The sequence below is a fragment of the Stenella coeruleoalba genome, assembly GCF_951394435.1.
Source record: "Stenella coeruleoalba genome assembly, chromosome: 7".
Lineage (NCBI taxonomy): Eukaryota > Metazoa > Chordata > Mammalia > Artiodactyla > Delphinidae > Stenella > Stenella coeruleoalba.
Window position 1 is genome coordinate 36253021 of NC_137153.1, and position 288358 is coordinate 36541378.

General features: G+C 38.3%; 1 protein-coding gene across 3 annotated transcripts; it reads right to left on the reverse strand.

The window, feature by feature from the left end:
* Positions 1-74220: 74220 nt before the first annotated feature.
* ERCC6L2 (ERCC excision repair 6 like 2) lies at positions 74221-230824 on the reverse strand. 3 transcript variants are annotated; one of them, XM_079927052.1, is made up of 19 exons: positions 230230-230813; positions 224977-225401; positions 196458-196580; positions 186808-187001; positions 179824-179985; positions 179216-179423; positions 173334-173474; positions 172215-172328; positions 171233-171352; positions 164953-165024; positions 164192-164337; positions 153360-153455; positions 142455-142554; positions 133796-133948; positions 129352-129432; positions 126731-127892; positions 121239-121393; positions 99255-99436; positions 74221-74321 (listed from the first exon to the last, which is right to left on the reverse strand). In XM_079927052.1, exons 1-19 carry the CDS (start codon positions 230309-230311, stop codon positions 74261-74263), a joined length of 3777 nt encoding a protein of 1258 aa, XP_079783178.1. In that variant the 5' UTR covers positions 230312-230813; the 3' UTR covers positions 74221-74260. The 3 variants fall into 3 exon arrangements, with proteins under 3 accessions (XP_079783178.1, XP_079783177.1, XP_079783179.1); XM_079927051.1 differs by lacking the exon at positions 74221-74321 and adding an exon at positions 90326-92937 and having other exon boundaries at positions 230230-230824; XM_079927053.1 differs by lacking the exons at positions 74221-74321; positions 99255-99436 and adding an exon at positions 117600-117712 and having other exon boundaries at positions 230230-230811.
* Positions 230825-288358: the final 57534 nt, after the last annotated feature.

The following is a 288358-nucleotide window of genomic DNA, read 5'->3' on the forward strand; positions in this document are numbered from 1 at the left end:
TGAGATGCCACCAATGCATTTCAGAATGAACACAGTTCTCAGAACCCTCTGTGGATTGAAACCAATGTTTTTTTTTTACTGAACACCATTCCCAGTCCCCCCTTTGATTTGACTCCAATGCTGTTCTGCAAAAACACCACTCTCAAACCAGCTGTGACTTGACACCAATGGTGCTCTGAGAGAACACAGTTCTCAATCCCCCATGTGATTTGACTCCAATGGTGTTCTGAGAGAACACAGTTCTCAGTCTCCCATGGGATTTGAATCCAAAGGCTTACAGAATGAACACCATTCTCACCCTCCATGTGACTGGACCACTATGGTGTTCTGAGGGAACACCATGTCTATGCCCCCTGTGATTGGACTCCAATGGAATTCTGAGAGAACACCTTTTTCAGACCCGCTGTGATTTGACACCAATGGTGTTCTGAGAGAAAACAGTTCTCTTTCCTCAATGTTAATTGATTCCTCTAGTGTTCTGAGAGAACACTGTTCACAGTTCTCTCTGTGAGTTGCCTCCAATGTATTTCAGAATGAACACAATTCTTAGTCCCCTCTGTGAATTGAAACCAATGATTTTATGACTGAACACCATTCCCCATCCCCCCTGTGATTTGACTCCAATGGTGTTCTGAGAGAACACAGTTCTCAGTCCCCCCTGTGACTTGACTCCAATGGTGTTTTGAGAGAACACCATTCTCAGTCCCCCCTTTAAGGGGACACCAATGGTGTTCTGAGAGAACACTCTTGTCTGTCCCCCCAGTGATTTGACTCCAATAGTGTTCTGTCACTACACTTTTCTCAGTGCACCCTGTGATTTGACTCCAATTATGTACTGAGAGAACACTGTTCTCAGCTCACTATGATTTGACTCTAATGATATTCTGAGAGAAAATTCTTCTCAATCCCTCCTGTGATTTGACTCCAATGGTGTTCTGACAAAACACAGTGCTCAATCCCCCCTGTGACTTGACTCCCATGGTGTTCTGAGAGAACACCATTCTCAACCCCTCTGTGACTTAAATCCAATGGTGTTATAAGGGAACACTGTTCTCAGTCCCCTCTGTGACTTGACTCCAGTGGTGTTCTGGAAGAAGACAGTTCTAAATCTCACCTGTGATTTGACTACAATGGTGTTCAGAATGAACACAGTTCTCAGCCCCCCTGTGAATTGAACCCAGTAGTTTTTTCAGTGAAGACCGTTCCCAGCCCACCCTGTGATTTGACTCCAATGGTGTTCTGAGAGAACTCTGATCTCATTCCCCCTGTAACTTGACTCCAATGGTGTTATGCGAGAACAGTGTTCTCAGTGCCCCCTGTGATTCATTGTAATGGTGTACTGAGAGAATAGAGTTCTCAGCCCCCCCTGTGTTTTGAACCCAATGGTTTTCTGAGAGAAAACCGTTCTCAGTCCCCTCTGTGACTTGACTCCTATGGCGTTCTGAGAGAACACCCTCTGAACCCTCCTGTGATTGACACCAATGTTGTTCTGAGGGAACACGGTTCTGATTCCCCCTGTGATTTGATTCCAATGGTGTTCCAATGAACACCTTTCTCAGTCCCCCACTGTGATTTAAATCCAACTGTGTTTTGAGGGAACACCATTCTCAGTCCTGCTGGGATCTGACCCCAATGTTGGTCTGGAAGAACACTCTTCTCAGTCTCCCCTGAGATTTGATTCCAGTGGCGTTATGAGAGAACACAGTTCTTAATCCCCTTTGTAATTTGACTCCAAAGGTGTACAACTCGGTTCTCATGCCCCCCTGTAATTTGTCTCCAATGGTGTTCAGAGAGAACACCACTATAAACCCTTCTGTGATTTGAAACCAATAATGTTCTGAGAGAACCCAGTTTTCACTCTCCCCTGTGACTTGATTCCAATGGTGTTCTGAGAGAACACCTTGGTCTGGCCTCCCTGTTGTTTGACTCCATGTGTGCTCTGAGAGAACACTGCTTTTATTCACCACTGTGATTTGACTCCAATGGTGTTTTGAGAGAACAATTTTTCAGTTCCCCTGTGATTTGACTTGTGTGTACTGAGAGAACACCATTCTCAGCTGCCTGTCATTTGTTTCCAGTGATATTCTGAGAGAAAACCTTTGTCAGTCTCCCCTGCTATTTGAGTCTAATGGTGTTCTGAGAGAACACCAATCTCATTGTCCCCTGTGATTTGACTCCAATGGTGTTCTGGGAGAACACCACTGTCAACCCCCCTGTGATTTGAACCCAATGTTGTTCTGAGAGAACACCATTCTCAGTCCCCACTATGAATCACTGCAATGGTATACTGAGAGAACACCATTCTCAGCCCCCTCTGATTTGATTCCAATGGTGTTCTGAGAGAACACTCCACTCAACCCACCTGTTACATGACTCCTATGGTGTTCTGAGAGAACAACGTTCTCAGTACTCCCTGTGATTTGACTCCAATGTTGCTCTGAGTTACAGCATTCTCAGTCCCCACTGTGGTTTGATTGAAATGGTGTTTTGAGACAACATCATTCTCAGTCATCTCTGTAATTTGAATCCAATCGTTTTATTTTTTTTAAACATATTTATTGGAGTAAAATTGCTTTACAGTTGTGTGTTAGTTTCTGCTTTATAACAAAGTGAATCAGTTATACATATACATATGTCCCCATATCTCTTTCCTCTTGCATCTACTCCCCTCCCACCCTCCCAATCCCACCCCTCTAGGTGGTCACAAAGCACTGAGCTGATCTCCCTGTGCTATGCAGCTGCTTCCCACTAGCTATCTATTTTACCTTTGGTAGTAAAGGTAAAATGCCACTCTCTCACTTTGTCCCACCTTACCCTTCTCCCTCCCCGTATCCTCAAGTCCATTCTCTAGTAGGTCTGTGTCTTTATTCCTGTCTTGCCCCTATGTTCTTCATGATCTTTTTTTTTGTTTTTAGATTCCATATATATGTGTTAGCACATGGTATTTGTTTTTCTCTTTCTGACTTACTTCACTCTGTATGACTTACTCTAGGTCCATCCAACTCACTACAAATAAATCAATTTCTTTTTTTATAGCTGAGTAATATTCCATTGTATATATGTGCCACATCTTCTTTATCCATTCATCTGTTGACAGACACTTAGGTTGCTTCCATGTCCTGGCTATTGTAAATAGAACTGCAACGACCATTGTGGTACATGACCCATTTGAATTATGGCTTTCTCAAGGTATATGTCCAGTAGTGGGTTTGCTGAGTAGTATGGTAGTTCTATTTTTAGTTTCTCAAGGAACCTCCATACTCTTCTCCATAGTGTCTGTATCAATTTACATTCCCAAAACAGTGCAAAAGGGTTCCCTTTTCTCCACACCGTCTCCAGCATTTATTGTTTGTAGATTTTTTCATGATGGCCATTTTGACCGGTGTGAGATGATGTCTCATTGTAGTTTTGATTTGCATTTCTCTAATGATTAATGATGTTGAGAATTCTTTCATGTGTTTGTTGGCAACCTGTATATCTTCTTCGGAGAAATGTCTACTTAGGTCTTCTGCCCATTTTTGGGTTGGGTTGCTTATTTTTTTTAATATTTAGCTGGATGAGCTGCTTGTAAATTTTGGAGATTAATCCTTTGTCAGTTGATTCATTTGCAAATATTTTCTCCCATTCTGAGGGTTGTCTTTTGGTCTTGTTTATGGTTTCCTTTGCTGTGCAAAAGCTTTTGAGTTTCATTAGGTCCCATTTGTTTATTTTTGTTTTTATTTCCATTTCTTTATGAGATGGGTCAAAAAGGATCCTGCTGTGATTTTATGTCATAGAATGTTCTGCCTATATTTCCTCTAAGAGTTTGATAGTCTCTGGCCTTACATTTAGGTCTTTAATCCATTTTGAGTTTACTTTTGTGTATGGTGTTAGGGAGTGTTCTAATTTCATTCTTTTACATGTAGCTGTCCAGTTTTCCCAGCACCACTTATTGAAGAGGTTTCTTTTCTCCACTGTATAGTCTTGCCTCCTTTATCAAAGATAAGGTGACCATATTGCATGGGTTTATCTCTGGGCTTTCCACCCTGTTTCATTGGTCTATATTTCTATTTTTGTGACAGTACCATACTCTCTTGATTACTGTAGCTTTGTAGTATAGTCTGAAGACAGGGAGCTTGATTCCTCCAGCTCCGTTTTTCTTTCTCATGACTGCTTTCACTATTTGGGGTCTTCTGTGTTTCCATTCAAATTGTGAAATTTTTTTCTAGTTCAGTGGTAGTTTGATAGGGATTGCACTGAATCTGTAGATTGCTTTGGGGAGTAGTCATTTTCACAATGTTGATTCTTCCAATCCAATAACATGGTATATCTCTCTATCTGTTTGTCTAATCTTTAATTTCTTTCATCAGTGTTTTATAATTTTCAGCATACAGGTCTTTTGTCTCCTTAGGTAGGATTATTCCTAAATATTTTATTCTTTTTGTTGCAATGGTAAATGGGAGTGTTTTCTTATTTTCACTTTCAGATTTTTCGACATTAGAGTATAGGAATGGAAGAGATTTTTGTGCATTAATTTTGTATCCTGCTAATTTACCAAATTCATTGATTAGCTCTAGTAGTTTTCTGGTAGAACTTTTAGGAGTCTCTATGTATAGTATCATGTCATCTGCAAACTGTGACAGCTTTACTTCTTCTTTTCCAATTCGGATTCCTTTTATTTCCTTTTCTTCTCTGATTGCTGTGGCTAAAACTTCCAAAAGTATGTTGAATAAGAATGGTGAGAGTGGGCAAGCTTGTCTTGTTCCTGATCTTAGTGGAAATGGTTTCAGTTTTTCACCATTGAGGACAATGTTGACTGTGGATTTGTCATATATGGCCTTTATTATGTTGAGGAAAGTTCCCTCTATGTCTACTTCTGCAGGGTTTTTATCATAAATGGGTGTTGAATTTTGTCGAAAGCTTTCTCTGCATCTATTGAGATGATCATATGGCTTTTCTCCTTCAATTTATAAATATGGTGTATCACATTGATTGATTTCTGTGCATTGAAGAATCCTTGCATTCCTGTGATAAACCCCACTTGATCATCGTGTATGATCCTTTTAATGTGCTGTTGGATTCTGTTTGCTAGTATTTTGTTTAGGATTTTTGCATCTCAGTTCCTCAGTGATATTGGACTGTAGTTTTTTTCTTTGTGACATCTTTGTCTGGTGTTCGTATCAGGGCAGTGGTGGCCTTGTAGAATGAGTTTGGGTGTGTTCCTCCTTCTGCTATAATTTGGAATAGCTTGATAAGGATAGGGGTTAGCTCTTCTGTAAATGTTTGATGGAATTCGCCTGTGAAGCCATCTGGTCCTGGGCTTTTTGTGTTGTTGGAAGATTTTTAATCACAGTTACAATTTCTGTGCTTGTGATTGGTCTGTTCATATTTTCTATTTCTTCCTGGTTCATCCTCAGAAGTTTGTGCAGTTCTAAGAATTTGCCCATTATTCCCAGGGTGTCCATTTTATTTGCATATAGTTGCTTGTAGTAATCTCTCATGATCCTTTGTATTTCTGCAGTGTCAGTTGTTACTTCTCCTTTTTCATTTCTAATTGTATTGATTTGAGTCTTCTCCCTTTTTTCTTGATGAGTCTGGCTAATGGTTTATCAGTTATGTTTATCTTCTCAAAGAACCAGCTTTTAGTTTTATTGATCTTTGTTATCGTTTCCTACATTTCTTTTTCATTTATTTCTCATCTGATCTTTATGATTTCTTTACTTCTGCTAACTTTGGGTTTTTTTGTTCTCTTTCTCTAATTGCTTTAGGTGTAAGGTTAGGTTGTTTATTTGAGATGTTTCTTGTTTCTTAAGGTAGGATTGTATTGCTCTAAACTTCCCTCTTAGAACTGCTTTTGTGGTATCACATAGATTTTGGGTCATCTTGTTTTCATTGTGATTTGTTTCTAGGTATTTTTTGATTTCCTCTTTGATTTCTTCAGTGATCTCTTGGTTATTAAATAGTGTATTATTTAGCCTCCATGTGTTTGTATATTTTACAGATTTTTCCTGTAATTGATATCTGGTCTCATAGCATTGTGGTCAGAAAAGATACTTGATATGATTTCAATTTTCTTAAATTTATAAAGGGTTGATTTCTGATCCAGGAGAATGTTCCATGAGCTCTTCAGAAGAATGTGTATTCTGTTGTTTTTGGATTGAATGTCTTATAAATATCATGAAAGTGGGGTGTTAAAGTCCCCTACTATTATTGTGTTACTGTCCATTTCCCCTTTTATGGCTGTTAGTAGCTGTCTAACGTATTGAGGTACTCCTATGTTGGGTACATAAATATTTACAATTTGTACATCTTTTTCTTGGATTGATCCCTTGATCATTATGTAGTGTCTTTCTTTGTCTCTTGTAATTGTCTTTGTTTTAAAGTCTATTTTGTCTGATATGAGAGTTGCTACTCCACCTTTCTTTTTATTTCCGTTTGCTGGAATATCTTTTTCCATCTCCTCACTTTCAGTCTGTATGTGTCCCTAGGTCTGAGGTGGGTCTCTTGTAGAGAGCACATATATGGTCTTGTTTTTGTATCTATTCAGCCACTCTGTGTCTTTTGGTTGGAGCATTTAATCCATTTACATGTAAGGTAATTATTGATATGTATGTTCCTATTACCATCTTCTTAATTGTTTTGGGTTTGTAATTGTAGGTCTTTTCCTTCTCTTGTGTTTCCTGCATAGAGGAGTTCCTTTAGCATTTGTTGTAAAGCTGGTTTGGTGGTGCTGACTTCTCTTAGCTTTTGCTTGTCTGGAAAGGTTTTAATTTCTCCAAAAAATCTGAATGAGATCCTTGCTGGGTAGAGTAATCTTGATTGTAAGTTTTTCTCCTTCATCACTTTAAATATGTCCTGCCATTCCCTTCTGGCTTGCAGAGTTTCTGCTTAAAGATCAGCTGTTAACCTTATGGGGATTCCCTTGTTTATTATTTTTCCCTTGCTGCTTTTAATATTTTTTCTTTGTATTTAATTTTTGATAGTTTGATTAATATGTGTCTTGTCGTGTTTCTCATTGGATTTATCCTGTATGGGGCTCTCTGTGCTTCCTGGACTTCATTAACTATTTCCATTCCCATATTAAGGAAGTTTTCAACTATAATCTCTTCAAATATTTTCTCATTCCTTTTCTTTTTCTCTTCTTCTTCTGGGACCCCTATAAGTCGAATGTTGGTGCATTAAATGTTGTCCCAGAGGTCTCTGAGACTATCCTCAATTCTTTTCATTCTTGTTTCTTTATTCTGCTCTGCAGTAGTTATTTCCATTATTTTATCTTCCAGGTCATTTATCCATTCTTCTGCCTCAGTTATTCTGCTATTGATCCCTTCTAGATAATTTTTTTTTTTTTTGCAGTACACAGGCCTCTCACTGTTGTGGCCTCTCCTGCTGCAGAGCACAGGCTCTGGACGTGCAGGTCCAGCAGCCATGGCCCACGGGCCCAGCTGCTCCATGGCATGCGGGATCCCCCCGGACCAGGGCACGAACCTGCGTCCCCTGCATTGGCAGGAGGACACCAAATCACTAGCGCCACCAGAGAAGCCCCCTTCTAGATAATTTTAAATTTCATTTATTGTGTTGATCATCACTGTTTGTTTGCTCTTTAGTTCTTCTAGGTCCTTGTTAAACGTTTGTTGTATTTTCGCCATTGTATTTCCAAGATTTTGGATCATCTTTACTATCATTATTCTGAATTCTTTTTCAGGTAGACTGCCTATTTCCTCTTCATTTGTTAGCTCTGGTGGGTTTTTCCTGCTCCTTTATCTGCTGTGTGTTTCTCTGTCTTCTCATTTTGCTTAACTTACTGTGTTTGGGGTCTGCTTGTCACAGGCTGCAGGTTCGTAGTTCCCATTGTTTTTGGTGTCTGTCCCCAGTGGCTAAGGTTGGTTCAGTGGGTTGTGTAGGCTTCCTGGTGGAGGGGACTAGTGCCCGTGTTCTGGTGGATGAGCCTGGATCTTGTCTTCTGGTGGGCAGGTGCACATCTGGTGGTGTGTTTTGGGGTGTCTGTGGCCTTATTATGATTTTAGGCAGCCTCTGTGCTAATGTGTGGGGTTGTGTTCCTGTCTTGCTAGTTGTTTGGCATAGGGTGTCCTTCACTGTTGCTTGCTGGTTGTTGAGTGGAGCTGGGTTTTGGCATTGAGATGGAGATCTCTGGGAGATTTTCACTGTTTGATATTACATGGAGCTACAGGTCTCTTGTGGACCAGTGTCCTGAACTTGGCTCTCCCACCTCAGAGGCACAGTCCTGACAGCTGGCTGGAACACCGAGAGCCTGTCATCCACATGGCTCAGATAAAAGGGAGAAAAAAAAAAAGAAAGAATGAAAGAAGAAGATAAAATAGAATAAAATAAAATAATTAAAATAAAATATAATAAGTAATTAATAAAAATTTTTTTAAAGTAATATAAAAATTTTAAAAAAGAGAGAATGAAAGAAGAGAGTAACCAAACCAAAAAACAAATCCACCAATGATACCAAGTGCTAAAATGTATACTAAAACAAAGCAAAAGAAAACAAAAGAAAAAACGGACAGACAGAACCCAGGACAAATGGTAAAAGCAAATCTATACAGACAAAATATCATACAGAAGCATACACATACACACTCACAAAAAGAGAAAAGGGGAATATATATATATTATTCCCAAAGCCCACCTCCTCAATTTGGGGTGATTTGTTGTCTCTTCAGGTATTCCACAGATGCAGGATATATCAAGTTGATTGTGGAGATTTAATCCACTTTTCCTGAGGCTGCTGGGAGAGATTTCCCTTTCTCTTCTTTGTTCGCACAGCTACTGGGGTTCAGCTTTGGATTTGGCCCCACCTCTGTGTGCAGGTCGTCTGAGGGCATCTGTTCTTCGCTCAGTCAGGACGGGGTTAAAGGAGCAGCTGATTAGGGGGCTCTGGCTTAGGCCGGTGGGAGGGAGCGGTACGGAGTTCAGGGCAAGCCTGTGGCGGCAGAGGCGGGTGTGACGTTGCACCAGCCTGAGGCACGCCGTGCATTCTCCCGGGAAAGTTGTCTCTGGATCATGGGACCCTGGCAGTGGCGGGCTGCACTGGCTCCTGGTAGGGGAGGTGTGGAGCTTGCACACAGGCTTGTTGGTTTCTGAAGCAGCAGCCTTAGCATCTCATGCCCGTCTCTGAGGTGCTTGCTGATAGCTGTGACTCGCGCCCGTCTCTGCAACTCCTTTAAGCAGAGCTCTTAATCCCCTCTCCTCGTGCACCAGGAAACAAAAAGGCAAGAAAAACTCTTTTGCCTCTTCGGCAGCTCCAGACTTTTTCCCAGACTCCCTTCCGGCTAGCTGTGGTACACTAACCCCCTTCAGGCTGAGTTCACACAGCCAACCCCAGTCCTCTTCCTGGGATCTGACCTCCGAAGCCGGAGCCTCAGCTCTCAGCCCCCGCCCGCCGCGGCGGGTGAGCAGACAAGCCTCTCGGGCTGGTGAGTGCTGGTTGGCATGGATCCTCTGTGCGGGACTCTCTCCGCTTTGCCCTCTGCAGCCGTGTTGCTGCGCTCTCCTCCATGGCTCCGAAGCGTGCCCCTCCACCACCCGCAGTCTCCGCCCACGAATGGGCTTCCTAATGTGTGGAAACCGTTCCTCCTTCACAGCTCCCTCCCACTGGTGCAGGTCTTGTCCCTATTCTTTTGTCTCTATTTTTTCTTTTCTTTTTTGCCCTACCCAGGTATGTGGGGAGTTTCTTGCCTTTTGAGAAGTCTCAGGTCTTCTGCCAGCGTTCAGTAGGTGTTCTGTAGAAGTTGTTCCACGTGTAGATGTATTTCCGATGTATTTGTGTGTAGGAAGTTGATTTCCACGTCTTACTCTTCCACCATCTTGAAACTCTGTAGGGGTTGATTTTTAAATGCTGCCCCTGTCTTGCAATAGGAAACATTCTTTCTTTCTTCCTTCCTCCGTCTCTCCCTTCCTTCCTTTCTTTCTCTCTTTTTTCTCTTTCTTCCTTTCCTTCTTCTTCTTCTTTTTTTTTTTAAAGAAGGTCTAATTCTTAAATGTCAAAAATTCGTTATGAAAGCAATAGCTCACTGAAAAACCTAACTGAAAAGTCTCCATTCTATGTCCAGAGCTGGGATTGGGAGAATTGTTGGCACTTTTCCATAGTGTATTTATATAGGAATTTATATTTGGCTGAAGTCTTGGAAAGCACAGAGGTGTGCAGCAGGTGAGGGGAATTGATGGAAAGAGCTGGTGACTGTAGAGGGTCTAAGATCACACTACTCTTCTTTCTTTTTTTAAATTGAAGTATAGTTGATTTATGATGTGTTAATTTATGCTGTACAGCAAAGTGATTCAGATATACATATATATATATATATATATATATACATTTTTCAAAATATTCTTTTTTTTTCTTTCTTAACTGAAAGTCTGGCTCTGCATCTGGACAGAAATTCAGCTTTCAATCTGAACTGTGATCTTTATTTCATCCCTGATAGCTTGCAAAAGAGCTTGGCTTGTGTGCCAGGAACTTCTGCTCTAGAGCCATCTCTGCCACTCACCTTCAGCAAGTCACTGACCTGCTCAGTTTTAAAAGGCTGTGCCTCTGGGCACCGGGCAGGGGCGCTGTTTGGCCTCCGATCTAGCGTGGTGCGGCCACTACCTCCTCCTTGGGGCGTCGGGGAGACTCTGCGGAAACGCTGTCGGCAGGCCCTGGCTGGGGCGAGTGCATCTGCCGAGAGTCACGGCTGCTCGGTGAGCTGGAGTGCTCCAATGGTGTTTTAAGAGAACATCTTTCTCAGTCTCCCTTGTGTTTTGAATCCTATGTTGCTCTGAGAGAACACCGTTGTCAGTCCCCCCTGTGATTTGATTCCTATTTTGCTCTGAGAGAACCCTGTTCTCAGTCTTCCCTGTGATTTGGAACCAGTAGTGTTCTGAGGGAACACCGTTCTCTGTCCCCCCTGTGATTTGCCTCCAATGTGTTCTGAGAGAACACCTTTCTAAGTCCATCCTGTGATTTGACTCCAATGGTTTCCGATTTATAGCATTCTCAATCCCCCCTTGATTTCAATCCAATGGTGTTCTAAGTTAGAGCACTCACTCCTCCCTGTGAGTTGCCTGCAATGGTGTTTTGAGAAAACAGTGTTCTCAGTCCCCTCTTTTATTTGAATCGAATGGTGTTCTGAGAGGACAGAATTCTCAGTCCCTCTGGCAATTTGACTCTTGTGGTATTCTGACAGAAGACCGTTCTGAGTCCCCTCTGTGATATGATTCCATTGCAGCTCTGAGAGAACACTGTTCTCAGTCTCCCCTGTGATTTGACTCCAATCGTGTTTTGAGAGAACAGCATTCCCAGTTGCTGCTGTGATTTGACTCCAATGGTGTTCTGAATGAACACCATTCTCATTCCCCTCTGTGTTTTAAATCCAATGGTGTTCTGAGACAACAGTGTTCTCAGTCCCCACTGTTATTTGACTCAAATGGTGTTCTGAGAGAACACCGTTCTCAGTCCCCCCTGTGATTTTAATACAATACAGTGAGAGTACACCATTCTCAGTCCCCCTTGTCATTGGACTCTAGTCATGTTCTGAGAGTACATCATTCTCAATATCCGTTCTGATAACTCCAGTTGTGTTCTGAGAGAACATCGTTCTCTGTTCCCCCTGTGATTTGACTCCAAAGGTGTTCTGTTAGAACACGGTTCTCAGTCCCCCCTGTGATTTAACTCCAATGGTGCCCTGATAGAACATGGTTCTCAGTCCCACTTGTGATCTGAGTCCAATGATGTTCTGAGAGATCAGGGTTTTCAGTTCCCCCTGTGATATGATTCCATAGGTGTTCTGAGAGAACAGCGTTTATCAGTCCTCCCTGTTATTTGACTCCAATTTTGTTCAGCAGAACATCATTCTGAGTCCCCCCTGTGATTTGACACCAGTGGTGTTCTGAGAGTACAACATTCTCTATCCCCCTTGTGATTCAACTCCAATGGTATTCTGAGAGTACACCAATTCTCAGTTCCCCCCATGATTTTCTTTCAATCGTGTTCTGAGAGAACACCATTCTCATTCCCCCCTTTGGTTTGACTCTCGTGTTGTTCTGAGTGAATGGCATTCTCAGTCTCCCCTTGCCTTTGACTCCAATGGTGTTTGAGTGTACATCGTTCTCAGTCCCCACTGTGATTTTACTCCAATTGTGTCTGAGAGAACACTGTTCTCAGTACACCCTGTGTTTTGACTCCAATGCTGCTATGTGAGAATAGCCTTCTCAGTCATCCTTGTGATCTGACTCCAATACTGAGTTACAGCCTTTTCAGTCCCCCCTGTGACTTGAGTCCAATTGTGTTTTGAGACAACATCATTCTCAGTCACTTTTGTAATTTGAATCCAATGGTGTTTTAAGAAAATATCGTTCTAAGTCCCTCCTATGATTTGACTCCTATTTTCCTCTGCAAGGACACCGTTCTCCACCCCCACCTTGATTTGACACCAGAGGTGTTCTGAGAGTACACCATTCTCAGTCCTCCCTGTGATTCGACTCCAAAGGTGTTCTGAGAATACACCGTTCTCAGTCCCCCGCCCCGTGATTTGATTCCAATCCTGTTCTGAGAGAACACCGTTCTCAGTCCCTCATTAGATTTGACTCCAATGGTTTTCTCAGCTAACAGCATTCTCAGTCCCCCCTTGGATATTTCTCCAATGGTGTTTTTAGACAACATCATTCTCAGTCCCCTCTGTAATTTGAATCCAATGGTGTTTTAAGAGAACCTATTTCTCAGTCCCCCCTCTGATTTTCCCCCTATGTTGCTCTGAGAGAACACTGTTTACATTCCCCCGAGTGATTTGACTCCAGTTTTGTTCTGAGAAAACACTGTTCTCAGTCCCGCCTGTGATTTGGCACCAATAGTGTTCTGAATGAACAACATTCTCTGTCCCCCCTGTGATTTGACTCCAATGGTGTTCTCAGAGAGCAGCATTCAGAGTTCCTCCTGTTATTTGACTCCAATTCTTTCTGAAATATAGCATTCTCAGTCCCCCTTGATTTGACTCCAATGGTGTTCTAAGTTACAGCGTTCTCATTCCCCCCTGTGATTTGACTCTAACGGTGTTCTGTGGGGACAGCATTCTCAGTCCCCCTTGTGATTTGAATCCTATGGTGTTCTGAGAATACAAAGTTCTCAGTACTCCCTATGATTTGACTCAAATGTTGTTCTGAGTTACAGCATTCTCAGTCCCCTCGGTGATTTGACTCAAATGGTGTTTTGAGACAACCTCGTTCTTATTCCCCTCTGTAATCTGAATCCAATGGTGTTTTAAGAGAACATCTTTCTCAGTCGTCCCTATGATTTGAATCCTATGTTACTCTGAGAGAACACCATTCTCAGTCCCCCTTGTTGTTTGAGTCCAATGGTTTTCTGAGAGAACACCATACTCAGTCCCCTCTGTGATTTGACACCAAATAGTGTTCTGAGAGAACACTGTTCTCAGTCCCTCCTGTGATTTAATCCCAGTGGTTTCTGAGTTATTGCATTCTCAGTTCCCCTGATTTGACTTCAATGGTGTTCAGAGTTACAGCATTCTCAGTCCCCCCTGTGAGTTGCCTGCAATGGAGTTTTGAAAGAACAACATTCTCAGTCCCCTCTGTAATTTGAATCCAGCTGTGTTCTGAGAGAACAGCGTTCTCAATCCCCCCTGCGATTAAACTCCAATTTTGTTCTGAGAGAACACTGTTCTCAGTCCCCCCCCACCCCGTGATTTGACTGCTATTTTGTTCTGAAAGCACCCTGTTCTCAGTCCTCCCTTTGATTTGGAACCAATAGTGTTCTGAGTGAACACGGTTCTCTGTCCCCCCTGTGGTTTGACTCCAATGGTGTTCTGAAGGAACACCTTTCTCAGTCCCTCCTGTGATTTGATTCGCATGGTTTCTGATTTATAGCATTCTCAGTCCCCTCTTGATTTGACTCCAATGGTGTTCTAAGAGGTCAGCATTCTCAGTCTCTCCTGTTATTTAACTCCAATTGTGTTCTGAGTTACAGCGTTCTCAGTCCCTCCTGTGATTTGACTCCAATGGTGTTTTGAGAGAACATCATTCTCAGTCCCCTCTGTAGTTTGAATCCAGTGGTGTTCTGAGAGAACACCGTTCTCTGTCCCTGCTGTGATTTGACTCCATTTGTGCTCTGAGAGAACTCACTCAGGAAAAACCTGAATAACTGTGGTGTAATTTGTTGTTTGAGAACAGTTTCAATAGCTACTTAAATAATCAGGACAAATTAACCTTGTGTGTGAGGTGCCAAGTGCCAGAGACTGCAAAGATGACTATGGGTGCACAGACTGAATCTGGGAGCCCGCTTTCATTCCTGGGGCCATTTTGCTGGTGCAGGAGAGTTTTGTTAATGTCCCTCTGGACATCTCTTTCTTATAGGCCTGATCCAGTGTCTGAGAATGAAATGCTTAAGATGTTTTTCTTAGTTGATAAATCTGATTTAAGCAAATACACATGGCAGACACAAAGCCATACCCAATTTTGTCCTTGCTAAGTTTCATTAATCCCTGATGTATTGAGCTCAGCTTTTCATGTGAGCTGGTATATAGGAAGGCAGGAACTCATAGTGGTGTGCGCATGTCCTATGGACCCTGATCACTGGGTATAAATAAAGGTCCTTTTTCAACACTAGTGAATGACCTTGGGGAGTTAATGACTGTCCCTTTATCTCCACTCCCTCCATGTAGAAGGGGGCTAATCCTAGTCCCTACTTCTTAGCATCATTGAAAACATTAAGTACTGGTGGCTGCTGGGTCCTTATCACAGTGCTCAGCTAGTGGGCACATAGCTGGTGCTCCGCACACATGAATTAGTTATTTTAATAATTGCTATTTGGTAGAAATAAGTGTGCAGTTTAATTAATTATTCATTAACTAAGCTCATAATCTTATCCAAAGGTGATGAAGGGGGCAGTGATAAAAATAGCAAGCATGTATTAATCACCTTCCAGGCACCATACACTCTTTGAAGCATTTTCCATATGATGTAATGAATGCTCAGGGAGTTTGAGTAACTTGTCTGGGTCAACTAGATAGTCAGCTGTAAAACTGGGATTTAAACCCAAGCAGTCTAAGCTCAGAGTCTGACTAATCACCTTGCCATGCTGCCTGTCAAGGGAGACCCTCTCAAGGCTTATGCCATGACCTATATATCCACAAAAGGGTGGGCACGTTCACTTCTGCTCTTGATTTCCTTGTGTCCTACATGGTCAGTGCAGTGCCCTGGGCATCTTAAGGTTAAATGACACTGATTAATACCTTGGAAATGCTGGGCGGTAAAAATCTTGGCCTTCCACTGGAATATGGGAGGAGATGTGCAGGAGGGTAAATGATTGTTTAAGCCAGGTGAGCTTGAGGTAAGTCTTCCAGGCATCTCTCCAGTGTCATGCTTAGGGTAATCTCCATGACTAGTTATCTTTTAGGAATGGTTCACATTGGCATTATCTTCTGGACACATGGTGAGAACCAGGGTGCTCATCTTTAGTGGGTAGTCATTTCCATGATTACAAACAAGCATGACTGCGCTTCCCAGGACTCTGGAAAATGTGGGTGGCTGGGCTCAGAGCAAGCCACCTTAAGGAAGAGGGTGACAACTTTGAGGAGAGAGCAGATCATTTGGAAAACTCCAGGAAAATTAGGAATCAGGAAGAATAGGTAACACCAAATATCCTAGAAACAGGAGAACAAAGTTGTCATGAATACCTTGGAAAGAATAAACTCTGTAAGAGATAAGAATCAAGTTCCAAAAACTGAGAAAAGAAGTGAACAGAATGATTAAAATTCTAGTTCTTGATGAGAACGGAAGCCGGAAGATTCCAGGATGAGATGGCCAGTTGGGCTCAAAGACCTTCACCACCCTTCCCAATTCAGATTCTATGATTCTGTCAATGCTTCACATCAAATTAGTGACCAGGATTTCCTTTGCCCAAAATAGCAACTGCTCCATCTGTCCTGGGGCTAAAATATTTCTGAATAGTTTCCAAAACAACTGAATCTCACCTCCCCTTGCAGTCCTGATGGCTTAAGAAACTCCTTTTTCCGTCTTTTCCAGCTTACTTTCCCTCCTTGCACCGCTCCCTTCCCTCTCCTTCCCCCTCCTCCCTCTTCCTCCTTTTCTTCCTCCTCTTCCTCCACATGCTTAGATTTCTGGCTACTGGGATAATTTAATTCCAATAATATACAAAGCAAATGGTCTGGCTTAGAAGCTATAAGTGGGATTTAACACCACTTCACACTCAACCATGGCGGCATAGTGAAGACAATTTTCTGTTGAAGGAGGTGAAAGTAAAAAAAAAAATTTTTTTTTTTGCTGTCAACTTTGAGTTTAAAGCTAATAGTTTTATTTTCATAAAAGAGAAGAAAATAAAAGAGAAAAGAAAAGGAAAGAAAAGAGTTCTTATGTATTGCAGTGTGATTAGGCTGTCCTTGGTGTTTAAGCAAAACAGAGTGTGACTTAGTTAAAGCTCATGCTCTGATTCCGTAATGGGGAGGCTGCAGATTTTCATTGCACAATAATAACATTTCAGCTGTGGCTCGTGAACCCTGGTGGGGCTGTTGCTCTGCATATTATTTCCATTGGATTATGCTGTGTTGAGGCCTGGGTTTTGTTAATATTTTAAAAATCTTATCTCAGCTATCACATGTTTTGAATACCAGGAAGAGTTTAATGGAGACGCCAAGGTTATGTAGACAACATGAACTGCATTAAAACGAGCTGTCCTTCCTCCCTCGTCAGTTATGTTGCAGATTTGGAGTCAGCAACTCTTGTCTCAGAAACAACAGACAGAGCAACTCAGTGCAAGCAGGGGAAGAAACCTAATTAAACAAACAATGGAGACCTGGGAGGAGCCAAACTAATAGAAACCAAGGACAGAGAAAAATAAACGAATAGTAGACTAAGTAGGGTAAAGTTGATTTCATATCCTCTTTATCCCTTCTTGCATATCCCAAATATCCTATTCAATGCATCATTCATTCATTCATGCTACCCCCATCCTATTATCACTTTCAGGAGAGATTAGGAGATAACAGAAAATCAAAATAAAAGCAACAGCATGAATTAAATGAATAAGGGGAAATACAGAGGAGTCAAACTAAGGCATGAAGCTGACAGAGGAGTTGGAAAAAGGAACATTGCTTTTTCCAGTTCAGCACAATCAAATCTCAAAATGGCATCTTTCATGCCTTTCGAATCTGGTTGTTGGCCAAAGTGTGCTTTTGATGCCTGCTAAAAAAAAAAAAAAAAGGATAAAATTGACTGCTTTTATTTTCATATTCTTCACTTTAATAGAAAAAATGGAGGGATTAAGAAATGAGAGGAATGGTGAGCTCTGTAAATGTAAAAACGAAGAGCATTAACAAGGGTGGTAATTAAATTGGAAATGCAGCAGAGGATGGACCAAGAAAAGAGGGAAGGAGGAGAGGAAGCCACAGAGAGAGGGCTGTGCAGAGCAGAGCATTACGCAGAGGAAGAAACCCTTGTCTGTGCTTTCCCAGCGTCCCGAGCAGCTTTCATCAGAAGGTTCAGAGTCCCCGAAATGTTCTTTGAGCCACTGTCTCCCCCATTAGTCTATCAATTTTTCCCTAGAGCAGTTTCTAACCCATAGTAGGTGTTCCATAAGTGCTTGTTGAACTCAGGTCTGAAAGCTACGAATGGAAGAACAAGTATAAGAGAAAAACAAATGTCATACAAAATACAGGTGATGAAAAATAATAGTAAAAGACAAATAGTAAGGAACAAAAACAAAGAGACGTCTTTCAGGTATTGCTTTGGATCTTTCCTTCTCTGGAAATCCCTTCCTGACCTTCTAGAAAAAAGTGCCCCTCCTGTGGGCTTCCACCATCGCTTACAGTGACCTAGACCGTGACTGCATGGCTGTATCTCTTCCCTACTAGACATTCAGTTTTGAGCAGATGGCAAGTGTGTCCATCTGGCTCACTCTGGTGCCCACAGAACCTAGGACAGTGGCTAGCTCATCGTAGTTGCTCAATACATGTTATTCTGAATAAGGCAGAAGTTAAAGGAAGTGTCTCATGAAAAAATAGGAGAAATTAAAAAAGAAATGATGGAGGATATAAGAAGCTGTTTAGGCACATTTAAATGAAAGAACTTAATTTGAAAATTCAATAAAATAGAGGCTCTTTAGTGAAAAGCAGGGAAGGTGCTCCTACACTGTTGGTGGGAATGTTAATTGGTGTAGCTACTATGGAAGTTCCTCAAAAAAATAAAAATAGAATTACCATATGATACAGCAATCCCACTCCTGGGCATGTATGTGGAGAAAACTCTAATTCTAAAAGGTACATATACCCCAATGTTCATAGCAGCACTATTTACAATATCCAAGACATGGAAGCAACCTAAATGTCCACCAACAGATGAATGTATAAAGAAGATGTGGTATATATACAATGGAATATTACTCAGCTATAAAGAAGAATGAAATAATGCCATTTGCAGCAAACGGATGGACCTAGAGATTATCATACTAAGTGAAGTAAGTCAGAAAAAGAAAGACAAGTACCATATGATATCACTTATCTGTGGAATCTAAAGTATGATACAAAATGCACTTATTTATGAATCAGAAACAGACTCACAGACAGAGAAAACAAACTTATGGTTACCAAAGGGGAAAAGGGGTGGGGGAGGGATAAATTAGGAGTTTGGGATCAGCAGATAAAAACTACTACATATAAAATAGATCCTACTATAGGACCTAAACAAGATCCTACTATATAACACAGGGAACTATATTCAGTATCTTATAATAAACCACAATTGAAAAGAATATGAAAAGAATATATAGGGGCTTCCCTGGTGGCACAGTGGTTAGGAATCTGGCTGCCAGTGCAGGGGACACAGGTTCGATCCTTGGTCTGGGAAGATCCCGCATGCCGCGGAGCAACTACGCCTGTGCGCCACAACTACTGAGCCTGCGCTCTAGAACCCGTGTGCCGCAACCACTGAGCCCGTGTGCCACAACTACTGAACCCACATGCCTAGAGCCTGTGCTCTGCAACAACAGAAGCCAACACAACAAGAAGTCCATGCACCGCAACCAAGAGTAGCCCCCACTCGCTGCAACTAGAGAAAAGCCCGCGCACAGCGACAAAGACCCAATGCAGCCAAAAATAAATAAATAAATCTGCTTTCTTTCCCCTGTAAAAAAAAAAAAAATATATATATATAGATAGATAGATAGATATAGATATAACTGAATCACTTTGCATTTTTGTTTCTTTATCTCTAAAATGGAGTTAATAATTACTACCTCCTAGGTTTTTTGTGAGGATTAAATAAGACTATGTAAAGTGATGAGCATTTCTCAGTCCACACAGTTAATTAGGATTGTTAGGTTGAGGGATTTCCCTGGTAGTCCAGTGGTTAGGACTCTGCACTTCTGCTGGGGGCCCCGGTTTGTTCTCTGGTTGGGGAACTAAGATCCTGCAAGCTGTGTGGTGTGGCCAAAAAAAAAAAAGTTAATTTGAAAGTGATAGAAGCCCAGTTTGAACTTACTTATGAAAAAAAAAAGGAGGCGGAGGTTGCTTTACTGGTTTGTGTAACCCAGCCAGGAGGAGAACAGGGAGGGGTGAAGAGGGTGTGAGTGCAATGAGGACCCCTGTTTGTTGGATTCCTCCTCTACTACTCCAGCTGTCTCACAAACCTGCCACTATGACTGCCAGCAGCTCCTGATACATGTGTTGACAATTGCACAAGTAGAGAGGAAAATGGGGCTTCTCTCTCCTGGCCCCAGTTCAACAAAGCCCAAGAAGGTCTCTGATGAGTTCCGTTCAAATTGTGCCCTCACCTGTGCTCCTCACAGTACTCAAGAGACCTGACTTACCTTGAGTGTCCTACTCTGGGTCACATGCTCACCTTTCAAAAGAGAGATTGAGGAAATCATTGTAGGCCAGGCAGTCATCCCAGACTGTGCCTATGATAGTCAAAAAATGTAAGCTATTAATGGCAGTAGTAGACATAATAAATGCAGTGAAGGAAACAAAGGAGAGGAAATGACCAACTGTAGCTTAAATTTTTTCATTCTTTACTTAGTTTAGTAACATGGCACCTGCCCCTGGCTTTGCACCTTGATCCCTACTCTGTATCTAACAGCTTCAAGAGTGGGAAGCCACACGTTGTACTTGGTAAAATTCAATATCCAAATTGGCTGATCTGTCAGCCAGAAGAGGGTGACTGACACCTTGAAGCCGCTTCTCTTTTCCCTCCTCCTCTTGTTTGAATGAATAAACGGCGAGTTCCACAGAAATAGGCACCAAGGCTTCTACTTTCTTTTATGAACTTTGTCTTACCCACAGGGTGCCGTGTTGCCAGTAAATGTTTATTGAGTGCTTTTTTTTTTTTTTTTTTCTGTATGCGGGCCTCTCACTGTTGTGGCCTCTCCCGTTGCGGAGCACAGGCTCCGGACGCGCAGGCTCAGCGGCCATGGCTCACGGGCCCAGCCGCTCTGTGGCATGTGGGATCCTCCCAGACCGAGGCACGAACCCGTGTCCCCTGCATCGGCAGGCGGACTCTCAACCACTGCGCCACCAGGGAAGCCCTATTGAGTGCTTTTTAATAACTGAATTAACAAGCAAACAGATGGGTAACAGCATCAGGCATCAACTGCGTTACGCAATGAAATGCTTGTGTCAAAATGTTTTCTGTGAAAGTAACTCACTGAAAATAATTGAAAATTTTGCTTCAGAAAATTTGTCTCCTAAGCCAGTTAAACATGTTTGTTGAATGCTTAAGATGTACAGATCAGTGAGTTTGGCACACTTCCTGATGAAATAGAAGATTTGGGCTCTGAGAAGCTTCCAATTAAATGACTTCTTTATTGTTTCTAAAGTAAGCTGTTTTAATATTTCTCAGTGAAAGATTAATTTATCCCCTTGTATTTCAACTCTGAACTCTTTTTGCTAATCCTACATGTAAAATCTAGTCTGAAAAGGCAGCATAGAGATCCAAAGAACACGTTTACAAAAGACCTCATCAACAAGGGAACATTAATAGTCCCCTGGAATAGCTAAGTTCCAGGGAGCAGCAAGCAAAAGAATGACTCAATTCATGTGCAATCAGTCCTGAAATGTTTCCTGAACAAGGTGAGTTTGGAGTCGTATTTTAAAGGAAGTTAGAACCATGCCTTGAAGTTAGGAGTGAGGACAGGAACATGGGAAAAGGAATGATCTAATCACAAACGTGAATTTTAAAGCAAGACAGATGAATCTTTCTCTGTCCTTAGGAAAATATATTACCTCTGAGATTAATGAGGGGAAAGCAAGTGGAGTGTGAGAGATCGGATGGCAGAAACTGGTGGGAAGTTGCTCCAGTGAGCCCCCTCCTGTCTCTGGGCTGTTTCTAGAAGGAGGATTACTGTGAGAAGTTGGCACCAAAAGACAGGCCTTGGAAGCCGGGGCCACAGTGTGAATACTTGGAAAAGGCAGAAAACTGTAGAAACTTATGAGCTCTTGAAGCAGGAGAGATCATCCCTGGGGTGGCTGGGAAGAGAGATCACGGTAAGTAGAGGAGGCAACAAAACATGTGTGAGGCACATTCAAAGCCCAGTCAATCTGCATTTACAAGGGTGATTAGCGTGAAAAAGAAACCCAAGAAAGAGAGAACACTGACTGGTCAGGATGGCTGAGGTTATGATTCAGTAACAGACAGCTCCCACCCCCTGTGGTTGAAACCACCAAGGTCTGCTTCTTGCTGAACTGCTTGTCCATTGCATGTCAGCATCATAGTCATTTGGGGACCTAGGCTGAAGGGGGCTCCATCTCGACTCTTGCTACCACCATCCAGACAAGACAAAGGATACTCAGAGAATCCTTTGCACTGGTTCTCAAAGCTTCTGCCCAGAAATGACACACATTTCTTCCACTCACATTTCTTTGGCCAGAACAAGTCACACGATCATGCCTATCTTCAAAGTTTCTGACCATCTCTTTTTAGTTTAACTTCCTAATAAAATACACTTCAAATTCTCAAGCCTAACATGATATATTTTTATTTAAAATTACTCTTCCTCTGAGTTTATTTTAATATCTGAGAATAAAGAAGCTATAATATATGAAGAAGGCCTGCATTGTGTTCTGTGATGAGTCATCTTCTATGTTAAATGAAGGACCTTTTTACAATAGAATATTCTTGGGGAGGCAGAGGTGTCGGAGTGAGAGGCTGACATGGTTAAGTAAGAGTTGCCAAAGAGAATTCCCTGAATAGAAGCACCTTTGCTTTGCATGATGCAAGAGCAGGTCCAAAGCCAATGGCAGAGCAGAGCTCCAGGGAGAGCCTGCTTGCCACATGGAGCTGCCTGTGAGGGTCAGCAGTGCACCTCTGGGGGAGCGGGCCCATGGAGTATTTGATAGCATGTGTCTCTGTCAGGCTCTCTGGTGTGGCAGTAAGGCACTTGGGATAGTGAAGACCTGTTCCCTGTCAGCTCCAAGATTAATGAAATAACGTGTCCCGTGGGGGTTGAAATTCAAGATTAAACATCGTGGTCTGGAGTGATAATATGTAAAGGTTACTTGAAGGAGACAAGCTGACAGTGAAGCCACTAAGACCTTCATGAAACATTCATCTATCTGTCAAAATCTTACTGAGTACCTCCCGGGTACCATGTCCTATTATAGGCACTCGGGATGCAGTGATGAACAAGATAGATGGAGTGGATACTGTGAGATGCCACCAGAGGACAAGTGCAAGGATTCTGAGATGCAAATATGATTCAGGAAGGTGAAGAAGAGAGAAGTGTGCTGTGGCTGGGTGGCATGAACAAGAGGAATCACCTTGAGATCAGTGAGATAGGTGGGGATAGACCGTGGCCACTGGCCACACCACTGGCCATGACAGGCACTTTGGAATTTAAGGGCAATGAGAGATAGGGGCCACTAGTCCATACAGTAGTTTCCAGTGACTTCAAAAAAGACACCCCTTTCTCAAGTTAAAAAAAAAAGTTAATGACTAGTTTAGTGCACGATTTGAACAACAGTTCACAGTATTCCTGCTGGGGAGAGCAGGGATGCAGAAATTTGTGGCAGCTGGGACACGTAACTGGGAGAGGAGCAGGGATGAGGGGATAGGAAGAACATCAGCCCTGGAGTTTCATCAGCATCACCCAGCCCAGGTTCATTCAAAGGGTGATTCCACAATTCAAGCTGCATTTTAAATCAATGGCCAGACATATGCATCCTATTACAAATTAGGCAAAGCTGCTGCTAGGAGGACGTACCCCTTGACTTGGCCTGGCTCTCCCCACGTGCTCACTCATCACCTCTCAACGTGGAGTGCATAAGCAGTCAATCGTACGAGTATGCCTCTCACACCCCCCACCCACCCGTACGTGTCCCAAGTTGTTTCACGCAGCTGGGGAGGGCTGGGCTTATTTGATTCCTTAGTTCCATCCTCTAAACAAAATGCTATATTTTTTGTATCAGATAGGGATTGTGTTCAGCTGCCAGCACAGAGACCCAGCAAAATCTGTTTAAACAAGATAAAGATTTGTTTATCTCTCACATAAGAGAAACCAGACACAGGGAGCAGAAAGATAGAAGGAACTTGGATCCCAAATGATTACAGAGCCACCATAGAAATCCCAGACTCTCTACATCTGGCTGGAAAGGAGACAAGGGAAAGGAAGAGGGGAATGCCCCCACATGTTTTTTGACCTTTTAAGGAGCTTTTCCATAAGTCCTACCAGCAACTTAGGCTCAGATTTCATTGGCCCTAACTTAGCTACATCTCCTCTCCACCTCTGTCCTGATATAGATATATCACTATTTGTAGTTAATAATCAAAGTTTCTATTTTTATGATTGTGTAAATATTGTTTACTCCAGCTACAAGAAATGAATCATTTCTTTTCTTATAAAGAACGTCTCATAAACTTTTTGTTCTTTCCTAGAGTTTGAACTAGCCTTTTTTTTTTTTTGGTACTATCTGTCATTATTATAGCTTCAGCTTTTCTCCACCCCCACTCTGCCCTTGAATCTCTATCACTTCAGGTATGCTTCCTTTTTTTCTGCCTCACAAAGGCCCTTATTCCTGAACCTTCTGTTCCTTGGTCTCATCCTCTACTGGTTGATCTCAGGGTCTGCTACTCAACAGTCACCCTTGGACTGGCCATTCCACTCTTGTGAGTTGGAGGCATTGCTTCCAGTGTTCCATATCTTCTTCTTTCTTCATTTATTCCACATTTTGATAGAACTTCCCTACTGATTACTCCTACATTAGCAACCAAAGACGTACTGGACTAGGCACCAGACATACAGAGATGAATGAAATATAATTCCTGTCTCGAGGGTTTCACAGCCTAGTGATGGAGACAGACATGTAGAAAGAGGAGTAATAATACTTAAGGGCACTTATACATTCTCATAACTAAAGTGTGAGGCAGTGTGTGAGCAGAAGCAGTAAAATCTATTTGTGGTATCAAGGAAGACTTCGTAGTAAAGGTGAAAGAAGGCTTTGAAAGAAGACTAAGTGTTTGGCTCAGTGGAGAAGTGGAGGAAGGGAATTCCAGGCAGAGGTAACAGCATGGACAAATGCATGGAGGCGTGAAAGATAAAGCCAGTTAGAGGAATGGCAAATTCAGTGATACCGGAGTATAAAATGCAAAAAGGGAAAGTCAACTAGGCTGATGAAGTAGGTTATGGCCAGAGGATACAAGACCTAGTATGCTTTCCAAGTTCCAAACAACCTGTTTATAAACCTATGAGCATGTCTTATTTGCAAACTATGGGTGGCCTAAGCAGGTCTATAAATGTAGGCAGGGCACTAAAAAAACCAAACATTTCTGTACAAGAAATAAAGTCTCTTCAGTTCTGTTTGTTGGTTTTTCAGTCCGAACTTAGAGGAGACTGCAGTGCTTCCATCAGGCCTATGTATCCCTTACTAACAAATCGCTTGAGGTTTATCTCAAGATAAATGTTTCTTTCTTAGATACACACTTTGCTTTCCCTTCAAAAGACAAAGCAAACCCAAGTCACAGAGGATAAAGACCCTCCCGTTTTCTACCTTTCCAGATTATTGGGTTTATTCTATATTTGCAACATTGCTAAGTGTTTCAAAGGGGACTAGGGCAGACATAACCTCACCTCATAGACTCCTTCTGGCTCCACATCACAAGTCTCCTGGGTACTTTCACAATATTATTGGTCGAAAAACATTTAAAATATCTTTCCTCTATAAATGCATGGGCATATAGTTTCCCCGTTTCCCTGTAATGCCCACATTATAGGTAGGAAGTAGACAGTTGGACAACTGTTTTATGGAGAGGCTCAGACCTCAAGAAAAAATACCTTCACCCTCCTTAATGGTGGAACCCAATATAAGGTAGTTCATGGTTACTCTCCTTTCAAATGATTTTTTACCTTATAGATAAAGTTGTTTCAGTAACTTTGTCATAATAGCTCTTTAGGAGGAAAGAATGAGAGAGGAAAATAATTTAATTGGTTAGGGGAAGTGTGGAAAAGTGTGAGGGGGCAGGTAACACAATATTTTGAAATCTACTTCTAAACCTAAAACCTAATTCATAAGCTTAGTTATGAACATTTGAAAGTGTTTGAATCGTTTGTTTACTTTTCCAACTAATATTGAATGTGCATCTCGTTCAATGCTGGACGCTTGCTGGGCAATGAGAACAAGATGAAGAAGAGGTCCAGGCCTGCAGGGAACTTGGGGTCCACTGACCAGCAGAGGAGGACTCCTTCTTGCCATTCGGTGCCATCAGTGCTGGGAGGGCAGAGGGGTTCCAGGCCAAGGACCCCACCTTTTGGCTCCCCTTTGCAGATTTAATTTCCATCCCTGAAATGACATCCTCTGTCTAATTCAACAAGATCCACTACTATAAAACGTTTCAGGTTTAAAAAAAAAAGACTTTTTGGTCATTGCTCAACTGCAGATGATACTCTTTGGGCTCAACCTACCTTACTACAATTTTCCTTGCCTTAAAAACCCCAGCATCGCCACTGAGGATACTCCTCGCTTTGGGGAGAGAATGTCAACTGCTCAGGCTCCAATTCCAAAATTCTGATCCAATCCACTGTCATTCTGGAATCTTTTCTAGGCATGTGTGTATACATACATATATGTGTGTGTATATATAGATGCATATGTATGTTCAATATATTTTATACACACATATGCAATATATGTGTATGTGCATATATATTATATATATATTTCTGGTTTTGCCTCCTTTTTCTTCATATTAGAAAAAATGCAACATTAACAAAGAAATGAAAACATTAACTGGTTTGTGGCTCTAGATTTCATGACTCAGTGAATGTGTGGAAGTTTGTAGTGACTGAAAGAGGAGTGTTCCCATGATTTTCTCAACTCTAAGCCTGTGAGGGACTCACCCTTTGGAAGTGAGCAATATTATATAATTCTAGTGATAAGACCATTTGGAGTTAAATTGACCCAAATCCCCATGCGGCAGATGGAAAACATCTGCTGGGGGAGAAACGTACCCTCGCAGCCAAATCCCTACAGGACTTAATCAGTTTTATGAAAACAGTTGTTGGCAAACACCCATTTCAGTTAGTGACCAAGTGTGATACCCTGCATCCTGGGGTTGGGGTGTTGTGGGGTGTCACCTAGGACAGAGGTTCTGAACCTTACTGGTACATTGGAATCACTTGAGGAGCTTCCAAAACTACTCCTGTCGGGGTGCTACCTGCAGAGTCTTCCCTGACTGGTATGGGTGAGGTCAAGCCAAGGTTGGAAACCACTGCAGTGAGGTCATTGGCTGAGAAGTACTTGGTATTTTGGGGGAGAAACTACCAAGATAGCTTGTCTTCAATCTGTCTTGTTCTCTGGAGTGGAAGGTTGTGGAGAGAAACAGCACAGGGAACATGTGGGGTCATCTGGGGACCTCAGGCCCAGGCATTCTTTCAGGGAGCCAGTGGCCCTGCCTGCGTGGACCCCACCACACACTGGCCTGGAGCCCCACGTGGACTGTCGTAATAGTGTAAGATAAGCTCCTAGGAATGAAAAGAGGGCAGCCTACCTTTCTGGGTTCTTGTGCCAAAGCAAGTGGTCTCAAAACTACATGGTGGTGGCAATATAGTTTGCGAACAGAAAAAACCAAAGGACAAGAGGACTCTGTTTTAGCAGATTCATTTATAAGGAAAATATCAGAAGCAAAAGGCACACCTGGGAATATTGTTATTGGAAAGAGCATTTTGCTAAAGAATTTTTATAAATGGAAACTGCTTCAAGTTCAAGCCATATTTAAAAACACAACCACATGGGTGGCAGGAAGGAGGGTAACAGCTGTGTTCAAATATTTTTCTGAAGGGATGAACACCTTTCAGACCTCATTCAGCTGTCTCTCCCGAGGGCCTGAAGTGGCTCTGTGTGGGTCCTACTTGTGTTTGGACCGGCCCCCAGCCCTGTCTGAGGCCTCTCCAACCCAGCGAGGATAATGAAACATGGTAGCTGGGTAAAGAGCTATCCCCTTTAGAGGTACAGATTTTTTTTCCCCCAAGACAATTCAAGAACAATTCATTTTGGTACTGGAGAGAGAAATGGACACAAACTATGTATGATTTAGTGAAAAAGTCAAGGGGCCAAATTCCCTGTGAAACTCGTACCCCAGGGTATCTTGAAGTTTGTGGTATTCGTCTCAGGGATGGCTCAGGAATTCTCTCTCCCTTCCTTTGACCCATAGCAGAATACACTGGGTTAATTTGGGGTATTTCTGGGAGGTTGTTTGGGGATGGAGGTTGAGGGGCTTTGGGGAAATGGGAGCCAATAACCGTTTCCGAATAGACCAGAAGAGAATGTTTGCTGCGATGTGCAGCCCAGAATCTACTGTAGGCCATCCTCTGTGGCAATTTTGTAAATCGCTATGGCGATTTACAACCATCTTTGGCCTGATGGAACTTCACTTTTCTAGAAAACCACATTTTCTTTTTAAACTAGGTGTATGGTCCATCACTGAATGCCAGCTGCATGAGGGCAGGCAGTCTGCCCTGCCTCCCCAGTGGGGTCCGCCTTGTGCCCAGAGCCGCTGGCACAGGCAGGTGCTCCAAATATATTTGTTGAACAAGAGAAAGCGTAAATGTCTCCCCTGTGAACTTCCAGGAAGCATTTCTGAAGTAGACAAGGTAGACGAGAGATGCTTCATACACATTTTGCCCCAGATTCATCATTTCAGTTCCAAGGAAACAAAAATCTTCTCTGACCTCTTGTATGCTGTCTCATATCATATAAATGTAATGAAATCTGTTCCTGTTATTGATAAGAATGAACACTGTGAGCACACACTATGCAGTCAGGCAGTGTTTAAAGAGGCTTGCATATATTAACCCATTTTTATTCTTACAACTGTATAGGAACAGCTATGTCCATTTCACAAATGAGGAAAGGGAGGCCCAGATGATTTAGGATCTAAGTTTAGACACTCAGCTAATGAGTGGTGGAATTGGGAGCCCAGCCCAGGCAGTCGGCCTGTGGACCTTGTTCCCATGCCCACCTCCCTGCTCTGTGTCTAGGGGTCATAAAGTCTATGCTGTGGTTTTGCCTGTCCAGCATCCCATTCTTTCCTTCTGGATGCCCCTGGCTGACTCCATCAACATGGTTTGTGTTCTCACATGACCCTGCCCCAACCTTAGGTCATTGGTCTATGAATGTGCCCCTGACTCATCAGTTTATTACTTTTTCCCCAGGGTTTTTGAACTTGAAATTAGTAAGGAGTCAGGGTCTATTTCTCTCCAATAATTGTAAAATTCAGGAGCTATTGGCAGCCCCATCTGCCACCACAAGGAGAAAGCACTCAACAGCCAGAGAGAGGAAGGAAGTCAGGTCCTCAGAGAAACGGGAAGGAGAGACCAAGGGTCTTGAAACACTGAGCCTCTGGTTTGTAATATTCCCAAAGGCCACCACCTTCCTGTGTGAGATCCATGATCTCTGTAACAGTTCTCCTTTTGTTTGAAGCACTTTGAATGGGGTTTCTGTCACTTACAACTTAGATACTTTTAACTAGTAGAGGCAGAAGCTCAACTCTGAGCCCTAAACCAAAGATTTCAGAGCCCTTTTCCCTTTTTATCAACAAAGAAGGCCTTTGTCTACAGAGGGATGTAAGCCTTTCCCTCATGGCCTTTTCCTCAAGACAGGGATTGTTCAGGAGGACTTCATACCTGTGTTGCTACTCCAGATGTTTTCAAAGATGTGGCAGTAACTCATCCCGTGGTCTCTTGCAATGGGACTCTGCCACTCCTTGCATCAAGAGACGAAGTCTGTTTCCTTTTCCCTTAAATTTAGACATGACACGTGACCTACTTTGACCAACAGACTGCACCAGAGGTGGGGTACGTGACCTCCAAGGCTAGGTCTTAAAAGGCCTTGCGGCTTCTGCTCTTGCCATTTTGGAGTGCTGCCCTGAGGTCACCATATAAGGAAGCCAGCCCAGCCTCCTGATGGATGAGAGGCCAGGTGGAGGAGAGCTGAAGCACTCCGCTAACAGCCAGTGGCATCTGCCAGACACGGCAACCCTCCAGATGAATGCAACCATATGAGTGATTCTAAATGAGCCAGGAGAGAGAGAAACCAACCTTCAGAATCCAAAGAAAGAATACATCATTGTAGTTTTAAGCCACTAAGTTTGGGGGTGGTTTCTTTCCCAGCAATAGTTAAATGATACAGCCAGTTTCAAGGTTTTAATTTTTCAAGTTTTGTAGTGAATATTCCTAATGAAAACAAATACAGCTGGCAGCTAGCAGGAAGCCTCTGAATGGAGTCTCCCTAGGTGCCTGGATTTTGTTGTTTGGTGGAGAAGTATGGAGACAGAAGGTGTGACAGGAAAAAAAATCGTACCTTCCAAGGCAGAGAGGGGATATTTTCCCTGTATTTCCTGGCCTACAATATGCTTTGGCATATGGAAGGGTCAGAAAGTGTTTTCGCCACTTGGCAGGCCGTATGAAGTCTGAGAACCTAAGTGTTGGACACTTTAGCATGTGCGTAATGAGAAGCCATGCATCATGGCCCCTGAGCAAGTGTATGTTAGTTGTGCAACATTTCTGTAGTTGGAGAAAGCTCCGGGTGTCATCCGAGTGCTGGTCCAGTGAAGAGGGAAAGGAATGTTCTGCGTGAGCTCTGAACATGACTACCTATTGAGTTCCAGAATCACATGGCTCTATATTCCCTCTTCCAGGCCCTGTAGTACTCTCACTTCAGGTGAAGCTGGTCCAGGCCTAACTACTGGGGGGAGCCCCAACTTGGGATATGTTAAGCTTCCAAACCTAGAGTTCTTGACTCAGCCAGAAAGAGCTTTATGCCTTTCTTCTCACTGCACTAGTTATTCAGCAAAGAGCCTTTCTAATCTTTTGCTGTTTCTCCTCCTAGTTATTGATAGAAAACACTGGGTGTGTAGAGCTGCAGAGTCTGAGGATACAACCGAAGAAAGCTCCTCACTTTACATGAGCTTGGGGTGTCTTGGTGATTTCAGACAGGTTTGGTAGGACGTGGAGTTGAGTGTTGGTTCCCAGTGGACCTCTGTTTGCTCAGGGCAGACAAAACCACCTTAACTGAGACCAAATTCTCAGGATCTCATAAACTAATGTCCAGCTAGATCTGTTGGTTTCCCTGGGATCCCACTAAAAAGGATTTAAGCCTCAGTGAGAGTCAAGTGTCTGAAGGACCCGGGACCCTCCAGGAAACAGGATTGCAGAGAAATCCCCCAGTTGAAAGTTTCCCAGTGTGAGGAGGGCATTCAGTATATTGCAGGCAGAATGTCAGGTGCAGTGTGAGGAAAGAGTGGGGGTCCAGCCAGGAATGTCCCCCTATAGTCCCTGATGTGTCAACAAGAGGACACCCTAGAGCCCACAGACCAAGTCTGGCCCAGGCCTGTTCTCGTGGATAAAGCTTTATTGGCACCCAGCCATGCCCATTTGTTGTGACAGAATTTATAGGAGGAAAAGGGTGACACATAGTTCCATCATGAACTCTGTTCTAGAGGTAGCGGCATCCCCACTCTTTCCATTAAAAATGCAGAATAAGGACAAGGGTGAAACCCAATTAATGATGAATCTGAATAGATGATATCAAAATAGGGACGTCTTGGAGTAAAAGATTTTAGGAGCAAGTAACTTGTGGCATCGGGGCCTGAGAACTTTACTAAAGCAGCCCTCGGCACCCACGCTGAAACAGTGGCTTGGGATGGAGTCAGTACAAAAAGCAGGGGCACTGTAGGTTTCTCCAACAAGCATTCTTTAAGTTAACTTGTTCCCACTAATAACCTGCAACAAGTTGAACTTCCATTGATGCAAGTGTTTCATGCCCAGGGAGGGAGAAATGACATAAGAAACAAAAGAAACATGTGAAAAGTTACGAGAGAGAGCATGATCCAGTCTTTGGCAGCATTGGCTGGGTCCAGAGCTTTGTAAAACCCGAAGCACCAGAGGTATATTTACCTTTTTGCACCGCAAATACACCAAAGAGCGGGGCAAGAAAGATTTAAAGAGAGGAGAGAAGAGGAGAATGGAAGGGGATGAAGGAAACCAAAGAACTTTATAAACTTCAGATGGCTGCTTCAGGACATCTGGAGGTTGACAATTCCCAGGAATCCAAAATCAATCCTTCCGGAAACGTCCTAGGTCACAGGAGCAGCCCAGGGGCAAATGGACACATGGTAAGTGCGTTCGATGCCAGGCTGTGCACCAGAAGAGGGTGAGAACTGCATGTGCCCCTGGGAGCTTGTGGCCCTGCTGCCGCCGCCACTCGGAGCTCTGTCTGGTCCCCTGAGGCAGAGAACACGGCTCGCAGTCGTTGCCGATCCTCAGAGCCAAAGCAGCTCTGATCCTTCTTCGGTAGCCATAATGCAGCCTCACAGAGACTTTAGTCCAGGCTTCTTCCTTTTTTCCCCTCATTTTCTCCTTCAGCCTCCAAGAATGCAAAATGTGAGTCACAGGAAAGGGCTTTGAGACTGCAAAGCACTCATTTCTGTGGGTGTCAATATTCTCATCTGTGAAATGGGAGAGGTGTGGATGAGAACAACACATTTCCAAATTTTTGTTTTAAACCAATAGGTGTCATTTTTCAAACAAAATGTTAATCAAAGCCAGGTGGAAACATTTCACTTGAGGAATGTGGAGGGTGAGCAAGATGCCTGTGAGGGTTGTCGTGACACAGGATCACAAGCAGAAATGTATTGTCTCACAGTTCTGGAGGCAGACATCCTAAATCAATCTTCCGAGAGCATGAGTGTGAGAGAGAGATGTGTCCAGGCCTCTCTCTTTGGCTCAGAGGTGGCTGTCTTCTCCCCTCACATTGTCTTTCCTCTAAGCATGTCTCTGTGTCCACATGTCCTCTTTTGGTAAGGATCCCGGTTATGTTGGGTTATGGCCCACACTAAGACCTCACCTTAACCCGATTACCTCTGTAGAGACCCTATCTTCAAATAAGTTCATATTCTGAAGTACTGGGGGTTGGGACTTACATGAATTTGTCAGGGTGTCGGGCTGGGAGGGGCATACAATTCAACCCATAACAGAGCCTTTCCTGCTCTGACCCATTCCCCTGTCATGGAGACTCCTGGGAGAACACTACAGAAACACAGAGCCCCAGACACAGTTTTCAAAAGCTGACAAGAGAGAGTCAGCCCCTCTCTCGGCTCTAAAAGTCTATCCATCAGCAAAGGTCTGTGCTATAGGAAACCATTTGAGAATATGTGTGTCTTCACCTGTTGCTCAGATCTTGGTTTCTAAATACCATCCCCCATTGAGTGAAACCAGGCTTCCTTGAAAAAATGGCAGATTCTAGGACAGGGTAGAGAAAGTATGAGATGCATCTGAAATAGATTTTTGTGCTAGGCTGTAATGATGGGAACACATTGAGAGAACGCAGAGTAGGGGTAGGGAGCAGAGAGAGAGAAAAGAAAAAAGAGGAGAAAAAAAAGGACACAGAAGTCTGTTTGAAGGGGCCCCCAGTGGCTAAATCTAGGATAATAGGAACATCAAAATAAACAGCGATTGTAACGGATTATAATCATTTGAGTAAAAGAGTAATCTATGAGTCTATATTGATAGAAATAAGTGGAAAAATAAACAAATATGGAGAAGGGAATGTGCCTTCTTATAGTCTAATGTCAACTACTTGAGTTATAATTGGTTAGATTTTGAAAATCACTTTTGGAACCATCACAGTAATAATTAATTCAGGCAAGATTCATCATTAGATGCTAAAACTAGTGAGGAAAATATGATCTTTATAAACATCATTTATGAATATGATCTTTAACATGATCTTTATATCAAGTTTCAGAGTACCTCTCCACAAGTTATTCATTAATTTCAAAGGGAAAAAGAGTAAGTCTATGCCGAAGAAACGTGGAGGACATCACCTTAACTAAGGGATCAATGTTAAGAAAAGGAGCAATGGAACAAACCTCCTTATTTTCCTCCTGATACGATGCAGTAAGAAGGACAAAACAGCGTTTTTGTGCTATTCCTGCTGTATTAGTTTCCTGTGGATGTTGTAAAAAATATTGCCACAAACTTGGCAGCTTAAAAGAACAGAAATTTATTCTCTCACAGTTCTAGAGGCCGAAAGTATGAAGTCAGTGTCAGTGGGCCATAATCAAAGTGTCAGCAGGGCCTTGCTCCTTCCAGAGGCTCTAGAAGAAAATCTGTTCTTTGCCTCTTCCAGTTTCTGCTGGCTGCTGACATTCCTTGGCTTGGAGTCCATCACTCCAATCTCTACTTCTGTGGTCCCATCACCTCCTCCTCTTCGGTCAGTGTGAAAGCTCCCTCTGACTTCCTCTTATAAGAATGCACATGGTTGCACTAAGGGACCACCCAGATAATTCAGGATAAGCTCTCCATCTCAAGATCCTTAACTTTATCACATCTTCAAGGGTCCCTTTTCCATATAACATTTCCAGGTTCCAGGGATTAAGACCTGTTATCTTTGGAAGGCCATTCATCAACATTATTCAACACCTTCTAAAAAAGCAAAACCAAATTGCTTCATGAAGACACATTAGACAGGCCAAAACTGAGGGCATTCTACAGAACAATTTACCTGTGCTCTTCAAAAAAATTGATGTTATGAAAGACAAAAAAAAAGAGTGGGGACAAGTTTGAGACTAAAGAAACATGACAGACGAATGCCATGTGTAATGCTGGGTGGGATCATGGATGGGTGTGGCTGGGGAATGTCACAAGGACATTATCAGAGCAACTGGAAACATTTAATTCTACAATAAATAATGGTAATATACTAATGCTAAATCTACTGACTTCTGAGGAGGAACCAAGATGGCGGAGTAGAAAGACGTGCTCTCACTCCGTCTTGCAAGAACACCAGAATGACAACTAGCTGCTGGACAATCATTGACAGAAAGACACTGGAGCTCACCAAAAAAGATACCCCACATCTAAAGACAAAGGAGAAGCCACAATGAGATGGTAGGAGGGGCGCAATCACAGTAAAATCAAATCCCATAACTGCTGGGTGGGTGACTACACAGACTGGAGAACACTTATACCACAGAAGACCACCCACTGGAGGGAAGGTTCTGAGCTCCACGTCAGGCTTCCCAACCTGGGGGTCTGGCAACGGGAGGAGGAATTCCTAGAGAATCAGACTTTGAAGCCTAGTGGGAATTGATTGCAGGACTTCAACAGGACTGTGGGAAACAGAGACTCCACTCTTGGAGGACACACATAAAGTAGTGTGTGCATCAGGAACCAGGGGAAGGAGCAGTGACCACAGGGGAGACTGAACCAGACCTACCTGCTAGTGTTGGAGGGTCTCCGGCAGAGGTAGGGTTGGGGGGGTGCTGTGGCTCACTGTGGGGACAAGGACACTGGCAGCAGAAGTTCTTGGAATACTCCTTGGCATGAGCCCTCCCAGGGTCTGTCATTAGCCACACGAAAGAGCCCAGGTAGGCTCCAATGTTGGGTTGCCTCAGGCCAAACAACCAACAGGGAGGGAACCCAGCCCCACCCATCAACAGTCAAGTGGATTAAAGTTTTACTGAGCTCTGCCCACCAGAGCAACAGTCAGCTCTACCCACCACCAGTCCCTCCCACCAAGCCTCTTAGATAGCCTCATCCACCAGAGGGTAGAGAGAAGAAGCAAGAAGAATTACAATCCTGCAGTCTGTGGAACAAAAACCACATTGACTGAAAGATAGAGAAGATGAAAAGGCAGAGAGCTATGTACAAGATGAAGGAAAAAGACAAAACCCCAATAAAACAACTAAATGAAGTGGAGATAGGCAACCTTCCAGGAAAAGAATTCAGAATAATGATAGTGAAGATGATCCAGGACCTCGGAAAAACAAGGAGGCAAATATTGAGAAGATGCAAGAAATGTTTAACAAAGACATAGAAGAATTAAAGAACAAACAAACAGAGATGAACAATACAATAACTGAAATGAAAACTACACTAGAAGGAATCAGTAGCAGAATAACTGAGGCAGAAGAACGAATAAGTGACCTGGAAGACAGAATGGTGGAATTCACTTCTGCGGAACAGAATAAAGAAAAAGAATGAAAAGAAATGAAGACAGCCTAAGAGACCTCTGGGACAACATTAAACGCAACAACATTCACATTATAGGGGTCCCAGAAGGAGAAGAGAGAGAGAAAGGACCAGAGAAAATATTTGAAGAGATTATAGTTGAAAACTTCCCTAACGTGGGAAAGGAAATAGCCACCCAAGTCCAGGAAGTGCAGTGAGTCCCATACATGATAAACCCAAGGGGAAACACGCCAAGACACATAGTAATCAAATTGGCAAAAATTAAAGACAAAGAAAAATTATTGAAAGCAGCAAGGGAAAAACAAAAAATAACATACAGGGAACTCCATAAGGTTAACAGCTGATTTCTCAGCAGAAACTCTACAAGCCAGAAGGCAGTGGCATGATATACTTAAAGTGATGAAAGGGAAGAAACTACAACCAAGATTACTCTACCTAGAAAGGATCTCATTCAAATTCGATGGAGAAATCAAAAGCTTTACAGACAAGCAAAAGCTAAAAGAATTCAGCACCACCAAACCAGCTCTACAACAAATGATAAAGGAACTTCTCTAAGTGGGAAACACAAAAGAAGAAAAGGATCTACAAAAACAAACCCAGAACAATTAAGAAAATGGTCATAGAAACATATATATTGATAATTACCCTAAACGTGAACGGATTAAATGCTCCAACCAAAAGACACAGGCCAGCTGAATGGATACAAAAACAAGACCCATATATATGCTGTCTACAAGGGACCCACTTCAGGTCTAGGGAAACATACAGACTGAAAGTGAGGGGATGGAAAAAGATATTCCATGCAAATGGAAATCAAAAGAAAGCTGGAGTAGCTATACTCATATCAGATACAATAGACTTTAAAATAAAGAATGTTACAAGAGACAAGGAAGGACACTACATAATGATCAAGGAATCAATCCAAGAAGGAGATATAACAATTATAAATATATATGCACCCAACATTGGAACACTTCAATACATAAGGCAACTGTTAACAGCTATAAAAAAAGAAATCAACAGTAACACAATAATAGTGGGGGACTTTAACACCTCACTTACACCAATGGACAGATCATCCAAAATGAAAATAAATAAGGAAACAGAAGCTTTAAAGGACACAATAGACCAGATGGATTTAATTGATGTTTAAAGGATATTCCATCCAAAAACAGCAGATTACACTTTCTTCTCTAGTGTGCCCAGAACATTCTCCAGGATAGATAAAATCTTGAGTCACAAATCAAACCTCAGAAAATTTAAGAAAATTGGAATCATATCAAGCATCTTTTCTGACCACAATGCTGTGAGATTAGAAATCAATTACAGGGAAAAAGACATAAAAAGCACAAACACATGGAGGCTAAACAATATGTTACTAAGTAACCAAGAGATCACTGAAGAAATCAAAGAGGAAATCAAAGAGGAAATCAAAGAGGAAATCAAAAAATACCTAGAGACAAATGACAATGAAAACACAATGACCCAAAACCTATGGGATGCAGCAAAGGCAGTTCTAAGAGGGAAGTTTATAGCTATAGAAGCCTACCTCAAGAAACAACAAAAATCTCAAGTAAACAATCTAACCTTACACCTAAAGGAACTAGAGAAAGAAGAACAAACAAAACCCAAAGTTAGCAGAAGGAAAGAACTCATAAAGATCAGAGCAGAAATAAATGAAATAGAAACAAAGAAAACAATAGCAAAGATCAATAAAACTAAAAGCTGGTTCTTTGAGAAGATTAACAAAATTGATAAACCATTAGCCAGACTCATCAAGAAAAAGAGGGAGAGGACTCAAATCAACAAAATTAGAAATGAAAAAGGAGAAGTTACAACAGACACCGCAGAAATACAAAGCATCCTAAGAGACTACTACAAGCAACTCTGTGCCAATAAAATGGACATCCTGGAAGAAATGGACAAATTCTTAGAAAGGTAAAACCTTCCAAGACTGAACCAGGAAGAAACAGAAAATATGAACACATTAATCACAAGTAATGAAATTGAAACTGTGATTAAAAATCTTCCAACAAACAAAAGTCCAGGACCAGATGGCTTCATAGGTGAATTCTATCAAACATTTGTAGAAGAGCTAACACCCATCCTTCTCAAACTCTTCCAAAAAATTGCAGAGGAAGGAACACTCCCAAACTCATTCTATGAGGCCACCATCACCCTGATATCAAAACCAGACAAAGATACTACAAAAAAAGAAAATTACAGACCAATATCACTGATGAATATAGATACAAAAATCCTCAACAAAATACTAGCAAACAGAATCCAACAACACATTAAAAGGATCATACACCATGATCAAGTGGTATTTATCCCAGGGATGCAAGGATACTTCAATATATGCAAATCAATCAACGTGATACATCATATTAACAAACTGAAGGAGAAAAACCATATGATCATCTCAATAGATGCAGAGAAAGCTTTTGACAAAATTCAACACCATTTATGATAAAATCTCTCCAGAAAGTGGGCATAGAGGGAACCTATCTCCACATAATAAAGGCCATATACGACAAACCCACAGTAAACATAGTTCTCAAAGGTGAAAACTGAAAGCATTTCCTCTAAGATCAGGAACAACACAAGGATGTCCACTCTCACCACTATTATTCACCACAGTTTTCGAAGTCCTAGCCATGGCAATCAGAGAAGGAAAAGAAATAAAAGGAATAAAAATTGGAAAAGAAGAAGTAAAACTGTCACTGTTTGCAGATGACATGATACTATACATACAGAATCCTAAAGATGCCACCAGAAAACTACTAGAGCTAATCAATGAATTTGGTAAAGTTGCAGGATACAAAATTAATGCACAGAAATCTCTTGCATTCCTATACATTAATGATAAAAAACCTGAAAGAGAAATTATGGACACACTCCCATTTACCATTGCAACAAAAAGAATAAAATACATAGGAATAAACCTACCTAGGGAAACAAAAGACCTGTATGCAGAAAACTATAAGACACTGATGAAAGAAATTAAAGATGATACCAACAGATGGAGAGATATACCATGTTCTTAGATTGGAAATATTAATATAGTGAAAATGACTATACCCAAAGCAATCTACAGATTCAATGCAATCCCTATCAAATTACCAATGACACTTTTTACAGAACTAGAACAAATCATCGTAAAATTTGTACGGAAACACAAAAGACTCCGAATAGCCAAAGCAATCTTGAGGGAAAAAAACAGAGCTGGAGGAATCAGGCTCCCTGACTTCAGACTATACTACAAAGGAACAGTCATCAAGGCAATATGGTACTGGCACAAAAACAGAAACATAGATAAATGGAACAAGATAGAAAGCCCAGAGATAAACCCACACACCTATTGTCAACTAATCTATGACAAAGGAGGCAAAGATATACAATGGAGAAAAGACAGCCTCTTCAATAAGTGGTGCTGGGAAAACTGGACAGCTACATGTAAAAGAATGAAATTAGGACACTCCCTAACACCATACACAAAAATAAACTCAAAATGGATTCGAGACCTAAATTTAGGACTGGACACTATAAAACTCTTAGGGGAAAACATAGGAAGAACACTCTTTGACATAAATCACAGCAAAATCTTTTTTGATCCACCTCCTAGAGTAATGGAAATAAAAACAAAAATAAACAAATGGGACCTAATGAAACTTCAAAGCTTTTGCACAGCAAAGGAAACCATAAACAAGACGAAAAGACAACCCTCAGAATGGGAGAAAATATTCGCAAATGAATCAACGGACAAAGGATTAATCTCCAAAATATATAAGCATCTCATGCAGCTCAATATTGAAGAAACAAACAACCCAATCCAAAAATGGGCAGAAGACCTAAATAGACATTTCTGCAAAGAAGACATACAGATGGCCAAGAAGCACATGAAAAGCTGCTCAACATCACTAATTATTAGAGAAATGCAAATCAAAACTACAGTGAGGTATCACCTCCCACCAGTTAGAATGGGCATCATCAGAAAATTTACAAACAACAAATGCTGGAGAGGGTGCGGAGAAAACGGAACTCTCTTGCACTGTTGGTGGGAATGTAAATTGATATAGCCACTATGGAGAACAGTATGGAGGTTCCTTAAGAAACTAAAAATAGAATTACCATATGACCCAGCAATCCCACTATTGGGTATATACCCAGAGAGAACCATAATTCAAAAAGACACATGCACCCCAATGTTCATTGTAGCACTATTTACAATAGCCATGTCATGGAAGCAACCTAAATGCCTGTTGACAGATGAATGGATAAAGAAGTTGTGGTACATATATACAATGGAATATTTTCAGCCATAAAAAAGAACGAAATTGGGTCATTTGTAGAGATGTGGATGGATCTAGAGACTGTCATACAGAGTGAAGTAAGTCAGAAAGAGAAAAACAAATACTGTATATTAACTCACGTATGTGGAACCTAGAAAAATGGTACAGATGAACCAGTTTGCAGGGCAGAAGTTGAGACACAGATGTAGAGAACAAACGTATGGACACCAAGGGGGGAAACCACATGGGGTGGGGATGGTGGTGTGCTGAATTGGGCGATTGGGTTTGACTTGTATACACTGATGTGTATAAAATTGATGACTAATAAAAACCTGCAGTATAAAAAAACAAGAAAAAAAACAACTAATACTAAACTTCTTTGGGTTATTTGTATGGAAACATGTTAATATAAATGTTTCAAACATTACATGAAATTTCTAAAAATCTTATATGTTCTGGTATCATGTTATAAGTCATAATTCTAGTTATTACTTTAAAATGTATATCTCAGAAATAACTAAATTTTCTTGTCAATTGCATTACTACGAACTTTCATGAAATCTTTAACTGTGGTCATTTGTAAGTCTTTTGTAATTTACTGAGAGTTCTGGGTATACTCTGATGCTTTCACAAAAGTGTTTGTATAAAAAGAAGGGTTTCATCTTCAAGGAATTCATGGAAAAGACTCTGACAAGTACAGGTTTCTAGTAACTGACTATACTGCTGAACTGAATGAATAAGCATTTTCAGAACTCTAATGAATTCACAAAAGTGCTAACAAAAGATCAAGATAAAAAAATTAATTACATGGGACTGAGTGAACTGATGAGGATGATTATAATTTTTGTGACTTTATGTTTGAAAAAAAAATCCCACAAGGACTCAGAGGCAAAAAATATACAAATCAATTTTCACTGCAAAGTAAAGGCGCTGTTACAGTGGAGGGTTACTGGACTGAATGTCAATATTATGACATAATATGAGTGTGTTTCGTGTTTGGTAATTGCAATCATTGTTGCTTTTGTTGTGGTCATCCATTTACAATGCTTGGTGTCAGTTTATTTATCTCTTGTAAAAATAAAATACAGTGTGTGTGTGAGTTGTGAAAAAAAAAGGAAACTTAAAAAAAAAATCTACTGACTTCTATGATATATAAGAGAATGTTCTTGTTCTGAGGAAATGAATGGTATAGTATTAAGGGTACAGAGGCATGATTTAAGTTTAAAAGGATATCTCAACTAGTTCTAAAAAAGTGCTGGAGATTGATACAAATATAGATATAGATGTAGGGAGATAAAGCAAATTTGGCAAAATGAATCTGGTGAAGGTTATATGGGAGTTCTTTATACTATTTCCACAAGTTTTCTGTGAATTGTGTGTAAGTTTGAATTATAAACGAATATACAGTATGTGCTTTATCATTATGGGCACAATTTCATGTCATTGGAAAGTTCAGACCTATTGACTTAGTTAAGAGGCAGAGCAGGAGTGTATCTTCACTAATCGTGAGGCTTATTTAACTGCTTTTGTGGTAATATGTTGATGTGGAAGGGCCAGTCTGCTCGACTGATATTGAAACATTAGAGGTGGAGAAGGCAGCCTGCAGGTGGAACCTTTTTTTTTAAGTTTTAATTTTTTTTTCTTTTTGGAACACTTTGTTGAGATATAATTCACATACATACAATTTATGCATTTAAAGTGTACAATTCAATGGCTTTCAGCATATTTACAGAGTTGTGCAACCACCATCGCTGTCAATTTTGGAACAATTTCATCTCCCCCCAAAGAAACCCCATACATCTTACCTCATCTTTATCACCGTCATCCCCTCAACCTTCACTCAGCCCAGCCCAAGGCAACCGCTAATCTGCTTTCTGTCTCTATTGATTTGCCTATTCTGTGCATTTCATATGGAATGATATAATATGTGGCCTTTTGTGACTGGCTTCTTTCACCTAGCATAATGTTTTCAAGGTTCATCCATGTTGTAGCATACATCAGTACTTCATTCCTATCGTACAAATAAGCCAAGGTGGTCCTAGCTTGTTTATTTCTTCACAGCAGTCTGAGTCCCCTAATCTCCAAAGTCTGCAGGTGCCACACTCAAAATTTTACACGTCTAGTTAAGAATAGCCCAGGGCTTCCCTGGTGGCGCAGTGGTTGAGAGTCCACCTGCCGATGCAGGGGACGCGGGTTCGTGCCCCGGTCCGGGAGGATCCCACATGCCGCGGAGCGGTTGGGACCGTGAGCCATGGCCGCTGAGCCTGTGCGTCCGGAGCCTGTGCTCCGCAACGGGAGAGGCCACAACAGTGAAAGGCCCCACGTACCGTAAAAAAAAAAAAAAGAATAGCCCAAACAAGAAGATGTTTAGCCATATACCATTGACAAGATAGAGCCTTGTGGTTTTAAGGCCCCAAGGTGCTACTGCCCTTCAGAGCTCTCCAATTCAAAGATTCATTGCAGTGCTTCTAAGCAAGGTCACCTAGACACATATGCCCTTGTTCTGGCACCCCTCCCTGGGGTTCCCTTGCCCTCCTCCCCTTTGGGGTTGTCATAAGCCTCTGAACGGTCTCATGTTGCAAGGAACTTCCCTTCTTATAGAACCCTGTCCAAATGCTGCCCAAAAATTCTTGCTGTGTGTTACTGCCTCTTAAGGTCATCTCTTTTTCCTCCATCCCCACCCCACAAATCTCACATAACCTCTCTAATTCCTTTTTATTGTTGAATAGCATTCCAGTGTATGGATAGACCATATTTTCTTTATCCATTCATCCCTTGATGGACATTTTGGTTGTTTCCATCTTTAGACTATTATTTTGGCTGTTATGAACATTTATGTCCAAGTTTTTGTTTGAACACTTATTTTTATTTCTCTTGCTAGGTGTAGCGTTGCTGGGACATAGGGTAACTGTATGTTTAATCCTTTGAAAAACTTCCAGACTGTCTTCCAAAATGGCTGCAACATTTTCTACTCCCACCAGCAGCGTACAACGGTTCCAATTATTACACATCCTAACCAACACTTGTTATTATATGACATTTTTATTATAACCATCCTAGTGGGCATGAAGCAGTAACTCACTGTGGTTTTGATTTGCATTTTCCTGATGACTAATGATGTTGAGCATCTTTTCATGTGCTATTGGCCATTTGTATATCTTCCTTGGAGAAGGGTCTATTCAGATTCTTTGCTCATTTGTAAATAAGGTTATTTCATTATTAAGTTGTAAGAATTCTTCATATATTCCAGACACAACTTCCTTATCAGATATATGATTTTGAAATATTTTCTTCTATTCCATGGATTGTCTTTTTACTTTCTTGGCAATCAGCACAAAAGTTTAGTATTTTGTTGATGTCCAATTTATGTATTATTTTGTTGTTGTTGCTTAAGTTTTTGGTGCTATATCTAAGAATCCACTGCTAAATCCAGGATCATGAAGATTTAACCCTATGTTTTCTTCTAAGAGTTTTACAGTTTTAGCTCTTACATTTAGATCTTTGATCTATTTTGAGTTAATTTTTTTCTGTAGTGTAGGTTCATTTACATGTGGCGATCGTTTCCCTACTTCTGGAATATCTTTTCCCTGCCTCATTAGACTGTTTCACACCTTGGCCTCAACTTTGGTATTCTCAAATCAGAACCAAAAAAGTGAAGCAGTCAGTCCCCAAAGACCAGTGTCAGTGGGAGGCAGGGAGTGCAGAGGAAGCCCCCCATCTCCTGTAGACTGTGAGTTTAATCACTGCCCTCCCCTGGGGCTTTTACTGTTTCAAGTCATCAAGCTTTTGTCTCAGCACCATTTGTTGAAAAGACAATTCTTTCCCCGTTGAATTGTCTTGGCATCCTTGTCCAAAATCAGTTGAACATGGACACATGGGTTTGTTTCTGGATTCTCAATTCTATCCCTTTGATTTGTAAATTTATCTTTATGTCAGGACTGCAACGTCTTGAGGCTTGGAGTGGAGCTTTTTATGTAACTCATTCCTCCAACGAATGAACTGCTCAGCTTAGGTTCCACCCTAGGCCCTGTCCTCTGCACCTAAGGGTGTGGTGCCTTTTAAAGGAGATACTGCACTAGGTATTAGGACCTGTGCTGTACCTCTGTCCATGTCTTTTGTTTCTCCTCCTTTCCTGCCTTTCTGTGGACTTCGTTGGACATTCCATCACTCAGGAGTATTCTCTTAGGCTGGTGGCAGTGGCTCGTGATGACTTGAAACAGTAAGAGCCCTGGTGGAGGGCAGTGATTAAACTCACAGTCTACAGGAGATGGGGGGGGGGGGCTTCCTCTGCACTCCCTGCCTCTCCCTGACACTGGTCTTTGGGGACTGACTGCTTCACTTTTTTGGTTCTGATTTGAGAATACCAAAGTTGAGGCCAAGGTGTGAAACAGTCTAATGAGGCAGGGAAAAGATATTCCAGAAGTAGGGAAATGATCACTAGGAGGAAAAAGACATGGGCTCAATTCCTCAACACTTGGGCCTTTAGCCATCAAATGTTCTCTAGCCTTCCATCCCTTTGAAGGGAGGTAGAAAACAGATGCTGAGAAGTGAATCCATTCATCATCAGGAGTACCATGGCTGTAAAAACCTGAAACATTTCCAAAAAGGGAAATTTTACAGACTTGCTAGGGAACATAATAGAATCTGGAACTGGAAAAGCAAGTGAAAAGAAGCAAAGGTCACTGCCTTCAGGAGAGAAATATTGGGGAAAGGAGACATCCCAAAAGAGTGTTTTTCATATGGAAGAGGACGTGCGGAGAGCTCAGGTCATACATCTCCAGAATGAGGTCACTTCAGGTGATTTGCTGGGAACCAAGAAGACCTTATATGATCTGGGAATATATTTAATGAAAGCATCACTGGCAATGATTTTACACAGAGGAAGTGTTGGTTAATATTTCTCATCTGGAGCCCAGCTGGAACAGGATGGGGTGCAGGAAGGAGTCCAGGGATATCTAGAAAAGCCTCTTTCCTGGATGAGAAAACAGCATCACCATTTTGCAAATAGGAAGTGAAACATAAAGAAGGCAGGGACCACACCAGATTTAAGTTATACGATCAGAATTCCAGAGCCCATATCAGCACTATACCCACTAGCCCCTGACTCCAGAGGCCATGGGAAGGAAAAAGGAAGAGGCATAGAGAAAAAGCCTAGCTTAGACTGGACTGCCATGTCTAGGGTGGCTCACCTTGGCTTTCTCTGTTGGGACACTGAGGCCAGCCTTTTTGTTCTTACCTAAAACAATGCATATTTCTAATAAACACCAGGGTAGCCAAGGGGTGGAATGAAGACTCTAATGGGTCCCCTTTGCACAGTGTGCAGAGGACACAATATGACAAGAGTGCCTAGAGCTGTGCCCTGTGGTGACCCTGGGACTTTGGTCTGTCCCCAATGTGTTATAAGCAGAATTTTTTTTATACCTGAACAACTTTCTTACATGTTAATTACATGTTGATTTAAACAGTGCAAGAAACAAAACAAAAAAAAAGTGATAATGACCTAGAATTCCATCTGTTAACTATTGAGAATATTTTCACTTCTACTCTCCATGACTTAAAAATATACTCTAACTCACATACACACACACACAGAAGCACACATAATTTCTTCAAAAATTGAGTCTCACAGTACGTGTTCTTTTTTTTTTTTTAACATCTTTGTTGGAGTATAATTGCTTTACAATGATGTGTTCGTTTCTGCTTTATAACAAAGTGAATCAGCTATACAGATACATATATCCCCATATTTCCTCCCTCTTGCGTCTTCCTCCCACCCTCCCTATCCCACCCCTCTAGGTGGTCACAAAGCACCTAGCTGATCTCCCTGTGCTATGCAGCTGCTTCCCACTAGCTATCTATTTTACATTTGGTAGTGTATATATGTCCATGCCACTCTCTCACTACGTCCCAGCTTACCCTTCCCCCTCCCCATGTCCTCAAGTCCATTTTATATGTCTGCCTCTTTTTTCCTGTCCTGCCCCTAGTTTCTTCAGAACATTTTTTTTTTCAGGTTCCAAATATATGTGTTAGCATACGGTATTTGTTTTCCTCTTTCTAACTTACTTCACTCTGTATGACAGATTCTAGGTCCAGCCACCTCACTACAAATAGCTCAATTTTGTTTCTTTTTATGGCTGAGTAATACTCCATTGTATATATGTGCCACATCTTCTTTATCCATTCATCTGTCAATGGACACTTAGGTTGCTTCCATGTCCTGGCTATTGTAAATAGAGCTGCAATGAACATTGTGGTGCATGACTCTTTTTGAATTATGGGTTTCTCAGGGTATATGCCCAGTAGTGGGATTGCTAGGTCATGTGGTAGTTTTATTTTTAGTTTTTAAGGAACTTTCATACTGTTCTCCATAGTGGATGTACCAATTTATATTCCCACCAACAGTGCAAGAGTGTTCCGTTTTCTCCACACCCTCTCCAGCATTTGTTTGTAGATTTTTTGATGATAGCCACTCTGGTATGAGATGATATGTCATTGCAGTTTTGATTTCCATTTCATAATGACTAATGATGTTGAGCATTCTTTCATGTGTTTGTTGGCACTCTGTATATCTTCTTTGGAGAAATGTCTATTTAGGTCTTTAGCCCATTTTTGGATGGGGTTGTTGGTTTTTTTGGTATTGAGTTGCATGTGCTGCTTGTAAATTTTGGAGATTAATCCTTTGTCAGTTGCTTCATTTGCAAAGATTTTCTCCCATTTTGAGGGTTATCTTTGTGTCTTGTTTATGTTTTCCTTTGCTGTGCAAAGGAAATCATTTATGTTTAATTAGGTCCCATTTGTTAAATTTTGTTTTTATTTCCATTTATCTAGGAGGTGGGTCAAAAAGGATCGTGCTGTGATTTATGTCATAGAGTGTTCTGCCTATGTTTTCCTCTAAGAGTTTCACAGTGTCCCGTCTTATATTTAGGTCTTTAATCCAATTTGGCTTTATTTTTGTGTATGGTGTTAGGGAGTGTTCTAACTTCATTCTTTTACATGTAGCTTTCCAGTTTTCCCAGCACCACTTATTGAAGAGGCTGTCTTTTCTCCATTGTATATTCTTGCCTCCTTTATCAAAAATAAGGTGACCACATGTGTGTGGGTTTATCTTTGGGCTTTCTATCCTGTTCCAGTGATCTATATTTCTGTTTTTGTGCCAGTACCATACTGTCTTGATTAGTGTAGATTTGTAGTATAGTCTGAAGTCAGGGAGCCTGATTCCCCCAGCTCTGTTGTTCTTACTCAGGATTGCTTTGGCTATTCGGGGTCTTTTGTGTTTCCATACACATTGTAAAATTTTTTTGTTCTAGTTCTGTGAAAAATGCCATTGGTAGTTTGATAGGGATTGCATTGAATCTGTAGATTGCTTTGGGTAGTAGAGTCATTTTCACAATGTTGATTCTTCCAATGCAAGAACATGGTATATCTCTCCATCTGTTGGTATCATCTTTAATTTCTTTCATCAGTGTCTTATACTTTTCTGCATACAGGTCTCTTGTCTCCTTAGGTAGGTTAATTCCTAGGTATTTTATTCTTTTTGTTGCAATGGTAAATGGGAGTGTTTCCTTAATTTCTCTTTCAGAATTTTCATCATTAGTGTATAGGAATGCAAGAGATTTCTGTGCATTAATTTTGTATCCTGCTACTTTACCAAATTCATTGATTAGCTCTAGTAGTTTCCTGGTAACATCTTTAGGATTCTCTATGTGTAATATCATGTCATCTGCAAACAGTGACAGCTTTACTTCTTTTCAGATTTGGATTCCTTTTATTTCTTTTTCTTCTCTGGTTGCTGAGGCTAAAACTTCTAAAACAATGTTGAATAATAGTGGTGAGAGTGGGCAACCTTGTCTTGTTCCTGATCTTAGTGAAAATGGTTTCAGTTTTTCACCATTTAGGACAATTTTGGCTGTGGGTTTGTCATATACGGCCTTTATTATGTTGAGGTAAGTTCCCTCTATGCCTACTTTCTGGAGAGTTTTTAATCATAAACAGGTGTTGAATTTTGTTGAAAGCTTTTTCTGCTCCTATTGAGATGATCATATGGTTTTTATTCTTCAATTTGTTAATATGGTGTACCACATTAATTGATTTGCATATATTGAAGCATCCTTGCATTCCTGGAATAAACCTCACTTGATCACGGTATATGATCTTTTTAATGTGCTGTTGGATTCTGTTTGCTCTGTTTTGTTGAGGATTTTTGCATCTATGTTCATCAGTGATATTGGCCTGTAGTTTTCTTTCTTTGTGACACCTTTAACTGTTTTTTGTATCAGCGTGATGGTGGCCTCGTAGAATGAGTTTGGGAGTGTTCCTCTCTCTGCTATATTATGGAAGCGTTTGAGAAGGATAAGTGTGAGCTGTTCTTTAAATTTTTGATAGAATTCGCCTGTGAAGCCATCGGTCCTGGGCTTTTGTTTGTTGGAAGATTGTTAATCACAGTTTCGATTTCATCACTTGTGATTGGTCTGTTTATATTTTCTATTTCTTCCTGGTTCAGTCTCAGAAGGTTGTGCTTTTCTAAGAATTTGTCCATTTCTTCCAGGTTGTCCATTTTATTGGCATATGGTTGCTTGTAGTAATCTCTCATGAACCTTTGTATTTCTGCAGTGCCAGTTGTTACTTCTCCTTTTTCATTTCTAATTCTATTGATTTGACTCTTTTCTCCGTTTTTTTCTTGATGAGTTTGGCTAATTGTTTATCAAATTTGTTTATCTTCTCAAAGAACTAATTTTTGTTATATTGATCTTTGCTATTGTTTCCTTAATTTCTTTTTCATTTATTTCTGATCTGATATTTATGATTTCTTTCCTTCTGCTAACATTGGGGTATTTTGTTCTTCTTTCTCTAATTGCTGTAGGTGTAAGTTTAGGTTGTTTATTTGAGATGTTTCTTGCTTTTTGAGGTAGGATTGTATTGCTTTAAAAGTCCCTCTTAGAACTGTTTTTGCTACATCCCATAGGTTTTGGGTGGTCGTGTTTTCATTGTCATTTGTTTCTAGGTTTTTATGATTTCCTCTTTGATTTCTTCAGTGATCTCTCAGTTATTTAGTAGTGTGTTTTATAGCCTCCATGAGTTTGCATATTTTACAGATATTTTCCTGTAATTGATACCTAGTCTCATAGCGCTGTGGTCAGAAAAGATACTTGATACGATTTCAATTTTCTCACATTTACCAAGGCTTGATTTGTGACCCAAGATAGGATCTATCCTGGAGAATGTTCCATGAAAACTTTAGAACAACATGCATTCTGTTGTTTTGGGATGGAATGTCCTATAAATATCAATTAATTTCATCTTGTTTAATGTATCATTTAAAGTTTGTGTTTCCTTATTTATTTTCATTGTGGATGATCTGTCCATTGGAGAAAATAGGGTGTTAAAGTCCCCTCCTATTATTGTGTTACTGTTGATTTCCCCTTTTATGGCTGTTAGTACTTGCCTTATGTATTAAGGTGCTTCTATGTTGGGTGCATAAATATTTACAATTGTTATATCTTCTTCTTGGATTGATCCCTTGATCATTATGTAGTGTCCTTCTTTGTTTCTTGTAATAGTCTTTGTTTTAAAGTCTATCTTGTCTGATATGAGCTCCGGACGCGCAGGCTCAGCGGCCATGGCTCACGGGCCTAGCCGCTCCATGGCCTGTGGGATCTTCCTGGACCAGGGCATGAACCCATGTCCCCTGCATCGGCAGGTGGACTCTCAACCACTGCGCCACCAGGGAAGCCCAAGAATTCCTTATTTCTGATGGTTCCCTTAAGCTTCAGTGAAATTGATGTCTTACCTGGAATAGATAATATCTAAATGAGATAACACATTTAAAGTGATCTGTGAGATATAAAATTGCTATATAATCATAATAATAATGATAATGCTAACAACACAATAATAATAGCATTTTTATTATAAATTAAGTACTAGACTTTGGGTCTACAGTGGGAACCTATAGAAGATTTAGAATTACACAAAGCAATAGCTTGTTTCACTTTAGCTGCATGTGCTCCTGAAAGATTGGGACAAATAAATGCTTAATAAATTAAATCATACATTCACACTTAAACTTGGAAATGGCTTTATTTTCCTTTCTGATTGGTGTTCAATTTTCTCTGCTCTTAAAACTTTAGTTTTAAGTTCTCCCAAGAGGCTAAGGTTTGGCAAACACTTAAACCTTCCAGGGGAACTTCCTAAAGGATCAGTCTAAGTGCAGGGCATCCTGTTTGCCACCTTTCCCTCTCGCCATCCACCCTCACCCTCCCAACTGACCCTGTCCTAGGAGTCTGGCTTGTATGGACTGCGTTCTACAGCTGCCAGGTCCTCAGGCTTCTGGGTGGGCTTGGCCAATGGGGGCCCCAGCAGGAGATCAGAGGGAGGGGGGAGAGGGGTTCAGGGTATTCATGCTCTGGCTTCCTTCCTGCAGTCACCTCGCAGGAAGGCATCCTCCACACAACTCTCTCCTTCCAGGAGCCCATAACTTCTCCTTTCCTCATCCCATTGGGTCTGGCGGTAATAACAGCTCCACTGCTTTAGCCTATACCTTGTAAATTGTACCTTTGCAAAGACACCCTATTCTAATTATTGTAATTTGAGTGTGCCTTCTCTTTCCTGTTGGGTCCCTGTCTGATAAAGTCTGGAGGGTTCAGGAATCATTTGACAGTAGATTGCATCCTTCCTTAATTTGGTGGCTAGAAGCCAGTGGAGGCTTTGCTATTTCTTTCAAGGGCTCTGTGAATTAAAGATAAGGACACACAAAAGAGGAAGGGCATCAAGGATCTGGGTGCTAGACAGAAATGGCAAAGCCATCAGTGGTAGAAGATCATAGTAGTTAGGCGTGTAAGCTTTGGTGCCACGCTGCCTGCATTCAGGTAAAGCCCTGTGCTCACTATGGTAACCAGCCTCGAAGATGGCCTCCAGTGACCCTGCCTCCTGCATTCTTCCCCTGTGAAATCCTTCCCTTTGAGAGTGGGAGCGTGTGACTTCTAACTAACAGAATATGTCATTTTTGTGATTATGTTGCATTAGATTGTAACTTCTTTGCTAGCAGACCATCTCCCAGGCGGGCTTTGATGATGCAAGCTGCCATGCTGTGAGTCATCATAAAAAGAAGCCCATGAGGCAAGGAAACGAGGTGGTATTTGGCCAAAAGTCAGCAGGGAACTGAGGCTTTCACTGCAACAGTACTCAAGGATCTGCCACCTCCAAAATCCCTGTGAGTTTGGAAGCAAATCCTTCCCCAGTCAAGTCTCCAGATGAAACTCTGGCCCTGGCTGATACCTTGATTGCAGCCTCATAAGACACCTTGAGCCAGATCACTCAGCTAAGCTGTGCCTGGGTTCCTGACACAGGAATAATAAATAATATCAGGTAATAAATGAGATAATAAATGAGCTTTGTTTTAAGCCACTGACTTTGTGGTAATTTGTTAGGCAACAAAAGATAGTGATATACTTACTAACTGTGTGACTGCAGGGAAGTTACTAAACCAATTTATGTCTTAGTTTCCTCATCTTTAAAACTGGAATCAGGATAATAATTATACACTTCTGCTTTGTAGCACTGGGGTAAGAATGAGATGGGTGAGCTGTAACATGCCTAAAGCAGCACCTGTCATAGAGGTGGCTGATCACATAAACGTTGGCTATTATTTTTAGAGCAGATCATGTAGTCCCTTCAGGGCTATGCCACCTTCCCTGATAATAAGATTCAGTTGACCCTGAGCCCCAACTTTCCTCCCTCATTTGTCTCTTTGCTAAGTCTGGCATTTAATAACAGATTTCCACAGAGCAGAAAGCTTTTGCAACTTTGCAGAGCCCTAGAGCATGAAAACATTGCCCTGAACTTTTTCTGAGACTCAGTCACCTGCTCTGTCATCCTCTCTGTGGATTCTTCCCTGCTGTGATTTCTGAACGCCTTCGAAAATCAGCTGGAGACACAGTTTGGCTGACTTGTGGAGCTCTGGATCAGAGCACAAATCTGGATGTTTGTTTGGTGGCATTTCTTATAATGCATCCCTCTAGGGGCCAGCAGAGCATCAGAGACCAGTGGCATTTGGACACCAGAGAGGAGGGTCTTCAGCCCTGCGTCTCCCAAAACAAAGTGTTCAGCTCCTAAAGTGCATTTCACTCTTCTGCCCAGACCTTGGATCCTTCTCTCTTCCTGCATCTGATAGACTTAAGATTTCAAGGATCTTTTCCTGTCAGTCCCCTTTCCACATACCTTCTCTCCATCCACTCCAAACTTTCAGATCCATCTTCTCACCAGAGTGAGGCCTAGGCCTCCAAGCTCCTTCCCATCTCCTTGTACCCACCCATGCTCCTTTTTCTTCATAGAATTTTACCTTTCCATCCAGTAGGCCCTCTCTGATCCAGATTCACTTTTACCTCCTGTTCCTACCTACCTAGATTTGGTGGACACAGGTTTTCCCCATTGTTCCAAAAGCCACCCCCCACCAAATAAACACACAGAAACCTATGCACATATGTGGGATATACTGCCCCACATGCTGTGGGAGAGCAAACAGACCCAAAGAGGAAAAAGCACTCTTCAAATTAGCCTCCAGCTAGCGGTCGTCTCCCCAGGAGTAAAATCCAAGTGTCCTGACCCAGAGTAGACACTGTCAGACAACAGAGCTGACCTGTCAGCTGGGTCTAGTCAGCTGTGTGATAGTTTTGGTTAGTTTTGACCCCATGAGGTAGGGGCAGAGCTGGATGTGGGCAACACTCAGGAAATATGGGCTGACTCAGAGGGCAGGGAAATTAAGTAGTTGGAGCTCATCTGGAAAAGCAGCCCACACTTTTGGGTGGAGCCTTTCTGGGAGGTGCATTTCATGCATTTCACAATAGCTGTTTACCTTTTAGTGTGCTGCCAGCTCTCAGGGACTCCACTGCATGTGTTCTGTTTCAGTGCCAGGGAAAATAATTCTCTTCATTGCCAGTTGTGGTTTTTTATTTTTTATTTATTTTATTTTTTATTATTATTATTTTTTTGTGGTACGTGGGCCTCTCACTGCTGTGGCCTCTCCCGCTGTGGAGCACAGGCTCAGGACGCGCAGGCCCAGTGGCCATGGCTCACGGGCCCAGCCGCTCCGCGGGATGCTGGATCCTCCCAGACCAGGGCACGAACCTGCGTCCCCTGCATCGGCAGGCGAACTCTCAACCACTGTGCCACCAGGGAAGCCCCAGTCGTGGTTTTTTAACATGTGAGGAAGCAGCTCCCCTGCATCTTTTAAATCTCCCTTTGCTGAGTGCTGGGCTGCAACACAGAGGAGAGAAAGGGGGAAACATAGAGGGGGTTGGTCCACAGGGATAATTTATTATTAGCAGCACTGCTTTCTTCCTTTTACCGCTCTTTTTTGTGGGGTGGTGGGTAGACACTACAGTCTTGTGTGTGGGTGGGCAGATGAGTGAGTGGATAGATAGACGGAAGAGGGAGTTTCCTTCTTGGGATTCTCATAATCGGTCTGTGGTTTACATCCCATTCATCTGGAGGGTACCAGGATTAATCAGAAACAGCTCGAGCTGAAACTGCCTCTACTGTCACAAACACGCTGAACTCCGTCAGGGTCTCTTTTCTCCTTCCCACCAATCAACTCCTGCTTTATTTTAAACAAAACTTCCTCCAAGTGTCCTTAATCTCAGATAACCACCATGTACAATGCTCATTATTTAAACTAAAAGCAGTACGTACATAGAGTAACAAAACAAAACAAAATGGTACAGAGAAGTGTACGATAAAATCCCAGTTGTTCCCCCCAAAAGAAACTTTCAGAGATTGGACGTTTACAGAAAAATGTCAGCTCCTAAACCAGGAAAGATTATATATTTTTTATTTATATAAAAGAAATTTCTCTATATTCACAACTCTGGCCCTTGCTGATTTTACTTTCTACACATTAGAGCTCTTTCAAATTAGCAAGTGATCACTCTAGTTCATTCTTTATAATGGCTGTATTGTATTCCATCATATGGTTACATCTAATTTATTCAATCAGTTTTCTGTTTATAGTTGTTTTGGTGATTTGTAGTTTTTCACGTGGCAGCTTCAGCGGCAGAAGTCTCCTGACTGGAATGCAGGCCCCGGCGGTCATTGGCATGTTGGTCCTGCTTAAGAGTCTGCCAGCCAGGCGCTGAGCCCACGGACTCTCAGAGATGTTCCCTCCTGCAGCGAGGCCCCACCACAGGAGGGACAAGGCCCAGGCACTGCATGCTAAAGAGGTGCAGAAAAAGGTAATTGGGCTCCAACACACAAGACCCCCAGAGGGAGCAGGGAGAACATTCTCTGGGAGCCTGAGCCATAGGCTCTGGTCCTACCTCTACAGAAGAGTAAGAAACACAAGGGGCATGGACCAGCCATTCATTGTGCTCTGACTCTGAGCCAGCCACTTCGCACAGGCTGTGGCCTTTCCTCCTCATCACAGGGGGAGGTATCATCAGCCCCTATGGGTGTGGGGACTGAAGCACCGGTGCTAAGTCGCCTGCCATGGGTCAACACTATTTTTGTCCTAGTGGCACATGCCAGGGATCGCTTCTCTGTTAATTCCAAGTTTGAAATTCTCTTCTTCCCAACCTCACTTTGCTCTCCTTTTAGCCACTCTTTTCTTTTCTTCTGCCCTCCCTTTTCAGGATAAACTAAATGAGGCCAAGAAGTTTTTATTGAGCACCTACTCTTGGCAGAACACTTCTTTTTCTCCTTATCCGGTAGCTCTCCAAATGGGAGGCACAGTTGTCTAAGAGATTCCATGGTCTCAAATCATGCCCATTGGGTCGCAGACTCAAGAAGTCTGTCTTCCTGATGCTCAACATCACTAATTATCAAAGAAATGAAAATCAAAAGTACAATGAGGTACCACCTCATACTGGTCAGAATGGCCATAATTAAAAAGTCTACAAATAACAAATGCTGGAGAAGGTGTAGAGAAAAAGAACCCTCCTACATTGTTGGTGGGAATGTAAATTGGTGCAGCCACTATGGAAAACAGTATGGAGGTTCCTTAATAAACTAAAAATAGAGTTGCCGTATGATCCAGCAATCCCACTCCTGGGCATATGTCTGGAGAAAACTCTAATTCGAAAAGATACATGCACCCCAATGTTCATTGCAGCACTATTTACAATAGCCAAGCCATGGAAGTAACCTAAATGTCCATCAACAAATGGCATGGATAAAGAAGATGTGGTACATATATACAGTGGAATACTACTCAGCTATAACAAAGAATTGAAATAATGCCATTTGCAACAACATGGATGGACTAGAGATTATCATACTAAGCGAAGTAAGTCAGAAAAAGAAAGACTCACAGACATTGAAAACAAATTTATGGTTACCAAAGGGGAAAGACTTTGAGTGAGGGAGAAATTAGGAGTTTGGGATTAGCAGATACAAACTCCTATACAGAAAATAAATAAACAATAAAGTCCTACTGTATAGCACAGGGAACTATATTCAGTATCCTGTAATAAACCATAATGGAAAAGAATATGAAAAAGAATAGTATAGGGCTTCCCTGGTGGCGCAGTGGTTGAGAATCCGCCTGCTGATGCAGGGGACGTGGGTTTGTGCCCCGCTCTGGGAGGATCCCACATGCTGTGGAGAGGCTGGGCCTGTGGGCCATGGCCGCTGGGCCTGCGCATCCGGAGCCTGTGCTCCACAACGGGAGAGGCCACAGCGGTGAGAGGCCCGCGTACCGCAAAAAAAAAAAAAAAGAATAGTATATATATGTATAAGTGAATCACTTTGCTGTACACCTGAAACTAACACAACATTGTAAATCAATTATACTTCAATTGAAAAAAAAAAGAAGTCCAACTTTCCAAGGTCTCCTTCAGAGGAAATCACAGGATGCCCTCCTGACGTATAGGACAAGTGGCTTGAGGAGGGGGGCTGGTAGTGAAGTGGGTCCTCTCTGCCTTCCCGGGTCTCCTGCCAATGCAATGAGCCCGGGGCTTCTCCAGGTTGCACTCTGAGCTTCAGTGCTGAGTGTATCAGAGGCTGGGATGCTGGAGGCTGCACCAGAGCTCAGGCCACAGGGGCCTTGGAGGGGAGGGAACTTAGAGGTCCCTGGGTCAGAGTGAAGACAGCATGCTAGTTTCTCCAGGGGCTGGATCCTGAAGGAGGAAGGATATGCAGTCAGAAGTCAGACACCCACGTCCTGTCCCCACCGCCACCCCACCAGCGTCCATGGGAAACAGGCTCTGAGAGGTGGATTGACAGCAAGTAACACAGCCCCAGGCTCCCTGCTCCCATCGAACTCCTGGGTTATTAGCAAGGCTATGGGAGCTCCCCAAAGTCCTTCAAAGTTCGAATGAGGCAGCCATTCATTGGGCAGTTGCTGAGTCCAGGCACTGTCTAAGCCGGGCCCTTTTCTAAACCCCATAACAGCCCTGCAAGTCAGCTATCAATACTCACATTTTACAGACAGGAAGACAGAAGCTAAAGTTAGTCAACTGTGTGTTCCAGAGCCCAGAGCACGTATAAGGCAGGCAGACAAACTGTGTGAGCCCAAAGCGGGGAGGAAACCTGGGTGGCAGCCTGCGGTGGACAGGAGGTGGCTCTGGCTGGGGCGCGGGAAGCAGCGGCATTATAAGAGCCCTTTGGGCCTTGTCTTCCTTGAAGGGGCTATTTCCCGTTGAATCCGTAACACTGGAGCAGATTGGATTCTGACAAATCCCTTGGCAGGCTTTCCCTAATGGAACATCCAGAGAGAAAAAGTCCCCTGTCTTCCTACATGTCCCTTGTAACCTCCTCCCCACCACAGGGACCTTGTTTGCTCTGGCAGACAGGGAGCCCATTCAGAGTCCTGGGGTGGCACAGGTAGAGTGTATCCTGGGAGCCTGGACCCCACGCCTGGTTAGCGGGGTTGGAGTGGCCTCCGGAAGCCTCCTTTGGCTCGAGTGGGGGAGGGCACTGACCTTATTCTGGCCGATGAGAAGGACTGACTTTACGGTTCTATCTTGCCCCATACACCAGAAAGCCACTTCGAGCTGGTGGAATGGGGCCTGGTGGGCGGGATGGTGGCTGGCTGGTGGGGCCGTGGTCTCTGCTGGCTGCAGGGAAGGTAATTCTAGAGCCATCATCAGCCCTAGAGGGTGCCAGGCCACGTCCACGGGGACAATCTTAGCTGTACCTACTTGGGACACCCACAGCTACCCAGTTTAGCTTTTTATTTATGCTGCAATCATAGAGCTTTCTTTCTTATACAAGGAGGGGCTTCCCAGAGCTTTATAGTTTTCCAAGGGTGGGAAAAACAACCCTACCTTAGGCTCAGACCACATCTGATTATGAAGGGGCTGTGAGTGAATTACACTCAAGCTGCCCCCTCCCCCTTGGAGGTCTTGGAGGCAGGACAGGCCCTCATTCCCAGCTCCAGGCACAGGCGGCTCAGCCCCGCCCAGGGCCAGCCCCTCAGAGGAACGTCAAGGTCACTGTGAGGAAGGAACGTTCACAGCTTTTCCCCCTCCTGCCTTCTTGCTGGCCACAACTGTGCACGACTAGCTGAAGCTTATTATGTTTAAATATTCGAAAATGCTTCGCTAAATACAGCGGCTTGTTTGCTTTTGCTGACAGTAACAGTCTACCCACAGAGCCCTTTCAAACCTCAGCGGTGTTTGGGAAAGTGGACAAGGGACTCATTCAGTGACGCACAAGTTTGACCGGAGCCAGGAATGAAGCCTGGATTTCATGAAATGAGGAGTAGCCTCAGACCACACACAGAGATGGTTCTGAACCAGCGGTGCTGCCCTCCCCCCTGCCCCCATCACACACACACACACACACACACACACACACACACAGACTCCCTCCCTCCCTCTCCTCGCCCTGACAGAGGGCCCCCACTGACAGCGGGAAAGCTCACTGGCGTCCACAGCTGAATGTGAAGCGGTGTCCTTGGCTTTGGCGGCCCTTTGTTAGCAACGAGCTGATGAAAAACATGGATTCCTACAGTGTGTGCACCCCATCCTAAGGAGAGTTCACACAAAAGCCAGCGCCACCTGAACACAGCTGTCAGAGAAGAAAACGGAGCCGAATGGAGTTGTTGAAATCAATTTTGCGTGGGGAGTCAAGAAACACACAACTTTTTCCCCTGAATGAGGTCCATCCTGTGAAAACTTGCTCTGTGTTCAGCGAGTCCGGGGGATGCCCCTTCCCCCCGGCCCCCCTTCCTGAAATGTGGGCCCACCCAAATGAGATTAGGAGGACTCTAGGAGTATGCTTCTTGCAGGAGACATCGGGGCAAAATTATTGTTGTTTCCCTGTCACTGACTGCACACTTCAGGCAGGGTAAACTGAATCTGACTAGGGCCCTGTTTGAAGTTTAGAAGATTTAGGCTTTCTTTTTTTCCCTTTTGAACTTTTATTTAGACATAGGTTCCAATGCATCCAAGGAGCACGAGGCAGTTACACCCAAGAAGTATTTATGGTGCTTCAGTGAACTGAGTGGGTTAGAGGCAGAGCTGGGCAGGGTGAGGGAGGGCAGCTCCAGCCCCCACCCCGAGTCCTGGTCCTTACGAAGGGAAGCTAGGCCCAGACAGACATCACTGCCACATCTAGCTTGGCAAAAACTGCCACGCTTTTTCATGGTTTTTGTTTTTCCTTCACCATCCACTACCCACCCCCGCCCCCCTGCGCTGTGCCGGGGGCAGCGTGGGAGGCAGATTGCCGGCGCCTCCTAAGGTTGTCCCCGCTTGCCTCTCACTAGGGTGCTTCAAGGAGAGTGACCTGGAGAGAAGACTTGTGGACTGCCTTCTTTCTTCTGACACTCACACTTTCTGAAAGGAGAAAATTATTTTGCCAAGAATAGGTACAAAGTTGGAAGCCCAGGGGTTCTGGTTTGGTTTGGAATGGGAACCACACAGTTCCAGGATGTCTTAATGGGGTACACAGATTCTTAACCTCAAGCAGTGCAGACAGTCAGGAGAATGAGTTCTCTCTTCCAAGCTTCCTTGGGGTTTTCCTGAAGCTTCCTCTTAGTCTCTGACCATGCTGGTGAAATTATTGACCTCGGTTTCCCTAGCCCAGAGCACAAACCACAGAGATGGAACAAAGGCCAAAGGTTCCTGGCTGAGTGGTCACTTCGCATCCAGGAAGGTTTCCTCCCTCCATCCTGGGTTGTTAGAGCCCGCTACCACTTCAGGCGATGGTGTCACCTCCCACAATAAACTCACTCATATTTTAACTCAAGAGCTGCTCTTTCATCCTTCTGCTCTGTACCGCTGGGAATTCATGTCCTTGTTCCCTTGCTAAATAGACACCCAACCTTCTACTCCCCTGGCATCTCTGCTCCTGCACCTCCACCCCTCCCATTCCTGCTGCTGTTGCCTCTGGAACACCAGGTAAACAGAGGGCCGGGCCTATAGCATCCACATGTCCTCCTGGAGAGCCAGCCTCTCACCTGTGGCCCAGGGTGTCACACCCAGGTCAATCCTCCCCTGCAGGCGTCCCAGGAGGGACAGAAAAATACAGCTTCCCCAAGCAGTAAAATAGAGATCATGATTCTGATCTTGCAGGACAATGTGAAAAAAGTAAGATCCCCCCTTTTTTAAAGTCCACCAATATTTATCAAATATCTATTACATTCCGGGTACAGAAACATTGCCAGTTCCCAGTTATTTGGTAAATACTCTGGAACACATTAGCAGAGCAAGGAGTAACAGTTTTGAACATTATAACTAGGTGTGGCAGAGACTGTAGCGCTCACCAATCAATACCTGATTCCTGTGATCCTCTCTTCCCGCTGCACGCACCCCTGGAATACAGTCTCAGCCTCCCTTGCTGTCAGGTGTAGCCATGTGACTGGGTCCCAGCCAACGAGATGTGAGCATATGATGTGTGCCGCGTCCAGGCCCAGCCCATAAGAACTTCCCACACTTTACAAAAATGAACTCAAACATGGATCACAGACTTAAACATAAAATTATAAAACCTTTAGAAAAAAACATAGAAGAAAATCTTTGGAATCCAGAGCTAGGCAAAGAGTTCTTAGGCTTGACATAAACTCGCAAACCATAAAATGAAAAAAATCCTTTAGACTTCCTAAATTAGACTTCATCACAATGAAAGCCTCTGTTCAGAGAAAGACTCTGTTAAGAAGATGAGAAGACAAGCTACAGACTGGGAGAAAATATTCGTAAACCATACATCCATATGTCTAGAATACATACAAACCTCTCAAAACTCAGTAGTCAAAAAACAAACAATCTAACTAGAAAAGGGACAAAAAAACATGAAGAGAGACATTTCACTGGAAAGGATATACAGAATCAAATAAGCACGTGAAAGACGCTCAGCATCATTAACCATTAGGGAAATGCAAATTAAAATGGCAATGAGATAACCATACCAGAAAACAGTTCGGCATTTTCTTAAAAAAACAGAAACCAAAACAAAAAAATGAAACATGCAAATATCTTCTACCCCGGTGATTACACCCCTGAGCAGTTACCCCAGAGAAATGAAGACTTATGTACTTATGTTCACATAAAAACCTCTATACAAATGTTTACAGCAGCTTTATTCATAGTAGCCAAAAATTGGAAACAACCCAGAGCTCCTTCAGTGGGTGAATGGTTAACAAATTGTGGCACATCATACCATGGAACACTGTTCAGCAATAAAAAAGAACAAACTATTGCTACATGTAACAACCTGGAAGAATCTCCACAGGAATTATGCGGAGTGAAAAAAATCCAGTCTCAAAAGGTTACATACCGGAGCTTCCCTGGTGGCGCAGTGGTTAAGAATCCGCCTGCCAATGCAGGGGATACAGATTCGATCCCTGGTCCGGGAAGACCCCACATGATGCGGAGCAACTAAGCCCGTGTGCCACAACTATTGAGCCCGCATGCCACAACTACTGAAAACCACATGCCTAGAGTCCACAATCACAACAAGAGAAGCCACCGCAATGAGAAGCCCGCGCACCACAGCAAAGAGTAGCCCCCACTCGCAGCAACTAGAGAAAGCCCATGTGCAGCAACAAAGACCCAATGCAGCCATAAATAAATAAATAAATAAATAAATTTAAAAAAGATTACGTACTATATGATTTCACATATACAATATGATTGAAATGACAAAATTATAGAACTGGAGAACAGATTAGCTTGCCAGGGATTAAGGAGGGGATGAAGGTGGGAGGAAAGCTGGTGTGGTTGTAAAAGGGCAACATGAGGGATCCTTGTGTGATGGTACTGTTCTCTATCTTGACGGTATTAATGTCAGCACTGGCTGTGTTATTGAACTAGAGTTTTGTAAGGTGTTACCATTGGGAAAAACTGGGTGAAGGGTCCATGGGTTCTTTCTGTATTATTTCTTACAACTTCATGTAAATCTACGATTGTCTCAAAACAACAGGTTTGGTTACCGGACCTCCCAAATACCCCTAGGACACATGATCCAGTGATCTTTCATCACTGAGAAAGATTAACAGAGAAAGGCAAACCCCAAAGTGTCCCTGAATGGCCATGTCCTGCAAAGTCAATCCCTCAACCTCCCATACTGGGCTGAGATATAATCAAGAAAAAACTTTCCTCGTGTTAAAGCACTGATGTCTGGGGATTGTTTGTTACTGCAGTCACTTCTACTTACCCTGACTAATGACACACTGAGGATCTGGGACTTTAACCCAAATTTGGGTTCCACAGGGAACAGACAAGTTGTGCTGACTTTCTCATGAAACTATTTTGGGCTCTAGTGCTGAGAAATTACCCCATCTTTCTGTCTGTGTGAAAACCAGGGATCGACTCCCACTTCAGCACTTATTGGCATTTGGAGTTTAAGTCACTGGACTTCTCTAAGCCGCATTCTCCCCTGCTGCAAGACTAGGGAGTAAAGAAGTGAGGTGCATATACGTGTACTTACCTGTGCAGCTGAGATTGGGGGTTATGTGTCCAGCAGCCTCCTCCTTGTTCTCTTTGTGATCTGACTCTTCTGGTCTCCCAGTAATTCTCTGTCTTAGCTCCGGAGTGACCTTTTCTAAAAATGGACCTGATCATTTGCCGTGGTTAAAAAATAACAATAATGACAATGACAAAATGGTAGTGATGCTGTTATTAATAATGATAGCTGGGCTTCCCTGGTGGCACAGTGGTTGAGAATCCTCCTGCCAATGCAGGGGACACGGGTTCGTGCCCCGGTCTGGGAAGATCCCACATGCCGTGGAGCGGCTGGGCCCGTGAGCCATGGCCGATGAGCCTGCGCGTCCAGAGCCTGTGCTCCACAACGGGAGAGGCCATGACAGTGAGAGGCCCGCGTACCACAAAAAAAAAAAAAAAAAGGAAAAAAATAATGATAGCTGCCATTCATCAAGCACTTATTATATTCCTAGAGACACTCATAAGCGACCTCAGCCTTCACCCTAGGGTTTGTGCTGGCATTTCTAAGCCCAGCACCTTCTGAACTGCTCTTCCCCCAACCCTCCTGGGCAGGTCATGCTCCACCAGGCAGCAGTTCTTCCCCTCAGTTCTCCACAACTTGCTCTTGGGGCATCGTGTCCCTCATTTGAGGCTGTGATCTCGGAAACATGTAGGTGGGGCCTGGGCTTTACCTGCTCCTGAATGGCTTTACATGCCAGGCACTTGGCAGAGTTCTCGTGTACATCGTCTTACCTGGTTATACAAAATGTCCTTCTGTAGAATGGGAAATTCTGACAGGCTCTTTCTAGGATGGGCTTCTAAAGCTAGGGGCCCCCCAGACCTCAGTCAGGCCACGACGAAGTTTCATTGGTTGTGCTAGTTTTCTATTGCTGCTGTAACAAATTACCACAAACTTAGTGGTTGGAAACAACATGAATGCATTATATCTTGCTGTAGGTTCCAGGTCTCACTGGGCTAAAATCCAGGTGTCAGCTGCGCTGCGTGTTTTCCTGGAGGTTCTGCAGGAGAATCCCTTCCCTAACCTTTCCAGCTTCAAGAGGCCGCCCTCCTGCCTCGGCCCACGGCCCCTCCTCTGTCATCACAGCCACAGCAGTGGGTGGGGGGCTTCGAATATGGCATCACTCCAACTTCCTCTTCTGCCTCCTTCGTCCATTTAAGATTACACTGGACTTGTGACTGCATTGGGCCCACCTGGATAATCCAAGATAATCTCCCCAGTTTAAGGTCTGTTTGGGAGCAACCTTAATCCTATCTGCTGCCTGAATTCCCTGTTGTCAGATAAGGTAACACATTCACTCATTCCAGGGATTAGGAGGTAGCCATCAGACCTACCGCACTGGTCCACAGCAAAATGAGAAAAATAACAACGTAGTGATTTTCCTATGAAGCTATTTTTTTTTTTAAAAAAAAAATTGTAATTCTGAACGTATGCCTTTGCAATTTGAGGGAGAGGATGTTAAATAGTATGAAATGTCCTTTTGAGAAGAAACGAAAAGTTGGCAAACTGACATTTTCCTGGTCCATGAAGTTCCAACCTGTGGAACTAGTAGTGGAACCTGTGGAAATAGTCCCATGGACATGCTCCCCCAGAGCATCATCTGCGTGGCAGTCAGAGGCTGGCAACCTCAGGGTGCTACTGAGGGGACCAGGTGTCCTGAAGGACGCAGCCCCACTGAGAACCATGGAGATGTGAGGGTGTCAATGACAGGGGCTTATCATCCCATTCAGATCGGCTCCCTGATTAGTACTTGGGTTGGGCTGAAGAGTGGGGGCCCCAGGCTGTGAGCAACCACGGGATGGCTGCAGGAGGCAAGCTGACATAACATGTGTCACAGTCCTTAGCTGACAGGTGTTTGTGTAAGGCTAACGTGGGTCCGTGGATGTAATCAGAGGGCTGTGTGGTTTTTGAGAAGCCACTCAACCTCGCTCAGCCTGTTTCCTTGTCATCAATTAAATAAAGAGCATAATACCTTCCTTAAGGGCCTTATGAGGCTAAATGAGATCCTATACGAGAGGAATTTGTGTGGTCCACACACTTATACTATATAAGCAAATAAACAAATACCAGTTTTTACCTTACCTGATAGAGAATACTCTTGATATTTTTGAGGGTTAAAGGTAACTGTAATCTTTAACAAAATGTATTTCTTGGTTTTTGCCGTTGTCATTTGTCTTTAGAGAAACAAGTTAAACCAGACAACTTTAAAATAGCTTCTAAGGCAGCATTTCAGTTTCAAGATGTTGAGAGACAAATTCACTCAAGAGATGGGATAAAATCCAGCCATTAGCAAGCGGATGAATTTAGTTCAAATGTTGTGTGTTTATAATATTTTGAAAATGTTTAATGGTCTATTAGTTGCACAGGTAAGGATTTACCTACTGGTGAGGGCTTTTAAAATATTAGCAAATGATTTGAAAGATTAAAAAGAAAGAAAAAAAAGGAGAAAAAAGGAGAGAAAAAGTTTGGTTTGGGTTGATTACCTTAAAAGTCATATAAATGGCTTTTTTACAGGTAGTAAAATTAATATAAAGATATTGATGGATATATAAAGAGATTATATAAAGGAGAAAATAATAGTCACTCTTATTCCCGTGACCCAGAGCCCTGCTAACATTTTGTTGTATTCCATTCTGTTGTTTCCTTTTTAATGGGCAAGAATAAAGTGATTTTCATACTGTACTGCTATCCCATGGAATCCTACCAGCATAGACAAATGACTTTAGCTCAACAACAGAAAACCTTGTGGGCTTTTCTAATTATTACAGAATCTATATTTACCCTCCAATATTTCTAGATGTCCAGCAATATCTACTTGGATTCCCCCTATATTTTCCATTTTTCCTCTTTCCTAGAAATTCCTTGAATCTTTCAGTACTCTCTACAGCACTGGTCTAAATGAACACAGCTTTTAGAACCACACTGGGGTTCATCCCTGGCCACAGATGCTGAGGAACCCAAGGACAAGGAAGGTAGGGAGAGAAGGAGACACAAGTCCCGTTTCCCTTCTCCCTGTCCTTGGGCATTTATCTCATGACCACCGTGGTAGCATGGTGGCTGGGGCTTGGCCCTTTGTCCCACCTTCTGCTCACTCCTGACCTGCTGGGGCCGGAGCACTAAACAACTTTACCAAACTCTCTTGTACCTGAATGTTTTCACATGAGTTCGAGTTAACCACTCAGATCCATCTGTGACAGGCTTGGAAGATGGGAGCGAGGCAGGGTTGACGTTTGCGGTTTCTGCAGGCTTGCGGACATCAGGAGCCACGGGCGCCTTCCATTTAGCTGGGGTAGCTGGTAGCGAACAGGTGTGATTTCTGGAGCCTGCCTCTGTAGTGGCTGTTTCTTGATTACAGAAGAGGCAGCAGCCTTTTGGTGGCTCCATTCTGCAGGGTGGCTTTGAGAATCACCTCTAAAATCTCTCCCTAGAGGTGGTTTCAGAATCACCTCCCACTGCTTTTACAAGCCATTTTGCTTAATTAATCCCAACTCACTTACACTAGCTAGAATGGATTCTATTCTCTGCATCTGAGCCCCCACTGATACAGCTATTCTACAGGATCGATCTATTTTGAGCATCTGCTATGAGTTCACATTGTACTAGGCAAGAAGGAGTCCGTCAGAGAAGTACTAGAACGGTTCGCAATGTGCTGCACCAAAGTTACGTTAATCCTCTCCATTGCCTTAAGAGCAAAGTACTGGGCTTCTCTGGTGGCGCAGTGGCTGAGAGTCCGCCTGCCGATGCAGGGGACACGGGTTCGTGCCCCGGTCCGGGAAGATCCCACATGCCGTGGAGCGGCTGGGCCCGTGAGCCATGGCCGATGAGCCTGCGCGTCCAGAGCCTGTGCTCCACAACGGGAGAGGCCACGACAGTGAGAGGCCCGCATACCGCAAAAAATAAAAAAAGAGCAAAGTACTATTATCACTCCTATCATACAGAAGAGGAAATGGAGTCACAGGTGAATTAAATAACTTTCCTGAGAGATTTTGAAACCTGAACTCAAACAAGGGACCATAAATCTCTCTCTCCCATTATGTTTTTCCACATAGTCAGGCTCTTTTCCACCCCTCCCTTACACCATCCCCCAGCAGAATGATATTCCACAAGAAGTCTGTTTAGCTCTTAGAAACTGATTTCTTTATGTCCTGCATTTGAAGTCTGGAATATTAACCAAATAGTGCTACTGCAAAAATACATTCTCAGTCTGTTCCTAGAGGGCTGGAGTGTGCACTACATAGTTCTTGCTTTCTTTGTAGGGGAGATTAGCAGAGGGGGATTGCTCTTCTTTTCACTCCTCCACAGAGATAATTTATCACGATTTGAAGAATTGTATGTTTCTGTGGTTTCTTGGTTTGGAACTGCGACAGACACTGAGACTTCTGCAAACTTCCAATTATTTTCTGCGTGGAATGCAACCGAAGGCACTGATGTCTTCCAGAGAGCAGGTCAACAGGAATCATTTTCTAATAATTAGTCCTATGAATAACACAATTCTCGGAGCCCACTGTCACTCAAGCCTTTCCATTGATGGTTTCAGTAGCTCCAGGTCAGGATTTCACTTTACACATCTAAGGTTCCCCGCCTCCCCACCCCTGTCCTGCTCCATCCAGCACAAAAAGAGGCAATGCGAACTTGACAGAAATGAAAATGCCAAAACCACACATAAGAATCCGGCTTGGGTGTAGCACTCATCTGCTAAGTAAGAAATCTTTCCCCTGAGTGAGTCCTCCACAAACACGGTCAATCGCAAAAGCCCACACTACCTTAGCCAGGGAGGGGCCAACGGCGCCATTAAAAACTCTTGCCAGCGGTTACCTCAGACAATGTAAATACAAAACTGGTGCTTGTGTTTATTTAAAGTCACTGGCATTGGGCTCATTCCTGGTAGACAAGGATAATCTTGTTTACAGCAGCATCAGATGACGGACAAGACTATGTATAACATAAATCAAACGATGCGGGGTGGGGGGGGCGTATAGTTAAAACATGCCCCCCCCCCCCCCCGCATAACAACTAGGGGCATAAACAACTTCCCTCAAGCAAAACAAATTCTGCCAAGATCAAGCTGGAATTCATTTATTATACAGCTTCAAGTTGACTCGTTTCAACATTAAACAACTGCAAGAGCAGAGGGATAAGAACTGATGTCCAAGACCATTACAAGCCTGTCATTTTACTCCTAACATTTTTTTGCAAAATGTGTTTTTGGCTTTGCTGTGTGTTTGTTTGGCAATATTCACTTTCCTGCAAATGCTGCCACTCGTGTCACCTCACAGGGGAAGGTGTGGCTGTGGACTACGCATGCGCATAGACAGCAGAAAGGGGCAAGGGGACCACCTGAAGAGTTGCCATTGTCCTTTCAAAGGCATTTGGCCTGGCGGATAAACCCGGACCTGGGAATCTTAATGAATTTAACGATATAGAGACAGATATTAGGATTTCAGGGCAAATGTACAGAACTCAAGTAGGGTCAAAAGTTGGCGATAAGCTCTGCCTCCTTCTGGGGTTCAGACCTGCTAGAACTGATGGCGAGGTCTTGCTGAGATTTACTCACATGAGGAACTACAGGGCCTCCTGGGAAAGACTCATGTCAGTGAAGATGGAATCTAGCAGACAAGCCAGTCCAGAGAAAAGAGTGGCCTTAGGCCTACCTGGTGACTCAGTAGCACAGACTCTCAGCAGGAGGTAGTGCCTGGGGAACACAGCAACCCCCAGAAAAAGAGGGTGTGGCCAGGAGAAGGAAGAACAGCAGTGGTGGTGGCGCACGGTGTGGGAGGGGCATCCGAGCATAAAGAAACACTGTGTATGGGAGGAGGAAACAGGATGTGAGGAGGAAACAGGATCCTGCCTCTGTAGGGAGAACAGTAAGTGAATGAAGAGTCCTCTCATCCCAGCACAGCACATGTGACACAGGAATAGGAGGCAGACCAGCTGGGAGGGGCCGGCGGGACTTTGTTTCTCTGAAGCCCGATTCCCATTCTGGGTTTTTCTCCCTTTGCTGTCTGTTTCTCCCCTAGGTTAGGAGATGTCTTCATCTCAGTGTCCCTGGTATCCTGCAGATGGTGGGATTCGACACTGAGGATGACTCCATGCCCATCTGTGGCCTGCTCTCTCCTGGCCACACCATTTTCCTTGCAGCCCTCTTGGGGTGGGGGCATATCCTGAGTGCCATCTTTGGCTCTGCACAGGCTGTTATGATTCCACTCTTTGGAAAAACCTCCCCGAAGCCTCAAGCTACCCAGAGATGCCACCTTTACCCCCTGTCACCTATTGGCCTGACACTCTCCCATGCATGTTAAGACCTTTGGCATCTGAAGGTAGGTCTTTCTCTCCACCTTACGTCCTGCCTCTGTCCTGACTGCCTTTGCTGTCCATGAACCTTAACTCCACTGTCCTCAACTTTCCTTAACCTTCACCCTGTCCATCTGAACATGTTCTCCTCAAACAAGAAATCCCACTGCACATTTTTAAAAAACCACCACAAATCACTTCATTCCTTTCCTCTCGTGACAGCAATCACTCCACTTTCCTGCCCCCTTGACTATAGTCAGAGCCAACTTGTGAAACCTTAACTGGGTTCAATCTTGTCATCCACCTTCTCTTCTGTGCATGGGCAACTGAGCCCTGATGAAGAAAAATCTCACACATGGGCGATGGGGCTCATGCTGACGCATTTTCTCCAGCCTCACTGGGCTCTTCCTGCTTCTGGTGCGTCTTCTCTGCCGCCCTAGGTGACTCTCACTGCTGTTTCTCAGTGGCGCGTCCAAAGTCCGCCTCCCTTCTCCGGACCCTCACACCACACGCTCTCAGCAGGCAGTTGCTACCAGCTTCATTGAGGGCATCAGCTTCCTCCCTCTTTCACAAGTGAACCTGTATCATAAACTGCCTTCCCTCCCTTCTTAGGGGAAAAGGGGCTTCTCTCCCTGTTCAAGCTTGACCATTCCTGATCCAATGCCCTATGCCTCCAGCGATCAGCACAGATTCCTCTCAATCTTTCACCTTCCTACTGGGTTCCCCTGTCCCCCTCACCCCCAAACTAAGAACAAACTCATGTTTGTTCCAACCTTCTTTTTTAAAAGGTAAGACAAAATAACAATCCACCCTTGGCCCAGTCTCTCCCCTACCACACAAGACACCCATAGTTGGACGGTCTTCTGTCTCCTCTACTTCACAGTTGAGCTTCTAGAACAGTGGTCTTCACTCTTGGTCTCTTCTTCCACCCTTCCCACCACCACCCACCTCTCAACCCTTGGCAACCTAGCTTTCCCCTCCCTGGCTTCCATGATGCCCTGGGGGCCACCACACAGCCAGCTCCACAGATGATCCTGTCTTGTGTGGCCTCCACGTAGCCCTGGACTCCCTGTCGATATGTCGTTCCCTCTGACACTCTCTCCCCACTCCTGTCTGTCGCCTCATTCTCCTCTGGCTCCTCTCTTTCTTCCTAGAATGTTCTTGGTCTCTCTGAGGTATCTCACCAAACTCATGTCACCTTCGCCCTGGCCTTCCTCAGCTGCACTTCTAGCCCCGTCCTTGTTACGGAGAGCACAACTTACTGCCCAGCAGTCCATGGCCCTGCTCCACCTGGATGTCACATGCGAACCTTAATCTTGACACGTCGGAAGCTAGACTGATCACATTTCCTCCCAAACTTGGCATCCCTGTCCACCTGGTCACTCAAACCAGAACCTGGGAGCCTTCCGTCTTCCCCCACATATGACCAATCAATTAAGTAATCTTGGGAAACAAGCAAAACAATAATAATTACAAAAATGGCTGAGGCCATACTGCCGGGGTTCACAGCTGCCTCGGCCACCTCCTGACCTGCTGGCATGGGGCAAGGCCCGTCACCTCTGTGCCTCTGCTTTCTCCTCAGTAAACTGGGCATAATAACAGTATATACTTCATAGGGATGTTTTGCTGGTTTCGTGATGAATACACGTAGTGCCAGAGAGTAAGAGCTCAGTAAAGATTGGCTCTGACCACCACTGCTCTTCACCCCCGGGATAGACATGGCCTAGGAGTGCTACTCAAGGTCTGGTCCACAGACTGGGGCCAGTTTGGGAAATACTTGTCATTGGTTTGCAACGAGATGAGTTCAGAAGTTGAGAGTAAGCGTGTTAAACTGTTTTAAACTGTTTTAACCCTGAAGTGTTCTAAACTGTTATAGGGTCTGATGGATAATTTTATACAGGTTGAATCTAATGATGAGAAATTAGGGCTTCATCTCACACCCATTGGGGCCACTATCAAAAGACCAGAAGAGGGCTTCCCTGGTGGCACAGTGGTTGAGAGTCCGCCTGCCGATGCAGGGGACGCGGATTCATGCCCCGGTCCGGGAAGATCCCACATGCTGCGGAGCGGCTGGGCCCGTGAGCCATGGCCTTTGAGCCTGCGTGTCCGGAGCCTGTGCTCCGCAGCGGGAGAGGCCACAACAGTGAGAGGCCCGCATACCACACACACACAAAAAAAACAAAAAAACCAGAAGATAACAAGTGCTGGTGAGGTTGCGGAGACATTGGAACACTGTGCACGGCTGGTGCAGATGTAAAATGGTGCAGCCACTGTGGAAAAGAGTTTTGCAGTTAGTAAAAATATTTTTAAAAATTACCATACAGTTGGCAATTCTACTTCTGGGTATATCCCCCAAAGAACTGAAAGGAGGGATTGAACAGATATTTGTACACCCATATTCATAGTATCATTATTCATTAGCCAAAAGATAGGTGAAACCCAAGTGTCCATTGTAGGATTAAAGGATAAACAAAATGTAGAATATTATTCAAACTTAAAAAGGAAGGAAATTCTGCCACATGCTACAACATGGATGAAATCAGAGGGCATTACACTGGGTAAAACAAGCCAGACACAAAAGGACAATACTGTACCATTCCACTTGAATGAGGTACCCAAAGTAGTCGAAAGTAGAAGGGTGGTTGCCATGGGCTGGGGCAAGAGAGAATACAAGGTTGTTTAATGGGTAGTTTCAGTTTTGCAAGACGGAAAAGTTCTGGAGATTGGTTGCATAACAGTGTGACTGTACTTAACACTACTGAACTATATATGATGAAAAATGAAACTATATATGATGAAAAATTTTATGTTGTGTATATTTGATTCCAATTTAAAAACTGTTTTGATAAAAAATTAGGGCTTATAGTGTGTATATTCTTTTAAAATTTCACTTTCTCTGGTAATATGTTTTATAAAAGTATCTGTCCAAGAAGGATTGGAAACAAAACAAATGGGTCCTCCAGTGCATACTACAGATGCTTCCAGAAGTTCTGCCCTGGGTCAGGCTCTCCACCCTTCCTTACTGGTTTGCCTGCCTGCATTCTCACCCCTCTCCAATCCATTTCTCACCCTGTGGCTACATTCATCTTTCTAAAGGGCAAGTCTAACATCGTGTCCGTCTTGGGCAAAGTTGTTCAGTCGTTTTCTGCTTGCTTTGAGAAACACCTCCAGCTCCTCAGCTGAGCACTCCTCTGGGCTCCAGTCTGTGCCCCCGCCCAGCCTCACCCATGGATGGATACGCCAATCCTCTGAGCATCCCAGGGGGCTCTGCATCTCCTGGTGGGGGCACTGGCTGCTCTTTCACTTGTAATGCCTTTGCCTCTGTGTCCCATCCACCTAATTCTGGCTTGTCTGTCAAAGGCCATCTTTTCCCAGAAGCCTCCCCTGGAAGTCTAGGAAACCACTAGGAGTATGACTAACCGTATGAAAGTGAGCTTCCTTGGCATGGACACGAATTTAAGAAGATGTAAAGTAAGAGGTCAGGCACTTTGATGTGCTATAGGAGGGAAGCTTTAGGCAAGCCACTACTTGACACTCCCCAAATGGTGCCTGGAAGGTCCTCCGCCACTTGCCTTGTGTTTTTGTGTCTCTCACCGTTTCCTCCTCCAGATTCTTTAGCAAATCAGTGGTTCTTCAAAGCCAGCGGGCTCCAGGCAGGTGGATGGTGTCAGACAACAGGGCCCTGAGGGTGTGAACCTCTGGGGACTCCCAGCCGGGCCCCGCCCTGTCCCCCCCTGCGCCGCATGGAGAGAGCAGGCAGTGCAGAGTCCCCTGGGCCTGTCAGGCCCCTGAAGGTTGCTGTCTTTCCTTTCAACTTGGGAGAAGAGAGAGAGGCTTCAGGACAGGTTTCTGATGTGCTTCCCAGCGAGTGGGGAGCGGCCCGGGCAGAGCAGGCTGCCACAACCCAGCAGCTGGGCTGTGCGGACAGCTGGCCCTTCCATGGCTCCTTCCCCCCCGAGGTCCTGCAGTGGCCTTGACCTCCCTGCTCCATCCTGCATGGGGGTTGGGGCTTCCTGCCAGTGCTGTCCCGCACCCTGCCTGGGGCGCCTAGATTCAAACCATGTGCCCAAACCCCCAAATACATTTTTGTAATCTGTCCAAATGATAACTGCAGACAGAAAGGGGCATCTCTTTTATTTTGTGACGGCTACAAGAAGGGGCAGTGTCCTCCCAAGGCCAGCGTTCCTTCCCGGATACCTAGTTCCCAGCCTCTTCCTGTGTGGGATGATTCTTCAAATAGCAAAAAAAAAAAAGAGAAAAAGAAAAATTATTATATGAAGACCCAAAGTAGAAATTAGGAATTATCTATGGTTTCCTGTAATCCTCTCAGGTATAATATGTCAGATTCAAACTGGAAACTATGTCTGGGATGAAATCCTACTTGAAACGGTTTTTTGTGGTTCCTAGTAATGACTAGGGACTGGCAGGTTTACACAAACAAAATGAATATTATAATTTTGTGGGTAAGCAAATAAATGACTTTTATAGGATTTAGGCACTTTCCATGAAAGCTTTATCTAAAAAGGCACTTATGCATAAAGGTTGCTTAATAGCCAACTTGTGACCCTTGAGGCCTGGTTCTGTGATTAAACAGGAAGTGGGGGCCGTGCCTCTGCAGGCTTTCTGATTAAATAGGGAAATACAGAATGCTTGATAAGTAGAAAGAGTCTTGCTTGATTTGTAAGACAGCTGGGAGCCTTGAGACTTTGATCTACAGACAAGGGAATTGCCCTTTTCACAGGCCATCAAGTACCTGACGGAGTTTGTGGAGGACAATGACATTTTAGCGGTGGTCAGCATTGTATCTTGGCCACAGAGAAGCTCTCTCTGGCTCTCCATGAGATCTCTGCTGGTTTTAAATTGCTGCAAGGTATAATGGGGTCTTTTCGAGTTTTCATAGCTCCGAAGCATGACATTACTGACATATAAAAAGGCTCCGGGCTTCCCTGGTGGCGCAGTGGTTGAGAGTCCGCCTGCCGATGCAGGGGACGCGGGTTCGTGCCCAGGTCCAGGAAGATCCCACATGCCGCGGAGCAGCTGGGCCCGTGAGCCATGGCCACTGAGCCTGCGTGTCCGGAGCCTGTGCTCCGCAACGGGAGAGGCCACAACAGTGAGAGGCCCGCGTACCGCCAAAAAAAAAAAGAAAAAAGAAAAAAGAAAAAAGGCTCCGGAAGGATGACTATCAAAGCTGAAGGGCTGTGTTTGTATGAGTACCCAAACAAACCCGCCAGGGAGATATATGGTGAGAGACAAACTTGGAATCTGAGGCAAAGATAAACAAGCCAGTTTCAGCGACAGAGCCCAATTACCGCCGGGGCTCCTAGGAAATGTTCTCTGAGGAGTTGTCACTGGCACAAACCCTCTGAGGAGAGAGAGGCTGTGGAAAAAGAGCCTGAGTGAGATGCTACGTGCAGGTTCCACTTAGCCGCCTCGCTCGGCCCAGCTCCCGTTGCCCCAAGTGAAATGGATCTGCTCTTTCCTGGAGGCTCCAGTGGGAGGCATGCTCAGATCTGGGGTCCCTGGCTCTTCCTTGGTGAAGGGAGGTATGTGTAGTGCTGGCCTTGGGGCCCAGGGCGTGTGTGGAAGGTTCCCAGTGCGAGATACCCAGGCCCAGCCCGGGAGCTTTGAGGAAGGGGAATGTGGAAGCTGCCAGCCCCTCTCTGCCCCCAGGCGTACACATCCCTTAGCTGCAGGACCCTGGACAGACCTGCATCATGTCAATGACCCGTATTGTGCCACTGATGAGTTGAGGGCCCTGAGATTTCATTTTTCTACCCTTATTTGATTCAAATGTTGTCCAAAGTCAGTTGGATCTTAAAAAATAACTGGCGGAAATGTTGTTTGCTCTTAATGTGGATGGTGGATGGCCAGCCTGCCCTTCCTGGGGTGGGCCTGGGGTAGGGGGCAGGTGGGAGGGCAGTCAGGTCTGCAGTGGCCAGGGAAGGCTCTTGTCAGTGCGGAGCTGAACCAGGCCGTGGGTGCCCAGGGATGGAGAGCAAAGAGCGCTCAGGGCTCTACACAATTCCTTTCTATTTGCAAACAGTTATGGAAACACATATGCAAGCTGGTTGCTGCCCTGAGGGTTTGGGCAGGTAGTCCAACCATCCCCTGGGTCCTGGTGCCTGGGCACCTCAGTTTTATAGCATCTGGAAGGCAAATTGTTTGGAGCAGGCTGTGGACACTGCTGATGCGGGTACATTATTTTTTGTTGGATTCAAGCCCTCCTTTGCTTGCTGAGAAAATTTGTTCTGGATGAGTATTGGCAACAATACGTCATTCTGGTTATTTTCGATGACTCCAGGCTCCCATCACAGATCTCTGGGTGCCCTTGGTATACAATCATCTATTCAGGCTCTGGGTCAAGTGTCAGCTCCTTAAGGGGAGAACTTCTCTGACCAGTCTTCCTAAAAAACAAACAAACAAAAATCAAACAATATAAAATGACCCATCCTGGCCTACTTCATTCATACCACCTTAACTCTATCTGGAAATATTTATTTCTTTGCTTGTTGATTATCTCTGTCCCATTAGACATGAGCTCCATGAGAGCAGAAACCTTGTTTGTATGGTCACTGCTCTATCCTTGGCATCTAAAACTATGCCTGAAATATAGCAGGTGCTTAAAAAAAATTGTGGAATGAATGAATGTGCTTTGAAATGTACACAGGATTTGTTTTTTATCAGGTCGGTAAGACATGTGGAAATGGCTGCCATTAAAGAAGAAGTCTGTACTCACAGATCCCTAGAAACTGGAGGCATAGCAGGGCCATGTGGGGGAGCACCAGGGTCCATCAGGAGGCAGAAAGAGAGGGTAAAGCATGGGCACAAGCCTTCATTGTGACTTTTGTGGGAAGGGATGGATGAGGTAGGGTGAACAGCTGAGCAGTCTCAAGATTGAATAGTTTGAATAATTTCTGTGCTCTGGGCTATAGGGGTGGTCCCTCCTTGTCTAGTATTTTGTGATTAGGGCAGAGGATATGGCCTCTAGGAGTGTAAAATCCAGATAGAGGAGGTGGTTTGGAGTGTGGGCTCGGGATGGGTTAGTTTGCATCTGAAAGATATGCAGGCAAGTTGTTTGCTGCCTGGAGGAATTAGCTAATCCTGGGAGGGGCAGTCCCTCACTGGGTCCCCAAAGCCCTGAGATGTCAAAGTATCATAAAATATAGACAACATAAAACAAGATTAATACAGAATGACTCTTTGACATGCATAGAAATGTAAAAGTTATGGGTACAGATGTTTAGACAAATGTGATAACCAAACACAGAGTGAGCTAAAACAACTGGAGCTATCATATTGGAGCTATCATTTATATTGGTCCTGAAATCAACATGTTCCCTCTGGGTGGTTTTGCCAATGGAATTGTCAGTGGGGAATGATCTTTTCTGACACCACCCCTCCAAAATTTTTTACTGGAGTATAACATACATACAGAGGAATGCATCCATCATAAGGTACAGCTCATGAATGTTCACAAAGTGAGCACACCCAGGAAACCAGCCCTCTTGTACCCTGTTCATTTCCAATGGCAACCACCATCCTGATGTCTAATAGCATTAGTTAGTTTTGCCTGTTTTTGTTTTTTTTTTTCTTTGTGGTACTCGGGCCTCTCACTGTTGTGGCCTCTCCCATTGCAGAGCACAGGCTCCAGACGCGCAGGCTCAGCGGCCATGGCTTATGGGCCTAGCCACTCCGCGGCATGTGGGATCTTCCCGGACCGGGGCACAAACCCGTGTCCCCTGCATCGGCAGGCGGACTCTCAACCACTGCGCCACCAGGGAAGTCCTTGCCTGTTTTTTACCTTCATAAAAAAGGATTCATATTATGCCTCACTTTTTTGTCTAATTATATTTGTGAAATTCATGAATATTATTGCCCATGTGGAAGATAGTCCATTCTCATTGCTGTACGGTATCCCATTGTAGGGATACACCACAATTTGGTTATCCATTCAAATGTAAGGGGCGTTCGGGAAACTTCCAGTTTGGGACTCTGGCCCCTCCACTGACTTTTTGCCCACTGGTGTGTCAGGCAGCAGTTCAGATTTTTTTTTTTTTTTTTGCGGTACGCGGGCCTCTCACTGTTGTGGCCTCTCCCGTTGCAGAGCACAGGCTCCGGACCCGCAGGCTCAGCAGCCATGGCTCACGGGCCCAGCCGCTCCGCGACACGCGGGATCCTCCCGGACCAAGGCACGAACCCGTGTCCCCTGCATCGGCAGGCGGACTCTCAACCACTGTGCCACCAGGGAAGCCCTAGCATTTCAGTTTTGACCAACAGAACTTACACTGGACAACTTGGTTCAAAAAGGTGGGTTTATTGGAACCATTCTAAGGAGCTCACAGAATAGAAGGAAGAGAGGGAAAAGTCAGGCTTTGAAAAGGATGTGAGTCAGGTCTCCCCCTACTAGGGGGGGATTTTGGTAGGGAGAGCTTGTGGATGACCTCTTTAGGTGGAATTGTTAGTTGCCCCACCTGCATAGAACAAAGTTTTCTACCTGCTGTGTGAACACTAGTGGCCTACAGGAATTTTATAGTGTCGCATGGAAAAAAAAAAAGAAGGCCCTGTGGCTAAGGCAGTTGAAAAAAGTGGTTAAAAAGGTTATGCTTCTCAGGACCTTTAATATAAGAGCGTATATTTTAACTTTCCAGGAGAGCAATAGTTCTCAAACTTGACTTTTTTCATGGCGCATCAACTTCTATCTTAAGGGACACTAGTGTTCCAAGTAAGACAGCCTTGGGATATGTTTATGCAGAGCAGAGTGTGAATGAATGGGGTAGTAGAAAATACAATTTGGGCTGAATTTTTAATGCAAAGAGGGATTTGGGTAAAGTTAGATAAAGTTCTCTAGAAAATAGAGAACTTTGAAAAGTGTTATAATAACAACATTATTTTGTGTGAGTTTTACAGTTTACAGAGTATCTTCAAGTACACTACTCCAGTCAAATCTGAGGTGGGAGTTAGTCCAGATTACAGAATTGATTATTGATGCAATGTGCTCTGAGAAAGCTGAGGGTCGGAGGGACAGAGGAGGACTCAGGCTCATGTGCAAAACTGAATCAAGCCGTCCTCTGACTCTCTTATAGTTGCCAATTTGAGACCGGGTTCTAGATCAGGATTGTAATTTAAGTCATGGGTGTGGGTGAGATCACCTGGGAGAATGTGGAGCAGAAGACCTAAGAGTAAGGCTTGGACAATACCCATGTATAAAGGTCACATGGATTCTCACAAAGAACATCTAGTGACATCTCAGGTAAACCAGGAAAATACTGAGATACAGAAGCCAAGGCAAGATAGAGTCTCAGAAGAAGGGACGGGTCAATAGTCTTGATGTTCAGACAAGTCAGGTGAGATCAAGGCTGGAGGACGACCCTGGGTTTATTGCCACAGTGGCCATGGTCACATGTCAGTACACCACTCAAATCCCCCTGCCAGGGAGGACCTGGCCCAAGGAGTGCAGTTTCTGACAGCCTCTAGCTGTGGTGCCCTAAGGATCTGCCTCAGCATTTGAACAAGGCCTGTTCCTCCAGGGCAGCCCTCAACCAGTGGCTGACCAGAGTGGTAGTGCTAGGGCTCAGACTCCCCGAAGCCCAGTGTCCTTCCTACCCTCTCCCCTTCCTGCCCTCTCTTCTTTACAGGTGCCAGATCCACATCAAAGCGTGGTAGGGGGCTCTCCCTGCCTGCTCCTTCCCCCGCCTCCTTTATCTTTCACAGGTGTTAGCCCCAATGAAGCACCTCTAACTCTATCTCAGAGTCTGCTTCTAGAAGTACCTGAATTGACACAGTGGCCGTTGGTGACTTCAGTGAGAGATGTTTAGATAGAATTATGAGTCTGGAAGCCAGACTAGGGTGAATTAATATTGAGTAGAAACTGATAAAATGGAACCAGAGTGTATAAACAATTTTAGGAGGTTTGGATGGTCCAAATGCTTTAGGCCATTCGAGGACAGAAACTTTTTGTAAGTATCCTGTAGTCCTCAGAAGAGGTGAGAACCATATGAAAGAAAATCAAAGTAATAAGGATGAATCATTTTCTCTTTTGTAGGTACATCTTTCTCAAAGCTGTATTTTTTTTCTTGATGTCTTTGCATAAAGGACCACCCAAAGAAAAGCAAGTTGATTAACATTGTCTCCTCTTTTCCATTTATTGGAAAGTCTTCAATTCCTCACTTTCTTTACCACCCTTATCAGATGATACAAAAACTGTTCAAAAGCCCTTTAGGATATGAAAGAATCAATAAGGTGCTGAAATCAGCACTTTTCAGAAAAAGATAAATTTAGGGTTTTTTTTTTTTCCCCCGACAGAAGCTAACAAAAGGAAATTCTGGGATGCACTTCAGATAGAGGGAAAAAGGGATGGACGGTCAAAGAAGCAATAAGGATTGATGAACAAAGAAAATAAAAATATGGGCATAAATGTAAACAGAATTACCTGTATCAAACCCAAACAATATTAATGTTCTGTGGGGTTTTTAAAGAGATAAAACATAATAAAAAGAGCACACTATCTGGGAAGGGAGACTCAGAGTTAAAATTATCTAAGGTCCATGGATTTAAGGAGGAGGATAAAAATATTGATTACCCACAGATTTGGTCTGTTTAGTATGCATGCTAAAATGTTTAGGGAAACAAAATAAGGGAAGTAGCGTGTTCAGCTTTTACCCAAGGAGAGATAAAAACAGAAATGATAAAAATACTGCACTGGGGCTTCCCTGGTGGCACAGTGGTTGAGAGTCCGCCTGCCGATGCAGGGGACACGGGTTCGTGCCCCGGTCCGGGAAGATCCCACATGCTGCAGAGCAGCTGGGCCCGTGAGCCGTGGCCGCTGAGCCTGTGCATCCGGAGCCTGTGCTCCGCAACGGGAGAGGCCACAGCAGTAAGAGGCCGGGGTATTGCAAAAAAAAACCCCCAAAACTCCACTGTTTCCAAGGCTCAGGCAGGTCTCTTTCCTGGAGCGTACACTTGATATATGGACTCCTGGGCCTGAGGGGTGGCCAAGGGGTATGTATTCGGTGGAACTAGAAGTTATATGCACAGAGCTGGGATGTCCACACCACTGCATGTGAGGCCCCTCTCAGTGACTAATGGAGCCATGGGCAGGGAGAGAAGGAGGGTAGGCTGTAGGCTGGAGCCTCCACATGCAATGCTACCCAGGCCCCACAAGTGTTAGGAAAGGAAGGAAAGAAAGAAGGAAGGAAGGGAGGGAGGGGGGGAGGGAGGGAGGGAGGGAGGAAGGGAAGGAGGGAGGGAAGGAGGAAGGGACGGAGGGAGGGAGGGAAGGAGGGAGGGAGGGAGGGAGGGAGGAAGGAAGGAAGGGAGGGAGGAAGGCCATCTAAGAGTGGCAACTCTGAATACCACTCATCTTGACCTGGAATGGAACTGCAGGGTCAGCCATTGGTTAAGAGCCACGAGGGCAGAGGAGGGTCAGACACGGCCGACTCTGACTCCTAAGTGCAGGAGTATGAAATCCAGGCTCTCCGGCCTCAGGTTAGGATGCCTGTGGGTACAACTTAGCCTCCAGAGTCCCCAGCAAATTCAGATTGAAGTTACATCCACTGGATGCAGCCTGAAATCACATCCTTGCTTGGCTTCCTCCCTCTTCCCCCTCCCCTGGTGGCACTTCTTTAATACATCACATGCAGACCAAACCTGTCCCAGACCCACTTCTGGGGAACTGGACCTAGGCTGAGGAATCTCATGAGCAAAAGCATGGTGTGTGTGTGGTGTGTGTGTGTGTGGTGTGTGTACGTGCTGTGTGTGTGTGGTGTATGGTCTGTATAGTATATATATGTGTGTGGTATGTGTTACTAAGTCTGGCGTGTGAAGTGGGAGGAGATGGGCTTGGGGCAAAGTCAGCCCATCTGACACTGTTTGTTTCAAGGGTATTCTATATTCTCTCCATTCGATGCCCCAGAAGAGGTGACTGGGGAGAACTGTCCCACGTTCTCCCATTGCTACGTCTCTTCCCCTGCTCGTGATTCCTGCTCCCAGTCTCCCTTCTCTTTGCCTTTTTCCCCTGTGCCAGTTATTAAGCTCCCAATCCACGCAACTCTGCTCTGCTCTGTCCTGTGGGACCATCATAGGACTCTGACCCTCCCCTCTGTCAGTGGCGCCATTGGCTCTGCCAATAGGGGGCACTAGAGGGAGACTGCAGAGCTGCAGCCAGAAGCAGACCATGCTCCCTTCCTTGTTTTTAATTAAAAAGAATATTTTTTGGACATCTTTATTGCAGTATAATTGCTTTACAATGGTGTGTTAGTTTCTGCTTTATAAACATGTGAATCAGCTATACATATATCCCCATATCGCCTCCCTCTTGCATCTCCCTTCCACCCTCCCTATCCCACCCCTCTAGGTGTTCACAAATCGCCAAGCTGATCTCCCTGTGCTGTGCAGCTGCTTCCCACTAGCTATCTATTTTACATTTGGTAGTGTATATATGTCCATGCCACTCTCTCACTACATCCCAGCTTACCCTTCCCCCTCCCAATATCCTCAAGTCCATTCTCTACATCTGCATCTTTATTCCTGTCCTGCCCCTAGGTTTTTCAGAACCTTTTTTTTTTTTAAGATTCCATATATATGTGTCAGCATACAGTATTTGTTTCTCTTTCCGACTTTCTTCACTCTGTATAACAGACTCTAGGTCCATCCACCTCACTACAAATAACTCAATTTCATTTCTTTTTATGGCTGAGTAATATTCCATTGTATATATGTGCCACATCTTCTTTATCCATTCATCTGTCAATGGACACTTAGGTTGCTTCCATGTCCTGACTATTGTAAATAGAGCTGCAATGAACATCGTGGTACATAACTCTTTTTGCACTATGTTTTTCTCAGGGTATAGGCCCAGTAGTGGGATTGCTGGGTAGTATGGTAGTTCTATTTTTAGGTTTTTAAGGAACCTCCATACTGTTCTCCATAGTGGCTGTATCAATTTACATTCCCACCAACAGTGCAAGAGGCTTCTCTTTTCTCCACACCCTCTCCAGCATTTATTGTTTGTAGATTTTTTGATGATGGCCAATCTGATGGGTGTGAGGTGATACCTCATTGTAGTTTTGATTTGCATTTCTCTAATGATTAGTGATGTTGAGCATCCTTTCCTGTGTTTGTTGGCACTCTGTATATCTTCTTTGGAGAAATGTCTATTTAGGTCTTCTGACCATTTTTGGATTGGGTTGTTTGTTTTTTGGATATTGAGCTGCCTGAGCTGCCTGTAAATTTTAGAGATTAATTCTTTGTCAGTTGCTTCATTTGCAAATATTTTCTCCCATTTTGAGGGTTGTCTTTTCATCTTGTTTATGGTTTCCTTTGCTGTGCAAAAGCTTTTCAGTTTCATTAGGTTCCATTTGTTTATTTTTGGTTTTATTTCCATTACTCTAGGAGGTGGGTCAAAAAGGATCTTGCTGTGATTTATGTCATAGAGTGTTCTGCCTATGTTTTCCTCTAAGAGTTTTATAGTGTCTGGCCTTACATTTAGGTCTCTAATCCATTTTGAGTTTGTTTTTGTGTATGGTGTTAGGGAGTGTTCTAATTTAATTCTTTTACATGTAGCTGTCCAGTTTTCCCAGCACCACTTACTGAAGAAGCTGGCTTTTCTCCATTGTATATTCTTGCCTCCTTTATCAAACATACCATGTGTGCATGGGTTTATCTCTGGGCTTTCTATCCTGTTCCAGTGATCTGTATTTCTGTTTTTGTGCCAGTACAATAGTGTCTTGATTACTGTAGCTTTGTAGTATAGTCTGCAGTCTGGGAGCCTGATTCCTCCAACTCTGTTGTTCTTACTCAGGATTGCTTTGGCTATTCGGGGTCTTTTGTGTTTCCATACACATTGTAAAATTTTTTTGTTCTAGTTCTGTGAAAAATGCCATTGGTAGTTTGATAGGGATTGCATTGAATCTGTAGATTGCTTTGGGGAGTATAGTCATTTTCACAATGTTGATTCTTCCAATGCAAGAACATGGTATATCTCTCCATCTGTTTGTGTCAACTTTGATTTCTTTCATCAGTGTCTTATAGTTTTCTGCATACAGGTCTTTTGTCTCCTTACGTAGGTTTATTCCTAGGTATTTTATTCTTTTTGTTGCAGTGGTAAATGGGAGTGCTTCCTTAATATCTCTTTCAGATTTTTCAGCATTATTGTATAGGAATGGAAGAGTGCATTAATTTTGTACCCTGCTACTTTACCTAATTCATTGATTAGCTCTAGTAGTTTTCTGGTAGCATCTTTAGGATTCTCTACGTATAGTATCATGTCATCTGCAATCAGTGACAGCTTTACTTCTTCTTTTCTGATTTGGATTCCTTTCATTTCCTTTTCTTCTCTGATTGCTGTGGCTAAAACTTCCAAAACTATGTTGAATTATAGTGGTGAGAGTGGACAACCTTTTCTTGTTCCTGATCTTAGAGGAAATGGTTTCATTTTTTCACCATTGAGAATGATGTTGGTTGTGGGTTTGTCATTTATGGCCTTTATTATGTTGAGGTAAGTTCCCTCTATGCCTACTTTCTTGAGGGTTTTTATCATAAATGGTTGTTGAATATTGTCAAAAGCTTTTCCTGCCTCTATTGAGATGATCATATGGTTTTTCTCCTTCAGTTTGTTAATATGGTTTATCACGTTGATCGATTTGCGTATATTGAAGAATCCTTGCATTCGTGGGATAAACCCCACTTGATCAGGGTGTATGATCTTTTTAATGTGCTGTTGGATTATTTTGCTAGTATTTTGTTGAGGATTTGTGCATCTATGTTCATCAGTGATATTGGCCTGTAGTTTTCTTTCCTTGCAACATCTTTGTCTGGTTTTGGTATCAGGGTGATGGTGGTCTCGTAGAATGAGTTTGGGAGTGTTCCTCCCTCTGCTATATTTTGGAAGATTTTGAGAAGGATAGGTGTTAGTGCTTCTCTAACTGTTTGATAGAATTCGCCTGTGAAGCCATCTGGTCCTGGGTTTTTGTTTGTTGGAAGATTTTTAATCACAGTCTCTATTTCAGTGCTTGTGATTGGTCTGTTGATATTTTCTATTTCTTCCTAGTTCAGTCTCGGTAGTTTGTGCTTTTCTAAGAATTTGTCCATTTCTTCCAGGTTGTCCATTTTATTGGCATATAGTTGCTTGTAGTAATCTCTCATGATCCTTTGTATTTCTGCAGTGTCAGTTGTTACTTCTACTTTTTCATTTCTTTTTTTTTAATATAAATTTATTTATTTTTGGCTGTGTTGGGTCTTCGTTTCTGTGCGAGGGCTTTCTCTAGTTGTGGCAAGTGGGGACCACTCTTCATCGCGTTTCGCGGGTCTCTCACTGTCGCAGCCTCTCTTGTTGCGGAGCACGGGCTCCTGACGCGCAGGCTCGGTAGTTGTGGCTACGGGCTTAGTTGCTCCACGGCATGTGGGATCTTCCCAGACCAGGGCTCGAACCTGTGTCCCCTGCATTGGTAGGCAGATTCTCAACGACTGCACCACCAGGGAAGCCCCTCTTTTTTCATTTCTAATTCTATTGATTTCAGTCTTCTCCCTTTTTTTCTTGATGAGTGTGGCTAATGGTTTACCATTTTTTTAATCTTCTCAAAGAACCAGCTTTTAGTTTTATTGATCTTTGTTATTGTTTCCTTCATTTGTTTTTCTGATCTGATCTTTATGATTTCTTTCCTTCTGCTAACTTTGGGTTTTTTTTGTTCTTCTTTCTGTAATTGTTTTAGGTGTAAGGTTAGGTTGTTTATTTGAGATGTTTCTTGTTTTTGGAGGTAGGATTTTATTGCTATAAACTTCCCTCTTAGAACTGCTTTTGCTGCATTCCATAGGTTTTGGGTCATCGTGTTTTCATTGTCATTTGTTTGTAGGTATTTTTGATTTCCTCTTTGATTTCTTCAGTGATCTCCTGGTTGTTTACTAGTGTATTACATAATAGTTCAATTATTACATAATAGTTCAGTTCACAGAAATAAAAAGCAGAGATTCACTTGAGCAAATGGTAATCAGATGGTCCCTGTTTACCATCTCCAGTGTCTGCCCATCTTACCTAGGTCATAGAAAGGCCAGTGGGGAGGAATCACCCCTAAGTCCTAGACAGGAAATGGGGGCTAGGGACTCTTGTGGTGCCAGTGTGGGTCCTGGAAAGGGAGCAGGTGCTGTGGGTCATTCCATCCCTGATAGGAAGGTCAGGGCTTTCTGCAGTGGTGGAGAAACTGACTGGGGGCCGCATGGGGAGTGGGGGAGGACTGCCTGACTCCAAATTGCCTCTGCTACTCATAAGCTGTGTGATCTTCTGTGCCTCAGTTTCTTCCTTCATAATAATAGATAACAATACTTAATAATACCTATCCGGAAGGGTTGTTGGGCAGTCAAATGAGAATAACCACTTGAAGTGTTTAACAAATGACATAGTAAGCGCTCAATAAATGTGAGCCAAAGTCCTCAGAACATTTATTCCCCAGCCCAAGCACCCTTAGCCTGCTTAACAGAGGAAATGTGCGGTTTACCACCACCGGGGTCCCCTTGTGCTTCAACAGGCTCTTGGAAGCAGTGTGAAAAATGGATTAGGGAGGGAGGAGGAGCGAGACTAGGAATCCGGGGAGAAGTCTGCAGGCATCCAGATGGGAGGTGGAGGGGCGGGACCTCGGGCCCTTGGCAGTTTGAGTCGTTATTTTGGAGAAATAATCTCTGGGACTTGATAACAGGCTGGGAAAGGACCCTTGGCCAAGCACCAGGCTTGGATGGCGGGAGGAAGATGGAAGGTAGGGAGGGCAGGTGCAGGGATGATTTTGGGCGGGGGTGTGCGACACGTGCGGTTTGGGACAAGCAGCAGGCCCAGAGGAGGCGGGGAGTGCAGGGATGGAGTTAGGGCAGGAGGTGGAGTATTTTTGCACGTTGGGGGCCTGCTTCCTGGAGCAGCTGGCTCTGGCCTAGGTACTGTGCAAGTAGGTGCTAGGCCCGATTTCCTCCCCGGACCTTCGGCTTCGCAGCTGTCGGGTGTCCGGACGAGCTGCCCAGGGGCACTCGCAGGTACCGAGCTTGGGACCCGCCAGGAGGAGTTCCATCTAGCCGCTGGCTTCCTTCCTCCCTCCCTCCGCACCTCACCGTCCTCAGTCAGAGCTCCTATTCCGCCCACCTCCCTGGCGCCTCCGCCCTCCTGCTTCGCTTGACCTCAGTTAGACGCGCTGGGGATCAATCTGAGGCTGATTTTTCAGCCGGCCGCCAGCCAGACCGCAGAAACCGTCGCCCTTCACACCCGGTGGTCGCGCGCCCTCCGCGGCCAGGGCGGGACGCGCGCGGGCTTTGGGGAGGGGCCCCTCTCGGCTGGATCCCCCAGCCCCGGCACGGCCGGCAGAGGGTCTAGCCTTTCACAGCCCGCAGAGTGCTGACCCCGCCGACCAGAGCGGTGTCTGCGTGCTGGGCGATCGCGGGCTGCGAGCAGCTGTGGCGTGTGCGCGCGGGGGGAATTCAGGCCGCCGCCAGCCCACGTCCCTCGCCCCTCTCTGTCCCCGGCGAGGTCGCAAGCTCCCGCCTGGTCCCCCAGACCAGGGTTGGGGATTATCAAGCGCTCCCTGCACCCGAAGCTCGAGGGTAAGCAGGACCCCACAAAGGGCCGCCCGTCCGCCTTCCTTGCCTCACTTTTCGCGGTGGACGAGACCCCGGGGCGCGGTGGAGATCGGCCACCCATCGTTTCCTGCGCACAGAGGGGCTCGGGGACTTTCCTGAGGCTTGCGGCTAGTGGAACATCACGCGCCCTCGAGGCGCAAGTCCCTGCAGTTTGCTTTCATGTTTTCCATCAATACAGCCAGAGCGTAATTTAATTAGCTTTCCTTCTTTTTTCCCTCCAAAGGAGAAAATAAACCTGATTCGGAGAAACAGATTGCCTCCCCTGCTTGGGGCCGGTGAATCCCCTCTCCCGTTTTGTGGCACTGCAGCGGGGGTTTCCAGCGACGATCCTCAGCGGCGGCGGGTGGCCTTCTGGAAACTCGCTGAGGAAAATTCACATGAGCTTTACTTGAAGCAATTTCTACATACACTGTCTAATATTTGCCTGCCGGGCGGGATGGGAAGGCGGAGCCGGGAGTAAGGTGGATTCCCCGACAGCGCTCCTGGGAAAGGGAGTGCAGGGCCGGGGAAAAGCGGGGGCGAGGGGCAAAGCAGGGTGCGCGCTCGCGCTTGGGTCCGCGGTTCTACCCCGCACCGCAAGCCACAGCGCGGCTCCACGTGCCCGACACCATCCCACAGAATAACAGGCGAGGGAGGAAAAGCCAATCAGCCTCCCGTTGCCCAGAGACGGAAATCTGCGAGGGGCTGCCAGTCCCCCGACACTCAGGACTTGCAGTCATTGACACCCGAGCTCTCAGTCTCCCCCTCCGCCCTTCCCCCCCCCCCGCCCCTCTTACATATTTTGGAGGTTAGGTTAGTCGTCAGAGCATTCTTATGTTTGGCAGTCCAAAGCTCCAACTTCTCTACTAGGCCCACGTTCCTGCTCATTTAGGGTTTTAAAGGCCAAGGGAGGAAGTGATGTTCTGGCCTTCCCATTCTTTCAGGTCTGGCCACCAACCCATCTCCAAATCATGCTTTACTCAGAGAGCACCCGTCATTTGTGCCTGGGTTCCTTAGTGGCTCTTGTTCTCTTACCCACATACCTTCCTAGGGGACACTCCAATCTTCCTGAGACCTGGCCGTCCTCCCCAACATCCCCCAGCACACTGCTGTGCCCTAGGGTGTCTTTTAGGACTATAGGAGCTGTTATGCCTTTCAGGGCAATGTGGCAGCTCTGGGCCATTTCAGGTGGTGAATGGCACCTCTGCAAGGGCCCCACTAACTGGTTGGTTTTCCCTTTTCATGGGAGGTCAGTGAATTGCTGCCTCTGGGGTTGACTTGCCCGGTGATAGGGCCTCTGCAGTGTCCCAAATATGACATTCAGAGCTCCTCTGCTGATGGCATTTCCCAATATGTGAAGCCGGAGGGTGAGGTATCTACTAAATAGGGAAATGGGGGAGTTAAGAGGTCTGAGATGTGGGTTTGATGTAGTGTTTGAGGAAAGTGGGGAAAGCTGATTGAGGAGGGGAAGCTATTAGGTTGCTGGGCAGGGCATTGTGGGCTCCACTGATAACTGGTGAGCAGGATACTTGGGGGCAGGGAGGGGTGGGTAAGGACTGACCTGGAAAAAACCTGGGGTTTTGCCAGGCAGTGCTGAAGGGAGGCCACTCAGGGCATTGTCACTGGGTCAGGAAGGCGGTGAGTACTGGCTGAGACAGTGAGACAGAGTTGACTGTTGGAAGCATAGTGAGGACGCTGGCAGATGGGCAGGGCAGGCAGACTCTGATCATGTAAAATCAGAAGTTCCCATGACCACATGTTGACATTTATGTTTTGAAAAATTAAGATATTTTGTTGTTTTTATCAATACTTTTATAATGGCTTTAGGAAAGACGAAAATATATATGAATTAGCTATTATGAGGCTTCTTTTGAAGTCCATCTTTCAGTCCAGAGGCATGCCTCACTTTACAAAAAATAAAGAAAAACCCAAAGTTAAAAGATATGGGGAGGGGGACAAAAACTCATGCTTGGCAAGAGGACTCACTGGAGTTTCCTTAGAGATGTATAGGAAATTCCAAGATTTCCTGTACATCCAAGATGCACACTTTCCCCCTTGCTTAAATATATAAACAATATAAATTGAGTTTCAGTTATTTCTTTCAATGAGAGGAAGGGGCCCAAAAAGACATCTGTAGAAAGAGGCATTCTTTTTTTTTTTTGCGGTACGTGGGCCTCTCACTGTTGTGGCCTCTCCCGTTGCGGAGCACAGGCTCCGGACGCGCAGGCTCAGCGGCCATGGCTCACGGGCCCAGCTGCTCCGCAGCATGTAGGATCTTCCCGGACCGGGGCACGAACCCACGTCCCCTGCATCAGCAGGGGGACTCCCAACCACTGCGCCACCAGGGAAGCCCTAAAGAGGCATTCTTGATTTTTAACTATGAGAGAAAGCAGTACAAAACCAAGAATGTCCACTGGGCATTATCCATGTCAGTGACATAAGGGCATCATGCTCATAGAAATAAAATTCGTCTTAAATTTGGAAATTTAGGGGATAAATATTACCACAAAAATTGTTAAACTACAGTAAAAATAAATAAAGTACTTTTGGTAAAGTTTAATCAGAGAAACAATTCTGTGTGGGGGTATTTTTATGGAAACATAACAACCACTTTGGGGCCTAAAAAAAGTACAGGATGGCTCCAGTGTGAGTTCAGTTGAATGTCCACTGGCTTCACGTGGGTTGGGGGCTCACTGGAGCGGTCAAGTGAGTCCTGTCCAGCAACAAAGTCTCAGACAAAACATTAACATATCACAATTATTGTGAAACTTTAAAAATAAAAATGGGTATCTATGCTGAATTCTAGACCTTCTGAACTAGAATCTTCTGGGGAGGGAACTGGGCACCTGTGTGTGGAAAAGCCTCTGCAGGTAGTTCTGACTTGCCACTTCAGGGCTGGGGACCACACAGACTTAGACTTCTGAAGGGAAGGTCAGTCTGAGTCTCTCCCCCTAGGGGCAGAGAGTAAACACCCAAGTGGCTGTTTTCATACTTAATACTCTGCAAGATCCTGTGAGGCAATGGTGTTCTTTCCACCTGCCACAAACACCACACGGAGCCAGCACTGGGGGAGGTGTGGAGACAGGGCAGTGCATGGGGCTGTCACCCAGGGCAAATGCAGTGTCACCAGTGCCAAGACCTGTTCCTCAGCTTGCGAACCTTCCCTTTAAGGCCCTCCAGAAGCGCTGGGTGGAGGATGCTTTGCAAAAGAAGGTGGTGACAGAACTGGGAAACAAGATCACATCAGTGATGATTAAATGAGAATTAGGTGAGGAGCCTAAAAAGTGCTCTGCACTCTGGGCTCTTTGAAGGCAGATGCATCTTATAGGATCTTATAGGTTTACTGACATCCTTGGTGGGTTCTAGACCCACTGTTAACTGGGTTTATGACATAGTGACCGTGGAGCTCTATTGCCTCATATGTGAAAAATGACCTTTGAGGCCAACAGTGAACCCATTCTTTTCGATTTTATAGACTAGTAAATGTCAAAACTTGGGAACTGACATACGGTTATCAATTTTTATATCAAGTAAGGACAATGAAATAGGCGAAAAACTATGATATGCTATCATTTCATAAAAGATGACTATTTTATATCATAAAGGAAGGATAACTTCAGAATCTTAAAACTGCACATTCAACTTTAAAAACAACCCTATACTGTCCTTGGCTTTCTCATTTTCTATGGATGAAAAGTTTATCACCAACTCATCTCTGCAAACTAAGGCTCTTTCACCTTGAACGCTTAGGGGCAGCTGCACTGCTTGCAGATAATGTTAATTTACTCTAAGAAGTGGTTTCAGGGCTTGAAGGGAACTCTGAAGAGTTCAAGTGCAACGGTCTCACAGAATCTTGCCTCAGTTTCCAATATTGATAATTATGTTTTGAGTGCTAGCAGCCAGAAACTCTATTGTTGCTTTGAAGAGGAGTAAAAAATACAGATTGTGGCAAATAGAATCATGGAAACTTGAAGTTGGAAGATTTTTTAGCAATGATCTCATCCCTGTCGTTTTCAAACTAATGTTCCATGGAGCCACAGTGGTGTGCTTGAATCAACAGACCTCCATTTTAATTGTTATAAATAATTGAGCCTCTAATTATGGTAGAGTTTGTTTGCTTAAAAAAATGAACACTAATGATCCAGTCCATCTCAAATTTAAAGGGGAAACTGATGCTGAAAGAAACCCTGGGATTTGCCTGTGGTCACCTTCTTAGTTGGGGGGAAAACTTGGTGGCATGACACTAGTGGAGTGGGGAAGGAAGGATTCTTATTACAGTGTCTGTTCTCACATTCATCAATAGTTGAACCAAATCTTCCCACTGTTCCACTGCAAGGAAGGTCAACCCTTACAGTTACCCTTCTGAAACGTTCTGACTGGCTCCTTTCTATACTGAACCTCATACTCTGCTTGGCAAACCATTCCTACATGATAATTATGACAAACATTTCACTGACATCTGTTGGAAACTAATTTTTAAACTCCAGATCTGTACTTCTGCTCCCATTTTGACCAGCACTGAGAAAAATCTAAAATTAAACAGCATTTAATTACATTTGAAGAGTATAGAGCTAATATTTGTATGAACATCATTTTATGTTTCTAAGGTCATGTGTATGTAAAAAAATTAAAAGGTACTTTATTTTATGAAAGATACACTTCGATTAAAATGACTGAACCCTACTGTCTGATGAAGATGCATCTACTTTCTTTCTGAGCTCCTCGTACAGCTGACCCCACAGCAGTCTAACAACATTTATATGTCAAGTCTATCACACACTGCACAGCACATTCATTTTGTAGCAAGATCCTGGTGGTGAAATGTAGCATCTAATAAGTCTGGACACAATTCAGCTGCGAGCAGCCAAAAAAAAAAAAAAAAAAAAAAAGACTAAGTCTATATAACCTAAAACAGAGAATTTTTGAACTGTGGTTCCCTGTCATTAGTGGGTCATGAAATCAACTTAGTGGGTTATGAAAGCATTAAAAAACATACATACACAAGAGCCAAAAGTGCAACAGAAGAGAAAATACCAAAATATGTTGCATGACTTAAGGGTAAATATTATTTCATAAACATTTTATTTCATTCATATATATGTATTAACACATGTACTGGGTCATGAAATAATATATATTTCACAGCTCTCAACACTGCCCTAGAGAAAAACATACTTGGCCATTCAGTCCCTTAAGAAAAGATTTTCTTTCTTTTTTTTCCCCATTTCTGAGCAATGGCTCCACACTGCGATGGCTGGATACTCCAAAGGCCCCCTCCCCTCAATACAGTAGCAATTCACAGTGATCTCTGAGCACCACCATTTCCTGGTTCACTGCTATTTTCTGGACATTTCCTCCCATCATAGCCCTGCCGGTTCAACTGAGGGAAAGTTGCCACAGTGTATCTGCGTGTGGGTCAGTAGAAGCCTCAGGTCCTGCTACCATGTGCCAGGCATGATGCCAGGGGCTTTACAGACCCGACTCTTTATACATATGGTTTCCTTTGTTTTACTGGTAGCAGTGCCTCACCTGTACATCTCGAGCTCCTAGCACAGCACCCATAGGGGCTGAGTGAATGTTTCCAAATAAGTGAATTCAACAACAAGCACATTCCATTGGTTATAAACTATATAAGTTAAGTTCAACAGAATATAAGAGTTTTAAATAAAATCAAATGTTTTCTCGTTGACTCATACTTAAAAAAGTGCAAAAGTACTATACAAAGCTTTATATAGTTGTACAAAAAGTTGATGCATTGGTGTTCTGTGGCTAATGATAATAATTGTATTACTTCAGCATCATGTATCATAAAGTTATACAACTTACTCCTTTGATTTTGAGTTTAAAAGCTTACTATTTTAATATACATCATGTATTCAGTACTAGTTATTACTTTTGTATAAATAATTTCTTAATAGCAGTACATGATACTGAGGGAAAATAAAACAGTTAAGAATTTTCCAAATGGTAGTAAGAAAGAAACTCATTAATATACATTTGATTTGGGGGCTGAGCATAATTTGGCCTATGACTTAATGGAATCTAGGAGAGTGAAACAAACCTTTTTTAAACTGGAAGGACGCTCATGTGGATCAAGTTCAAGCCCTTCATCTTTCATATTAGGAAATGGCTGCACACCAGCCAAAATGACTTATCTAAGGTCACATAATTATACAGTAAGAGAGATACCCCAGGTCTCCTGATAACAAACCCAGAATATTTTCCATTTCATAGAAGAGGTTTATACTATAATACAATCATATTTTTTTAAAAGATCAAATCAGCTATCAAGGAAAACCAATACATGATAACATTTTAGACTTAAAAAGAAAGCCCTAGAGCAAGAGTTTATTAAAAATATATGTTTACAACTGTGTAACATAATTAGTGTGCAATACAGTATTGTAAATATTGATGGCAGAAGTTCATTGGTTGTGGTAACTTATTTGTGTGTTTATGTATTACTCTTGGGTATTAGTTGTGCTTTCATCTGTATCACTGGAGTTAAATTTTTTCCACAAAAATTTCTCATTTGATTTCCAAAGAGGAGCTTCAAGACCCTCTTTCCTTTTGGAGGATGCAGCAGAAGGCACTTTTTCACACAGAGTCTCTATTACTGCCAAGTCGGTGAGTTTACTAAGACTCTCGTCATTCTGTTCATTCAAGATGTCCCAGAAATCTTTTGGTCTCTGTTTTGCTTTCTCCATGGGCCCTGAAAGAACTTTCTTTGGCAGTCGTGTGGGACTGTTCCCGTGACTTTTAAAGAGGTCATCAAGAATAGAGGTGTCACCAAGTAAGCTTACCACAGAAGTGTTTTCTAACACTGGATTTTCTATCTTTTTGTTTTCCACTTTGAAAAAGGGTCCATTTCTTGAAACACCCAATCCTGTGAGATCCTGTCGGTTTTTCATGGTATTTTCCAACTTTTCCAACTCATACGCTCCAGACTTACTGTTCAGGAAACAGGATGCTACAGTATCTTTGGATGCTTGGCTGTTTTTCCCATTGTTCGTCTCTTGGGTAGAGCTTACAGGTAATTTCTTAGTTTCCACATCATTACAAAGCACCTCTTCTCTATGGAAACTGTGATTTCGAAACTTAATTGATTTTTCTTTATATCTTTTTGGGCTGCAAATTTGAGACAATTTCTTGGTACAATTTTTAAATGCCAAAGTTACAGAATCTGACACCCTTTCTTTTATAAGAGACTCTCTTTTTTCAGACAGATTCCTGACTCTCTCTCCTTCCTCATTGGCAGATTTAATGAATTCTGAAGGGGAATCCACAAAAAATTCTTTTACCTCTGGATAGTGAGAAGTGTAAAAGTCTCTTAGCATTTTCTGTCGTTCTTCTGATGTGGCATTAGTTATATGTTTAGCAAATTCCTTTACAGAAGACAACTTAAAATAAGAAGCCATTTCTTCAAATTGTTTTCTGAAGATTTAACGAACAAAACCAGTGGTTATTTTTATTACATTTTATTTTTAAAGAGCTTGTCTTCAGTGTTATGCTATGTAGCAACAAAGCAATGCAATAGTATTCCTTTATCATATACTAGCTTAATTCCATAATGAACATGCATTTTGCACTTAGGAGAATGTGATCTCTTTCCTTACACTACTGAAAAAAATATTCTAGCTCATGAAATTACCAGCTTTTTAAGTTATTCTGACTTATACTATCAGGTATTTCCTGGGAATTGTGTGATCCCAGCATGCTGCTACTCCAGTCAGCCAATTTATGACTTACATGAGAATCATAACTTATATAATCTGTATTTGGAAATCTATATTGCATCCAAGATCCATGAAATAAAACTGTCAAAGAAGGGTCGTAATAAATAGAAAAGAGAAAATGCTGAAAAATTAAGACAGGAATTTTTTTCATCTATCTCTTCTCCTTCCACAAGTATCGATAAAATATAGAAATTTCACACAACTTTTTGATGAGCCTAAAGGAAAGTTCTAAACTGATGAACCTAGATTCTTTTTCAGTATTGATCTGACTTCAGTATAGATAGCTACACTATAGTAAGATGCTATTTGAAGAAATGCGTTTCAGTCTTAGTATAAGATATTAATAAAAGCTGTTATATGCATATGTGAGGAAATGAGCCTTCTGAAACCCTGCTTAGATGGAAGTGGAAAGGTTGTTTAGGACCCCTGGGCACTAGACTCTGCTCCTTTCCCTAGGTGAGGGTTCTATGGACTGAACTGTATCCTCCCCCCAAATTCCTAAGTTGAAGCCCTAAACCCCAGTGTGACTGTATTTGGAGATGGGGCCTTTGGGAGGTAATTAAGGTTAAAAGAGGTCATAAAAAATCACCAGAGAGCTCTCTCTGCCATGAAAGGACACAGTGAGAAGGTGGCCATCTGCACGCCAGGGAGAGAGCTCTCACCAGGAACCAAATCAGCTGGTACCCTGATCTTGGACTTCCCAGGCTCCAGTACTGTGAGAAGTAAATTTCTGTCTTTTAAGCCGCAGTCTGTGGTATTCTGTTACAGCAGCCCGAGTAGACTAAGATGGGCTAAGAGGGTATTGGTTTGCTGATGCTGAGTTTAGGCCATGAGTCAGGAGAGCCCAATGCTTATAAATGTTCTTTTAAACAAAAGCCACAGATAGTGCTGCAGCATATGATTAAAAGTCCCCAAATTGTAGAATTATATCTATTTTTATATATTTCCTTACAACATTCATTTATCCACTCAACAAATATTTATAGAGCCCTCTTATTTGCTAGGCACTGTAAAAGAAACTATACAACAGTGAACAAACCCCAGTTCCCTGTCTTCAAGGAGTTTATAGTCTAGTTGGGGGAGACAGATACATGAAAATCAAACCAGAAGGGAGTGATAAACCCCATGATGGAGGTAAATACGGCACCCTGTTGGCATCCACAGAAGGGGTACCGAAGCCAGTGATTGGTAGTGGGCAAGGTGGCAGGGAAGGCTTCTCTGCTGTCACCACAAGCCAGTCAGGTAAAGGTGAGCCAGGAAGCCTTCTAGGGAGACAGGGAACGTGCACGCGCCCAGTTGCAAGAAGACTTGGTGCACATAGGGGCAGGAGAGTCAGTCAAGAAAAAGGCTGAAAATCATGAGGGATCCGTTTGCCAATTTCAGAAGTTTGAATTTTATCCTGTATACAACAGAGAATCCTGAGGATAAAAAATGATTTTTTTAAATGTATGTAACCAGGAGCTTTATTTAAAGCCACTATTATTTTTGCCACTCAGACCAGGTTATATAAAGTTTGTGTTTCCTTTGATTTTAGTGGTAATCCATGCTGCAAATTCATGACTTTCTTTTGTGGTTTCAGATGAGTACTCTGGCTTCTAGTCCTCCCCACACTGGTCCTGTTACTTGTTCCAAATCCAGGTACTATCTATGCCTGATCAACAGCCACTCTCATTGCCAACAGAATAGTTAATAACACAAAAACAAGGTTCCAAATTTCTGTCCTGGATATGGCTAATGTTCTTGGTTGGAAAGCAACAAGTATGTTCTTAAAAAGTTCCAGTTTTAACTTCACATGAAGTAATGAAGTGTCATTATTTTGTTTATTAATCATCTCTGAATCATTTTCATGGCCTTTCTCATAAATATTTGTGCTGTGAAGATTAAGTTATTGGCAGGGTTACAGGCTGATGTCTTTTATTCATCCAAGACTTGGTAGTGTTTCAGCAGTTGCCAAAGTACTTTCACCTTTGCTGTGCTGACCTCACCCATGACCCTGCAAATCTGTCACCTCTGGGAGGAGAGGTGCTTCAGACCTTATTCTACCTGAGTAGTATGCAAGTAAACTGGGCTGTGTGGTTGCCCTTTACAGGATGAGCTATGATTACAATTCATTTTATTTTTGCCTTCTAAACTTGCTTTTGTAATTCTTGGTCTTTCTAAACACTCAACGAATTGCAAGGTACAACCAGGGGATACAAGCTAGCCACCACTTTGTGAAGAAAATTTTGTAGACACTCATAATCCATTTAGAGGTAGGGGCAGTGGTGGGGCAAAGAGAGCCAAAGTTAGGCATCTTTCAGTCTTTCATCAAGTGTACCAAGAGTATTTATGTATCACGGAAAAAATTCAATTTTTCTCCTTTTTTCTCGAGGAACTGAAGGAGAAGGGATGGAACACAGCTAAAACCATGTTCTTTCTGTCTAAGCTTTCTGAAGTGAAGGTAGGACTGAAACTTCATTCAGATAATCCATGAGGCTACAGCATAGTACAAATTCTTGATTCACATAAAGTTAGGATGGTTAGCAGGAAAGACGTGCTAGCAGTTTGGACACCGATCCCTAGTTCAGATGTTGGCATTCTAATATTAGACACCCTTCACCTTTTTATTTAGCATGAGGCATTTATCCCTAGGATAAGTAGAGGGAAAAAAAAAGAGGCAAAAACTAATCACTGTTAATACTTTTATTTTTATATACAGTACTAAAGGGGATAAGACACTTGTGCTTAAAGACTGGTAAAATGTATATGGTTGGTCTCCTAGCAAAAATAATTGCCCAAAGAAAATTACCCACAATTTACCCAAAATCATTGTTGTAAATCTGTTTGTGAGGAGTTGTGTTGCTATAGCAGTGTGGGGTGTTCACCTTTGTGGGCAACGGTGAGCAGCTGAGAGGCGTGCTCCAATCTGCCACACCAGCACCCGAGGAGCTAAGGGACAGGTTGCCTGGGAGTTGCCAAAACCCGAGGGAAGCATCTGGAACACGCAGAGCAACCACCATTTTCTTACTGTCCGTAGAAGTCATCAGGACCAACTGGACCACGCCTCCTCTCCCTGCTTACCTCAGCCACTACTTCTCAGTTACACATAACCACTGGCTTCTCATGCCCCTGCTAGTCTCTACATCCCTGATCCAATCCCCCATCCTTCCAGACCATTCCTCGGTGCCCCTGGAACCAGGCTATGATCTACTAACTCTCCTGTGTCTTCTGCCCAAGGGGCGCTCTGTCTCCTCCTGATACTGCCTCCCCACTGCAGCCCTCACAAGTCAAGATCTTATACCTCACATCCTTAAACCTCAGGGTTCATGCTTCCCATTGCTGCTTCCAGATCATTTTTTCTTAAAAACTCCTTCCCCTCTTTAAGGTTTATGCTATCCAGCTTAACCATTCTCACCCCCACCCCACCTTGTTAACTGACTTTCTAGTTGCTTCCTGATAGTGACTGAACACTCAAGATCCTGGATTAATGTTGTTTCCTTTCCCATCTCCTGCCATCATTCTTGATAACATCAGTATCCATGTGGATGTCCCACCCAACTCCTAGCCCACCAGTTTCTTGACGTCACCTCCACAGACTCGATTCCATGTTAGGCCCCTATTCCCAAAGTCATATACCACTAATGTCATTACCATTAACTGCACAGCCTCCAAATCCCTGAATTCAATCATATGCTCCAGTTATCCCAATGACAACAATGCTGGAATATACCCTTCATCTCATCAAGTCCTCCAATTTGCTGACTCTTCTGCTTTCTCACTAACATCAGCCTCCCCTTTTCCAGCTTATGTTCAATTTTATAATCGCTTCTTTGCAAACATCCTTTAGCTTCCTTGCTTCTCTCTCCTTCTCCTGGTAAAACTCAGCTGTTTCCCTATTCTGTGTCTGCAACTGAACAACTGAAGCTTGCTGAATGAAGTCTGCACAACTGCACAGATGGTTTTACTGGAATTACTCTCAAATAGGAACTTAACATCACCCAGGAAGTCTAGCCCCACTAAGCTTGCTTTCCCACTTTATGACTTCCACTAATGACTTCTTTCATAATTTCTCTCTCCCCAAATCTCTTTCCCTCTGTGCTGATGAATTTATTCTCAATTAATTGAGGAAATATCACTGTATCTGTGCCCTTCTTTATCTCTTTCTCTTAATACTTCTCAAAGACTAGATCTTCGCCTGTGGTCTGGATCCCACCCTCTCCTGCCTCCAGGACTTCACTTTTTCTGTTATCACCTCTCTGGCATGATCTCGTTTTTTCCTATTAGTCTTTTTCCTCAACACACAAACAGGTTCTATTATCTTCCCAACTTAAAAACAAACTACACTTCATCCCACAATGCCCTCCAGCTACTGCTAGTTTCCACATCCAAACTTAAGGAGCAGTCCCAGGGGCTTGCCCTTTCACTGCTTGCCCACCTCACCCTGGCATCTGCCTACTTCTACTGCTCATGGAAAGGTGACCAAAGAGTTCTTCAGCTCCAGGGGCTTTCCCACTTCTTCTGATTCTGGTTCTCAGCAGCAGTCAATAAAGTTAAGTGTTCCCTCCTTTTCGAAACTCTCACTTGTCTTGGACTTTAGAACCTTGCACTGGGCCTCCTACACAGTAGGCCACAGTCACTCTCCAGGCTCAGTACTGGGGCTTCTCCTCTCCTCTCTGTGTTCTGTTCCTAAGCTGTTCACACAGTCTATGGCTATAAAAACTATCTGTAATCTATTTATAATCTCTATGCTGATAATTTCCAAATTTAGACCTCCAGTCTCCAAATCTCAGAGTAGCATATCCACTGCCCATGTGACATTTCCCTATATCTTCAAATTTAATATGAGCAAAAGAGAACTCTTGATTTTTTTTTTTTTACTTCAAACTTGTGTCTCTCCTAGTTTTCCCCATTCAGTGAATCCAGTCTGCTGCTTAAGGCAGAAAATTGGGAGTAATCCTGTCTTCTCCCCTTCCCAAAACACAGTTCAACATCAAACTGAATTTATCCATTCGGCTCTGTCTCCATGGCAACTACTCTATTGCAAACCACCATCACCTAGTTCCTTATGGTTTCCCCTAGTCCACTCTGCCCTCTTCCATGCAGAAGCTGGAAAAATCTTTTAGAAACATACATCAGATCATGTCATGCTTCAACAGCTTTCTACTGCAGTTGGAACAAAATCCAAATTCTTTTCTATAATCTACAAGGCTTGGCATGCTCCAGCCCCATCTATGTCTCTCCCTTCATCTCATGCCATTCTCTGCTTGATTTATTATGCACTAAGTACACCAGTCTTCTCTCAAAACCTCCTCCCTCTTCAGAAAGTTCTTACTTTGGTTCTCTGCTTCATTATCCTTCAGGTCTTAACTTAAATGTCACTCGTATAGAGAGGTCTTCCCTGACTACCTAGTAGAAAGGGAGTTATATCCCTCCCGATCCCATTATTCTCTATAAAGGAGGCCTGTCTACTTTTTTCCTATAACACACCATTTTATAATTATTTATTTATAAGTTTTTTTACTTTTGAAAATTTTATGGTTTGATGCCAACCCCCATCCCACTGTACTGTAAGCTCTATGTCTATGTCTCTTTTTTTACACTGTATATTTAGCTCCTAGCACAATGCCTGAGTGCATATTAGATGCTCAATAAATACTCAATGAGTGAATGAATATAATGCACTTAAGTATTTCACTTATATAAAATAATTTCATTTTTTATCAATTTGGGGATTAGCCTTCTTAAAACACTAAAACATTTGGGATTTTTTTTCTTTTTTTGGCCGTGCTGCATGGCTTGTGGGATCTTGGTTCCCCAACCAGGGACTGAACCCAGGCCACCGCAGCGAAAGCGCTCTAACCACTGGACCACCAGGGAATTCCGGGATTTATTTTTTAAAGTGTACAAATTCATATTTATCTGAAATATTCAGATACCATGTATAGTTAAAATTCAAATAATTTGTGTATTTTACTAGGTAGTTATATTTCTTTTGAGAATCATTCATAAAGTCCAATGTTGTTATAGATGACATACCTGCGGATCCCTTTTGGTGTTTCTCCAATTATGAAGGTGGTCTGGCCTGTTCGGTAGACATTTTTCTTCTTCTGGCTTACAGGGTGTGAAATGTAAAGGGGAAAGGAAATGCTGCCTTCACTTGGTTGTTGGCATTCCTTTGTATGTGTTGATGTATCTCCCTTCATTTTTTCCTTATATGTCTGAAAAAAGGATGAAAGCAAAAACTCTGAAAAAACAGTCATTTTTGGTTAAATAAGGAGACTGTCTTACTTTTTCCCAGTATTCTTTACAATCTAGTATATCATATTCTCCAAGTAATATCATTGTCAGATCTTGTTAGATCTTTAAAAAGATATTACTTGTAGCAGTGATGTGATGTTTCTCTTTTCTTTGTTTAAGATATATGCTAAAGATATACCTTTCTTAAAGATACAATAAAAGTAATGGTAATATGATGTTTCTACTGTCAAGACTATGGGTATACTGATACACATGCTGGCATCCACTCTCCTAAACAAGGATAAAAATTAATGATTATATAAATAATGGCATAAAAATGGGATGTTTAAAAAATTTAATTCAGCAATTTCTCTCAATATTATTAAGCAGACTTTTGGTTATTTAATCTTATATAAGCAGTCAAACTTTTAAGAAATAACAACCTTTATATAATAATGCAATACACTAGTTTTGTAAATCCTACTTCAATCTCCAGTGGGTTGCAAGAATTACTTAGTGATTGTTAAGATGTTAACTAGAGGTGGTTGAAATTACAGATAGAATCACATTTATTTTACAGACTAAGGGTGTCTTGCATAATACAAATTGTTAAAAATAGTGAGTCAAGAAAAAAATAATTTTAAAATGTATGGTTCCATTTTCCCTGACAAAATGGTAAGGTGAGTATGTGGAAAGTCCCCATCTTATTCCAAAAACAGAAATATTGGATGCAATTTGACAACAACAACAAAATTATATTTGAGCTCAAAAGTAAGAAAGGAAAATCTCTAGATGCTAAAGCCAAGTAACACAGTGGTAGGTGGGAGCTGAAGCTCAGCAGCCCGAGGAATAGGGTCCTAAATTCTAGTCTGCAGGATTCCATGTGTAGAGGGAAAATGGAAATGATTTAACTCTCTGAATTAAAAAACAAACAAACAAAATAAAAACACAGCAGGAATTAAATGGATATCCAGTTTTCAAATTAAAGCTAGGAAAGCCCAAACTGGGGGCACAGGATAGAAACAGGCTCCCTTGTTACTCTAGATAGAATCACTGGTGAAAACATGGAATGCCCAGCCTGTGCCATTTGTGGAATCTGATTTTGTAGCACTTGCATTGTATGGAAAAATCTAAGCTAAAAACCAACATAAAAAACTGGCCCAGAACCCGTGAAAACCATAGATCTCAATGAGGGGTGAATACAAAAATATAACATAGGAACACTTTTTAAATCTAGAGAATGCTTGTGATTCCAATGCGGGGGGGAAAAAAGAGTTCAGTTAAAAATTATAAAGAACACACAAAGCCCACTGCCATGAAAGTGGACAGATACAACAAATGTGAGAATCCATATCTGAGGAATTATAGATAACAAAGCAATCTGAAAGAGACTTTAACTCATTAGCATATCCAGAAAGATAAAGGAAGAACTGGGTATTGTAAAATACCAGATCTGAGAAAGAACCAAATACAAATTCTAGAAAATAAATATAGGTTTGAAAAAAAATAGACATAGAAACAAACTTAAAATATGGGTTAAGCAGCAGGCTACACAGCCTTACAATGACAGTTGATAAATTGGTAGAGTAAAATTACTCAGAATGCTAGGCAGAGAGAGAGAGACAGAGAGAGAGAGAGAGAGAGAGAGAGAGAGAGAGAGAGAGAAAGGAGGAAAGGAGGGAAGAAAGGAAGGAGGAAAGGAGGAAAAAAAGGCAGGCAGGCAGGAAGAAAGAAAGAAAGAAAGAAAGAAAGAAAGAAAAGGAAAGAAAGAAAAGAAAGAAAGGAAAGAAAGGAAAGAAATAAGGAAAGAAAGAAAGAATGGAAGAAAGAATGGAAGAAAGGAAGACAGACAAGAAAGAAAGACAAGAAAGAAAAATTAAGAGACAGAAGACATGGCAGAAAACATACCAAAATTTCTAAAATATTAGAAGGAGATAACAGAAAATGGAAGAGATAATGTCAAAGAAGTAATGGCAGAGAATTGAAGAAGGCATGAATCCTCAAACTAAAAAAGGAGAGAGAATCTCCAGTGTGAAAAATGAAAATAAATCTGTACCTTGTTATATCACAGATAAAGAGAATATCTTAAAAACTACCAGAGAAAAATAAGCTATCCCACAAAGAAATAATAATCAAACTAAAGGCAGACTTCTCATTACCACTACCACCATCACCACCACCAAGAGAAGATAATGAGAGTATCTTCAACATGCTGGGAGGGAAAAACCGTCAACCTAGAATTCTAAACCCAGTTAAACTATCACTTAAGAAATTTGCAGGCATACAAATACTACAAGACACAGATTAGTAATTGTCAATGAGACAGTGATTTTTTCTTTTACAGGAGTTCAGTGGGATTCAAGTGGCACATATCACTGAATGTTGGTAGGGAATGGCTTTCATTCCACAAATATTTACTAAGCACCTATTACGTTCCTGCCACCATGCTATGCAGTTGAGAAGAAAAATATTTATATATACAAAGAGGCCCCTACTATTAAGGGGCTTAAAAAAGCTGAGCCCCACCCCCCTCCCATTTTTAGTTTTTTCTGTTTTTAAAATAAATCATTTATCTCTTTAATTTATATTCAAGTTCATTTCATTGAAATAAACTGAACAAAAGACATAATTATATGTTCTTTAATAGCAAACCACTTCTAATGAAAAGAAATTGACTTCTTCAAAATCTAGTGTGACTCACGTGGACAAACACAAAATGCCAGGTTGCCATTTTGAACCAGGGCTTTGCTTCAGTCAGTAATGCTGACAGTACTTTCCTCAAAGACATCATTTTTAAAGTTTAAAACATTATTAATAAAGAGAGGAAAATGCTGATCTTTAAAGATAAATTTGAAAGAGATTTGATGCATTTATTTTACATCACAAGAAAACAAGATGAATGTTAAAAGTTCCTAATAAAATAGCTCATAATCTTTGATGATTCCCAAGAAATAATTATCCATTATTATAAGGAGGGACGGGAACGTTTACATGGGGATAAAGGGAGTAAACCGAAAGAGAAGGAATGGGGCCAACCAAGAACACTCCCTCCTCATATACTGCAATTTCTGAAGCCATGGAGAAAGCAGGCCAGGCCATGGAAATTTTCAATTATTTACATGATTACTCTGGGTCTTTCTGACCCTGGCAGCATTACAAAGCTCATATTTCGAACAGATACATTTTTTCTCAAGTTGATTTTACAAATTCTTCAGGAAAATTCAACTTTTCTATTCATAGCTATCAGACATGTGGATCTTTAATTTATGCCACATATTATACACTTAAAAACCTGATTATTTTAGATAATCATTAAAAGAGAAAAGCATTTGTTCTCTCACACTGGCTCAATATCCCATCTTTTACTTAAAAAATATCTAGGTTCAGTTTTCCATTTTAGTAGGGTAGTTTAACACTTACTGAAACAAGGCTGTGAAACAAATTTTGTTTACTAATTATTTTAAAAACATTTTGATGCCCTTCTTATAAAAGCTGGTTTCACTATTTATAGTAAAATAGTATCTTTTATAATAGCTGATATAAGGAAAATAGTGACAGTGCAGTTGCAATTGAAGGGACAGTTATAATTTATTATAAAGCAAAGTACAATGCCTGTGGCCAAGATGAAAAGATTCCAGACCATGTGAAATTGGACGCAAACTCTTTCACTACCGCTTATGTCAAAGTTGGGAAGTCATATGACACTGAGGCAACACTATGAAGTAGCAATAGTAATGAAGGGTCAAGTAATGAAAAATTCAGTAAAAATGAGCTGGACTAGGAAATTAAAAGATAACATTATCACTCCTTAATATTATGGTAGAGGGTGAGATTGCTTGCTCAAGAAAGCAAAATAAACCTACTCTTCTTTCCACCAGAGAACAGAATGGCCAACAACTGGAACACTATGTCTGTATCTGATAGGAAATTTTGAGATCATAACATGAAGAAAGCAGAAAGCCCAGTTTCTGTAAAAGCCCCTAATTGCTCCTAACTTTTTCCTAGAAAGTTTCTTCTAAATTATCCAAGATTTGCTTTGAGAAATTACTTCTATACTCTGTGATTCTGATGAAGGTTTCCTTCCTCTTAAGATTTATGGTTATAAAGATAAGGAGGGAATTATGAAGACAAGAACTTTGTACAGTATTTGTATAGTATAAATATGACTGCTAATAAGTATTTTAGAAAGCTTGACACTGTTAGAGTTTAATTTATAACTTAGTAATTGCTATGTTCATGATTATCTTCATAAATTATTGGATATTGTTAGGTATTTCTACTATGGTATATTTATGAAAGTAATCAAGTTCAACTTATGGTATCTTTATTAAAAATAAAGTGTAAAGAGTATAGTAATTATTTCTAAATAACATAAACATACAGTTAAAAGATCCATTTGATGATGAGATTAATTGAATGGAAATGTGAGGTTACTTAAGAAGCTGAATTTATCAGAGAATATTGAAATAATAATCCTAATTTATGAGTGGTAATATGTCTTCCTCCTTTGGACGTATATGTACTATGTGGAGCAGCCAGTTGAATGTTGAAAAAGTAGAGGAAAACCCTCCCCATTCAGAGTTAAACAGGTCTAAAAAGGTAAAAGGTCGGCCACGGCTAATTATGTTAAGTCCTAATCTGATTTATATAATTAAACATTTAAAACATTACATGTTATTGTCAGAAAAGTAAATATTTGTCATTAAAAATAAAATTCGGAATATAAAAAATTATTTAGTTCAACAAAAACATTAAATATGTATTATTTCTATAAATGGTAATTGTTTTAATATATTTTGGCCAAAAGTCTCCTTACCTATCCACAATCAAATGTTTAATGTGGAAATGGCTCACTTCAAAGACTTCATAAATAACTGCTTTTTAAAAAATTGAAGTATAGTTCATTTACAATATTATATTAGTTTTAGGTGTACAACATAGTAATTCAATATTTTAATAGATTATACTCCATTATTAAATTATTACATTATTATAAAACAAAGGCTGTATTTCCCTATGCTGCATAGTAGTATATGATGAACATCTGTTTTGACTTAATTTTGATAAAGTTATAAAATCATTATTCATTTTTCTAATGTCTCTATAAAATATATTTAAAAATACATCATAAAATTACTATTTAAACGTGTATAAAGTATACAGTCTGTAAAATAAAAGCTATAATTTTAAGTTGTAAAAGATATACATTAGGATTACAATAAATAAGAGGGCACTTTTGTAGGGAAAAATTTCTTCTTTTAGAGTAGCCAAAATGAATTTACACTAGACCTAGTCAACTGTACATAATCCTGTACCACTTATTTCTTACTGTAAACTTTTAGGTTTATATTGGTTCTAGAAGGAAAGTTTATCTTTAGATCAATAGTATGAGACATTCAAATGACCTTTGATAATAAATACTTTCTTTTTCCTTTGGACCCAACGTGTACTGTCCGTATTTCAAGGCATTAGACCTAAGCCAAATAGCAATATTAATAGCAATAGCCAATTAAAATATTGAACCAGTAGTTATTTTTTAAAAGATATAACTGAAAAAAGATAAGGTATATATAAATTTTCAATATGAAAGAGTAAGAAAAAATAAAACTGACTCTTAAAAAGTTTGCAGATAACAATCTTTGATGTCAGTGTACTGAGAAAAGGAAAAAAAGGAATGTTCCCCCTACCTCACAGCCATATGATTACATTAGCATTTTTCTTTTTTCTCTGCTACATATGAAATTTATCTTTATATAATAGAAAACTTCATTGGAATAGTGCACAGAATGTTTAAGGAAAAAAACCCTCTTTCTTTGAAGTAAAAAATTTTGGAGGCAAATTACTAAAGAACTATAGAGGGTGCCTAGGTAGGAATAGCAAGGAAATGAGAAAAGTTGATAGGAATCAGTTTTTCCCATACACACCCACCTGTAGGTTACAATCCAGGAGACTGAGTTTCAGAAACAACCATGAACAGCCTCTAGTTCCCATTTTGGCAGGAGAAACACTATCGTAATCTCTACCATCTTTCTAAATCTCTTTGGGGCTAATTACTGGAGACCATCCATAGGTGGTACAGATAATGCTGATTCCTTTTCCTCTGCTCATCTGTATCCCCCACAAGTAGAGGAAGCTTGGAGGGGGACAATGTACAATGAAGAACAGCCTGATAGGGTGGGTAGCCTGTCTATGATAGGCTACCAGGATGTAGTGAAATCTTTATTAAGCAATTTTGGAATGGATCTGTCTGCTGAGCCGGTTTCTCTAGAAAACACCTTACAGAGGATATATCAGAACAAAGAGCAAGGTATATTTAACAGCCACATTCACTGTTTTCTCCATAACTGGATGATCAGCCTTGATTAGTCACTGATAAAACTGGAAACCAGGGAGATTTTCAAAGGCAATGGAAGGTCCCAATGGTTCTGACTTGTTGAGAAGCCTGAGTTTGGATTCTAAGATCACCAGAGGACCTGCCCATCACAGGAAAGCTCTTTGGTTTACACCTTGCTCCTGAGAATAGCACAGAGCTTCACAAGCCAGTCTATGGTCATGGCCACAGGTGGGCACACCATGTAGCCAAACCCCTCACATTGGCCTGATCACACCAACTTTGTCATAAAGATTAAAAAAGAATCAAGTGCTCTTTCATTTTTTTCTTCATTAAACCTTAAATAGTTAAGCCTGAGAGGCAGCAATGCTTTTGTTTACACATCTGTTCAAACAAAAGATTAAAAAGAAATCTCCCTTTGGGTAAGCGCCAAACCCTATAAACACATAAAAAGTCATAAACTTGCTTGTCTTTGCAAAGCAGGGAATCAGGAGTACCATAAAGACATATAGCACATGTAAATAAATTCATTCAAGTGGCATCTGAGAGTCTAAAACGACAAAGACCTTTAAGGATCTTTGTGCAAGTGTGAAAACCTCTTATCTTTGAAGTAATCATTCAAGATTTCTGCCTGGAGGTAGGAAATATTACTGTAAATGCAGTTTTCCAACACTCAACAGAAACCTAAGGCAACTATGAGGTACCCCTGAATTGTCTTCACTCAGCCTCTGGAGAAAAGCCAGCTGGTTAGAGGACCCACCACGAATATACACTGAAGTATAATTTTCTGCATATGTTTAAAAATGTCATTCAAGTCTGAAAAAACAAACACTTAGATTCAAATCTAAAACATTTTTTTTTTTGGTGGTGAAGGGAGATTAAAGTTTGTAATTATGGTTCTCTTTTCCTCCTGGAAGGAGTAACCATTACAATTCAGTTTTTTATATATATAGATATATATTTTCTTTTTTGATAGTACTTTGCTTGCTGAGTGAGCCACAAAAGGACAACTTTATATTGGCTTCCCTGAGCCTAGCTCCCTTTTTGTGTGCACAACAGTCCATTTCTCATTGTACAAGAAACTCGTCTATCTAAAGGAACAAAGTGATAGCCTCGGGCGTGCAGGTGAATACTGTGGGGCACACACTACAAACAGAAATACAAAAGCCCTATCTCCTTGGGATTTGGGAACATGAAGCAGTGCCACAGCAGTCAACCTGGGGGAAAAGGCCAGGTGAGATGGTGGCAACTACCTTTAAAAAAGCCTGCAGACCAGCAACAGGGAGTGTTGGCTAATATTCCCTCAGTCCTTCATGGGAGGGGGGTCAGAGAGTAAATTCCCCTTAATACCTCCTACAGACAAAGGCAAGGCCTTTTGGGGTAGCTGTCTGGGCACTGGACTCAGCACCACAAGCCCTGGTTTATACTAGTCTTTTTAGGATCTCCAGTAAGTAGTAATGAATAGGTCCTTGGCATCTTGAGCCCTGACTGAATTTTAAATTTTTACATATATTATTTATATTACTGTAAAAATGTCTCTAAAGACTACTTGAAGGTCCTATACTAAATAATACCTGTTAGTGAAAAGATCACGGAAGGGTGGTGCTGATGGAAAAACTTTAATTAAAGTCTTTCTTGGCAGGCACCCGCCCCTGCTTGCCTTTCCAGTGGCTGGCACTTCCATGGGGAGCTTAGGCTCTCACTTCCTTCCTCCAGGCCTCCAGCTGGAGTAAGTGTAGGCTTCTATGCAGGCTGATTCAGTGACAAGGCCATCGATGGCTCTTCAGTGTCTAGGGAAGAACATTTCAGGCACCCCGCCACAAATAACACTGGGACATTGTAACTAGTTGTGAAGTTGGATGCAGATTATTGTTAATAATAAAGTACTGAAATCTGTGAATAATTCTCCTTTTTAGTAAATTAGAGTGGATTTCCTATAACCACATCATTTTCACTCTCTTCTATTCTGATATGCTTTCTTGAGTCATGTAGAAGAGGAAGTAAAGCTTTCCGACAGAGAAAGGCCAACTGAAAGTATGTTCCACTAGAACTGAATTTAATGATCAAGTGACCCCCTTCTTATGGTCTAAAATGGCAGTTCTGAAACTTTTTGGTCTTAGGACACCTTTACAGTTTAAAAATTATTGAGGACGCCAAAGAGATTTTGTTTATGTAGGTTATATCTACTGAAAGTTTAAACTAATTAAATAACTCTTTATCAGCAAAAAAGTTTATATTTTCCAAGGTAAACAAACAAAAAATTAGCCAGAAGAGTGGCTACGTATTACATTTTTGCAAATGTCTTTAATAGCTGGCTTAATAAAAGATAGCTGGATTCTCATATCTTCTTCTGCATTCGGTCTGCTGCAACAATGCTGTTTTAGTTGGAGTATATGAAGAAAATCAGCCTCATACAGATACATAGTTGAAAAAGGGCAGAATATTTTCATAGCCTTTTCAGATAATTGTAGATATTCTTTTTTGATACTTTACCAAAATTCAATTAAGGTTAGTTTCATGTAATATTTGAAACCATATCAGTGAACTTTTTATATTGTTAAAAGTAAAATTCATTGGTATATTTTGTACTTTGGCTGAATTTTTTCCCCATGCGTGATTTTGTAATATCATTCACTGGTCATTTGGAAAATATTAAGTCAGTTATGCAGATCTTCAAAATGTTGACACATTCAATTATACAACATTGGAAAACCATATTTGTTGTTATTACCACCTATGCATCAGAAAAAATCTTTTTAAATATTGGGAAGGGGTCATGGTCACGGTGGCAGACACAAGTTTTTCAATATTTTAATTTTCACTTGAAAGCTTGAATTTTATCGCTGGCAACAAGTACTGTCTGTTGTCTTCCTTGAAGTGACAGAAAGTATCTACCAAATACACAAGTCTAAATAACCATAGTTTGTCAGTCATTCTTTCAAGTATTGATACAAATTGTGTTCCATAAAAAAAAGTGGCTAGTTTAGTCCGCAGTTCAATTATACAAGTGCTTGTGTACACTTCCTATTTCATCAAACAGAATACTAAAAAGATGAGTACCAGGGCTTCCCTGGTGGTGCGGTGGTTGAGAGTCTGCCTGCTGATGCAGGGGACATGGGTTCGTGCCCCGGTCCAGGAAGATCCTACATGCCGCAGAGTGGCTAGGCCCATGAGCCATGGCCGCTGAGCCTGCGCGTCCGGGGCCTGTGCTCCGCAACGGGAGAGGCCACAACAGTGAGAGCCCCGCATACCGCAAAACAAAACAAAACAAAAAAAAGATAAGTACCAAAGCGTTGAGATTTAAGAAAATTAGTAATTTTTACTGATTCATCAAGGATATTCTTCTTTTTTTAAAAGAATCAATTTTATTTATTTATTTTTTGGTTGTGTTGTGTCTTTGCTGCTGCACACAGGCTTTCTCTAGTTGCGTCAAGCGGGGGCTACTCTTCGTTGCGGTGCGTGGACTTCTCATTGTGGTGGCTTCTCGTGTTGCAGAGCATGGGCTCCAGGCACGCAGGCTTCAGTAGTTGCAGCACGTGGGCTCAGTACTTGTGGCACGCAGGCTGTAAAGCACAGGCTCAGTAATTGTGGCACACGGGCTTAGCTGCTCTGTGGCATGTGGGATCTTCCTGGACCGGGGATCGAACCCGTGTCCTCAGCATTGGCAGGTGGATTCTTAACCACTGCGCCACCAGGGAAGTCCCCATCAAGGATATTCTTAAGAGAAACTAAAAGTAGTTTTCTTTTCCTGAAAGTGTGTGGTGGTAAATACTAGTGGCCCAAATAATTTTTATGAACAAAATGAGAAGTTCTTTCTCTTAAGGTATTCATTATTTCATCTGGCCACAGCAACGGGATAGCCTTAAATACTGAATAAAAGTAGGATATGGTTTTCAAATTCCATTTTGAAGCAGTTAATGCTAAATAGTCATGAAGGTTGTTTACAGATTAATTGAAATTTGATTCCGATAATAACTTGGTTACAAAATGACTGACACCTTTAAATAAAACATCAACCTACCAACAATTTTGCCATAAATGCTGTGAGAGCTGACTCTGGTTATGTTAAGAGGGATTCTATCTTCATCAGGAAACTTGCAAAAATATCACAACTTCCATCTTAGAACAAGGATCATAGTTCAAACATATTTATCCTGCCTAAAGCTAATCTACTACAAAAGAATTCATGCTTATACTAATAAATTAGAATTTCTCTGTATAGAATCTCTTTGGTATCTACTAGAAATTCAATTAAAATCAGTAAGCTCTAACTGAATATCTATGTAGCAGGTACTTTTTTTAGGTCCTGGGAACAAAAGATAGAGTAAGATTCACTTCCTAATGCAAAAGAGTTTCACAGTCTAACCAGGAATACAGTGCCAGACACTGTGGATGGCCTACTAACAGCCACTGCCTCCCTCTTTGTTGTCTGAACAAAACTGAGGTTCTCTTAGAAATGTGCTCAGGGAAGGTAGATTGCCCTCTCAGTTCTTAGGGGATAAACAAATTAGTCAAGCCAATTATGTTCTGCCAGAAAGATTTTCCTCCCCAATAAAAGGAGAGATACAGGAAAAGAACCACGTCTTCCTGTCTTTGGATATATTTGTATGAGGAAATATGTTCTTGAGATGCAGTAGTCATCTTGTAACATAAGGCAAAAGGCCTCATGGAACTAAAAATTAACTTACTGAGGATAGTAGGGCAGAAAATGAGAGAGCCTGAATTCTTATGATGTCATTGGACTGTAGTAATACACCTGGACATACCTCCCTCCAGATTTGCTGTTATGTAAATTAGTTCAACAGCCTATTGTATAGGCCATTTTCAGATGGTTATTCTATTCCTTGCAGCTGAAAGCATCCTGTAGATACTTACTTATAAAGTGTCACATAATACAATGTGATCAGTGCTATAGCAGACATACATGCACACACATACACACACACACAAATAAGTAAAGATGAATTTGAGGAAAACATTTATACTGCTTTGGAGAAGACAGGGGACAACTGTCACTGATGATACAAGCAGTAGGGGTTCAACAAGCAGACACAGGTGAAATGGAATTTTAAACAAAAGAACCACAAGAGCAAAGACATGGAAGAGTAAAAGTCCATGGTGTGCTTGGAGACTGATTTATAAACTGAAGGCTGACTAGGAAGAGCTTGCTCATCTTTCTATCCCCAGAGTCTAGCGCAGTGCCTGGCACATAGTGTCAATAATTCTGAATGAGTGTCTCAGAATGAGACTGGAAAAGGAGATTAGCACCAAATGAGATAGGCCTCATGTGCTATGGAAAAGAAACACAATAAGATATTTTACAGAACTCTGGAAGAGAGAAAATTATGCCCCAAAGTGACTGTTCAGATTTGTTACTGCTAAGATGAAGAAAGCTTACAAAGTCATGCATGGGTAGGGATATCTTTCTGACACCATTCTCCATGTTCTCCCCTCTCGAGTGGGTGTCTTATACCAGCACTATGGTCAAGAGATGACAGATAATGAGTGAAGATGAAGAATACCAGCATTTATGCTGCTCTAAAATAACTAACATCTTTACGTTATCTGCCAGTATATCCCCTTTAACATTAACTTGTGGAGCTAAGAGTTAAGGAGCCTTTACTCATAGTGAAAATGGTTGTGGGGATCTGCCTTATGTAGTACTTTCTTACAGGAATGACCAGTAACAAATGTTTTCTGAACTTCCACTCTGTGCTGCCTGTTGCTAAGTGGTGATGCTTACGGACATGTATGTCATGTCCTGATCCTTAAGCAGCTTGCCACATACTTGAGAAGAGAGCAAACATTAATACGGTGTCTGCCATGTCTACAGTGATGACTGGCACAGAGAATGGGTGTGAAAGGGGCTGGGAATAGAGTGATCTCCAAAGACTGAGGCTTCATGTAAGAAGTGGAACTTGAATTGGGAGTGGAGGATCAGACAGTAGATGATTTACTTGGAGGTGCAGATTGAGTAAATTTATCGAAGACCATGAATGCCAGGCAAACCTGAGACTACTTCTAATTCAGATAAGGAGGGACTGTCTCCCTTGGCTAATTAAATATATTCAGTAGTAGCTCTGAACAATGTCAAGTCATTGCCAGAGGATTTTCAGGAAAACTATGAAAGTTGTTCATGGAAAAGATAGTTTAAGCCACTTAATTTTCAGAAGATAGTGATTGGGTTCATTATATGCTGACAACAACTGAAAACCTAAATTATTCAAAAAGTATCAATTATGTACAAGACACTACTTTAGGTCTCCAGAATTATCAAATGTGAATCAGAGATATATTGTGCTATTTTTTGAAGTCCAGAGTTTATAGAAAAGAAGAAAAAGATGTATACTTACATAACTATGATAAATACATGGAAGTCATATGTTAAAATAATAGGCCACATAAAGTACTATTGGGAGAAGCAGAAAGGGTGTAGGGAGAAGGACAGCCGAATTGGGGCAGACTTTGTGAAAGAGTGACACATCTGAGGTAGATGCTGAAAGGTAGGGAGGATTGGAGATTTGGGAGGTTAGAAAAACTAAGACTGAAGGTTATTTGTGGTAGAGAAAAAGCATAAGTAAAGAGAAAAAAAGTAAAAAAATTATGTCTTTGCCAAAATACCTTTGGCAGAGTAGATATTGCAAACAGTCTTACTATATTTCTTGAGTACAGATAGTTTTAACTCTAAAAAAAATATTTTTTAAAGAGACAGATGCATTCAGTCCACCTGAATTTTTTGTTTAACTGCTAAAGTGACGGTAATTCTTCACAGGCAAGTTATCTTGGAAAATTAGACTGATTTGTCATATTGGAAAAGCAAAATGGAATTTTTAAAAAAAGTAAAAACCTTCAAAGCAAAATAGAAACCAAAGGAACTGAGGGAAAAGCACAAGAGAAGACAGAAAGATTGAAAGACTATGGGGATTTAAGCTGACTGCCACTGCTGAGCCTGAGGGAAGTCATGTACCCTCTCATTTAAAAAATAAATCAGTAAAATATTATGTTTGCATTAGTCTCCAAGAATCCTTCACATTATGACCTTATAATTTTGATTTATTCGTCCTATAAAATTCAGAATTCATATGTATACAGGCAGGATTCTCAGATGACAAGGCAATAGGTGTTTCCATTAAGTGGCCATGTCCAATTGATACCATGGTTTTCAATAGAGGGATAAAATATAATTTGAAAAGGGCTGTTAAGTGCTTAACATTCTCTAAGTCGCTAGGTGGAGTCAATCAGAGTTCAATGAGGCCTTATATCTTTAAGCTTTTATATTGTTACTTAGAAGGCATTTGAAGAAATAGTTTTTCACGGTATGCGGGCCTCTCACTGTTGTGGCCTCTCCCGTTGCGGAGCACAGGCTCCGGACGCACAGGCTCAGCGGCCATGGCTCACGGGCCTAGCCGCTCTGCGGAATGTGGGATCGTCTTCCCGGACCGGGGCACGAACCTGTGTCCCCTGCATTGGCAGGTGGACTCTCAACCACTGTGCCACCAGTGAAGCCTGAAGAGATAGTATTTTTAAGCTATTTATAATCTTCCAACTATTCTAAATGGAGAAACTGTTCAAAGAAGCCATATCAATCGTCTCTGCAATTGGAACAATGACCAGCTAGGAAAAGAGTTAGAATCAAGCTACTTCCTAATAAGCAAAGAATATTTTTGTCAGTCTAGGCCATGGTCAAATTAGTTTTTTATAAGTACTGTCAAATACAGTTTTTTTCTATAGTATTCTTTATGATAAATCAGGCATAGTTCAAGGTGGGCCCTTCATCTATAAAATTTGAGGACTGGACTAGATATCTTTTATGGTATTCTAACATATTCTATTATTGGTACTATTAACGACAAAAAGAATAACAGGTCATTGCAGAGAATAACAAAGAGTTTCACTCATCACCCCTACTAATAAGCAATAATCATAATTACAATAATAAAAATTTATGCCTTTCTTGCAAGGAGTTGAATGTGTTTTGTACACATCAGCTCATTAGTGGCATTATTAAGCCTGGTAACGTCACTGTGAGGAAGGATGCCACAGCTTCTCATTGCCACCAGCTAGGAGGGGAATAGGTATAGGCGCTTATAGTTAACACCAGATTCTCATTCCTCTGACGAGGTAACAGGTGTTTTTCACAAATGACACACTATCTCTCTGAATCAATCCTAGTTCTAAGGATAGAAACACAACAGCCTTTTTCATGCCAGCACTGGTCACATAATTTCATACATATATACACACAACTTAAAAAATCCAATCTCTACTAAAATCACTTGAAAGAATAACTTTCTGATACAAAAACACCATAAAATTAACATCTAGCTATAGAAAGAAAAATCATAAGACCATGAAAAATCCCACCCAGTAAGAGTTAATTCCGCTACATGCTGAAACCATAAACCTTACTTACTGGACTACTTCATAAACCAGTCATTTGTGAACAATTACTTTAAACCATCATGCCATTCACTGTCCTGAAAACTAGGCTAATGGAATGCTATATCTCCCCAAAGTCTGCTCATTGTAAACAGTCCATCCCTCCTTGCTGACTCCAAAAGCTGTATAAACATACTGCAACTAAATCCACCATAGCTCATAGAAATCCTTTCTTTAAGTAATCTACAAAATGCCAATCTAATACAAATACAAGAAAGAGAAGTTCTAAGACAACATTTTGTATTTACAGTATTCTGAACAGTGCTTAAACCTGCACTGGTTATATAAAAGGCACTCTCTCCCCCATGCCACCCCCGCCTCCAGGCTGACGGCATGCTTAGTTCTCTCATTTACACCACACTGCAATAACATAAAGAACGGTTTACTATTAATCCAGGTTTTACTACAAAGCAACCCGTTATTTCTCTGTCAAACACTGGCAAGAGTGCCAAGTGTCTGTCATCCAATTCAGGGGATTAAGTCTTCTTTTATAGTCTGATACTTGTACCAATTTATAAAAATACAGATATAGTTTCTTCGAGTTGGTCACAGTCTATATTTTGGCTTGGATTCAGGCAGCAGAGGTTGACTATGACAGCTGGCAGGAAACTGAGGGGAGAATACATCCTCCCCCTTTCAGTCACCACGTCTCAGTTGCCATAGTGATTAATCCTTAATCAAATGCTGTCTTTGTACAATTCTTTTCAGAAAACTTTAAGTAAACTTAAGTTGAAAACATGCAGTTGATTGAAAAAATGAGGTACCATATCACACACAGGTATAGCTAAGTTTTATGACATACTTCCATATAGTAAAAGAATAAATTAACTCTAATGAAGTTCCTTCCAATGCTTAAAAACATTTCTTTTTGGTCTAAGCTTAAACCTAAATCACACAGGTTTTCCCCCTTGTTATCAGACATCTTGTCTTTTAAAATAAGCTGTCTTCAGAAATGGTTCTAAAATATCCAAGTACAATTGAAGGCAAAGCAAGTTCTTATTTTATATAGTTTGTATTGCTAAATTAAAAAGGTATAATTAGAAATTATTTTAGGAGAGATAGGTTTTAATTCAAGACATTTATCAAATATGTTCAAATAAGTAGAAATTATTTTATAAAAGTATAAACTGTAAGAAACCAAAGGAAATATGGAAAAGATAGTATATTTTAGAACTTTTCTTAATATATGGGTGAATTCCATTTGATTCATAGCTTTTGTCATTCTGGTTACCAATAATTACATCAAAGGACTGAGAAACTCTGAAAGACCATAGTACGTTATCTATAATTGTAGTGTACATTACTTCTCTTTTGTAAGTTTTCCATTTAGTATATTCCTTTGCAATTTAGTTAAAGGCTCTTACTTAGACTCAATTACAGTATTCCTTGGAAAGTGAAATACTTGCATATTGTGGCCACTGTTAATCTTGTGTTGCCTTCATACAAATAAATAGGACTTGTTTTGTTTTCTTAGGAATTGAGGCAACACATCTGCATCTGGCTGCAGACACACAGACACACACAGAGACCACACACAGGCATACACACACACAAACACACAAAATCTTTTCAAACACAAAGGTCTCTAATAAAACTTTGGTGACAGACATGAAGCACTCAAAAGAATTCTCAGTAATCAGAAAGATTCTGGATGTGAGCCCCAGATGAAAGATACTGTACTGTAGCTGGGAGGTCTAGGGATTTCTGGAGATTTCAGAAGAAGAGGGTTGTCAATATTTCTAACACTATGGCTGAGTCTTTCTGCCTTCATCTTGCTTCATTTACCTTCACCTTAGTTTATTCTCTTTTCTTCCCATAACGGTTTAAAAGTTTTCCCAAAACTGCAAATCCACTATTGCCAGTCACCACCACAGGGAGAGCTGCAAAATCTCTCAGTGAGTGATATATATATCTCTAACCAAAGATGATGGTGTGGTTCAATGATTTACTCATTAAAGGTGTTGAAATAAATACTATCGACCAGATATGATGAAATCAGTGATTGTGATCATTTTTTTTCCTTAGAAATTCTGTGAATGGCTTTGACATGTCATCAATATCTCATTTATGTAAAATAATATTTTAAAAGTCTTCAGAAATGCTTAATTTAACCATCTTTACAAATAGCTTTAGTAAAGAGAAACACAACACTACCATCATTCCATCTCACTGATATTATTAAAGTAGTTTCTAGTTTCCAGAAGAATTATAATGAGGAGAACCCAGAGTAATATGTATAGAGATGCAAAAGGACTAGTTTGATGGCAGAGTGCTCTCTCACTCATTTGAATGTCTGTCAGCAGCTATGGAGATATCATGAATTAGAAATAGTCACAAACTAATGAATCTAAACAGAAAATAAATCTATCAGCTTTAAGGAGAAAAGTTACTAATAACTTCTACTCTAATACAGAATATCCTAAAATAAAATTAATATAAAGTACTGAGTGACTTTGTTTTCATAAACAAAAACAACAGTCACATATAAAAATTTGAAAAATAATCTACCATAAACATTCTTGTTTTGTTTTTAAGGAAATTCAAAGCCCCAGAAGGACTAGTACCACCCATTCTTTTACTTATAGTTAAATATAGCTGCATACAACTGTTTATAGATTATTTGTTCTTGTTGATCCTCACCCTCCAGGGGAGTTAGAGACCTGACATCAGTCTTATCCATTGGTTGTAATAACAATACTTATTATCCATTGACTGCTTACTTTGTGTCAGGTACTGTTCAGAGCATTTTACAGGTATTATTACCTCATTTGGTCTTCACAACAACCATCTGAGGTAAGAAGTATAATTACTTGTATTTTAAGCACAAGGAAATTGAGGCACAGAGAAGGTAAGTAACTTGTTCATGGTCACACAGGAAGTATCAGGTAGAGCTACAATTCAAACTGACAGCCTGAATAGACTTCATGCCATGGGCTAGTTATAACAATCAAAAATTTCTTCTGCCTCTAGAATATTAGAGTTCAACAAACTGAAGATGAGTCTTATTATATGAGTTCTTTTATTTATTTATTTCTAGTTAAACTAAAAGGAGGAAAGCATGACGTATGTCTCAGGGGTTGCAGTTTTATGTCAAAATTATAGTAGGTTTAGTTTTTGATGTTGGTGAAAAACTAAGAACAAAAATATATATGATAACTATTTTGAAAACTGATTTTTTTTTTTAATTTATTTACTTTATTTTTGGCTGTGTTGGGTCTTCGCTGCTGCGTGCAGGCTTTCGCTGGTTGCAGTGAACTGGGTTGGGCGGGCTACTCTCCGTTGCAGTGAGCGGGCTTTCTCTGGTTGCCGTGCATGGGTTTCTCATTGCGGTGGCTTCTCTTGTTGAGGAGCATGGGCTCTGGGCATGTGGGCTTCAGTAGTTGTGGCATGCGGGTTCTAGAGCACAGGCTCAGTAGTTGTGTCACACGGGCTTAGTTGCTCCCTGGCATGTGGGATCTTCCCGGACCAGGGCTCGAACGCATATCCCCTGCATTGGAAGGTGGATTCTTAACCACTGTGCCACCAGGGAAGCCCTGAAAACTCTGATTTTCATATACCAAGACTTTTCTTTTTATTTATTTAACTTTTTATTGGAGTATAGTTGACTCATAATGCTGTTAGTTTTAGGTGTACAGCAAAGTGAATCAGTTATACATATACATATATTCACTCTTTTTTAGATTCTTATCCCATATAGGTCGTTACAGAGTATTGAGTAGAGTCCCCTGTGCTATACAGTAGGTCCTTATTAGCTATCTATTTTATATATAGTAGTGTGTATCCAAGACCTTTCTTTTTTGATGGTAAGTTTATAATACCATCCCCAAGTGATTGTTGTTTATAGGTAATACATTCCAGCTTTCAAGATGCTAAAGTACAACTATATTATTAACCTGATGTATTAAATGATATAGGTCAAATCTGAGGGATTGAATCTTATTCTGTCAGAATTTTACTGTATCAAGTATTGATTTAAAGAAGTTAGCCACTGAATTAAGTATGTTTATATGGACTGTTCTATAATGCCTGCTAGCATTGGTGGCATGGGACTGGACTTCCTGCTTAATGGCTTTAAAACTTCCCTGAGTATTTTATACCCACTGTGATTTAGTCATTAAACACCAGATTTCTTCATATTCCCTGAAAAAGGTCTACTAAATTGGTCTATGTGTGACTGGGGAGATATATGGCCTCAAAGGACATATCAGAAACTCCAGGGGCTGGGTATTCCAATTTGTTTCCTGGTAAGAAATGCCCCTCACTCTGAAAATCACTGTGAAAAGACAAGGTTTCTGATGAGACTGTGCTGTTCATCTCAAGAATGCTGGGGCTGAAAAAGGTTGAAAACTACTGGTATTGCTAATGTAAAGATAAAGTAAATCCCTTCGCACACCCACCCCTCCCCAACTAAAGGCAAAGTATACTTCCAGCATTTTCATCTTTACAATTTTCCTTACGAAGGTTCCAAAGGTACTTTTTATTGCTTCTATATCTAGGGGTTGCTTCTTGGGTCCGTTTTGGGAGGTATTACATGGGTGTAAATTTCTTCTCTGAGAAATATTTAAATAAGCTAGTGACCAATATCCAGTTAAATTATTGCATTAACATCTACTACAGAGTTTGCCAAATTTTCTGACCTTTCACATTAAAATTTGTTTGGAAAAGAGCATGGTTTAAAAAAAAGGCATGGTTTAAAAGAAAGAAAAACCTAATAAAAAATTAGCTGTCTGTTTAAAAGATTCTGATATGCTCTTAATTTTAATACAGTAAATTTCTGGCAAACCTGGCACATTTCTGCCTACTTTGTTCAAATAGCTCCCACAAGGTAGTCAAACTATAGAAATGCTATCTACAGCATTGGCTGAGATATGGTATACTCCCAGATCAAATAAGAATATAAAAAAGTGGCATACTTGGGTCATGAAAGTGCTTTCATGAGTTGCATTTTGGAATTGGGCCTTTGGATTACACTGAAAAATGCTAAAAGCACAGCCTTTCAAAGTTCAATATTACATTTACTCTAAGGATATTATAAGACAACTGACAGTTAACTAGATCATTCAGTGGTCCCCATTTAAAATGCCAGGTGACAAATTTCTTTCAAATTAAACCCTAGGAAAAGCTTTGCTCCTCCTTAGAAGAGCTGTTTTTTTGTTTTTCTTTTTTCTTAAGGACAATCATTTAGCTCAGTGTTTCTCAGCAGGGTGTTATGGCATTTTGGGCAGAACAATTCTCAGCATGTGGGATGCTCCCCCCACCCCCCAGGACAGCCATTTAGTATCCCTGGCCTCCAGACATTAATGCCAGTCAGGCACTTGGTCATTGTGACCACCCAAACTGCCCAACATTTCTCAATGTAATAGTTGAGAAAACACTAAATACATTGTTCACTTCCTTTGTTTTGCCTACCAGGAAACTCAATCAAATTTGTCATTAAAAAAATATATCTGGGAAAGTATAGTATATCCTATATACCTGCATTCTAACTTTCTCCCAGTCTTGAACTTCCGTCTTAATTTATATTTTCCTTGGTCATGAACTTAATTTTGTATTCTGATTTTATTAAGACAATCCAAAATCTTTGTCAAACCAGATGAGGTACAAATAAATGAAGATAGCTTTGATCTTGGGTGTCCTAGGCCTGCAGCGGCTTGAAGCGGGGTTTCGGTTCCCGGCCAGTGACTGAGGTTGGGTCGTGCCGGTGAGAGCACCGAATCCTAGCCACTAGACCAGTGGTCAGTGACAAGGCCCTGGCTGTACGGCTTTGCAGAAAAAGAATTCCCACAAAGACAGAAAGTAGTGAAACAAGTATTTATTAGGCGAGAAAAAGAGTATGTGTGGATAGACACATGGGTGGGCTCAGAGAAAGAGTAGTGCCCTCATGGCAGTTTGAATCACTTTTATGGGGCATTTCTTCGGGTTTCCTTTGGCCAGTCATTTTGATTTGCCTGGTTCAAAGTCCATATTTGGTATAGCTCAGGATTTTTCCATGTGTGAGCATGCATCTCTTGGCCAAGATGAATTCTACGGAAGAGGCCTTTGGGTAGGTTTGGACACTTGGCATCACTCTCCTTTTGACCTCCAAGGAGGCTTTCTGCTCATGTGTAGTCTGGGAGGTCTCCTGACTTCAAGAATGAGGAATAAGTGGTCTCTTACCTTCCCTCTGGGCAGGGTCCAGCCTCCTCTCTCAATTGTCCTGTTATTCCCATCTCAGAGTACCAGTCCACAAGGAACAAACACAAACTGTTTGCCCTGGGGGCCCATCTATCTCCTGTCTCAGCTTGACAGTTCAGATAGCATTTCCCAACACCCCTTCATTCCCCAAAGTAGCACTAACTTGAAACAAAGTGTCATTGTTATATACAATACCAATTTTTCACTTTTACACATAAAGTGGTAGAAAAACTACTCCTCAGACACCTAGCTCTAAGGAATTAAGAAAGAATAATAAGCCAAAGAGAAGAAAATATTTTTTAAAACTTTTGACAAAAGTGTGTAAATAAAATATCACTTTTATATAAGCCTTATTTCTATGTAACAGCAAATTTAAGTGAGAAGAGCCCATAGGAAGTATTTATTACTTTTAACATTATAAAAATCCTTTTGTTAAAAATATAAACTCTGTATGAAGTTAGTTTTTGTGTGTGTCTTCATTTTAGATGAAAAATTATGGAGGTAAATCTAATGATACACTTTCCTTTTTCCATATGAAAAGTATTTTTGGTTCTGATTTAAGTGATTCCCTCAGATTTCTCATTTTTGGCAGACTTTCACTGAGGGAAACTATTAAGCAACTCAACATTATTAGGCATTTAGATATAGATTTGTCTTTTAATATAAAACATCTTTAGTGGATATAGTGCCCCAAATGGTATTCTGTTTTTTACACTTATTTGTAAGTCATTTATAGTCTTGTTGGTACTTTTGAGGGAGTACTTACAGAAGATCCTATTGAGGAGCTTCAGTGAAAATGAGGTAAAAACTAGAGATACATTATCCTATGTTCTACTTACCTTAGAAGTACAAACAGCTATGTTAGCAGGAAGCTGGGAAAACTGCTTCAATTCAAATACATCACGTGCTGCCCATCGGCTCATGTGATTTTCAGCTTTGCTTGATCCAATCACATTCTGGTTTGAGTGAATGTAAGCCACTTCCTGAACACCACCTAAGAGGTAATTGATGTTTATTAAGTGATGTCTCATGATGAAGCAATATGGTTCAAGGTATACTTTAAAAATTATCAGCAACACATTAAAAACAGGTTATGCTTATTTTATTTTTAATCCTCAAGAAAAACATTGTTTGTATGTCAATATCACAATATTCTTTTTTAAAACAATTGAAAAGAGAAAGAGTTCAAATATATTGGTCTAGGTTAACTTAGAAATGACTTTTCCCTCTCATCAATATAAGAACTTCTGAATCAGGTAACAATTTTTAGATTTAAGCCTGAAATGAGAGTTTTGGCTAAGAGGAAAGCCATAGTGGAAGGTTGTCTCTATGAATTTGTTGTCTCTGTTGATGTAAAAAAAAAGTTTACTAATTTAAAAGCAGTGCTAACCTCACCTGTTCCTTTAAACATGTATTTGATTACAGTGACGAAGTACGAGCATGGGGTTTATGACCAGGGAGTTTCGTTTGGTTGGCTTTGTTCAGTTTTACTGTTTGTATACTGTCTTTTTTGTACATATGCCCAGATTTGGAGGTTTTTAGGAAATGAAAAAAATTAACTTACACCTTTTATCTGAAAGAAGTTTAAAAAACGGCTACATTTTTTTTATTGCTTTGTTTCTGGGCACCTATAATTTACTTTTAAATTGCGGTCATAAAAAAGAAGGCTCAAATTGAGGTCTATAAAAGCTCCCTCAAACAGCTCTGGCAATGAACCTCAATTATGACCTTCAACACTTGTGCTGTTTTAGTCCCGAACCTTTCTCAACCAGAATTGCCAATCATGAGAAAACAAGATGTTTGTTAAATAAGCTGAGTAAAAGAGTAATCAAGATAATATTCGCCTTAAATTTCAAAATATCAGTAGTAAGTATACCAACAGTTTAAAACCTTCAAAAGGATTCTGGTGGAAACTTTACTCAGATTTTTCTTAATTTTGGTGACACATTTTATGCATTATTCAAAATAGAACGAGTTCCACACAAACTATTGACACCTTTTACACAGTAAAAAACAAAAACAAAAAACAAAACTTAGCTGCTCTTTTAAAAAAGTTTATGCAATAACTCCTCAAACCTAAAATCTAATTGTAGCACAGAAACCAAAGGATAGTCCAGTACTGGTATCCCTTAGTTCTTGAAAGTTTGCTTTACACCACTTAGCTTTTCCAAAAGACCTACGTTAGTACCTGTTTTCACTCTAACAGAAAGAAATCCAAAGAGTTTTCACTTTTGTGAAAAAGGGAGAAGAGTGAAGTGCTGCAGTGTTTGCTTTGCAGCAAGCCCTTACAGAGGCAGCACACAGCCCAGCAGCAAGCGTGGCACCACCAAGCTCCTTCCCCAGGAACGACACTCAGCATCTCAGCATCAAGCCATCATAGCTTTGGACTGTGTCTGTGAGCATCTGTGCTTTATCTGGATTTATTTTGTGCGACCATTAACAAGATGTGTCCTAAGGTAATTGCTTCTTTGCTTTACACCATTTCAGCTTACAAAGTTACACAGGAAGGCTCTACTTTCGGAGAGCAGGGTAAACCTGTACTTAATTACAAGGGTATCAAAATATATATCATAATGAACTTTTAAATGACACTACTAATAACCACAAAAGAAAGCTTATCAAAATATAAGCTTGCTTACATATCAGATTCTTTCATGTAGTTTTTTTGGGAATGAGTGAGACACTTTTGAAAGCAATGCTAACTCTTAAAACTACTAATCAGATTCTCAGCAGATGGTGGTAAGGGGAAGCAGTTTTTCAATCTCTCTGAATCCCCACATGAGAACAACAACTAGACTGCAAAACCAAAAGCAAAGGACAACACTTACAACAAAATTAGATGACAAGATACTCCCATTAGCCCTAAAATACCAGAGGGTGGGTATAACCCACTAATAGCTACACACTCTGCATGGCATCAGGGTCTGTGTGAAGGAAGAAGGAAGTGACAGGGTGGCATCTGGATCAGAGAACAGGAGACCCTAGCACAGTGGGTTATTTGGAGATCAGTAGCTGGATCTGGGAAGGTTCTGCATTCTCTAAAGCTGAGTACAGCGTACAGGAGGCTTGTGGTAAGAAGGCCTGAGGGGCTGGGGCAAGCTAGCCCTAAGGAACTCCCCAAACTAACCCACCAGGGCTCCCAGGCCAGGGCCATACAATGAGGAAAAACTGCTGGGATGGAATCAAAATGAGCAGAATAGGAAGAACAGGGATGAGGGAAAGAGATGGTCTAGAGCAAAGCAGTGGAAACAGAAACAGGAAATCCTATCATAGTTTTGAACACTATAGAAAAATAATAAATATGAATCTCTGTGAAATTAGAAAAGATTTTTTAAACTCTGCCTCATTTAAAAAAAGTCAGGGAAAAGAATTTCTATAAAAATGAGCAAGAGGGTCAAATCTCATAAAAATTATAAGAGTAAAGAAAATAAGCAGCAGAATAATATCCCTACAATGAAAATATGCCAGAAAGATATGCTTACAAAACAACAAAATTGTAATTGATTTCAAAATTAGGTAAAACACCTTAAGAAAATGATAAAATATAGGAACCAACAATATAAATCAGAATTAGAATAACTCAGAAATGAGTGGCAGAACTCAGAAAGACATAGAAATTAAAAAAAAATTCAGAAATGGAGACTAAATTAGAAGGAACATAAGAGAGAATAAACACAATAGATATTGATTTAAGAGAAATAGAAGAACATTTTTAAAAAGCAAAAAGAAATGAAAAATAAATAAAATAGGATTTGGGAGAATGTGACAAATACTGAAGACAGGCAAGGAAGACTGAACACTTGAATAACATAAATTCCTGAAGAGGAAAGTCAAAGTAAAAGAATAGAACAAGTAACTAAAAATACTAGTACAAATAAGCTTTCCTTAAATAAAAACTGAGTTGAAACTACACTATGAGAATATTGATACAGACTACTATGGACTGAATATTTGTGTCCCCTCAAAACTCGTATGTTGAAGCCCTAATCCCCAATGTGATGGTGTTTGGAGGTTAGGCCTTTGGGAGATAATTAGGTCTTAAGGGTGGAGCCCTAATGAATGAGATTAGTGCCCTTATAATAAAAGACATGAGATAGATGATTTCTCTCTCGACCATGTAAAGACAGCAAGAAGGCAGTGATCTGTAAACCAGGAGGAGGGCCCTAATCAAGAACCCTTCCTGATCTTGGACTTCCAGCCTCCCAAACTGTGAGAAATAAATGTTGTTTAAGCCACCCAGTCTATGGTAACTTGTTACAGCAGCCTGAGCTAAGACAAACACCAAAATATAATCTAGTAAAATTACTAGAAAATAAGGAAAAGAAAAAACACACTTTGGGCATCTAAGAAAAAAAAAAGAACACATAGCACAATACTTCATGCCAGAAGAAAATGAAGCTACATATTTAAAATACTTACGAAAAGAAAGTGTAAGCCAAGAATTTTATATCCAGAAAAAATGACTTTTAAGTATAAAGGGCACAAACTGCTATCAACAAGTATCTCAGGGAATATTACTCTCATGAGTACTTCCTGAGATCTAACAGAAATAAGGAATCTACTAGAAAATAAGCTTCAGACAACCAAAATGACTAGAGAGACATTGACATAAGAGACATTGACTAATGAGAAGCATTAAATTTATAGTTATCTGCAAACCAAGAATAAATGAAGTCTAAGAGGAGAGAGTATAATGCAATATTCATGTGTATTGACAATGAAGACATAATATATCCATTTTAAAAATGGGCAGAAATGGGAGAGTATATACAAAAAAACCCCACGCCCAAACCTTAATGTTTCTAGGAATTATATTATAACAATATTTTTCTTATTTGACTTTTGTGTAACATGGATAAAACATGAGTAATTATGGAACATTATAATTAAATCGTTCCCTATATGCCAAAGAACCAGTATTATCAGCATAGAAGAAGTGGTATGTAAATATGATAGAGAAGAGGTTAAAGCTCTATACCCCCAAAGTAAGTACAAATATGGAAATATCAATATGAATTCATGAAATATTTTATCATCATATATAAAAATACATACATGTATATAAACACATATATAAACTCATATATACCTATATATACACACACACATACGAATAAACATACGTAACACAATTTATCCACTGAAAAGGCCCAAGCAAGTAGTAGCAATGATCATTCCTAGCACCAGACTGTGGCCTTGAAACACACTTTCTCACTAAAAGAAACCAAGACTTCTTAGAGAAATGACTGATTTTAGGTCTGAGGCAAAAAATGCATGATGGAACATCCTGTAATACCTGATAGGTATCAAAGATGATTAGCATCATGTTAAAGGTCTCAGGAATCAAAATGCTCATGTTTAAAGGCTCCCACTGTCCAAAGATGGGAAAATTGAGCCTCAATAATGATATTAATTGAAATGGATTTGGACTCATTAAATGTGTTTGAATCAATTAATTCATAATGATTTTAAGAAAAGAAATCAATAGGAAATCAATTTATTATACTAAAAGCTGTTAAAGAAATTATTTTTCCTGCCTTCTCTATATGAACTGTACCACTGGGTAAGTAAATAGTAGATGAGAGGAAGTATCTCCTTACAGAAGCATCCTAACTAACAAATGAAAAAGAAATGAGAGAAGTAGAAAATGTCATTTTGCTACTCTGAATGAATAAATAATTCTAGGCATTAAGCATCAATGGTTGCTAAGATCACAAAGAGAGAAACCAGCATACATTCTGTCAAACACTAACTTTTGTTTTGTCAAAGGGATTGAACCTGAATTTGATATAGTGTCAGATGCCAACTGCTCATTTTCAGGAAATATAGAGGGTGGAGAAATATGTGCAACTGTACCAATCCGCAATATGCAAGTTGCAGAAAACAATTGGCCTGGTTTCTTCAACAGAGAAATCATATAAATTGTAAAGAAACAAAAGGGATGGAGGAGGAATCCTATACATTAAGCTATATAAAAATTTTTTAATGAGTGAGGCTAAACTATAATGTCTAGGGATACACATTTGTATCAAATGTATATACATTTAATAAAGCCGTGAAAATGCAAAAAAGTTAGAATAAGTAGTGTATGGGCAAGGTTGTGATTCAGATGGGCCACATGGAAGGGATCCTGGTCTAGATGACAAAGTTCTCTATCTTGACCTAGGTGGTCTTCCCGTTTATCCTGCCACCACCCACTTCCTCACTGTGCCTCAATGTAGCATCTTGATTGCAGAGCTAATTCAAGTTAATTCAAGAATCTCTTGAGGAACTATTTGATTGCACGAAACAAATATGCAAAGAAAAGTTTTCAGAATATATCTGCAGTTACCTAAAAATTTATCCATTGATTCACACATCTGATCTTGATTGACAATGCTCTTATTTGGAAATTTCATTCGTTTCCTTGGTATAAAAGTGCTATTTTTCTCATGGCTAGGTAATTTTGAAGAGAAACTGATTCTATCTTTTATAGTTTTTGGTCTATGGCTCTGTTTAGAGACACTGATGTGGCTAACAGATAAATCATCATCTGAGGATGTAAAATCATCAATAGCCTGAGAGGTACAGTCTTCATCTGTTGCACACAGTTGGTTTGTTTTTTTCATTGTTTTTGGAAAAGTGTAAAGTTCCCTTTTATTTTCCTCTTTTCTCTTAAACCTCAGAGAACTAGTAGCTCTTTTCTTTCTTACTCTTGACTTGGAGGAAATTTCAATGTCATCAGATTCGTCACTAATATCACTACTGCCTTTTCTTTTTGTATTAGATTTTAGGGTCTTGTTCTCAGGATTTAATTGTTTTGAAATTAGTCCATTTCCTCTGACATTGGTCTTTCTATTATCACCATTATTTCTTATCTTTACAGGGTTTTCTGTTTCAGAATCTTCAGATCCATCCACAGGTGGCTTAAACTTTACCCTCTTCTTGAGGAATCTTTGAGTTGTGTATTGTGTGGGAAAGATGATATCACTATCTTCTGATTCTGTGACATTCTGTGAACTGCAATGGTGGCCAACTGTATTTTTAAAATTTTTCTCATCATCAGACTCAGAAGAAATATTCTGTTCTAAAATCTCAGTTTTATCAAAAATATATTTTCCATTTGGATTTAGGATGTTAGTGAATTTCTGATGCTTTGAAGTACCAAGAGAGTCTTGACTTTTCCGACAACCAACATCTTTGGCTTCTGTTGAAAGGCATGTGGGCTGTTCATCAGAACTTTCATCGTCAGAGGTAATATTTCCATCACTATCCTCAACTGCTTCACATTTTGTCTCAAACAATTTAGAGAAACCACACTGGAGTAAGGTAAGCTGTCCAGGAGAACCTGAAGCTTTACTTGAGTCAGATGCTTTGTTTTTAGCAGTCTTTATTATTGAGTTTCCTACTGATTCATCTTCACTAAAATCACTGCAGAGATCACATGCTTCTTTTGCTAGTGGTTCTGCAGGCTGTTCTGGACCTTTGTGTTCTTGACAGTCAGGCTCCCTATCCTATATAAGAAGCAATGGTGGAAACATTAGAAAACGTCAAAATAAGGATATCAAATCTATCACACTGGAGGGGAATTGAATTTGGGCAGATAATTTATGTACAAGTATATTACCTGGTATTTTCTAAAAGCAAAACATTTATTGATAGTAAACAAACATAAAGGATTTAATATTACAGTCTGGTATAGGTTGAATAACTTTCCAAATAAATAAAAGTTAAAACTAGAATATCAAATGATCAAATTATTTATAAGGAAAACACAGAGCAGAGCTGTTAGCTTCTAAGATGCAGAGACTGATTCTGGCCTCAAAGTGAAAAGCACACAACTTATTGCTTACGACAGTCCAGCAGATACTTTCAATCATGCGTTAAAAACACAACAAATTTGTAGGAGCTAAAGAATTCCCAACTGGAAAATGTTTCTAATTGATTAAAAATAGATTGGATAGGATCTTGACCACCATAAATAAAGAAAATATTGAAGCTATTTTGAAGTAAAATTTGCTAGAAATTTAAATCCAATATTTACTTTTTTCACATTAATTAGAGCTAAATATATTCTCAGTTTCTGAAAACTGAGGCTTCATTAGTAAAAGATTGTGGGAAAGTATTATCTGTAATACTTCTGCCAACATTTGATACTCATGTATTTCTATAAATTTAGAAATATATTCACCCCATACTTGGTTATATAAATTTATAGTTTATATAAATTTATAGTTATCATTGCATATAGTTATCATAGTTATATGATGTGTTATAAATTTATAGTTATCATTGCATATAGTTATCATACAGTTATATGATGTACTGTTATATCATATATATATGTTATATCATAATATAGATGTCATATAGCCCATATCTTTGGGCTAGTACAAAATTAGAGTTAAATCCCTTAAAAAAAAAACAAACAAGAAAAAAATAGCAACAACAAAAAAAAATCTTCTACATATATTCTTTACTTTTAAAAAGACTTTATGATGACAATATAGATTTTGTAGTATGTGAGATGACAAACTACCACAAGACAAAGGACTCAAATAAAATATCTGCTTGAGTCAGAGAATGAGTTTGGTGTTTGAATTTAATAATTTTAAATATACATTGATTGCTATTTTTCCATCTAATTTGTTATTTAGTAAAAAAAAAATTATTTAGGTTGGATTGGTTACCTATACAGTGCATTTAATTTTGGATTTACACTTTGGCATAGTTAAAATTCCAGTTTGGATGTAAACACCTGGTGACTGCTCCTGAATTTTTTTTTATGATATGATATGAAATATTAGCCTAAATTATTAATTTTACTGACAGTCCTCTGACTTTGTGTCCTTGACATTTCTTAAAAAAATTTTCTTTACACATTGAAAAATGAAGGAAAAGGAAAAGAAACTTAAAATCTTCACATACATGTTTCCCAGGAGTTTCTAGGCTACAGATTCAAAGATTGCTTACTGTTTCTAGTTTGTGTACTGGAGGTTCCTCTTTCAACCATGTTGTAGCTGTCATGATCCCTGCTTCCACTTGGCCTTCTCTCTATAAAGAATGCAAATAACTGTAAAATATAGGGTAGAAACAACCAGATAAACAACAGCAATGTTATGCTAAAACTTAGAGTTAAGAAAATTGAGTCCAGGGAATTCCCTGGCGGTCCAATGGTTTAGGACTCTGCGATTTCACTGCCATGGGCCTGGGTTCAATCCCTGGTCAGGGAACTAAGATTCTGCAAGATGCGTGGTATGGCCAAAAAAAAAAAAAAAAAAAAAATGAGTACAGTCTGCTTTAACTCTCTTAATGCTATTTTTCAATTTGCTAATTAAGGAATTCATATATATTTTTCAATGCTCATAATTCTTAGGTAGTATAGAGGCACAGTGGAAGCCTGCTGGGCTCATAAAAAATTCTTACTTCTTATCATAAGCTTACTTTTTCTGATAGAAAACTAATAACATTTTTCAGCAAACTCCACTAAAAGCCCTAGTAGGGAGGGAGAGTGAAAAAATGTTAAAAATTTACCCAGTAGTGACAGCCATAATAACTATGTCTATATGATAACTATATAACTATTGTATATGTGTAAATATTATATAATATTGCAATAACTGTAAGGACATAATATCAACATTTTAAAACCACAGATAATGTTGGGTATTGGGCACTCGATATTCTAGCTTATATTGCTAGTGTGTTTATAGTTCATATTCATTAAAATATGTTTATTGATTCCTTCAGTGTAGTAGACATCAAAATGAAAATATCCATCTAATATAAAACTAAAAAAATCTTAATTAGATAATAGGCTTGCTACATCTTTAAGGAAAGTATGCTTTTATAGCTATTGGTATATCATTTAGCAGAGATATTTAATGGCCTAGATTCTAGAATATTAAATTCTTCAAGAGGAAATAAATTTATTTCTCTTTTCAAGGCTTTATTTGTTGATAGAACAAGGGGAAATAATACTATCATCACCAGAGTTACAAATATCCAACTTACGAATACACCAATATTCATAATATAGCAATGGCATGGTTCCAGTTACCTGGTATCCAGGGCAACAAGTGAGAATCACCCCTAAAGAACTTGGAAGAATGATAAAGAGTTCCTGAATTGCCATGAGATCTTTTCTTCCAGTGCCTGGAGGCTATTACTGTAAGGGAATGGGAAGCCTCTGTCCGAGAACTCCCTTTTATCTCTTCAACAGAATTCAAATGGCTACAACAGATGCAACTGGCAGCAACAGAAATCTACAAGCTGTCAGAACCCCTTTGTGATAGGTAAATGACAACTCCAGTCTTCTGTTGACTTGGAGTCATCCTTAACTCCTGTTTCTCATACCCTATCAGATGATCCAGGAGCAAATCCTGTCAGTGCTTCAGGGCATCCACCACTACCCTCTGGCCCAAACCACCATCTCTTGGCTGGATTGTTGCAGTATCCTCCTACCTGGCTTCTTGCTTCTGCTCTTGTACTTCTATAGTCCAATTCTTAACATTTAGAATAGATAGTATAGATCAGACTATGTCATTCTGCTGTTCAGAACTCTAACTGCTTTTTTTTTCTTTTTGTGGTACGCGGGCCTCTCACTGTTGTGGCCTCTCCCATTGCGGAGCGCAGGCTCTGGACGTGCAGGCTCAGCGGCCATAGCTCACGGGCCCAGCCGCTCTGCAGCATGTGGGATCTTCCCGGACCGGGGCACGAACCCGTGTCCCCTGCATCGGCAGGCGGACTCTCAACCACTGCGCCACCAGGGAAGCCCTCTAATTGCTTTTGTTATCACTCAAGTCAAAGCCAAAGTTCCTGTAGGATCTGGTTTCCTGTCATTTCTCTGGCCCCATCTTTTGCTCTTTTGATTACTCCACTCCAGCCACTTTGGCTTCCTTGCCATTTTGAAATCACGCTGGGCATGCTCCTCCCTCAGGGCCTTTGTTTGCATTTGTTCCTCTGCCTAAAACACCTCTTCCTTTCTTGTCTCTTCAAAGAATCAAATGCAATCTCACAGTAGCCTTCCTTGGCTACTCCATCTAAAATTGTAATGCTCTTTCCCTGACAGTCTCCCTATTTCCCTTCCTTGCTCTATTTGTTTTTTTTTAGATATAATTTACATATAATACTGTGTACGTTTAAGGTCTACGAGGTGTTAATTTGATATATTTATATACTGTAATATGATTATCCTCATAGCTTTAGTTAACACCTCTAATATGGCATATAATTATCAATTCTTTTATGTGGTGAGAACATTTAAGATCTAGTCCTTTAGCAGTTTTGAGGTATATAATAATAGTATTGTTGACAATACTCACCACGCTGTGTAGTAGATTTCTAGAACTTATTCATCTACTTGCTCTATTTTTATCCTTAGAATCTATCATCATAATATACTAACTTCAGTTATATTTCTCTTTACTATTTGTTTCCCCCAAATAGAATGTAAAATTTTGTAGGCGGGGCTTTTTGTCTATTTTATTCATTTCTGTATGCCTAGTCCTATGATGTATAGTATTGGACATTTAACATATACTCAATAAATATTTGTGAAATTAGCTCTCAGTATCTATCTCTAAAGGGAAACCATTAAAAGAATGTCAATGAAAAATAGAACTAAATTGCCCAGAAATCATCAGATTAAAAGTGTTCTATATATTCAAATTTCTACATCTTAAAACATTTTAAAAGGGATTTTTCTATAACCTTTAAAAATTAAAAATGTATCATAGGAAGTAAAATACTTCTTTTACTTTATAATATATGTTTCCATTATGCAGGGCTTGGACCAATAATATTTTAAAACATCGTTTGGCCAAAAGCACAGCATGAATCTACTGAATTCTGACTGATAACAAATGAGCAATTTTAATTCAAAATTTAATTTAATAATTGAGTGCCAATGATGTGCCTAGCAAGCAGTTAAGCATATTTTACTATAAACAAAATATAAGATATGGACGGTCCTGTCATTAATAAACAATCCTGGAGGAGAAACAACATATATTTAGGACAACCAGAGAATAAGAGAACTTTCCGTTTAATAACTTGTCATACCTAACACTTTTTGAATGTCTTACCTAACACTTTTTGAACAGAGGAATAGGTGGCTATTCTGATAAAAGAAGAGAACAAAACTATTTGATACACAGCAGAAAACAGGACAAGTAATATAATACTAATACATTTTACAGATAATGATTTGAAATTAGAAACATGAATATAGTACATTGGGTAGTACTACCCAACGTTGGAGGTAGGATCTGAGGGGGTCCTGAGGACAAACAAGGCTATTTACTGATTAGAGAAGAGGAATGGGAAAGAACAAGTCAATCAGAGAAATAGCATATTCAAAACAAGAAAGAGACAGAGAAAGGGAGACTTTAAATAGGTCACTCAATTCAGAATCAAATAGTTACTATAAAATAAAAACTGAGCAATATACATCAGACATTGTATAACAGTTGTAATATTCACAACATACAAATCATATATACCTTCCTCTTCCCCAACCATTGATGATCACGTTTGAACTGCTACTAAACTTGCTTAACATATGCTTACTGATGTTACGTGTTCAGTATGTAAATGTTCTCTTCCACCTCCCATAAAGATGGTCTAAGTTCTTTAAGGACAGGGACCAATTGTTCCTTTAACTGTTTTTACGGTACTATTAAATAAATGAAGTACATTAAGGTTTTACTACAAAGTCCTGGAAGTTAAGGGAAATATCCTTAAGTTTTCCAAGACTCAATTTCCTCAACTGTATGAAGATGGGATTGAAAAAAACGATAGTCCAGGATTTTATGATACTCGTATCAATATTAACTAAAAAATAGGTTAATATTCTTAGTACTCTGGTATATTAAAGAATTTAAAAGATTTTTTAAAGGATATAAATATCCTGTTAAGAATAAGAAACATCTGTATCCTGAGGATGAACACAACTGGGAGAGTTTGAAATATTGGTGTGGAATTTTTATTGGGAACAGAAAACAAAAATCTCCATGAGACATGAGAGTGCATCTCAGGGAGTATTTGGTAACTTTTAATCAAAACACATTTTATATTTTTGTTTATTTAGGAAAGTCTCTTTTTTTAGTTCCTGACTTCAACAGCTGTTTTCAAAATAATAAATTTCTCTTTACCATCTGAAAATGGCCTTGGAGGTCATACTGTCTTGTATATGTATCTGAATTTGTGTATGTACGTTATTTATAACTATGCATGGGGAAAATCTTAGTTCAGAGGTACAGTAATTCATTTCCTATTTCTATAAAAGTAGAAATTCTAAACATAAAACATTTTTTAAAAAGAAAACCAAAAATTTCTCTGAAAAGGCACCAGCAATTTTCCTGAGGGAGAAATCCATGTTTAAAATATTGAAAAAAATCAGAGAAAAATTTCACACCTCCAGGATGTCCCTTGTAAGACAAGACCCCTGGGACCTCAGTTTGAAGAGATTATAGACTCCAAAAAGCTCTCCTCGATGCTCTTTTGATCCTTGAACTGCTTCAAAATACCGCTTGGCATTTTCACTTCCAACCACCACACAGTGAAGTTGCTATAACAGAAAAAACACAAGATGTTTTGAAGTGTTCGCTCCAACAATATGTCAGAATTTCCTGGCATTCCCTGTATATACACAGCTTTAGCTGGAGCAGGCAGAATCTCCGTAGGGAGGAAATTTTATTTTAATTTCCCTGGCAGATGTTGCCATTATGGTGAAATAATAATAATCTGGCCAGTTTTATTAAAGAAGAAATCTTACATTTCCTATTTTATCTGTTTTCTAACAACTGACTCAAGATCGTATCTGTATGGACTAGCCACCTGAGGTAAAATGTAAAAGGCATACATTTGAATACACTTTTCTCCTTTCTAGACTCTTATTTCAATAGAAACTACTAAAACTGGCAGAAATAGTCGCTACATCACCAAAGTTAAATTATAATCTAAAGTAATTATATAATAACCACGTTGGTATCAAACTAATTGAGGCCATGGTTACATTGTCAACTAAGAGCAAAAACCCAAACATTGTTTAGCAACATTGCATCTCTGAAACAATTCTGAACACAGAAAGAACACTGACATGGAACCCTTAAGGACATATACCACTTTAGTACCAACATAATGTAATCTCTTTATTTACTAGATACTTTATTGTATATAATGTACATACAATTTGATTAACCCATGTACACTCTAACATTTCTTGAAACAAAGAATGAAAAATAACTTCCATCTATTGCTAATGGAAGGATTAGTAAGAAGCGATACTTTATGGTGATTATCATCAGATTGATTTGCACTATAATAATTACTTTAGGCAAATAAAATTATTCTTATTAATAATAGCTACTATTTATTGAACACATGTGCAGCATTTTTATATTCTCATTTAATTCCTACAATCCTATAAGATATTATCATCTCCCTTTTAGAAATAAAAGAACTTAAATTCAGAGAAATTGTTCACAGCTGCCTCACTAGGAAGCATCATTTCTAGAATTTTTACCTGAGTTTGGTTGAATTCAAAATTTATACTTGTATCAATTTCTCATATCCAGATGTCCCTCTTAAAACAAGACCCTTGGGACCTAAGTTTGAATAAGTTATGGATCAACATACCAACTTGATTAGTTTTATATCAACGTCCCAGAAGTATGGGCTATAGTCCTGGAAATACAGAATCACAATAGCAACTGATGTACTTGATGGCCCAGTTACCTATGATTTTACCCTTACTACTGACTCTTCCTTAAACACTGTATTGTCAGACTGCTATACTACTAAATATAATCACCAAAGTAATTTGTAAGCATTAATCTAAATTTTTATAAGTCTCCTACCAAAGTTTTGTCACAAAACTTATAAAAGGCACATTATTTTGTACTTAAGTTTTCCAAAGTGGCTCCAGTAAAAGTGAAGGCCAGATGCATCCATCTGTAGGGTAACTATAACAAAATCATGTTAGAATTCAAGAGGGTAGGGAAAAAAATCAGCATTTGGAAAATGTAGCTTAGTTTCTAGCTTAAGAAGAACCCATACGAGGCTATAAAATGCTTAGATTTCTTCACAATATACAAGATATGCAAGAAGCAAAACAGGAATATTCATCATGTTAAGAGTTCATGACCACTTCCTCCATCTTCAAGGCCAGTAATGAGGCATCTTTGTATCATTCTCTGACCCTCTGCTTCTGTTATCACATTGCCTTCTTTCCTTTTTCTGACCCTACTGCTACCCCTCCCTTTATAAGGACCCTTGTGATTACACTGGGCCCACTTACATAATCCAGGTCAGTTCAGGGAATTAGGATGTGGATATCTGTGGGGGGCCATTATTCAGCCTACCACAGTAAGGAAGTGCAATAAGCATGATGAGGGCTTGTCAAAATGACGCAGAAGCCCCCTTGAAGGGGTTCTCACTGGTCAAAAAATGAGAGTTTGAACATAAAAATAATTGATATTCAGTGGGTTACTAAAATCCGTTACTAAAATACTATCTCATGAGTCCACACAGATTAAATAAATGGAAGAGAAGGGAAAGCTCTTTTTTTATGGTAGAATGCCAACAAATATAAAGGAAGTAATAATGGAAATAGAAAAATCACCGTCTGACAAACCATCATAGTAGTGGCCGATTCAGGCGGGAATCATCAATGAAAGCTAAGGCTGATGAGTACAAGCTTGATGAGGAACAGGATACAGCTGTCCGTCGTCCCTTGGTATCGGGGGGATTGGTTCCAGGATCCCCACGGATAACAAAACCCATAGATGCTCAAGTCCCTTTTATTAAATGGCATAGTATTTGCATATAAGCTATGCATTATTTCCTATATACTTTAAATCATCTCCAGATTACTTATAATATCTAATACAATGTAAATGCTGTGTAAATAGTTGTAAATACAATGTAAATGTTAGGTAAACAGCACACAGCAAATTCAAGTTTTGCTTTTGGAACTTTCTGGAATTTTCTTTCTGAATACTTTGAATCCATGGTTGGCTGAATCTGAGGATGCAGAACCCATGGATACAGAGGGCTGACTATATCAGCATAGTCGCTGATGATCTCCCCATAAAATATATACTATTTTACAAATGAAAAAAGTGGTGACTCTGCAGTGTAAAAAGCTGGCAGACACAAACTTGACAGGTGATCAAGGTTAATATCACCAGTGGTGGATCAGGTCACCACCAGGTGCCTTCTGACCAATGCAATGAGAAGAGCACAGCATTCTTTCTGTACCATTCTTGTCAAGGCTTCTTGTCTTGAGTTGGAAGATGAGGAAACATCAAATGGACATATGTTGAGGGAAAGCATACACTAGGAAAGGCTTTATTTTTTAAAACTGTCAAGGTCATGAAAGACCAGAAAAGCCTGGGTAACTTAAGGTTGAAGAAAACTTAAGAGACACAAAAAGAAATGTAATTATGATCCTGGATTGGATCCTGAGCCAGAAAGAGAAAGGAGACATTGCCAGGAAAGCTGATGAAATCTGAATGGGTTCTATGGATTACAAGGTGATGCTGTGTAAGTGTTAGTTTCTTGATTTGGATAACTGCATTTTTTTTTTTTTTTTTTTTTGCGGTACGTGGGCTTCTCACTGTTGTGGCCTCTCCCATTGCGGAGCACAGGCTCCGGACGCGCAGGCTCAGCGGCCATGGCTCATGGGCCTACCCGCTCCGCGGCATGTGGGATCCTCCCGGACCGGGGTATGAACTGGTGTCCCCTGCATCGGCAGGCGGACTCTCAACCACTACGCCACCAGGGAAGCCCATGGATAACTGCATTTTTGAGAGGAGAGTGGCGGGGGGGGGGGCGGTAAGGGAGAAGCAAGTTGCAGAACAATATGTAAAACTGAGTGTTTATAATGCATAAAGCTATTTTTATATGTACATATAAATAGGACGGTGTCCTTATTTGGGAGAAAACAAAGAATTTAAAGGTGATAAATCTTCAACTTCCTCTAAAACGGTTCAGAAAAAGAATAAAGATCATGGCTGAGAGAAAGAGAAAGCAAATGTGGTAAAATGTTAACAACTGGGGAATTTGGGTGACGTTAATTGGGAGTTCTCTGTACTGATCTTGTAACTCTTCTGTAAATACATATTAATTTCTAAATAAATTACATATATATGAAAGATGAATTTTTGAATGCCAAATTTTAGATTACATGCAATGCTCCAAACCTAAAGGAGCGCAGTTGCTATATAAGCAATTTTTTTAAAGTATAAAATATATTTTATGTTGTGAAGGCATTATCACAACAAACATAAACAAAAACATCAAAGGGCAAGTCCCCCTTGAACAACACAGATCATCCCTTATCAGTCTAACCAACACTGTAATGTTTAGGTTTATCCTTCCTAGATCTTTTTCAATGCAGTTAGAACTATTTATACATACATGTAGAAACAGTTTTATAAATAAACACAATTGATATACTTGTTCTGCAAGTTACTTTTGCCCCACTTAAAATGTCTTAAAGATTGTGCCACATCAGTACATTTGCTCTATAATCTTTAAAAAAATTTTTTTGCTGTATATGGGTATATCAGAATTTATGTTAATTCTGTTACTATTGGACATTTAGGCTGTTCCTTTTTTCATTTTTTGAACAAATACTAACAATTCTGAATATAAATCCTTGTCATCCTTCAATGTGCATATGTGAGAATATTTCTGCCAGGTAAACAGGGAGAAAGTGCATTTTAAAAATGCTGTTAAATTAGCTTCTAAAATAAGTGCACCAAGTTGTATTCTCAAAAATACTATATTAACACCTCTTTAAAAATATCCCCAACAACAATGAGCAACGCCAATCTCCTCACCTCCCTAAAAAACCCCCCACAGAACAAAACAAAAAAGTCTTTTGCAGAACGTGCAGAACACGATCTTATTTTTTACTTCTCCATTATAAGTGTAGTTAAGCATCTTTTCATATACATGTTAACTGTTTGTATTTTTTCTTCACTAAAATGCCTAATCAGTCTTTTTATTGGTTTGTAGGAGTTCTTTATATATTATAGATGCTAATTTATTATACTTATGGCAAGCATTTCCTCTGGTCTCTCCTTTAATTTGGCTTATAGTTCATTTGTCATATAGAAGTTTCATATAAAAATGTAGTCAAATTTACAATATTTGCCTTAGAGGCTATATCAGTTTCCTAAGGCTGCTGTAACAAAGTACCATAAACCAGGTGGTGTAAAACAACAGAAATTTATTCTCTCTCAGTTCTGGAGGCTAAAAGTCTGAAATCAAGATATTGGCAGGGCCATGCTCTCTCTGAAGGTTCTAAGGGAATATCCTTCCTTTCCTCTTCCTAGTTTCTGGTGGTTGCTGGCAGTCCTAGGCATTCCTCAGTTTGCAGCTTCATCACTGTAATCTTTCCCTCTGTCATCACATGGCATCCTCCTTCTGTGTCTGTCTGTATCCAAATTTCCCTCTTATAAGAAACCAGTCATTGAATTAGGGCCCACCTTCATAGAGTATAACCTTATTTAACTTGATTACATCTGCAAAGACCTTACTTCCAAATAAGATTCCATTCACAGGTACCAGGGGTTAAGGACTTCAACATATATTTTTTATTTTATTTTTTTTGGCGGGGGCACAATTCAACTTCTAACAGAGGCTTTGTTAAAGACTTTTTACATTTATGTTCATGAGACATATTTGTCTATAATTTTCTGTTCTTGTAATGTCTTTGCCAATTCTGGCATCGGGATTCTTCTGTCTTTCTAAAGTAGGCTAGAATTGTTCCCTCCTCTGTTCTCAAAAAGAATATTAAATGTTTGATAGAACTCACCACTGAAGGAAAAATTTCCACCACTGTGGAAAAGTTTTGAATTAAAAATTCACTTTCTTTGACAATATAGAGCTATGATTTCCCCTCATTTGAAGTTACTGCTCCGAAATATCCAGTATTGCTATTAAGAAGTTAGCTAGCTATTTAATTCTAGTACTCTTGTAGACAATTTTTTTTCTCTCCATGAAGTTTATCTCTGGAAATTTTAAGGGTTTTACAATTATAGAAAGACAATGTAAGTGTGGATCTATTTTCATTCACCCTATTTAACACTCAGTGGGGCTCATAATCTGTGGACTCTCATCCTTTGGGACTTCTTCCTTCTCTTTCTTCTGTTCCCTTGCTCAACTATAAGACTGATATTGGAACTTCTACATCTAGCCTTCATTTCTCCTAAGTTTTCTTACATGTGTTCGTTCTTCCTCTTTTTGCTCTGTAATCTAGAAGAATTGCATGGCTCTTTCTTTTAGATGAAAACTTTGTTCTTTGCTATTCAGCCTATTGCTGGAGTTTCTCGTTTTCTGGATCTCTAATGGATTTTTTTTCTAGTAGTCTTTTGTTTCTCCCAGGATCCTACAACCTCATTTACCTTTTGAATAGTGATATTTCTTTAAAAATCTTTTATTCTTTTCTATTAATTTTGTTTTCTCTGATGTTAATTCTTTTTTAGTGCCTATATGAGTTCCTATATCTCTTGTAATAAATTATCATAAACTTGGTGGCTTAACAGAACAGAAATGTATTCTCTTATAGTTCTTACAGGAGGCTAGAAGTCTGATATCAGTATCACCAGAATGAAATGAAGTTTTGGCAGAGCCATGTTCTCTTCATAGGCTCTAGGGGAGGATCCATTCCTTGCCTCTTTTCACTTCTGGTGGCTGCCAGCATTCCTTAGTTTATAACTACATAGCTCCAATCTCTTGTCTCTGGGGTTACACTGGCTTCCCTTCTGTCTCTGTCAGATTTCCCTTTGCTTCCTACTTATAAGAATGCTTATGATTTAGGGCCCACCTGGACAATCCAGGCTAATCTCCCCATCTCAAAAATTCTTAATTTAATCACATCTGCAAAGACCCTTTTTTCCATATAAAGTAACATTTATAGGTTCCAGGGATTAGGACTTGGTATCTTTGAGGGCCATTTTCATAGTGTTTATTTTCCTAAACTGTTCAATACTAATTATTGTTTTGGAGGGGTGGGGGGGAATATTCATCTGTCAAATGCCTAACGGGCTTATCTAGGCCTACTGCAGTAATTATTCAAAGCAGGCAGCAGGTGGAGGGGTTTGCAAATATTTATTATTTCGGACTTTCTTCTTGATTTCAGCAAAAATTTAGAGCTTTGTTTCCTTCCTTCCAGTAGTTCTACTTATTGTTCCTACTTGAGAGCAGACATTTCCATTGTCTACAATCTGGTACAATGGGGGAAAGATCATAAGGGTTAAACCACCTTGTTAGATCACTAATAATACCCAAAGAGGGGGCATCACAGTTAACCCAAGGCTCCTTTATATTTTTAGTATCTGTTGACTCTAAGCTTGGAATATTCACAAGTTGCACCTACCTTTTCCAGTAGTCTTCTCATGACTGAGTTTAGCTTTGTTTCTTCCTTCAATCTCATCTCAACTGCCCTTTGTCTTTCAGGGTTCCTTATCATTTTTGGCCCACAGAGAGAACTCTTTTTTCTTTCCAACATTTTTACAGAATTTTAAAACATCATTTTGGATTGTTTTCCTCCCAAGAGATTTGAGGAACACTTGTGAGGCTAGCGTGTGTTTGCCATTTGCACCCTTGGTTCAAATTCCAATCAATGTTTAAATCACATTTATGTCATTTCCTCATATGATTGCCATCTTATCTTTATTTGTACTTATCAAGTTGTATGGCTGAATGTTCCTTAAGTGGCTTATTTTAATAAGCAATTAGATCATACAAAGTTCTGAAAACTTAAATTACCCTCATCTTCTGAAGCCTTTTTATTACATATTATTATATAAAAGGCCATTTTATTTCATTAAATGAGTCAGATGAATAGGCAAAAAGGAAATACATATAGTAATGGGATCAAGAAAACTTACTATGTGATTGAGGAAAGACTTGTGACAAGTCAAAGATAGTATTCTAAATAGCTGCTCCTAACATGAAAAAATAATATCCTACTTTTTTCCAAGATTAGTTAATGTCTGAAAAAATAATTTTCAAGTAGTTGTGCTATACCTAAGAACAAAAAGATTAAAGGTTTCTTACAGAGCTAAATGCTTTAAGAAAAATAAACACTGCTGTGTACAATTCTATTTTTAGAATTAAGAAAATAGCACAAATTTAAGACTGGATCATTCTTAGGTTAACTACCACCACATGTGGCAGATGTTTGCTCTTAAACAGATTCCAGCTGAATATATAGGGAGTAATTCAAATTTAACATTTATAATTAAACTTGAACCTCATTCCAGATCTTCTCAAGCAGGCAGTTACAGACTAGCTAAACTTTATTTAGAGGCATAAATGGAGTAGTAATTGATACCCTAAGGATATTAAAGAGTTAATGCAATTTTAGATGAATATTAAAAGCATCAGCACAGTAGTTAGTGCACTTGAGTTCTATTCCTATAATTTCATTTACTGGGGTGTCCTGGATCCCAGTTTCATTATATACAACACGAAACATTTGTATTAGATATCTCTAAGGTATTCCTCTCCAGTCTTCTTCATGCACACATAGATAATGGAAACATGTGAACATCTACTCGAAGAGGAGTTTACTCAAGGCTGGAAGCTGGCTTAGATAATCTTGCTGCCCAGAGAGCTGTAGGATGTCTGGGTGCACCTGTACCCCATCTGTGGCATACACTTACATCTTGGCCCACAGTTTGGGGAGCTGTGACCTTGCTACTCAAATTGTGATCTGCAGACTAGTAGTGTTGGCACTTCCGGGAGCTTGTTAAAAATGCAGAATCTTGCGCTTCACCCAGAACTACTAAATCAGAATCTGTATTTTAAAGATCCCTAGGTAATTCATGTGTACATTAAAGAAGTACTGCTCTAAGAAACTGTCAGCTCTAAAATTCAATGAACCTAAGATTTAATCTGTTTTATAGAAGTGTATTCTACAGTATATTTCATAATCTTATTAAATTCCTTATTATAGCTAGAATAAAATAAAAAACATATTTGTACACAAATTTATTATTAATTTTTAAAAACTGACAAGTGTTTACCTTTAATTAGAAAAAGGGAAATATATTTACCTGTTTGTATACCTGTCGTAAGTACATGATCTCCTCCACAGTTCCCAAGGATATCAGCCTAAGCACTTTGACATCTCTGCATTGCCCAATCCTATATGCTCTGTAAAAACATTAAAAACAAAAGGCAACCAAGATCAAGTGAAACAACTTCGGGTTCAGGAGGTAACTTTTGGATATAAAAATGAAATATTGCTAAAATTTTAATTTCAAAAGAAATATCTTATGTTTAGATATACTATATTATTTAATAATAATGTAAAAACAGAAATTCATATAAAAAGGCCAGTCATTGAGGAGGAAAGTATTATAGAAAAAATATACATATCAACTTCATTTCTGTTATAAACATCACCTTCTACTGTGTAAAAACTTTTCCTAAATTCAGATTTTTCTTTTATGGCAGTCTTAAGCTTATGAATGATTCCATTTATATAAAATTCTCAAAAACGCAAACTAATCCACAGTGACAGGAAGCAGATCAGTGGTTGCTTGGGGGCGGGCCTGGGAGGGGCAAGATGAATGGATTACAAAGTAGCACAAGGAAAATTTGGGGGGTGATGGATATGTTCACTCTCTTGATTGTGGTAACGGTTTCATGGTGTATACCTACAGCAAAACTTATCAGCTGTACACTTTAAATATGTACAGTTTATTGTATGTTAATTATATCTCAACGAAACTGTTAAAAAAACCTTGGAGGTAAAGCAGTAATCAACTGGCAAGCCTATGGAAGTGCAGATTTACAGCCTTCATCCACAGAGATTTCCAAGCAGTCTGTCTGACTGGATCACTCAGATGATTAGTACCCCAGGTGTTCTGATATGGACTGCAGTGCTAATTAAAACTCTAACCTGACTCACCACACTGATTAACTATAGGTCCAGTCCCTGTAGCTTCTCCCAGGTGGAGGTTTTATTGGATGTTCTGAATGAGGTCATCTGTTTCTAAATACCTGTTATAGTCATGGGGGATCAGGGGCAAAGCCATACTGCTTCATGCTTGAAAATGTTACAATTTGGGGGAAATTTAATTTTGACCTTATGAAGTCACACTGTATTGTTATATTTGGTGCTCCTTCTGCCTCCTTCACCCATTCCTCCTCACAGAGAAGGGCTTTTACTAGAGGACATCTTGGTACTGAAAATCTTGCATTCCCAGAAAAGAATGGGGGCTCCTGTGACACAGCAAAGCCAGGGGTAAGTTACTGCAATTCTCACTTCCATCCTGCAGCCTGGATAGAGAGGGACTCATAATCCCTTTCTCTCCCACAATGGATTTGGGTCTAAAAAAAAAAAATATGTATCTAAGGAAATGTCTTTTGGGTGTAAGGCAATTGTTTGCTGAATGGGATAGATTCTGTCAGAATACATATTCTTGAATCTTTACAGACAAAAACCTTATAACATGTTACACTGGACCTATGCTTCATCATTTTCTAGGTCTATCAAGTATGGATATGTAAATGGTCTTTTATCATGCAAAGACAAGTGTCGAGAAACTGTTATACAGTGTGGAGGTCAGTATTTTCATTTCTCTTCTTTGCTCCTTCTGTCAGAGTAAATGGAAGGAGAGGAAGAGGAATTCTGTTCATTTAGTTTTACTGTCAACTAACTTTCACTGAAAGCCAAAGCACAGTGAACTGTGTTTCGAGGGAACACTGGGATAAATAAGTCTTGATGGCCTAGATGAAAAAGAACAAAATTACAACAGATGTTGTTAAGACAAAAAGAAATGGATATTTTTCTGTGGTTTTCATTTGACTATTTTCCTGGGCAGTTGTCACTGGCAAGAGGCTGGTTAAAAGTGCAGGCTCTGCAAGTCAGACTGTGTGGATTCAAATTTATTCTATCTTAAATTGATACCAACTTAATTTCAATTGCATTAAAATAATTTCCTTTACAGCTCTGCTTTCACCTTTTATCTTATTGATGTTATAAATTATATCTTTATATGTCATGTATTCATTAGCAGATTTATAATTAGTTTTATGCATTTGCCTTTTAAATCCTGTAGAAAACAAGGAGAAGAATTATAAGCCAAAATTATAATAATACTGGTTTTGATATTTGTTTATGTACTTACCTGTACTGGAGAACTTTATATTTTCCTATGACTTTGAGATACCATTAGAGTCCTTTCATTTGAAATTGAAACTCTCTCCTTAACATTTCTCCTTAGTATAGATCAACAGAACAGAATAGAGAGCCCAGAAATAAACCCAAGCACCTATGGTCAACTAATCTATGACAGAGAAGGCAAGAATATACAATGGAGAAAACAGTCTCTTCAATAAGTGGTTCTGGGAAAACTGGACAGCCACATGTAAAACAATGAGAATAGAACATTTACTCACCAACTACAAAAATAAACTCCAAATGGATTAAAGACCTAAATGTAATAATTGAAACTATAAAACTCCTAGAAGAGAATATAGAACAATCTTTGACATAAATCTTAGCAACAGTTTTTGGATCAGTCTCCTAAGGCAAAAGAAACAACAGCAAAAATAAATAAATGGGACCTAATCAAACTTACAAGCTTTTGCACAGCAAAGGAAACCACTGACAAAACAAGACAACAACCTAAAGAATGGGAGAAAATATTTGCAAATGATATGACCATCAAGGGGTTAATATCCAAAAAATATAAATAGCTCATACAACTCAATATCAAAAAAAAAATGTCAAAAAACCCAAACAATCCAATCAAAAAATGGGGCAGAAAAGCTGAAAAGATATTTTCCTAAGAAGACATATACACAGCTAACAGGCATAGGAAAAGATGCTCAACATTGCTAATTTTTAGAGAAATGCAAATCAAAACGACAATGAGCTATCACCTCATACCTCTTAGAATAGCTATCATCACAAAGACCACAAATAACAAATGTTGGCAAGGATGTGGGGAAAAGGGAACACTTGTACACTGTTGGTGGGAATGTAAATTGGTACAGCCACTATGGAAAACAGTATGGAGGTTCCTCAAAAAACTAAAAATAGAACTATGCCATAATCCAGCAATTCCACTTCTGTGTATATATCTGGAAAAAATGAAAACACTAATTTGAAAGATACATGCACCCCAATATCCAGAGAAGTATTAATTACAATAGCCAAGATATGTAAGCAATCCAGTGTCCATCAACATACAAATGGATAAAGAAGATGTGGTACATATATAGAATGGATTATTATTCAGCCATAAAAAAAGAATGAAATTCTGCCAACTGCAGCATCATGGATGGACTTAGAGAATATTATGCTTACTGAATTAAGGCAGACAGATAAAGAAAAATACTATATGATATCACTTATATGTGAAACCTAAAAGATAAAACAAGTGAATGTATATAGAAAAACAGAATTACAGATATAGAAAACAAATTCATGCTTACCAGTGGGGAGAGGGAAGCAGATGGGGATGAGATACAGGTATGGGATTAAGAGATGAAACTACTGTATATAAAATAGATTAGCAACAAGGAGATATTATATAGCACAGGGAATTATAGCCATTATCTTGTAATAACTTTCAATGGATATAATCTGTAAAAATACTGAATTGCTATGCTGTACACTCAAAACTAATATATTACTGTAAATCAACTATACTTCACTTAAAAAATACTATGATATGTCAGTTATATCTCAATAATAAAAAATGCAGAAATACAACTTTAAAAGTACACTAGAAGGAATTAACAGTTGATCATATGATACAGAGCAATGGATCAGTGAGCTGGTAGACACAGCAGTGGAAATCACTGAAGGAATAGATAAAAGAAAAACGAATAAAAAGAAAGGAGGACAGTTGGAGACTTCTGGGACTACATCAAGCATACTAGCATTCACATTATAGGGGTCCCAGAAGAAGAGTGAGAAAGGGGCAGAGACCATATTTGAAGACATAATAGCTGAAAACTTCCCTAACCTGGAAAAGGAAAGACGTCCAGGTCCAGGAAGCACAAAATAGGATCAACCTAAACAGGAGCACACCAAGAAACATTGCAATTAAAACTGCAAAAATTAAAGATAAAGAGAGAATATTAAAAAGCAGCAAAAGGAAAAGCAACAAGTTACATACAAAGGCACTTCCATAATGCTATCAGCTGACTTTTCAGGAGAAACTCTGCAGGGCCAGAAGTGAGTGGCATGATATACTTAAAGTGATGAAAGGGAAAAACCTACAACCAAGAATACTCTATTTGGCAAGGCTTTCATATAGATTTGATGGAGAGATCAAAAGTTTTACAGACAAGCAAAAGCTAAGAGTTCTGCACCACCAAACCAGCTTCCAAGAAATGTTACAGGGACTTTTCTATGTGAAAAAGAAAAGGCTACATCTAGATATATGAAAATTACAAAAGGAAAAAAATCTCATTGGTAAAGGCAAATATACAGTAACGGTAGTAAATCAACCATGTATAAAGCTAGTAGGAAGGTTTAAAGACAAAAGTAGTAAAATCATGTATATCCATTATAAGTAGTTGAGGGCTACATAAATCAAAAAGATGTAAAATATGATGTCAAAAACAGCAAACACGGCGGGGGAGGAGAGTAAACATGTAGGGTTCTTAAGTGTATGTGAACTTGAAAGATCAGCAATTTATGTTATCCTTTTGAGGAACTTTTGGTAGCCACAAACCAAATATCTAAACACATATGAAAAAGAGAAAGGAATGCCAACATAGCACTAAAGATAGCCATCAAATCACAAGGAAGAGAAGAAAGACACAAAAATAATTACAAAAACAACCACCAAACAATTAACAAAATGGAAAGGAGAACATACCTATCACTAATTACTTTAAAAATATATGGACTAAAAAAAAAAAAAAAAAAAAAATATATATATATATATATATATATATATATACTAGATGCTACAATCAAAAGACACAGCGTGGCTGATTGGATACAAAAACAAGACCCATCTATATGCTGCCTACAAGAGACTCACTCTTGAGCTAAAGATACACAGACTGAAAGTGAGGCAATGGGAAAAGGTATTCCTTAAAAATGGAAAGGAAAAGAAAACTGGGGTGGCAATACTTATATCAGAAAAAATAGACTGTAAAACAAAGACTGTAGTAAGAGACAAAGAAAGACATTACATAATGATCAAGGGATCAATTCAAGAAGAAGGTATAACACTCGTAAATGGATGTGCACCCAGCATAGGAGGACCTAAATACATAAAGCAAATTATTAACAGACATAAAGGGATAGACTGACAGTAATACAATAATAGTAGGGAACTTTAACACCCAACTAACATTACTGGACAGATCATCCAGAGAGAAAATCAATCAGGAAACACTGGCCTTAAACAACATATTTTATCAGATGGACTTAACAGATAAATATAGAATATTCCATCCAAAAGCAGAAGAATGCACATTTTTTTCAAGTTCACATGGAACACTGTCCAGGATAGACAATATGCTACGCAACAAACAAGTCTTAGTAAATTTAAGATTGGAATCATATCAATCATCTTTTCTGATACAATATGAGACTAAAAGTCAACTATTTAAAAAAAAACCTGCAAAAACACAAACACATGAGTTTAAACAATATGCTACTAAACAACCAATGGATCACTGAAGAAATCAGAGAAGAAATAAAAATATACCTGGAGACAAATGAAAATGGAAACACAATGATCCAAAATCTGTGGGACTGAGCAAGAGCAGTTTCAAGGCTTATAGCATTACAAGCCTACCTCAGGAAACAAGAAAAAACCCAAATCAACATCTTAAACTTACATCTAAAGGAACTAGAAAAAGAACAAACAAAACTGAAAGTTATGAAGGAAAGAAATAAAGATCAGAACAGAAATAAATGAGAGACTTAAAAAAAAAGAAAAGGGCTTCCCTGGTGGCACAGTGGTTGAGAGTCTGCCTGCCGATAGGGGACCCAGGTTCGTGCCCCGGTCTGGGAAGATCCCACATGCTGCGGAGCAGCTGGGCGCGTGAGCCATGGCCGCTGAGCCTGTGCGTCTGGAGCCTGCGCTCTGCAACAGGAGAGGCCACAACAGTAAGAGGCCCGCAAGCCGCAAAAAAAAAAAAAAAAAAAAAAAAGAAAAGATCGATGAAACTAAGAGCTGGTTCTTCAAAACGATAACAAAGGTTGATAAACCTTTAGCCAGATTCTTCAAGAAAAGAGAGAAGACTTAAATCAATCAAATCAGAAATGAAACAGTTACAACTGATACCATAGAAATACAAAGGATCATAAAAGATTACTACAATTTTGTGTCAATAAAGTAAACAACTTAGAAGAAATGAACAAATTCCTAGAAATGAATAATCTCCCAAGACTGAACCAGGAACAAATAGAAATTTTAAACAGACTAATTACCAGTAATAAAATTGGATCAGTAATCACAAAACTACCAACAAAAAACAGTGTAGGACCAGACAGCTTCACAGTTGAATTCAACAAACATTTAGAGAAGAATTAACAATATCCTTCTCAAACTATTCCAAAAAAATTGCAAAAGCACACTTTCAAGTTCATTCTATGAGGCCAGCATTGCCCTGATACCAAAACCATACAAAGATACCATAAAAAAAGAAAGTTACAGGCTAATATCACTGATGAACATAGATGCAAAAATCCTCAACAAAACGTAGCAAACTGAATTCAACAGTACATTAAAAGGATCATACACACCAATCACAAGCAATGAAATTGAAACTGTGATAAAAAATATTCCAACAAAAAAAAGTCTAGGAACAGAGAGCTTCACAGGCGAATTCTATCAAATATTTCGAGAAGAGCTAACACCTATCCTTCTCAACCTCTTCCAAAATATAGCAGAGGGAGGAACAGTCCCAAACTCATTCTACAAGGCCACCATCACCCTGATACCAAAACCAGACAAAGATGTCACAAGGAAGGAAAACTACAGGCCAATATCACTGATGAACATAGATGCAAAAATCCTCAACAAAATACTAGCAAACAGAATCCAGCAGCACATTAAAAGGATCATACACCATGATCAAATGGGGTTTATCCCAGGAATGCAAGGATTGATTAATGTATACAAATCAATCAATGTGATACAACATATTAACACACTGAAGGATAAAGACCATATGATCATCCCAATAGATGCAGAAAAAGCTTTTGACAAAATTCAACACCGATTTATGATAAAAACTCTCCAGAAAGTAGGCATAGAGGGAACTTACCTCAACATAATAAAGACCATATATGACAAACCCACAGCCAACATCATTCTCAATGGTGAAAAACCGAAACCATTTCCACCAAGATCAGGAACAAGACAAGGTTGCCCACTCTCACCGCTATTAGTCAACATAGTTTTGGAAGTTTTAGCCACGGCAATCAGAGAAGAAAAAGAAAAAGAAGGAATCCAAATCGGAAAAGAAGGAGTAAAGCTGTCACTGTTTGCAGATGACATGATACTATACATAAAGAATCCTAAAGATGCTACCAGAAAACTACTAGAGCTAATCAATGAATTTGGTAAAGTAGCAGGATACAAAATTAATGCACAGAAATCTCTTGTATTCCTATACACTAATGACGAAAAATCTGAAAGAGAAATTAAGGAAACACTCCCATTTACCACTGCAACAAAAAGAATAAAATATCTAGGAATTAACCTACCTAAGGAGACAAAAGACCTGTACAGAAAACTATAAGACACTGATGAAAGAAATTAAAGATGATATAAACAGATGGAGAGATATACCATGTTTTTGGATTGGAAGAATCAACATTGTGAAAATGACTATACTCCCCAAAGCAATCTACAGATTCAATGCAATCCCTATCAAACTACCAATGGCATTTTTCACAGAACTAGAACAAAAATTTTCACAATTTGTATGGAAACACAAAAGACCCCAAACAGCCAAAGCAATCTTGAGAAAGAAAAATGGAGCTGGAGGAAACAGGCTCCCTGACTTCAGACTATACTACAAAGCTAAAGTAATCAAGACAGTATGATACTGGCACAAAAACAGAAATATAGATCAATGAAACAGGATAGAAAGCCCAGAGACAAACCCATGCACATATGGTAACCTTATCTTTGATAAAGGAGGCAAGAATATACAATGGAGAAAAGGCAGCCTCTTCAGTAAGTGGTGTGCGAAAACTGGACAGCCACATGTAAAAGAATGAAATTACAACACTCCGTAACACCATTCAGAAAAGTAAACTCAAAATGGATTAAAGACCTAAATGTAAGGCCAGACACTATAAACCTCTTAGAGGAAAACATAGGCAGAACACTCTATGACATAAATCACAACAAGATTCTTTTTTACCCACCTCCTAGAGAAGTGGAAATAAAAAGAAACGTAAACAAATGGGACCTAATGAAACTGAAAAGCTTTTGCACAGCAAAAGAAACCATAAACAAGACGAAAAGACAACCCTCAGAAAGGGGGAAAACATTTGCAAATGAAGCAGCTGACAATGGATTAATCTCCAAAATATACAAGCAGCTCACGCAGCTCCAATATCAAAAAACAACAAGAACCCAATCCAAAAATGGGCAGAAGACCTAAATAGACATTTCTTCAAAGACATACAGATTGCCAACAAACATATGAAAGGATGCTCAACATCACTAATCATTAGAGAAATGCAAATCAAAAGTACAATGAGGTATCACCTCACACCGGTCAGAATGGCCATCATGAAAAAATCTACAACAATAAATGCTGGAGAGTGTGTGGAGAAAAAGGAACCCTCTTGCACTACTGGTGGGAATGTAAACTGATACAGCCACTGTGGAGAACAGTATGGAGATTCCTTAAGAAACTAAAAGTAGAACTACCACACGACCCAGCAATCCCACTACGGGGCATATACCCTGAGAAAACCATAATTCAAAAAACACATGTACCCCAATGTTCATTGCAGCACTATTTACAATTGCCAGGACATGGAAGCAACCTAAGTGTCCACTGACAGATGAATGGATAAAGAAGATGTGGCCCATATATACAATGGAATATTACTCAGCCATAAAATGAAACAAAAATGAGTTATTTGTAGTGAGGTGGATGGATCTAGAGTCTGTTATACAGAGTGAAGTAAGTCAGAAAGAGAAAAACAAATAGTGTATGCCAACACATATATACATGGAATCTGAAAAACAAAAAAATGATTCTGAAGAACCTAGGGGCAAACATGAAAAAAGACACAGACGTAGAGAATGGAATTGTGAACACGGGGAGGGGGAAGGGTAAGCTGGGAAGAAGTGAAAGAGTGGCACTGACATATATACACTACCAAATGTAAAACACAGCTAGTGGGAAGCAGCTGCATAGCACAGGGAGATCAGCTCAGTGCTTTGTGACCACCTAGAGGGTTAGGATAAGGAGGGTGGGAGGGAGATGCAACAGGGAGGGGATATGGGGATATATGTATATGTATAGCTGATTCATTTTGTTATAGAGCAGAAAGTAACACAACCTTGTAAAGCAATTATACGCCAATAAAGATTAAAAAAAAAAAAAAGGAAAATGGAGAAAAAACAGTAAAAAAAAAAAAAAAAAAGGATCATACACCATGATCAAGTGAGATTTATCCCAGGGACACAAGTATGGTTCAATCTCTGCAATCAATCAATGTGATATACCACGTTAACACATTAAAGAATAAAAATCATATTATCATCTCAATAGATGTGGAAAAAGCTTTTGAAAAAATTCAACATCAATTTATGATAAAAACTCTCAATAAAGTGAGTACAGAGGGAACATACCTCAACATAATAAAGGCCATATATGATAAGTCCAGAGCTAACAACATACTGAATGGTGAAATATTGAGAGCATTTCTCTAAGATCAGGAACAAGAGAAGAATGCCCACTCTGGACACTTTTATTCAACATAGTATTAGAAGTCTTTGCCACAGCAATTAGGCAAGAAAAAGAAATAAAAGTATCCAAATTAGAGAGGAAGAAGTAAAACTGTCAGTGTTTACAGGTGACATGACACTATACATAGAAAATTCTAATGATGCCAGCAAAAAACTACTAGAGCTCATCAATGAATTTGGTAAGGCTGCAGGATACAAAATTAATAAACAGAAATCTGCTGCATTTCTATATGCTAACAATGAACTATTAGAAAGAGAAATTAACATAATTCCATTCACAATCACATCAAAAAGAATAAAATATCCAGAAATAAATTTAACTAAGGAGGTAAAAGAACTTTACTCAGAAAACTATAAGACACTGATGAAATGGACTGTATAAGAAAGCTGCGTTTCAATGCTTTATGATCTGGTCCAAACATCCACTGCAAGAACCTTTTGTCAGCCTCACTCCCCACTTACTTATAAAATATATGAAATGATTCTTTCAGTTTTGATCAAGGAGCACATGTTATAGGTTAATCCCTCTTTATGTACAAGGTGTGGAAGAAGAATTTGTTTTAGAGTCAGCACATTAATTAATTTCCCACAAGGATGTACTTTAGTCTACTCCCAAATCCTGAAGTTGCTGAACCCATGCTTGAATTTCTCTGTGCTCGCCTGTTGACTTGGGATTGTTGCTTTTCTCTGCTGGTTCCTTCATCATAAAAATTCTCGCACGAGTTTCTCAAAACTTCTGATCTACTAGTAGTGACCTTTCTATTTTCCTGCAGTACTGGGGATTTATTCTTTCTTCTAAATTAATCTTGTCACAATAATGGGATTTTGAGATGAATGGAAAATTAATGGCTATTATCAGCCTGTCATTTGGATTCAGAAGTTCAGGGTTATCTTAAATAAAAGTTTAAAATTTTTTTACAAGGTCTTCCCTATCTTCTAATGACAGTCACATTGTAAGCAACCTAAAAAATTCAGGAGCATTTTTAGATTAAAAGTATTTGCAGGTCACTTTAAATTTTGTCACCATTGTACCTGTCAATTGCTTGAAGATCATTGGCTGGATTCCATGTAGGATCAAATAATATCACCACATTGGCACCAACAAAATTGAGGCCTAGTCCACCAGCCCTGGAGTAAACAGAAAAGAGCACATTAAAACAGCAAAAATAAATTTTGCTTTCTAACTCAATTATGCCAGGTTTCTATAACCAAATCAATACAATATTACATTAACATTATAAAAGTAAGGTGATTAAAACACAATATGCCACAAGTAAAACAGCTATGGAACAATTTTTTTTGTACCACTCTAGAATATCCCTAAGAAATTTGAGCATTAGAGATCATGTAAGTAGGTTGTGCTGGTTTTTACATTTTTTTGGATACTCAAATACTATTCTCGAAGATTTTCCTAACATAAGTTTTAAAAACTGCTAGTATACTCCAGCTAAATAAATATACACACTTAAAAAAAATGTGCTTCTCCTTATTCCTCCCACTAAGTACAGCTAAAAACCCTGGGCATTATATATAAAATAAAACACAAGATTATGAAAGGTAGAGAGAACACAAATTGGCTAGAGACCACAAAAACCTAAGGAATGACATGGCAGTGAGTTCCCTGGCTTTATTTTTGCCTAATATATCCCAGATTGGGTTCTGGAGAAGCCAGTGAACTGGAAATGCCAGCAGCCAACAGTCACAGACCGAAAAAGCCCCAAGAAAAGCCTTCTTCCTTTAGCCAAAGAACCAGGAAAGATACAGAGTTTTAAGACAAAAAAATGTTAGATAATGAACAGCCTATTCTTTCTTGCAAACACCACAGAAAAAAATCTGTGGCTCCAACCCTAACCTGGTCAGCAAAGGCTAAGTGAGGAGACTAAATTCCACCGTTGACAGTAATGAGGTACCTCTCATTCTCACTCGGGTGGTGTCAGAGAAGACTGATTGAGGAGCCGGAACTTTTCATTTCTGCCCAGCTATAACCAGGCCCCTCTGTAGTGTGGGTGGAAGCCACGGAGAAATAGCAATGAAGTGCCTCAAACTCAGGGTGTCAACAGAGGTCAAGCAAGAGACACGGATTTCCAGCCCATGTGGCTGGCATGGTGTCTGGGTAAAACAGAAGTTTTAAATAAGATACAGAGTTTCATAACATAATACTCAAAATGTCGAGCATACAATAAAAAATTACTAGTCTTACCAAGGTCTAGGAAAATCTCAATTTCTATAAGAAAAGACAATTGACATACGACAACACTGCAAAGAAGCAGATGTTGGAATTATCTGACAAGGATTTTAATGCAGCCACAATAAAAATGCTTCAAAAAATAATTACAAATATGCTTGAAACAATTAAAAATAGAAAGTCTCAGCAAAGAAAGAGAGGATACCAAATGAAAATTTTAGAATTGAAAAATTACTGAATTACAAAACTTGCTGGATGGACTTGATAGTACAGTGGAGATGACAGATGATAGAATCAATAAACATAAGAGCAGTTCAATATTATTGATATTTACCCAATCTGAACAACAGAAAGAAAATATACTGAAAAATAAAACCACATTCTTAGAGGCCTGAGGGACAGTAACAGAAGAGCTAACACTTCTATCATTGTAGTCCTGGGAGAAAAGAGAGAGTGAGACTGAAACAATATTGAAAGAAATATAGCTGAAAACTTCCCAAATTTGGGAAAAGAGATAAACTTACAGAATACAGAAAGTTGCATGAACTCCCAGAATGATAAACCCAAAGAAACCTATGCTAAAATACAGCATAATTAAACTTCTGCAAACAAAAGACAAAGAAAAACTCTTGAAAGCAGTCAGAGAGAAATGATACACAACTTTTAAGGAAACATCAAATGACAGTGGATTTCTCATTAGAAACCAAGGTGGCGAGGAGGAAGCAGTACATTTTCAACTGCTCAAAGAACTATCAACCCAGAATTCTATATCCAGCAAGAATATCCTTCAGGAATGAAAGGGGAATCATGACATTCTCAGATTAAGGAAAACTAAGAGAATTTGTCACCAACAGACTTAGAGGAAAGATAAAATAAAACAACTAAAAAGTCAACCAATATCCAGTCCTGTCAAATTTACCTCAAAAATGTTTTTTTCATGAGTCCTTTCTCCATTCCTATTTTCACTTGCCCTAGGTCAAGCTTTTATGTCACACCTGTATGTATTACTTCAGTGGCTTCCTGTCTTCCCTTACCTCAGACCTTAAATCCATCCCCACATTACATAAAATAATTCTAAGCACAGAATATAGAAAACTAAGTATGCCATTCCTGTTTAAAACCCCTCAACTCTTTGGAAAGCCAAAGCTTTATCTTCATTTAATTGACCTGTGGTTAAAAGATACAATGAAAAGAAACCACGAAAGATATATGTATATTTTGACAGTTTTTAAAATATGATATTGCTTAATGGATTTGATAGATTCATTTTTCTATCAGTCAAAACATGTCAGAATACAAATAATTCATTTTGGAATGAAGTTTATTTCTAAAGATATCTTTTCTAAATGTATCTTTTAGCAAAACTGAATATATAAAATGCTTGTCTACTGAGTTAAAGATTTCAGCTACCTGCATAGCATATTAGATTTTACCTAAAAATAACTGTTATCTTCTCATGTTTTGAATTTTCTGGGTCTAAACACCATACACTTAATAATTATTTTATTATATAATAATGATAAAATTTTGTATTTTTTAAAGGGAAGGTAAAATTAAAATCCAATAATAAAATCATTTTCTTCGTTTTTCTAATCTCAACCTTCAAAGCCTTTACTGAGGCTTTCTCTTGCTGATTTTCCCTTTTCAGATGCTTAGACCATCATGTAACTCACACTTCGATAATGCTTTACACTAGATACTAACCATCCAGGGAGGGAAAATGTTAATAATCTTCTCTTATACAGTTTTTATCAAAACAGAAAAAAATTAACATTTATTGAGCATCTACTATATACCAGGAATGGTGCAAGATATTTTCATATATTCTATTCTTTCATCCTCAACACAGCTCTATGAGCTAACTATTATTCTCATTTCACAGATGAGAAAATCAAGAATCTGAAATACCGATTAACTTGCTCAAGTTCTCTGAGGTGGCCAGTGTCTGGATTCAAACTCAAGTATCCTGACTTGTTCAATATTCAATAGAAATTGAATTTTCTCCTTTGGAAAATTATTTATTAGAGGCAACAGCATAAAGATGTCACAGAGACTTAAACTCAAAGAAAGAAGTTAGGTGGGATAAAGAGGAAGTTTGGGAAAGGATTTAAAAAATGGGTAAATTACGGAAGTGGGTGGGATTTAGATACCCAACAAGTAGAAGAGAAGTTAGAAGTTTATCTGCCTACTATGGTGATGGGGAAAATTCTGAAGAAACAAGGTTCATAAGATTATATAATTAGACTAGTTATGTGAAAAATCAACCAGTTATATCAAAATAAAATTGGAAATCAAGAAATATTTTCTAACACTTAACACCAAAAGTAAGTCTAGTCAACTGTTCAGTTAGCTTCTTGTCAGTAAGATATGCATGAATTTATTTCAGATGCCCTAAATGAGTCACAGGAAGGTCACCACTTGAGGTAACAATCTTCAAAGATATTCTGAAGTTACAACTTAAGACTGTCCGAGTTAAAGCAGAGGCAATGTTTCTTTTAAAGAAAAAAATAATCTCTAAACTCTATCTCTAGAGATGAGATGATTCTCTATTTGACGATAATACAACTCAGAATCATAAACTTTCAAACGTATCACTCCTCTCATATGGATAACAGTAAAGGCTTACTCCTTAAGCAATAAAATATTTAGACTATAGCCCTGTTCAAGCTGAAGAATGGTATTAAGACAGATTGCTAATAAACATGCAGGCTATTCATTCCTTAGGTCTTCCACATTCTATTTTGTGTCAATAAATATGTAAAAAAATATATTTTAACCATATCTTAATATTCCACAAAAAAATTCTGTCAATGAATTAAATTTTACTGTTATGTATTAACTATTATAAAAGGTCGAATGTAGTCACTTGAACAAATACTTCTGAGAAACCTAAATATAAGAGATACCATGTTCGTAGATAGGAAGGTTCGATAGCATTAAAATGTCACTTTTCTCCAAAGTCATTTATAAATTCAGTGATTACAATAAAAATCCCAACCCAAGGAAAAATGCCAGATAACCCTTCCTTAATTAATTGAATGAGATGATTATGGAAAGCAAAGCTTTAAGGTGTTGACATTTCAGAATAAAGATAATTCAGAGAACAAGGGCTTAAAAAAAAAAGACAAAATCAGTTATTTAAAATAAAATAACATCAGAAAATGACATTTTTCAGAATATAGAGCAAAAAAGATAAAAATATGAAGTAAGAGTCCAAGTTCAGAGGTTTAATGAATCATTGTAGGGAATTCCCTGGCGGTTCAGTGGTAAGGACTCCGAGCTTTCACAGCAAAGGGCCTGGGTTCAATCCCTGGTCGGGGAACTAAGATCCCATGAGCTGCATAGTGCGGCCGGAAAAAAAAAAAGAATCATTGTAGGAGCCCTAAAATCAGATAACCTAGTGTCTGAGAGAAATACCAAAGGAAATGGAAGAGAAGCCATCGTCAAAGAAATAATCAAAGAGAATTTTCCAGAGTTGAAAAATACAAGCCCTCGGATTATGCCCTGCAAAATAAATGAACTAAAACCCCAGACCAAGACTCAAATATCACTGTGAAATTTCAGAATACAACAGATGAAGAGAAACTCTTGTGAGTTCACAAAGAGGAAGGAGAATCAGATTGGCAATAGACAAAAATTCAACAACACTAAATACCAGAAAACAATGTTGTAATACCACAAAGATCTGAGAGGAAATTATTTTCAATCTAGAATTCTACAGTTGGCCAAAGTAGCAAGTGACAGAGCACATAAAAGACATTTGCTGATATTCAAAGAAACATAAAATTTACTTTCTATATATTCTGGCGTACAAAGTTATTTGTTAAAATAGCTGACAGACGAGGGCTTCCCTGGTGGCACAGTGGTTGAGAATCCGCCTGCCGATGCAGGGGACACAGGTTCATGCCCCAGTCCGGGAAGATCCCACATGCCGCAGAGTGGCTGGGCCCGTGAGCCATGGCCGCTGAGCCTGTGCGTCCAGAGCCTGTGCTCCGCAAATGGAGAGGCCACAACAGTGAAAGGCCTGCGTACCGCAAAAAAAAAAAAAAAAAAAAAGCTGACAGATGATGTGACAAAAGTAGAAGAAAGGGTGGATGTGTGTTAATGCTAATACTACACATTACAAGTACTTAAAAGATACTGTAGAAAGTTACTGGACTAAAAATCAAAGATTGAAGTATATTATTTCAGGTTAAAAAAGTAATTTATAGACAAATAATAAAAATAAAAATAGTAAAGAGTGTGTGGAAAATGGGGAGGGAGGAGTGTAAGTAAACTAAATCCTCCTCTAACATAACAAAGAGTCCAAGCTGTTTAAAGCTGATAAACTAAAAGATAATGAAGAATTAGGATTCTGGCAAAAATGATGGACTGAGCCAGTGTGAAACTCTTTTGTTTCAACACCTAGAAATTAAATATAAATTTTTGCAAAACAAGGAAAACAAAACAAAAACTGAGCATATGTCTTTTGAAAAACATAGCTAAAGAATGGATTTATTATGTCTTGTAAGGTTCTTTATGTAACAAATGTAAGGACTTCGGTAACAAATCACTCTTTGAATTCAGTCATAGGGAAACAGGAATCCAAAACTTCTCTTGTCCTGCTTGGGATGCCTAACAAAGAAGTCAAAGTAAAATCACAGTAACGGAGAACTCCCTACAACCAGTCTCCAAAGGATTTCCACAGAGGAAAGAAGCCCCACTGAAGATAAGCTCAAAATAAAAAATTACAAAATGTGTGAAGAAACCATCTACCATAAGCAAAAGCCAGAGTGAAGAACAAATAGAAGGATTAGCACCCCCCAAGCACAGGAGTTAATAGAGCAAAAATGCCATTCAAAAAGATATTTTTAAAAATGACTAAAATTACTAAAGAAATAAAAAAGCTAGAAACCATAAAAAATGAAATATATGTAAAACTGATCAGCTAGATTTGAAACATATAAATAAGACTTTTTAAAAAATTGAATATATTCCTATGCTATACATTGCATCGCCATGACTTCTTTATTTTGTACCTTTCAAACTCCTTCACCTATCTCACCCCTTCCCCCCTGGCAACCACTAGCTTGTTCTCTGTATCTATGAGTCTGTTTCTGTTTTGCTATGTTTGTTCTTTTGTTTTGTCTTTTAGATACCACGTATAAGTGAAATCATACGGTACTAGTCTTTCTCCATCTTATTTCACTTAGATTATACCTCTAGGTCCATCCATGTTGTCACAAATGGCAAGATTTCATTCTTTTTATGGCTAAGTAATATTCCATTGTATATATATGTGTGTGTGTGTGTGTAATCTTTATCCACTTCATTTATCAATGGACACTTAGGTTGCTTCCATATCTTAGCTATTCTAAATACTGCTGTAATGAACATTGAGATACATATATCTATTCAAATTAGTGTTTTGCATTTTCTTCAGATAAATGTCCAGAAGTGGAATTGCTAGATTGTGTGACAGTTCTATTTTTAATTTTTTGAGGAACCTCCATACTGGTTTCCATAGTAACTGTATCAGTTTACATTCCCACCAACAGTGCACAATGGTTCCCTTCTCCCCACATCCTCACCAACACTTGTTATTTCTTGTCTTTTTGATAACAGACATGAGGTGATAACCTCTTTTTGATTTGATCTGCATTTCCCTGAAGATTAGTGATGTTAAGCACCTTTTCATGTGCCTGCTGGACATCTGTATGTCTTCTTTGAAAATGTCTATTCAGGTCCTCTGCTGATTTCTTAATTGGATTGTTTTTTTTGATATTGAGTTTTACGAGTTCCTTATATATTTAGAATATTAACCCCTTATTGAACATATCATTTACAGTTATCTTTTCCTATTCAGTAGGTTGCCTTTTCATTTCATTGATGGTTTCCTTCACTGTGCCAAAGCTCTTTAGTTTGATGTAGTCACATTTGTTTATTCTTGCTCTTGTTGTCCTTGCCCAGACAGATCCAAAAAATATTACTAAGATCGATGTCCAATAGTGTACTACTTATATTTTCTTCCAGGACTTTCATGGTTTCAGGTCTAACATTAAAAGTTTAATCCACTTTGAGCTTATTTTTGCATGTGGGGTTAGAAAACGGTCTACTTTCATTCTTTTTCATGTATCTGTCCAATTTGCTCAATATCATTTTTGAAGAGACTGTCTGTTCCCCACTGTATATTCTTGGCTCCTTTGTCATAGATTAATTGACCATGTAAGTGTGGGTTTATTTCTGCGCTCTCTACTCTGTTCCATTGATCCATGTGTCTGGTTTTGTACCAGTACCATGTTGTTTGATTATTATAGCTTTGTGTACCAGACATTTGATTCTGAAATCAGGAAGCATAACACCTCTAGTTTTGTTCTTCTTTCTCAAGCTGCTTTGGCTATTTGGGATCTTTTGTGGTTCCATACAAATTTTAGGACTATCTGTTCTGTGAAAAATGTCATGGGTATTTTGATAGGGATTGTATTGAATATGAAGATTGCTTTGGGTTATATGGACATTTTAACAATGTTAATTCTTCCAATCCATTAACATGGTATATCTTTACATTTATTTGTGTTGTCTTCAATTTCTTTCATATTTGTGTTATAGTTTTCAGTGTACATATCTTTTACCTCCTTAGTTAAAATTATTCCTAGTTATTATGTTCTTTTTGACACAACTGTAAATAAAATTGTTTCCTTAATTTCTCTGATAGTTCGTTATTTGGTATAGTAATGCAACAAATTTCTGTATGTTAATTTTGTGTCCTGCAAGTTTACTGAATTTATTTATTAGTTCTAATAGTTTTTTGGTAGTGTCTTTAGGGTTTTCTATATGTAGAATCATGACATCTGCAAATACTGACAATTTCGCTTCTTCTGTTCCAATTTGTATGCCTTTTAATCTTTCTTATCTGATTACTGAGGCTAAGAATCACTGTACCATGTTATATAGAATTGGTGAGAACTGGGCATCCTTCTTTTGTTCCTGACCTTATAGGAAAAGTTTTCAGCTTTTTACCATTGAGTATATTATTAGCTGTGGGTTTTTCATATATGGCCTTTTTATTATGTTGATGTATGTTCCCTGTATACCCACTTTGCTGAGAGTTTTTATGGTAAATGGATGTTGAATTTTGTCAAACTCTTTCTTCATCTATTGAGATGACCATATGATTTTTATTCTTCAATGTGTTAATGTGGTATATCACATTGATTGATTTGCAGATATTACTTTAAAAAAACATTATTCAAAAAATAAGAATGCTTATGTGTGTCTTATAAAACTTAGCTCAAGACAGGATTCTATGTCATTTAATACTTTGTATTTAAGGACTTATGTGTGAAATTACTTCTTGAATTCATTCACAGGAAAATGGAAATCTAGAGCTTCTCTGCTTGGGCCTTAGTTGCAAGAATTCAAGAACTTTAGTGCTCAACAGTTAAGTAGCTCACTCATCATATATAACACTTGATTCCTCATTTTAAGTAATTCTTTTTTCTTTTTTCTTATTTTCTTTTTTTTTTGACCACGCCGTGCAGCATGTGGGACCTTAGTTCCCTGACCAGGGATTGAACCCAGACCATGACAATGAAAGTGCCAAGTCTTAACCACTGGACTGCCAGAGAGTTCCCAAAGTAATTTTTATTTTGACTTAGTTTTCCATTTTTTGTATTTTATATGTTTATTTTAAAAGTCCCCTGAGATTACTTTCTAAAATATACAAACAGCTTATACAGCTCAATATCAAAAAACAACCCAATCAAAAAATGGGCAGAAGATCTATACAGACATTTCTCCAAAGAGGACATACAGATGGCCAACAGTCACATGAAAAAATGCTCAACATCACTAATTACTAGAGAAATGCAAATCGAAACTACAATGAAGTATCACCTCACTCCAGTCAGAATGGCCATCATCAAAAAGTCTACAAATAATAAATGCTGGAGAGGGCATGGAAAAAAGGAAACTCTCCTACACCGTTGGTGGGAATGTAAATTGGTACAGCCACTATGGAAAACAGTATGGAGGTTTCTTAAGAAACTAAAATAGAGCTACCATATGATCCTGCAATCTCACTCCTGGGCATATATCCAGAGAAAACTATAATTTGAAAAGATACATGCACCCCAGTGTTAACTGCAGCACTATTTACAATAACCAAGAAATGGAAGCAGCTTAACTGTCCATCAACAGATGAATGGATAAAGATGTGGTATATATATATATATAATATACACACACAATGGAATATTACTCAGCGATAAAAAAGAATGAAATACTGCCATTTAGAGCAACATGGATGGACCTTGACATTATCATACTAAGTGAAGTAAGCCAGACAGAGAAAGATAAATATCATATGATATCACTTACATGTGGAATCTAAAAAAAAAAAAAAAGATACAAATGAACTTTCCAAAATAGAAAGAGACTCACAGAGAAAGGGAGGGGACGGATATATTAAGACGATGGACAATGGGATTAACATATATACACTACTAGAGATAAGACACATAACCAACAGGGATCTACTCTATAGCACAGGGAACTATACTCAGTATTTTGTAATAACCTCTAAGGGAAAAGAATCTGAAAAAGAATATATATATATATATATATATATATACACACACACACACACACACACACACACACACACATATATGTATATATATAACTGAATCATTGTGCTGTACACTTGAAACTAATACAAATGACACTGTAAGTCAACTATACTTCAATTTAAAATAAATAAATAAATAAATAAATAAAAGTCCTTTGAAATTCTTTTTGAAAGATAGTGGAAGCACATCTATAAAATACTTATTACATTAGATGTTGAAAGTTACAGATTTGTTACCCCCCAAAAGGGATTAATCTTAGGTGTTTATATCAAATCTTTCTTTAAAGTGAGTGTATTTCTTAAAAAGTTTATTGAGAGATTCATAAATAGGTGTTAGAACTGATTTAACTTTTATAAAACCTATAAATGTTGAGCTGCTCTGCTTGAGACCAGGTAGAGACAGAGGAGGGAAACTCCTGGCCCACTAAGCACTGTGGGTTCTCAAGAGCTCCTTGATCACAGTTCGAAAACCACTGCTACCTATCATTCTCAGCTATTTGATTAATAACTTGATTATGCAATTAAGTCTGATTGCTCTAACCACAAGACATGAGTCAAAACAGTACAGAAAATTTCTGAGGAAACATTCATTTTTTGGATTAAAAAAAAATAAAGCCAGGGCTTCCCTGGTGGCACAGTGGTTGAGAGTCCGCCTGCATTGGCAGGGGACGCGGGTTCGTGCCCCGGTCCAGGAGGATCCCGCATGCCGCAGAGCGGCTAGGCCCATAAGCCATGGCCGCTAAGCCTGTGCATCCGGAGCCTGTGCTCTGCAACGGGAGACGCCACAACAGTGAGAGGCCCGCATACCGCAAAAAATAAAAATAAAAAAAAAATAAAGCCAGACATATAAAGAGAATTCAGTGATAAGGGAACTGAGAGAAAAGTTTAGATAAAACTCAAGATATTGTTATTTCAGTCAAAATTAACAGCATTTTTGTTGCTTCTTCTTAAAGCTAAATGAAACAAAGCAATACAAGCATAACCACTGAAAATCCAGTAATAGTTTAAAGATTACCTTAAATCTTAAAAGCAATTAGATAAAAATCAAGTTATCAAATTTTATTTTCTTACATTGTGGAGACAAGGCAAATGTTAACATCTTGTGTACTGTTGAACTCTTTCACAATCTTGATTCTTTCCTCTGATTTTGTATTTCCATCAAGTCGTCGGTAATCAAGCCCAGATGCCATACAGTATTGCTGCAGCACATCAAGCAACTAAAGGAAAGATACAGAGACGTGCAAAGACAAATTCATGGTTTAATAAGTTTCATACCATTATAGAGATGAGCTTTACTAAGTATTAATATTGCTGGTCACAATTTCTTATAATTACAAGAGCAACAAATATTTTTCTAATTTCTGACTCACATATATCTTCCCATTATACTGAAACTGACTTTAGTGTTCAGCAACCTTTGTTTTAAAAAAAGAAAAAATCAATCTTTCAGGGGAAAAAAATCAATTTTTAGTTTTTTAAACTAAAACGGAATAAAAAGAAAAGTATTGGCTAACTCATTTATGTAAATATATTACATTATTTTTGCTATTTTCCACATTCTAAAATTTCTTAAATGTCTTAAAGAACACTTTAATTATTAACAAAAACATCAACAGAGAATTAGAAATCTATCTTTGAGTTTGCTATTTGACAGTAAGCAACTCTGATATAATTGAAATTTTAGTATCTCTTAAAATTTCTTACCTCATTACCATTTCCTACAGAAGATACATAAGATAGTAAATGTGGCTGGATGCTGTTTTATCTCTTAGACTTTATGCCTCAGGAATTAGGGTTGAGCCAATCAAGAATATGCTTCAGACAAAACTCACCTTGGTGGAAAAGGAGAAAAGAAGAACTTTATCTTTGTTTTGCCTACAATGGTTTAAAAGCTGCTGAAGGACCTGGAAGGGAACCAGAGAACATCAGTGAACCAGTTTCAACAAAAAGTATACTATATACATATAAACATCACTTGAAATTTTCTTAAAAATTACTTTCATACAATATAATTTCAGTTATCTTTTATAATTCCCTTCATATTTTCCAAGTTAGAGAAATAAAGTATTAGATATTACATGAAATTCATCATCATATTGTTAATAATGAGGTAAAGTTCTCAAAGACTTTTATTTCATCTCATCTGGTTTTAATAAAAAGGAAGCATTTTAGATTATGGGATGCATTTAAATGGATTAATTTAATTTCCAAAATACACTTTATTTATACCTACAATATGTTCAGAAACTAAATTACAGAGCAGCATTCCTTTTAGGAAGTATTTAAGTTTTCTCTAGATAGATATAATAAAATGTGTTTAATTTCACCTAGGTTCTAAAAGTTCTGGTATTTATTTTCTCAGAATAATCAGTCAGATATACACCTCTTCTCATTTTCTCCCGTTTCTCTATTTACAGTAAGCCCTGAATTCCAGATTTGATTTTGACCTCAAAATGCCAATAATTTGCCCCCATATGCAGCGCTTTTAGGAAGGAAACAAATAATCCAAAACCTGTGTATGAGAGTAGTACTATTATTTTTAAAAAGGCATTTCCACTCTGGCAATGACAGCTCCAGAACACTGTGGAAAAGCAAACCACAAAGGAAAGAAAAGGAATTTTCTGTACTAAGTATAAGGTTTTACTGAACTATACAATAAACAACTAATTTTATTTATTAAATGATAAACATTTAAACTTTTAAATAAAAAAATTTATACTCAACATAAAATTCTTAATAGTTGAGCAAGAAAAGACATTGTGCTAACTCTGACCTCTACGCAACAATCTCTCAAAAAAAAAAAAGCTGTGGAGTTGAAAAAAAAAAAAAAAGCTACTCAGACAACCAAGCAAATGGTAAATTAAAATGTCACAGATCAGGTAAACATTGATACTTGGAGAACATATAAAGTAAATTTTAATTGTATTAGCTTTATTTTTTAATAAAATAACTGAATAAAGCATGTGCATTTGAATTTCACATAATTCATTAACATTTTAAAATTAATATATTTTATATTTTAGAGCAATTTTAGATTTACAGAAGAACTGAGTATACAGAGAACTCCCAGATTCCCTCCCTCCCTCCCCCCACTTCAGCCTCTTCCCTGAACAGTTTCCCTTATTATTAACATATTGCATTAGGATGATATATTTGGCTGATGAATAAATACTGATAAATTATTATTAATTAAAGTTCATAGTTTACATTAGGGTTCACTTGTGTTGTACAGTTCTATGGGTCCTAACAAATATATAGTGACATGCATCCATGACTACATTATTATACAGAATAGTTTCACTGTCCTAAAAATTCCCTATTCTCCATCTATTCTTCCCTCCCTGTAAATCCCTTGCAACCACTGATTTGTTTCTCTATAGTTTTGCCTTTTCCAGAATGTCATATAGTTGGAATCATACAGTATGTATGACTGGCTCTTTCACTTAGCAATATGCATTCAACGTGCCTCTGTGTCTTTTTGTCGCTTGATATCCTGTTTCTTTCTATTGTTGAATAATTTTCCATTGCCTGGAGGTACCACAGTTTGTCTATCCATCCACCTATTGAAGGACATCTTGGTTGCTTCTAAGTTTGGGCAATTACAAACGAAGTTGCCATAACCATCTGTGTACAGGCTCTTATGCAGACATAAGTTTTAAACTAATTTGGGTAAATACCAAGGAGCATGATTAGTGGATCGTGTGGTAAGAATATGCTTAGCTTTGTAAGAAACTGCCAAACTGTCTTCCAAAGTGGCTGTACCACTCTGCATTCTCACCAGCAATAAGAGTTCCTATTGCGTGTTGTCAGTGTTTTGAATTTAGCCATAGGTGTCTAGTGATATCTCGTTTTAATTCGTAATTCCCTAATGACATGTGATGTTGGGAATTTTTTCATATGCTTATTTGTCATCTGTATATCTTCTCTGGTGAAATATCTGTTCAGATCTTTTCTGTATTTTAAATTGTATTGTTTATTTTCTTATTGTTGAGTTTTAAGAGTTCCTTGTATATTTTAGATACCAGTCCCTTATTGTTTTGCAAATAAATTCCTACCAGTTTGTGGCTTGTCTTATCATTCTCTTACAGACATTAACATTTTAAGACAAGGATATGATGCACAGAAATCCACTCTGATTGTTTGAGGGTATCATACCTATTACAATTTCAGGTATTCTTGAACATTTTATAGTAAAAGCAAAAAACAGTAATAAGGAAAGTGAATGTTTTTGAACTGAAGGTCTTTATTAGGCTAGTTAATAAACAAAAACCCCCCCAAAAAACCTTACTAGTTAAATGAATAACTATAAGCTAAAAATTTCAGAAATAACAGTGTGGTCACTATAGTTGGAGTCTTAATAATACAGACCCAATGTTTTGTCACTCAGTTGTCCTCCACAGAACAAGACAATCCACCTGTAAGGGAATCCTAAATTTGAGGATGTTCACAGCTAATGAATCTTAGATCTAATTTTTCTCAAATTAGTCAGGCCTAGAGATGAACATGACCCTTGTATGATTCCAACAGCACTAAATTGGGTTTCCTAGTCTTGTTTCCACCCTCCACAATAAGACTCTGTGGCATTTCCCAAGGGAATTAAAGGGAAAATGAGGCTTCTCATCAGGGGAATGAGTGCAACTTTGTGCCCATCCCCTTGAATAGTAGTTGAGGTCAAAAACGACCTTGGCACTTAAGAGAAAGAGCTGGAGTTCATAAGTATAGCTTTGAGGCTATGATGGGTACAGTAGGTATTATGTCCACAAATAAACTGCAGTTGCCAGCTAAAATATAATAAAAGAAGCAGATCTAGGATCGTTTATCACCTGAATTCAAGAAGTACATGCAATTTGGAGTTCTTAACCCCACAGGAAATAATTCCATTATAAGCCTGTAAGTTTTGTATTACTAGATCATGAGATGATGTTGCTAATCAAATGATGAAACACAGTCTTGAAAACATATCCCTAGCTTACTACCATCAGTCTCTGTTTTATTGGTGTTCTCCCACAAAACAAGTAAAGTACAGGCTTCCTTCTCATATAGACACACACCCAGCCTCTGGAAATAATTCCCTTCTAAAAATCATAATAAAAATAAATGTAATAATTATCATAATCAAACACTGTTATTCCTAAATAAGTAACTCTAACAGTATGTTTTAAATCATATAGTTAATGGATATATAAGAATATAAAGTACAGAGTAATAAAATTCCATTTAATTTCAAGAGTGGTAAATTTTTAGTGAAGAATCACAATGAATAAAATTTAAATAAATAGCCATGAATAATGAAGTTTTCAGAGAAGGCCATGATTTCTGGAAATATTCTATTGGCTTAAATTATAGGATTATAAGTGCTCAGTTCTAAACTAACTGGGCTTTTTACATTTCTCAATTTAAAAATAATTAAATAAAAGTCAATATGGATGACAAAAATATTATTGTTAGGAAATATTGTTAGATTTGAATTATTTGCTGTGATAATAAATCATAGGCTGTTCTCTCTAACACAAACTTATTTATTTTAAAAATACACAATTTTTACAAAGTGAGCATAGAGGGAACATACCTCAACATAATAAAGGTTATATATGATAAGCCCACACTAATATCATACTTAATGATGAAAAACTGAAAGCTTTTCCTCAAAGATTAGGAACAAAACAAGGATGTTCACTCTTGCCACTTTTATTGTACTGGAAGTCCAGAGCAATTATGCAAGAAGAAAAAAGGCATCCAAATCAGAAAGGAAAAGTAAAACTGTCACTATTTGCAGGTGATATGAGATTATATACAGAAAACCTTAAAGACTCCACCAAAAAAAGTCAGAATATATAAATTCAGTAAAGTTGCAAGATACAAAATTAATATACAAAACTCAGCTGCATTTTTGTAGATTAATAAAGAACTATCAGAAAGTGGAATTAGAAACCCATTTACATTTACATCAAAAAAAGTAAAATAACTAGTAATGAATTTAACTAAGGAGGTGAAAGATCTGTACACTGAAAACTATACGACACTGATGAAAGAAACTGAATAAGATACAAATTAATGGAAAGATATTCCATGCTCATGGATTGGAAGAATATTGTTAAAATGTTCATACTACCCAAAGCAATCTATAGATTCAGTGCAATCCTTATCAAAATTCCAATGATGATTTTCACAGAAGTAGAAAAAAACAATCCTAAAATTCGTATGAAACCACAAAAAACTCCAAAAAGCCAAAGCAATCCTGAGAAAGATGAACAAAGGTGGAAGCACCACACTTTCTGATTTCAAACTATATCATAAAGCCAAAATAATCAAAACAGTATGATATTGGCATAAAACAGACAAATAGATCAATGGAACAAAATAGCCCAGAAATAAACTGTGCATATATGGTCATTTAATTTACAACAAAGGAGACAAGAATATACAATGGGGAAAGGCTCTCTTCAATAAATAGTGCTAGGAAAACTGGACAGCCATGTGCAAAAGAATGAAACCAATCTTGAAAAGATATCTGCACCTCCCCAGATTCACTGTAGTATTATTTACAATAGACAAACTATGGAAACAATATAAATGTCCATTGACAACTGAATGGATAAAGAAAAGGTGATACATATATGTGTGTGTGTGTGTGTGTGTGTGTAAAATACACAAGGAATATTATTCAGCCACGGAAAAGAAGGAAATCCTGCCATTGTGGCAACATGGTTAGACCTTGAGGGCACTGTGCTAGGTGAAATAAGTCAGAGAGAGAAAGACAATTACAGTATGATCCTACTTAGTGGAATCTAAAAAGAAAAAACCTTCATAGGTACAGAGAACAGATTAGTGGTAGTCAGAAGCAGGGGGTGGGGAGTGGGTAAAATGGGTGAAGGTGGTCAAAAGGTGCAAATTTCCAGTTATAAGACAAATAAGTTCTTGGGGATGTAACGTACAGTATGGTAACTATAGTTAACAATACTACATTGATACCTGAAAGTGGCTAATATTAAAAGTTCTCAGCCCAAGAAAAAACATTGTAAATATGTATTGTGATGAATGTTAACTAAACTTAATGGGGCAGTCATTTCTCAATATACACATATATATATCGAATCATTATATTATACACTTAAAACTAATACAATGTCAGATGTCAATTACATCTCAGTAAAAAAAATACACAAGTTTTTAAGGTACTCTTCCTAGCTTTTATTTTATTTCATTGAATTTAGACGTCCAAGCAAACTAAACTATTCTGTGCTTATGTACATTATGTTTTAAGAATATGTGCATTTTAAGGGGAAAAAAACCTGACTATTTTAAATTACTTCCTTTTTATTTTTTGCCAAAAGAAATAATTTATTTTTTCTTAATTAAAACATAATAATTGGGAATTGTTCTGTAAAAATCTGAATCCATAAATAGTTTCTTGATAGTTATTAAAGGGTTAAACAAACAAATTCTATTGCAAGGTGGCTTGAAGCTGTATTTCACACAGCTGTCACAAGAAATGCCCAAAGGCCTGGATATGTTTGGAGAACCTAGCCTTACTTTTCACACCCCTCCCTCAGTAATACACCATCAAGAGCAGCACCAACAGGTCAGTTTTCTGGTATACAGCAAATGCCCACTTGCCACAAATGAGATTTAGCAACCTTACAATCTAGGTCGGCAAGTAAAAACAAGAGCCAGAAAATTCGGTCTAGACATAGAGGCCCTGTCCACCTTGAACTCTTCAAGTAGTTAGTTCCTTTCTCAAATTTGGAACTACTGGCTATCCTCATCCTCTTATTTGGCATTAACATTTTTATTTCTGGTAGATTACTTTCTTAAACATTTGAAGACAAGATATTATATATGTGGTGACAGCATACATTTTTAACAGGGCATGAATCCAATACATCAATAAGGAAAGTTTGAAGTACACTTGATATAACTACTACTAACTGAGAAATCTATCATACGCAGGGTTCGTAGTGAGCTGATACAATTATACCAGTTGTCTTTGGTCACTATCTCTTCTGAATGATTGGGCATCTGTTCTGATAAATTGGTGTCCCTGTCATACCATTTGATAAATATATTGTATATCATCCTTGCATGTATGCAAACTGAAAGAAGAATACTTACCTTCATTTTTCCACTGTATTTTGGGTCAGAAAGTGTTTCAAAGGCTGCATCTTTGCTTTTCTGCACAAAATCTGGGAATCTGGAAAATACCTGATCACATATCTTCTTGATAAGTGTTTCCTTAAGGGGAAAAGGTAGGAGAAAAGAAATCTCAACACAATTTAAACCTGTATAAATTGAAATCATTTAAGAAAAAAATCTATTTAGAAGGAATATATATTCCTTCCTAGGTTGAAGATTTTACCTTTTCTAATTCAGAAAACCTTAAAGTGATATGTTAATCATATATGGCTTTGATGAGTTCTGAGATAGTGATATAGCTATTAATTTTGCTGTTAACTTTTTTTAAAGATTTCCAAAATAAGGAACTGAATACTTCCCAAAGAGCAGTCTTTTAAAATTACATTTGAACAGCCTCAAGCCTATCACACAAAAAGAAAATGTAAAATCATTATATAAAAAAGTTTTAAAAAGATCTTTTTTATTTACATTGTGCTTTAGAATAAGACACAATTGAAATGACTAAAGTAAACGACTGCATGTATGCCTAAATTTTGAAATTACTGATTTTTGCTAGTTTGGGAAGCACTCCTAATATTTAATATACAGATTATTATAAATCCTCATTTTAATCCAGTAGATAAGATAAATGTAATTAGACACATTATTAGTGGAATTAGGACTGACTCATCAAATATCTTTAATTAGTAATTATATCAAAAGATGTTAGGAAAATAAATATATCAACATTATCAGAGGCATAAAAAAGTTATTTTAATTTAAGGTTAACTTTTCTCACTTTGATTAAAATTTTAAGTGCATATACTTCTTTGACACCTAAATTAAAAAAACAAGCAAGTCAGTTACCTCTTAAATTTCATACAAAAATAACTTAAGGGTATTTGGCTAAGAAATTTTATACCAAATATAGAATACTTATACCAAATAGCATCACAAAGAAATTTAAAAAGTCAACCCAAACCTGTTGTTTGGAGGTGCTAGCAGCCTGCAGTAATGCAACATGGTTAGCTACCTTCTGAAGGACTGCAAGGTAACTGAAATACAAGGTTTTCACTGTTTCGCCATGTGAATTGGTCTGTAACCAGAAAAGTACAGAAAATAAAAATAAGCAAGGGACTAACATGGCTATGTAACTACTTATATCACAAAATATGCCACTTACAATAATACTTATTATCTGGTTACTATTGGTACCATACGCTCTGAGAAAATAATGGTCAACTGATATACAAAATATCCATGAATCACTAATGTGGAATCGTAGTTTTGGTGAAACATACACAATGATGTTTTTAATAAAAGAGGGGAGAAAGTCCTCATCCCAGGAAGTATACACAGTGATAGAAATGCTGCCATAAGAGGTTCCTGGTCATAAAACTCTACAGTGTGGTGATGGTGTTACATAGAAGCCTTTACTCTCTCCGCTCACCCATTCCAGTTTTCTAGGAAACTGTGCTATTACAAAAATGTGAAGTGGTTAAAGTCAGCAAAATAAATGAGATATGGAATAAATACCAATCTAGATAAATATTTACTTATGGTCCCTCTATGCATGTGGATATGAGTTGATAATAAAGTAGCAAGGTGAAAAAAGGGCAGGAAATACATAGATTTTTTTAAAAAAGCATAAATGAATATTTGTTTCCAAATAAAAATAAAATACTTTACTGTACTGATTTCTTTTAAATTAACATTCACTCTCAGATCAGAATATTTTAAGCCTGCTATCAAAGAGGAAGTATTATCCATTGATAATGAGAAATTTACTGGAAATGAAATGAAATTTCAAGATTAAAGCAGGATACTTCCCAGTAACAGTTGAAAGGGAAGATATAAAATTGGAGCTACTTTTAAAAACTAGTTTTTTGAAAAGATACTGAATATTGTATTTTGCTGTGATTACTATTTGATATTGTAAAATCTTTTGCAAAATTATTCCCTTTTCTTAAATTACAGCTACTAAAACTAAAGAACCATGTGAGGAAAAGTTATTTTATCTGCTACTTACTTTGATACTATTAGAATACAGTACTCTGTAATCAAAAGCAAGATAGTAAGGATATCGTACGGAAATGCTTACCTTATAACAACAATTTCTCCTTTTTCGGCCACTGCTGCAGGTACAAGGCTTAGAAGATTGAAGTATCAAAGACACATCTTCTGTTTCTAATACTGTTTGATAGACGGCTTTCTGAAAATCTGTCAGAGAACAATATACCATCTGCCAAGATAAAATACAAGGTAACTATTAGTATCTTTTTCATAGCAATAATAATCACAATGCACATCAGGTTTCATAGACTGTAATAGTGAAAACTGCTCATAAATTTATATTTTTTCTGGATACATCATTATACATAGGAGAATATAAGAAAATTTCTCCTAATTCTCCCATATTCTATGCTACAACCCTACCCTAAAGTATACAAATTATAACTTACTTTCCAAATAAATCTCATAGTTTTTCTTTAATTTAAAAAATCAAAATATGAAAAAAGTATGTAATTTCCTTATAAATTTCTCAACATATTATTGTGGGTCTTTTCAGGGGTCTATATTATTAGCCCATCATGCAAATAAGTGATTAAAGTTTAGGTCAAATAAAAAAACTAGAAAAGGAAAAAGGGAAAATTTTTAGAACAATGGTATGGATAATACTTACTGAATTACTTGAAAATTTAGAAAAAAATTAAAAACTTCCTATTACTGAAAACAGGATAAAGCATTTGCATTTGATATCTTGCTATAAATTCCCAAGATTAGTAAAGATAAGAATTAAGTAAATACACATAAAAGCAAAACTTGTAGAAGTTGCTACTTTGTGCCCAAATTCAAGAAAAGAAAAAAATATAAGAAAACAATGCCACAAAGTTATAGTGGATACAGTTTGCCTTATATTTCTGGTAGTACTGGAAATTGGTAAAATTCTTCTACATATAGCTGTATGTAACCAAGGTCATAAAACTAAATATATCCATATTAGGACTTTGAGGAATGTGAATAGGGGAAAAGCCACCTATTTTAAAATATTTATATGTGTGTATCACTACAATAGAATATTACTGCAAAAAAAAGATGCATGGTGCATATGAGAATATTGAAGATGGGGTCAACGATTAAGGTACAGAGGGAAATTCTGAGTTATTATTTTCCTCCAGGTTTACTAAGATATATTTGACATACAACATTGTGTAAGTTTACAGTGTAAAACACTATGATTTGATATGTGTATTTATTGCAAAATGATTACCACAGCAGTAAGGTTAGTTAACACATTCATCACTTCACATAATTACTTTTTGTATGTGTGGTGAGAACATTGAAGATCTATTCTCTTATCAACTTTCAAGTATACACAGTATTGCTAACTACAGTCACTATGCTGTACATCAGATCCCCAGAACTATTCATCTTATAACTGGAACTTTGTACCTTTTGACCAGCATTTCCTCATTTCCCCTAAACCTGAGCCTCTGGCAAACACCATTCTACTCTCTGTTTCTGTAAGTGTAGCTTTTTTTTTTTTTTGAACTCCACATATAAGTGAGATCATACAGTATTTGTCTTTCTCTGATTTATTTCAGTTAGCATAATGCCCTCCATGTTGTCACAAATGACAGATTTCCTTCTTTTTTATGGCTGAATAATATTCCATTCTATATACATACATATTTTCTTTATTCATTCATCTGTCAACAGACAGTAAGGTTGTTTCCACATCTTAGCTATTGTGAATAATGCTGCAATAAACATAGGAGTTCAGGTATCTCTTCAAGAGTAATTTCATTTCCTTCAGGTACACGATCATCCCTCAATATCTGCGGGGGATAGGTTCCAGGACCCACCTCCCCTATGTTTAACAAAATCTGTGTATGCTCAAACCCCTTATATAAAATAGTGTAGTCTTGGTCCTCTGTATCTGCAGATGTGGAACCTGCAGATGCAGAGGACCGACTGTATACCTGGAAGTGGGATTGCTGGTAATTCTATTTTTAATTTTTTGATGAATCTCCATACCATTTTCCATAGTGGTTATACCAATTTACATTCCCACAAACAGTGCACTGGGGTTCCCTTTTCTTCACATCAGCACAACACTTGCTACCTCTTGCCTTTTTGATAACAGTCATTCTGACAGGTGTGCACTGATATCTAATTGTGGTTTTGATTTGCATTTCCCTGATGATTAGTGATATAGAGCATCTTTTCATGGGTCTGTTGGCCATCTGTGTGTCTTCTTTGGAAAAAAGTCTGTTTATTAGGTCCTCTGCCCATTTTTTAATTGGATCGTTTGGTTTTTTGCTATTGAGTTGTATGAGATTTCATATATTCTAAATGAGTCCTTTATCAAATATATGGTTTGCAAATATTTTGTCCCATTCAATAGGCTGCTTCTTCATTCTGTTGATTGTTTCTTTTGTTGTACAGAAGCTTTTTAGTTTGATGTAATCTCACTTGTTAATTTTTGTTTTTGTTGCTGTGCTTTTGATGTCATATCCAAAAAATCATTACCAAGGACTTCCCTGGTGGCACAGTGGTTAAGAATCCACCTGCTAATGCAGGGGACACAGGTTCAAGCCCTGGTCTGGGAAGATCCCACATGCCGCGGAGCAACTAAGCACGTGCGCCACAACTACCGAGCCTGTGCTCTAGAACCTGCGAGCCGTGAAAGTCTGTGCACAGCAACGAAAACCCAACACAGCCAAAAATTAATTAATTAATTTAAAAAAATCATTGCAAGACCAATGTCAAGGAGGTTTTCCCCTATGTTTTCTTCTACGAATTTTATAGTTTCAGGTCTTACATTTAAATCTTTAATCCATTTTGAGTTAATTATTATGAGTGGTGTAAGACAGGAGTCCAATTTCATTCTTTTGCATGTGAATACCCAATTTTCCCAGCACCATTTATCAAAGACTGTCTTTTTTTCTCCATTCAGTACTGTCTCCCTTCTAAAATATTGGTGGACTGTTTACACATGGGTTTATTTCTGGGCTCCGTATTCTATTCCACTGGTCTATGTATCTGTTTTTATGCCAGCACCATACTGTTTTGATTACTGTAGCTTTGTAATATAGTTTAAAATCAGGAAATGTGATGCCTCCAGCTTTGTTCTTCTTTCTTAGGATTTATTTGGCAATTTGGGGTCTTTTGTGATTTCATACAAATTTTAGGATTGTTTTTTCTATTTCTGTGAAAGATGTCATTGGAATTCTGATAGGGAGTGTATTGAATCTGCAGATTGCTTTGGGTAGTGTGGACATTTTAATATTAATTCTTCAAATCTATGAATATGGAATCTTTCAATTTATTTGTGTCTTCTTCAGTTTCTTTTATCAATGTCTCATAGTTTTCAGCATACGTGTCTTTCACCTCTTTGGTTAAATATATTCCAAAGTATTTTACTGTTGAGTTGTTACTAAAACATGTAGTAATATTCACTGAACACTGCTTACATATCACATATTTCAGAGCAGCCATGTGAGGCAAGCACCATTGTCACCATTCCCATTTAAAAGATAAAGAAATCAAGGCTTCCCTGGTGGCGAAGTGGTTGAGAGTCTGCCTGCCAACGCAGAGGACACGAGTTTGTGCCCCGGTCCGGGAAGATCCCACATGCCGCGGAGCTGCTGGGCCCGTGAGCCATGGCTGTTGAGCCTGAGCATCCAAAGCCTGTGCTCCGCAATGGGAGAGGCCACAGCAGTGAGAGGCCGCGTACCGTAAAAAAAAAAAAAGATAAATCAAGTTTTGAGAGATTTAACAAATTGCTCAAGGTGATAAAACTAGTAAGTAGGGGAGGCAGGATTGAAGCCTATGGTATTTGATTTCAGAGACCAAGTTCTAAAACTCTGTGCACAACTCTTTCTTCATATACTTAAAATTTATTGTTCCTACTAGATATATAACTAAAATTACACAAAACATTTAAAAAGTGGGGTTCAAAAAATAAACAAATGGGACCTAATGAAACTTAAAAGCTTTTGCACAGCAAAGGAAACCGTAAAAAAGACGAAAAGACAACCCTCAGAATAGGAGAAAATACTTGCAAACAAAGCAACTGACAAAGGATTCATCTCCAAAATACACAAGCAGTTCATGCAGCTCAATATCAAAAAAAAACAAACAACCCAATCCAAAAATGGGCAGAAGACCTAAATAGACATTTCTCCAAAGAAGATATACAGATTGCCAAAAAACACATGAAAAGATGCTCAACATTACTAATCATTAGAGAAATGCAAATCAAAACTACAACGAGGTATCACCTTACACCAGTCAGAATGGCCATCATCAAAAAATCTACAAACAATAAATGCTGGAGAGGGTGTGGAGAAAAGGGAACCCTCTTGCACTGTTGGTGGGAATGTAAATTGATACAGCCACTATGGAGAACAGCATGGAGGTTCCTTAAAAAACTAAAAATAGAACTACCGTATGACCCAGCAATCCCACTACCAGGCATATACCCTGAGAAAACCATAATTCAAAATGAGTCATGTACCACAATGTTCACTGCAGCACTATTTATAATAGGCAGGACATGGAAGCAACCTAGATGTCCATTGACAGATGAATGGATAAAGAAGATGTGGCACATATATACAATGGAATATTACTCAGCCATAAAAAGAAATGAAATTGAGTTATTTGTAGTGATGTAGATGGACCTAGAGTCTGTCATACAGTGTGAAGTCAGAAAGACAAAAACAAATACCATATACTAATACATATATATGGAATCTCAAAAAAAATATGTTTCTGATGATACTAGGGGCAGGACAGGAATAAAGACACAGACGTAAAGAAGGACTTGAGGACCCGGGGAGGGGGAAGGGTAGGCTGGGACGAAGTGAGAGAGTAACATTGACATATATACACTACGAAATATAAAATATATAGCTAGTGGGAAGCAGCTGCATAGCACAGGGAGATCAGCTTGGTGCTTTGGGACCACCTAGAGGGGTGGGATAGGAGGGTGGGAGGGAGATGCAAGACGGAGGGGATATGGGGATATACGTATGTATATAGCTAATTCACTTTGTTATACAGCAGAAACTAACACAACACTGTAAAGCAATTATACTTCAATATGTTAAAAAAAAAGTGGGGTTCATGAAGTATTCCAATTGAATGATAATATATGCTTTAGATCAAAAAGTCAAATGTTGTATCAGTTTCCCCAACTTGCATATCAAGATCATATTTTCCTTTCAAATCTATTTTTAAAAATAATAATCAACAGGATATCCTAAGATTAGGGTATTTGATAGGACTGCCCCTATTGAGGACAATATTAATTAGATTTAATTCACAGTAATTTTTAGAAACTTTATTCCATTGCCTGAGCTAGAAGAACCACAAGATTAAAAACTATAAAAGACCACTATATTTTATAAAAATTTTCTTAAGGTTAACACCTCAAATTTTCTTGTACAATTAACAGAATTTAATTGTAATTTTCCTACAATTTCTTAAAATTAGGTTAGTTGTGTAACTGTACATTGCATTCTACAAGAAATGTACCTATATAAAAAAAGCTTTTAACAACTTTGGCCTGTAGTTAGAATTAAATTACCCAAGAGTATACTGGGTTGTAGATGGTACACAGTATAGGAAGGACAAAATATGAACAGAAAACACATTACGGAAAGAAGTTCTTCTTCCTTCATTGAGGAAGAATTATATCAAAACCTTCTTGTCCTAAAATAAGAGAAATGAGTTTAATGTATATTAACAGTAAACCTGTTAGATAAAATGTTAGTAAAGTTAGTGAGGAAGATGACTGGGCTCAATTAATATTTTATGAAATTCTGCATATAACTTTTTTTCATACTGAGTAAAAGGCAAAAATCTATATTCATAAAATACCACAGGAGATAGGTTTTCTCTTCAAAAGGAATATTTTTAGAAAAAAATGAAACACGACAAGAAATTCATAATATACACAAAAGCTGTTCTCACCCGGTCTTCCTTCTTAGGCAACTGATCCTTGATTAGAGTCTTGGTACGCCTGAGAAACCATCCAGACATCTTTTTTGCAAGCCTTTGCATGGCCTTTCGGCCAGTAGCTAGTTCTCTTTTTGTTGCTGTGTGTCTCTGACCATGTTCTACTTGGTCAGAAAACTGTTTCTTGAAGTGGATCATGCTACCTAAAAGTCCTGGCACAGCCCTTTATAAAGGCAATAAGAAAAAATGTTAAGGCTTTATTAAACTATCTAAATAGGAAATCACTAACTTCTTTTTGCCTTTAAAAAATATACTAAGTCACTTGTTTATTAATGATAACAATAACAAAAGGCAAGAAAGCAGAATGGTCTTTATCACAATTTTAGTGAACAACTATAAGAAGATGATGGAACTGGTAAATTAGTTCAGATATTTACTTCAGGGACCAAGAATAATAAAGATAAGCTTTCATGGGACACTATACTCTGAATACTATGTTTGGGATCAAACACTTCTGTAAACAGATAATTTTTTTTCAGAAACAAATAATTAGGAAACACGGTAACATTAAGTTAAGGAAGTATTAAATAATTTTCCAAAAAATAAAAAGTGTTTTTACTCACCAGTCCATAACACACCACAATTCTTTCATGTTGTTCTGAAGAATGGTTCCAGTGAGGCCAATTCGGACATTACATTTTAAAGCTTTCATAATTTCTGTTACTCTAGCCTTTGGATTCTTGATTCTATGAGCTTCATCTACAATGACAGCTGACCATTCCAAACTATAAAGTGAGGAAGAAGGGAGGAAAGGTTGAAAAAATTTCCCTTTCTTAGTCTATATAATTTTTAGAGTGCAGCTTTCTCTACCGAAGTTTTGCAGTTTTTTTCCTCTACTCTTTGTTGATTCCACGGAATTCTCACCTCCTTATTTAAATGATCACAGCTTTGGACAACCCATGAAAATTAAATGTGTAGGAAGATAAAAAGAAATAGAGATTTTGTTTAGTAACAATGAAATGAAATAACTCATTTAAACATGACTAAAATGACAAAAAAGGAATCTTCTAAAAGTAATAAAACAGAGAAATAAATACCATGTTAATTACGAATGAAAAAATATCAATATAAACTCATGATTTTTAAAAGTTGTACTACATAGCTCTGTCTGCTAAAAAGGTTTAGAATTGATTGTTACCCCAGTAGCAATGAACAACCATAGTGGTCAATCCACTAAAAGGAAGCAGATTCCCATGGTGAAACAGTTGATTTCAGGTGTGCAGCAGGGGAAATACTGGACAGTGAGAAAGCACAGATGTATTCAAAGACAAATGGGGGCATGTCCAAAGGACACAGGAGCCAGACTAATTAGAAAATTTAAGCATGACTATAGGATAGTATAAAACATTGAATAAATAAAAACCCAGGAGTTGTATGAAAAAATTTACTTTAGACCTTTACCTCACACCATATACAAAAACTAACTAAAAATAGATCACAGACCTAAATATAAAGCTAAAACTATAAAAGTTATAAAATGTAGGAAGAAATCTTGTGACTCTGGGTTAGGGAAGAATTTCTTAGATATGACACCAAAAGCATGGTCAATAAAAAATTTTGATAAGTTGGACCTCATCAAAGTTAAAAACTTTTGCTCTTCCAAACACACAATTAAGAAAATGAAAAGACATACTACAGACTGGGAGAAAATATTTGCAAATCATAACCTGATAAAGAACTTGTATACAGAATTATATAAAGAACTACTACAACACAGTTGAAGTTAAGACAATCCAATTAAAAAGATGGGTAGAAGATTTTAATAGACATTTCACCAAAGAAGATATACAAAGGGAAAATAAGCACATAAAAAAGTCATCATTGGACTTCCCTGGTGGCCCAGTGGTTGAGAGTCTGCCTGCCGATGCAGGGGACACAGGTTCATGCCCTGGTCCGGGAAGATCCCACATGCCGCAAAGCGGCTGGGCCCGTGAGCCATGACCGCTGAGCCTGTGCGTCCGGAGCCTGTGCTCCGCAACGGGAGAGGCCACAACAGTGAGAGGTCCGCGTACAGCAAAAAAAAAAAAAAAAAAAAAAAAAAAAAGTCATCATTAGAAAAATGCAAAAAAACCCCAAGAGATACTACCGAAAACCTATTTGACTGTCAATCAAAAAAAGACTGACAATATTAAGTACTGGCAAGAGAAACTGTAAACCTCATACACTGCTTTTGGGAAAGTACAGCTATTTTTCTAAAACAGTATGGCTGTTTCTTAAAAAGTTAAATTTCCTCACACCACCCAGCAATTCCATTCCTAAGTATCTATGCAAGAGAAATGAAAATTTACATTCACACAAAGGCTTGTACGTAAATGTTCAGAGCAGCATTATTGGTAATAGCCCAAAAGTGGAAACAATCCAAACGTCCATTCACTGGACAAACAAAATGAGATATATATATATATATATATATACACACACACAAAATAGTACTGTTTAGCAATAAAAAGGAATAACTACTGAAACATCATACATGATGAACCCCCAAAAACATATTAAGTGAAAGAAGCCAGACACAAAAGACTACATATTGTATGAAATTTATATGAAATTTCCAGAAAAGGCAAATCTAGAGACAGAAAGTAGATTAGTGGTTGCCTGGAACGAGATGGGACCAGAGATTGACTGAAAACAAAAAACTTTTTGAGGTGATGGAAATGTTCTTAAACTGGATTGTGGTGATAAATGCACAACTTTATAAATTTACTAAAAACCATTCTATGCTTAAAATGGGTACATTCTATGGCATGTCAATTGTACCTCAATAATCTATGAGTCCATAGTGATACTCAAAAAACAGGGGTTGGGGAGTGGGAGAGAAACTTTGCTATCATTGCGAATGACCATTGTACCAATTTGTTAGTCTGAAAATTGGAAATTAAAGCAAAAGAATCAAGCATCACTCACCTTGCTTTGCCGGTTGAAATTATAGTTAATTTCTAATTATAGGAGAATGCTGTTAATAAGTGTAGAAGAAATGATAAACTTAGGAAAATATTATTTTGCAAAACCCAATAAAATAACTGATTCAGGCAAGAATAATTTCTGTATGCTAATACCACTAAGTAAAAGGATTGAGGGACCAGGATATTGAAATGGTAGCAAAGCGTAACCCACAGAGTACTTCTAATTGTAAAGGGAGAAACATATCTTTACAATGGAGAGATCTGATGATCACCTCCTTAGCCTATGGGACAAACTTCGCAACATTAATAGTAGAACAACTTGACATTAATATCTCCTGAAATAATGTAATATGAAGTCCACAGCATCATTTATGAAGTATTCTTGTCAAAAAATGTCTGACCTGAAGCTAATTAAGTCTTTAGAACAAAATCAGCTTACAAAACTACATATGTTAGAGGAATACATAACTCCTTGAGAAAGCAATCAGACAAATCTAATGTGAGACATCCTAAAACACAACTGGCCTGGTCCCCTCAAAATGTCTTATAATAAAAAAATAAAGTTGAGGGAATGTTCTAGATTAGAAGAGACTAAACAGACTTAATAGTCAACACACACACATTACCTTATATCTTGCCAACATATATACACACACACACACACACACACACACAACTGGTGACTACAGGTGTTGAGTATATAGATGTTCATGTACTATTACTTCAGTTTTTCTAAAGGTTTGATCATTTTCTTAATATAAAGTTGAAAAAGGATAAGAGATCAAGAACAAAGGAAAAGAGGAGAAAACAATCACAAAATTTTAAAAGCAGGGAAGAAGATGAACAAGACAACTTATAAAAACAGAGGAAGGAGTATCCCATGCCAGTAGTAAAGAAAGCCAAGAAACAATCTGATTCATATTATTGAGCTCTTTCTTAAATGGTAGCACCAGATGCTTCTGGAAATTGGAGTTAGGTAAATGTTCAACAGTCTGTTTAAGAAGTTGTTGGAGCTCCTATATACTATTCGTTATCCCACAAAATAGCCAGCCAGGACACTGTAAAGTAAGCAAAAGAAGGGCAAAACACAGCAAGATCTTCATTTTTCCTTAAGAGGAAATCAACAAGTGATGTTAAAAACTTAAAGGATAATTTTTAAGTTGCAGCATAAACATGTTCTTTGAGATATGGAAGTAAAAACTAGGAAGATAAGTTAAAGAGTTGAAGGTGACTGTCTCTGAAGAACAGCTAATGGGGGTGGCAGACAGGAGTGAACTGTGTTCATATTTGGCTCTTTAAATAATATGCATATATAACTTTGATAAAAATAAAAATGAAGTAAAATATAACCGTAATAACAAAGAGATACAGCTCACTCATAGAGTGTTTATCTACTCTATGGATTATCTATGATAAATGTTTAATCCTGGTCTATCATATGGAGCATTCTCACAAAAATTACTTAATATTTACTCAGATTGAATATAAATTATATTGAATATTGTTAAAAATAAAACCATTCAAACAAATAAAGGAAAACTAAATACAACAAAAACTGTAACATTTGATTTTTCTAATTTTGCACAGAAATGTTAGAATTCTTATTTAATATTTATAACAATCACAGAAAATAACCACTTGACACTATTATATGCTAGAAGTGTAATAAGCACTGAAATACAGAAATTATTCTATATCAAAGACCTCACAGTCTAAAGGAGCAGTTAAACAAAAATTAAAATGACTGTTGCTATGATAAATGAATTTATTACATTTATCTAACTATAGAATATCTCTTACATAATACATTGCATAAAAGCCCAAAGTCAAGGTTTAAATCTCATGTCCACGACTGACTTAGTTGTTGTAGGCTTGGGTAAGTTACTTAACTTCATGCCTCAGATTGTTCCTGTCTTCTGACAGCATCCAGGAAATAGTAACAGGCAAACTTATGAGCTTGTAAAATAAAATCCTAGAGCTTACAAAAAATGGTAGCTCTAAATCCAACTTTACAAAATAATTACATTAAATATAAATGGACTAAACACTCCAAATAAAAGGCAGGGATTATCAAAAAGGATAAAAATGCAAGACCCAGCTATATGCTAACCACAAGACACTCACCTTAAATATAAGGAACAGATAAAAACAAAAAGTTGGAAAATGATAAACATACAGTAAACATAAGAAATCTGTATTGTCTATATTAATACCAGATAAAACTTCAAGATTATTAGATATGAAAAGGAACATTTTTAAAGATAAAAGGATCAATTTATAAGGAAAAAATCCTAATCATCAATGTGTGTGTACCTAATTACAGAGCTTCAAAATATATGAACTGAAAATTGACAGAACTGAAAGGAGAAATAAACAAATCCATAATTATAATTGAAAATTTCAACATTCCTCTCTCAGAAATTGTAAGCCAATTAGAAAGAAAATCAGTAAAGACAGAGAATACTTGAACAACACCTAACCAAACTGACTTTACTGATATTTATAGAACATCACATCCAACCACGGTAGAAAAAACACTTTTTTCAAGTGTACACAGATCAGAAAAATGCAAATTACACTGCAATGGGATACCACTATACATGCTAAAAACAAAAAAACTGACAATACCAAATATTGGTGAGAATATGAAACAAACGAAATTTAATAGGTTGCTAGTTGGAGTAGAATAGTACAACCTCTCTGGAAAATGGCTTATCAGTTTCTTCTAAAGTTAAACCTATACTTACCATATAACCCAGAAATCCCACTCCTAGGAATTTACAGAAGAGAAATCAAAATATATGTCAAAAGAAGGCTTATACATAAATATTACTTAAATTTTTACTTACAGTAACCAAAAACTGGAAAACCCAAATATCTATCCTCAAATGAATGGATAACAAAATGTGATATATTCATAAAATACAATACAATTCAGCATTAAAAAAGAATGATCACTGATACATTCAATAACATAGCTGAATCTCAAAAACATGATGATGAGCAAAAGATGCCAGACACAACAGTTCTGGAGGCTCAAATTCCAAGATCAAAGTGTTGGCAAGTTTGGTTTCTTCTGAGGTCTCTCTCCTTACAGATTGCTGCTCTCTGTGTACATGAGTTCCTCGTATCTCCTTCTCTTCTTCTAAGGACAACCAGTCAGATTGGACTCCCAGATTAAGCCCCACCATAATGGCTTCATTTTAATTTAATTACCTTAAGTTACATTCTGAGGTTCTTGGAGTTGGGACTTGAACACATGAATTTGGAGGGGACACAATTTAGCTCATAACAAGCCTCCTAACTGGTCTTTCTCCATTCAGTTCGGCTCTACTCTGCACAGAGCAGCTTCATTACTTATAAAATGTAAATATAATCATTTTTATCATAATAGTAATCTCCTGAAAACACTTCAGGGACACTCTGCTGCTCTAAGGATAAAGACCAAAATCCTCTAAGAGGCTTTCTGTTCCTTGCTTACCACACTGGTGTTGTCATCTGGCCACTTCCTTCTTACACTCTAGGCTACAGTCATTACATGCAGAAAGCATCAGAACTGTTTTCATTTATTAAAAAGTGCTGTGATCTTTGTTGCCTGAAGGCCTCTATAATTTTGTTTATAAGGGATAAATTTATTTATTTATTTTTGGCTGTGTTGGGTCTTTGTTGCTGCACGTGGGCTTTCTCTAGTTGCAGCAAGCGGGAGCTACTCTTGGTTGCGGTGTGTGGGCTTCTCATTGCGGTGGCTTCTTTGTTGCGGAGCACGGGCTCTAGGCACACTGACTTCAGTAGCTGTGGCATGTAGGCTCAGCAGTTGTGGCTTGCGGGCTCTAGAGCACAGGCTCAGTAGTTGTGGCGCACGGGTTTAGTTGCTCCGCGGTATGTGGGATCTTCCTGGACTGGGGATCGAACCCATGTCCCCTGCATTGGCAGGCAGATTCTTAACCACTGCACCACTAGGGAAGTCCTCTCTGCAAATGTTGTTTGTTCCCTCTTCCTGGATTATTTTCCTGCTCTTTCCTATTCTTACCTATCCTTCAATTCTCACTCAGCTCATAGGTCATCTTCTCTGGGAAGCTCCCTGACTACTCTCCTCACTCTGCAGCAGTCAGGCTCCTCATGTGCTCCTATAACATCCCCTGTTTCATATTATAGCGTTCACATGACTTTATAATTGCCTGTCTCTAGATTCCCCACTAAAATCTTAGGATACAGGTCATTTCTTTTGGGTACTTACAGTCCTGGAATAGTGGTTCTCAATATGTATATGCATTTTTTGCCACTCTATATTCACAACAGACTCCCATAATTAAAATAATTCATGAAAATCACTGTTTTAGTCCAGAGGTATCATACACATAAAAGGCTGCACATGAGATTTAGGACAAGTCCTATGCATTAACATGCATTGTTTGGATAGGTAATAGAGGAAATTAAATAAGGAACTGTATAAAATCTGACTCAGGATTTTCTTCTTAGAAAATAAGTTAATTATTATAAACTGTCTATTTCAATAATCCTGAAATAAAGTTAAATCATGCTAAAGAATATTTAGAGCTTTAAAAAAATCACAATATAAAGGGATAAATACAATTGACATAAACAGAATACTAATGCAATCATTCCCATTATTTCGATTACCTGTTAAGTTCATCCAGACATAAGCGCAGTGTTTCATATGTTGTTAGAGCAATTTCACATTTCCTCTGTTTCACACGAGTCAGTTCACTGTCTTTTTTGTTACCATGTAAAATAGTGACTCTGAAATATCCCCAGGTGTCCAGTTCATCCCTCCAGTTGTAGAGGACAGAAAGAGGAGCAACTATTAAGAACATCTGTAAAAAGAAGAAAAAAAATTTAATGATATAATTTTTTAAATGAAAAAGAACCCCAAAGTTAAATCCAGAATATCAATAGTCCTATTCCTTGATTTTTGACACTGTAGTTAATAAGTATAACTACAACTGAGAAATTGAATATATCTGGACTTAGAAGTCCATCAAAAAGTACTGTTGTTTACTTAGCACCTTATTAGGAAAAAAATAGATACCCAACCTTGTCCAAAGGAGCAGCTATTTTTTATTTTCCCCCCAAAAGGAGTTGAGAGATAAGAAAAAAATAATTCTCCAAAACAAAAAAAAAGAGAGTATAATCAGGATCCCAGTAATAACTTCAAGGGCCATGTGAGTAATAGAAATATGCAAAGCAGGCCAGGTTTTTAATTGAAATGTATGGTCTTCCAGAGCTCTCTTTCCTTTTCACTTTCCTAGTCCATTTCCTCTCCCTCTCTCTCAGATACTATCAGTTGATAACCTGGAAAATTCACTGGAAAATTGAAGCAATTAGAAGAAAACCTCTTCTCTTATCACTAGATCAATAACCTACCTATAATTACTTCTATATATTCTGCTCTCCCATCTATTACCATGGGTGAACTGTCCATGTTCTTTTCTAAAGACAAACCCTGAACTTATATAGTGGCTCCAATCACTTCCTGTCAACCTGAAGTCAATGATGAAGAAACTGTTCCCAATCTGCCCAACATGATTACATTCTGCTTTTCAATGGACCGCATACAACCCCAAGCAAACACATTCTAATATATATTTCTCAGCGTTAAAAAACAAACCTAACAAACAAAAAAGTTCCTTCTTAAACCTACATCTCTCTCTAGCTATCCCCCATTACTTTACTTTCTTTATAGAAATGATCCTCAGGAGTTATCAATACTTGCTGTCCCTACTTACTCTCCTCCTGTTCTCTCTTAACTCATGTAAGTGGGACTTCTGCCCTAACCCATTAAGATTAACAATATTTCTGTTTAATCTTGAAATAAATGTTTTGGGGTTTCACCAACATTTCCTGTACTAATCCCAAATCCTGTTGTCATCAGCCATTTTAATTTTTAATGTTTTTATCTCCTACTGTTACCACTATTCCTAAGCTATTATCTTTAATAGGGTTTTAAGTAAGTTTCTTTTCTGCAGTTTTATACTTGTCCTACTTGATAAAGATGAGCCAATTACACATACATACAAACAAAAAAATTAAATAACAAACAAAAAAATAATACAATACTACTCTAAATCCTACACTCTCTTCTATGAAACATTTCAGCTGGGCCATTTGTCAGTTGTAAGATGTCATATCTGTGACTTTGTTTTAGAAACAGGAAAAAGAAAAAGAAGAGAAGATTAACCTACTAAATGTGAGAGTTCCTTTCTTCTACCCCAGCATCAAGCATATATAAGTACTTTTTTGTCATACGTGATTCATCTCAAATAGTTTCATCTTCTGGCTCGGAATTTATCTTATGAATTCCATTTTTCTCCTACTACCTTCAAATAAAAAATTTGGGCTCCAAGTAATAAGCCCAGTTATTGTCTCTGCCCAACCCCCCAACCTTTTTACTTTTTAATATCATAAGATGAAAATGTTATCCAAACTCCATCTGAGCACTTTGAGCAGTTTTCCACTCGAGGGGTCATTCATCAAAGGTGTCAACGAATCTACACTTTGTTGTACAGCAGAAACTAACATACCATTGTAAAGCAATTATACTCCAACAAAGGTGCTAAAATAAATAAATAAATAAAAAAATCCCAAACATAAAAAAAAAAAAAGGGTGCCAATGAACCTAAAGATTCCTAGAATCAGCCCTAAGATTCCAGAAGTTGTTTAAAAATTAAGACATTCCTTATAGACATTATTGGTCTTCAAAGTTGTAAAAGGTAAATCAAATAGATCAATAACTCATTTTAATACTAAAAGAGGTAAGAAAACTGAGTTATGCCATTTAACAGACATTAACCCAAGGACTTCACATAAAAATGCTATAAAGTAAAAATATTTATTATTTCCTTCTTAGAGATGAGAAAACTAAAGTATAGATGTGTTAAATAATATGCCCAAGGTCATAATGCTATAAAGTGGAAAAGTAAGTATTTGAACCCATGTCTGTGTAATGCCAAAGCTCTTAACCAACAATGATATATCATGTTAGCACCTTAAATCAGAAAGCCTATGACCTTGAGATGCATAACATTCTTATTTGCCACTGTAACTATGGTACTTTGTGCTGTGCTTAGAAAACAAAGGTGTTCAGTTGATAAATGAAATAATGAATAAAAGCATGTGTCAGTGGCAAGGTAGGAATAGCACTGTCTATGCAGAGGACAATGACAGACCACCAGAGCCAAAGTAAAAATTTCACATTGGAGGAAGTGTGATATCAAGCTGAAAAATAAAATGTACCTATATTGAGAGAACTTACAGACCATAAAATTGGAATTTTTGCTATTTAACGCAAAACTCTAAAGCATATTCCCTGTAATTAACTCTACAATCTTAATTCTTTCAAAAATGCCAAATCTAATTAATTTACATCCTAATTGTGCATAATTGATAACTTTTCCTTTGATATATTACGGCTATTTAATATATGGAAATTTAAGTTGAGAATCCACTCTAGGAGCCTCTGCAAATCCCTTTTAGAAAAGCAGCATAATAGGAATACCAAAACTTGATAAACAGTCTTAACAAAGTAGAAAATTATAGACCAATATCACTTAGATCAATGGAGAGCAAAACAATAAATATCATCTCTTCTAATTAAACAAAAGTAAATAAAACCTGAGAATGGAAATGACAAGTAAAATTATATTTTCAGAAAACATAAGTAAAGCAAATAAATGAACAGTAAATTAACTAACAAGAATATCAAAGAATTAAGAAAGTCAAATTTAAAAATATATGTGGCACCTTAAATAACTTAGACCAGATTGACTTATAACTTATATACAAATGATTCCAAAAGCAGCAGAATGTATTCTTAAGTTCACATGTGACATTCTCCAGGATAGACCATATGTTAAGCCACAAAAAAAGTCAATATATTTATGAAGGTTGAAATCATATCAAGCATCTTTCCTGATGACAGTGGTATAAAACTAGAAATCAATTACAAGACAAAAACTGGAAAATTCACAAATTTGTGTATAGTAAACAACATGCTACTGAACAACCAATGAGTCAAAGAAGAAATCAAAGGAGGAATCAAAAAATACCTTAAGACAAATGAAAATGGAAATATAATGTACCAAAATTTATTGCTGCAGCAAAAGCAGTTCTATGAGGAAAGTTCATAGTGATAAATGACTACCTCAAGAAACAAAAAAATTCTCAAATACACAACCAAACTTACACCTCAAGGAACTAGAAAAACACAAACTAGAAAATGAAGCCTAAAGTTAGTAGAAGGAGGAAACTAATAAAGATCAGAGTGGAAATAAACAAAATAGAGACTAAAAAGATGACAGACAACGTTAATGAAACTAAGAGCTGATTCTCTGACAACACACACAAAATTGGCAAACCTTTAGCTAGACATAACAGAAATAAAGATAGAGAGCTCAAATAAAATCAGAAATAAAAGAGGAGAACTTACAGTTGATACCACAGATATAAAAAGGATCATAAGAGACAACTACTAACAATTTTATGCCAACAAATTGGAAAACTAGAAGAAAGGGATATATTCTTAGAAACATACAATGTACCAAGACTGAATCATGAAGAAATAGAAAATCTGAACAGAACAGTTCCTAGTAAGGAAATTGAATAAGTAACCAAAAACCTCCAAATAAACAAAAGTTCAGGACCAGACAGCTTCACTGGTAAAATCTATCAAATATTCAAAGAATTAATACCAATCCTTCTCAAACTTTTTGAAAAAACAGAAGAGCAGGGGATGCTTCCAAACTTATTTTATGAGGCCCAATACCAAAACCAGACAAGGATACCACAAGAAAGGAAAATTATAGGCTATATCCCTGATGAACATAAATATAAAAATCCTCAATGAAATATTAGCAAGATGAATCCAACAATACATCAAAAATGATCATAAATTATGATCAAGTGAGATTTATTCCATAGATGCAAGGACGATTCAACATATGCAAATCAACTGCATGATACACCACATTAACAAAATGAAGAATAAAAACCATACGGTCATCTCAACAGAGCAGAAAAAGCATTTGAGGAAATTCAACATCCATTTATGATAAAAACTCAACAAATTGGGTACAGAGACAACATACCTCAACATAATAAAGGCCATATACGACCAGCACACAGTTAACATCATACTCAATAGTGAGAGCTGAAAACTTTTCCTGTATGACAAGGAACAAGACAAAGATGCACACTTTCACCACTTTTATTCCCATAGTACTGAAAATCCTAACCAGAGGGGGGAAAAAAATCCAAATTTGAAAGGAAGTAAAACTGTCACTATTTGCCAAAGACACAGAAATACACGGAAAACCCTAAACATTCCACCAGAAAACTGTTAGAATTAATAAAGAAATTGAGTAAAGTTACAGGATACAAAATCAATACAAAAATCCGTTTTATTTTTATACACTAACAACTATTAGAAAGAGAAATTAAGCAAACAATCTCATTTACAACTGTATCAAAAAGGATAAAATAACTAGAAATAAATTTAAACAAAGAAATAAAAAACCTGTATACTAAAAACTATGAGACACTGATGAAAAAAATTTTAAATGTTACAAATAAATAGTAAGATAATCAATGCTCATGGAAGAATAAATATTGTCAAGATATCAATAAATGGTGCTGGAAAAACTGGATAACCACATGCAAAAGAATGAAACTGGGTCACTGTCTTATACCATACACAAAAATGAACTCAAAATGGATTAAAGACTTGAAATTAAGACCTGAAACCATAAAACTCCTAGAAGAAAACATATGCAGTAAGCTCCTTTACATCTTGACAATGATTTTTTTGATTTGACACCAAAGGCAAAGGCAACAAAAGCAAAAACCAAAAAGTAGGACTACATCAAGCTAAAAAGCTTCTGTACAACAAAGAAAACCATCAACAAAATGAAAAGGAAATCTACTAAATGGGAGAAAATATTTGCAGACCATGTATATAACAAGGGGTTAATATCGAAAATATATGAAGAACTCAGTAGCAAAAAATCAAACAAGTAGCATCATTTGCAAGATAATAAACTAAAGAAATAGTGTACAGTAAATAAAATACTGGAAAATTTTTTGTTTAATCACCATTGAAATTGTGTCTGATGCTGGCATTATGACTGCTAGAAAAATCCTCCCTCTCTGCATTAATACTGATTATGAATTTTACACAGAATCTTTAAAGTTTTATCATACAAGATAGTAGTATTTTTAAAAGAATTTACTTTGATTCATTTTCATAAAGACTGAATTCCAATCTTAACAGCCTAAATCTAAAGAATCATTCCAAGAATATTTGAAATGTATAGTTTGTATCTTTTCCTTTAGGAATTTATTCTTGGCACAAAACATCTATTTCACACATTCTTAGATGATTTATTCACACTTGAAAAGGTTAAAAATATATATAAGATGCATCATGTATCACACATACATACCTCAAACCCATCACTCCTTAATTGATAACATTTAAATTCATTAAAAGGACTTTTTTCAAGTAGTTCGAACATTAATTTTTCAATATTCCATTGCAATTTTGGCATTAGCATAATAAATATAAAGAAATTTATTTCTCTTCTAGCTATTTAATAGACTATCTTTTAAATTTATTTATTTATGGCTGTGTTGGGTCTTCGTTTCTGTGTGAGGGCTTTCTCTAGTTGTGGCAAGGAGGGGCCACTCTTCATCACGGTGCATGGGCCTCTCACTATCGCGGCCTCTCTTTTTGCGGAGCACAGGCTCCAGATGCACAGGCTCAGTAATTGTGGCTCACGGGCCCAGTTGCTCCGCGGCATGTGGGATCTTCCCAGACTAGGGCTCGAACCCATGTCCCCTGCATTGGCAGGCAGATTCTCAACCACTGTGCCACCAGGGAAGCCCAATAGACTATCTTTTAAAAATGCACTGAGGTTTTAAATGGATCAAGACAAATTTATCTTTTGTAAATTTCATCACACAAAATTATAAGTTTTGTTTGGATTTGCTTCTGGGGAATACTGTAGGACGTCACTGGTAATCTCATTAAAAACATTCTTTATAGAATTCCAGTTCAAATGATTAACTAAACACATGCATTTATTGATGCCAATAAAACAAAAGGACAAATATAAAAATAAATCCATAATAGCAGTAAAATGCCTGGAAGGGCACTACCGGATGATCAGAACACTACAAAAACAGATGAGAACTGACATACTTGAAGACCTGAGGAATCCATCCTTTACCTACATAAGAGAAAACTTCCAAAAAAAAAAAACAAAAAAAAGAAAACCCACAAAGAAAGTTTTCCTAGAAGAAACTTAAATATGACAACAACCAACAAAATAAAACAACAAAAAAAACTCAATGAAGAACAGGCAGTTGGAAGGACTGGGTCATGGAAACGAATGGAACATTAAATGTAAATAGATTAAATTCTCCAATCAAAAGACATAAAGTGGTTGAATGGATTTTTTTAAAAAAAGACCCAAACACATATTACCAACGAAATTCACTTCAGCTTTTAAGACACATATAAACTTAAAGTGAGTGGATGGAAAATGATATTCCATGCAAATGGAAACCAAAAGAAAGTGGGGATAGCTATTCTTAGAGACAAAGAAGGTCATTAGATCATGATAAAAGGGTCAGTTCATCAAGAGGATGTAACAGCTGTAAATGTTTATACACCCAATATCAGAACACCTACATGTATAAAGGAAATATTAACAGATGTGAAGAGGAAAAAAATGACAACAATAAAATAATAGGGAACTTCAATACTCCACTTTCAACAATGGATCACTCAGACAGAAAATCAATAAAGAAACATTGAACTTAAACTACACATTGCATCAGATGGACCTAGTGACACATACAGAACATTCAACAGGAGCAGAATACATATTCTTCTCAAGCACATATGGAACATTCTCCAGGACAGATAAAATGTTAGGAGACAAGACAAGTCTTAATAAACTTAAGAAGACTGAAATCATATCAAATATCTTATCACATAATGGTATGATATCAATGAAAGGGGAAAACTAAAAGATCCACAAATATGTCGAGATTAAATAATATGCTCCTCAACAGCCAATGGGTCAAAGAAGAGATCAAAAACGAAATCAAAAAATACCTTAAGACAAATGAAAACTGAAACACAACATACCAAAACTTATGGGACACAGCAAAAGGAGTTCTAAGAGGGAAGTATATAGTGATAAATGCCTATATTTAAAAAAAAGTCATATATACAACCCAACTTTATACCTTAAGAATCTAGAAAAAGAAGAACAAATTAAGCCCAAAGTTAGAAGGAAAGAAACAACAAAGATCAGAGAGGATAAATGAAATAGAGACTAGAGAGATAATAGAAAAAATTAATAAAACTAAGGGCTGTTTTTTGAAAAGATAAACAAAACTGACACCCTTAACTAGACTAAGAAAAAGAGAGAAGGCTCAAGTAAATATAATTAGAAATGAAACAGGAGACATTACAAATAATAACACAGAAATACAAAGGATCATATGAAATTACTCTGCACTATTATACACCACCAAATTAGATAAACTAGAAGAAATGGACAAATTACTATAAACAGACAACCTACCAAGACTGAATCATGAAGAAACAGAAAATCGGAACGGAACAATTACTAGTAAGGAGAGTCAATTGTTAACCAAAAACCTCCAAACAAATAAAAATCTAGGACCAGACACCTTCACTGGTAAATTCTACCAAATTAACACCAATTCTTCCCACATTCTTCCAAAAAACATAGAAGAGGAGGTGATACTTCCAAACATTTACAAGGCCAGCATTACCCTGATACCAAAACCAGACAAGAACACCACAAGAAAGGAAAATTACAGGCTAATATCCCTGATAAACATAAATCCTCAGTGAAATACTAGCAAACTGAATTCAACAATACATTAAAAGGATCATACACCATCAAGTGAGATTTATTCCAGGGATGCAAGGATGGTTCAACACATTCAAATCAATCTGAAAACAAAGCTAAAAACAGTACTTGAACTCTTGAAAACATAAAACACATTAAGAATTATAATGCTTCTTTAGGATCAAATTTAAATTGACACTAAGAATGGACCTAGGGCTTCCCTGGTGGCGCAGTGGTTGAGAGTCCACCTGCCAATGCAGGGGACGCAGGTTTGTGCCCTGGTCTGGGAGGATCCCACATGCCACAGAGCGGCTGGGCCCGTGAGCCATGGCCGCTGGGCCTGCACGTCCGGAGCCTGTGCTTCGCAACGGGAGAGGCCATAACAGTGAGAGGCCCGCGAACCGCAAAAAAAAAAAAAAAAAAAAAAAAGAATGTGCCTATGCTATTGAAAATAATAGGAAATTTAAAGTAATAAGATTTTTTAATACCTTAAGCCAATACTTCTCAAAATTTTACACTGAAATGCCCTTAATCATAGACAAGAGTAAACTTGGACTTCTCAGCAATCTTATATATAAGAAATATGTAAAAGACACTGTTTAAAAACGTGCAGAAAGTGGATCATCACCATAATATGGTAAGGATTTCACGAAATCAGTTAAACTTTATTTCTATCCAGTTTCCTGGATGCTGAGGACAATATAAAAGTCAGACACATACCTATAGTACACCTTTCTTTTTTGCATTTCATTTTTTTTAGAAATCTTTTATTTTTTATAAGAATTATGTATAAGATATTTATAAACACACATTTACAAAGGAAAAAGCTGAAGAATGGATATGAATAGCCTTAACAGTCACATGGGCAGAGACAGTGACAAGCCTAGACCTTAGCCTCTCTGATTCCAACTTTGATGTTCCTTGTATAGGATGGATTTGTTTCATATATTCAGGAGGTAATTATTCTGCTATGCAACTTTATCATTGAGGCACCTGTGTTAGCAATATCTACTACTGTCTGTATTTCATTCTCATATAGATAAAAAACAATACAATGGACTTCAATTAACTTTACATACACATTCATGGAAATTTAACAAATTAATCAAATTAAGTCATGTAAATCTTGCCAAGCAAAAGATTGAAAGCCCCAACCCACCCCCAAAATTCAAACTGAAATTACATTTTGCTATTTTCAGAGTCAATCATATCTAACTTGAGGACAAAACTGATAATCCTTCAGAAATTAGGTCTATGAAAGAAATGTTTAAATAATGTCTTTAAATCCTTATGTTTTAAATTTATACTATAATGTATAATGTTTAAAAGTTTCCAGACACTTTTGCAATACCAGCTTCATGAACTGTACATTTCTAGATATCTTACCTTTTTTGCTGTAGAAGAAAGGGGTTCCTTTTTCATACTTCTTAGTAAAAACTCTGGCATATTATTTTCAATATCTTCACGAGTTCCCTTTTTACCCAAAACTGCAGCCAAAAATGAAATAACCTACGGAGAAAAAATCCAATTTTTTCAATCACTGTGTATCGTGATGGACAAAATTTTACTGTTTACCTGAATACTCAGTAAGTGACAATTTGAGTATGTACAAATAGATTTGCTGGGAGGAAACACAATATGAACCACTAGTATTGGTTTTCTTTATTTGTATTAACAAACAAATCTATAATATAAAAGTTACCCTTGAATGCAATAAAAAAAAATTAAAATAAAAATTCTCACATTGCCATCTCTTCCATGATAAGTTCTACTCACTCAATGAATTCTTTCTTGATCTCATCAGTTGAGATATCATATTCTCTATTATAATAAACTGTGTACATTCCTTTTTCCTTGTAGAAAATAAACTCATTAAAGGGGTAATACTTGGCTCAAAAATTTGTGTATTTTTCTGTATCCAATACATATAGGTGGAATGACAATGTTATTTTAAGATAAACTAAGGCAATTCATCATTATACACACTATTCTGAATAACAGCTATTCTCCAAATATCAAATGAGAAAGACAAAAAGACATAGGAAAAAAGGAAATGTAACTTCATACAATGAAAAGCAAGAGATATTTAAACTAGACCTTGGTTCAAATTTCAACCTAAGTTGCTTGGCAGATATGTGAACTTGGGCAACTAAGTTAATCTCTTTGAATAACTAAACTTATATGAAAATACCAAATATAATACTGGAAGAGTTGTTTTAAATATTAAGGGGAAAATATATGAGGTATACATATATATGGGGGAAAATAACTGATCATTACTTTAGAAAAATAAGTTATACAAATATTAAAATCTAAAGAAAAAATATGAGAGAATTAGAAAAACTATAAAAAAATAGTGTTTTCAACATGGTGTAGATCCTACAATGTGAATCTCAAATGATAGAAAAAAGAATGGTGCAGAAGTATTTGAAGAGATAAGGGCTGAAAGCTTTCAAAAACTGATTTCAAAAATCAAGCCATACACAGAGGTTAAGAATCCATCTGCCAATGCAGGGAACAAGGGTTCAACCCCTGGTCCAGGAAGATCCCACATGCCGCAGAGCTACTGAGCCCACGCACCACAACTACTGAGCCTGCGCTGTAGAGCCCATGCTCCACAACAAGAGAAGCCACTGCAATGAGTAGCCCGCGTACTGCAACGAAGAGTAGCCCTCACTTGCCGCAGCTAGAGAAAGCCCGTACACAGCAAAGAAGACCCAGCACAGCCAAAAATAGATTAAATAATTTTTTTAAAAAGCCACATATTCCATGTCGACTAAGAACATGAAGCCAAAAAAAAAAAAAAATCCACAAGTAGTTCCTGCAGGGAAAAAACTGCTCAAAATTTGAGACAGAAATATATTAAAAGTGGTCAGAGGAAAAAACAGATTATCTATTAAGCAACAATTAGACAAATAGCTGATCTTGCAGCAAAAACAGTGGAGACACTATACAACGGAGTGATATTTTTATTTAAGTCTTTAATCCATTTTGACTTTATTTTTTGTATATGGTGTTAGAGAATCTTCTAATTTCATTCTTTACATGTAGCTGTCCAGTTTTCCCAGTGCCACTAATTAAAGAGATTGTCTTTTCTCCACTGTATATTCTTGCCTCCTTTGTCATAGATTAATTGACCACAGGTGCATGGGTTTATTTCTGGATTTTCTACCCTGTTCCACTGATCTATGTCTGTTTTTGTGCCAGTATCATATGCCTTTGATTATTGAAGCTTTATAGAACAGTCTGAAGTCAGGGAGCCTGATTCCCCCAACTCTGTTTTTTCTTTCTCAAGATTACTTTGTCTATCTGGGGTCTTTTGTGTTTCCATACAAATTTTAAAATTTTTTGCTCTACTTCTGTGAAAAATGCCATTGGTAATTTGATAGGGATTGCATTGAATCTGTCACTGCCTAAATGTAAAAAACTCCTAAAGAAAAACACAGGCAGAACACTCTGACATAAAACGCAGCAATATCTTTTTGGATCCGTCTCCTAGAGTAATGGAAATAAAAATAAACTGGGACCTAATTAAATTGAAAACCTTTTCCACAGCAAAGGAAACCATAAACAAAACAAAAGACAACCTACATAATGGGAGAAAATATTTGCAAATGATGTGACTGACAAGGGATTAATTTCCAAAATATACAAATAGCTCATACAACTCAACATCAATAAAACAAACAACTCAACCAAAAAATGGGGAGAAGATCTAAATAGACATTTCTCTGAAGAAGACATAAAGATGGCCAAAAGGAACATGAAAAAAATGCTCAACATCACTAATTATTAGAGAAATGCAAATCAAAACTACAACGAGGTATCACCTCACTCCAGTCAGAATGGCCATCATCAAAAAGTCTATAAATAATAAATGCTGGAGAGGGTGTGGAGAAAAAGGAACCCTCCTACACTGTTGGTGGGAATGTAAGTTGGTACAGACACTATAGAGAACAGTATGGAGGTTCTGTTCACAATATGTGTGCCACTTACACAAAAAACATCTACAACAAGAGGTAGAGAAAGACCATTCAAACAAAAACCCAACGAAAGTTGATATAGCTATATTAATATAATACTGAGGCAAAAAGCATTACTATATTAAAGAGGCACACTTGATACTGATTAATTCATTTGGAAGTTATACGAAGTGTAAATTACTAAAGAAGAAACATTTACTGAAACAAAAGTAGTCAAATTGATAAGCACAATGGTAGATTTTGAAATAACTTAGTAAGAAAAAAACAAAGAAATCAGTAAAGATATAGAATATTTGAATAAAATGGTAAGCAAACTTTATCTAATAAACATTTGATAGACCACTGTAAACTACAGCAAAACATAGTTTCACTTAAAGTACACATAAAATATTTACCAAATTTGACATGAAAGTCATAGAGCAAATCTTAATACATCCAACAGACAAAAATCATACACAATATGTTCTTTGGTCACAGTGCAAGAAATCAGAAATAACAAAAAATATAAACAGAAAATCCCCAAATATTTGGAAAGTAAGGAATATATTTCAAAGTAGAACTCACAGTGGAGATTAGAAAATATTTAAGTTGAATACTAATGAGTAATAATTACATATTAAATTTGTGGAATACACTTAAAGACATGCTTTATGAACTTAAATGCATATATATTAGGACAGAAGAGAACCAGCTAATAAAATATTTAAGAATCTATCTGAAAAATATATAAAAGTAACAGAAAACTTAACACACAAAAATAGAATTATAAAGCATGAAAAAGCATAAAATAAAAAAGATTGACAAAGCCAAATGATCCTTCTGTTAAAAGATTTTTAAAAGTGATGACCCCTAGAAAATTGATTAAAAAAAAAAAGAGAAACTAAGAGAACACGCAAACACACAAAAAAATATGTATAAGACATAATAAACATTGTTATGCCAATAACTGAAATTTTAGGTGAAATGGAAAAATAGAACTTATCAACACTGAAACAAGAAGAAATGGAAATTTTACATATTCAAATAACTATTATAGAAATCTAAATACATAATTACAAACCTTCTACAAAGAAAACTAAGGGTCAAATAGCCACCAATAAAGTCTACCAATGCTAAAGAAAGCTATAATGCCAGTCTTAGACAAACTCCTCCAGATTTTAGAAAAAGGGAGAAATGTTCTCAACTCATTTTATGAGTTCAACATAACCTTGATAAGGAAATCTAACAAAAATATGGGAAATTTACAGGCCAATTTCTCACACTCACATAGAAGCAAAACTCTTAAAATATTAGCAAATGGAACATAGAAATGTAAAAAAGAAATATATACTAACACCAAGTTTGGTTGACTCTGGAAATGTAATGTTGGTTTAACCTTCAAAATTTAGATAACTAGTATCTTAGGTATTACACTTAGCTTTCCTAACTCTTAGCTTCCTTAAAATAAAAATAAATTAGGGCTTCCCTGGTGGCACAGTGGTTGAGGGTCTGCCTGCCGATGCAGGGGACACATGTTCGTGCCCCGGTCTGGGAAGATCCCACATGCCACGGAGCAGCTAGGCCCGTGAGCCATGGCCACTGAGCCTGCGCGTCTGGAGCCTGTGCTTCGCAACAGGAGAGGCCACAACAATGAGAGGCCCGCGTACCGCAAAAAAAAAAAAATAAATAAATAAATAAGTAAAAATTAAAATAGGACAGTCTATTGGGTTGGTCAAAAGGCTTGCTCTGTTTTTTCCATAAGATGGTTCTAGTAGCACTTAGTTGTCTTCTAACTTCATTCAAAACAATTTTGTTAGATTGTATGTGACAGCTGTCATATCAGTGTGCATTTAAAAAAAAAAACATCAAAATTGGTGAATTTTTGTGTAGCCATTTTAATATTGAAGATGGAAGAAAAAAGTGATGACAGGGAAAAATCTACAACCAACATTACTCTACTGAGCAAGGATCTCATTCAGATTTGACGGAGAAACTAAAACCTTTACAGACAAGCAAAAGCTAAGAGAATTCAGCACAACCAAACCAGACTTTCAAAAAATGCTAAAGGAACTTCTCTAGGCAGGAAACACATGAGAAGGAAAAGACCTACAATAACAAACACAAAACAATTAAGAAAATGGTAATAAGAACATACATATCGATAATTACCTTAAATGTAAATGGGTTAAATGCTCCAACCAAAAGACATAGACTGGCTGAATGGATAAAAAAAAGACCAGTATATATGCTGTCTAACAGCGACCCACTTCAGACCTAGGGACACATACAGACTGAAAGTGAGGGGACGGAAAAAGATATTCCATGCAAATGGAAATCAAAAGAGGCTGGAGTAGCAATTCTTATATCAGACAAAATAGACTTTAAAACAAAGACTATTACAAGAAACAAAGAAGGACACTACATAATGATTAAGAGATCAATCCAAAAAGAAGATATAACAATTGTAAACATTTATGCACCCAAAATAGGAGCACCTCAATACATAAGGCAAATAGTAACAACCATAAAATGGGAAATCGACAGTAACACAATCATAGTAGGGGATTTTAATACCCCACTCTCATCAATGAACAGGTCATCCAAAATGAAAATAAATAAGGAGACACAAGCTTTAAATGATACATTAAACAAGATGGACTTAATGATATTTATAGGACATTCCATCCAAAAACAACAGAATACACGATGTTCTAAAGTTGTCATGGAACATTCTCCAGGACAGACCATATCTTGGGTCACAAATCAAGCCTTGATATATTTAAGAAAATTGAAATCGTATCAAGTGTCTTTTCGGACCACAAGGCTATGAGACTGGATATCAATTACAGTAAAAAAACTGTAAAAAATACAAACACATGGAGGCTGAACAATACACTACTTAATAACCAAGCGATCACTGAAGAAATCGAGGAGGAAATCAAAAAATACCTAGAAACAAATGACAATGAAAACAAGGTGAACCAAAGCTTATGGGATGCAGCAAAAGCAGTTCTAAGAGGGAAGTCTATGGCAATACAATCCTACCTTAAGAAAAAAGAAACAACTCAAATAAACAACCTAAGCTTACACCTAAAGCAATCAGAGAAAGATGAAAAAAAAAAAACCCAAAGTTAGCAGAAGGAAGGAAATCATAAAGATCAGATCAGGAATAAATGAAAAAGAAATGAAGAAAACGATAGCAAAGATCAATAAAACTAAAAGCTGCTTCTTTGAGAAAATAAACAAAATTGATAAACCACTAGCCAGACTCATCAAGAAAAAAACGGAGAAGACTCAAATCAATAGAATTAAAAATGAAACAGGAAAAGTAACAACTGACACTGCAAAAATACAAAGGATCATGAGAGATTACTACAAGCAACTATATGGCAATAAAATGGACAACCTGGAAGAAATGGACAAATTCTTAGAAATGCACAATCTTCCGAGACTGAACCAGGAAGGAATAGAAAATCTGAACAGACCAATGACAAATACTGAAATGGAAACTGTGATTAAAAATCTTCCAACAGGGCTTCCCTGGTGGCGCAGTGGTTGAGAGTCCACCTGCCGATGCAGGGGACACAGGTTCATGCCCCAGTCCGGGAGGATCCCACATGCCGTGGAGCAGCCAGGTCCGTGAGTCATGGCCACTGGGCCTGCATGTCCGGAGACTGTGCTCCGCAACGGGAGAGGCCACAACAGTGAGAGGCCCGCAGTATCGCAAAAAAAAAAAAAAAAAAATCTTCTAACAAACAAAAGCCCAGGATAAGATGGCTTCACAGGCGAATTCTATCAAACATTTAGAGAAGAGCTAAGCCCAATCCTTCTGAAACTCTTCCAAAATATAGCACAAGGAGGAACACTCATAAACTCATTCTACGAGGCCACCATCACCCTGACACCAAAACCAGACAAAGATGTCACAAAGAAAGAAAACTACAGGCCAATATCACTGATGAACTGAGATGCAAAAATCCTGAACAAAATACTAGCAAACAGAATCCAACAGCACATTAAAAGGATCATATACCATGATCAAGTGGGGTTTATCCCAGGGATGCAAGAATTCTTCAATATATGCAAATCAATCAATATGATCCACCATATTTACAAACTGAAGGAGAAAAACCATATGATCATCTCAATAAATGCAAAAAGAGCTTTTCACAAAATTCAGCACCCATTTATGATAAAAACTCTCCAGAAAGTGGGCACAGAGGGAACCTACCTCAATATAATAAAGGCCGTATATGACAAACCCACAGCAAACATCATTCTCAATGGTGAAAAACTAAAAGCATTTCCTCTAAGATCAGGAACAAGACAAGGATGTCCACCCTCACCACTATTATTCACCATAGTTTTGGAAGTTGTAGCCACAGCAATCAGAGAAGAAAAAGAAATAAAAGGAATACAAATTGGAAAATAGCAAGTAAAACTGTCACTGTTTGCAGATGACATGATATTATACATAGAGAATCCTAAAGATGCCACCAGAAAACTACTAGAGCTAATCAATGAATTTGGTAAAGATGCAGGATAGAAAATTAATGCACAGAAGTCTCTTGCATTCCTATACACTAATTATGAAAAATCTGAAAGAGAAATTAAATAAACACTCCCATTTACCATTGCAACATAAAGAGTAAAATACCTAGGGATAAATCTACCTAGGGAGACAAAAGACCTGTATGCAGAAAACTACAAGACACTGATGAAAGAAAGTAAAGATGATACAAACAGATGGAGAGATACACCATGTTTTTGGATTGGAAGAATGAATATTGTGAAAATGACTATAATACCCAAAGCAATCTACAGATTCAATGCAATCCCTATCAAATTACCAAAGGCTTTTTTAACAGAACTGGAAGAAAAAAATCTTAAAATTTGTATGGAGACACAAAAGACCCCAAATAGCCAAAGCAGTCTTGAGGGAAAAAAACAGAGCTGGAGGAATCAGACTCCCTGACTTTAGACTATAGTACAAAACTACAGTAATCAAGACAATATGGTACTGGCACAAAAACAGAAATGCAGATCAATGGAACAGGATAGAAAGCCCAGAGATAAACCCACGCAGGTATGGTCAACTAATCTATGACAAAGGAGGCAAGGATATACAGTGGAGAAAAGACAGTCACTTCAATAAGTGATGCTGGGAGAATTGGACAGCTACATGCAAAATAATGAAATTGGAACACTCCCTAACACCATACACAAAAATAAAATCAAGATGGATTAGTGACCTAAATGTAAGACCAGACACTATAAAACTCTTAAAGGAAAACATAGGAAGAACACTCTTTGACATAAATCACAGCAAGATCTTTTTTGATCCACCTCCTAGAATAATGTAAATAAAAAGAAAAATAAACAAATGGGACCTAATGAAAGTTAAAAGTTTTTGCACGGCAAAGGACACTACAATCCAGACGAAAAGATAACCCCCAGAGTGGGAGAAAGTATTTGCAAAGGTATTAATGGACAAAGGATTAATCTTCAAAATATATAAACGGCTAATGCAGCTCAATATTAAAAAAACAAACAACCCAATCCAAAACTGGGCAGAAGACCTAAATAGACATTTCTCCAAAGAAGACATACAGATGGCCAAGAAGCACATGAAAAGCTGCTCCACATCACTAATTATTAGAGAAATGTAAATGAAAACTACAATGAGGTGTCATCTCACACCAGTTAGATTGGGTATCATCTGAAAATCTGCAAACAACATGCTGGAGAGGGCCTGGAGAAAAGGGAACCCTCTTGCACTGTTGGTGGAAATGTAAATTGATACAGCCACTATGGAGAACAGTATGGAGGTTCCTTAAAAATCTAAAAATAGAATCATATGATCCAACAATCTCACTACTGGGCATATATCCAGAGAAAACCATAATTCAAAAAGACACATGCACCCCAATGTTCATTGCAGCACTATTTACAATAGCCAGGAAATGGAAGCAACCTAAATGCCCATCGACAGATAAACGGATAAAGATGTGGTATATATATACAATGGAATATTGTTCAGCCATAAAAAAGAATGAAATTGGGTGACGTGGATGAAATTAGAGACGTGGATGGATCTAGAGACTGTCATACAGAGAGGAATAAGTTAAAAAGAGAAAAACAAATATCGTATATTAACGCATATATGTGGAACCTAGAAAAATGGTACAGATGAACTGGTTTGCAGGGCAGAAACTGAGACACAGATGTAGAGAACAAACGTATGGATACCAAGAGGGGAAAGTGGCGGGGGTGGTGGTGGTGGTGCGATGAATTGGGAGATTTGGATTGACATATATACACTAATATGTATAAAATGGATAACTAATAAAGAACCTGCTGTATAAAAAAATTAAGTTAAATTCAAGAAAAACAAAAAAAAATTGAGTGTTCAGTACAGTAAAACTGAACAATGACACAATAAAAAGACTAGAATCAAGACTCATACATATATGGACAGCCAGCTCAACTGAAAAATGGGCAAAAGACTTGTATCTTAGTCACTTTGGAGTGCTGTAACAAATTACCATAGACTGGATGGCTTAAATAACAAACTTTCATTTCTCAGAGTTCCGGGGGCTAAGAATTTCAAAATCAATGTGCTGGTAGATCTGATGTCTGGTGAAAGCCCACTTCCTGTTTTGCAGATGGCAGTCATCTTGTATCCTCAGATGACAGAACGCAGACTGAGGGGGTACTTCCTAGTAACTCTTCTTACAAAGCCACTAACACCATCATGAGAGTTTCACACTCATGACCTAATTGCCTTTCCAGAGGCCCCATCTCCAAATACCATCACATTGGGGATTAGAGTTTCAACAAATGAATTTTCAGGAGATGCAAACATTCCATTTATAGCAACATGAATACACAATTCTCCAAAGAAGATATACAAAATGGCCAAAAAGCACATGAAAAGTTGTTCAACACCATTGATCATTACAGAAATGCAAATCAAAACCACAGTGAGGTACCACTTCATATGCACTAGGATAGCTACTATGAAGAAAACAGAAAATAACAGTGTTGAGAAGGATGTGAAGAAACATGAAACCTCATACATTGCTAGTGGGAATGTAATATGGTGCAGCCATTGTGGAAATGGTTTAGCAGTTGCACAAAAAATTAAACATAGAATTACCATATGACCTAGTAATTCCACTCCTAGGTATATATACAAGGGAAATGAAAGCATATGTCCACAAAGAAACTTATACACAAATGTGTATAACTGCATTATACACAGTAGCCAAAACGTAGAAACAACTCAAATGTCCATCAAAGGATAAATGGGTAAACAAAATTGTTGTATTTACATGCAATTGAATATTATTCAGCCATAAAAAGGATGAAGTACTGATACATGCTACAATTTGGATGAGCCTTGAAAGCATTACACTAAATGAAAGCACCAGACACAAAAAAGTCACAACTGTATTTCCTTTATATGAAATATTCAGAAAAGGCAAATCTATAGATGCAGAAGATCAGTTAGTGGTTGGCAAGGGATGGTGGGAAGGGGAAAAGAAAATTGATTACTTAATGCGTATGGGGTATTGTTCTGTGGAGATGCAAAAGTTGTGAAACCAGAGGGAGATGGGGGTTGCACAACACTGTGAATGCACTAAATGCCACTGAATTGCAAAAATTGAAATGGTTAATTTATGTTATGTGAATTTCATCTCAATAAAAAAATTATACCTTACAGTTTTATGAGTATGCATTTATGTATGATATAATCACTATTATTTTAGTTCTTGAGAAAAAGAGGAAAAATATGTAAAATATCAAGCTAGTACATAAGAATGATTCAATAAACAAGAGCTTTTTTTTTCTTCTTCTTTTTGTGGTACGCGGGCCTCTCACTGTTGTGGCCTCTCCCATTGCAAGCACAGGCTCCGGATGCGCAGGCTCAGCAGCCATGGCTCACGGGCCTAGCCGCTCCGCGGCATGTGGGATTCTCCTGGACCGGCGCACGAACCCGCGTCCCCTGCATCGGCAGGAGGACTCTCAACCACTGCGTCACCAGGGAAGCCCAACAAGAGCTATTTTTGTTAGCATCATTTCACTGAGGTAAGGAGCCTTTATGCCCTGAATACAGTCTTGCATATCACAATAAACAAAGTAGATTTTCAGTAAATTATGTTATCTAAAAGATTGTAAAATAATGATAAATAAGGATAGTCAAAACTTCTGCTGAGTTTTTAAATATTCTTTAAAATCTGCATTCTGAACCCACATTACAAAAGGCAGTGTAATGCAGGAGCTATGGCAAAGACTTTGGAGTCTGACCAACCAACATTATACTACCTACGTGACCCTGTGCAATTTCTATAATGTCGCCATAAATTTCAACTTTTTCATCAATAAAATGCATGAATAATGCCTAATTAACATACATTTAATGGAAAATGTATATCGTAGAACATGGCACATAGGTTAGGGGTCATTAAATATATAACCACAGAAAGATATGATTACTCAATTCAACTTTAATTAATGCATTCAATAAAATATATTAATATACTTATTACCTACTACATGCCAGGTACTGTCCTGGGCACTGCAAAAGTTTAGATGAAAGGCTTATTTCTATCCTCCAGCAGTTTGAAATCCATGAGTTGGCATGGGCGACTGAGGAGGTAATGGAGAAGAGTTGAAGAAGCATTGTTGAGAAAAAACTGATGAATAAAAATAAAGTTACTGAAAAATTCAGCAAGAGATTGGTGAGAGAAAAATGATTGATGTACTACATAGAACTGAGATTAAAGGAGACATAAAGAATGTTCCACAAATGACTGAGTTTTAAGCACTGGACAATTACTTTTTTTTTTTACTTAAGTATAGCTGATTTACAATATTTTTAGTTTCAGGTATACAGCACAGTGATTCAGTTACTTTTTTTCAGATTATACTCCATTATAGCTTATTATAAGATATTGAATATAATTCCCTGTGCTATACAGTAAATCCTTGTTGCTTATCTATTTTATATATAATAGTTTGTATCTGTTAATCCATATTCCTAATTTGTCCCTCCTCACTCCCACTCCACTTTGGTAACCGTAAGTTTATTTTCTACGTCTGTGAGTCTTTTTCTGTTGTCTGTGTGTGTGTGTGTGTGTGTATACACATAATTTTCTATGTTCCACATAGAAGTGGAACATAAGAATATCATTAGTATTTGTCCTTTTCTTTTTGACTTACTTCACTAAGCATAATGATCTCTAGGTCCACCCATGTTGCTGCAAATGGCAATACTACATTCTTTTGGGGGCGCTGGGTAATATTCCATTGTGTGTGTGTGTGTATACACACACACACCACATCTTATTAAACCAATCATCTGTTAATGGGCACTTGGGTTATTTCCATATCTTGGGTATTGCAAATAGTGCTGCTATGAACACTGGGATGCATGTATCTTTTTGAATTAGTGTTTTCATCTTTTCTAGATATATGCCCAGGAGTAGGATTGCTGGATCATACCGTAGCTCTATTTTCAGTTTTTTAAGGAAACTCCATACTGTTTTCCATAGTGGCTACACTGATTTACATTCCCACCAAGTGGGAATGTAAATTCCCACTTCTTTTCTCTGCACCCTCTCCAAAATTTATTATTTGTAGACTTTTTGATGATAGCCATTCTAACCAGTGTGAGGGAACACCTCATTGTAGTTTTGATTTGCATTTCTCTAATAATTAGCAATGTTGAGCATCTTTTCATGTGCCTGTTGGCCATCTGTATGTTTTCTTTGTTAAAATGCCTATTTAGGTATTCTGCCCATTTTTTTGCTTGGGTTGTTTGCTTTTTTGATATTGAGTTGTACAAGATGTTTGTATATTTTGCATCTTAATCCCTTTTTGGTCACATCATTTGCAAATATTTTCTCCCATTCTGTATGTTGTCTTTTAATTTTGTTGATGGTTCCCTTTGCTGTGCTAAGCTTTTAAGTTTGATTAGGTCCCATTTGTTTATTTTTGCTTTTATTTTTTGCATTGGGAGACTGACCTAAGAAAATATTGCTATGATTTATGTCAGAAAATGTTTTGCTTATGTTCTCTTCTACAAGTTTTATGGGGTCATGTACTTAGGTGTTAAACTACTTTGAGTTTATTTTTGTATATGGTGTGAGAGAATATTCTAATTTCACTGTTTTCGTGTAGTTATCCAGCTTTCCCAACACCACTTGTTGAAGAGACTCTTTCCTCCATTGTATATTCTTGCCTTTGTTGTAGATTAATTGACCACAGGTGCATGGGTTTATTTCTGGGCTGTCTATTCTGTTCCATTGATCTATATGTCTGTTTTAGTGCCAAAACCACACTCTTTTGATTTCTGTGGCTTTGCAGTATAGTCTGCAGTCTGTACAGGTTATACCTCCAGCTTTGTTCTTTTTCCTCAGGATTCCCTTGGCAATTCTGGGTCTTTTGCAGTTCTATAGAAATTTTAGGATTATTTATTCTAGTTCTGTGAAAAATGTCACAGGAATTTTGATAGGGATTGCAGTATATCTGTAGATTGCTTTGGGAAGGATGGCCATTTTAACAATATTACTTCTTCCAATCCAAGAGCATGAGATAGTTTTCCATTCCTTTGAATCATCTTCAATATCCTTTACCAATGTTTTATAGTTTTCAGCATGTAGCAGTGGTCCCCAGCCTTTTTGGCACCAAGGACTAGTTTCATGGAAGACAATTTTTCCACAGGTGGTGCGGGGGAGGAATGGTTCAGGCGCTAATGCAAGCAATGGTTCAGGCAGTAATGTGAGCAATGGGGAGCAGCAGATGAAACTTCACTCACTCACCCACCGCTCAACCCCTGCTGTGCAGCTCAGTTCCTAACAGGCTAAAGCTCATTAACAGTCCATGGCCCAGGGGTTAGGGACCCCTGGCATATTGGTCTTTCACCTCTTTGGTTAAGTTTATTCCTAGGGTTTTTTTTTTTTTCTTTTTTAATGTGAGTTTTAAATGGGATTTTTTTTTTTACATTCTTCTTCTGATATTTCATTATCAGTGTAAAGAAATACAACAGATTTCTGTATATCAATCTTGTATCCTGCTACCTTCCTGAGTTCATTTATTAGTTCTAATAGTTTTTGGGTGGAGAATTTTGGGTTCTCTATATAGAGTATCATGTCATCTGCAAATAGTGACAGTTCTACCTCTTCCCTTCCCATTTGGATCTTTTATTTCTTTTTCTGGTCTGACTGCTGTGGCTAAGACTTCCAGTACCATGTTGCATAGAAGTGGTGAGAGTGGGCATCCTTGTCATGTTCCTGAATTTAAAGGGAAGGCTTTCAGCTTTTCACAGTTGAGTATTACTTTGGCTGTGTGTTTGTTGCAAATGGTATTTATTATGTTGAGATATGTTCCCTCTATACCCATTTTATTGAGTTTTTTTTTTGTCATGAATGGATGTTGAATTTTGTCAAATCCTTTTTCTGTCTATTGAGATGATCATGTAGTTTTTGTTTCCTTTTGTTAATGTGATGTATCACACTGATTGATTCACATGTGTTGAAACATCCTTGTGACTCCAGAATGAATCTAACTCGATCATGGTGTATGATCCTTTTTATGTATTGTTGGATTTGGTTTGCTAATGTTTTGTTGAGGATTTCTGCATCTATATTCATCAAAGATATTGGCCTACAATTTTCCTTTTTGTAGCCTCTTTGGTTTTGGTATCAGGGTGATGGTAACTTCATAGAATGAATTTGGGAATGTTTCCTCCTCTTCAATTTTTTGAAATAGTTTGAAAAGGATAAGTATAAGTTCTTCTTGCATATATGGTAGAATTTTCCAGTGAAGCCATCCAATCCAGGACTTTTGTTTGCAGGGAATTTTTTTTATTATCATAGATTCTATTTCACTTCTAGTGATCAGTCTGTTCTGATTATCTGTTTCTTCTGGACTCAGTTTTGGCAGGCTATTTCTAGAAACTTGTCCATTTCTTCTAGGTTGCCCGATTTGTTGGCATATAACTGTTCATAGTATTCTCTCATGATTTTTTTGTACTGCTGCAGTATGGGTTGCTATTTCTCCTCTTTCATTTCTTATTTTGTTTATTTGGGGCCTCTTTCTTTTCTTCTTGGTGAGCCTGGCTAGAGACTTGTCAATTTTGTTTATCTTTTCAAAAAACCAGCTCTTGGTTTTATTAACCTTTTCTATTGTGCTTTATTGCTATTTTATTTATTTCCTCTCTGATTTTTATTATTTCCATCCTTCTGCAGACTTTAGATTTTGTTTGTTCTTCTTTTTCTAATTCTTTTAGGTGGTAAGTTAGGTTGTTCGAAATTTTTAGTGTTTCTTGAGGAAGGCCTGTGTTGTGATGAACTTCCCTCTAAGAACTGCTTTCGCCACATCCAATAGATTTTATAAAGTTGTGTTTTCATCTTTTTTATCTCAAGGTATTTTCTGATTTCATCGTTGACCCACTGGTTTTTTGGTAGCATGTTGTTTAGTCTCCACATTTTCATTATTTTCCTGTTTTTCTTTTTGTGGTTGATTTCTAGTTTCAGACCACTGTGGTCACGAAAAATGCCTGAAATAATTTCTATCCTCTTAAACTTGTTGAGGCTTATTTTGTGACCTTATATGCAATCTACCCTAGAGAATGTTCCATGCACCCCTGAAAAGAATGTGTACTGTGGGGTTTTTGAGAGGTTTTTTTTGGAATGTAGTGTCCTTTAGATATCAATTACATCCAACTGGTCTACTGTGTCATTTATGACTTCTGTGGCCTTACTGATTTTCTGTCTGGATGATCTGTCCATTGATGTCAGTGGGATGTTAAATTCTATTATTTTATTATTGTCAATTTCTCCCTTTATGTCTATTAGTATTTGTTTTATATACTTAGGGGCTCCTATATTAGGTGTGTATATGTTAACAAGTGTGACATCCTCTTTTTGTATTGATTGCTTTATCATTATACAATGCCCTTCTTTGTCTTTCTTCATGGCCTCTGTTTTAAAGTCTATTTTGTCTGATATGAATATTGCTACCCCTGCTTTCTTGTCACTTCCATTTGCATGAAATATCTTTCCATTCCCTCACCTTCAGGGTCTGTCTCTTCTGCTCTCCAGTGAGTCTGTTGTAGGCAGCATATTGGAGGTTCTTGTTTTTTTTAATTCATTCTGCTACTCCATGTCTTTTGATCAGAGCATTTAGTCCACTGACAAAGTAATTATTGATAGGTATGTACTTATTGCCAATTTAATACTTGTTTTCCAGTTGTTTTCATAGTTCTTTGTTCATTTCTTTTTTGTTTTTCCTTTTGTGGGTTGATGAATTCCTTTGTAGTATGCTTGAGTTCCTTTCATTTTGGTTTCTATGAATTATACATTTTCAATTTGTGGTTACCATGGAGTTCAAGTATGTTGAACCATAACTATATCTAATTGCTTTAAATTGACATTTACATTCAAACACATTCTAAAGATCTATGTTTTTATACTCCCCTCCCCCACATTTTGTGATTTTGATGTCCTATTTTACATCTTCATCCTTATCCTTTTACTGTTTATTGTAGTTGTAATCACTTTTATAATTTTTTAATTGGTTTTTAACCTACGTACTGGCTTATTTATATGATCTTCAATCCTGTTATATATTTGCCTTTCCTAATGTGATTTTCCCTTTCCTATAGATTCTTGTTTTTTTTCGATTTAGAGAAGACCCTACAATATTTCTTTTAGGGTAGGTTTAGTATTGCTGAATTCCTTTAGTTTATGTTTGTCTGAGCAATTCTTTCTCTCTCCTTCTATTCTAAATGATAATCTTGCTGCGTAGAGTATCCTAGGTTGCAGGTTTTTCCCTTCCAGGAATTGGAACCTTTCTGGTTTGCAAAGTTTCTACATAACTTTATGGGGATTCCCTTGAAACTGACTCTTTGTTTTTCTCTTTCTTTAATATTTGCCCTTTTAATTATGATTTGTCTTGGTGTGGGTCTGTTTGGGTTCATCTTGCTTGGGACCCTCTGTGCTTCCTGTACATGGATATCTGTTTCCTTCTTTAAGTTTGGGAAGTTTTCAGCCATAATTTCTTCAAATACATTTACTATCCCCTTCTTTCGTTCTTCTCCTTCTGGAACCCCTATTTTGCATAGGTTGGCATGTTTATATTATTCCATAGATCTCGTATGTTGCTTTCTTTTTTTTTTTTCACTTGTCTTTCTGTCTGCTGTTCTGTTTGGGTGATTTCCATTAACTAGCTTTCAGATCACTTACTCATTCTTCTGTGCCATTTAGCCAGTTATTCATTGCTTCCAGATTGTTTTTTACCTTGGCAATTGAATTGTCTGTTTTTGGTTGGTTCATCTTTATAGTTTCTCGTTCCTTGTTACAGTGAGCTGCATTTATATTGATAATCTTTCTTAATTCAGTTAGCATTTTTATTACCACCTTTTTGAACTCAAGGTCTAGTAGACTGATGAGCTCTGCTTCATTATTTGTTCTTTCAGGGGATTTCTCTCATTTTTTAATTGGGAGTAGCTCCTCTGCCTTTTCATTTTACTTAACTTTCTCTGTCTCTATGAAGTTAGGAGAAACAGTTGTCTACTGTGGTCTTGAGGGAATGTTTTTATGTGGGAGTGTCCCTCTGTAGACTGTGCATCCAATGTTTTTGGTGCAAGGGCTGGCTTTGGTATGGATGCCAGCCACATCTTTCCTCAGGGTATGCTAGCCATTATCTTCTTGAAAGGGGGTGTGGTTGGCTTCGTCAGAGCATCTAAAGCTTATGAAGGTGTGAGGCGTAATGTCCTCTCTGCTCTGTGGCTGTTGCCACTCTGTCAGGGGTGGGGTTTGCTGCCCACTTGTTGGAGTAGAAGCCCTGAGGGTCACGTTCAATCAAGCTCCATTGTCCTCGAGTGCATGCCCTGCCCCAAAGGTTGTGATTGCTGAAGCACGTGAGGCTCATGTACTCTAGATTACCTGTGCATAGCCTGTGTAGGTAGCTGCAGCTCTGCTCAGAAGCAGCCCAAATTCACATCCCTTTCTCTGTTGTGTTCATCCCACATTTAGTGCAAGGCTGGGGTGTGGTGTGGGCTGGGGGTCAGGGCATTGTGGCTACAGGAACTCAGGTGGCTGTACAGCTGCAAGAGATCTGGGCTGCCTCTGAGGCAGTCTTCTCCCATGACCTGTCTGTCCCAGATCTAGCACTAAGCTGTGGTGTGGAGTGCACAGAGAGGCAGGGCGTTCTCACTGGGAGATGAACCACTGCATACTCCTGAACGTACTGACAATAGCTACCACTGTCCTTCCCAGATCACACTTCAGGCCTCCCAGGCTGCATAGCTAGATCGAGTCCTCTCCCAGGGCCTGTCTGCTTGAGGTTCAGCACTTTGCCACAGTGTGTTCTTGTGGCACTGACCTGTGCAGGCCCTGACAGTGGCTGCAGCAGTCCTGCCTGCTGTCTCATGCGTGTGCTGACAATGGCCACCACCCCACCTAGATCACACACCAGGCCCCCCCTGGTCTGTCTCTGTGTAGCAAGATTGAGTCTTTTCCCAGGGCTCGGTTGGCCATGCTGCAGTGTGGAGTGAAGGAGGCTGGGGTGTTCTCCCAGTTCAGATGGGCAAGTGCATCAAAGTGTCAGCTATAAGTGCAAGGCTTTCTCCGCCATGACTGCTGGCAAGCCAGCATGCGTGCATTCCCTGGAATACAGTCTAGATTTCTCCAGCCCTTCTGTCTGTCCCAGTGTTTTTTTCCACAGGAAAGGGAGCCTGTCTCCTCCACACAGGATGCCAGGACTGGGATGCCCAGATTGTGCTTCAACCTGCTTGCTCCTGAGGAAAGGGTCTGCCCATGTGGACCTTCTCTTTCTTTCAGATCCTTCCCAGGCATGCAGGTCCTGATCCAATGCCATTTTTTTCCATCCTACCTGGTTATGTGGTGATCTTTCTTGCAGCTTTGCTTGTTAGTTCTTCTGCCAGTTTCCAGTTAGTTTTCCGTGAGAATTGTTCCACATGTAGATGTATTTTTTATGTGTCTATGGAGAGGAGGTGACCTCCACATCCTCCTACTCTGCCATCTTGATCCCACCTCCTGAATATTTTTAATATAACCTGATAAAAGATCTTTGATGCATGCCCACTATTTCCACTTTATAATATTTTTAGTCAATTTAAAGTTATTTATACTTTGCATTCAAAGATATGTAGCTAAAGTTTAGAATTTACTGAATTCACAGATGATGTAAGTATTCATAACACCTTGGGTTCTCAACACTTCCTAGAATATAACTTAAAACAGAAAAAATCATAGAAAATGTATAATAAAAAGTTTAGGCAACTGGGGTATTAACTGTAAAAGAACATGGGGAAACTTTCTATGGTGAGGTAAATGTTCTATACCTTGATTACAGTATTGATTACAAATATATATACACACATATATATATTTGTCAAAACTCATTCATCTTAAGGATGTGCACATTTTACTGTTTGTAATCATACCATCACACACACTGATATGTATATTCTTTTAAATTATAGGCAACTGGTCTTCAAAGGCTACTGAAAAGGCAAAAAAAAGATACCAATTAGATACCATATAACAGTTTAAATGAGGCAGTATAAGACCTAATCCATTGCTTTCCTCTTAACTCATCTCAGATTGTTTCATTACAGGAAAACTACAGGCGTACCTCATTTTATTGCACTTCACTTTATTGCACATCACATATAATTGTGTTTTTTATAAACTGAAGGTTTGTGGTAACTCTGTGTCAAGCAAGTCTATCAGTGCCGTTTTCCCAACAACATTTGCTCACTTCATGTCTCTGTGTCACATTTTGGTAATTCTCACAATATTTGAAACGTTTTCACTGTTATTATATTTGTTATGGTGATCTGTGATCAGTGATATTTGATGTTATTATTCTAATTGTTTTGGGGTGCAATGAACTGTGCCCTCATACGGCAGCAAACTTAATGTCCAAATGTTGTGTGTATTCTAACTGCTCCACCAACCAGCTGTTCTCCTTTCTCCTTGCAACTCCATATTCCCTGAGACACAATATTGAAATTAGGCCAATTAATACCCTACAGTGACCTCTAAGTGTTCAAATGACAGAGAGAGTCACATGTCTCTCACTTTAAATCAAAAGCCAGAAATGATTAAGCTTAGTGAGGAATGCATGTGAAAAGCAAAGACAGGCCAAAAACTAGGCACCTTGCACAAAACAGCCACATTATGAATGCACAGGAAAAGTTCTTAAAGGAAATGAAAAGTGCTACTCCAGTGAACACATGAATGATAAGAAATTGAAACAGGCTTATTGCTGATATGAAGAAAGTTTTAGTGATCTGGATAGAAGATTAAACAAGCCACAATAACTCCCTTAAGCCAAAGCCTAATCTAGAGCAAGGCCCTAACTCTCTTCAACTCTACAAAGGCTGAGAGAAGTGAGAGGCTGCAGAATAAGAGTTTGAAGCTAGCAAAGTTGATTCATGAGGTTTAAGGAAAGATGCCATCTCCATAACGTAAAAGTGCAAGGTGAAGCAGCAAGTGCCGACGTACAGCAAGTTACCCAGATCTAGATAACTAATTAATGATGGTGGCTACACTGAACAACAGATTTTTAATGTAGACAAAACAGCTTTATATTGTAAGAAGATGCCATCTAGGACTTTCATAGCTAGAGAGGAGAAGTTAATGCCTGGCTTCAAAACTTCAAAGGACAGGCTGACTCTCTTAAGGGCTAATGCAGCTGGTAACTTAAGTTGAAGCCAATGCTCATTTACCATTCTGAAAACCCTAGGGCCCTTTAAAATGATGCTAAATCTACTCTACCTATGCTCTATAAATAGAATAACAAAGCCTGGATGACAGCACATCTGTTCACAACACAGTTGACTAAATATTTTAAGCCCACTGTTGAGACCTACCGCTCAGAGAGAAAAGATTCCTTTCAAAATATTACTGCTCATTGACAATGTACTTGTTAACCCAAGAGCTCTAATGGAGATGTACAATAAAATTAGTGTTGTTTTCATGTCTACTATCACAACATCCATTCTGCAGCCCATAGATCAGAAGTCATTTCAATTTTCAAGTCTTACTATTTAAAATATATACTACATAAGACTATAGCTGTCATAGATAGTGACTCCTCTGATGGATCTGGGCAAAGTAAATTGAAAACCTTCTGGAAAGGATTCACCATTCTGGATGTCATTAAGAACATTCATGATTCATGTAAAGAGGTCAAAATATCAACATTAACAGGAATTCGGAAGTTGATTCCAACCCTCATGGATGACTTTTGTAAGGTTCAAGACTTCAGGGGAGGAAGTATCCACAGATGTGGTGGAAATAGCAAGAGAACTAGAATTACAGGTTGAAGATGTGACTGAACTGCTGCAATATCATGAGAAAACTATAGGGATGAGGAGTTGCTTCTTATTCATAAGCAAAGAAAGTGGTTTCTTGAGATGGAATCTACTCCTGGTGAAGGTGCTATGAAGACTGTTGAAATGACAACAAAGGATTTAGAATACTACATAAACTTAGTTGATAAAGCAGTGGCAGAGTATTTTTTTAATTAAGGTATGTACATTGTTTTTTTAGACACAACACTATTGCATGCTTAATAGACTATAGCATAGTGTAAATATAAATTTTATGTGTACTAGGAAACCAAAAAATTTGTGTGACTTGCTTTATTATGATATCACTTTATTGCAATGGTCTGGAACTGAACCCACAATATCTCTGAGGTACACTTATATAGTCCTAATTATGATAATTCATAATTCAATCTGTTCATCTATCTGTTATACAATCTTAGCTCTAACTTGTCAAATTCCATGAAACAAAGCTATATAAAATGTCTATTTTACTGAAAAATCTCATCTTTAGAAGAAGTTCCATAAAAGATGATTAAATTTGTAAGCTCTAATTATGGATTAGCTTTACTTAATTCACTAAATACGTTAATGATTTTTAAGAAAAATTTTGCATCCCTTTAAAATAGTCTATACTACCTCCTAACAGATTATTCACCTACCCCCTAAAATGTAAGTTGAAATGAAAATAAATTTGAATTTAGTTGAGAATACACACTAACTAGAGAGGCTAACTTAAAACCACTGACAAACTTTTTAGCTCATTATATTGGGGTAATGCTAGCAGTAATGTGTCAACATCCAGAAGACAGACAGAGAGAGAGAGAGAATGCAAAGAATAGCACAGGTGGATTTTATGTACCAAGACTGTAAATAGCACTCATCATTTCCACCCTCATCTCTGTTGACAAGCCCAAGACATGAAAGGGGAACTGGGAAACGTATTCTTTGTCATTTGGCCACAACTCCAAGAAGGCAAAGGGTAATACATAATTTTGAGGTAGATCTAGCCATCTCTATCACTCATACTAGCATAGGAGAGGTCTATCAAAATTGTAATTCACAGGAGAACAACGTATTTACAATGCAGGTTTACAAAGCTAATCTGAAAAAAAAAAAAAAAAGAACATGCTTTAACGTAGAATACAGTAGTTCTAAAATTATGGTTAAAGATGAAAAGAACAAAAAACTATTTAATCAGCCACCTATAGAACAGTAAAAGGCCAAAAACTGCATTTCAGAAATGATATATCACTCTGGGAAAGCTTTGTTTTTACAGGCGTTCCTTTGAAACTGTCAGGCAAACATTTTTATAGACCATCTTTTCTCATACACAGTCAGCTCATGATATATAGCATAAGTCAGAGACAGGCAAATAACGCAACAAACCTCCTCTTAGACCAACAGAAGGCAGAGCAAAAATTGTTTATTTCTTATAGGATTAAAAAAAAAAGCCTACTTTCCTTATTTTTCATCTCCCTGGGAGATAAAAAGGTAAGCAAGTACTTTGGAATCATACTTCAAAAAGTATGATGATTTTTACTTGCTTTAAACTACAGAAACAACAAAGTGCTGTTTTAAAAGGGGACCTAGCCCATTTATTTTTACAAAGTTCTACTCCTAAAACCTGAAGTACATGCCAAAACAAGAAAAGCAATTTATCTTCAAAATGCTAAGACATTTTTGTTTCTGTGTTAAAGGCTTTGTGCCTCTGGAGGTTAATTCACCTTTCACATTGGATGTCATGGCATTATTTTCATTCTCCATGAATGAAAATAAAGACAATATGATTATTTTCTTTATTACTATATTCCTGAGTGAACAACATGACTTGTGATCTAAAGAAATTTTAAATTTTAGTATAGCTTTTGAATCAACTAAAGATCACATTATCCAAAAAACAGTATTGACAATAACCTAAGAAAGCTATGATTATCAGCAATCCCACCATTTCTCTCAGGATTGAGGTTTACTATACCTATATTTTTAAAATGTATAGTAATGACATTTTTTATAATATCAAATAATATAAAAACAAAGATTCAAAGAAAATCTTTACAGTTTGCAAAATTTTCTCTCTCCTCTGCTGCTCAAAAAGTACTAATACCATCTTCTTCGCATAGCAGATGGGGAAATAAACATGTAAAACACATATGTACTTATTTAATAGTAGTGTTTTAAGACTTTGTGCCTATGAAAGCTAATTACCAAATTAAGATTTTCAAAATCACTTTGATTCAATGAATGAGTTCTTTTATGATAAACCATTCGAACACTGTACTAGAACTATGCCATCAGTGAAAAAAAGAAACCAAAAAAACCTCAACGTCCTAACTGATATCACTCAAATTAGTTTTAAATTTTGGTGAACTTTCAAAAGCAAACCCAACAAAAAAAGCAAAGGATGAAAATACCAACTTCCTGGGAAGCCTTCCTTGACACCCCCAGGCAGGCTTGCTTTTCCACTTAATTCCACTGGAATATCAGACTGGGTGATGGCCCCTTAACTACATTTCTTTTCATCATCATTCGTGAACTCTGTAAGGGTAGTGATCATGCACATTTATATTAGGCTCTTCAGTGCCTATCACAGGGCCTGGACCACGCTAAGTGCTTAATAAATGTCAACTAATTGAATGAATGAATACAGTTAATTAAAAGCTGAACAAAAGGTTGCAAGATGGAGGCAGCAAAGGGAAGAGAAAGAAGGGGGAAAAAAGTACTAGAATGGAAATTAAAATGGTTACTTCCTGTATATGTCCTTAGAGGGAAGCCATTTACTACTCCTGTGCCTCAGTTTCTTCATTTAAAGAAGCTGAACAAGATTATCTCTAATATCATTTGTTTCTAAAATTTTATTTTAAAAATGAAATGGTCATCTTATGTATAAATATTCACATAGACTAAACACTCTCTTAATCAACCTTCACTGAACCAACTCACCAGATTAACAAGTTTTCCATCACCTCTGAAAAATGTATAGTCTGAGCAAAGGTTTTTAAACTTTAGTGGACCTCAAATTGCCTAGAGGGTTTGTTAAAACAGATTGCTGGGCCCCACCCCCTGAGTTTCTGATTCAGTATGTCTGGGATAAGACCCAAGAATTTACAATTCTAACAAATTCCAGGTAATGCTGATGCTGTTGGTCCAGAAATCACACTTTTGAGAAACATGACCTTATAGTAAATGCCCATTCAACTCCACTCCTATCATTTGAGCTGTTTGATTATCAAAGGTCAGTTTCCCAAACCTGTATATTCCAGGTGAAATTGTTTATTATAGTTACATTAGCTGTTTAAATATCATGTAAATATATAGTCATTTTCAAATTACCTTTGAATTAGGTGTGAGATTTCTGTAAAACACTAAGAAATTTTCATAAAAATCTAGGATTTTGCATTCTTTCCCAATTTAACTTCTTAGTCCAATTAAAAATTAAAAGTGAAAATAGTGGTGATAGAATTATTGGTGTTGAAAAAATCATGGGCACAAACAGACATGAGGAAACTTTTGGAGTGATATATTATTTTGATTGTGGTACTGCAGTGATCATTTCTTGGGTGCAAATATATGTAAAACTTATCAAATTGTATATACTATATATATACTATATATACTATATATATACTATAAATATATGTAAAACTTATCAAATTGTATATACTATATATATACTATATATATACTATAAATTTACAGTTATTGTATGTCAATTATACCTTAATAAAATATGTAAACAACACACAAACTTACAGATACACACACCCAACAAAAATTTAATAAGTCTGACAAAACCAAATTTTGAGAGGTTATTGAGTAACCATAACTCTGATACATTGTTGATAGGAATGAAAGAAAAGTGTTTCCAAAGTGTCAGTTTCATACAAAACTAAACACACATCACCTTATGACCAAGTAATTCCATTCCTAATTATTTACCCAAGAGAAAGGGGTACACAAGAGATTGTTCAAGAAAGTTCTTAACAGTTTTATTTCTAACAGCTAAAAACTGGAAATAGCTCAGGTGTCCATCAGCAGGAGAATGGATAAACAGAATGCAGCATCCATACAACTCAGCAATACTACTCAGCAGTAACAAGAAACAAACTACCCACGCACTCAATAACAAGATGAATCACAAAATATTATCTAAGTAAAAGAAGCCTTATATAAGAATACATCTGTATGATCCCATTTATATGAAAAGGCAACTAATCTATGATATAAAAAAGCAAAACAATGATGTCTCTTGGGGGTGGCAGGAAGGAACGTGAAGACATCTTCTGGAGTTAAAATGCTCTATATCCTGAAAGAGCTTACACAGTTTAGCCAGATTACACAGAGACATGTATTTGTCAAAACTCATGGAATTGTGGGTACATTTAAGATTTCTGCATATCATTGTAAATCTTACTTCAAAATGAAAAAAAAGAATTATAATTAAATATTGAACCTTGGTAATGATATGCATGCTCAAGTGTTTGGGGATAAAACATACTAATGTATGCCACTTTAAAACTCAACAAAAGATGGTGGGATGGATGGATATGTTAATAAGCCATATATAATGAAATGTTAACAGAATCTAGGTGGTAGGTATGTGGGTATTCATTGTACAATTGTTCCAGCTCTTCTATGTGTTTTAAAAGCTTCATAACAAGATGTTGAGGGAAAATCAGTTTGTAAGGTAGTAGGGATTCCATTTTTTGCATATTTATGTATGTCTGTGTGTTCATCGACATGCACATATGAAGCATATACGTGTATATATTTATGTATGTTGTATATGAAACTATTCCCTCTCAATCAGATCCTTCCAATTCACTTTAAACATACTCAAGTTCCCCCAACCCCAAATGGTACAAAACAAACAAAATAGAAATCCTATCCTCCTTCAGCTACTACTAGGTCATATAAAGAGAAGAGCATACTTCTGGTGTCCATGTCTTCACCTACTCCATTCTGGCTTGTGCCCCCAATACTCCAGCAAAATGGCTCTTACTCAAAGATTTCAATGACTTCCAAGTCAGTAGATCAAATGGATATTTTTAAATCCTCATCCTTTGAAGAATTTAAAATATTAAATTTACCCACTTTTCAATTTGGAATGAGGGAAGCAAACTTTTTTGGTATGTAAAACAAGCATTTTTAAAAAGAAGAGCTCAATTTCATACTACGGCCAAGTTAGAATATACGAGGGGAAAACTTAAGGGATGAGATCAGAAAAAAGGAAAACAAAATGAAGAAGTTACTACTATAGTTCAAAGAGTAATTGCCAATGGTCTATTTTCATAGAACATTTTCACCTAATTCTACTACATTTTGAAATTCTAGTGAGCTCATTAACTATTGTCCATATTTCTTCAACTGGGTTAGTCATCCTATCTACAGAAGCTCTATCTTAAATGGATCTCCCCAAACCGCCTATTTATGTAGAAATTATTTTCTGAGTTACAAGAATAATAACCAGAGAACTAGGTCCTCAAGGATCAGATAAATCCAGCTATGTATCAAAATTAGTACAAAAACTATTTCCTAATCTTGAGAAGGTGAGCCCTCAAAGATATTCATAGCAGCACTGTCATAGCATATAATACAACTCAAAGCCTTCCAATGATTTCAGTGTGTCAGAAAATATAAAATTGTGCAGTAAAATCACTTTTAAAATAATCTTATAAAATGTAAAATAAAGGGAATTCCTTTGTGACATGAGCTTCCAAGATGAAAGCTTAATATGAGCCTAAAATGTGCAGAAGAATTTGAATTGTATTTAGTAGGTTTAGGGTAGGGTTTCCCAAATTGCAGGTCACTTTTTGTAGCTCCCTCATGTTTCTGATTTTGAAGATGAACAGGCATTGACTAGTCAAAGACATGTGGGAAAGAACATTCTAGCATGGGCAAAAACAGTTAAAGTATATGTAAAGACAGTCACAGAAGGGCTTTATTATTTATTTTCCTTTAATATTCATCTGCATATCTTGGTCACAGATGGTAGTTTCCAAAAGGCTCCTATCTTTATTCTTGGAACCTCTTCTCCTGAGAAAGTAAGTTCGTTTTATTCCACAAGCAATTATTTAACACCTTCAATGTGCAAGCCTAGAACTATGTGCATTGCCTGAGATTAAAGGAAAATAGATTATGGCTAACAGAAACACACTATGATTACTGAGGGACTTAATTTTACCCTAGCTTTTTACACCAGAGCTTTATACATAGCTATTATTTGGCTATTTTCAAATGTTAAACTTAATTTTTCGCTTACCTTTGAACTCCACTAACAATGGAGGTGTCATGAAGAATAAAATAGCTTAAATTCAATAGTAAAGATGGAAACACAGAAGGACTTAATCACACTAGACAAACACTCCTGAAAATCCAGAGTGATTGCTTAGTATAAAGTCTAGGTTCAGAACTCTAATCTTTTTGGATTATAAACCCTTGTGGTACACAGCTTCTGACAAGGCTCCCAATAATCCCCACCTCTTGGTATCCACAACTTTATTTAATGTCCCCCCTTCAGCCCAGTATGGGCTGAACCTCACAACCTGCTTCTAATGATGTGAATATGGCAAAAATGAAGGCTGTCTCTTCTGTGATTAGGTTACAAAAGACCATGACTTGTGTCTCACTAGTAGTGCTCTCTCTTGCCTGATCACTTGTTCTCCCTGTTGAAGCATGCTTCCACACTGTGAGAAGCACCATGAAGAGGTCCATGTGGTAAGGAACCAAGGAAGGGCTTTGCCAATAGCTCACAAGAAACAGAGGCCTCAGTCTAAGAACTCACAAGGAAATGAATCCTGCAACAACCACACAAACTGGGGAGTGAATCTTCCCTAGTCCAACCTTGAAATAACTGCAGCCTTATGAAAGGCAGAGCCAGAAGATCCAGCTAAATGGTACCCAGATTCCTGACTCACAGAAACTTTAATATGATAAATGTGTATTGTTTTAAGCTGCTACATTTTGGAATAATCTGTTATACAGCAATAGATAACTAACATAGAGCCTATCTGCAGAAAAGTATATACATATACAAATTCTGGCACACATTTTAGAGAAATAGGAGGCCTCTCTGAAGTCCACCAATAGAACTCCTAGTGGCCCAGAGATCCCAGACTAAGAAATTTATGCTTTGATAAACTCCAACAATATGCACAAAAGGCCTGCAGAAGTCAATTTAACCATGCTATGTAGCTTAACAAATGTCAGAATGCTTTCCTTCCATAAGGTATTACTAAGAAAGTTAAATTACTCTAAATATAATTGATATCTTAGTACTAGTATTACCAAAGGTAAAAACAAGTCGTTATACTATAACATCATTTTAAATAATGTATTTCATAGGTACTAAATAAATATTGAAGATAAAATAATGACTAAACACCATCCTTAAGTACTGTGTGAGACAACACACACACACACACACACACACACACACACACACACGAAACAATTATAAGATCTGCGATACAAACAGAAATTTCCATATGGTATCCATTCATGTATGTAATATATATGATATAATATGTATGACTTTATTGAATTTTAATTATAAAGTAATTAAAATAAATACCTGTACTGTTTTTCCAAGTCCCATGTCATCACCAAGAATACACCCTCTTCCTTGGATGAAGTGTTCATAGAGAAACAGGGCTCCTTCCCTTTGGTAGTCTCTCAAATACCTATTAATAGTATAAGGAATAGAGTCTCCATTTTCAGATAATTGAAAAGCAACAGCAGATGATGGAAATTTTCTGTCTGGAAAATAAGGTTTTTCCAAATCTTCATCATCAAATATAAAATTCCTGGAGCAATCTTTAACAGATTTCACTTCTTGAAGTCTTTTAAGAGGTACTTTCCTTTCTTGAAAATCTGAATATAAGATGACTGCAAATGACTTCCCATTTTCATCCACTGTGATAGATTTTATGCTTGCTTCACAAAGTTTTTCATTATCTGGAGAAGGGGCGAGACATCTTTCTCCTGGATGCCATATATCTATAATAATAAAAGAGAAAATAAACTTGCCAAATCTAACTTATAAAGTAACACCTCATTTATCCACTGCTATGAGAAAAAGTGTTCCTCACATAAATACCCTTTCCAAAATCTGAAACAAGATAAATTATACTTATAACATGTATAAATATTTTCCTAAAGTATATTTTCCTCAAGTATATTATCATAATAAAGGGTACATAATTTATTTCCAGTTTTTCTCACCTTGGCTGTGTGTCATAATCTCCCCATATATGCTTCGTCTGTTGATTCTGATTCAGTGGATATGGGCCATGGGCATTTGGTTTTATTATTGTGTTTGGTTGTTACTGCTGAATTCAAAAGGTGACTCTGATGCACAGCCAGAATTGAGAACCACTTATTTAAATATTCATGATGACTCATGAACATTAGGTATAACGTTCATGATATGGTAGAATAACACTGAATAGGACCTGGTAACAGGTAAGCTAAAATCCTCTGAACAGCAATATTTTTGTGATTCTTCTGTCTGCTTTTTTAGTTACTCCATCTCCTTTCTCTGAAGACAGCTGTTTCTTCTCACTGTCAATATTGCTGCTTCTAAAATGTTGCTTGAATCTGTATACAACTAATCAAGGGAATCTCCCAACTCAACTAGAGTGATATGTACCAGCTTTGTCACAGCTTTTTCCCTTCTAGGTTTTGAAGAGCCAAGGTTTTTAAAAAAGAGATGAGTTCTAAGATCTCTTTCTGCTAAGATTCTATTATTCTTTGAAGAGTCTGACTTGTCTCTATGTACAAATTTATTCTGTGCTTAACTGTAGAGCTATTTTATTTTCTATTCAGAAAATAAAGCACTGTGAATGAGGAAGAGGGCCTCTGCAGAGTATACTGTTGGTACAATTAAAAGGTACCAAATAGAGGAAATTAAGTAAAAATAATTTCCCAAATGGAATTTCTTATAGCAAGAATCCCAGAGGAATTGTATAGCTACAATTTTAAGGATACTAGGAATTATTTTTCTCACATATTTGTCATTGAGATCATATATCATTGGTAGTTTCCCAGGGACTTCCTATTGATGCTGAATTAGGCTTGTATAACATTCATGATTATAACTAGTACATCTATATTCTCTTCAGCAAGAAGAGCTCATTATACTATTCCTCATCAGTTGTTCCTCAAAAGTAAAACCATTATTCTAATTTTGATAAGGTTGTTTTTATATAACAATCAGCAAAAAAAATCTGTTCTCCCACTCTAATCTTTGCATCCAAACTGTTTGAGAATTGTTACATTATTCTAAAAGAGAAGAGTTTTAATGTGAAAATAAAACATTTATTCACTATACAGGGATAAAAAATAGGTTGATGGGTCCTATTTTCATAACAGTACTGTTTGAGCCTTAAAACCTACGTTAAGCCTTGCAACAATTCTTAATACATTATTTGTTTCACATGCTTTGTCTACCTATCCAGCAAACGCCTTCTAATTTTTAAAGACTTAATTCATTAATTTATTTATTATTCAACATATATGATTTAACACCAATTATTTGCTAGAACTGTACCACACAGTTAAAATGAAGAAAACCAATGTCAAAAATGATAGTGATTAAACCTTGCTTAGAACTAGTCTTTCCAAATCTCATTAAAAGGCCATCATTGTCTAACCAACTTTTCAAGGTAGAAAACCTTTAGTCAGCCCTTATTCCTCTTTATATATTAGTCCCTACATCCTCTCCATCAGAATGTCCTGCTGGCTCTACCTAAAAAAAAAAAGCATCACTTTCCTCCATGCCACCATCACTTTAAAACAACTGTTGGTAAACTTTTTCTGTAGAGTCAGATTTTAGCTACTTGTTATTTTACATCTTGCAGGCTATACTGTCTCTTGCCCTTGTAACACAAAAGTAGCCACAGACACATAAACAAATGGGTATGGCTGTGCTCCAGTAAAACTTTATCTACAAAAAAACAAGTGTCAGGCTGAATTCGGCCTTGACTGTAATTTGCCAAACTTTGGCTTTCTCCTAAATTACTGCTACAAATTCCATTCTCTATCCTCCATTCTCTAACCATTCTCTCTGTTGACACTATTTCCCTCTACAATCCATTTTCCACGTAGCAGCAATAGTGACTATTTAAGAATATAAATTATTAGTAAATCTTTCATTTAAAATCTTTTAATAATGACCCACCGCACAAAGAATAAAGTCCAAGCTCCTTACTATGGCCTGTAAGACCCTGTATGATCTTCCCCTACTTACCTCTCCAACTTAATCTATCAATTTTTCCCTTGACTCAAGCATATTAAGCAGGTCTTTTCTCAGGTGTTTTTATGTCATCGCCTCAGAGACTTTATCTCAGACCACCTTATTTAAAGTAGGGAACCCCACTATTCTGTACTATTTTATTGCCTCTATAGCACATATCACAATGTTTAATTATCACGTTTACTTTTTTTATCTGCCTCTCACTAGAGAAGAATATCTTTTCCAAGAAAATGTCTGTATTCTTCAAAATTTTATCCCCAGGACCAGCACACAGTCGGCATTCAATAAAAGAGCTGAATTTATTAACAAAAACACATCCTTGATCTCATAGAACCTTGACATCTAATGAGAAAGACAAATACTCAAAAGTTCACACACATGAAATTGCTATAAGTGCTTTGGCAGAACAAAGTGCTGTAAGAAGGAGGTACTGAGGAAACAGTTTAAAAAGTAAGGAGATCTAGGGGCTTCCCTGGTGGCACAGTGGTTGAGAGTCTGCCTGCTAATGCAAGGGACACGGGTTCATGCCCCGGTCTGGGAAGATCCCACAGGCCGCGGAGCGGCTGGGCCCGTGAGCCATGGCCACTAAGCCTGCTCGTCCAGAGCCTATGCTCCGCAACGGGAGAGGCCACGGCAGTGAGAGGCCCGCGTACCGCAAAAAAATTAATTAATTAATTAATTTAATTTAATTAAATAAAGTAAGGAAATCTAAGAAGAGAATATCAGTCAGAGGGCACATACAGCATGTGCAAAATCCTCACGGGCTTCACACAACAACTTACAGAAGTCTATTTGGTTCCTGAGTTTGGGTAATTTCTAGAACTAAATATTAATAGATTCAGTTAAGTTTGAGCAGGGCGGTTATCTCTCAGTATTCAAACTCCAGAACAAATAGCTTAAATTAGGATGATTTCCTATTGGACTGAATAGGGGTAAGGCTCCTTATGATCTGGTCCCTGTGTTCCTCTTTAACTTCATTTCCTCCCTCTCTCCTGATTTCATTCCAAACTGGCCTCCTTGCTATTCCCCAATCATGGTAAGCATACTCCCACCTTAGTCTCCTGAGATTTCTGTTCCTTCCGCCAACGCTCCTCCTAAATACCAAAGTGACTGATTCTTTCACTTCATTCAGGATTCTGTTCAAATGGCATCTCCTCAGAGGTATCTTCTCTGACCACCCAATCTAACATAGCACTCCCCGCCACTCTCTCTTCCTTCACCCTGCTTGATACCATTTTCAGAGAAAAATATGAACTGTCTGTTATTGTTTATCTCAACTTAAATATAAGTTCCCCAGAGCAGGGACTTGTGTTCACTGCCATATTCTGGGCACCTAGGACAATGTTTGAAACTCAAATACTTATCAAATTAACAAATATTTATATATAGCTAACATTTTGAGGGCTTATGTGTGCCAGGCATGCAATTTAGATGTAGTAGTTCATTTGAGCCTCACAGCAACCCTTCATGTAAGTAATATTATTAGTTCCATTTTACAAATGGTGAAACAGATAAAGGTTAACCATGGTCACACAGCTAGAAAGTGGCAGAGCCTGGATTTGAACCAAGCTATCTGAACTTGTAACTACAATGCTATACCAGTTCACACGTGAATGAACAATTCCTTGGAACTGAGTAGCCCCTGCCCCTTTTAAATGAGGTATGAGCATTCCAGTTACTATAATCTCCACTCAGCAGCTTCATCCATTTATTTCACCTGCCAGGTTTCTATAGGTATTTATATTTGTGGTCCCTGAGTTATAGTGTCATCAATTCCTAGCCATCAGAGCTGAGGCTTGTTACTTAAACGTCTCTGAACTTTAGTTCTGAATCCCTCATCTATTTAATGAGATCAGTATCTTCCTCAAAGGAAAACATGTACATAAACAATTAGCATATTTCTGGGCACGGAACAAGCACTCAATATCTGGTAGCTTTTGTTATGTCACTATTAATAATGAAAGCTATTAATTTAGGGTCAAGAAGCCATCCCAGATGACTTGTGGCAGATAACCATACCCTCCTTAAACCCTCTCTTGGTGACCCACTAAAGGTGATCCTGACTCAGTACATCATATATTAAGCTCTTTGTGTAATAAACTGAACGAAATATCTCAACCTTTATTCACCTACTTAATAACAAATCTACCATTCACTAAGAACTGAGGCATACAAGAACAGAGAATAAAAATACCAAACATTTACTTAGGGTTTACTGTGAGCCAGATACGGTCACATAAATGCTTTGCTTAACACCATCTCATTTAATAATCACAAGAACTCACTCAGCAAAGACAGCAGTTTTACAGACGAGGAAACCACCCAAAGTTGCTCAGCAAATGACTGTCAGAGCCAGCACTAGATCCCAGGGCAGTCTGACTTCAGAGTGCAGGTTCTCAACTCTGAATCACAAAGAACTGTCCCAGCCCTAGAGGTGGTTCACAATCTCCAGCTGTCATTCACAGGAGCCGCAGGGTAAAACCGCAACCCCAAGGGAACTGGCAGGAACAGGTCCAACCCTACGCAGTAAAGACAGTTGTCTGGGGAGAGAGGGGAGCTCGGAGCTTATACCTTTGCTGTTGGTTTCCGCGCGGGGCTTCGGGACAGAGAGATCCATCTGGCCAGGGGGAAGGGCCTGGCAGCCTGGTTGCATTTAACACCTGACAGGCGGCGGAGGACCGCCAGGAGGAGGCTGGCGGGCGGACGGCGGCCAACTCCACCTGCCGCCGCCCTCTGTACATAGCCCCCCGCCCCCGAAGCCCGACGTCACGGGACGAGAGGGAGCAAAGGTGGAGCCTGACGGGGTCCAGGGAGAAGGGCCGGTTGCGTTCGAGACAGCGGCAGAGCCGGAGGGCGCTGTGGAAGCTGGCAAGGCGGCGCTCACCTAATCGTCTGGGGCTCCGCCGCCGGGGGAGGACAACAAGCAGGCAGGTCGACCCCCTAACCTCCCTCTCAGTAATAGGCTTCGCTCTGGGACCCACCACAACTTCCAGCCCTGACTCGGAAAATCCCGCGAGAACTGGCTCCCGATCTGTTTTCGGGATCTCACGAGAACAAAATCTTGGTTGACATGGGCGGAGCGATCTTCCGGCCGTCTTTCCTCTAGGAAACCGGTAACACAAAGAACCGCGATAGTTGCAAGTATCGCGAAGTTTCATATCGCCTGCTAGCCTGCGGCGGCTCTTGCGGTTACGGAGAGAGGCAGAAAGATGCTCGTGGGCGTGGGCCTGCAGTGGGTCTTTTAAGGACCGGTAAGGAGGGTGACGGCCTGGCAGGAGACCGTCGTCCCCGCGATCGTATCTTGTGGCTTATATTAGGCGCTTGGTTCCTTCGTCGAGTTGCCGGACGCCCAGGGACTTTAGGAGGCGAGCGGTTCCCGCTTGGAGTGCCGCCTCAGCCGTGTGGACACCGACGGCTCAGGACACCCAGAGGAGGCATATCTTCTTAGGTCATATACTAAAATGTAGTAAGTTATAAATAACTTTTCTGAGTACAGAACCTGCAACACATGCCCTAAGTAGAAGGCAAAGGTAAAGATACTATGAAAACTTGAAAGTGTTTTTTCGTGTACCATCCCAAGTTACCAGTGGTTAGTATAACACGTTATATGGGTAAACACTAAGCAAACCATCAGGCTGTTTTGGTGAGCATCTTCAGGGCAGCATACCACTCAGGAATTAATGAATACTGCTCATCTAATACTTTTCCAGACGTTGTATGTAGATTAATCCAGAAATGCTTCCTCACATGTTAAAATGTTTTTGTATGCTGTAGGATATTTCATTGAAGGAGGTTAGCCCGCATGGGCCTGTATTAGTTTCCTATGGCTGCTTTAACAAATTACCAAAAACTTAATGGCTTAAAACAGCATATAAGTGTTATCTTATAGTTCTGTAAATCAGAAGCCCTACATTGGTCTCATTAGGCTAAAATCAAAGTGTTAGCTGGGTTGCCTTCTTCTCTGGAGGCTCTGCAGAGTATGTTTCCTCACCTTTTCCAGCTTCTAGAGGCTATACACATTGCTTGGCTCACGGACACCCTTCTGTCTTCAAAGCCAGCAATGTTGCATCCCCCTGACCTTTCCATAGTCACATCTCCCTTTAATTGCAGCAGGGAAAGACTATTTGATTTTAAGGGCTCACATGATAAGATTGGGTCCACCAATAATCCAGGATAATCCTCCCATATCAAGGTCTATACCCTTTTTCACATCAACAAAGTCCCTTTGCCATATAAAGTAACATATTCATGGGTTCCAAGGATTAGCATGTGAATATCTTTGGTGGATCATTATTCTGCCTACTACAGGATCTTAATGAGAAAAACTATATGGCTATTTGCTCTGTAAATAGGTATCCATTCTTTGACAGATACTAAAAATTAGTGTGTTTTCATAAAATGCTTCATCTAGAATAGCACTTGTTTCTGTTTACCAGCAGGTAAAAATTTTGTATGGAAGAGAAACATCTAATTCATCCATTATGTTGGTCCTCACACGTGGTTAAGAGGTTAAGTCATTTAACCCCACTGCTTCAGTGTCCTCACCCATGACAGATTAATAATAGGGTTATTGTAAAAATTAAATAAAATAAATAAAACACCTAAAACAATACCTAGTCACAGTAAGGATTTAGTATTGCAATATACTCTTGTTATCAATAGAATGCGTCCACTTGAAAGTTGAATTCTGCATAGCCATTTCTTCAATTTAATATTTTGGCTAATAGTTGATAGCACATTAGTTAGATTAGAATTTTAGACTAGATTCTAACTTAAAAACCATGGATTATAAGGCATATTTTCTAGGTGCAGCTGAAAAAAACTCATTGTACTTGTTACTCTTGATTTTAACATGCATCTTGATGTTGGAAATTCTAAAATGTAGGGAAAAATCTTCTCGGAATTGGAATTGATGAAATATATCTGTTTTACTTAAATTCTGTTCACATTGTCCTTAAAATCAATAGCAATTGGAAATATCAGTCAAGCTTACTTTTTTTTTTCTGCAACTATCAGAGAAGAAATTTGATTTTTTTCCCCTATTGAAATGACTAGTTGTGTAATGTTGTCTTATTTTTTAATGTTGTCTAATTTTTCCAGAGGTCCACTGATTTAAGATGTTCATTTCTAAAGAGCTGACCTCTAAATAGGAGTGATTAGACAAATCACGTAGAAGTAAATATTGATTTAAATGAAAGAGATCATCTGGGTGATGGAATACTCTTGTGACTAACAGAAGTGAAGGGGGCCTCAATTTCTGAGTGTTTCTTATTTAATCTCACCACCATGGTTATGATACATGGTGAAGTGAAATAATCATGACATAAAATATGTTTTAGTGACTTACATGCCTCACAAAATTAGACATCCTGAAACATTCCTTCCCCCATTTAAGAGTAGCTTTTGTCTGAACCCATTAGAGTGACATCCTTGTCTAGGTGCTGATATTGTAAGCATCCAACACTGTAAAACTGCACTGCAAAGTGAAATTGAAAGCCTTGCAAGATATTCAGGAATTACCAGAAGTCAATAAAAATGATATTGGATAACTAAGTTGGATGCAAAAACATTGGCAAAGTATGATCTAGTAAAGTTAAGCCTGTAAAATCTACAAAAAGAGAAAAAACACAGATGATGATAGCATGGGCATTTCAAAAGAGTATTACTTGATTATCAAAGAGGCCCTTGAGAAAGAGGATTAAACCTTTTAATATTTTACAAAACAGTAGTCTTTATATTCACACTGCAGAAGTCAAATATGAATCTATCTGTGGTTCATAGACCTCCAAAATTGTGAGTTAATCCAGCAAAAATGCTCAAGAAAAAAATAAGTATGTGTCTTAGTCCATTTCGGTTGCTATGACAAAATTCCACAGACTGGGTAGCTGTAGATAAATAGCAGAAATTTATTTCTCACAGTTCTGGAGGCTGGAAAGTCCAAGATCAATGTGTCAGCATGGTAGCATTCTGGTGAAGGCCCTCGTCCAGTTCATAGCTGGCCCTTTCTTGCTGTGTCCTCACATGGTGGAATGGGCTAGAGAGCTCTGTGGTATCTCTTTTTTAAGATCATTAATCCTCCTAATGAGGGCTCCATCTCATGAACTAATCACCTCCCAAAGACCTCACCTTCTAAAGCCATCACAATGGGCATTAGAATTTCAACATATGAGTTTTGAGGGGACACAAACATTCAGACCATAGAAGTATGAAAACATAAGACAGCATAAGAAATTGAGTCTCAGAGTTTTAGTTAACTGATTTTAGGTTGTAGCATCTCTCCCCTGATACAGTTTTCCAGCCATTGTATCAAGCAGAAGAAAGGAAGAACAGATGAGGGCAGGGTAGAGGTGATAGAAATAGATGTGTCCTTGTTTGCCAATAAGTAACCTAAACCTTAAAGTTTAATAGTCAATGTTATGCAACAGTGCGAATGTACTTAATACTACTGAACTGTAGACTTTAAAATGTTGAAGAAGGTAAATTTCATGTAATATATATTCTTTTACTCTCATTAAAAAACAAAACAAGGGCTCCCCTGGTGGCGCAGTGGTTGAGAGTCCGCCTGCCGATGCAGGGGACATGGGTTCATGCCCCGGTCTGGGAAGATCCCACATGCCATGGAGTGACTGGGCCCGTGAGCCATGGCCGCTGAGCTTGCGCGTCCGGAGCCTGTGCTCCGCAACGGGAGAGGCCACAACAGTGAGAGGCCCGCGTACCGCAAAAAAAAAAAAAAAACTTGGGTCAACAAAAGGACAATTTGATTCTTGAGTCAGGTGTAGTGAAAGATATATAGTGAATGGCAGGTTAGTGTTAGGAATGTGATGAGCATTATTACCTCTTGAACCTTCACCAATGTTGTTTTTACTTCATAGACTTATTATATATTAGAACTTGAAGAAATTTAAGGGATTCCTTGATCCTGCGCTTTAATTTAAAGACAAGAAGATAGTTTTGAGAAATGTTAGGTTATTTGCGCCTGGTCACAAATAGCAAATAAAATCAGGACTAGAACATGATTCCTGATACTCATTGCAATATGATAGGTATGCAAAAATATTTCACAGAAGATACTTTTAGATTTGAAAAATTAAATCCTGTGATTCAATTTCATGTAATATTTCATATCACATGTCACATAGTAAGCCTAACAAATAAGCAACAAAACACGAGGAACTGCAGGTTGAAATAATTTTATAAAAATACTCAAAATGCATAGCAGACATTGCAAAAACAAGTATGTAAAATACTCATAGGCCAAAAGTAAGGAGGGAGGGCTTCCCTGGTGGCGCAGTGGTTGAGAGTCCGCCTGCCGATGCAGGGGACACGGGTTCGTGCCCCGGTCCGGGAAGATCCCACATGCTGCAGAGCGGCTGGGCCCGTGAGCCATGGCCACTGAGCCTGCGTGTCCGGAGCCTGTGCTTCACAACGGGAGAGGCCACAACAGTGAGAGGCCCGCGTACCACAAAAAAAAAGGAGAGAGGTGAAAGCTAGCCTATTTAGCTGGCACTTATGCCACTGCTGTCCTGGAAGCATTTGCCCATCTCAGTTACCAAAGGGTCTGAGTTTTAACAGTTTTGTGGGGACAGAAGACATGGTCTTAAGCTCTCATAAGGTCCCAAATTGGAACTGAGGCTCTCATTTGAAATCAGAAACCTTGAAAGGTAACATCCTCAGTGAAACAGTGGGCTAGAAGAAAACTCTGGAGAGCAGAAAACAGGGAGGATGAAGAAGAGAGACTTGTTTTTCTTGGCATGGGCTCTTTGGACAGGGTGTGTGTGTGTGTGTGCACATGTGTGTATTTCCTCTGACATTTTGAAACCACAGCCATGCCCCCAAATGGATTACAATTTGAATTCACATAATCTGCCTGATCTAGGAAACCCCAAGCCACGATAATAGCATAATGTAGTGCCAGTTTAATTACATCCAGGTTGGGAGAAAGAAAATAGTATATCCTTTCTAAAAGAAAACACGTTAAAACAAAGACCCCTCAAAATTCTCAGAGATAAAGCCCTATAAAACAGTTCACAGCCCCCAAACTGCAAAACACAAAAATGAGCCACCATGAACAAAAGCCAGTAGGAAAAACATGCAACAAAGATAGACCCTTAGTAGTTTCAGTTATTAGAAGTATTAGATAAAAGTTTGTGTGTGTGTGTGTATAGATAAAATACGTACTGATATTTTTAAAAATGAAACTGAGAACATGAGAAAGAGAAAAGACACAGTCAAAAAACAGCAAATAGATTTTTTTAAAAGGATTAGAACTTATGGAAATGACAATTTTAATTATTGAAATTAAAAACTCAATAGTAAGTTAAATGGCAGATTAAACACACCATAATATACCATACAACACAGGGAACTATATTCAGTATCTTGTAATAACCTATAATAGAAAAGAATCTGAACTGACTTTGCTGTACACCTGAAACATTGTAAATCAACTATAGTTCAAAAAAAAATTAAAAAAATAAAAGCAGAATGGACATATCCCCCCTCCCAAAAAAAAGAAAGAAAAGAAAAAACCCTAATATATAATTCATGACCTGTAAGATCTAAAGAAATGACCCCAAATGCAGGACAAAATGTCAAGTAGAGGGAAAGTACAAAAGAAAGGTTAAGAAAAATGGAGGCTAGAATTGGATTTCTAGAAGTAATGAATAGAGAGAATGAGGAAAGAAAATTTTCAAAGAAATGATAGCTGAAATCCTCAGATTCAGGAAGCACAATAAATTGGGTGCAATATTAAAAATATATATATGCCAGTAGTTGCACACATTGAAGAAAAATTACAAAAGAAAGTAACAGAGTCTTGAAAGCAGCCATTAGAAAAGACAGATTACCTATAGAATAGAATGACAATTTAACTGATAACACTAGAGTTCTCAATATTAGAAAGGAAGCCAGGAGACAATGGGATAGTAACTTCAAAGTGCAAAAAGAAAATAACTGTCAACCTAGAACTTCATAGTCTGCTACACTATGGTGAGTGCAAAATAAGAATATTTTCCGGCAAAATCAAAAGCCTAAAACCAGTGGACTCTCACTACAAGATCTTTTAAGTATTTTGAACTCAGAAAACAGATCTGAAATGTAAGAAGAATGATTAGCCTAAAAAAATTAGCAAACAACCATTAACTGTGTAAAACTATAGTAATGATATAATTTAAATATATAAAAAATAAAGGAAAATTAAAATGCCAGACAAAAAACTTGAAAATGTGATAACAGTGAAAGAATCTAAGGTGTTTAAGATGTTTCTGTTGGAAAAGAGTAGAGTAGAGATACTGATGATTTTTTTTTTTTTTTTTTTTTTGCGGTATGTGGGCCTCTCACTGCTGTGGCCACTCCTGTTGCGGAGCACAGGCTCTGGACGCGCAGGCTCAGGGGCCATGGCTCACCTGATGATTTTTACTAAGTGAAATATTCACATTAAATGTCAGGGTATGTGTAATGAAATATTAAAGGAACATATAAGTTCTTAATAAAAAAGTGGATAATCAATATAAAGCAGGAAAGGAGAAAAAGCAAAAGCATGATTAATAGCTCAAAATAATAAAAATTGATCCATATATTTTAGTAAAAGCAATAAATGTATTTAAAAGATTAATTTTCCTGGTAAAAGGTACTTTCTGATTGGATAAAAACTAAATCCAGCTGTATGTCAGTTATAATACATACTCCTAAAAAAAGTAAAGACAAGGCTGAAAGTAAAGTAAAAAGATATAATAGAGAAATAGTGGAGGGAAAAAACAGAATAGCTCAGAATATTAATATCAGACAATACAAGCTTTAATGTGAAAAGCCTTAAGGACAAAGAAATTAGCCACAGAAATTATAAAAGGCATAGTTTACCAAGGAGATAAAAGAAGGATCTCTACTTATAACCACCTACCAATAGTCTCAAATATACAAAAGTTGTCAGAATTTCAAGGAGTAACTGGTAAGGCCATAAACATTGTAGAAATTTTTAATATTCTTCACAGTAATTGTCAGATTAAAAAGAAAGTAGAATCAGGGCTTCCCTGGTGGCGCAGTGGTTGAGAGTCCGACTGCCGATGTAGGGGACACGGGTTCATGCCCCAGTCCGGGAGGATCCCATGTGCCGTGGAGCGGCTGGGCCCGTGAGCCATGGCCGCTGGGCCTGCGCGTCCGGAGCCTGTGCTCCGCAATGGGAGAGGCCACAGCAGTGAGAGGCCCGTGTACCACAAAAAAAAAAAAAAAGAAAGTAGAATCAAGCCACACAATTAACTGTCTTGATCTAATGGACATATATAGAGTACTCTGTTTTATTATTAGAGAATAAACATCTTCACAAGCACATAGGGAACATTTATAAAAATTGACTATAAACTATGTCATAAAACAAGTCTCAACAGATTTCCATCAGTCTGCTTCAGACAGATCATGTTCTCTAGTCCCATGAATTAAGTCAGAAATCAATATTTCAAAAATATTTTTAAAAGATGATATATTTGGAAATTTAAAAACACTTCTAAACTTATGGGTCAGAGAAAAAAATCATGATGGAAATTAGATAATAAATATGTAATAATTAAAAGGAACAAGTTATAAGACTTCTTCAGCTGAGGCCCTAAAATGACAAACCTCACATTTAATGTGAGATAGTCTTCCATATAAGATTTCCAAAGGAAGTCAAGAACAGATTTTATGATCCTAATTCCTCATCTACATTGAGTATATGAAAGTGTTGGATGGAAGGGATTAGAGGATGAGGATGGGAGGTTAGAGGAAGAGAAGAAAATGTTTTTGATAGAGCTATTGCAGAGCTAAGTTCCACACCTCAAGACAAGCAAAAGGAGCTTCAGAGGAATCACTTGGAATATTTAATATGCATCCCTTGGAATTTTTGGAATATGGTGGACTATTTGACTCAAACCTTAAGAATCTGAAGGGCAAGTGCTGTGGCTGGCTAACTGCTCTGAAGTTGAGTAAGAAAGTTTAATGTGTTTGGGGCCACCTTACTCCCAGAGTTTATTGTGACAAAAGGATGCACATTTCCTCAAGATGTGGGTCTTAGGTGAGAGAAAGCCAGCAGAGACTTCAAGATGACCCCAAAAGGGAACCTGGGACAGCTGGATACATAGGGATAAAACGGTGACCCTGAAGAATACAGGAAAGCACCCTATGAAAGACATCCAAGGAAGGCCTCTGCACTCTTATGGCAGTACTGATTTAAGACCTTTCCTGTTTCTTAATTTTTCTCCTTTTCCCAAACAATTCTGGAAAAGTCAGGAGCAGCCTAGTAAGTATGAGGGAAAGGCAGAAACATATATAAAAGTAGTAATCACCCCTACTTTTTCCACTGCAACAACTCACCTGAAGCATGTGTAAGCTCTGCTAGCAGAAGAACTTTAAGTTTAAATGAGTATTGAATTCTGAATTTTAATATTACAGTGGACCTATTAACTATCAAACCAAGACTTTTTGCTTATTTGTCTAGTGGCTAGAAGTGACCACAGGATTTTTTATTATTGAGAGAGACCAGAAGATTCCTATGATTTCTCTGTACCCTTCCTTTCAAGGGTATGGAGAAAAACTAGCCCTCAGAGTGGGTTTGAATGAGCAGTGTAACAAATAAGTGAACTTATATTCTGATTTCCTCTCAGGAGTCTTGCTGTTTCAGTATCCATTAGAACTCAATAATAATAGAAATACTGCATATCAAAGCTTATGAGAAATTCATACTTAGGGGCACACCATCAAGAAGACCAACATACACACTTGTGGGAGTCCCAGAGGACAGAGAGAGAAAGAGACAGAATAGTTGAAGAAATAATGGCTGAAAATTGTTCCAAATTTTGTGAAAGACATGAATAGAAACACCCAGGAAGCTCAACAAACTCCAAATAAGATGAATGCAAAGAGGCCCATACCAAGACACATTATAATTAAACTTTCAAAAGCCAGTGCCAAAGAGAGAATCTTGAAAGCAACAAGAGAGAAGCAAATCATCACATACAAAGGATGCTCAAAATTATCAGTATATTTCTCATCAGAAACTTTGGAGGCCAGAAGAGAATTGGCTGGTATATACAAAGTGCTAAAAGGAAAAACTGTCAACCAAAGAGCCTATATCTGCTAAAACTGCCCTTCAGAAGTGAAGGGAGAAGTTAAGACAATGCCAGAGAAACAAAAGCCAAGTGAGTTCGTGACCACTAGACCTGCCCTGCATTAAGTGATCAAGGGATTCCTGTATAGTGAAATGAAAGGACACTAGACAGCAACTTGAAGCTCTATAGAAAAATATACACTGAAAACTACAGAAAATTCCTAAAAAAAATTAAAGAAGAAAAATAAATGGAAACACATCCCAAGTTCATGGATTAGAAAATTTAATATTGTTAAGATTTAGTACTACCCAAAGCAATCTACAGATTCAATGAAACCCTTAGAAGAGTCCCAATGATTTTTTTTGCAGAAATAGATAAACCCATCCTAAAATTCAGATGAAATCTCAAGCACCCAGAATATCCAAAAATAATCTGGAAAAAGGAGAAGAAACCTGGAGGACTCACACTTCCTGATTTTAAAACTTATTACAAAGCTACAGTAATCAAAACTGTTTTGTACTAGCACAAAGACAGACATAGATCAATGGAGTAGAATAGAGAGGCCAGAAATATACCCTCACATATATGGTCAAATGATTTTCAACAAGAGAGCCAAGACCATTCAATGGGGAAGAGACAGTCTTTTCAACAAATGGTGCTGGGAAACTGGATATTCACATGCAAAGAATGAAGTTGGACCCTTACCAAACACCAAAATGGATCAAGGACCCAAATGTAATACCTAATATAATAAAATTCTTAGAAGAAAACAGAACAAAACTTCACAACATTGGACTTGGCAGTAATTTCTTGGATATGAAAGATGTATGAATGGCCAAATAAGCACATAAAAAAGATGCTCAACATCACTAATCATTAGGGAAATGCAAATCAAAAGTAAAATAGGTACCGCATCACAACTATTAGGAACACTTATATCAAAAAAATAACTTGTTGGAGAGGATGTGGAGAAATGTCACACTTGAGCACTGTTGGTGGGAATGTAAAATGATACAGTCACTGTGGAAAACAGTATGACAGTTCCTCAGAAAATTTAAAATGGAATTACTTTACCATTTGATCCAGCAATTCCACTTCTGGGTATATACCCAAAAGAATTGAGAGTAGGGTCTCAAAGAAATATTTGTACACCCAAGTTCACGGCTGCAGAGTGGACAATAACTAAAATGTGGAAGTAGTCCAAGTGTCCATTGATCAATGAATGGATAAGCAAAACATGGTATATACAAATAATGAAATAGTCCACCTTAAAAAAGAAGGAAATTCTGCAATATGCTACAATATTGATGCACCTTGAGGACATTATGCTAAGTGAAATAAGACAGTTACAAAAAGACAAATACTATATGATTCCACTTATATGAGGTACTTAGTGTAGTCAAAATCATAAAGACAGAAAGTGTTAATGATGGTTGCCAGGGGCTGGGTGGAAGGGAGAATGGGGAGTTATTGTTTAATAGATACAGAGTTTCAGTTTTATAAGATGAAAAGAGTTATGGGGATGGATAGTGGTGATGCTTGCACAACAATAGGAATGTATTTAATACCACTGAACTGTATACTTTAAATGGTTAAGATGATAAATTTTATGTGTATTTTACCACATTAAGATAAAAAAACTATTATTTAAAAAAATATGAGAATTCACATAAAAATAAGAGAATATGCAGATAATATTTTAGAATAAGAGAATTCAAATACAAGTGCAGTTTATAAAAATCAACTGAATTCCTATACACTAGCAACACAAAATAGGAAACATAATTTTTAAAATATACTATTTATAGTATCAACTAAAAATATATAAGAATAGTTAATAATTATCTTTTAAAATGTATGCAAGATAGTTGTAGAAGGAATAATAAACTATTGGAAACATACATGGAAAAGAGATACACTGTGTTCATGGTATAAAAATTTAATATGATAAAGATGTCAGCTTTCCCCAAAATTAATCTATAGATTCAATGAAATTCACTATCAAATTACTGGCAGAGCTTTTTCCTGTGGACCTTGACAAGGGGATATAAAGAAAAAGTATAAAGTGCCAAGAATATCAAGACAGTTTTGACAAGATACCAAAAGGAAAGGAGGAACAGTTCAATAAGTAATTGTTCAAAACTGGAACAGTTGAGTTTCACAGGGGAGAGAAGTGGAGTTGAATTTGTGTCCAACGTTATACATAAAATTAAATTAAATTCCAAGTAAATGAAAAACCAAATGTAAAATGAAAAACTTTAAAATTTTTAGGAAGTTCTAAATTTAGAAAGAAAGGGAAAAAATAACCCACCAACCCAACAAATTCTTTTCTCATATTCAAAATTTCTGGTCAGCCCAGCACAGCTATCAAACACCAAATGAGTGGTAAAGTAATAGAATGATAAACGAAGTGGTATAATTATACCATTTGTACAACTATGTACAAGGCAGTTGCCTTACTAGACATGCCTTTATTCTAACTCTTCAGACAACTAGAACAGCATTTTATTGTTTACATGTAAAAATTTGCATATTAATGATGCATATATAGTTATATTTGAAGTATTTCTTTTAGCATACTTTTATTTAACATAAAAATTTAATTATATCATATATGATTAGCTTATTCTGAAAACAATCAGCATAAAACTAGTATATCCATGTAAGAACATGCTACTCAACTTTATCATTATAAAAACAAAATAAGTTGTTTAAAACTTAAATGTAAATCGATAGGCTAGTATTGCTTTAAATAAATGCAACAATTACAGGCTTAATTGCAATGATATTGCAAAACTAACTTTTAAAAACTAAATTGAAAATTGAATACAATTTTAGATAAAATATTGAAAAACAATACTTGGACTTAATCCATATGGTCCTTCCCTCATATTTATCCAAAAGTGTGGTAGCATAAAAAATTAACTAATATAAGTATCATAGAAAGACTTTTTGCCCAACTAAAAAACTACTAATGAAGATGTATTTTTCCAAGGAATTAAGTAAACTCCAAAAATTCATTACATATTCATAATGTGATTCTCTTTTCCACAAAAGATTCTAGTCAACATAATGGGAATTACATTTAAATAACATTTAGATAGTGCAAAAAATGTAAATTTGCCTTTACTAAGCAGGATAGAAACATTAAATATCTGAATCACTTAAAAATTTTAGGGTGAAAGATGTTTTCAATCCTTACCATGGGCTCCCCAAATGGTTTTCAGATTACATGATCTGTAGTGTCCATTTCAAGTCTAAAATTCTGTGTAACTTCTGTTAAAGGTAATTTTTCCTCAAGTTATTTTAGCCCACATGGCCTCATTGTTGGTGACTTAACCTGCATTTTCATTGCTTAAATTCTTCAAACAAGGCAACTGTTTCAAAAGGGAAGATATATAGACATGGTTTAAAATGTTAAAGTTCAGATTTTAAAGTATGCCTATATACTTTGTAAAGATCGTTGCCAAAGTTTTAATTTTCAAATATGTTCCCAGATGGAATGATACCTTAGGAACCATGAAACAACAGTAAAAGGGAATTCTGTGGTCATTGCAGGATGTGCAGACTTGAATAGAGGTTTATTCTGAAAGCAAATATATTATTATACTTCCTTTATGAGAATCATTTTTATCACCTTGCTCAACATTCATCAATATATTCTAATGAAATAGCATGGGCTAGGAATAACTTGAGGAACTAGTTAAGACAGTGAAATATGAAAAGCATGTAAAAGATAAATGAGTTTTTTGTTTGTTTGTTTTGTTTTGTTTTGTTTTGTTTTTTGCGGTACGCGGGCGTCTCACTGTTGTGACCTCTCCCGTTGCGGAGCAACAGGCTCCGGACGTGCAGGCTCAGCAGCCATGGCTCACGGGCCCAGCCGCTCCGCCGCATGTGGGATCTTCCCAGAACAGGGCACGAACCCGTGTTCCCTGCATCAGCAGGCGGACTCTCAACCACTGCGCCACCAGGGAAGCCCAAATGAGTTTATTTTTAAACTGATTACTATTATTTAAAATATAAGGCAACTCTGCTCTGTCCAATTTATGCATATATTATTTGACATACTGGTTGAAATATCACATACCACTTTCGTACCTACTGTGCAAAATCCAAATAATTCATATTTTCAAGTCTGTTAAAACCTTCTCAAATTTCTGTAATTCATTCAAGTTCTGTAGAAAAACATAGGCTTTTTTTTTTTACTGTTAGTTATTTATACAGTTCAGTGTTACAGATTCTAAATATCTAAAACCCTGCAAGAATTCCACCATCCAAAGCATATTCTTAAGATCTTTTTGTACTTATCACTGTTGTCACAATAATGTCTTTTGTGGCTGTGAATTATCATTAGACTTTCTATATTCACAACCATGAGAATACCTGTCTTTTCTTTTTCTATCAACCTTTTTATTATTTTTCTTCAGGAAAGATTATATCTGTTTCTAAATCTGTGACAACTTTCAAATGTATAGGACTGTTAAAAGTGGACATTACTGATATTATTTTATTTTTATTTATTTTTTAACATCTTTATTAGAGTATAATTGCTTTATAATGGTGTGTTAGTTTTTGCTTTATAACAAAGTGAATCAGCTATACGTATAGATATATCCCCATATCCCCTCCCTCTTGTGCCTCCCTCCCACCCTCCCTATCCCACCCCTCTAGGTGGTCACAAAGCATGGAGCTGATCTTCCTGTGCTATGCAGCTGCTTCCCACTATCTATCTATTTTACATTTGGTAGTGTATATTTGTCAATGCCACTCTCTTACTTTGTCCCAGCTTACCCTTTCCCCTCCCCGTGTCCTCAAGTCCATTCTCTACGTCTGCATCTTACTGCTATTATTTTAGATGGTAGTTAAGAGAAGCAGAGAATATGATGGTGGGGGCTCACACATGGTTGTTATCATTAGAAAAAAATCATACCACTAAGCATAATAAGCTTAGAACCATAGCAAAGATGATTTAAGAAAGAATGTCCCCCATTCTCTCTTCCATTCTGTTTTTTTTTAACTTAGCATTCATTGATATAAGTGAATATTCTCTTTTTATTTATTGAGATGTAATTGACATACAACATTATATTAGTTTCATGTGTATGACAAAATAAATCGATATTTATACATATTGAGAAACAATCACCGCAGTAAGTCCAGATAACATCCATCACCATATAAAGTTACAAAATTTTTTTCTTGTGCTAAGAACTTTTAAGGTCTCTTCTCTTAGCAACTTCTAAATATATACAATGGTATTATCAACTATAGCTACGATGCTGTACATTAAATCCTAAGTGGATATTCTTGAGGGGAAAAAAAGAAGACTACCACTTCTTTCCACTTTTAAGTATTTAAATTATCATAAAGTGGTACATATCACTAGTCTAAAGAAGTGCAGTACAAATCTTGTCATATACAGTATTCCTTCAAAAACAGGTTGTCCCTCCAAGTTGGTCACAGTTTAGTAGGGGAGGAAGGGCTGTAGACCAAGTACAGTGTGATAAGTCACATGTACAAAGGGCTGCTGCATTTATGATTGAGACTTCTATCTTTCAGGCTCCAGATTTGTGTAGAAGCCAGTCATAATTTGCATGGTCCTTTTCCTGACTATGTATTTCTTATATTTCATATAATCCATAGATCATTTAATGGAACTAATTCAGTTTACTGTTAAATTCTATTAAATGTCTATTTCTTACGTTTCTGCCATAAAAATTCCCTAGCTATTGAGATAAATTACAGAAGAAATATTAATAAATTTTATAGAATCTTAGGAAAATTGGCAGTTCCCTTAGTATCTATCCATTTATTCATTCATTCATTCATTCATTCAACAAATGTTTATTTAGCACACCTGTCATATGCCAGGAACCCTGCTTGGCACTGAAGGTAAAGCCAAGAACCAGAAAGACATGACCCCTGCCCTCATAAAACTCAAAGTCAATAACATGCCCAAAATTAATAGTTTAAAACATGGAGATTACATAGACTCTCACACAGTTAAATAAGACAGATTGCTGTTATTTGGATAATTTTCATACTTTGCCTCATTTTTGTAAAATTTAAGAATATCAAAAATATACTCATTTTAGACATTTCAAAAACTTCTGTAAAAAGACAACTGAGTTATACTTTTTAGTATTTTAGGGGAGACAAATTTCTGAAGCTAGAATTTTGCACTTATCCAGATCATCATTTAAATATGAGAGTACAATAAAAAATCATCTCCGCCATTTAAGGCCTCAGAAACATTGCCACACACAGACTCTTAAAAAAAAAAAAAAAAAGCTCTTTGCTACAATAATAGTAGAGGACTTTAATAGCCCACTTTCAATAATGGGTAGAAGAACTAGACAGGTCAGTAAAGAAAGCATGGACTTGAATAACGCTATAGACAAATTGGACCTAACAGACATATACAGAACTCTCCTTACAGCATAATATACATTTTTCTGAAATGCAGAAGGAGCATTCTCCAGGATAGACCATATGTTAAGGCCACAAAACAGTCTTAATAAAGTTTAAATGATTGAAAACATACCAAGTGTCTTTTCTAATCACCGTGGAATGAAACTAGAAATCAACTGTACAAGGTAAACTAGAAAATTCATAAATATATAAATATTAACACACCAATATGTCAAAGAAGAAATCACAAGGGAAATTAAAAATGTCTTGAGAAAAATAAAAATGAAAATACAGCATATTTAAACTTACATGATGCAGCAAAAGTAATGCCAAATGGAAAGTTTATAATTGTAAAGACTTACATTAGAGAATATAGGTCTCAAATCAACAACCTAACTTTACAACTTAAGGAACTACAAAAAGAAGGACAAACAAATCCAAAGCCAGCAACAGGAAATAAAGATTAGAGCAAAAATAAATAGAGAATATAAAAATGATAGAAAAAATGAAACCAAGAGTTCTTCAAAAAGATCAACAAAAATGACAAACCTTTAGTTATATTGACCAAGAAAAAGAGAGAATACTGAAATAACTAAAATCAGAAATAAGAAAGGGGGCATTACTATTGATTTATAGAAATAAATAGAATTATAAAAGTGTATCAATAATTGTACACCAACAAATTGGATAACCTAGATGAAATGGACAAATTCATAGAAACATACAACCTAGCAAGACTGAATCATGAAGAAGTAGAACATCTGAATAGACCTATAACCAGTAAGGAGATTGAATCAGTAATTAAAAATGTCAATAAACAAAAGTCTGGACAAGATGGCTTCACTGGTGAATTCTACCAAATATTTAAAGAAGAATTAAATCCTTCTGAAATACTTCCAAAAACTTGAAGAGAAAGGAACACTTCCTGGCTCATTTTAGGCCTGTATTATCCTGATATCAAACTCAGACAAGAAAAGTACCAACATTGTTCCTTATGAATATGAATGTGAAAGTCCTCAACCAGATATTAGCAAACAGAAGTTGGCAGCATAGTAAAATGATTATACACCATGACTAAGTGGGATTTATTCCTGGAATTCAAGAATGGTTCAACATACAAAAATCAATCAATGTAATACACCACATTAAGAGAATGAAAGACAGACCAAAAAACAAAATGAAACATGATTATCTCAGTTGATTCAGAGAAAACATTTGACAAGATTCAACACACTTTCATGATAAAAACAATAAACCTGGGATAGAAGGAAATTACTTCAGCATAATAAAGCCTATTTATGGAAAACCCACAGCTAACATCATACTCAATGATGGAAGCCTGAACATTCTTCCTCTAAGATCAGGAACAAGGCTAAGATGCCTGCTTTCACCACTTCTATTCAACATAGTTCTGGAAATTTTAGAGCAATAAGGCAAGAAAAAGAAATAAAAGGCATCCAAACTGGAAAAGAAGAAGTAAAATTATCTCTGTTTGCAGATGATATGATCTTGTATATAAAAAACCCTAACAACTACACACACACAAGCTGTTAGAACTAATAAATGAATTCAGCAAAGTAGCAAGATACAAGTCAACTGCAAAAATCAGTTGCATTTCCACACACTAGCAATGAACAATCTGAAAACAGTCCATTTCAAAAATGGGCAAAGGACCTGAATAGATGTTTCTCCAAAGACAATATGTGAATGGCCAATAATCACATGAAAAGATGCACAATGTCACACATCATAGGGAAATGCAAGTCAAAACCTCACTTTACACCCATTAGGATGGCTATTGTAAACAAAAAACAGGCAAAAAAAAAACACAACACACACACAGAAAGCATCAAGTGTTAGTGAGAATGTGAAGAATTTGGAACCCTTGTGCATTGGTAGGAAGAATGTTGATGTAAAATGGTGCAGCTGCTAAGTAAAATGGTATGTCAGTTACTCAAAAAGTTAAATGTAGAATTATCATATGATTATAGAATTAGCATAGATCCAGCAATTCTACTTCCGGTTATACACCCAAAATAATTGAAAGCAAGGACTTGAACAGATATTTGTACACTCATGTTCATAGCGACATTATTCAAATAATGAAAGATGGAAGCCACCCAAGTGTCCATCAATGGATAAACAAAATGTGGTATATACATACAATTGAATACCATTCAGCCTTAAAAAGGAAGGAAATTCTGACACATGCTACAACATGGATGAACTTTGAAGACATTATGCTAAGTGAAATAAGCCAAACACAAAAGGACAAATACTATATGATTTCACTCATATGAGGTACCTAGAGTAGCCAAATCCATAAAGACAGAAAGTAGAATGGCCATTGCCAGGGGTTAGAGAGAGGAGGGAATGGAGACTTACTTTTAATGGAGTTTCAGTTGGGAAGATGAAACAAGTTTCTGAGACAGAGAGTTGTGATGGTTGCACAACAATGTGAGTGTACTTACACTACTGCACTGTATACTTAAAAATGGTTACAATGGTAAGTTTTATGTTATGTGTATTTTACCACAATTTAAAATAGTTAAAACTGTAAATTTTATGCCTTGTATATTTTACCACAATTAAAAAATACATGAAAACTTCTAGAACTCTAATAGAAATAAATTCAGTATGATATTATAGAAATAAGGGAAGAAAGAGTGGGCAAAAAACTTTTAAAAATTATTGTTGTCTAAAAATGTGAGGACAAAAAATAAAGAATAATAAGGGAAAAATGACAGAAAATGGAGAAAAACACATTTACAATTGAATTTCCAAAACTGAAATTCTAGATGATGTGAACCAAAACACTTCAGGGAGAAACTAAAAAGAGATGAGAGAATTCTAAATCATTTTTATTGTTTGAGGAAAGATATTGATAAACTTGGGAAATAGAAAAATATGGAAAAGTGTAACAATCTGTCTTAATAAGTTAGGGATAACCCATTAAAAGAATAAAACTGGAATGTAAATCTCAATTTTTGATATTTGAAGATATTTGAACAAATTTTTATCTATGTGAAAGAAGAATAGGAAGAAGAAAAAGCAGCATAGCAAAGGGAAATATGAAATGCAGAAATAAATCTGATATAACAGTAATTACAGTAAATATAAATGTTAATCATATTGGATAACAAAACAATATACTAAATGTAAAAATAAGAGATTTAAACAAAAAGATACAGAAAGATGGAAATTTAAATCATTAATAAAACATACTGAAATATAAACAACAGTAAAAAGGGCTAGAGTACCAATCTTAATATCTATCAAAAGAGAATTCAAGGAAAAATATTATAAAAGCCAAAGAGCAATATTATATATGGATATTATAACAACTCAAGAAGGTAAAACAAATCAGGAAGTTCAGCAAAGATGCTGGGTACGAGATCAGTTTTTAAAAGTCAGTTAACAGTTCTCTATACCAGCAATGATCATCTAGAACAGGGGTCCCCAACCCCCAGGACTTGGACCAGTATGTTGCTTGGCCTGTTGGGAACCGGGCTGCACAGCAGGAGGTGAGTGGCAGGCAAGCGAGCAAAGCTTCATCTGCTGCTCCCCATCACTCCCCATGGCTCGCATTACCACCTGAACCATCCCCACCCCCCACAGAAAAATTGTCTTCCACAAAACCAGTCCCTAGTGCCAAAAAGTCTGGGGACCGCTGATCTAGAAAACACGATAGGAAATACAGAGCAGTAGAAAAACTATGAAGTGCCTAGTAATAAACTTTTAAAATAATATGCAAGACATCTATGGAGAAAGTTTTAAAACCCAATTACAGGACATAAAGATCTAAATAATTAGAGAAATAGATTATCCTCATGGATAAGATAATTTAACATTCTGAAATATATTGAATATATTAAACGCCTGTATTCATGGGATCATTTTAAAGAATATTCAACTTGCAGCAAGTGAGGACATAGGCAGTCTAGGGTTCTTATGGCCATTTTTTTCTAGTCTAGTCTTTTAAAATAAATGTTTATTAAGGAATTTGTCTTTAAGTTCTTTGTATTTGCAGTTCCTTCAGCCTGTACTATTATTTCCCTAGATATTCTCATGGCTCATTCATCCAAAGTAGGGACCGTGGATCCATATATGACTTTATGAGCATTACTCCTTTTCTTGGCTACTTGCCAGGGGATGGATACCAGATCTAGACCACTGAGATCTACTAAGGAAAGAAAGGGAGAGGAGGTACAGTTGGGACTTTATAGCACTTATCATTACCAGATGTCACATTTTATGTATTTTATGTGTTCATTGTTCACCTCCCTTAAGCACAGTGAGGGCAGCGACATTTTGTTATTGATGCTCTCTGTTATGGGCACAACATTAAAAAAAAATTCCTGGACATAGTAGGCACTCAATAAGTACTTGTTAAATGAATTAATTGAATACAAGAATAATTTGTTCCTAGTGGGCAAATATATTCAAGAAGACTATCAGCTAAAATTAAGATTGGAAAATTGGTAAATTAACTTTTAATAAATTTTCAGAACATTAGCCTCCTCTTCCAGATACTGTACCTCAAGGGCTTACCAGCTCTCTAATTCTCAACTAAAATGACTAATTAAATGGATGAAAAATCTCCTTTTCTGGCTTTAATTCTTTTCTGTATTATACATAATGATTCTCTGATGCAAGGTGCTGTACATTTTACTGTGTCTTTTTGTAATTGAATTTGTGCCCTCTGGGCCAGAAATATGTCTGCTATTTATAAAAGTTTAATTTCTCCCCAATGTCTAGTTAAAAGGTGAATCTTAAAAAGACTAAAGTGTTGCCCTAAAGCAAATACCGTGCATAGTCAAATCAAACATAAATAAACATTCCACTTTTATGTTCTTTTGAGAAGAACTTAAAGAACTAACTTCTAAATTGTAATAGATTTGTGATTAGTTTAATTTGCAGTCACTGAAACATTCAGACATTGGTTTTCCAGATATTCATAGTTTGGATTAAAAATTTCACAGTTTTTTATAGACTATTTTACTTCATGATACTCATTACATGTTATAGAAATAGCATACAGATTTCCCTCACACTTCATTGGTACACTAAAGAATTTAGTTTTTATAAAAAGCATTCATTCTAATATATTCATAATATATATTATTATTCTAGAAGTAGACAACCAGTTTAGATAGTTCTAAGATTTTAACTGCATATTAATACAGTTTAACTGCATATTAATACATTTAATATTAAGTTAAAATCAAAAAACAGATAATACTAAGAAAAACTGATGGCACACTGACAGGAAAAGAATAATTTTTAGTGTAGTATACTACATTCTAAATGAAAATGTTTGGATGAGAATGCAAAGAGGTTGAATATGAATAGTATGATTCAACTGGTAAATGTGCAGTGTATGTTTTGCTAACAAATCATAAAGCACAGGAGAGTGGTCTCACTAAATGTATTACATTTTATGAAATTAGAAAGACTTTAGTTTATTGGATAAGGCCAAGTCTTATGTATATGTGATGATAAAAAAGATCAACATAAGTGAGTGTAGCTAGATCAAATGTTTAAGATGGACTTAAAGGACTCAACTGAGTTCACAGGAAATACACAGGATAGAAGAACAAGTTAAATGGCACTATGAAAAAATAAACAGATTTGGAACGTAGAACATTATACAAAAAAACTGGCCTGCACACTTTAAAAGTCCAATGCCAAAGAAAAGAAAATGTGTGTGTGTTGAGGGCGGGGAGTGCTGGGGAGAGCACTGTTCTAATTAAAAGAGACTAAGGAGACACACACAAACCAGCTATATAATATATGACATAAAATGTATTTGCAGAACAAATGAAGACATTTGCATGTGGTCTGGGTATTAGATAATATTATAGAATTAATGTTAATTTTCTTGGGGGTGTTAATGATGTGATTCTGTAGTGGAATGCTGTTTTAAGGGGATGCAGCTAAAATCTTTAGGGAAGAATATCATCAAGTCTGCACTTTGAAACGGATTCAGCAAACACACACATACACACACACACAGGCACGCACACAAGCTTATATGGAAAAATATTAACAATTGTTGAATCAAGATGGTACGTGTATGAGTGATAGGAGTGTTTGTTGTATTTTTCTTCCAAATTTTCTATATGCTTGAAAAATATTCATAGTAAAAAGTTGGAAAAACAAAAGCTATTTAAGCATTTATACTAAAAGACAGAACTTTTTAAAAAGAATCCAAAGGAATTCTCTATTAAAGATACAGAGCTAAGCTCAAAAATGAACTAGCACTCTTTACAAAGAATGCCATTAACCTGTTACTAAATAAGTGCCAAGAAAATAATGGTAATCATCCTTAAGACAGAGGCAGCTGGCATCACAGTACCAGTTATCTGCTTTTCTAAATATGTATTCTCTCAGGATAAATATGGATGCGAACGGCCTAGAGCACTGCACAACTTGAAGCTCGTAGAGGTCAGTATATTTTTAATTATTTTCAGTATCACAGACATCCACCTTCACATAAATTTTAGATAGGCATTTGATGAAATTCTGACCTCATGTAAAATCTAACAATTTTTGTAAGTAGAATGGCTAAGTAAATAGTTTACCATTTAGCTAACATAGCACAAGAATTAGTTGAATTTACCTGAGTAAGTATGGATCTCACTGAAGTTGTGTCTTGGCATCTCTGTAATACTGCATTAATCGCAAAGCTTCCCAGAAGATGCTGCTTTTTTTACAGCCCAGGCTGGAGAAACAAACTTAGTAGCAAATTGGTTTATCTGTTAAATATAAAAGTGAAATATTGAGCTGAAGAAATATCTGTTAGTGTTGTGCAATGGTGATAAAAATTACTCCCTTAATATCTGGCACTGACATTTGTTTATACAATAGTAAGCAGTGTGATCAAGGATATGTTTCTTACTGATTCAGGGGCTTTTGACAAAATGTAAAGATAAACATATTAATTTAAAATAAGGTTTATGCATCAATTATGTCATATTCTATGACCTAAATTAACATGAAAAAGCTAAAATTAAATAAAGTTAAATAATTTTAATTATCCTTGCTATCACTCTGCAATTAATACTCAATTATTCTTTTTTTTTTCCATTTATCTTGCTTGTATTCTACTACCCACGATACCTTTCTCTTCCCCTCGCTATTCCCCTTCACTTCAATACATGTGTTGAAAATCTGTCATGATATCCTGTGATTTCCAACAAGCCCTGGGAACACCAAGTACTAAATTATGGTCCCTCCATCATATCCTCAAACCCAGTCCATCACTGAAGCTTCATCTTATACTAGAGCTCCCATAACTGTCAACCCCTTCTTAAATGCCTTGATGATCCAAGTCTGCTCTGAAATCCACTATGAATAATATACAAGGTTCTTCAGGGTGGTTAGGAAGATAGGATCTCAAAGCTAATATTAAATATTATAGCTTTCTAGTTACCTTCAATTGAATGTAGATTTCCACCTGGCATGCAAAACCCCACCTTTCAGTCTGGTACATTCAGATGACAGCTTCTTAGGAGGAATGTTCTTATTTTTTCTGAAAATCTGAAAGAGGAAAAAGTTTTATTCTTGGGTGCCAAGTAAAAAATTCTTTTAAAAATCCCTACAGTAACAGAAAATCGTTTTCTTCTACCATTTTGAGAGGTAGAACTTGGCAGCAGTAAGCACTTTACATTAAAAAGACATTCTGTTCTCTCTAAGAGAAAGTTTTGCATTATAGAATTGATCAGTTGTTAGTTGTTGAGGTAAAGCCCCCCTGAAAGGAAACTCCTACACAGCAACTCATTTCTTCTACTGGAAGATGTCAAAAGTAGAAGCTGGTTAGTCATAGAGAGATTGCTTATCGCCAGTGAACATGTCAATTGAGTCATACAAGGAACATCTAAAATGGACTTTTGAGAAGTTGAAAGTGTTCTTTACTTGATCAGTAGTGCAGGGAAGGGAGAAATAGGCATTCAATGACTAACGGGTAAACACCCCTTCCCATAGACTCAGGACAGCTGAAGAAGCCCATGAATGAATAAATCAGGTAGAAAAAGCAAAAAAAAAACCAAAAAACGGTGCCAGTATAGAAGGTAATTACCTCTTCTTGTTTCTACAAAGAATGTCTCTGTCTGCTGTTCCTTATCACTGCAACAATCCAGAGAATAGAGGAAGTTACACAAAAGATTAAAGCAAAACTTTAAGAATTGCCTTAAGTGTATAATAATGTTTTTATAAATTTTCTATCTCAATTTGCTAGAAGTTTAGACCCAAGTCCTTTGCAAAATTTTGAAATAGGAGAAATTTCTAACAACCTTTCCTTCTTCCTTGTGGTTGCTCTTGTAGACCCTGTCCCTCCCTCGCTGGTGTCCCTTCTGGTCATTTCCCCTCTGTACTCTTCTCTGATTCCTTCACCAGAATATCTGTGTTCTCTCAAGGATGCACTAAGTGGCTTGATAATCTACCCCACAGAGGATCTGAAACCCTCCATTTGTATTTCATGGCATGGTTGCTTATGGACTACATGAATTTTGGTTTGAAATAAAAACAGCAAAGCATATCTTTCAAGTGAATTCTGTTTTGTGATGTGATTGTTGACTATCATTTTAAAGAGATATATTTTCCTGGAAGTAATTTAATATCTGGATAAAGCTCTTAATACAACAGCTATTAAAATCACATATTTAAATAAACTATTATAGGTAAAAATATGAATGGTTCTCAAAAATATTAATAATTTCTAGAACATTAGGAAAATATCATCCAGTAATAACTGGAAATAAGATGTCCCAAGTGCAATATTTGTCAAGTATCTAAAGTTTGGTACTTTTCACACATCATTCACTGATTGTGGCAATTCTTTATCTTTGCCTTTAAAACTTGATAGCCATTTAGTTCACTTTCTCCCAGCTTGAAGTGACCTTAAGCTTTTAAGCTTATTTTCTGTGTGAAAGCATGTGCCTTTTTGAGCACACTGAGATTTTTCCCTGCTTTATAACTGGAGCCCTGCCCCAGAAGATCTGAACAGCATCCTAATCCCATTTTAGATGAGAGAGAGGTTGGGTTTGACCCCTTTCTGGGGGATCTAGCTGTCCACATGAAAGACTCCTGAGTATGCATCTTCTCCTCCTACACAGGCCTACCTCATAGAAAGAAGGAATACTCTCTTTACACTCATCTTGGGGCAACAGGCACCTAGAATTGTAAAAATTACATTCTGATCCAAATATAAGCCTGCCTTATTTTCTTCTCATAAATAGACAAAAAAAATCAGCTTTCTCCTGTTGTCTCCTCATACACTCTCAGGACCCTGACATAATATGATGACCACCACATGTCATTACAAAATGTCCTACATTCAGGATGTGCCTTCTTTTGCAAGGCCATGCTATTATCTGACTAAAAACAGACCATAGTGATAATGACAATTCCCTGTCTGCTCTGTGGGAACTCAAGATTCTCATATTCCTGCCAGATATTTTGGGCAGCTGTTGGAAGACACTCATTCCCCACTCCTGAGGTTTCCAGGTAGAGGACAGCTGTTTGTGTGGCACAGTGCTGCCTCACTCTCCTCCTCTGAAAGGTAGCACCTCATCTGAGTAGGGAGCTTCAGATAATGAACTGGGCACTTACAGCTTAGCTCCTTCCTCTTTCTTTATTACTGGTGTATGGTTGCCTGCAGAAGGCATGTGTTTTAGGCTGCTCTTGATCATGAGGTAAATGATAAAGGCTTTGTCATTGCAGGGGAGCAGGGGCCTGTGGTTTCCCAGCACTGCCTCTAATTCTGAGGTTAAGTATTGGGAATCTAATTCTCATGTTTCTATACCTTCTTCTCCCATTGATCTATTAATAATGAGGCTGACATTTGCATTCCATCTGTCTGGTTCCACTTTCTATCTCAAATGGTTCAGAACTCTAGTGCAAAAGGGCATAAATGCATTGACCTCCTTGTGTGACAGCAGTCTTCAGAAGGAGTGGTCTCCATGAAGTGGTTCTCTTGGACCCCACAAAGTAGCCTCCATTTTTCTCCTCCACCTCAGTGGTGAAATCGCTAGTGCCTGTAAATATCAAAAACAGCTGTGATTCCCCCAGTGTCACAAGAGCTTTAACTAATGGTGCTGCTCCTGCTATTGATGTGGGAATCCAAGCTGCAAATGCCTGAAGGTGAGGACACTACTGTCTATACAGAGGACCCTTTACATGGCTGCTGGTTGTGCTACCTCCTGTTATTACCAAAGCTGCTGACACCTTGGGATCTCAATGTCCCATAGGATTTCAGCTGATGAGCTCCACCCTGGGACCCAGGCCAAAGGACCTGAGAACCAGGCTGAAGGACACTCTGAAGAAAAGATTCCATGCTGTATAGTGACGTGCACATATCTTAAGTGTACAGCTCAATGAATTTTATATATGAATACACCTGTGTAAATACCACCCACATCAAAATATAGAACATTTTCAGCACTGCAGAAGATTCTCTCATGCTTCCTCTTAGCTCAATCTCCCCCCAACCAAAGGTAATCATGATACTGATTTCTATCATGTTCTTAAACTTGATGTAACTGGAATAATAAAATATATACTCTCGTGTCTTTTATGTGAGACTCATCTATGTTGCATGCAGCTGTAGTTCTTTTTCATATTCATATTAGTATTGCATTGTGTGCAGATGCCACCATTCATACTATATTTCTATTCTGCTGCTTTGATTGTTACAAAATATGTCTTTTGATGAGCATATGTATATTGTTTTGTTTTATTAGACTTTATTTTTTTAGAGCAGCTTTAGATTCACAGCAAAATTGAGCAGAAGGTATAGAGATTTCCCATATATCTCCTGCCCCACCATATGCACAGCCTTTCCACTATCAACATCCTCTACTAGAGTTGTACAATTTTAAAATTGATGAACCTATAATGACACATCATTATCACCCAAAGTCCATAGTTTACACTAAGGTTTACTCTTGGTGTTGTACATTCTGTGAGGTCTAACACATGTATAATGACAGGTATCTACCATTACAATATCATACAGAATAGTTTCACTATCCTAAAAATCCTACATTCTCTGCTTATTTATTTATTTTTACTATTATTATTATTTGCGGTACGCGGGCCTCTCACTGTTGTGGCCCCTCCCATTGCGGAGCACAGACTCCAGACGCACAGGCTCAGTGGCCATGGCTCACGGGCCCAGCCACTCCGCGGCATGTGGGATCTTCCCGGACCGGGGCACGAGCCCGTGTCCCCTGCATCGGCAGGTGGACTCTCAACCACTGTGCCACCAGGGAAGCCCCTATTCTCTGCTCATTCATCTCTCCTTCCTCCCTAATCCTTGGCAACCCCTGATTGTTTTATTGTCTTCTAACTTTTGCCTTTTCCAGAATGTTATATGGTTGGAATCATACAGCATGTAACCTTTTCCGATTACCTTTTTTTACTTGGTAATATGCATTTATTTCCTCCATATTTTTTCATGGCTTGTGGCTATTTTCTTTTTAGCACTGGATAATATCCTATTGTCTGGATGTACCACAGTTTATTTATCCATTCACCTACTGAAGGATATCTTGGTTACTGCTAAGTTTTGGCAATTATGAACAAAGCTGCTATAAACATCATTGTGCAGGTTTTTGTGTGGACATAAGTTTTCAACTTCTTTGGGTACATACTAAGGAGTACAATAGCTGGATTGTATGGTAAGAGTATATTTAGTTTTGTAAGAGATTACCAATTGTCTTCCAAAATGACTGTACCATTTTGCATCCCCACCAGCAATGAATAAGAGTTCCTGTTGCCCCATATCCTTACCAACATTTGGTGCTGTCAGCGTTTGAAATTTTGGCCATTCTAATAGATGTGTAGTGGTATGTCATTGTTGTCTTAATTTGCATTTTCCTAATGGCTCATGGTTTAGAGTACCTTTTCATATGCTTATTTGTCATCTGTATATTTTCTTTGGGAAGATGGCTGTTTAGATCTTTGGCCCATTTTTTAACCTGGATGTTTGTTTTCTTATTGTTGAGTTTTGAGAATTCTTTCTTTGTATGTTTTGGATAACAGTCCTTTATGAGATGTTTCTTTTGCAAATAATTTTTCACAATCTGTGGCTTATCTCCTCATTCTCTTGAGTGTCTTTTGCAGAACAGAAGTTTTTTAATTTTTATGAAGTCAGCTTTTGCCCTATGTATTTTGCAGCTCTGTTCTTAGGTGCATACATGTTAAGGATTGTTATATCTTCTTGAAGAACTGACACTTTACCATTATGGAATGTTCTTCTTAATTCCTGATTACTTTCCTTGCTGCAAAATCTGTTCTGCCTGAAATTAACGTAGCTACTCCTGCTTTCTTTTAATTAGTGTTAGCATGTTGTGTCATTTTCCATCCATTTATTTTTCATCTATATATGTCTTTAAAATTAGGGTGGTTTTCTCTTGGACAATATATAGTTGAGTTTTGGTTTTTGATTCCTTCAACAATCTATTTTTTAATAGTATATTTAAGCCATTGATGTTTAAAGTGATTACTGATGTGGTTGGATTAATATCTACCATATTTGTTACTATTTTCAATTTGATGCTTTTGTATTTTGTTCCTTTTTTATTGCTGTATGCTTGATGTATAACATTATCAAAAATAGAACTACCATATGACCCAGAAATTCCACTCCTGGGTATATATCTGGAAAAAATGAAAACACTGTTTTGAAAAGATACATGCACTCCAGTGTTCATAGCAGCATTATTTACAATTGCCAGGATATGAAAGCAACCTATGTGTCCATCAACAGATGAATGGATAAAAAACATTATATATATATATATATGTATGTATACACACACACACACACACACACACACACACACATACACACACACAATGGAATACTACTCAGCCATAAAAAAGGATAAATTTTGCCATTTACAGCAACATGGATGGACTTGGAGGGCATTATGCTAAGTGAAATAAGTCAGACAGAGAAAGACAAATACTGTATGGTATCATTTATATATGGAATTTAAAAAATACAGCAAACTAGTGAATATAACAACAATGAAGCAGGCTCACAGGTAGAAAGAACAAACCAGTGGTTACCAGTGGGCAGAGGGAAGAGGGGAGGGCAATATAGAGGATTAAGAGGTACAAACTATTAGGTATAAAATGAGCTACAAGGATATATTGTACACAGATGAATGGATAAAGAAGATGTGGCACATATATACAATGGAATATTACTCAGCCATAAAAAGAAATGAAATTGAGTTATTTGTAGTGAGGTGGATGGACCTAGAGTCTGTCATACAGAGTGAAGTAAGTCAGAAAGAGAAAGACAAATACCGTATGCTAACACATATATATGGAATCTAAAAAAAAAAAAAAAAAACCACAGTGAGGTACTGATTCACACCCATTATGATGGCTATTATTTAAAAAAAAATTAAACAGCAAGTATTGATAAGGATGTGGAGAAATTAGAACCTATGTACATTGCTGGTGTAAATGTAAAAAGGTGCAGCCACTGTAGAAAATAGTTTGGCAGTTCTTCAAAGAGTTAACACGGAATTACCATATGATCCAGCAATTCCACTTCTCAGTATATACTCACAAGAATTGAAAGCAGAGACCCATTTACGGTACACCAATGTTCATAGCAGCATTATCCATAATAGCTAAAAGATGGAAACAACCCAAATATCTGTCAACAGTTTAATGGCTAAACAAAAGGTCTTCTATACATGCAGTGGATTATTCAGCTGTTAAAAAAATGAAATTTAGATACATGCTCCAACATAGGTGAATCTTTAAAACATTATGCTAAGTGAAATAAGCCAGACACAGAAAGACAAATAGTGTATGATTCCATTTATGTGAGGTATCTAGAGTAGGCAAATTTATAAAGATAGGCAGTGGAATAGAGAAACTGGGGAGTAGGGTGGAGGAAATGGGGAGTTGTTATTTAATGGGTATGGAGTTTCTGTTTGAAATGATGGAAGAAGTTCTGGAGATGGATAATGGTGATGGTTACACAACAATGTTAATGCACTTAAACTACTAAATTGAACACCATACAAATGGTTTAAAGGGCATATTTATCTCATGTATATTTTGTCACACACACACAAATACCCCACAGATTCCTGGGTCCTATTCCTAGAGTCTCTGACTCTGTGTTGGAGCCAGAGAATTTACATTTCTAACAAGTTTCCCAGTGATACTCATGCTGCTGGCCTAGAAACCACACTTGAAGAAACCTCTCCTTTAAAGACTAGTTTTTCCCACCCAGCAAGAGAAGAAATTCAAAAGAGGATTAAAAAAAAGTTGAAGGTACTAGATACTGGAAACTCAGTGTTAAGAAGGATTCTTGAGTCATGTCCAGTCTCGATGGAACAGAGTTCTAGGACAGGGTAATAATGCACACTGTAGGTACAGGAGGAGCAACTGACAGCACATGCCACATATTCATCATCCACAGGTTGACTGGTTTTAATCTTGTTTATAGTACAATCTCACTCTTATACTCAAGTTTAATTCACATCACAGAATTATACCTCTTTGGTATAAGGCTTCAGCAAAAGTTAAGTCAAAGTGACCCACCCAGGGTGTTGGGTTTTTCTTTTTCTGGGAGGGGGTGGGGAGAAGTGTGAGGTAGGGAAATGGAGGAGGAGAGGAAAGGACTAGAATAAAGTGAAGGAGGCACAAGGGCAAAACTAACAGAATCAAGTTAGAGAAGAGAGTGGCAAACAGAAAAGTGTGTGCAAAGATTTCTTGTTGATTCCCAAATACTCAATTAAAAGTAATCAATTAAGTACTCAATTAAGTACTCAATAGTACTCAGATTCCCAAGTACTCAATTAAAAGTACTCAATTAAGTACTCAATTAAAATCAATTCCCAATTAAAAGCAGGCTGAAGCTTGAGAACTGGGTTGAAGGCTAAAGACTGTGAAGCGGTAAGGGTGGTCAATGCATTTTTCAGCCAGCCCCATCACTGGCGCAGAATCTCTTAGACATGGCTCCTCTTAGGCAAGTTGTACCAGAAGCCCAAGTTTCATCTGGAATTCAAGAACTCTTCATGTTTTGAATATGGCCCAGAGCAGGGGTCCCCAATCCCTGGGCCGTGGGCTAGTACCAGTCCGCTGCCTGTTAGGAACCGGGCTTCACAGCAGGAGGTGAGTGGCGTGCCAGCGACTGAAGCTTCATCTGCCGCTCCCCATTGCTTGCATTAGTGCCTGACCCATCGCTCGCATTGCCACCTGAAACATCCCCCACCCCCCCCCACCCCCATCAGTGGAAAAATTGTCTTCCACAAAACCGTTCCCTGGTGCTAAAATATTTGGGGACCACTGGCCTAGAAAACACATGTGGTCCACAGGCTGCATTCCCAGGTCCCAGCCTGTCTCAATTCAGTTCAGTTTAACACTTTTTCTCAAGTACCTACGAGGCACTTAGACAAATGATATAAGATCAAGTGTCTGTCTTGAAAGTGTTTAAAATCTAATGAAGAGGGTAAGATAAATACACAAATCAGTAAATGCAAGACATGGTAATAATTGACCAAGGTTTAAAAACAATGACAACAACAGTGAGTAAGGTGTTAACTTCCCCATATTCCCTTAGACTACTCTTAGCACATTCAGTTCCCAGTACAAAGTAGACATCTGATAAATGGCTTTTTGAGTGAACTAAATGATCATGTCTCTTCCCAGGCCTAAACAGTCTGCCCATGGCTTAGTCTACAATTTATTCACTCTTGATTTGCATAAGTAGACTCAGTATGGACTGCTGTGCCACAAAATCATGGACAGTTAGTGCTTTAATAATCACAAAATGCTTTATAGTCTTGGGCTCTTTTACTTAAGAATTAAATAAAAAATAATTCAAAAAGGGTCTTAAATAGAAGAGGATATTGAGGGAACCATGAATACAAATATAGTAAAGGAGGGATTAAAATCTGTATGTAGGGACAGTAAAGTTGGGGGAAATGATTATTTATGGTTTACCTCCACAACTCACATTTGTTTCTACCAGAGAAGCATGGAATAATTCTTAAAAGAAGGTTTTCAGAAGTACTGAGAACTGTATATGAATCAGTCATCCAAGTTTCTCTTAGCATCCAGTTCATACCACATATTGTATCTGGCACACTGACCCATTTTTCTAGGAAGCCAAAGTGGAACGTTTCTGATAGTTGAAATCCTTTCATTTTGCACACTGGAGGGTAATTCCTGAGGTTTCCAGCACTCTTCCTATGCTGGCAGTATGGAGCCTATGTTGCAAAGGAAAAGCAAAAGGAGTTGAGCTGCTTGGAATGTCTTGGCAGTGGAAAAAAGGTTTTTTAAAAGTGACTTCAAGGCAATGTTATCAAAAGTTAGGAGGTTCTAAACATCTTTTAGCAATTTTTTTTAAAAAAAAGGAAAAGCCCAAGACTGATTAATTTCTGTTCTGCTGAAGAATATAATAAATATGTTATGGTTCTTAATCTTACTAGGCAAAATTAATCTTGCTAATTACATGAACAAACATGAGTACAGACAAGGCTAGTGAAACTGATGCAGCAAAGCAATGAATGGAGAGAAATCAGGTCTTTTGGCAGAATATCATGAGATAATGCTGTAATACAGGATTTTATTATCTGCTTCACAGTGTTTGTAATAATAAAATTATAATTCCTTTCACTTTTCTCTATAAAGCAGCATGTACTTAATGCATTACTATTTGACAACTAAGTGAAAGTCTAAGAAACTGACAACATAATATCACATCTTACCATATAATTTATTTGGTAATAATAAAGCATTCCTTCAGCTGCTGACCCCGTGTCCACACCTAAGGATTTACCTAGTTTCTCTATTTTCTATTTTACTTTGTGTTACCCCAGAAACAGACACTAAAGAAAGGATTTGCATGCAAACAGTTCATTTAGGAGGTACAGGGAGTGGTGTCCTGGAGGAAGCTCATGATGACTGCGAGAACTGACAGTGCACATCTCTCCTCAGTTCCATGTTCAGTGATGTTGCATTAGGAGCTTGGAATAGATCAAGTAGCAGTATTCACACCATGGAAATCAACAGGTGCTACACATCAGGGCTGTTTTTGTTGTTTTTTGTTTTCTTTGTGTTTTGAGCACCAGTTTACTAGCACAACATTAGTAGAAGAAACACAGTAGCAGAATGAAGTAGTAAAACAGGGAAGGGACACATTATTAAGGGAACATTATTAAACCAGTTGCCCCTAAAATTAAGCTGAAACTTAATTCTGTCGAGAAGCTGTGGGAAATATAACAAGACATACTGAAAAGGTGTAACACACTGCAAATGTGTAACACTGCTGAGGGTAGAGGGAGCTGGCGTATTTATACACCAACTGAAATCAGTCATTGTAAAGGGTGGTTGATTCCCCTTGGTAATTCTGTCTCCAGTGAGTGGGGAAGAGTAGCCTTGCCTATTTCCAGCAAAGAGATATGGCTCTGGGTAGCGGGAAAGTGGCAGGCCAGCACTGAAGTGATAAGACCCTGTATGGGTGGGGCACAACAGCATCTGCTACAATTTATTTGCCTATAAAATAAAAATAAAAACATCTACCGTCTCATCTCACATTGACTTAATGGAAATATTCTAACGTAAATATATATAAAATATATATGCTTTATATATAATTATATGCTTTTATACAAACTACTTGGCATTCCTAAAAGAAAGGTAAGATATTCATTCATTGTATTATAATCATTATAAAAATAATAATGAATAATATACCCCATCAATCTAGAAAACAAGAGGAATAAAAACAATTCCTTAGCAGAAAGTCTAGTTAATTTTTTTCATAAATAGAATGTTACTGCTGGAGACTGGCAGTCTAGGAAGCTGAGGTTGACAGGAAAAATAGTATACAATTTGGGGCATAGGCAAAGACATCTACTTAAAATTACCTTCTCCTCTGAACTATTCTAATTAAAAACATTTCCTCTACTGGTTCCCTCTCTGCTTTTGGAACATGAAAGGCCCTGGTGATGATTAAGTAGGTCATTTTAAAATAATACATGACAAAGGAAACAGTAGAAAAGATCAATAAAACTAAAATCTCGTTCTTTGAGAAGATAAACAAAATTGTTAAACCATTAGCCAGATTCATGAAGAAAAAAATGGAGAAGACTGAAATCAACAGAATTAGAAATGAAAAAGGAGAAGTGACAACTGACACTGCAGAAATACAAAGGAACATGAGTACTACAAGCAACTATATGCCAATAAAATGGACAACCTGGAAGAAATGGACAAATTATTAGAAAAGCACAAGCTTCCAAGACTGAACAAGGAAGAAATAGAAAATATAAACAGAGCAATCACAAGCACTGAAATTCAAACTGTGATTAAAAATCTTCCAACAAACAAAAGCCCAGGACCGGATGGCTTCACAGGTGAATTCTATCAACATTTAGAGACGAGCTAATACCTATCCTTCTCATACTCTTCCAAAATATAGCAGAGGGAGGAACACTCCCAAACTCATTCTACGAGGCCACCATCACTTTCATATCAAAACCAGACAAAGATGTCACAAAAAAAGAAAACTACAGGCCAATATCACTGATGAACATAGATGCAAAAATCCTCAACAAAATGCTAGCAAACAGAATCCAAGAGCACATTAAAACGATCATACACCATGATCAAGTGGGGTTTATCCCAGGAATGCAAGGATTCTTCAATATATGCAAATCAATCAATGTGATACACCATATTAACTAACTGAAGGATAAAAACCATATGATAGGGAGAGGCTTCAAAATGGCGGAAGAGTAAGATGTGGAAATCACGTTCCTCCCCACAAATACATAAGAAATACAGATTTACATGTGGAACAGCTCCTACAGAACACCTACTGAATGCTGGCAGAAGAACTCAGACCTCCCAAAAGGCAAGAAATTGCCCACATACCTGGGTAGGGCAAAAAACAAAGAAAAAACAGAGACAAAACAATAGGGACGAGACCTGCACCAGTGGGAGGGAGCTGTGAAGGAGGAAAGGTTTCCACACACTAGGAAGCCCCTTCGCGGGTGGAGACTGTGGGTGGCGGAGGGGGAGCTTCAAAGCCGCGGAGGAGAGCGCAGCAACAGGGGTGCGGAGGGCAAAGCGGAGAGATTCCCGTACAGAGGATCGGTGCTGACCAGCGCTCACCAACCTGAGAGGCTTGTCTGCTCACTCGCCGGGGCGGGCGGGGCTGGGAGCTGAGGCTCGAGCTTCGGAGGTCAGATCCCAGGGAGAGGACTGGGGTTGGCGGCATGAACACAGCCTGAAGGGGGCTAGTGTGCCATGGCTAGCTGGGAGGGAGTCCGGGAAAAGGTCTGGAGCTGCCGAAGAGGCAAGAGACTTTTTCTTGCCTCTTTGTTTCCTGGTGCGTGAGGAGAGGGGATTATGGGCGCTGCTCAACGGAGCTCCAGAGGTGGGCGCGAGCCGCAACTATCAGCAAACACTCCAGAAATGGGCATGAGACGGTAAGGCAGCTGCTGCAGCCACCAAGAAACCTGTGTGCAAGCACAGATCACTATCCACACCTCCCCTCCTGGGAGCCTGTGCAGCCCGCCACTGCCAGGGTCCCGTGATCCAGGGACAACTTCCCCAGGAGAACGCACGGCATGCCTCATGCTGGTGTAACATCATGCTGGCCTCTGCGGCCGCAGGCTCACCGCACATCCATACCCCTCCCTCCTCCTGGCCTGAGTGAGCCAGAGCCCCCGAATCAGCGGCTCCTTTAACACCGTCCGGTCCGAGGGAAGAACAGATGCCCTCAGGCTACCTACACGCAGAGGCAGGGCCAAATCCAGGCTGAACCCCAGGAGCTCTGCGAACAAAGAAGAGAAAGGGAAATCTCTCCCAGCAGCCTCAGGAGCAGTGGATTAAATCTCCACAGTCAACGTGAAGTAGCCTGCATCTGTGGAATAACTGAATAGACAACGAATCATCCCGAATTGAGGAGGTGGACTTTGGGAGCAAGGATATTTTTATTTTTCCTTTTTTCTCTTCTTGTGAGTGTGTATGTGTATGTTTCTGTGTGTGATTTTGTCTGTATAGCTTTGCTTTTACCATTTGTCCTAGGGTTCTGTCTGTCTGTTTTTGTTTTGTTTTGTTTGTTGTTTTAATTTAATTTAATTTTTTTATACAGCAGGTTCTTATTAGTCATCAATTTTATACACATCAGTGTATGCATGTCAATCCCAATCGCCCAATTCAGCACACAACCATCCTCACCCCAGCCCCGCGGCTTTCCCCCCTTGGTGTCCATACATTTGTTCTCTACATCTGAGTCTCAATTTCTGCCCTGCAAACCGGTTCATCTGTACCGTTTTTCTAGTTCCACATATATGCGTTAATATACAATATTTGTTTTTCTCTTTCTGACTTACTTCACTCTGTATGACAGTCTGTAGGTCCATCCACGTCTCAACAAATGACTCAATTTCGTTCCTTTTTATGGCTGAGTAATATTCCATTGTATATATGTACCACAACTTCTTTATCCATTCGTCTATCGGCGGGCATTTAGGTTGCTTCCATGACGTGGCTATTGTAAATAGTGCTGCAATGAACATTGGGGTGCATGTGTCTTTTTGAATTATGTGTTTTCTCTGGGTATATGCCCAGCAGAGGGATTCCTGGATCATATGGTAATTTTATTTTTAGTTTTTTAAGGAACCTCCATACTGTTCTCCATAGTGGCTGTATCAATCTACATTCCCACCAGCAGTGCAAGAAGGTTCCCTTTTCTCCACACCCTCTCCAGCATTTGTTGTTTGTAGATTTTCTGTTGATGCCCATTCTAACTGGTATGAGGTGATACCTCATTGTAGTTTTGATTTTCATTTCTCTAATAATTAGTGACGTTGAGCAGCTTTTCATGTGCTTCTTGGCTATCTGTATGTCTTCTTTGGAGAAATGTCCATTTAGGTCTTCTGCCCATTTTTGGATTGGGTTGTTTGTTTCTTCAATATTGAGCTGTATGAGCTGTTTATATATTTTGGAGATTAATCCTTTGTCCATTGATTCATTTGCAAATATTTTCTCCCATTCTGAGGGTTGTCTTTTCATCTTGTTCATGGTTTCCTTTGCTGTGCAAAAGCTTTGAAGTTTCATTAGGTCCCATTTGTTTATTTTTGTTTTTATTTCCATTACTCTAGGAGGTGGATCAAAAAAGATCTTGCTGTGATTTCTGTCAGAGTATTCTTCCTATGTTTTCCTCTAAGAGTTTTATAGTGTCCAGTCTTACATTTAGGTCTTAAATTCATTTTGAGTTTATTTTTGTGTATGGTGTTAGGGAGTGTTGTAATTTCATTCTTTTACATGTAGCTGTCCAGTTTTCCCAGCACCACTTACTGAGGAGACTGTCTTTTCTCCATTGTATATCCTTGCCTCCTTTGTCATAGATTAGTTGACCATAGGTGCATGGGTATATCTCTGGGCTTTCTATCTTGTTCCATTTATCTATGTTTCTATTTTTGTGCCAGTACCATACTGTCTTGATTACTGTAGCTTTGTAGTATAGTCTGAAGTCAGGGAGTCTGATTCCTCCAGCTCCGTTTTTTCCCCTCAGGATTGCTTTGGCTATTCGGGGTCTTTTGTGTCTCCTTACAAATTTTAAGATTATTTCTTCTAGTTTTATAAAAAATGCCATTGGTAATTTGATAGGGATTGCATTGAATCTGTAGATTGCTTTGGATAGTATATTCATTTTCACAATATTGATTCTTCCAATCCAAGAACATGGTATATCTCTCCATCTGTTGATATCATCTTTAATTTCTTTCATCAGTATCTTATAGTTTTCTTCATAAAGGTCTTTTGTCTCCCTAGGTAGGTTTATTCCTAGGTAGTTTTTTCTTTTTGTTGCAATGGTAAATGGGAGTGTTTCCTTAATTTCTCCTTCAGACTTTTCATCATTAGTGTATAGGAGTGCAAGAGATTTCTGTGCATTAATTTTGTATCCTGCAACTTTACCAAATTCATTGATTAGCTCTAGTAGTTTTCTGGTGGCATTTTTAGGATTCTCTATGTATAGTATCATGTCATCTGCAAACAGTGACAGTTTTACTTCTTCTTTTCCAGTTTGTATTCCTTTTATTTCTTTTTCTTCTCTGATTGCTGTGGCTAGGACTTCCAAAACTATGTTGAATAATAGTGGTGAGAGTGGACATCCCTGTCTTATTCCTGATCTTAGAGGAAATGATTTCAGTTTTTCACCATTGAGAATGATGTTTGCTGTGGGTTTGTCATACATGACCTTTATTATGTTCGGGTAGGTTCCCTCTATGCCCACTTTCTGGAGAGCTTTTATCATAAATGGTGTTGAATTTTGTCAAAAGCTTTTTCTGCATCTTTTGAGATGATCATATGGTTTTTATTCTTCAATTTGTTAATATGGTATATCACATTGATTGATTTGCATATGTTGAAGAATCCTTGCATCCCTGGGATGAATCCCACTTGATCATGGTGTATTACCCTTTCAGTGTGTTGCTGGATCCTGTTTGGTAGTATTTTGTTGCGTATTTTTGCATCTATACTCATCAGTGATATTGGTCTGCAATTTTCTTTCTTTTTTAGTATCTTTGTCTGGTTTTGGTATCCAGGTGATGGTGGCCTCATAGAATGAGTTTCGAAGTCTTCCTTCCTCTGCAAATTTTTGGAAGAGTTTGAGAAGGACGGGTGTTATCTCTTCTCTAAATGTTTGATAGAATTCACCTGTGAAGCCATCTGGTCCTGGACTTTTGTTTGTTGGAAAATTTTTAATCACAGTTTCAATTTCATTACTTGTGATCAGTCTCTTCACATTTTCTATTTCTTCCTGGTTCAGTGTTGGAAGGTTATACCTTTCTAAGAATTTGTCCATTTCTTCCAGGATGTCCATTTTATTGGCATAGAGTTGCTTGTAGTAATCTCTCATAATCCTTTGTATTTCTGCAGTGTCAGTTTTTATCTTCTCCTTTTTTATTTCTAATTTTATTGATTTGAGTCCTCTCCCTCTTTTTCTTGATGAGTCTGGCTAATGGTTTATCAATTTTGTTTATCTTCTCAAAGAACCAGCTTTTAGTTTTATTGATCTTTGCTATTGTTTACTTTGTTTCTATTTGCTTTATTTCTGCTCTGATCTTTATGATTTCTTTCCTTCTGCTAACTTTGGGTTTTGTTTGTTCTTCTTTCTATAGTTCCTTTAGGTGTAAGGTTAGATTGTTTATTTGAGATTTTTCTTGTTTTTTGAGGTAGGCTTGTATATCTATAAACTTTCCTCCTAGAACTGCTTTTGCTGTATCTCACAGGTTTTGGATCATCGTGTTTTCATTGTCATTTGTCTCTTGGTATTTTTTTATTTCCTCTTTGATTTCTTCTGTGATCTCTTGGTTATTTAGTAAAGTATTGTTTAGCCTTCATGTGTTTATGCTTTTTACGTTTTTTTCCCTGTAATTCATTTCTAATCTCATAGCGCTGTGGTCAGAATAGATGCTTGATATGATTTCAACTTTCTAAAATTTACTGAGGTTTGATTTGTGACCCCAGATGTGATCTATCCTGGAGAATGTTCCGTGTGCACTTGAGAAGAAAGTGTAATCTGCTGTTTTTGGATGGAATGTCCTATAAATGTCAATTAAATCTATCTGGTCTATTGTGTCATTTAAAGCTTCTGTTTCCTTATTTATTTTCTTTTTGGATGATCTGTCCATTGGTGTAAGTGAGGTGTTAAAGTTCCCCACTATTATTGTGTTACTGTCGATTTCCTCTTTTAGAGCTGTTGGCAGTTGCCTTATGTATTGAGGTGCTCCTCTGTTGGGTGCATATATATTTATAATTCTTATATTTTCTTCTTGGATTGATCCCTTGATCATTATGTAGTGTCCTCCTTCTCTCTTGTAACATTCTTTATTTTAAACTCTATTTTATCTGATATGAGTATTGTTACTCCAGCTTTCTTTTGATTTCCATTTGAAAGGAATATCTTTCTCCATCCCCTGACTCTCAGTCTGTATGTGTCCCTAGGTCTCAAGTGGGTCTCTTGTAGACAGCATATATATGGGTCTTGTTTTTGTATTCATTCAGCAAGCCTGTGTCTTTTGGTCGGAGCGTTTAATCCATTCACGTTTAAGGTAATTATCAATATATATGTTCCTATGACCATTTTCTTAATTGTTATGGTTTTGTTTTTGTAGGTCCTTTTCTTCTCTTGTGTTTCCCACTTAGAGAAGTTGCTTTAGCATTTGTTGTAGAGCTGGTTTGGTGGTGATGAATTCTCTTAGCTTTTGCTTCTCTGTAAAGCTTTTGATTTCTCCATTGAATTTGAATGAGATCCTTGCTGGGTAGAGTAATCTTGGTTGTAGTTTCTTCCCTTTCATCACTTTAAGTATATCATGCCACTGCCTTCTGGCTTGTAGAGTTTCTGCTGAGAAATCAGCTGTTAACCTTATGGGAGTTCCCCTGTATGTTATTTGTCATTTTTCCTTTGCTGCTTTCAATAATTTTTCTTTGTCTTTAATTTTTGCAAATTTGGTTACTATGTTTCTCTGCGTGTTTCTCCTTGGGTTTATCATGTATGGGACTCACTGCACTTCCTGGACTTGGGTGGCTATTTCCTTTCCCATGTTAGGGAAGTTTTCAACTATAATCTCTTCAAATATTTTCTCTGTTCCTTTTCTCTCTCTCTTCTCCTTCTGGGACCCCTATAATGCAAACGTTGATGCATTTATTGTTGTCCCAGAGGTCTCTTAGGCTGTCTTCATTTCTTTTCATTCTTTTTCTTTATTCTGTTCTGCAGCAGTGAATTCCACCATTCTGTCTAACAGGTCACTTATCTGTTCTTCTGCCTCAGTTATTCTGCTACTGATTCCTTCTAGTGTAGTTTTCCTTCCCGTTATTGTACTGTTCATCTCTGTTTGTTTGTTCTTTAATTATTCTAGGTCTTTGTTAAACATTTCTTGCATCTTCTCTATCTTTGCCTCCATTCTTTTTCCAAGGTCCTGGATCATCTTCACTATCATTATTCTGAATTCTTTTTCTGGAAGGTTGCCTATTTCCACTTCATTTAGTTGTTTTTCTGGCGTTTTATCTTGTTCCTTCATCTGGCACATAGCCCTCTGCCTTTTTATCTTGTCTATCTTTCTGTGAATGTGGTTTTTGTTCCACAGGCTGCAGGATTTTAGTTCTTCTTGCTTCTGCTGTCTGCCCTCTGGTGGATGAGGCTATCTAAGAGGCTTGTGGAAGTTTCCTGATGGGAGGGACTGGTGGTGGGTAGAGCTGGCTGTTGCTCTGGTGGGCAGAGCTCAGTAAAACTTTAATCCACTTGTCTGCTGATGGGTGGGGCTGGGTTCCCTCCCTGTTGGTTTTTTGGCCTGAGACAACCCAACACTGGAGCCTACCTGGGCTCTTTGTGGGGATAATGACAGACTCTGTAAGGGCTCACACGAAGGAGTACTTCCCAGAACTTCTGTTGCCAATGTCTTGTCCCCATGCTGAGCCACAGTCACCCCCCGCCTCTGCAGGAGGCCCTCCAACACTAGCAGGTAGGTCTGGTTCAGTCTCCCCTGGGTTCACTGCTTCTTCCCCTGGTTCCCGATGCACACACTACTTTGTGTGTGTCCTCCAAGAGTGGGGTCTCTGTTTCCCCCAGTCCTGTCGAAGTCCTGCAGTCAATTCCCACTAGGCTTCAAAATCTGATTCTCTAGGAATTCCTACTCCCATTGCCAGACCCCTGGGTTGGGAAGCCTGTTGTGGGGCTCAGAAGCTTCACTCCAGTGGGTGGACTTCTGTGGTATAAGTGTTCTCCAGTCTGTGAGTTACCCACCCAGCCGTTATGAGATTTGATTTTACTGTGATTTCACCCCTCCTACCATCTCATTGTGGCTTCTCCTTTGTCTTTGGATATGGGGTATCTTTTTTGGTGAGTTCCAGTGTCTTCCTGTTGATGATTGTCCAGCAGCTAGTTCTGATTCTGCTGTTCCTGCAAGAGGCAGTGAGAGCACGTCCTTCTACTCCGACATCTTGGTTCCTCTCCTGTTTGTTTTTTTAGTATAGTTTCCAGTGCTTGTTATCATTGGTGAATTTGTGTTTTGTTGTTCTTTCTTTCATTTTAATTACTTAAAAAAATTTTAATAATTTTTTTATTTTAATAGCTTTTATTTTATTTTCTCTTTCTTTCTTTCTTTTCTTTTCTCCCTTTTATTCTGATCTGTGTGGATGACAGGCTCTTGGTGCTCCAGCCAGGTGGAGGGCCATGCCTCTGAGGTGGGAGAGCCAAGTTCAGGACATTGGTCTACTAGAGACTTCCCAGCTCCACATAATATCAAACGGCAAAAATCTCCCAGATCTCCATCTCAATGCGAAGACCCAGCTCCACTGAACGGCCAGCAAGCTACGGTGCTGGACACCCTATGCCAAACAACTAGCAAGACAGGAACACAACTGCACCCATTAGCAGAGAGGCTGCCTGAAATCATTATAAGGTCACAGACACCCCAAAACACACCACCAGACATGTACTTGCCCACCAGAAAGACAAGATCCAGCCTCATCCACCAGAACACAAGCACGACTCCACTCCACCAGGAAGCCTACACAACCCACTGAACCAACCTTAGTCACTGGAAACAGACACCAAAAACCCGGGAACTATGAACCTGCAGCCTGCAAAAAAGAGACCCCAAACACAGTAAGTTAAGCAAAATGAGAAGACAAAGAAACACACAGCAGATGAAGTGCAAGGTAAAAACCCACCAGACCTAACAAATGAAGAGGAACAAGGCAGTCTACTTGAAAAAGAATTCAGAATAATGATAGTAAAGATGATCCAAAATCTTGGAAATAGAATGGAGAAAATACAAGAAATGTTTAACAAGGGCCTAGAAGAACTAAAGAGCAAACAGACAATGATGAATAACACAATAAATGAAATTTAAAATTCTCTAGAAGGGATCAATAGCAGAATAAGTGAGGCAGAAGAACGGATAAGTGACCTGGAAGATAAAATACTGGAGATAACTACTATAGAGCAGAATAAAGAAAAAAGAATGAAAAGAATTGAGGACAGTCTCAGAGACTGCTAGGACAATATTAAACACAAAAACATTGGAATTATAGGGGTCCCAGAAGAAGAAGAGAAAAAGAAAGGGACTGAGAAAATATTTGAAGAGAATATAGTTGAAAACTTCCCTAATATGGGAAAGGAAATACTTAATCACAACCAGGAAGCACAGAGAGTCCCATACAGGGTAAATCCAAAAGAGAAACAGGCCAAGACACATATTAATCAAACTATCAAAAATTAAATACAAAGAAAAATATTAAAAGCAGCAAGGGAAAAGCAGCAAATCATATGCAAGGGAATCCCCATAGGGTTAACACCTGATCTTTCAGCAGAAATTTTGGAAGCCAGAAAGGAGTGGCATGACATATTTAAAGTGATGAAAGAGAAAAACCTACAACCAAGATTACTCTATCCAGCAAGGATCTCATTCAGTTTTGATGGAGAAATTAAAACCTTTACAGACAAGCAAAAGCTAAGAGAATTCAGCACCACCAAACCAGCTTTACAACAAATGCTAAAGGAACTTCCCTAGGCCGGAAATACAAGAGAAGGAAAAGACCTACAATAACAAACCCAAAACAATTAAGAAAATGGTAATAGGAACATACATATTGATAGCTACCTAAATGTAAATGCATTAAGTGTTCCAACCAAGCCACAGACTGGCTGAATGGATACAAAAACAAGATCCATATATATGCTGTCTACAAGACCCACTTCAGACCTGGGGACATACACAGACTGAAAGTAAGGGGATGGAAAAAGATATTCCTTTCAAATGGAAATCAAAAGAAAGCTGGAGTAGCAATACTCATATCAGACAAAATAGACTTTAAAATAAAGACTGTTACAAGAGACAAAGAAAGTCTCTGCATAACGATCAACAGATCAATCCATGAAGAAGATATAACAATTATAAATATTTATGCACCCAACCTAGGAAAACCTCAATACATAAGGCAAATGCTAACAGCTATAAAAGGGGAAATCGACAGTAACACAATAATAGTGAGGCACTTTAACATCCTACTTACACCAGTGGACAGATCATCCAGACATAAAATTAATAAGGAAACACAAGCTTTAAATGACACAATAGACAACATAGATTTAATTGATTTTTATAGGACATTCCATCCCAAAACAAGAGAATACACTTTCTTCTCAAATGCTTAGGAAACATTCTCCAGGATAGATCGCATCTTGGGTCACAAATCAAGCCTTCATAAATTTAAGAAAATTGAAATCGTATCAAGTATCTTTTTCGACCACAATGCTATTACACTGGATATCAATTACAGGAAAAAATCTGTAAAAAAAATACAAACACATTGAGGCTAAACAATACACTCCTTAATAACCAAGAGATCACTGAAGAAATCAAAGAGGAAATCAAAAAATACCTGGAAACAAATGACAATGAAAACAAGGTGACCCAAAATCTATGGGATGCAACAAAAGCAGTTCAAAGAGGGAAGTTTATAGCAATACAACCCTACCTTAAGAAACAAGGAACATCTGAAACAAACAACCTAACCTTACACCTAAAGCAATTAGAGAAAGAAGAACAAAAAACCCTCCAAAGTTAGCAGAAGGAAAGAAATCATAAAGATCAGATTGGAAATAAAAAGCAATGAAGGAAACAATAGCAAATATCAATAAAACTAAAGCCTGGTTGTCTGATAAGGTAAACAAAATTGATAAACCATTAGCGAGACTCATTAAGAAAAAAAGGGAGAAGACTCAAATCAATAGAATTAGAAATGAAAAAGGGGAAGTAACAACTGACACAGCAGAAATACAAAGGATCATGAGAGATTACTACAAGCAACTATATGCCAATAAAATGGACATCCTGGAAGAAATGGACAAATTCTTAGAAAGGTATAACCTTCCAACACTGAACCAGGAAGAAATAGAAAATGTGAAGAGACTGATCACAAGTAATGAAATTGAAACTGTGATTAAAAATCTTCCAACAAGCAAAAGCCCAGGACCAGATGGCTTCACATGCAAATTCCATCAAGCATTTAGAGAAGCACTAACACCTATCCTTCTCCAACTCTTCCAAAATATATCAGAGAGAGGAACACTCCCAAACTCATTCTATGAGGCCACCATCACCCTGATACCAAAACCAGACAAAGATGTCACAAAAAAAGAAAACTATAGGCCAATATCACTGATGAACATAGATGCAAAAATCTTCAACAAAATGCTAGCAAACAGAGTCCAACAGCACATTAAAAGGATCATACACCATGATCAAGTGGGGTTTATCCCAGGAATGCAAGGATTTTCAGTATACGTAAATCAATCACTGTGAGAATATATATGGACAACCTGAAGGAGCAAATCCATATGATCATCTCAATAGATGCAGAAAAAGGTTTTGACAAAATTGAACAGCCATGTATGATAAAAACCCTTCAGAAAGTAGGCATAGAGAGAACTTACCTCAACATGATAAAGGCCACATATGACAAACCCACAACCAACATCGTCCTCAATGGTGAAAAACTGAAACCATTTCCTCTAAAATCAGAAGCAAGAGAAGGATGCCCAATCTCACCACTATTATTCAACATAGTTTTGGAAGTTTTAGACACAGAAATCAGAGAAGAAAAAAATAAAAGGAATCTAAATCGGAAGAGAAGAAATAAAACTGATACTGTTTGCAGAATGATACTATACATAAAGAATCCTAAAGATGCCACCAGAAAACTAGTAGAGCTAATCAATGAATTTGGTAAAGTAGCAGGATACAAAATTAACACACAGAAATCTCTTTCATTCCTATACACTAATGATGAAAAATCAGAAAGAGAAATCAAGGAAACACTCCCATATACCACTGCAACACAAAGAATAAAATACCTAGGAATAAACCTACATAAGAAGACAAAAGACAGAAAACTATAAGACACTGACGAAGGAAATTAAAGAAGACACAAACAGATGGAGAGATATACCATGTTCTTGGATTGGAAGAATCAACATTGTGAAAATGACTCTACTACCCAAAGCAATCTACAGATTCGATGCAATCCCTAACAAATTCCCAATGGTGTTTTTCACAGAAATAGAACAAAAATTTCATAATTTGTATGGAAACGCAAAAGACCCCGAATAGCCAAAGCAAGCTTGAGAAAGAAAAAGGGAGCTGGAGGAATCAGGCTCCCTGACTTCAGACTATACTACACATTACAGTAATCAAGACAATATGGTACTGGCACAAAAACAGAAATATAGATCAATGGAACAGGATAGAAAGCCCAGAGATAAACCCACGCACATATTGTCACCTTCTTTGATAAAGGAGGCAAGAATATACAATGGAGAAAAAACGTCTTCAATAAGTGGTGCTGGGAAAACTGGACAGCTACATGTAAAATAATGAAACTAAAACACTTCCTATCGCCATACACAAAAATAAACTCAAAATGGATTAAAGACCTAAATGTAAGGCCAGACACTATAAAACTCTTACAGGAAAACATAGACAGAACACTCTATGACATAAATCACAGCAAGATCCTTTTTGACTTACCTCCTAGAGAAATGAAAATAAAAACAAAAATAAACAAATGGAACCTAATTAAACGTAAAAGCTTTTGCACAGCAAAGGAAACCTTAAACAAGATGAAAAGACAACCCTCAAAATGGGAGAGAATATTTGCAAACTAAGCAACTGGCAAAGGATTAATCTCCAAAATATACAAGCAGCTCAAGCAGCTCAATATCAAAAAAACAAACAACCCAATCCAAAAATGGGCAGAAGACCTAAATAGACATTTTTCCACAGAAGATATACAGACTGCCAACAAACACATGAAGGAATGCTCAACATCACCAATCATTAGAGAAATGAAAATCAAAACTACAATGAGGTATCACCTCACACCGGTCAGAATGGCCATCATCAAAAAGTCTACAAACAATAAATGCTGGAGAGAGTGTGGAGAAAAGGGAACCCTCTTGCACTGTTGGTGGGAATGTAAATTGATACGATGTGTAGAACAGTATGGAGGTTCCTTAAAAAACTAAAAATAGGACTACCCAGCAATCCCACTACGGAGCATACACCCTGAGAAAACCATAATTCAAAAAGACACATGTACCCCAGTGTTCACTGTAGCACTACTTACAATAGCCAGGACATGGAAGCAGCCTAGATGTCCATGGACAGATGAATGGATAAAGAAGATGTGGCACATATAGACAATGGAATATTACTCAGCCATAAAAAGAAATGAAATTGAGTTATTTCTAGTGAGGTGGATGGACTTAGAGTCTGTCATACAGAGTGAAGTAAGTCAGAAAGAGGAAAACAAATACCATATGCTAACACAGATATATGGAATTAAAAAGAATGTTTCTGATGATCCTAGGGGCAGGACAGGAATAAAGACTCAAATGTAGAGAATGAGCCTGAGGACATGGGGAGGGGGAAGTGTAAGCTGGGACGAAGTTAGAGAGTAGCATGGACATATATACAGTACCGAAAGTAAAATAGCTAGCTAGTGGGAAGCAGACGCATAGTACAGGGAGATCAGCTCAGTGCTTTGTGACCACCAGAGTGGTGTGATAGGGAGTGTGGGAGGGAGGCACAAGATGGAGGGGATATGGGGATATATGTTTATGTATAGCTGATTCACTTTGTTATAAAGCAGAAACTAACACAACATTGTAAACAATTATACTCCAATAAAGATGTTAAAAAATAAAATAATACACATGAACCCACAAGCTTCACTGATATCCTTGCAACGATGATTTTTCAGATTACTGGATGCTAAGAAAATGGAGAGTAAAAGAAGGTTTTCCAGTAGAAAGTCAGGAAAAGTTCAGAGCTTGGAATGCTGGTTGAGGACAAGGCACATGCAGGATGGGGAAATCATAAAACAAATGGCACTCCATACCCAGATTTTCCCACAATGTCGCTGTCTCAATTTGCCCTCCTGCTAATTGGGTAACACTGCCAGGGCCTGGCCTTTAATATTAAAGTCATTTGATGGTAACTAACCTTGAAATACCTCTCTTACTCTTTCTGATGCCTGAAATCCTACTGTTAGAACTTCATTTGGGGAGCTTAAAATAGAAATCCCATTGAGACCGTAAGCACCTGAGCCTTAACAGTAAGTTAACTGTTTGCGCTTGGGTTTGTGAGTGAGGCAAGAAGGCAGAGGAGAGTAGAAAACTGAGAAATAGAAGATATCATGAGGGCACAGGATCCCTGGAAGGTCTGTATGGTTTAAAAAAGATTTACAGAGAGAAGATGAAAGGAAGAGCACTAGGAAAAGAAGAAACAGACCATGAACCTGCTGTAGGTGTGTGTTCCAAAAGGACTGAAAGCCAATTTGGCCATACACCACTGTTAGGTTCCCTTTGGTCTTAGATAACAGCAGCTGAGGAAGAGCTTTTATGTGGATAAGGGTAGGTAACTTAAGCACAACCTTACTATCAGGTTATTATGGAAGCAAGTCTCAAAAAATTCTGCTACCTTACAAACATTTATCAAACACTTTCTCAGGTAAACAGGCCCTAAACACTTCTTATCACCTGTTTCACAGGCTCCACAAAGTTCCAGCTTCTTAGCCTCTTAGTACACTGACCACTACATTGCATGGAAGGCTTGCTGGAGAAAAAACAGGGCAATGTTCCAGAAGCAAGATTTTGTTACCCTTATTAGTTCATTCAACAGAACCTTAACCAATGACTGGACACAGGACTCCTTGGGGATCAAGCGTAGATGTTGTGGCCAAGTACAAAGGCTACTCGTTAGATTCTTCCATCTCTTACATTTGAGGGAGGGAAGTTTAAAAAAATTAAAAACTTTTAGTTTATCTGTGCATCCTGAATACCTTTAACTTCAACATTTAGAGCTTATGTATAGTGTTTATCATGATAGTCAACAGGCCACTATTTTCATCAATAAAAACCTGTTTTCAACATTCACTACACTAATTAGAAAATCCCCAGGTGTTGGTCAAGGAGTAGCCCCTGAGTTTGGCCTTTCTGGTAGAATGAAGCTCACCATCTTAGGTTATGGATATTTGGTTAGAGGAATTGATACCCCCTGACTCTGCACAAGTATTTTGTAGTCAATTGTAGACATCGTAATCTTTTGCATTTGGAGGGGGCAGGGAAGAAAGGGCGCATAAAAGACAAAAGCCACATACTTTACAATTTTTAGTAAAACTGGCCAACTGACTGAAGTTTCCCAACCAAACATTTTTCTGTTATTTTATTAAACACATCCTATCAATTGTGATTCCTCAGGCCTTGTATTTTCTAGGAAAATAATGCTGTTGGCTGTTCCCCAGCAAAGAAAAATGTTTACTCTTTTCTTATCACCACTGAAGACATGCATTTTTCTTACCTCACTCCTCCAGTAAGCCTACAAGATAAAAAGTTGAAATGATAACAGACTTCAAAGAATATATTTTAATCTTACCTCCTGCTTAGATAGCAATTGCTGGTTAACTAGCTGATTTTTATAAAATCGTCTGTAACATATCTTTCAATAACAATTTGAAATTAGTGACTATTTTTCATTGCTGTGCCTTCTTGGAGCTAACACACCGAAACTGCAGAAATATCATGCTGAAACATGCCAGATTGGAGGCATTCTGTATAAACAATCTTCTAAACCTTACTAATTTGGGCAATGGTTCTATTAATGTTCTACCAATAAATAATATAAATGGAAAAGCTAAGTTAGGAATCAGAGGAGGAGGAGTCAGAGAAGGAAACACTTACCCAAATTCATGTGTAATCACAAAGTAGTACTGTTCATTAGCAGAGAAGGGCAAGGAGACTTACTGTCACCTCTCATTAACAGATCAGATTTAGGGATTACTTATAATTAGTCAATAAACTGGGCTGCAAAATCATCAATTAGTTCTTAAAATCTCCTTGAGCGTTCAGGCTCCTAAGTCTAACCAATCAGATAAGTAGAATAAATACAAAGTTTAATGAAACTAAAACAAAGTGAGGGTGTCCTCAAGTTCATAAAACTTATTTGGTGGAGCAAAGAATTCATGAGCCTCAATTTGGCTGTTTTGTGGGAGCAGCTTCTTTGATAGCCACGTTAATGGACAGTTTAATAGACAGTGTAAAACAAACTGTGACTACCCCATGCCTGGCTAGCCTGTCCTTGATTTAATAGACACTGCTGGAACAAACAGTCTGGCTAAGTAAGAAGTCTTAAATAAAACTCTCAAAAATGAAGTCCACTTAATTTTGAAAATAAACTAGTCTTTAAAAAATGGAGGTAAATTAAATCTCAGCAGGAGACAGCCACATAGGCCACCAATGAATGAAGACTTGGGGACACAGTGGTGCATGATAGGGATCCCATGTGAGATTCAGTTTTCATAATTAGAGTTGGATAACTCTCTCCTCAGCCCAACCTCAGTACAAATATTATTAGTAATAATTTGGAAGATGGCACTCAGTGAAAATCTTTATGCCTCCAGAACCGTTCAAATCCTTCTATGGACCTTGATTTTTAATAATTACTTATCATAATGAGGAAGCAGGTATCACTCCTTCAAGATGGACTCAATCATATTTTCAGAAGAGGTACTCTCTGTCTTCCTCAATCACACATGGCTCAGCCTTTCCTCACCCAAAGCTGTAGTTGTCTCCATCCAATATTTTGTATGAGGCTTGAGTGGACTAGTGGACTTCATTTAGTGACAAGTTTCCTGTAGACCTTTTCCAAGTTTCCTATAGACCTTTTCCATACTCAGCTTTTTCTTACCAAGAAGATGGTTGAAACGTTTCTTAGTGTTTATTAATCTGATGCCACAGACTAAGCCATATGATCTCAGAAGACTCTAGACTACAAATATTCTGTCAAAGCCTGTGTTGTAAAACCACAAATATAAGCATGCAGAACAGAATAATAAAAACCAGATTCCAATTTTAAGTGATATAAAATAGGATACTGTCCTAGCTCTCCTTTCTGTTAAGCTTAAATCTATATAATGATACAACTTGTCAATGTCACGGTTTGTTTTTTTTTTTAAGACTTTTTGGATGTGGACCATTTTTAAAGACTTAATTGAATTTGTTGCAATATTGCTTCTGTTTTATGTTTTGGTTTTTTGGCCACGAGACATGTGGAACCTTAGCTCCCCAACCAGGGATCGAACCCACACCTGCTGTGTTGGAAGGCGAAGTCTTAACCACTGGACCACCAGGGAAGTCCCAAGGTTTTTAATAGTATAATCCAGTGGTTATGATAAGAAACAATAAATTTGAAGGCAGAGTCAAGATGGTGGAGTAGGAAGACATGGAGTTCGCGTCTCCTCGAAACTAGGGCACCAGCCAGGTGCTGATGAGTGACCTCGGACACCTAAAGGGATGGGAAGAATCCCCACGTGACTGGGTAGGACTTGGGGGGAGAGGGGGAGGAGGAAAAGTGGAGGCAGGACTGGATCAACACCCCTGAGGGGCGGCGGGGGAAGGGGAGGGGTTTCCATGATCAGAGAGGCTAACACATGGTGTGAAGACTGGTGAGGAAGGGGAAAGACATTCGGGGGATTGGAGGATCAGAGGGGAATGCGGCAAGTGGCTCCCCGCCCACTCGGGCCCCGGCGAGCCTGTTGGGGTCCCAGGCCTGGTCCTTAGCCCTCCAGGGCCCACTCTGGCCACAGGGGTCCTGAACCTAAGCCCCCATACCCTCCCCAACCCTACCCCTCCACCCCACTACCACCCACACACTCCCCACAGGACCTTTTCTGGCCATGCAGGTCTTGAGTCTATGCCACAACTCCAGGGCCTTAGCTGTCCTGAACCTAAGCCGCACCCCCCAACCAGCCTTTTCCAGCTGCAAGTGTCCCAGTCCTGAGACCCACCCGCCTTCAAGGCCTTTTCTGGCTTTTTTTTTTCTTTTCTTTCTGCTGTTGCAGTGCTATGGTTCTGTTTTGCTTTGATCTTGTTGTTGTTACATTTTTAATTTTTTTTTCTAATATATTTTTTATTTTACTAATTTTATTTTACTTTTTATTCCTTGTTATTGTTCTGCTCCTTTTTGTTTGTTGCCTTTTTTTTTCCTACCACACCATGTGGCTTGTGAGGTCTTGGTTCCCAGGCTGGGTGTCGGACCTAAACTCCTGTGGTGGGAGTGCTGAGTCCAAACCACCAGACTAACAGAGAACCTCAGACCCCAGGGAATATTAATTCATGTGAGCACTCCCAGAGGTCCTCATCTTGGCACCAAGACCTGGCTCCACCCAACTACCTGCAAACTCCAGTGCTGGATGACTCAGGCCAAACAACCAGCAAGATAGGAGCACAGGTCTAACCATCAAACAAAATGAGATGACAGAAAAATATGGTACAGACAAAGGAGCAAGATAAAAACCTGCAAGACCAAATGATTGAAGAGGAAATAGACAACTTACCTGAAAAAGAATTCAGAGTACTGATAGTAAAGATGATCCAAAATCTCAGAAATAGAATGGAGGCATGGATCGAAAAAACACAAGAAGTGTTTAACAAGGACATGGAAGAAGTAAAGAACAAACAAACAGTGATGAACAGCACAATAACTGAAATGAAAAATACACTAGAAGGAATTATTAGCAGAATAACTGAAGCAGAATGAATAAGTGAGCTGGAAGATAGAATGGTGGAAATAAGAGCTGAGGATCAGAATAAAGAAAAAAGAATGAAAAGAAATGAGGACAGTCTCAGAGACATCTGGGACAACATTAAATTCACCAACATTCGAATTATAGGGGTCCCAGAAGAAGAAGACAAAGAGAAAGGGTCTGAGAAAATACTTGAAGAGATTATAGTCAAAAACTTTCCTAGCATGGGAAAGGAAATAGCCACCCAAGTCCAGGAAGTGCAAAGAGTTCCATACAAGATAAACCCAGGGAGAAACACTCCAAGACACATATTAATCAAACTATCAAAAATTAAGTTCAAAGAAAAAATGTTAAAAGCATCAAGGGGAAATCAACAAATAACATGCAAGGGAACCCCCATAAGGTTATCAGGTGATATTTTCAGCAGAAACTCTGCAGGCCAGAAGGGAGTGACAGGATATATTTAAAGTGACGAAAGGGAAAAACCTACAACTTACAACCCTGGTTGTAAGACCCAGCAAGGATCTCATTCAGATTCAATGGAGAAATCAAAAGTGTTACAGACAAGAAAAGCTAAGAGAATTCAGCACCACCAAACCAGCTTTACAACAAATGCTGAATGAACTTCTCTAGGCAGGAAACACAAGAGAAGAAAAAGACCCACGAAAGCAAAGCCAAAACAATTAAGAAAATGGTAATAGGAACATACATATCAATAATTACCTTGAATGTAAATGGATTAAATGCTCCAAACAAAAGACACAGACAGGATGAATGGATACAAAAACAAGACCCACATATATGCTGTCTATAGGAGACCCACTTCAGGTCTAGGGACACATACAGACTGAAAGTAAGGGGATGGGAAAAGATATTGCATGCAAATGGAAATCAAAAGAAAGCTGGAGTAGCAATATGCATATCAGATAAAATAGACTTTAAAATAAAGACTGTTACAAGAGACAAAGAAAGTCTCTGCATAATGATCAACAGATCAATCCAAGAAGAAGAGATAACAATATAAATATTTATGCACCCAACATAGGAAAACCTCAATACATAAGGCAAATGCTAACAGCTATAAAAGGGGAAATTGACAGTAACTCAATAATAGTGGGGAACTTTAACATCCCACTTACACCAATGGACAGATCATCCAGACAGAAAATTAATAAGGAAACACAAGCTTTAAATGACACAATAGACCAGATAGACTTAACTGATATTTATAAGACATTCCACCAGAAAGCAGCAGAATACACTTCCTTCTCAAGGTCACATGGCACATTCTCCAGGATAGATCACATCTTGGGTCACAAATCAAGCCTCAGTAAATTTAAGAAAATTGAAATCATATCAAGCATCTTTTCTGACTACAAATGCTACAAGATTAGAATACAATTACAGGAAAAAAACTGTAAATAACACAAATACATGGAGGCTAAACAATTCACTACTAAATAACCAAGAGATCACTGAAGAAATCAAAGAGGAAATCAAAAAATACATAGAAACAAATGACAATGAAAACACTATAACCCAACACCTATGGGATGCAGCAAAAGCAGTTCTAAGGAGGAAGTTTATAACAGTTAAATCTGACATCAAGAAACAAGAAATATCTCAAATAAACAATCTAACCTTACTCCTAAAGCAACTAGAGGAAGAAGAGGAACAACAACAATAAGAAAACTGCAAAGTTAGTAGAAGAAAAGAAATCATAAAGATCCGAGCAGAAATAAATGAAATAGAAACAATGAAAACAGTAGTAAAGATCAATAAAAGTAAAAGTTGGTTCTTGGAGAAGATAAACATAATTGATAAACCTTTAGCCAGACTCATCAAGAAAAAAAGGGAGAAGACTCGAATCAATAAAATTAGAAATTAAAAAGGAGAAATTAAGAGGGACACTGCAGAAATACAAAGGATCATAAAAGACTACTACAAGCAATTATATGCCAGTAAAATGGACAAATTCTTAGAAAGGTACAACCTTCCATGACTGAACCAGGAAGAAATAGAAAATATTAACAGACCAATCACAAGTAATAAAATTGAAACTATGATAAAAAACCTTCAAACAAACAAAAGTCCAGGACCAGATGGCTTCACAGTTGAATTCTATCAAACATTTAGAGAAGAGCTAACACCTATCCTTCCCAAACTCTTCCAAAAAATTGCAGAGGAAGGGACACTCCCAAACTTATTCTACAAGGCCACCACACCCTGATACCAAAATCAGACAAAGATACTACAAAAAAGCAAAATTACAGACCAATATCACTGATGAATATAGATGCAAAAATCCTCAACAAAACACTAGCAAACAGAATCCAACAACACATTAAAAGAATGATACACCATGATCAAGTGGGATTTATCCCAGGGATGCAAAGATTCTTCAATATATGTAAATCAATGTGATACACCATATTAACAGATTTAAAGATAAAAAACATATGATCATCTCAACAGATGCAGAAAAAGCTTTTGACAAAATTCAACACCCATTTATGATAAAAGCTCTCCAGAAAGTGAGCATACAGGGAACGTACTTCAACATAACAAAGGCCATATATGACAAACCCACAGCCAACATCATTCTCAATGGTGAAAACCTGAAAGCATTTCCTTTAAGATCAGGAACAAGCCAAGGACGTTCACTGTAGCCAACATTATTCCACATAGTTTTGGAAGTTCTAGCCACAGCAATCAGAGAAGAAAAAGAAATAAAATGATTACAAATTGGAAAAGAAGAAGTAAAACTGCCACTGTTTGCAGATGACATGATACTGTACATAGAAAATCCTACAGATGCTACCAGAAAACTACTAGAGCTAATTAATGAATTTGGTAAAGTTACAGGATACAAAATTAATGTGCAGAAATCTCTTGCATTCCTATACACTAACAATGAAAGATCAGAAAGAGAAATTAAGGAAACAATCCCAGTCACCATTGCAAAAAAAAGAATAAAATACCTGGGAATAAACCTACCTAAGGAGGTAAAAGACTTATACTCAGTAAACTATAAGACACTGATGAAAGAAATCAAATGTGACACAAACAGATTGAGAGATATACCATGTTCTTGGATTGGAAGAATCAATATTGTGAAAATGACTCTACTACCCAAAGCAATCTACACATTGAATGCAATCCCTATCAAATTATCAATGGCACCTTTTACAAAACTAGAACAAAAAAATCTTAAAATTTGTATGGAGACACAAAAGACCCCGAATAGCCAAAGCAATCTTGAGGGAAAAAACGGAGTTGGAGGAATCAGATTCCCCAACTTCAGACTATACTACAATCTACAGTAATCAAGACAATATGGTACTGGCACAAAAACAGACATATAGATCAATGGAACAGGATAGAAAGCCCAGAGATAAACTCATGCATCTGTGGTCAACTAATCTATGACAAAGAAGGTAAGGATATACAATGGAGAAAAGACAGTCTTCAATAAGTGGTGCTGGGAAAACTGGACAGCTACATGTAAAAGAATGAAATTAGAACACTCCCTAACACCATACACAAAAATAAAGCCAAATTGGATTAAAGACCTAAATGTAAGCCTGGACACCGTAAAACTCTTAGAGGAAAACATGGGAAAAACACTCTGACATAAGTCACAGCAAGATCTTTTTTGACCCACCTCCTAGAGTAATGGAAATAAAAACAAAAGTAAACAAATGGGACCTAATGAAACTTCAAAGCTTTTGCACAGCAAAGGAAACCATAAACAAGATGAAAAGACAGCCCTCAAAATGGGACAAAGTACTTGCAAACCAGTCAATGGACAAAGGATTAATTTCCAAAATATACAAACAGCTCATGCAGCTCAATATCAAAAAAAAAAAAACAACCCAATCCAAAAATGGGCAGAAGACCTAAATAGACATTTCTCCAAAGAAGACATACAGATGGCCAAGAGGCAGATGAAAAGATGCTCAACATCACTAATTATTAGAGAAATGTAAATCGAAACTACAATGAGGTATCAGCTTACACCCATTAGAATGGGCATCAACAGAAAATCTACAAACAACAAATGCTGGAGAGGGTATGGAGAAAAGGGAACCCTTTTACACTGTTGGTGGGAATGTAAATTGATACAGCCACTATGGAGAACAGTATGGAGGTTCCTTAAAAAATGAAAAATAGAATAACCATATGACCCAGCAAGCCCACTATCGGGCATATACCCAGAGAGAACCATAATTCAAAAAGACACATGCACCCCAGTGTTCATTGCAGCACTATTTACAATAGCCAGGTCGTGGAAGCAACCTAAATGCCCATCAACAGACAAATGGATGTCCTAAATGTCCAACGACAGATGAATGGATAAAGGCAATGTGGTACATATATACAATGGAGTATTATTCAGCCATAAAAAGGAATGAAGTAGCGTCATTTGTAGAGACGTGGATGGACCTACAGACTGTCATACAGAGTGAAGTAAGTCAGAAAGAGAAAAACAAATATCGTGTATTAATGTATACATGTGGAATCTAGAAAAATGGTACAGATGAACTGATTTGCAAGGCAGAAATAGAGACAGATGTAGAGAACAAATATATGGACATCAAGGGGAGAAAGCAGGCGTGGTGGTAGATGAATTTGAAGATTGGGATTGACATATGGACACTAATATGTATAAAATAGAGAACTCCTGTATAAAAAATTAAATTAAATTAAATTAAAAGAAAAAGGGAATGAAGGGATAAATTGGGAGTATGGGATTAACATATACATACTACTATATACAAAATAGATAAAAAACGAGGACCTACTGTACAGCACAGGGAACTATATTCAATATCTTGTAATAACCTATAGTTGAAAAGAATCTGAAAAAGAAGATATATATATATATATATATCTGAATCACTGTGTTATACACCTGAAACTAACATGAAATTGTAAATCAACAATACTTTAATAAAATAAAATAAAAAATAAATAAAAACCTACATCTCCACAGTTCTGAACCCAAGTAGAGACTCTGAATTGGTACATCATTCTTAAAACTTTTCTCTCTCTTTTTGGGGATTTCACTCTTAGGATTACAAAATACTTCTTTTGCAATATCAAAAATAAAACCCCAAGGTGTAGTCAATTAAGAATTTTAAGAATGCCCATGCCAATAATAGAAATTAACATGCAATAATTGAAGTTAGAAAAGAGGGAAGATTCCTAAAATACTGTTGATTTTGAAAACTCAGCCTCTGTGTACTGGTGCTGAAACAAATCTCAGAGACAGAGTTTTAGGTGAAGTAGAAAGAATAACTTTATTGCTTTGCCAGGCAAAGGGGACACAGCCGGTTCCTGCCTTTGAAACCTGTGTGTCCCAATCCAGAGATTAGGGTGTGTGCAGGGCCTGCACTCCTTTAATCTGGCCTCAGGTTTTCTTCTCTGGAATGAGGAATGCTAACTCTATTTGTAGGGGGTTTTGATTCTGCAAAGGACTCAAAGATATTGTTATGTGTAAGAGAAGCCATTTCTAGCCTAAGCCATTTTGTGATCTAAGCATGGCCACAATGCTGGTCCAT

What these genes read in the sequence shown, in the direction of transcription:
- ERCC6L2 (XM_079927051.1), bottom strand. Translation starts at nt 230,311, where the DNA reads ATGCAACCAGGCTGCCAGGCCCTTCCCCCTGGCCAGATGGATCTCTCT. An exon ending in GACTTGGAAAAACAGTACAG is followed by an intron (nt 196,581 to 224,976) that starts GTATTTATTTTA and finishes TTTTCTCCGTAG; the next exon opens with GTTATTTCATTTTTGGCTGC. An exon ending in ATCAATGGATAAATTTTTAG is followed by an intron (nt 121,394 to 126,730) that starts GTAACTGCAGAT and finishes ATTACCTCTTAG; the next exon opens with GTGGTGTTCAGGAAGTGGCT.